Below are 280,834 nucleotides of genomic sequence, written 5' to 3'. Positions count from 1 at the left end.
TTGTAGTTACACCGAAATTAAACGTCAATAACAGACTTGTGGTAAGGAGTAATAATAACTCGTAATAAGTGTATAATATATTGCATAGCAATAAACTAATTTTGAGACTTATAAGCACACATATATATATATCATCATATAAAGTGATTCAACATGTATTATCACACACTTTCTGTAATTAAATAATTAAAGAATTTATCTATAGTCAAATAATAATTATGATTATTAAAAATATATAATATATTTTTTGTAATCTAAATTTTTATGCCACACACCTAAAAATTGTTGTATGGTATTGTGCATAAAAAAAAAATAGTATAATATATAATCTAATATTTTATATGTTCAGATAATTTCTTTTTATATTATACTTAATAATTATTATATTTTGAAACTGTGATTACCCTCGATCCTTATAATATGATTATTAACTATGTTTTTGACCGTTGCGCATTTATCACTAGGTATCCTAGATACATAAAGAATTATAATTCAGAAAATATGCACATTTGAAGTTTGATATATACAAACCATAATTTTTAAAATGATTTCATCTACTTAATAGTTTACAGTAAATAAAACTTAGTTCTCATTTGAAAAAATAAGCTTATATCGTCATCTTCTACAACGGTATAAAAAGCGGTCGAGCTTATTTTCTGTATATTTATAAATTCTAAAAATCAGAATTTTAAAAATTCATTATTAAAGAAAAAAAAATGTGGATGAGCAATACTGGTAGATTCCCCTGTTTAGTTGTAAAAAAAATGAGATTATAAAATCATTTGAATTCCGTAAAATGTATATTGTTTAATAATATGAGTGGATGTTTCGAATAAACAATGCAGATAAGTCACAATACAGCACAACCGCTGGCGACAGACGAGAAACATAATATTTTATATATATATATATATATATATATTATAAATATATTAAACACAACATTTTGCTAAAATATATTCTATAGGTACTATTGTTTTATTATTGCATGCTAGCTGTAATTGTCTAGCCAATTCAACACTTGTATCAACTAAATCATTAAATCTAGGAATATATATTTATTTAATAGTATAAATTAAGCAGAAAATCAAACAAAAATAAATAAATTCATTAGTTTTAACTACAATTAAAAATATTAACCTAAAAAAATATAATTTTTTTTTATTATCATTTGGATCACATATATGTATACAACACTATAAAAAATATATTATATATAATTACATATTATATGTATTATATATTTATTAAACACAAAATTTTGCTAAAATATATTCTATAGGTACTATTGTTTTATTATTGCATGCTAGCTGTAGTTGTCTAGCCAATTCAACACTTGTATCAACTAAATCATTAAATCTAGGAATATCTATTTATTTAATTGTATAAATTAAGCAGAAAATCAAACAAAAATAAATAAATTCATTAGTTTTAACTATAATTAAAAATATTAACCTAAAAAAATATAATTTTTTTTTATTATCATTTGGATCACATATACAACACTATAAAAAATATATTATATATAATTACATATTATATGTATTATATATTTATTAAACACAAAATTTTGCTAAAAATATATTCTATAGGTACTATTGTTTTATTATTGCATGCTAGCTGTAGTTGTCTAGCCAATTCAACACTTGTATCAACTAAATCATTAAATCTAGGAATATATATTTATTTAATAGTATAAATTAAGCAGAAAATCAAACAAAAATAAATAAATTCATTAGTTTTAACTATAATTAAAAATATTAAAGTATGTATAATAAATGATTTTATGTTAGGTATCATAATACTATTTAAATTACCAGGAAAAAACTTAAGTTAATCAGAAAATTAACAAACTAGTTAGTAATACCTAAACTTTGCACACTATAGTTTAAAGTAACCGAGTGATTTTCTTCTCCAAATTTTAAATAGAACAAATCAATTAATTCAAATAATAATTTATTAACTTTTATGTTTTGAGCGAATAAGAAATGTTGTATGTTTTAGTGTGAAATATTTGACATTTTTAAATAATTTTTCAATTGTTGTGCTTAAAATAAATTTGATAAAATTATTCCACAAAGGATTCTATAGGATCGTTTTGTACGTATTATAATATTTTCCCGGACAATTTTTACGAATGTATTCAACAAGGTGACTTACCAGAAAAGTTGAAGACATTTCGAAATGCTTGTATAGGGATAGACAGCAATTGTGTTATTTTTCATTGCTATTGTAACTAACTAAATTGGAAAAGTAAAAGTATATCTTAAACATATTTTATTTCAGTTTTACATTTATATCCAATCGATATAAAAATATGTCGAATGCTATCATTGAACGCGCCAGTAGTAAATAATAATTTACATACTAGGATGTATAAAACATATTATATTATACATACAATATTATTATATATAAATAAAAAGGCAATAAATACGAATAGGTATATTTGTCACTTACTCCTGACTTATATCATATTATAATAATTATTAATTTAAGGAAAAAATGAGTCTAAGCGTGTTTGTTGATTTATCGTGTAAAAACAGTGATAATATAATTATTTAATTGAGTTTATAACTTGTCTTGTTTACAATAATTATGCAATCCATGAAGACTGAATGTCTCATATAATAGCTACATATGGAAAGCACGCACTCACACTTTTGTCTACCAATGCTATCGATTTATTAATATCATTACTATGCTAGGGAATAGTACAAAGACATTTATTTTTAATTTTTTTTACCGATTTGCGTGTACCTATAAATCGACAACGAACAATACAACGGCGTCGACCTTTTAAGTCAGACTGCGTGCAAATGTGTGATCAATACAATTATGAATATTTACGTCTGAAATATCAGGTACTTTGTATTATATAAAATATTAAGCCAATGCCCGTAAGTTCCTTTTACAATAGAATAATATCACGTATTGTGATAAAAGTGTAGAACGTATATATACAGGACAGTAATACGTCATATAGCCTTTATTCAACTAGGTACTCGCTATTTTTATCTTAGCAAGGCTGGCAATTATAGATATAATAACAGTTATGTAGGCGCATGATATCAAGAATTGAAAAGATATTAAAAATATATCATTCAATTTGAAATGCATTTAAAACGTTTTTCTGTTTATTATTCATAATAGGTAGGTATAGATTTAATATGTTTTGTTAAAACATAACAATGAATTTAAACAGTATAAAATAATGATTTTTAGTAAATTAAGTAAAAGATAGTTATATTAGTTAGGTATACTCTAAAATCGAGCATCACGAAGGCTCCAAATTTATGTTTTCTATGAACTTAATATAAGGATTTCACACTCAATTTTACTTTTAGTAATTTTTACTTATCGTCAACATTACTTATGGAAGGTGACTAAACTTTACGCTTCATGATATCTTGACTTCACCAAATACGCGGAGTAACGCGAAGCACGTGTGGTACGTCTACTGCCCAAGGTGGTAAGAAAAGTAATCTCGTACCGCCTGCCTCCCGTGTTAATGGCGTTGGACCAAAGCAAGAGAAAAAAAATATTATTATTATTAGTTGAATAAATCATAATAAATTCTGAGTTTTTTATTTTTTAGTGCAACAACCCGTGTTTAGAGGAGACGTGTAAACAGTTTGTTTAAATGTGAAAATATTGCGTGTGATGTGGTGTTATAGTGTACCTTAAAATGATTGGCTTTTATTTGTATAAAATTATCTACCCACGTGTATGATGCAAAGCACTATCATCGATTATTTAATTACCTAAGAGGATAATAATTTAAACAATATTATGTATAGGGAGCATAGGGAAACAATAATTACTTTTACGAACTCAATTATACGGTATGAATTAGTTGCAATTATATTGTTATGCAGGTATGAATAAGGTACACAATTTTATCAAATATTTTTGTAAATACGTAGTTATGCATGTAAAGTTCGCGCATAATTTGAACACACACACGCACACTCATCTATATAAAACTCGATCTATATGAATAATACAATAAATTCATTCGACCCCATGCAGATATTTTTAAAGGTACATTTTATAAAAAAACATGCAATCAGCGCACAGCACGCATATATAGGACATAGCTCATAACCATAATATAATATACATTCTATTGTACGTCCCTGTTTTGCGAAGGGCAATTTCGAATTATAAATTACAACTTTTTTCTCCAAAACCCCAAACTCTTCATCCGCGTGTACGCTTGAAGTTAAATGTAAATCGTAACCCGAGTTATACTTGTCTACGAAGTACACGTCCGCCATTCGATTAATATAGGGATTTTTTTACACAGCACCGCCACGCGCCGGTTGAAAATGAGTAATAACTATAGGTCTCGGGTTTTAAAGTATAATAAGCAACTAAAAGAAAGCACACGATTATTTTAAAAAAGCAAAAATTAAGCATATTTATTTTTAAAAATAGTAAAAAAAAAATATGACCAAAAATTAACACAAACTGTCAAACTAGTTATAAAAATGAATAAAAATATTTGAAAAATTAATCTAAGTTAAAAAAATAATTAATTACCATGTATTTCTCTAGATTTTCAGTACCATGTAATCGACTGTATTGTCCGAAAAAGTATTTTTATACATCGAAAACGACTCTCTACATCCACTGAATTGATCGGTGCATATATTTTCATAAAAGAGGTTCAAAATCACAACACTAAATATTAAATTTTGAAATGATCAATATCGATGTTATAGGCTTACTGACCGTATAGGTACTGTGACCTATAACTAGATCGACAATCTATACATTTAATATATTATTTAATAAAAAAGCCGATAACGAATACAATAATAATCCAATATAAACATTTAGTCCGTATTCTGGGTTTTTACGTTTCTTATTAATTCATTTTTTTATTGTTATTATAATAGTATAATAAACATATAAAAATTCTAAAGCTGAAATAACTGAAAAAAATATAAATCAAAGCATTTACGTATATACATATATATATTTATTATATATATATATATATAAAGCAAAAATAAATTGGTTTATTTGGAATCAGAATGATGTGAAACGAATTCATGTATAAAAACTAGATTTCTAACTCATGTATAAAAAAAAGAAGCTTATGCTTCTAGTCGGACTAGTTATATCGTTTACTAGTTTCTACGACCGCGTTAACGTTATGAATCGAAATATATCTGTGCTCATACTCTCCAAAAAACCGGTACAGTTATTTTTTATAATTTAACGCATACAAAGTTGAACACGTTATTGTATGGTCGGTTTATCGTGTTCGGTAATCAAACGTATTATTGTTTTGAAATTATTTTTTATTTGAAAAATGTTTTGTTTTACCGTTTTGCCACGGTAGTGGAAATTGACTGAAATTATTAATAATAATGTATTTCGATATTGTAAATATTACCGAACGTTATTTTTACTGCGATATAAATGAGACGTTCACGTAAAATTACGTTTAAATAAAATGTATTCGTTATCGTTAAATACAATATGCTTCGTAAAACCAATAACTCGATTCTACGACTAAATAATATGTTATTGTAATATTATGTTAAGTAGGTACCCTACTAACCTAGTGCTATTTAATCGGACACTCGGAGTAGGATAGTACGTGAAGTCGAAAAACCAAAAAAAGTGCATGATGTATTATTCTTTAAAACAGACGAAGACATTGAAATATTATAATTTAATCAAATCGAGTAACTTTCTTCCGAGTTAAAGGTTTACTTGTTACGACGTCCTAAAGACTACGGAGTGGCAGCAGTGCATATTATTATATTACAATGATATAATGTATATATTATGATGTACTGTAATATTATATTGTATAATCATATTATGTATAGTGTATACGTACCTAAGCCCAATTTATTCGAAATTCAAAGGTGGTAAGGAACTGGTCTGATGGCTTAAAAGTTAATGCCGACCGCCGTTGTATTGATAATAATAATAATATGCTACTCGTAAATCAACGTTTCTGTTATTTTACGACAATTTCCGATTTTCCTCTATGATAATGGTGGAATTATTATTATTATTATAATACCGTTGTCAGTTGAGAATGTCATTATGATAAAATATTGTCAGCGCTCTATAAGTACAGATGTATACGACCTACGCGAATGATGTTATCGATTTTATCGGTAGACACATAATAACTACCGGTCTGCGGTGCATGACGTTTCAGACGCTTCCGTTATTATCAAAAATTTGATATTATATATCCAATGAGTTGTGACCTGTTGGACGCTCCTATTGCCGGAAACGATTGACCTTTGTATTGGTAACCGGATAGGCTAGTTGTAAGGTATATATTATATAATATATAGTAAGTTATTCAGGCGTTTCGGAGTGACGGTATGAAGTATAACCGTTTAGCTGGGCACCAATTATTATTATTGTTTGACAGAGTAATATCGTCGACGTGGTTTCAATAATATTATATTTCTATCTCTAGTTAGAGGTTTTTACAACTCGTGATTGTAACGATGACGAGCGATTCTGATGAAATACTGAACCAGATATTGATTAATAATATGACACAAATTCATGAGAGTTTGTCTAATAATTATTATGTTGATGCAGTGGCGTAGTTATGGGGGGGGATATGGGGATAGATCCCCCCCAGAGCCTTTTTTTTAATGTTTAAATCATTGACTTATTGGAGCCCCCCACTTTATGTTTAACCAATAAATTGTATATCCCCCCCCAGAACAAAATCATAACTACGCCACTGTGTTGATGCGGTACATGCGGTATATGTATGCATTAATGCATTGACCAAAAATTCCATTTACCAAAATTGTAAATTATACGCTGATCGGAAGAACCGTATTTTACTATTTTACCATATAACTGTACACCTTAAATAAATATTGATTTGTATCATTTTCACCGTTCTAATTCAATGATTCTAGAAATGGTATATAATCGAATATTTATTTGCAAAATAAATGTTCGTATGTCTTGCTCATTCTTAAAAAAAAAAAAAATTACTATTGTTGTTTTTAAATAAATACTATGTATCTACTCATTATAAAGATATAAGCGACTACCAACAATATTTTCATGAAAATTGTGGTATGTTTTTTTAAAAATATTTTAAATTTGAATAATCAAAAGCTTATTTTTTTATAAATAGATTTTTTTTTAGATATTCCTTACAATAACATACATACAGTTATTAAATATTATAATATTAATTATTAAAAACAAAAAAACATGTTAGATATTATAATTTCCATGTACATCACATTACCGTACATTTTGTTACTCCTAACCTAACCTTGTTTTACTTTTAAAAACAATAGTAGAAAATGCAATACCAAATATGGGATGTATAGCCTTTGACTAAAATTATTGAGATTGTAAGATTTTGATGTGAAGTGTTGGTTGTTTAAAAAGCTCAGAGACAGATCGATAATGCTGTATTATAGATTAGATTATTGTAGTGTACGTTGAATTGTATTTACTTTGAGGTGTCTGCGGTAAGGATCAAATGATAGGATTTGGATGTGTTGTATAAAAAGATGAATTGTTCAAACCGCAGAGAAAACGAAAATACAAATATATACATACAATTATCATACAGACTGCATAATAAAATAAAAATGTAGTTCATATGACGTTTAATATATTCAAGATCACACACTCGCCGTTTTATACTAACCACGTTTATGCAGACCACATATCTGTGTATATCGAACCACATTATACTGTCCTTTGTCTACACTTAAATAACTGCAAAATATTTCTCAGCGTGTTTTCGGGCAAGCAAATTTCACCAGATTTATGTATGACAAATATATAATTGAGTATTGACCTATATATATATATATATATATATATATTCGTATAAGATCTATTTTAATTAACACATATTAACTATTAACAGCATAATATAATATAATGTATAATAATATTATGTAAACTAATATTATCTACAAGTAAAAATATTGATTTTTTTTTTTTAAATATTCCTTTCACGTGATCATTAGTTTGTAGTTTACATCGAAGTGGTTCGTGTAAAACGCATACAAAATTTAATTTTTGAGTGTAACGAAATAAATAAACATTTTTATTTTTAGAAATAAAATTTTCAAATCATATGTCATTGACTAACATTTAATATTTAATTAATATATATTATTTTTACTTTACTCATTTATGATTTTGGTTACATTATACAATGGTCATCTACTTATTATATATTTTACATAATACGGTAATATGATATTTTTTGGCGTCAATACCATAACAATGGTCTGAAAAAAAAAATTGCGTTTGAAGATTATTTTTACTTAGCTATTGTAATACAATCTTAATGTAATAATACCTATATCAAACAACAAAAATTTTCTGACATTTACTAGCATAAAAGTATAAAACAAGGTTTTATAAAGACTTCTATATTATAAAGTCTATACAGACGTTTCTAAAACGATGGAATAGGTTTCTCAATAATGTTTCCCAATAAAACACTGATGTATAAACTCCTGGTGAGCTGCTTGATTTTTCAGATAAAATACTATCGTCCTCGAGGCAATAAAGACCATTATATTTGATGAGAAACACACAAAATATATAATACTCAGTAAATCACAAAGTATTCTCTAATAGTGTTTGCAATAATTTTATACCAAGAAATATTGCAACAAACTAATATTAGAAACATCAAAACTAAACAAACATATTACGGTACACATACGTGAACACACAGAAAATCAAAGGTTAGGTTAATGAAATTGCTGACAAAAACGTTAGAATGAACTACAACTAATAACTTTGTATAAATAAATAATTTTATCAAACCTACAAAAAATTTTAAAAAAAAAATAAACAGTATAGACATATTAGACAAAAAACAAACGTCACCATTTATCGAGAAAATCAAATCAAATAAAATAGAAATACTAAAATAGATATCAATGGATGATGAAAAATAATAATTTAAAAAAAAAACATATTAAATTGTATTAAATCAACTTACTATGTGCATAAGCTAACTTACGCAAGAGCTTTACTCACGGATTCCTTTTGGTAAATAAAGAATAATCCCTTATTATTAAGTGTGTATGCTATATTGTCGGCTTTTCAGTAAAACACATTTTAATCGAAGTTAAATCTATGGCCTACATCGTTCTTAATTCAGAAGAGAACACCATCTATAGATAATTCAATCAGGCTAGATTGATTGATTTAGTTTTTATTTATTTTCAGATCCAAACGAAAACACCGTTCATTTTTATAAAACGAATCAATCGGTTCAATAAAATAATACATAATAACAATAATAAATGTTAAGTTATTTATTTGAAAGAAAAGTACAACTATTGACCAAAATAAGTATAATAGCCAGAGTAGCAGGTAAGATTAACTATAAAAGAATTCGCAAGTTTTAAAGCACAAAAACAAAACAATGAAATGTCGTCGACCACGAATTAAATATTATAAATCGTTCAAATATATGTATGGCACAGTAGTGCCCTTCCACAGAAATACATTGATGCTAAAATGATTATAAATTATAATTCTTTTACATTATACTTAATATCATAAATAATGATTCATTATAAATTATAATGACATATTAAACGAGGAACGTTTAACCTTATAACCTATAATGTTTCAAGTTGTTGACATCTGCAACCCTTATTCGTTGACTAACTATTGCAGCTATTTCAAGTATGGTTAGATGAACGACGATATGAGAAAACTTTATCTGGCACTCTATTCGGCTTTTGTAAATATGAGATTAAAGACTCAAGTTGTATTTTATGTTTAATTTAATTTAACTATAAGGTATTTAAAAAAAGTAATTAACTACCTACCAATTAATTTTTAACTATTTATTTATTTATCGTCATACTCATATCAGTCATATCCCAACTAACTGCTAAATTAAAATTACATAATTACCCCTTCCTCTAATTAATGGATTTATTTGATTCCTAAAATTCAAGGTATCTAGAATATGCAAATTTACGTTACTGGCGCGCACAGTGGAATCTTTCAGTTTAATATAATATTGCTATTTATAGCTCTCAAAAATGAGTAGCAACGATTGATTGTAAATACACCTTAATCGCTTATCTATTACTGTATTACTATTTTAGACATAATGTCGATTTCTGTTGTAAATGTATACTTAGCTAAACATTATTTTGGTTTAAAAAAATATATAAAATTTTATTTAGTACAACGACGTGATGGTATACAGAAGCTAATATTTCGAATGTCAAATTGTTTAATATTTTTCTATGAATGATCCGTAAAATAATCAACAACAACAAATTTAATTCGTATAACATTATTATAAACATAAAATTGATATTATGATTAAATATACACCCAGGTATTATATTACAAACAAAAACAAGTTTATATTCACAGTTCTGCAGGAGTGAATTATTATTATTATTAAGTACATATTTTATTCGATCCATAGATTCCGAAGTGTTCGTTTTATACTTCGCTCTTATATATTAACTCATAAATATTCGTTTAGATCTATAACGCTTTATCTTGTCGGGACGTTTTGATGTCATTTCCGACCAGGACGAAAAAAACGTATAAATCTAATCAACGAGAAGAAACAGGTTTCATTGAGTTCGCAATTCAAAATGTCTTCTGGACAATAAACTTATCGTTGACGCCACCCATATATTATTAAATTAGTACGTGAAAACTTTATTTTTAGATCGATAGCGAGACAAGTGCATTATATACGTTTCCTATTAAAGAAATGCTCCACGTACACCACAACGAAAACAACGCCATTGTCATCGCGTTGGATTGCTCACTATAAAATTTTATAAGCCCATTTTTCTAAACAAAAAATCGCATAGCGATTTATAAATGTGGCCACTTTTGAACTATTCCGTTTGCCTTACTTTTCACTTTGTTTTGTTTATTAAATCCATCACTGCCACTATCGGCGAAGTAGCATTTATCAGTTTCTGGAAAATTTTCTTTTGGACATTAATTCACGGAAAACTTTGAATGTAATAAAAACAATAGCAATAATAACACACGTTTCGCTTACATATTTTATAGTATTATATTTATACGTACATTTTATGAAGATAAATTATGATAAACAAAATTACATCCAATTGTTTACGAATTTATTTTATCACATCAATCTTATCTAAAACATTATATATAAGAATAATAATTTTTCTTACCTTATGGCTATAATTATGTATAGATATATTACGATAAATTACAAAAAATTAAAATTAACATAATTTATTGGTAAATATCGTAAATATCCATTTTTAATTTATACGAGCAGATTTTTAAGTTAATTACCTACCATAAATGTACGATAAAAAAAGATCCATGAAATTTTGAATTATAATTTTTGAATGAAAAACGACAAGCCTATTTATTATTTTTACATTTAATTTTACAATGACATTTTTAGTACCTTAGAGTTCCCAAAATACTGCTCAACCAAGCTACCTCTCTAAAAATAAGTTCTATTCCTTTGATGGATTTATGTACGTAACGGTTTTTTTTGCAAGGTACTAGTTCAGCTATTGTGTGCTTATGTTTTAGGTGTCCATGTTCAGTACCTATGTGAAAGGCATTACATTCATTTTTTATAAATATTTTAATGGTTTATAGGTAAGTACCTACTCTTGTCATTTGTTATAAAGATCATGTTCAAAATGTACGACTGCTAATAAATTATGTGAAGTTCCCCCAGAACAATTTCCATTACTTCTGGTACTGATACTACAATTTTATCTATTTCGAGTGGCTTAAACCGAGATATGATGACGTCTTAATCATTTTTTCGGCTTGTTTTCACAGACATGTGACTAATTTTTTTTCGTTCGTTACCTAGTTAAAATATTTAAAATATTTTTAATTTTATTTAATAAGAAAAATGATATAAAAATCAAAAAGATGAGCAATGAAATACTTTTAATTTAATAATACAAATTAAAATTCTTATTACTAATATATTAAATGAAATACTATACCAACACCACTGATTTATTTATTTAAAATTTAAATTGAATAACTTGCAGTATTGTATAAAATCACAATGGCAGTTTTTTTTTTTAATTAAATGATTTGAAATTGGCATCATTAATTATCCAGTATTCTCTATTCATAGGTTTGATTACCTAGCTCAATGAATGAACCAACGCTCAAAATCATCTCAAAAAATGGTAGAAAAGTGTGATAGGTGTGTTAAGTTTTAATTTAGTGATATATCATTGTATAGTGTATACGAAAAACGAGCGGAGACAGTTTGTCAGCCTATATCACAAAGTATATTTCATAATAAGTTTTTTTTTTATAAATAACTATTAAAATCATTTATTTTACTTTTAGTATTCCGGCAGATTGATATATTTTTTTCAGAAAATATTCCATTTATTGTATTATTAGTTTTAATTAGTTTAATAAAATGTATTTATTCTATATTAAATCAACTTATGTAACTCAAAATTTAAAAAAATCTTTCTGTGAAAACTGCAAAACAGTAAAAATAGATTTGTAGTATAAAGAAATAACATAGTAAATAAATCAAAAATATCATTGCGTATAGTAAAATTCATAATAATATAATATTCGTAAAAGTTTAAAATCCTCACGAATAATGTTTTTAAATTTTGATAAAATAATTAACAGTTATTTATTGTTGAAATTAATCATTTCATCCAAATTTGAACTTAAAATATTTATAAAAAAAAATAACAAAAGGTGAAAACAATAACAATATTTTTTAGATTTCATGATTTCAGTATATACTACTTAGAGGAATCTTGTATTAAATTTTCAAAACTTAATAAAAAATGAAAAGTTTTTATGAATTTATAACTACAAAATACATGTAGTTTATAATTTTTGTGATTTTGACAAATGTTGTAAGAGATTGAACTTTAAATTCATATAAAAAAATTGTGTATATGTTTATATATATATGTATATTATAATTTTATAAAGATATAAGAAAAACTTTTGTGTGATCTCAACATCTCGTATTACATTTTCAAGAACTTTGACTCTTCTAATATTTTTTGACACTTATGAAAAAAAAAAAAATTTTATGCCTATAAGTAGTTCACGAGTAGTCAAAATATTATAGAAATAATACCTTGTATGGAAAATGATAGTATAAACATTTGGTGAAAAAACTGAGTCATTGACTTTTTATATTTTGACTTGATATTACTAATTTAACCACCGTTTCTTTTTTTATTTTCATTTATTAATTAATAACTACAAATAATAATATAATAGGTTATATAATAATAGTTATAATATATTTAATAACATCAATATATTATCTACTTCTTATAAAAATATAATAAACGTTGTATGCCAATAATTAATAACTCTAATAAATTAGTATACTCATACATACATTTAACAAATCTTATTTTTGAAATAAAATTTAAATAATTCACAATCATTGATTATGTACGAGTATACATTCAATGACTAAAATTTTGCGCAGTAAAACATACTATGTTTAATACGAAATTAAAAATTTTACACTACTGCAGTAACAGTTAAAACACAATGTTACAGTATTTACTATGATATATTAGCTCAGACATTTGTGTGTAATAATAATCTGTTAGTTTGCTACATAATATACGTACAGAAGTAGGGTCGTTTAACACAACTCATAACAAAATTAAAATATCGAAAAATCCCATTTTCCATTAAAGCACATATTATAATACTATTACATTTAAATATTATAATAATATGTTAATTTAAAACGAATCACTTGTCAGGAACCTTGTATTACATTTTTAAATATTTTTACCCATTTGGTACAAAATTTCAAGTTTCTGTGGGTATTCATATTTGAATCATTACAAAATAAAGCAATCAATTTATTTGAAAACTGATTTAGCGTAAAAATACCCATTTCCTCTTATTTTTTTGTTTGTTTATCTCGATTATAAGAATATACTAAAAGTTTTAAATTTTGACCTCTTTAATGTACAAACTAGATCCAATTTCCTATCCAAAACCACTCTCAAAGTTTAAAATCGAATCATTTTATTGACTACTCATCATGTTGACAGATAAATAAAAAACCACATAATAGTTAAATCAATACATTCCCCGTTTCGCTTAGAATCAAAAAAAAATTTTTGAAATAAATATAAAAGTAGAAAAATAAAATATTACTTACAATAAACTGGAATACTTTTATAAATCAAATAGGTAATTATATTTTTAATTTTTTCCCTATGTACAAAACTACAAACAAACATTTTTTATTTAGTTTAGAGCATCATGTAATTATAAAATTGATAACTAGACATTACTTTTGACTTAAATCTTTTTATTTTATTTATCCAAAAACATCAGACATACATTTTCATTGTCTATTTACCTCCAAAACAAGGTAAATCCTTATAAAGTTTGTGACGATTCAAGTTTCCTCAACACAATATTATGTAAACATCATATTCTAAAACTAGTACTACAAATGTCGTTGACTGTTGTGTATTTTCATACACATCTAAAAAAATATTTTTATTTTATCATCCCGTTATTCACAATGTTTAACTCTTCAATTTGAAGCACAAACAATGATTTAACTCAAAATCGTTGGTTCATTGAAGTCCAAAAATCTGATTTTAGTTCAAAAGAATAATATTTTCAATGAAATAAAGTAATACGACGAAGTAAAAAATATCTAATTAAACTTTGTAAATTCTGAATCATGCATAAAAAAAAATAATAATAATAATAATTTTTCTTTAAACTTTTCAAATTAATCTTGAAAAAATAACGATTAAATAAGTGAAAAAAAAAAAATTTCAATCGCAAATATATAATCGTAAAAATACATTATGGTTAGTGATGACACTCACCGTCAATGAATTTTTCTGGTTCCTACGATGTACTGACTATAAACAATGTTTTTCCTTTCGTCTAATCGCAGTCTGTAAAACTACATATTTAAAATACATTTATTTCGATTTCATACAGTCACCTTTTCAATCAATTGATAAAATTAAAGAACTTATTAGTCATTACCCTCGTTTTGCCCTCGCACAGTTATATAAATTATATGGTTTCAGACAGTTGAAACTTAATTTTCATTTAAAATGTATATACTATAACAATACCCAATACCTATACCGTATGTCCACATATGGAATAATGACGTATAATAATATTTTACACTAACGGCCGATAAACACAAATAATAATTACTATATTTTAAAGCTAGACGGTGGTCATTATTATGTATACGTTATATTGTTATTATGCTATACGTGACTCATTGAGTCGATAGAATTTGTACCCTTTACACAAGCACTACTGAAGTCGACAGGGGCCAGTGGACCACTTAATTAAATAATAATCAATACAATCATTATTATTTGATTGTTACACACGGTAATATATGGTTGAATTATTTATAATAAGCATACGTTTTAATGTTTCAAATAACAGAATTGTTAGTATATTATTTGTTTTAGATCTCACCAATTTTCTATCGATAATACAATATAATAATACGCGTAAACACGTTCACGAGAAACGAAAACAATATAATACACCCATATATCCAATACACGCTTACTAAGCAACATTCCCTGACGTTCGTACCGCTTTGGGTCTATTTTTCAAATATTTTTACGCATTTCAATAACAATAAATCGTGGTAACACGGAGTTTTCTATAGGCAATTCGACCACACATCTGTCACGAGTTCACTTTCCGGTGTCCGCCGTAATATTTGTTCAGAAAATACCTATAGTATATTATTTACGCAAAAAACGTGTTACACTTTTATCATTTAGTTTCCAGTGGATTGTTGAAAACTACTGAATTACTAAACACCACTAACACCGGACATAGCAGAATTATCCACGTTGTTTCCTTTGCATCAAATAGATTCACTACACGAACACTCGAAGCGAGAATGCGTTTTACAATCAAATCTAGGTGCACCGTAATTATAACATAGTAAATTATTCATCGCAAATAAGACTAAGGGTTTCGTATGGTTTTGTGTTCATCATTTAAATTCATTTCCGTTTTTAGTGTTCGAGTATAATGCGCATACATAAAAATAAAAGTGCAGGGGATGTCATTGAGTATAATATTATCTTAAGTTTTTTGTACCACAAACATAATATTCACACCGTTCTTCGTACGCGATATTGATTTAAAAGTTTGGTAATAGTTATGATATATGACACATTATAAATGCTTAAAAAAAAGTCAGACCCGATCTTCGTTCAGAATTGTTTTTGTATAACGATGCATCATTAAAATAGAGACGTTTAAAATTTATTTAAATATTTAAAAAATGTTATACAGAAAATAATAACATACTCAATGGTGAACAATTCTAAAGCTTATAATTAGGGATCGGATTTTAAAACATAATAAGCAACTAAAAGAGCACACGATTGTTTTAAAAAATCAATTTTTTAAAAGAGCAAAAAGAAAATGCATGACCAAAAATTAACACGAACTACTTATAAAAGCGAACAAAAAAATTTGAAAAATCAATTTAAATTAATAAAAGAATTAACTACCACTTACCAAGATTTCCAGTAGTGAAACTGACTCTATTGTGCGGTAGAATATTTGTATACGTAGAAAACGAACTTTCTACATCAATTGAAGTGATCGATGCATACTTCATCCAAAAGGTTTCAAATTATAACACTAAATCTTAAATTTTGAGACTGGTTGATATCGATGTTATAGGCATACTGGCCATATAGGTACTGCAGGCTATATGTAGATTGATAATCTATATGTTTATTATATTTAATACACAAGCCGATAACGAAAACAATAATAATCTAATGTTCGCATTCTGGGTTTTTACATTTCTTATTAATAATTTTTTTTTTTATTACAATAGCATAATATAAATTAAAAGTTATAATATCAATATTTTTTGGATACCTATTTTATTTTCTTATCGACTGAAATAATTAGAAAATAAATCATTATTTTCTTTTGAGTATTTAATTTTGAAAACAAATTAACTAAATTTCTATTAAAAAAATTGCGTGTAATTTTGGTTAAATTATGTGATTTAGATTACTCTAAGAAAAATGTATGAAGAATCTAAAATTAAACTTTCAAAAATTAACTATTAAAATTGAAGCTGTTATGAATTTTCAAACAGAATCGTTTAGAAAATAATGAAGATAATAATTTAAAATATTAGTAATATGTATAGCTTAAAATTATTTACGGTTCATTTTTAAAAATTCGATGTTGTTGACAACTTGATTTTGCTTAAAATTTCTATTTTCTGTATTTGCTGTATTTTATTTTTTAATTTTCTCTATTTTGGAATAATGGAATAATTTAGTGGGAATTATTTACTGATATGACTTCCCGTAGTTATAATCCATTCAATTTCTACTAGTTAAACTTGAAATTGTAAACCGTTTGATGGTCTAATAGTAGACGACACATAAAAAATAATATACATCATTCAATAACCAATCGGTCGGCTCGGATTAATTGCATTGAATGTGTGTCTATCAATACAATATATCAAATACCATTATACTAATAAGAGCATCCTCCTGCATTATGATAATCATTCAATTAATTTATATAATAGACATTTGCATAACGATAATATAAATTACTTTGGTTTAAACGGGACCTGTCACTCTTGTGCGATTTACTCGGGGTTTAAATGGAAATAATTGTAATGCCAATGATACGAATTTCGTACAGCAATAAGTCATGAAAAAACTCGACGACTCGTTGTGTACAATACTGTTCACGTATAATGATGTTGTTCATCCTCGGACGATTTCTGCCGTACAGATGAGACACGTAGGTACTTTACATTATTATTAATGTTATTTTAGATAATACGAGTTAAAATGATACTGCTGCACCGTCAAATGTGCTGACTGTATTTGTGTTGTGTACTCGCGCCGAGCGGAGTTTAACTTGTGTGTGCATTCGTTTGTTCTCGTCTTGCAGGCGATCACAACTTTCGGTGCGGTTTGGTCGGATGTACGGGCGAAAATCGGTCACGTAAACCGCACGGTCGCCGCCAACAGCTCGCTATATAATATAATAGGGTCCGGAGAATGATATAATAATTTCTACTGCACGTGCATCGCTCACTTCCGATGTAAACGATCGTCACGCGTTATAGTCGTCGCAGTAACATCGTACACGATAACATGATATTATATAAATACATACGAGACTGGCGAAATAATAATATTCATATCTGTTGTACGGAGACTGCAGCCACTCCGTTTTGTCGGAGTGCACACGTGCATTATGGCCCGGAACAATAATATGACAGTGTAATATCTGATACTGTATACGTCGTGTATTATTATATTATAATATATATATACATTATATTATATTTTAGGTACCTATTGTTTTTTTTTTTTTTTTGAAAATTACCACTTTAATTCTGTTTTAATCGAAATACGATGTTTTTCACGGCGACGTAATGCGTTTACCGCCGTTTTGGGTTACAGATTTATATTGATTGTTTCAGAAAGATTTGCATGTGCGAGGTATTATAGTATACTTTTAGGTCGATGATAAATATTAAGATGAGCGACAATAGAATAATTAATATTTAAGTGGTATTTACACTGACGTCGATAAATGTTTTAAGACACCATAAAACTTTGATAGCGGTTACTCTAAGATAGGGTTTTAAACATCGTTTAACAATTATTATTGGTTTCATGTCGACGTATGAAAAAAATGTTAAAAATCTATTTTTTTTTTTTCAAACACTATTACTGTTTAGACCCTAACATGTATTAATAGATGACCGATTATAACGATTATAAAACAATAATCCCTAAAGTTAAGATAGACAAAATATTAGAAACGTTTATGGTAGTTATATTTTGCCTTACTAAAACTGGCCCAAAAATGTTCATATAATTTTAATGGAAAAATTCTTACCACTCTTTCATGGTCAATCTTTAGTTTAGACATTCAATTTTTTTTTCTTCACTTGAATACCAACTTAAAACGGCCAGTACGGCAGTACTCTATAAATTATGTATAAAAGATAAAAATGACTGAATGTTATAAATAAGTATGAACAACCGTTACAATGATCGATTTGCAATAAGCTATAGCAAAAATGCTGTGTAGAAATGAGAAAACAATCACGGATTTATCGTTTTATCAATAATATTATCGTCACTGAGTCAGAAAATGTATTTCTTCATTCAATCAAGTAATCAACTTTCTCAAGACGTACGGCTAGCTTTGAAAGGTTATATTGGATATTATATTAATGGAAGGGTCGAAAATGTCTTATCTCAATTAACATTTATAACCTACTTCACTCGTCTAACGTCTTGTCTAAACTTCAGTACTCCTAAAATAGCCAAAATAGTTAGTTAGCTAATTTGATTGAACGATCGTTTTTCATAAACACCACTATAATAATGAATATACATTTTAATATTTGATTACAACGGAAACATAGAAAACCTTTTAAAAACTAAAATAATATGTAATTAAATTAATTAAAATTACATAATGTTTTTGGCTATACATACCTAATAATTAATAATTAATAGTTATGTACCACTTTGAATTAAAACAATGAGATTATTTTGAGAATAAAAATGATAATGTTATTTTTTTATGTTGCAATAATTTGTTTGTACAAAAAAAAAATGTAGTTTTGATTAATTTTATTTTTGAATCGAATTCAATCGTTAATACTATATTTTATTAGAAAAGCTTTTTAAGTAAAAATAAATATAAAAAAAATGTTCAAGCGACTAGCGTACAATTAATTTATGTTTAAAGATAAGATTTAATTTACATTTTTTATCCATCTATAAAGTCTTGTAAAAAATAAATCTGGTATATTTACAATAGTTGCAATCATTATGATGATGATGATTTACAATGCGGCATTTGAATTGATTGTAAATGGTACGTACTTAAAAATAAAATGTATATTTAAAATAAATAACATTTGAAATTATAATATTATAGTTGCAAAGATAATACTATCAACATTTGAAACTAGCTTTAATGCATTAAGTGTACAGTTATTATTACTTATTATCGTCCAATCGGGTAGAATCGAAAGATCGAAGATTTAGAGAATATTAAACAATTTAACCCGAACAATAAAGTAGCCTTGCAGTTGTTGCAGAAGCAATATTTTGCTCAATGACTTAATCCCAAAGATTCGTAAGATTTCCTATCAGAGTTATATTGTTCGCGATCACAAAACCATATTCATCCAACTGTTATCAGAATTGAGCTTTTATACAATAACATTCAAAAGGATTATATATAATTTACCTATACAATAACCAAACCTACTACATATTATATATACATATAAAGTAGTTAGGTTAGTTAAGGTCATAGAAACTGTTAAATGGAAGTGAAGGGTTAGTTAACCACGTATTTTTTTTAATACAGGTTATCAAAACTATTATTATTGTGCAATTTATTAACAAATAATAAAAATAATAAACATATTATATTTTTTAACTAGGTAGTAAATCGATCCGAGTTAATTTATAAAATTATCATTTATCATATTGTAAAACTGTAAAATCCTTTTTCTTGTGTCGGTAATTTTAGGAAAATCATTCCTATGGCTTGTTTTTAATATTTCCTGTGAATATAATACTGATGATGTGGAAAATTCAGTATCACAATTTTCACGAGAGATAAAAAATACTAGTTAATATTTAAGAGACCTAATATTGAAACATTTTTAATTTAAAGTACACACAGTGAAATAGTAGGTACCTTTTAGGTTATACAATGCATTCATGGGGTGTGATTTTTCTTCAATTTGAGCTAAGAGGCTAACACATCTAATTATTCGATTTTAGATTATTATATTAAAAAAACATTTGTACATCCTATATTATTATACAATTCAATATTTTTTTTAATGAAATGCAGAAACTACAAAAATATAGAATAGATAATTTAAATAATTTGTCACCCCAGTGGATTTATCCAACCGGTACCACAGGGTAAGGTTAAATAAACCATACAATGAATAATGTATGGACATTTGTGTAAAATAAATATACAGAGTTCCGTGTCGTATATAATAATACTAGAATCTAATTTTGTCCATTTTTATGCATTTTTACAATGCGAGTGTAAAATAAATTAAAAATACATAATGTTAAAAAAAAACTTAAAATAACTCATGCGTTAAAAAACTATAAAACTTACATAAATGCGAAAAAACCCGCGTAGACTATCCAAGGTAAAAATAAGTAATACCAAACATAAAAAAATAAAATAAATAAAATATTTTAAAATATTAGTTCTATAGAATATTAATAGAATAAAAAATAAAATAAATATAGATTTTCTTAGATAAAATCAGTTAAAAACTCAACTTTTTTTTTATAGACTACGTAATGTTCATTTTTAGAAAAAACGAAATATGGTAAATATTTTCTTTATATTTTGTAAAAGGTATAAACATAAATGCTACATACAAGTGTTAATAATATATTTAACACATTTATAGATTTGAAAATGTAAAAAAATAGTTAAGAAAGTAGTAAAGAAGACATTATATTGATACAAATAAAATAATTTTTACACAGTGTCACAGTCACAGGTTTGTACAAATACTATGTGATGATGTTAAGTAATAATATAGAGTTGTTAAAAAGCGTTTTTTTTTTTTACAAAAGTATTTCGTTTTTTTAAAAAACTATACATAATTGAGGATTATCGACTGGAACCTTTCTCACAAACTTACAAACATTTTAAAATCTTTATCTTTACGTCATATAAATCAGATGATATTGAATTTCGCAAACATTTTCTGATTTCTAAAATATTTTTAAATTATTTAAAATAACTATAATTTAAATTTTTTAACATCCATAATTTGTTATTGGACAACCGGTAGGTTCAATAAAAGATGCACAAATTGTATTATTCGTTATAGTCTTAATAGTCTTAAAAAGGGTAATAAGTAAGATAATTGGTTTGTTTATACATTAAAAAAAAAAACGATTTATTCTATTGATCATAATTCATAGAATTTTAATGAAAAAAATTAGAATATTGTGGAATTCGTGGTACTGCATTACCTTTTTTTATATTTTACAAATACAACACAGGAACACAGGTAATCAGAATTGATGAGGTATTAGTTATACCGTAAAAGTAAACTGTGGTGTCCCTCAAGGAACAGTCCTATGTCCCTTGTTATTCTTTATTTACCTATATAAATGGTTTAATTAATTTTAAAAATTGAGAGAAATATTATTTGTCCCGATGATGATGCATTAATTTTATTGAACATCAAATATTATAAAATTGTATAATTATGTGAATCAATGCATTAATTATATAAAATCATGGTTAGATTATATTATTTTTTATGAGCTGAATAAAATCTATACATAAACATTTTAATACAAACAAATACAAAATTTAATTAAGAAATTAACCGTACTTACATAATTTCAAATGTTTAAGTAACTTAGAAGTTTGCTATTGCCATACATTTGAAAAGGATACTAAACTATAATACTTAAGCAAAATTATTGACTATAACCTTAAATGTGGAATGATAATTAACCATATATAATTGTATATTATTTTTCATTAACTTTATTATGAAATTATTTAACTATCGTATAAATAAAAATTCTAAAAAAAAATGTTAATCTTAAAAAAGTCTATTATTATAGACATTTAATTATTTTTCACTAGGTAAATCTGTAATTATCTATGGAATATATATTTTGAGATGTGTTTATAAATCACATATTTAATAAAACTTACAATTTATAAAGATAATTTTAAGGAATTCTAAATTATTATACTCTGTCAAATTAATTTATTATAATTTTATTATTAATAATCTAATATTTAAAATTAAATTACAATACATAAAATTATATATTATATACCTATTTCTTTATATTATTGTATTTTCTGTATTTTCTTATGATGTAAAAGGTAAAAAATACTTGCACAAATGTATTAAAAGTATATTTAACGGTTTAATGGATTTTAAAATTTAAAAAAGTAAAGGAATCAGTAAGTGAAGACATAATATTGACACGACCGTATTATAAATTTTACACGGTGTATGTGATCACTACTATAGGTTTGTGTAAATATTATATGATAATGATATAACGTAATAATAATATAGGGTCGTTAAAAAGCTTTTGTAATTTTTTTTGTTTTTGCCTGCTCGTAGTGTTGTATAACAACCGTGCGAAATATTTATTAATTGGTCTCAATTTAAACGCTATAGCAAGCATCCTTTGAAACGTCCGCCGCGCGTTAGTATACGTAATATACTATTATACGTGTATACCAAACATATATGGTATTTATACGGTGGAAGCCTTCATAAAAGCTTAACTCGGCAGAGAGATGATTATAATTATTATTATTATTATTATTATTATATTACGCGCTCTCGAGGTTTAAACGCTTGAGGTTCATTTCGGTGTCGTATCTATATACTTATCGTGGTACCTATACATGTATAGTTGTACACGATCGTCGTACGACTTATATTATAATAGCACATACGATGCGGCTAACCTTTGTGTCACGAAATAATAAAGAACGACGGTGACACGCGCCAACACATCAAAAAAGTAAAAAGAAAATAATACGTAAACCAGAGAAAAAAAACAACACCGACATGTGCTCTGGATGTTTTCAAGTGGTTTGAAGTTTTAGAATTTTCCGTTTCTCGTGCAAATGAGTCCTTTGAATGGGATAGGAAATATGCCTTCGGATGAAAATTACAAAGAGGAAACAGGTAGGTAGGTATGTTTTTTTATTATTATTATTATTATTATTATTATTATTATTATTAATTATTTAATTCTTCAAAAGCTTGAGTTATATTTTATTCTAATGAAAAAAAAAGTAGGTACGTCAAATGGAGTTATTTGAGAATGAATTTACTTTCAAGCCCTTTTAGTCAGTACTTTTGTCTGCCGGCAAAATAAAAAAAAAAATAATAAACGATTTTAATGCAAAAAAAAATAAACTGCGCACTACCGTTTACTTACATATTAGCAGTATATTATCATAATCGTATTTTAATATTAGTATTAAAATAATATTTCTAATATCGTACCTACCTTTGGAATTAAATATTGCCATAAAAACTTCACTCGATTATAACTACAACAAATTATTAAAGCTATATTTTATTTAAGTACAATTTATCTATAACCGTAACTTTGATTGAAATTACTTACGACAAATAGTATAAGTCATTCTATTAAATTTTATAAAACTATATACCTAGAAGTATTACTATAAGTTAAATTTATTTATTAATATTATAAAAGAATTGTTTGATTTTAGAATTTAGAGAAATTGAAGCTTATACAATTTATCGGAATCATATATTACTACGATGCATATTATATCGAAAGATAATAGTTAATTAACTATGTAATTAAAGAAGCTTTTAAAAACTATATTGTTGTATTTAAATAGAAAGTATTATTTATAAAACTTATAACTTATATTTCGATATTATAATAACATTATATTTAATTCTCAACTAAATATCCGTTGTGAAAAACAGAATTAAGATCAATAGTAAAAATGACTAATTATTATTTATTAATAATTATACCTACTGAATTAATATTACTGTGATAGGTTAAAATAATAATAAATACTGATTATAGATTATTATATAACGTCAGACGCCTTGCTTATTGATTACTGATAATTAATAACGGACATAATAAAATGTTAAATGTCAGTCCTAAAAAATTTAATTTTTTAATCTCGAGTAAATATGGTAATTGTTATCGGTATTTATCAGGAAAGTCGAGCGGAAGAAATTGATATACTTATCAGTAGACTATTTGGCTATACCATAAGTACATTGGATTACTATAAGTTAATTTCGATATTTTTTAGTTTCTTGAGCAGTAATCACATTATTCAACGTAAAACAATTGTTATCATTTATTAAATTATGTAAGTTAATCAATAAAAAAAAAAATAATAACCTGCTATAGCCAATGGTTTATATTTTATCCTAATAATAATAATTAATAGCAGACTCTTATTACATATACCACAGGGGTGGCTAAACTTTTTTTGGTCGCGATCTACAAAAAATATATTTCACCTTTGAGAATCGACTTCCATTTTTTTTTGTTATTGAATAACTATAAATATTAAGAAACATATAATAGGACGGGTGGCCCTAAAAATAAATTCTAACACGATCGACTTTGAAATTGTCCGCGATCGACTGTTTGGCCGCCCCTGATATACCAGATGATATACTACGTATCATTTTGCTACCTAATGTATATAGTACTCGGAATTTTAACGTTTTTAATTTTCCAGTTGGTTTTCATTGCGCTCGACGCGGTTATATTATAATCATAATTTGACGGAGAAACTTATTATCGCTACAATGAAATGTACATACAATTTGTAGTTATCTGAGCAAAGAGAATCGGTCTCGACACAACTTCTCGCTACCTACTTTATAGTTTGTATTGTATTACCTATACAGTGTATACTATATAACGATGTACATTAGAATATTATTGTCGGTCACTGGGAAAGTGTATACACACAACAATAATATTCGCGCACCCAAAATACGTTCCGTTCTACAGAAGTACAGCCTGCAGGTCTACGACATCTCCTTAAGTACGTCTACCGCCGCCTTTGCGATCCGTTTTCGCGCCCTTTTTAGCGGACGTGAGCGGATTTCTAAATCGCACAACGCCGCCGCCGTCCGGAGCCTTTTCGCAACGCCGTCGTTCTAGTAAAATCTCGTTACCGGTGTACCACTCCCGCATCACCAGGCCACAATCGAATTAATGTGTATTTGACGTCGGACCTAATGAAAAGTCCTTATTATATATGGTCACTATAGAATATATATACCGTCGTCGTTGACGACTAATGAATGTCCGCGAGTAGTGCGGATAGTAAACGACGTGTCATGTAAACACGCGCCGCCAAAGTACACTGTAGGGACAATGAATTATTTTTATTTATTTTTTTTTTTTTTTCGTTTTTAACGTCCGAAAAATAAATCGCAAGCGTTTGTTATACGTACGCGGGTAAATGGAGCACGGTTCGTGTGCCAAACTCAGCGATACGGGCAGGGTGATGTATATAATATTATTATACGGTCGTGTGTGATTGCGGTTGGATTAGGTTATGTAACATTGTAACATATATGTGCTTATAATTAGAAACTAATGGTATACGTGGTCGAATTATAACATCAATTTGATACATTATTATTGCACAAAGCTATAGAGTATAAAATGTTGTTAGAAAATTAATTATTTAATTAATATGAGATCATCATAGCGCTCACGTCTTGCAAACCTATTATCTTTAAAATGGGTATTGAGTTAAATGACTTGAAATCTACTATTTGAATTTCGATTTGGATAAACATATAGTATTATACTTTCGAAAAAACCGTCTATTTAACAATTTAAAATAATGAATGGTAACAGTTATATTAAAAAAATTGAGTTGGTCACACGTCACTTCTTAAACGGTAGATAGGCGTAAACGCGATTTAAATATTTGAAAATGAGTTCATCGAGTATACTTACAAATTTCAAAAACTTAGATTTAAATAAATTCATTATTTAATGGAAAATTGCGATGAGAATGCTTGGTAAATAACAATCATATTATTGTTTGCATTGATCAAACAAATATTAACAACTACTACATATAGCTATATTAATGAAAGAAACCAATTATTATAATATGTGCATTAAACTAACAACATAATATGTACTCGTATATTTATTTTAATTATAATTTGTGAAACACCTGTTTTATAAAATTTATACTTTAAAAAAGAACAGTACATAGATACTCGTTATTATTAGTATCAACAAAGTATAATATACATACCATATATATTATATACCTATTGTATATAACTGTAGTTTATAAAAATAAAAATCTTAAATATCAAAAGAAGATTGGTATATTCTTAATCTATAGTAAATAAAAGTGATTTATATTTCGGAGAAAAATATTTTAGGTCAGTATAAAAAAATGCAATTTCATCGAAATGTATTTCCTATTCATATTAAGCTATTATCAGTTAGTACTGTATCCGATAAACAAGTTATTATTTTTTTTATTGTTGCATCTATAAGTATGTAATGATAATATTACGTAACACCCACTAAAAATATACATTTTCCAGACTTAATACTTTTTTTAGAGACATGCTATATGTGTATATTCTCTTTGACGAATAGACATTGTGTGAATTTAATTGTATTTACTCAACAATCACAACGAAAATAATTTGTTGACTCTGCACAAAACATAACAATTATTATTCGATCTATACGTTATTATTATTATGATTACTGCACACAAAACACTTTTAGATTTAACACTGACGTAGGTAGGTACACATGATTTTATGCATAGGAAATTATTTAAAACATGACTATAATTAAAATCAGTCTATACTTATGTATAATATAGTGTTTTAAATCGTTATATCAAAATATATTGTCAGAATTTCATAATTCCATTGTGATTGTTCGTGACGTTGTTATTCATTCCCGGATTACACTCACGTTCGTTTATACACATACTTTATGATTGTATAGGGTAATGTTTCCGAAATCTGAATGTTTTTGAATTGCACTTTTATAATTATAATAAAATATCTAGTTTAATTATAAATCACGTGATTTGCAAAAAGATTCTAAGTAACTATCTATTTAAATCAATCCGGTTAAGACCGCGGGACTGTCTAAGGTCGTGACTACACTAACGTTTTCACTCCTTGTTGATCTTGAAAATTTAGAAAATTAATAATATTTTAATTTAAAATATAACAAAATAATGAAGGATAAAAATACAAATCTTTTTTTTTTTATAATAATAATTCAAAGTTTTAAGAATTTAATTAAAAATAATAATTCTTTTTATTTATTATTATTATTATTATTATTATTATTTTTTTTTTTTTGTTACCACCGCTATTATAATATTATGTAGAAGATAAAATATACAAAACTCTTTTAAATTATAGTACAAAGATGTTTTTTTCTGTTTTAATACAACTTAAAGATAATCCAATGGGTATAAAATTATGTGCTAAAAAACTATCTTTTTTTTTTTAATGTGTGTGTAATAATGAATATCATAATATTTTGGGAGATTAAAATTTTAAATATACATTACCAAATGAAATATAGATATGACGTCTTATAGTAATAGGTACTATATTTTGTTACGCATCTATGCGCACATAATAGATATTTATTTTAATTATATATTACATTATTGTTATTATATATATATATATATAAGATGTAATTATAGGTTAAATATTTTTTTAATGTGCTCCGATAATTTTACTATTATACTAATAGCGTGAGAAATCTTAAGCAGCTTATATTTGAAATTAATTAAGATTACCAACTTCATCTATGTATTCATTTTAAAACATTTTTTAAACTAAATATACTTTTTTTCCATAATGGACAATAGTATTGTTGATTATTACACTTGATTTAAAAAAATTGAACTAATTATTATTAATTTCTAAAACTTACCAAATAAAATCTAATAACCTAATATATATTATATTCTTTTAATTCTGAGTAGCGCGTGTGAGCTTTATTGGTTTTACAATGTTATGTTGTTTTCTTTAGTTTTATATTCAGGTAGGTAGGTAGGTATAATCACTTTTCTCTGTAGGAGTACTCCAAAAGTTTCGTGTAACCTCCCATTATAGATTGGAAATTTGACACAGGTGGTACTTTAAAGAGGTCATTTTTGGAATTTTCCAACCGTCACGCGTCGCCTTAACGGTAACACGCGGGAGACGTCTGCAGGTTTAAAGAAAACTTTTAATAATCCAAGAGACATGAAATTTTCTTCGATTATTTTAGTATTTTATTAAATAACTTTTAAAACAATTTTAACAATATTTGAACTCTAGAATCTTGACGTTTTATGAACATATTGTTATTGTTAGAACTGTGACATAAATATTTAAGCTATGATAATAATTATGTTGATAAAGTAAAATTCTTGCTGCACCTTTAAAAATATCAAAAATCATTTTCAAGTATTTTTTGTTCATTAAACGTATAAATACCTTCAATTTTTTTTGTTTTGTTTGTAATCTTCATATAAAATGAAGATTATAAAATATGTAATAAAATATGTTATAAATATAACAAAATACATAATATTTGTTGGCAATTTGGCTGGCTACTAGTTACACCATGCGGTAAAAATTCTTTCCAAATTGATGTACGAGTTTTTTTTGGGTACATATGAATTGTGACTCAAGTTATTTTAGCTTAAATTTTGTCAAAGTGTACATATATCTTATGAACGGTGGTTATGAATAATTTTACTCGACTTTCATTAATATCATCAAACCTTTTCGTTTCACTTGATTACTTAAAGTCTTAAAATCTGTTGGTTTAATGTTTCTTCGCTATATTTTTCATAGTTATGATTTGTATAAATTTTTAATTAATTATATCATTAAATTTGTATGTAATTGAATATGTTGTGTTTTAAAAGTATTTTTAATACCTCAATGTCAATCAATATAATTTTTCAACCATTTATGGAAATGAAATTTATATCCATCATTTAAAAATAATAATTTTATAAAGGTATATAATATATCAAATATTAATTGTAGGCCGTAACTCAGCAGATAAAAAGCAAAAAAAAATCAGTCTTCTATTCGGATTAGACATTTTTTAATAGATATTTTTGGGACGCAACCAGTATAATAAGCAGTCAAAAATTTTCCAACATTTTTTTATTTAAAGTAGAATTCTGTTTTTAGAGATGTATAATGTTAATTAAGTCCATAAAATTGGTAAATAATATAGGATGTAGCCGATAGAACTCTGAATTGAATCGTGATTGATACTATTCGCAAATATTTGTAGTTGGTTTGAGTTCCATCTGATGAATTCCAACAATTAAAATTAAAAATAAAACGGAGATTATCAAAAATTAATATTTAGAAATGACACAGCTTACATACGCATTAAATGTATTTATCGGTGGAGTAAAATACATATTTTAAAATCTAGTTTAAAATGCTTAAACAAAATGTTTTCAAGAAACAAGTATATTGTAAACCTAGAATTATAAAACGTATGATTTATCATTATACTTTTCTCAAAAACTGTATTCTGTCGAATACTACCATAACTGATTTTCACTGATTACATTTTCTTTATTCTATATGTTTCTATGTGTAGTTACTTTTTGTTGTCTTATCGTAACATTTTTATATTAAAACGAGTATAAGTTCTACTCTGCAATGTTTTTGAAATAACTTTCAAGTGTATACTATATTAACGGTATCATAATACAATCGTTCAAGTGGATATTTACATACCTAAATAATTAGCGATATACCCTTATATTGAGTGCATACATTCCATTTTTATGCATTAATTGTATTTACGTGAAAAGATCTCTAAACTCTAATTAAATTAGAAAAGTTATGTTCACAGTCCAAGAATTACAAAATAACTATAAATACATTTTACAATTTTACGAGTTAATATTATTTTAACAAATTAATTCAATACCAATTACAATATGTACTTCGTAATATACAGCTACGCGTAGTTGTAGTTAAAAATAACAAATAAAATAATTAATTATAAAAATTTTTTTATTATTTTAATGCTTTGAAATTGTTTTAAAATATGTATCTCGTAACATTCTTCAGATTGCTCAGGCATTAAAATGATAGTAAATTATTTTGAGGAACTTTTAAGTGGTTGACTGCAAAATCAAATTGTATAATTCCAGGTATTAAAAATAATGGTTAAAACTTAATTTAATTAAATTTTCATTTCAAATTTTATGTCTGACATTTTAATTATTGAATTAATACGTTGTACGCAATATATTGTACAGAACGAGAAAACACGTAGGACAGATGATAATACTGTAATTCGGAGAATAATATTTTAGTGAGTAATGGATAATGACAATCGATGTATGTTCGCGCAACGATTTGTACGTAAAGTGCGAATCGTGATAAATACTGACCGTGTGGAAACAAAAAATAAACACTGATAATGTTATTTTTCCTAGTATTATTTAAATAAACACGTGATTGATTAGCATGGTAGTTGAACTACAACAGCGATCGTATGTCTTAACCGTTTCGTTTTGATAGTGTCGGAGTACCGGAACAGTGAACCGTGTTAATCTGTGGTTGTTATCTATTTTGAAGAAGTGGCGAGGGGGGGTTTTATTTCTCGGAATGATCTTGGCACATTTGGTAATTTCGAATGTATAACAATCTTATGTTTACGTATAATGTATCAGTGTACAGCACCGTGGGAATATAAAATAAAATAGGTACCTGCTATTTTTAATAAACATTCTTGCACGCTTTCTAAAAAAAAAAATAAATCATTTAATATGGTGCAATGATGATAACCTGATAATGTTGTTTGATGTTTTATAATATTACCACACTGATATTGTACAATGTATTAAAAATGTATTTTAAAGAATACCACTAAGTTAAATCGGCACTACAATGTTTGATATTTTCATTTCAGATTATTTGAAACACGACATTATCGGTTAATATTTTCGTGGGAATGGTAAACAGTGAGAAGTGGTACCGATGAAGATTAAAAAAAATGACACTATCATAAGTTTAAAGATTTTATAATTATATATAAGATATAACGGATATATTATATATAATAAATTAATAACAATACGTATATATTGTATATCATCTTTAAAAGTTTCCTGTAGTAAATAGTAATGATAACTTTTTTTCTTCAAAATATGTGAAACACTCTTTGTTTTTGTAAATTACTAATTAGCTGACTTTTTGAAAATGTTGAAGTACCTTAATCAAAATTTAAATATATGTATTTTATCGAGTTAATTAACTTTAAGTACTTACTAGTACCTAACTATAATAAGGATGACATGTATATTGTATATATAATAATGGGTTTGGATAATGGGATGGCAGGTAATAATTATTTGAATAATTTAGTAATCTATATTTATTTATCAATTGTCTATCTTTTTTATTTAATTTTTTCGAATATAATAAATACTTAATCCAAGATCAAGATAAAGTCAAGATTAAACTATTTTTAAGGACTTAACTTTAATAGGTATATATATATAAAATATATGCATATAACTCAGAAATTACCTACTCATTAGAATTTCGATTTAAATGCATTAATATTTAAAACATAATAATCACCTGCTTTAAAATTTACCGTACATAAAATTGGTTCTCGTTTAAAAATAAGGAGTTTGTATCGCTTCAAGAAAATCCTTTAAAAGTATAGAACATTTAAATAATTGAATACATAGTCCTTAAGTAGGTATACTATTAAAACTGTAAAAATCAAGATTTGAATAATTGCATTATTAAAGAAAAAATGGGGGTAGAGAATGCTATAGGGTGAATCACACTATAAATATTCTCCTCACGTTCCACCATAAAATATATAGGTATATTTATAACTACCGACATTACACTGACCCTCGGGGGTGCACTATGTGAAATGTATTTCCAGTGAAAATATTATATTAAATCTTGCGTACCTCATTTCCACTCACCACTTCTTCTGTGAGTTTGATATGGCGTAGATGGATATTCAAATTCCTCAACTCTATGCGGACCGACGTCAATTATTATTATTTTTTTTTTTTGCAGAAATAATTCCAAAAATTTAACGTGAAAAAAAAAACGTGACGACTTCGACCCGATGACAACAATATATACTATTATTGTGTCGTGGTTAAAAAGTTTTCGATTTTTTTTTTTATTTTGAACAACCGAGAATTCCGTAATAAAAAATAACAACCATCGATGCGTGTGGCGGATCCGGTTTTTATTATGTGTATGGTTTTTCAATTTTAGTAGTTTTCACATAGCAAATAAATTGTTGATAATATCTATCATACGTGTGGGAAGGTAATAGTATACCAAATATCATTATAAAATATTTGACACGATGCTATCACAATGTTAAAATAAACGTAAAATATTATACTTCTCCATAAAATCCACGTCACGCGTTAAATTAGGTTCAAACTTCAAATGTTAAATATTTATGTAAACTAATTTTCGATCGATATTGTAACTAATATTAAGTCAAAAGTTCTTGTCAGTCTATACCTATAAGTTTAAGAATCTCCGTGACCGATGGAGGTTTGCAATTTTTGTCAAAACGTTTTGATTTTATTTATAAAATAAATTATTTTTCTCAAGGTAAATTAAAAATTATAGTAATTTTATTATTATGTAGCTAAGTATAAAAATATATACCCCAACACCATGTAATACCAACATTTGCTGTGAACCTTTTATTGTTATTGTTTTTATTTATAATAACTATAAAATATACCTACCTAGCTGATATTTGCAATAAAAACAATAAGTATAATATTTATTTAATTGACACAATACATAAAGTATACATTTTTTTTTGCTTCATTAAAATAATCAAACTTTTAATGATTATTAAAAAAAGTTTTTAATTACTGTGAAACTTTTAATAACAATATTAGTTAGAATGTAATAATATTAAATAAATGCGTTTAATTAATTATATATGTTATTACAATACAAATATTAATTATTTTATTTCTAACAATTAAAGATAAAAATATTTTTTTGGAAAATGCAATTTACCATATTGTGTTTCGTCCAAAAATTGAAAATAAACTTAAATGCGTTATTTGACGCGTCTATAAATGACGGTACTGAAAATAAAAATTATGTTAACAATTACTTTTCAAATGTGTTTTGATAATAAGATACTGTGGGAAAACTTTTTTCTATTTGTTAGAATTAAAAGTTTTCTTCCGTAGAAATAATTATAAAATATTATAAAGTGCAAAAGCTTAACTCAATACAGAAAATACGCGGAGATTAAAATATTTACTTTATAAGTGTGAGCCTATGTGCATTAGTATAATATATGCATTAGAATTCCCGTTTTTGTTGATTGATATGTTTAGCCGTGGAATTAAGCAAATGATGTATGGTGAACAGTGTGGATTAGCAAACGGTAAACAACGATCACGTAGTAATATGTGATAGGTTGAAATTGTTCCTAGGTAAAAATAAAAAATGAAAAATACACAAGATTAAGGGAAAATAATCTTATGCTGTATGAAATGAATAAATGATAAATGAACTTACTAGCTACCGTTTGGAAAGTGACGGTAATGGTGATACAAAAATTAGATAATAATACAATTACATGTAGCTCGTGGAGGTTATAATATATACACGAAGACATAGGTAGGTAGTTATCTGATCATCTCACCTACGAACATACATAAAAGTATATTAATACAACTGTTTCTACAAATTTTGATTATTTATTTTTTTTTTATCGATAAATAAAATTTAAAAATGCCAATAATTTTTAGCAACCAATACAATTATAACGATTTCTATAGACTTATAAGAATTATATTGACATGTCATATTATATATTAGCAGTGTGCTAATAAAAGCTAATAATTTTGCGGTCATTTTAGTGAAATCAAAGAAATACTCAAAATAATATTTACGCAACTGTACATTCCAGATAGTAGGTATATCATATGTATATAATACGTGGAAAACGAACGTAACTTGAATTAATGACGATGCTAATTATGTGCGCAGAGTGGAATATTTTGTAAATTAAATTATATATTTATGTTAATACCCCATAATAACAGGGGTGGCCGATATGAACGTATTTGCGAGTCACATGGACAAATAAAAGAGCAAAGAGCCAACAAGTTTATAAATACAATATATTTTATATAATTTGATAAATTTTTAAAAATGTTTAATAAAAAAAAACTAAAATTCATAATAATAATAAGTAAAATTTAATCTTATAAATTAAACGCGAGCTACATCTGAATATGACGGAGAGCCGCTAGTTGGCCAGCCTTGTCCCCCGTTCTATACATATATTTATTTATATTAAATTGTCTTGCAGATTACATTGGAGTGATTGTGTAAAGTGAAGATACCTATACATAGGTATGAAAATAAAAATAGTTACCAGATTCTTCTGGATTTAATAATGAAAAAAAAAAAGTTGGATCATTATATTAATTACACTATATAAAATTATGGACATAATCGAATTAGCAAATACGAAAACCGGGGAGCCGTAAGATAAACCGAAGCTCGGTGACATCAAAGATAAGAAAATTCATAAAATATTAAGTTTAAATAGGTATATATCTGACACCGGGCAGGAAATAAAACTTTACAAGTAGTGAGCAAAAATACGATGACAAGTAAATGAATTAGGAGAAAAGTAATTAATAATTTAATGCGTTAATGGCCGAATTCATCTTTTCGAAAATTAAATCTACAGGAAGTCAAGAAATCATATTTTTATTGCATTCGTATATATTATTATGCATTAACATTTTTTTTTTCAAGCGAAAACTTTAAGCAATTAAGATAAATACGTTTTGGGGTGCTCGTGATTTTTTTAATTATAAACAGCTTTTGTAATAAAATACATAAACTTAACTTTATATATTATTATTCCTCGTTTCTTTTCACAGTTTTATTATATTATATTATTATTATAGTGTTATCGTATCTAATAGCTACCGTATCTACTCTCTAATTATATGTATATTAAACTATACAAAGTTAATAATATGTTACACAACTTTTAATCGACTATTCATAGCGGAACGACAGTATATAATTTATATGTATTGTATACTAATCAATCGTGTTTAGTAGTCTTTGATCAAAATATTAAAATAATGGGTGCGGCGTAATGGTGGGGGTTAGTTATTTTCAACAAATCGTCACCGGAAAATCAACGGGCCATTGCACCACACCCCTTTGAAAAATATTTATAATTTCTTTTTTTCCCATACATATAGGTGTAATATTATATAAAAACACAATATACTTAACATATTAAAATATTAAAATAATATTTTATTATAAAACATATTATGTTTTATCGTCAATCGAACATACATAATATAATTATTTGTGAAATATACGTTTTGCTAAAAACCACAAAAAAATTATTTTTTAAATAAAATGAAAAATACGCGGGCAAGAATATTTTTTTATCGACATTCATAGAATTAAAATTAAAATAATTCAAAACTGAAAATGTCTATGCATAAATCAAAAAGAGTCAAAATATTTTTAAAATTATATTATGTATAGAAAGTATAGAAGTATGATGAAAATTTCAAATAATATCTACGGTTATTCGTTTTCGACTAATATTAAAAAATAAAATTGATTTTGCTGAAAATTGAATTTGTGGGAAAATTCCCATTTCCTTATATTTTTCCCAGGTTATTTTAAAAAATATTATGAATTTTTTACTTTTGACCATTTTTTTAAAGTACAAACTAGATATAGTTTTTATAAGAAATCACCCTTTAAGTTTAAAATCGAAGCATATTTTTGATTGCTAATCGTGTAAAACCATTTATTTCGAATAACCCAAAAATAGAGTTTATTATAGTTATATTGTGCGTAATATATGTATATCTATTAGACTATACCTAGTCAACTATATTATTTATGTTAAGATACTCACAAATTATAGAAATATACAAATATACAAATTGTAATATAGCAATGAACAATACCAATATTCAAGAGTCCTTATAATACAAAAATATAATTTAAATAAATAAAGTTGTGTGACTATAAAAATATCTAACTAAATTAATTTTTGTATCTGATGCGTATTTGATATTCAAACTGTAAAATGAGATTATATTTAATTTGAGGAGCATTTACAAGCATATTTTTTATTAAAAAAACATTTTTCTATTTATTTAGTTTTTTTCATAAAATATTTATGGATTCTAAAAAAAATCCAGACGAAATAAATCTTAAAACAAATATATACAATACAAAATAAAATAGATATTATGTTTAATATAAAACTAGTATTTATACATACATGACAAACTAATAGCCTAACTTAAGTAAAAATAAAATCATCCAAATTACCACTGTTATTTGTCATTTTTATAATAATTATGTATTAAAAGCAATATAAAATTATAATCGTCTAAATTTATTACTGATATTATTATTTTTGTTATTACTATTGTTTTAATTTGTATTAAAGAACGATTACATCTATCAATCAATTGTTTGTAAAAAAAAAAATTTAAATCGTTTACTAAAAGATTACTTTTTTATCACGCGACATCGAATCCTGTATTTAATACACGCCTAATATACCGTATAATATGATAATATCATAGGTACCATTCAAACAGAAAAACAACGAACCCTTTTGTAAAGTCGACATTATTATTCTGTCGAGTAAGCGAATCCCAAACGTCCAACTGCATTAAAATACCTACGTCAAATAAATCGATTGATGAGTCCGCATTAAATATATATATATATATATATATAATGTAAATAGAGACCTCCTGGGAAATAGTTGAAAATATTCCTTGGCCTTCAAATATATCAGCCACTGTGGTCTCGCTTTAGATGTCTTATATTTATCAACCTAGATTTTCATTATGGCATTATAAAACGTAAATGAAGTAAGGGCATTGGTTGACAAGGAAAACGCGGAGTAGATGACGTTGCTGTGTCATCATTAATGTACATAATATTTTATCGTGTGGATACTCAAACCAAATTGGCTATAAGTGGTGGAAATTACAATAGGAAGATTACATAAATATCAATTACAATTCATAACCCTAGCCCACAGGGCGATAAAAATGAAACGAACCACTACCACTCATACATCATATTATCAAGTTTCCACTTAATTTTTAATACTAACCTTTCGGTTGATAAAAATCATTAAATTTACGGTTGAGTTATCCATAAATAACTAAAAAAAAGGTGATGTAAAGATTTATTTTTTTTAAAACTCTCGTCGTACAAGAATTCAATAGCTATCTTATACTTAAAAAATAACTGTTCCTCAACCGCTCTAAACATCCTAAATCATGCAAAAACACGCGCTTTAAAATAATTATGTAAAATTGTGTTTTTTTTTTTTTTATCATATATAATTATAAAATAAACAGCTAAGTTCTCGACAACTAAAATTTCAAGGGGTATTAAAATTAATTCAACTTATGTATTTTTCGAATTATAATATATTACTGAACTTTTTTATATATATTTTTTTTATTATCAACAAACTCTAGTTAGATATTATTATAAATTTAATAGCTATGTATCATAAATAATTTATAATCAAAAGATTATATTTTAAAACTCACTAATAAAATATTATTTTTAAATTTAAAATAAGAGTTCAACTTTTAAGTAGATCAAAATAAATTTTCAATTTCTTTTAAATATATGTAAATTATTTTATGATATGTAACTTCAGTTTTATTTAATAAATATCATCCTTACGTTATTGAGCAATTCCTTTGCTTTCTTTTTAGAGAAAACTACTAGACCTTACATTTTTTTCTTCTCCAATGTTTTACTCAAATACAAAGCATTTGAGCGTTTCTCAAAGTATCTTAGATTTAAAATCAAATTTTTTTTAATTTTTTTATTTCAACTTAGTCACTTAACCTTTTAATAATAATATATTGGGTAAAATGATCTACAAAATTAATGTAAAACAAAAAGTTTCTCAAAAACAATTGGTGATTTGATGTTTTATAAAAAAAAATAGCAAGTAGGTATTTGAAAGCATCTATACGTATTTTTTTTTTTAAGTATCTGTATTTGTATTTGAATGTTTTTTTTTTTTTTATTGAATATTTCAACACATATTTTAAATACTTTTAAAATGTTTTTTTTACAAGACTGTTCTTATCCTTCTTTGTCTAAACCAAATCCATAAAATCTGTTAGGCTAAGTTTAACCTAACTAACTTATACACATTTCTGTTAAAATTTAAAAAGTGATCTATAACTTTTTAATCATTAGCTTTAATCATTATCTTTTAAATAAATATTTTTGATTTCCTTTCGTTTAAATCAAATAATAATTTTCAATCGATATTTATATAAAAAAAAAAAAATTCTAAAAAAATTGAAAAAGTTTTATTCCTATAAATCATATACATTATTATATTTTTTATAAATTATAAAAAATATTTTGTAAATTTTTATTTTAAATATAAAATGATAAATAAATAAATCATAAATATTTGGTGAAAATTTCAAATTTATACGGTTATTCGTTTTAAAGTTTTTAGAAAAAAAAAAATTAATTTTGTCTAAAATGTCCGTAAATATTCCCGCTTTTCGTTAATTATTTGTCTGTTTCTTCAAAATTATAAAAATAAGTACCTATACTATACATTTTTAATTTTTAATTCTCTAAAATAAAAACTAGATCTAATTTGATATCATATTAAAAACCAATCCTCTTTTTTAAGTCGAAGCATTTTATCGAAAATTTATCTTGTACTCATCCCCCCCCAAAAAAAAAATACATCAATGTAACATAAATGCATTCATCGGTATCATTGCTTTGTTCAGAATTTATAAGTATAAAAAAAATATTGGAGTAATAATAAGTATATGAACATCACATACCACAATAACATACGAAATGTATTCGATTTAACATTATTTAGCAGTTTTGATAATATTATCCATATTATAGAAACTCGACGAAAATATCACATGACTTTTTCAAGCATATAAAGCTATAAGCACAACATAATTAATATATATTTGTAGGTACGCATGTAAAGAGTATCCGCAAACCCTGTTGACGTATTATGGTGGTCTGAAGAATGATTCTCAGACTTAACTCACTCGAGCATAATATTATAATACTACGTATACAGTACAACCGTACGAGTCGTACGACAAAAGTATACACTATATTATTATTATGTTATACGACTCATAACAATATACGACGCTGTTCGCAAGAACGGATTACTTTAGTATTGTAATCGACAGTTGCAGCTGTCGAGGTAACACGAACAATATTCCCAATCGTTATTATCCGTACAATATCGTTACATTGCAGTAAAGGTTTGTGTTTATATATATATATACATACAGACTGTGGGACTGCTGTTTGATAACTTGTGGGTTCAAGAATTTTTTTTCATGGCTAGGTCGGAAAAAATGAATCGGTGTAACGTTAATTATGGATCGTTTTAAAACCCTATGGTAGTCAGTAGATAATGCATTTAGTAAATTAAATATAATATGTACATTATACAATCTTACTTTTTATACTCAATGGGAAATACTTATATCTACATTGTATTTAAACTGCGAGTTGCCTTTTTATTTAAAAATAAATTACATCTAAGATACGATGTTAATAACATTATGTCATGAAACCAAATCTCTTTAGAATATTGTATGATTTTTTTTTATCGTTTTGTGACTTGGTGCAAAAAAAAGCTAATGTCACATTTGTACGATTTTGAGATTATTTGACCAATACCATACCTATATATGATTCTAATATTACTTGTGTTGAAACGGCGAATGTATATGATGCATTGTAACCAAATTAATACAGACATTGGGAATTTTGGCATTAATGAATAGAAGTATATCAGGATATAATAATTATGTATTATATTACGAAGTTATCTCCATTACGGGCAACGCACAATCTATAGCCATGAAATTGACTACTTTTAAATCAACCATTGAACTTTATAAATATTATGTAAGTTGCTCACTTTATGTGCAATTGAATGCTATCATTAGATTTAAATAATAATAATAAAATGTTTATTTTATATTTCAGTTTTTGGTCATTTTCAGCTATTTAGAATATTTATTATTCATCATCAAGAAGGAGAATGTGTAAAAAAAATTATATACTTTTAATTTCATAATAAATACCTTCAAATGTTTCATGAAATTATAAGATTGGAAAATTATTATTTCCCAATAATTACATTGGCCTTTCCCGCATAAATTCACAGCATCTTTAACCGAATTGCCAATTACTAAAACAAATAACAGTCTATTAAAAACTATATCTAGATTCTATTATAGAGATTAATTGTATCTATATACAACTTAAAAAAGTATATTTTATTTTATACCTTCAAAAATTGAGTTTATGTACATCTGAACAAAATGTAATTTCAACGAACTTAATTCGTACAAATATTAACTCGATTGCGCTATACGTAACTTTGCACATCGACAGTAAAGTAACAATAGTTATACTTTAAGAGTTTTAAAGTTACTTTAATTACTTTAAAAGGTCTTTTATTAACGAAATCGTCCTTTATATATCTATATTATATCTTTAAACTAGTTATGATCGCAATCTTAAACCATCGCCATCGTAATTGATATTAGTACGGCATACTTGTGGTATAAAGCATACATATATATTATATATAAACAGTTCAAATTCCCTTTGATTCGTAGAAATTTTACATAAATCATATTATTATTATTTCGTGTGTTGTAGTTTTTATAAATATGAAGCGAACACTTTTGTTATTGATCTACTCAAAACAGAAAAACATAGTGTATTTGAAAAAATAATTTCCTCGAATATTTTATAATAAGATACTTACAATATTATGTCTTTACTTACCGTATTGATATACATTTTCCTTTCCTACATCCCTTAGGCATATTCAACACGATATTATAACGAGTGATGTACAACAACCTGACGTGTGTATGTATAATAATATTACACGACGGTTCGTTACGGGGCGAACGCGATGTGCGTGCAACCGTTTCGTCGTATGATAAAGGAATCAATAATAATAACCCCAATTTAAGGATCGTTCGAAAGGAATCCATCAGGGTTTAACGAAACGCTTGATGAGTATATACGTATACTATAGGGCAACTTAAGTGCACAAGCATAGGATATTGTTTGTGGACGGAGAGCAAATATACGACGTTTGTTCTGAACACCCGTTATACTCATTGAACGGCGCGCGAGATAGCGCAATATACCTATACACCGTGTAACGTACGTATATAATATTGTCTAGCCGGGGGACAATGATTGATAATGACAAAGCGCAGTGGAATTTTTTCGACGAGGGGTTGTGTGGAGTGTATAATAATAATAATAATAATAATAATATAAACACATCATATTATTATAAAGGAAGTACGCGTGGCATATTATAATAATATATAATACGCGTAGGTATACGCGCGAGTGTAGAGTTATATATATTACGATAAGCCACAGCGACGACGGCGGCGAGATGCACGGCTATACATAATAATAATATATACTTCGTCAAATACAATTACTTAATTGTGTTGCTATATGTTTGTGTTATACATATATATATCCGTCCGGATTTATAGACGTCGGCGGTATGCGACGTATAGACGCGACCACGCGAAATGTAGGTAACACTCGTCCTCCGCCGGTGTAACAATATCATTTCTCCTCGTTTTCGTCTATACCGCAGGTGAAATCGTTCTGCTGCTGCTGTGACGTGATACGTAATGAATTCAAACGCAAATCTGATTAATATATAAACTTCTCACGCGCATACTTATCACGGTACCTTAGTGATAACGGACAGCCAGTACAACCATCCGTATTGCAGTCCAGACGTTCAAACGTCGTCGTTTATTCGTCGTCAACGCGAGCACGATAAAATATAAGAATATATTAATTGTGGTTGGCACCTAGAGAGGTAACGTCGGTTTAATCGGGATAGGTTAGGTATCGATATTTCGGTTTCCTCCGGTAAAAGTCCTCACTACTCGAAAATTATATAAGTATAGGTAATCTGCACGTCTCTACGCTGTTGTATTATTTTGTCTGTAAATTAAAAATAATAATGATACCTAAATTAATGAAACGTTTAAAACTTTGTGAAATAAAAGCATTTACGTCGTATATTGATAAAGCAGTTACGGATTACAATAATATATTCTATTGTGTTGCACGTCATAGGCACTCGACTTAAGTGAATTGGACGAATTTACCGAACAATTATTGTTGCATATTACTGAAAAAAATTAGATCGGTATAATCAAATATGATAAAAGTACATTGTATGTAGGTATACCTTTTTGTTTACTATCCACAAGTGTTTACACAAAAATGTAAACTAAATACAATTCACAAAACACAATTTAAACACTCGACTTTAAAGTACGATCGATTTTATTTTCGAAGACATCCTGCACACAATATTATAATATTACGTATTATGAAAACGAAATTCAAGTTCTGAATGTAAATATCAACCAGAATATTCAATTAGGTGACCAAGTGACGTATAAATGGTGGATATTTTATGCTCTATAAGAAGTTATGTTGTGTATTATGAATTTGAGAAAATGCGAACATGTGGAAGAGATGAGCTTAAATGATACATTAAACTGTTTATAACGACAAAGATATTAAGTGCAAGCAAAGTTCTACGACGACATTTTGTTTAAAAAATATTTTTATATTTATTTTTGAAACGGCACAAGTATAATATAGCAACCAATATATATATAACGTTAAAATTATATATATACAAAAATGCGTTCTTTAATATTTTTTCATAAAACCTATTTAAAATTTAAATAGAATAAAATAAAAACTTTAACTTTAATTTTAGATAAAAAAAAAAAATAAAATAATTTGACAAAAGTGACTTAATAAGACATCCTGAAAAGTTTTCATTATTTACATCACGTGTACAAAAATATAAATGTTTAACTGTAAACAAATACAATTGCTATTTTAGCATTACTTTTATAAGAGTAAATATTGAATTAACTTTTTTTTTCAATCCTTTTTTGTTTTAACGGATAAATGTATATTACATTTGTTTTGAACATAATCCTCTTAGCATTTAAAAAATAAATTCAATATCATAAAATACTTTTTGTAGCTTACAAGTGATTATTTTATTATAATAAATATATTGTTGTATACAGAGACATAATACATATAATACTGGATTCGTTTTTTCAGTAAGGTAATAAAGTGTTCATATAGTTCTTGTTCTTTAAACATAGTACCTTACTCAATGTATAATATCCATTCCGCCATTCAGTATTACTATATATTATGATTAGTATTTTATTGTTTTTATATGTCTTTTATAGATTAAATGTCTTTTATTGTTTAAACCATAAATTTTCAATTTGTGCACTGGTAAATAAGAGTTTTTTTTTTTATTTTTCCGCTCTATTAAAAGATTATACATATTTTTTTTTTAAACAAATGTATAATAAAAAAACTAACAACGTGTTCTTACTTCAAAACCTCAAACACAAGATATAGTTGTAAATCATTATCCTTATTGTTTGTCGGTTTCAGACGATTTTATTACGACTTAAAATATAATATAAATTTTATAATTATTATACTAATATATGTTTTGAAAACAAATCATACTTTTAGCAGTTTTTTTAGCTATTATATACTTGTATAATATAAATATTACAACTTATTTTAATATAAAATACGCGTTTTTATAAAATATAAGCACATATTACATAACATGGAAGTTGCTGTTGCGCTGAATATTCAATTCGTTTTAAATGATATTTTAAAGGCCTTTACATAACGTCAAGTGTACCGCGGTGGTCGAGACAATTATTACATTTTGCAGCATTATAATTTTTTTTTTTTTTAATTTAGCACATTCGAGGCCATTAGAGTAAAATGATTATTTTTAATGTTTTCTACGAACTACGCTATATACATTTCAACAGTAGTGATTAAAATATATACTGCACAATTCACAAACCACTAGATCTCTACCTCTTACTAATTAAATAATAATAAAATTTTATTTTCGTATAACCAAACAATAACGATATTTATTTCCTTCGCCCGGGAAGAATTATTTTACCACCATCCCCGGGCATTGTCGTCGCGCACACGGTAATATTTTATGCAACGTCCAAACGCATTTTTTTTTCCACGACTACAAACACGGTCTCGTAAGTTAATAAAAACTGTTCACGCGTTGAACAATTCGAAACGATTAAGCCGTCTCGGAGGCTCGCACTACGCTCTATTAAATTAGTATAAAATAATATGTATATTATCATATTATATTTTTTCTTTCGTTTTATAGCTGTGCTCACATACGCTTACAAACATTTTCCCAGAGGGTTGTACAGTGATTTTGTACGTTTTTAGTGTGTACTGTATACGTGTATTATACGCGTGTGTGTGTGTGTCTTTTATAATATTATGCTACATTTCCCGTGTTTAAATGATAGATACCTACCTACCGACATGCGTTCCAAAACGAGAAGAATAAAAAAAAAAAAAAAACATATTCACCTGCCGTTTTGTAAAACACGTTTTTCTCGTCAGTTCTCTCCCCCCCCTCCTCACCGCCAGACCGTCCACCCATTCGCTTTCTCGGCGACCTGTTGATTCATCGCCAATACAATGACGACGCGGCACATAACACTGCACTGCACCGATGCAGCAGGTGACCGAATCTGATATGTGTACTTCTTAATTTCTTATGCATACACTGCAGTCCTCCTCCACCCACAACCCCGTTGTGAAAGGCCAATCGCAGACGTCCGTAAATATACCTAACGTTGGGCGATTACCATCAAGATTTTGGTGTATATAAAAACTGCAATTTAAATATCGTGCACTTAATAACCACGTCACGTGTTTTTTTATCTGTACATACCTACCTACGACCTACCACTCACACACATGAATATTTAAAAAAAAAAAAATAAACGACAAACCATAATACGTTTAGTTATACCAAACGAAATAAATTAACATTATTTCACCCCATAAAATCGTTTAAAATTCAAAAATTATTATCGTCTTTGTTTCGTTTATTATTATTATTATTATTATTATTATTATTATATTATTATTATTACTACTATGGGTAACACAACACTATGCATTTTGAAAATTGAAGTTGATAGTTTAACTATCAAAGATTGTAGAATAATATATTATTAATAATAATAATAATAATAGTTGTCCCACGATGATTTGAAATACTAATTAGAGTCAGCGTAGAATAATATTGTAGGTATATACCCAATTAACCAATTAGTAAATTTGCACGGAAATCCTGAATATTATTCTAGCGTAATAATATACCGACTAGATAAGTCTATATTCACTGTATTAGATTTATTGAAAACAAAGATATTTTAATGTATTTAAATTAACAAAACTGAATATATTGTTTTAAGAATTCCTTCAATAATAAGTCAAATTAACAATTTTTATATTGATACAAAATAATAAATACTAAGAAAATTATACTTTTAAATAATTAAATTAATATATATTTTATTTTTGTATATAATATATATAATATAGTAATATACATTATATATTATACAAAATATTATAAAGTTTGTTACTAATTATATTCTCCTATTTCAGCTTTGATACTTGGTATCAAACGTACACCTTTTCATCAAATCATAATAACAATATTATCATTATACCAATAATTGTCATGGGATGAATAATACAAAGATGAAAAACCATTTATTTTGTATTATGGATTTTTGAAATCTAATGAAACAATATAGTCGTAAATCAGTACAGCTAATCGTAAACAGTTTACAATTTATGACTGTCGTGTTATTTGCGCGTTAAGGTGTTGAATAAAATGTTATGCTTATGCAAATTATACGAACTAAGTACCTACGTTTTACTTAGATGATTAAAATAAAAGCCAAAATACTGATCACATTGTTTATACTATTTTGATAAATATTTTAATTTTTAATAAAACTGTCGCAAAAAATCTAATTGAATTCAAAAAATATAACTCTTATTTTTATTAACCAATTTATATATTATTATAATAAATTTATAATATGGCTAAAATGAATAATACTCAATTTTGACATATTATACCTTATTATAACAGTGAATGATTGTCTGTTGTTACATAACTATACATAAGCCAATTAAATATTTAAAATATACAGTTATCCAAATATCCATAACTCAATGAAATTATTAATTTTTTATCAATAAAACACCAATTCAATGAGCCTATATTTACAGTTCTACGCCGATAAATAGGTATCTACTTACCTATTAAAGTTTATTCATGTGCCATAAAAATAATCTAAATTATTCAATTTAAAAACAAAACTTCAATAGCATATATTTTACAAGTACCTACAATCGTTATAATGAAACGTTTTAAGAAGATTAATTCATTAATAACATAATGAATTAATAATACCTATACATTTTTGCAGAAATTATTTTTATTATACCTAACACAGAAGTTATAAGATGTTTCTGGGTACTTGAATTATATTTTGTATTATCAGCAAGAAATGTATTTTATGACTTGTAAAGAAAATTAAAATATCAACAATTACAAACACAAATAATATACCATTAATAAATTATATTTATTGTCAAACGAAGTAATAATATAGTAAACGTTAAAAATATCAAAGTACAAATAATAATTCTTTAAACGATATCGGTGAATAAACGGCCAATTATGCAAAAACGCACAAAACGTATTACAAAGTAATAAAATATAATATACTATCAAAGAGGAGTGTAATAATAAAAAAAATAAAAAAATTGTTTCATACAATTTAATTGAATATAATGACAAGTTGAAGCTAATTGAATATTATTTATATAGCTAGCGTTTAAAATTAAAATAGACGCTGTAGAAACTTTGAAAAAACGTTACGGATTTACATCGATACTACTGTTTGGAATTTTATCCTTAGTTTGAATTATAGTTAACCATCTGATGTAATGCCCAAGTATTTCCTTTTGGATTTAATTTAGAATTAATGAGTTAGTTTAAGACAGAAATACAGACACAAATGTTACATCATCGTCGCTATTTCGAGTTACGGAATGTGGGGCTAGTGTTCAGCTGGTGATTTTTTTTTTTAAATGCATTTTTAGACTTTATTGAAATATGCTTCAAGACGAATGCACATGCGCATATTTCGTTAGTTTATGTAAGCGAAATTGGTTCGATTGTGCGACATCCGCGACTTCTACTATATGTAGAATGTATAGTTTATATTCCTCAAAATACGCTAATAACTGGGAATATAATTATTAATCTAGAGAACGAATATCATACTCCGGGTTATAATACGAGCACACAAATCACGTTAAGTATAAATTTCCGGTTCGAACGCATTTGAATGCGCTTAAAATATATGTTATCTGAATAATGTTATAAATACACGCATATTGCATATATATTATAATATAGCGAATCCACAAGTCTGGACTGGCCAACAAATCATCAGGGAATACAAATAAATGTTGTCAGTTTGATCAAATAAATTAATACGCATATTATAATAAAACAGTTTTATCGGTACAGCAGTAATAATATATAGAGTTGGGAGTTTCGTTTATTAAGAAGTAAAGTTATAATAATAACCCTGCACACATCACGGCGGGCGATTGTGATTTTTTTCATTTTTTTTTTTTATGCAGTTCCAACGGTACACGCATATTTCATTGTATTACATTAAAATCCGGTGAATCGACGCTTCATTGCCGCATACGTACATAAACTGTATAAGCTCGTCTTATATCGTAATGCAAGAACGCATAATATTATTACAATAATACGTCTGTATAATAGCGTATTACATACCACTGTTGGTGTAACCGACTTCGGTATGCGCCACGCAAACGAAAACTTTACCATGGCAATAGGCACGGCGTCAACCATGCCTAATCATTCCGTCGACGGATGGGATGTGACATTGACATGACAATAATATTATAATATAATATAACCCACACAATCATATATATTATTATTATTATTGTTATATTGTATAGACTCGCACTTTTTTACGGGTCGTGAGCATTTTTATCAATGGACATAACGAAGAAAGAAAAACCATACATTGTATGTATATGATATTATATAAAATATATAATGGACGTGTACTTAAATCGAAATAACTCATGTTATTCGAATGAGGGGGTGGACGATTTTTACGGATTCACAAAAATGTGGGAAATTTAATAAATATTTTACAGTGTATTTGTGTTCGATCATTCCCAATACGGAATATACCTAACATGCCGCGCACACAATAATATTATGATTGTTCCTGTATGGCTGTACGAACTATGAATGAAAATAATCGACCAGTATGAAATGAAAAATCATATTTTATACTGTTCAATTTCGTTTTATTTAACATTAAAATACACAAGAAAAACTCGATATCAGATAGTATTATCAATTTGTGGGTATTACAATGACTGTTAGAATTATAATTAATGAAAATTCCAATTACCTCAGTATCATTATTATTTTTTTATAAGGTAATATTTAAAAAATATATTTATAGTATTTTTAATACTTTAAAATTGTTTATAATTTTTCTTTTCTTTTTGTATGTAATAAATCAATTGAGCTAAATTTTTATTAGTTTTTTAATTTTAATAAACCATTTTACTCAATTAACTTTTTATCTGCTTTTTTTTATTAAGGTAGGTATCCGGATTGTCGGCTGATTATAAGCCACATAAAAAATATATTATAATATTATAGGTACGAGTATACAACATTTATATTATATTCTCAACATTTATTTTCATTTTAGGTGATGATACTGATAATGGTTACAATTTTTACACATTCAATATATTACATAGTTATAATTTATTAATTAAATGAAAAAATTCTTTGATTTTAAAAATATATAATTTGTGAGAGTATTTAAAATACGTAGCTATATTTGAGTATACAAGACATACTACATAGTTTATTAATCGTCTACTCAAATGTACCTTTTTACATTGAATCTTATGTAATCAATCGTTTATGCCAATTTGATTTTAATACTTTGTCGACAGTCACCTCACGTATATACGTACATGGTAGTACTATAGATATACACACAGCCAACGTTTACATTCTTAAACAAATATCTACATAAGCCATGTATGGTATTATATCACACAATGTATATCATTATAAGCATGCATATGACAAGACCAGTGGTACAGATATTATATGTAACAACACCAGCCTTTCCTACGTCGACGAGCGACAGTGTATATTTTATTATTATACGAGAGGATTTGCAAGGCATGACCGCACCCATCTTTTATCCTTTAATAATTATTCGTTTATTTAAATTCTGATTTTTTGAATTTTAAGTACGACATTATTTTTTTTAGATATGGATTTGATTATACCATACTTTAAGGAGTGTCATGTCGCAAAATAAACTTCTTTTTTTTTCAGATTAAAACTACCGTATTTAAAATAGATTTATCAGTGGATTACAGTATAATTTTCAAATCATCATAACCCAATATTATTTTATCTGTTAGTACGTAAGCGTAACTAAACCTTTTGTTTGGGGAGAGGGATGTAAATCACGTCATCTAAAATAATTTCTTATTGAATGACATACAATATAATATATTATTTTTTTTCGTTCGTTTTTGCTATACTAATAAAATAGTTTTGAAATTGGGGACGGGACATGTATATATAAAGCTAGATATAAAATATTAATACAATCGTATAATGTACTTTACCTACTATTATCCGTCTTTTTCTTATAGTGGTTGTATGATCTGAAAATAATAATAATATGTTTTTGTAAATATTGAAGTTATATAATGCAGTCATCGAGCTATGCAAAATATTTGACTTTAAATTTATGCGTTGACTCAAGTCCCCAAATCTTCCTCCAAGTCACGCCAATGTCTGCTGTTTTGTAGACAAAATCGATATGATAATAAATATAATATTAGTATTATTTTCATAAATTGCGTCACCCACGAAGAATGAACGTCGTAATATCGGTACAATAGGTACTTTAAATACAACGCAAAACTGCCAAATAATAACTTATTACTAACTTAACACCACGGTAAATTATTATTTATTGATTCTTATTGTCTATTAAAACTACAATGTATTATAACTATGCATGCAACAGTTATGTGTGTAAAATAGATAAATAAGTAGCTACATAATATTTTAACTATCCTAATAAATCTAACAAAAGTGTAGGTCTGTAAATTAAATATGGAACAATGTAGTTATTCAATAGATATTAAAAAAAACTGTAAATAATATATAAGACGTGCTTTTAATATAATTTCTTTAACTATGTATAATGTATATTGTATATAGAGTATTACAATTACATACATGAAAACTATTGACTTAAATACATTAAATATAACACAATAATATTATGTAACCCAATAGTTCTTTGTACTAAACAAATACGTTTTAAAACGTATCTTTGCAAGTTGAATACAACTTGTGTGAAAAAAAACATATATTTCTAATTATACTAATTAAGCATTAGTTAATCCAGTAATTTTGTACGAATTCGGTATAGGTAAATTATGTGTAATGATAACGTCTAATCATTAATTTATTGTACAAATAGTCATTAATAGTTTTGAAAGAAAGAGCTTAAGAAAAATTAATAAGACTCATTGGAATTATTATGACAGGTAGTATAAGGTATCTATATAAAACAAATAATGAGCTAGACATCAATAAAAACTTTAATTACGTCAGTGGTAGTATCAACTTTTTCGTCAGTGAGATAATAAAAAATGATAGTTGCATTACTTACACCTCACTATTATATTTTCATAGAATTTTTTTTTTTGAGGTTAACGATGCTGAAATTGTACATTACGTTTTATTATAAGCATAGTTTTGGATTTTTTTTGGTATTCACTAGCCACTAGTCACTAGGTAATAGCGGTATCCACCTTGTACTACCTCATTTATCTGTGAAACAATTGTCTGGCAACAATTGTCTTATACCGCTATTACATGACTTTGTAAATATAAATCATCAATAAGTACAATAATTAAAATAATTAAAAGTTGATATTTTTTTAATTTGTTTGTTTTATAAATAAAACAATACACGTTAGGTTAGGTTTATACATTTTATAAAATGTACGTATAAATGCCAAGATGAGTCAGCGATTTCGCTCAAACCTATGTCTTTATTTTTTCATAATAGGTATGTATTTTGTACAAATACGATTCCCTTTGTCGATATTCTGTTTTATCCGTGTGTATTTAAAAATTGGAAAAATTGGTAATTTTAAAATTTTTATTTTATTTTTATTAATTGCTTAGACGCCCGATGGATTTCTCCATATTTAATTCTTTATCGCAACTTAAAATTCAGAAACAAAATAACAAACTTTTCTAATGTTATTGTTGCGAGGTAGGATAGTCTATTGATTTATTTTTTCTACTGAATATTTTGTACGCATAACATTTTAGACAAATGGAATATTAAAGTATGACCAACACTTGTAACAAACGAATATGTAATTTAAGCTTCAACGCATATTATTATACAGTTGATTTTGTATGCATAATAAATGACAAAATATTATAAATACGAAAACGCTCAGATATTATACACATTACATTTATATATATATCAGTGGATTCCGCTTAATAGAGACATCGGTTAATAAGGACAATCGCTTAATCGGGATAATTCTTCAATCATGAAAACAAATACTTGTATGGTAAACGTTCACCGCATATTCGGGCCGCGAATCCGGATAATTGGGACATTTTCGTCGAGTATATTAATAGATCGATAATCCGACAATCGCGACCGACTCGCGTAATCAATTATTAGATTAAATTGATGTTACATTCGATTTATTTTATCGTATGTTCAAATGTGATGGGTGTTAAATGTTATTTATAGGTGCATATATAATATTATGTACTTAACATGTGTGTATTTTCATAAACAAATAAGTAGGGTATAATATCATTGTAATAATAAAAATATATAAATCAGTTTTTCAATAGATTTTTGTATTCGATTTTTTAAATTTCGGATTATTGGGACAACCGCTTTATTGGGACAAAATAACACGTAACCAATGTGTCCCAATAAAGCCGAATTGACTAAAGTTGTATACATATATAAATATTATATCCTTTATATATCTTATATACTAATTATGATTTAAAATAATAATAACATTTGTATAATATAATATTGACCCAAGGCAAAAAAAAAAAAAATGATAAAAAGTCTATACTTGAATATTTTTTATTTTTACAGCGTGAAGGGCTGCGACCATTATCCGATTTACTTTTATTTCAGTAGAAAAATATCCCATGGTTCTCATAAAAAAAAAGATACTTTATAAACGTCTACGTAATCGCTGTTAATTGTGGTCTCTGGATTCCGTCCGTTTGCTAATTGAACACAAGAAAAATATTCTTTTAATTCTGTAATTTCCGGTCCATTTTTGCCACGTCTAGAAGATAACTAGTATGATTTTAATCCAACCCCGCCATGTTTCTCTAATTTATCTAAATAGCTAAAATGAAATATATATTTAGAATTTATACAAAAATACCGGGTGATCCATTTAACGTAAGACTTTCATTATTTCAAAAAGTATTAAAGTTTTGGAAAATATGTTTTTTACATAACAAATTATAAGTCGTTAAAAACCAACATTTTTCTTAAAAACTACATTTTTAATTCATCATTTCAGCGAAAAATAATGTTATGAATACTTACTTCATCGTATAAAAATGGAATTTTGGACAAGTAGTTTATGAATTGAAAGTATTTAAAGTTCAGTTGAGCGCAGTGGAGTCGCGGGGACCTCTGACAAAATGTTTGTCCACTTTTTTGTTCATCTAAACTTTAAATCCTTATAACTAATAAGCTACTTATCCGAAGTTTAATTTTTATCTATCGAAATGCTAAAAATAGTATTCTGAAAAAACGTCAAAATTGAAAATATGAAATTAAAAATATATTTTTTTATTCAAAAGAGTAAAAACTTTAAAAATTACAAGTATAACGATAAAAATAGTAAAAATATAAATTTGTCCATAAATTTTGCTTTCTAAAAACTTAAAATTAACCAAAAAAAATATTTTCAAAAACATAAGTGTTTGAAATAACGTGTATTATGTTAAATGAATCACTCTGTATACGAAGGGGTCAACTAACAACCATTAAGTATAACTTACACACATGTATGTATAAGTTTTTTATATTATTATATGCGTAAATTATACTTATACATACTTATACATTTGAAAGCAATGGAGATAAATCATCGCATAATTAAACATTTTAAAAAACGATTCTAAAAGTGGAACTCGAATAGGTCAGTTTAGGTTAATCATCCTTTATCAGAATTTTTTTGACATTTTTTTCGCAAACTGTTGGAACAGAAAGGAAAGCTACTAAAATGACTTTTCCAAAGAACACCTACCGACTACACCAAATTGCCAATCGATAAACGGGATATGTACATAAGACTACTCGAAACAGGGTTTATAAAGCCATTGAAAAAAGAACATAATTGTAAAACAGATTTCACTCCAATGTAAAATATGCATAATAATCTATATAATGACGCACAAATATAAATTTTTTTTATACTCGACAGCATGTTGAATGTTAACATACACTATATAGGTACTCAGTCTTATAGCATTCTTTACACGTAATGTCAATTGATTTGGTACATTTTATTTTTGCAATATTTATTTGTATAGGATGTGTTTTATTATCACATAATATGCACAGACCACATTATCATCGAATAATAATTTTTGTACAGTAATACAGTATACTCTATATTATTATCTATTGAAAAAACACTAGATATAATTGATGTTTAAAAAAACGATGTAAAAATCCCGAACAGTGATAGATACATAATATTATATCGAATTGATGAATGATGGTTTATAATTGTTTTAAATTTATATAAAATAGTTTTAATGATATAGTGATTTAAAATAATATATATAGCCAACTATAAACTATTATAATATTTCCTCTAAAATAAGCTGTTTTTTTTTTTACCTTAATAACAAAATCACGACCAATAAATAATACTAGTGTAAAACGCGTAAAATAGCTTTTTATACTTGTCTTGTGTGTATAGGACAGGGTATATATAGGTTCATTCGATCCATTAATAGAATTTATCATAGGTAAAAATTGTAGTGTCTCACAATATACCTATGTAAGTAAATTCATAAACGATTTTCATTACACAAAGCCCGCTAAAATAAGTTCCGGAACCGAGCACTGATGCTACGTTTTTGTACAGCTTTCCATTGATGGGCTGTTGTAAAATGCCTAAATCTATATCATTGCAATAAAAAATACATTACTGTTATACACATGGGATCCTTGGAAATATATATTTTTTTAACATAAAAGTATGTCTGCATTTATTGACAAAAAATTAACGATAACGGATAGTTTTCAGTAATACAAAATATATTATGTATAATTAATAATAACTTAATCAGATCGACCTTCAAGAGGCTCGATTGGAATCGATATCTATTTATACGCATATGTTTGAGCTCTTTCCTATTACAAAGTTGATATGTACTTTTTACAATAAGACTTAATAATAATATTTTAAATGTTATACGGGCTTGTAGAAAAGTCGATAATTACGTAAATGGTAAAGATAAAAATAAAATGTATACGATTATAAGTACCTATTTCTAATTGATTTTCAAATTGATGAAAATTATTATTCGAATGAACTAAAATTTAAATTATTTCTTTGGATATAACATTTTATAGCATACTTTAAAGTTAAAAATAAGTACCTATAATAATGATGAAATAATAATAATAATAATATGCACTTTAATATAACCTTAAAAATATGAAATATTTGAAAAATACATTAGCTAAAAATGAACGACTGACGAGTATTAAATTCAATTTGTGCGTCTCAAAATACTGAGAAAATAGATAATTTTATGAAGGTACCTTAAAATATTAAGTATTTGATATGATTAAATAAGTGACGAACTAACGAATAAAATACAAGAAATATGGGATAAAATATGTATACCAGATATTAAAAAATCCCAAAAATGACTTGAATGACTCAATAAGTGATGGTTGATTATTAATAATAATATTATTATTATTCGTATTATTAATTAAAAAAATCTAAAAATATATAGGGAAATAAAATAAAAATGTGTTGAAAAACCACAAATTTTATTCTTTTTATTTCATATTCTAGCCTATATTTGTCGCTTTATGCTTGTTTTAATATTATCGCTTATTAAATATCGCAACCCAGAATCAGAGGCTTAATTAAGGAGGGAATGAGACTAATAGATCCGCCAAAGCTTTTCTTTTTACTTATGAAATTGTTATCAATATAATATAATGAATATTAAACATAAAATCGGTCATAGTTTAAACCGACGACAGAATACGATGGCTGAAGTAATGATTGCTCTTTAGCCTTTATTATTGCTTAAAAATATTAATTAATAACATTAATGATTTTAAACCCTTTTGGAATCGATTAAACAATGTAAAATTAACAATGTCGGCAGTACATAGGGATATTGCAATTAAACTCCGATTATGTTATTGATGGTATCTCCAAAAGACCCAGGAAATTAAATTGTGTGTTATAATCACTACTACTAACCACCTAATATAACTTATTATAATTTATTATTACTTAAAACGTTATTTATTTTATTATTTAATATTCATAAACGATTTGTTTTCTAAAAATGATATATTATCCTTCATTCTCCACCCCGGATCAAAGTTCTAATTAAATCAATGATCGGAATGTTTGACGGATTGACTTCTAAAATGGTATACTGATGCAACGATTTTCGTTTAAGGATAAACATAACTATACATATTATATACGACCGTATATCCGTACAACCGTAAGAAAATAAATTACAAAATAATAATATTATGTAACAAACAACCAAAAAGTAAAGCGCTGTGTAGGTTTATAAGTTAGTTTATACGCCATTGCCGCTAATAATAAAATTAAATCCCTTTTCGATAGTCGATTTCATTATACTTTGCGTTTGGTTGTACAATTCTTTTCTTCTCTTTTTTTTGAGTTTGTGGCGATAGTCGTATTTTCTGGAAAAATTTCAAAACTATATCACGTTATAATTAATACACTTATAAATACTTACGTAGGTATTAATATGATAACATCTCATCAGTATTACAATCGGGCTTTTATTAATAAGCTCGTTTGAAACGTCCAATTATTGCAACGGTTCATTATATTTTCCCATAAGTGTATGCCATAATCACGTTTTATCGAAACCTATCCAATGATTTTGTGATCCGCTCCATCGTTGTAAAGTGTAAATCATTAGACTGGTATTGTGTTCGTTTATTAGAATACTTCAAATGATTACTATACGTCGACTTTGAAACTTCCATAGTATTTAACTCTAAATTATTTCGAATCCTGAAGCAGTATAATGTCGTATATATACCTATATGTCCTATATACCAAATAAATTTTCTTTCAATATAATCATAGTTATTTTTTAAAAAAAATGCTACATAATTATTATGAATATCGCAGTAATGAGATGTATTACATGTTAAACCAGTGTTTTTCAATCTAAGAATCGCAAACCAATTATTTGGAATCATCAGCATAATATAATTTAAATTAATATAAATAATTAGAAATCCCAATAATAATTAAATATATTACACTAATAACAATAGATGTTTTATTTTGAAAATGAAATATGTGAAGCCCATTTATTTAATTTCTCAATACTTCCTTACTTCTTTTATGATATAAATAATATAATAATTTCTATTACAATTGTGAATACCGTTATAATTATATGTACCTACAACCTACACAGCAATAATGCGACTTCTTACCAGTTAGTAGGGATGTGGTACAAATACAGTGATAAATTCTACTTCATAAATTTAAAATTAGTAATTAAAACTTTTGTTGGAAATATTCATTTGAAAAATGTCTTAATATTATAGACACATTTACAAATATGCGAGTTTAATGAAGAATCGTTTTCTCTGATCGATTTAATAAGTGCGTAGTTATATACATATATATGAATTATACATACATTACTTATCAAAAATGTACTTGAAAATCTTGACCAATGGTGAAATTCGTACTGATTTCAGAGCTATTGTTGCATCACACCATACTCTACAGGCATACAACGGTCGTCCGTTATGCATAGGATTTGATTTTGTGATACTTTTTCAGATTTTTCATAAGTACTTGAATTTTCATTCGCTAGGATAAAGTATTATATTATATTCAGGAATCATACAACTCCGGAAATATATATGCTATAAACTTGTCGAGGTACAATTCATTTTAATACCTACCATCCTTTTTTTACATAAATTTGACTGTCAAGCATTGCAATGGAAGTAATGGGATCGCCAACAAACTTGTTCAAATGGTACAGAACGTACAACGATTTATCGTAAAAAAAATATATCACCTTTGTATTGGCTGTTATATTATATGTCTGGAAAAAAGTACTATGCAAAAAAAAAAATATCATCATAATAACAGTAGTAAACACTTTTGGATACAATTTATATAATAGTAATATATAATGCTCACCATTACATTTTACATAATTTAATTAAGTATCGCTAGTTGTTCGTTATCGGTTCATTTATTTAATTGTCACACAACTACAGTTATCAATTTATTAACGATTGAATCCGACGTATTTTAAGACACCTAGCTAGTATAGCCACACACATTAAATATATATATTTTTTAATTTACCATTATTATATTTATTTATATGTACCTCTAGCTGTAGACGTTGATACAATACTTGGTGGTTGTTTATTAAATGCTTTCACTGTCTATAATAATTATATATTTAGTTCTGTTTTCGGTTTTGGTCTGGAACGGTAGTTATTACTTTATTTTATTTGCATTATATATCTCTGTTTACGGTTTTTTTTTTTATATTTTTACTCATAAAATACTGGAATAACTTACCAGAGTCATAAAAAATACAAGCTTTTCAAACATCAGAACTTTGTATTAATCGTATATTCGTATTACCATGATAGTTGCACGATCGTATATCAATACTGCTGTCCACTTTAATTGAATCTGTTTACCAATTAATGTGTTTTGACAAAGATGATATATATTAATTTGAATAATGTGTACACTATAATATGTAGGTACATATTGTTGCTAAATACAAGCTGATTCTTCTTTGTTCGATATCCATTACTAAATGTAGTTTATGTAAGTTATAGCTGACACTGTAACCATGTATTGTGATTCAAACGCTGAATTTCCAATGAAGATTATCATTTAAAATGGCGATAGTATAGAGAAAATTGTTCTTAAAAATAATAACAAGAATAATAATGAATACGAATTGCTTTTGTTATTTGAAAATATTAAATGTTATCATGTATACCATGTTGAACCTGACGCATTACTTTATTGAATAAAATAATAATTACCAATACAATATTAATATAAAATATCAATAGACTTCGTTTAAACGGTGTAAAATCATTATGCCTGAATAAAAAATTGCTAATTATTAACATTGAGTCACTGCCCTTGTCAACTGTTATCGATCAACGACCGTTCGGATTACCATCAAAATTATTAATGTGTAGTTGCGTTAAAATCCGATTAACATTATACTTACATTTATAAAAAATTGCAAGTAAATAATAATTAATACAATACATAGGTAAAATATAAGTGATATGTAAGCGGAGTGAACCATTTAACGCAAAATACATATTATTTCAGAAAACTCTAACGTTGTTTTATTTGATAGTGTAATATATTAAAAATTAGAACAATGTAATACACACCTACTTCACATACTTTATATTTTTATCTATAATCATAGCCTCAATTATTTCGTGTGACTAAAACCTCCATAATTCAACAATTAAGGGTATCGCTGACGTCGGAGCCGACGTGTTTTTAGTACAAGAACGTGACTTATAGAAACTCTATAGTCTCGTGCAATAGTCAGATTTTGGTATTTTTTTTGTTCTTTTATTCTAATGATGAAGACATTATGCTGATATTAAAAAAGGCGTAATAATCATCTATATTATATCACGATTGTTTTAGTATTCTGGAAGTATTTTACTGACGTTATTATTTTAAGTTAATTTATAAATCAAAGTTCAGTGCAATTTGAATAGAATAAACCTTTTTTCAAATAAAAAAAAGTTTATCTACAAAATCCGACTACGAACATCATCATTTATAATTCTGTACAGTCATTTTTTATCGTTAAAACAGTCTAATTTTATTTTTTCGTATAGCACATGTTATATAGCCACGTAGATAACTAGTAATTGACTAATTTTTTCAAATAAATTGCCGGCTCAGTCTTAATGGGAAAAAAAAGAGGAATATAATCATTGTGCATTATAATATATGCCTATGTAAATTGTTTATTTCTTTAGTTGCTCATGCGTCACAGTGTACGAAATTAGTGTATGTTACGTTTATATGGCCGGTCAACAAGTTCATATTGTTAGCTTTATTTATGGTATTGTATACCTAATCCAGTAGAATACTAATATGGTAAAAAAATAACATCTGTAATTTATTTTTATTCAAATCTTCATTTAAGATATTTTTCAATCCAATTTTATAGTTTCGTATACATGAATACATTTCTATTTAAAAAAAAAAAAACACTAATATTTATTTACTTTTTTAAATGATTACTATACATTTTGTTAAATTAATACATCAATTATAATTATAAATATTAGAGGCACCACAGTAGTAGTTGAGTGTTGTGTATAGTAGTCAAAACTTGAATAAACACGTTCTATATATTGTATCAGCAGTGACTATAATAATTTACCCTATTCGTCAAAACGTTAATGCTTACAAAGAAAATAATATTTGTTTAGTATTCAATATTCATTTTTTTTTTTAAATCATAGGTAAGTATTAATAATATTTATTCCTTTAATAAAAATATAAAAATAGTATTATAAAATTAAATTAAATACTTTTTTTTTCAAAAAACTCATAAATTTATTTATTTTTTTTATTAAAAAAAGATTATTCTGTATGAATATAATTATAACTTTTATAGAAACAATTAACGATACGACTTTAATAAACGATACTGTATTATAATGTTTATTTATTTATACAAATATTTATTAATTAATTACTCGTAATAATGGATATATACGTTTATTTTTTTTCTTGATTGGAATATTATGATGTTCCTAGAGAATATTATAACATTATAAATATATGATAAATTATTCCCGGGGGTTGTTCACATAAAAAATTGGTTAATTTTATGATTCACTAAAATTTAATGGACCAATCACGGACCACTAAATCGTGTTTAAGGGACCATTACCTCACTATTGATTTATTACAAGTTCAGTGATTGTTCATACCATCCGACATATGTATTATATAATATCATTTGTTTGTCTTACTACAGTACCGTACCGTACCTATCGTTCAAAATCGTGACATCACGCATCTCATCCCTATATTATACTATGTACTATTATCGAAAAAAGTTTGACAAGAAAATTTAACATTATAATAAGAATATCGATAAATTGAAAAATTTACATTATTTGATACAACAATGTATAATAATAAATGACAAATAACCAATTTTAACTTTTGATCCTTTTCTTTTTTATTCTTGAGGGAAAAGTTGATACAACTATAGGTAATCCAAAACTCCACGGTCCGAGCTGGCTAAACAACCCTGGTTTTCTATCTCAGAATCTTCTTCGTATTAGTCTTTTGATAAAAGTGAGCCATGCCATGCGAATTCGAGCAGAAAAATAAGATCTTGTTTCTCGTATTGTTTAGATAAATTGTATAGTGCTGTACCTACCTACACATTCTGCACATCGATCAATTATATTATATTATTATATTCGTATAATACTTCTTACGTTTTAAATTAGAACAAAACGTGAATATGATGTAATGATATATTATAATGCAGGTGGTTTAGGTTAGGTAGGGTTAAGTAATTTAAGTACCTAGTTTTAAGATTCATTAAACAATGATTTAATCGAAATTAACCGAAACTAGTTTGGGATAGATTATGGTGCATGGTAGATCGTCAATTATTGGTTGGAACCTAAATGTTTTAATATTCGCACCTTAGACCGAGAAAGTATACAGTATATTAAATATCTAAAAATAGGGCCACAGTAATACGACACTGTCTATAATACACGAGTGAGTAGTGACTTCACAGCAATTTGCATTTGAACGGAGTTGAACGAATGTCATTGTGCGATAACATAAATATATTCACATTGCCACCTTGGATCGACTAAAACGTCGTTGAAATTGATCTAGTGTGATAAAAAAATATTTTATCTTATATTATATACGATAGTTAAGTTGGCGCTATCAACTTGTTCAAATACAATAATATTATGCAATTGAATCAATCTAAAATTATGAACGTGCCAATTATTAATGTTTATATTCTTTTCTAAAATTAAATTTTATTATCATATTATAACGTCTACTAATTTTATCATTAAACAAAATATTGTATCTAATATTATCTAATGAGGTATTACTAGAAAAAAACGAATCAATATATTCAAATAGGACTAAAATGTATGCCGTCAATCCAATATTTCTGATCAATGATTAACTGTACATATGGTCTTTATTATTTTTAATGTAAACCATAGTTCACATGTGTAAACATTTTATTATTTTTACAGTTTATATTTTATTCTACTGACGTATAGTAATATTATACTTACAATTTACCTTTTATATAGACATATATACGTTATTATTTATGATTTCCAAATGTGATTTGCATGATATTTATGTAGTATATAGTACTTACAACAGCTGTGTGAATATTTCTTACCAATCGAAAAATGACTTGTCCTATAATATTTTATTCAGCCAGTTTTTTTCAATAATTCCAATACATATCCCCTTTTCATAAATATAGCTTGTCGGGACAACAGAATTCGCTGAAACTTGTAAAGTAATACAATATACAACCCTAAGAATTGAAAACAAAAAATAAAACAAGCCAATGTGGCTCTATTTTTTCTATTTTTTATTTTCATGCTTATGTTACTATTCCGATATTACGATATGACTAAACCTAAATAACAACCGATATTGGTGCAAGGTTTAAAAAAAAAAATTAAAATATAATATAAAAACCCAAAGTGAAACGTTCTTAAAAATTAAACGTACAAACGATAATTATTCCTATAAATAGATTTATCTTCGCGTAATGATTTATAGCATTCAATACATTCATTATACGGTAAATATACATGACATTATAATATTGCCGAATAGAATAATTATTGTAAGAACGTAGGTTAGCGGTTTACTATGCAATAGATTATAATTAAATCGATAACTGGTATGGGGTTGCATTAAAAGAAAATATTAGTATAACTATTATAGCGTCAAACGTTTTGTTTATAATGTGGATTTTATCTTACGATGGTAAAAATTGCATCTCAAAGTTGAAATACAATAAGACGTATTATTTAAAATAATGTTTTAAAATATTATACACAGCATCGAACAATGTGACTTTTTTGTATTGAACTGGAAATGAACTCGTACAGTCACATCAGTCCGGATATGTAGAATAAATAAATTATAAACACTGTGCGGCTGTACGGTGAACAATATTGTAATCAATGTGGTAATTTACAAAGAAAGAATATTAACTATTGTTCCGTAATACTGCAGCGTCAATTTATGTGTTTGAGATGTCATTGAGTTTATTTTATTACAATCGCTATACATTAACACGAAAGCTATCATATTTGTTGCGTATTATCAGTAATAGTTAGTGCGTTTCTATGCTAGTATAGGTACCTACAACTATTTTTATGTGAATATAAAATTTAAAGGAAAAGTATTATTTAAATTAGAGTTTTCAAAGATTTCAAAGAATACATCAATGCGTAGGTATATGTATATATTTAAAATAACAACTTAGTGTATAGGGACATGGTAGATAGTTGGAACATCAAAAGCACAAAATTAAGATAAATATTTAATATTTTAAAATATATTAAGCTTATTTAATTTAATTTTGTAATATCCTTTTGGGATTTAGACGTGGGTCGCTCGTAATCATGACCTTTATAATATGTAAAGTGTATTAACAAAGTTAGTAGAAAGTAAATTATAACCGTATATAATATATATTTCCAGTACAAAAAAAATATGCTCTCAGTTATTATATCTACTATAATCTTTAGAACATTTAAAATAATTAACGACTAATCATTTTTTGATGTTATTAATAAATAATTGAGTATTATAGGTGAATATTATTTTATGTTAGTTTTTTTACTATAATTTTATACTATTAAATTGCACAAGCGAAAATAAAACAAACATAATTTAAACTAAACGAGGTAATGTTTACGTGCGTTTATTTCTAAATATAATATTACAGGGTGGGGCACTAAAACGGAAAGTTATCAATGTTTAATAATAAAATTAAAAATTAATGAAAATAAATTAGATGTGTACATATTAGAATGAAGTACATAACGTACAAAATATGACGATTATTAAAAAAATAATATATTTTTTCTCAAAGTGACCACAATCTTTTCTATCTTCCTAGTATACTAGATCATACTGTTTAAGTTTAAAATAAACACTTTAAAAATAGCTGAATATAGCCACATAAATATTATGATGAAACTATTATTGAAAAACTATTATTTATTACAAAGCTATACGTTGTTTACCATTATAACGTCGACATATTTAATAATAATGACATATTGTTTGTTTTTCAACTAATAATGTTTAATTGGCATTCTAATTTTGAACCTCATTACTAAGAAAATCAGTCGTTTCAATGTACCCTGTTATAGTGTTATTGTATTTTGTGTATACAAAATGTATAAATTAATTCACAAATAAACATTCAATGAAGTTTACTTAGATAACAAATCGACCCAATGCAATTCATATAAATATTTTGAACTATTAATAATAATAGGTATGTAAAATATATAAATTGTAAACAGGGTTGAGATAGAGTATATCTGGTTGAAACACCGTGTGTTAAAAAAGGGAAACGGAAAAGCACGTTAGTTTAGCTAATATCATAAATTTACTATTTTATTACATTGATTTCTACATAAATCATTTAAAAATTATTCAAGTTTTATTACCATATGAAAATCAGAAAACGCATACAGCGTAAATGAAAAATGTTCATTACTTAACATCAGGCTGTCATCTGTCAAATATAACGTACAAATTTGCATTATTTCATTATTGATTAGGTATTCTGAAAAAAGTAAAATATTTTGTTGAAAAAAAAACAAATATAATTTTTGTTTTTTTCTGCAAGAAATAGTAAAGTATAATATATTCTATTCCTAAAGATAAAATAAGTTTATGGGAGATAGGTGAGATCTGCAGTACTTAAATAAATAAGTGGACAATCTTTGTTGAGGAAAACCATCCATTAATAACACTTAAGAGTTGATTTTTTATATTTTATTCTTTTAAAAAAATTAATTTAATTATTTTTTCATTAATATTGTATATTACATTTTTTGATTTTTTAAATTATGATTATTATAATCAAATATATTTTTTTAACAGTATCTTATACGTATATCTCCTTAAAATTTCTGGACACCAATTGAGTTTGTAGTACTTTGTCTTTTGTTGATTTGAAAAAAAAAAACTTTTTTATTGTATTCATTATCAGTGCTAAATGTTGGATATTGAGAATAATATAACAAAAGATATTATGATATTTAAGGATTAAGCTAAATATATAATATGGGTAATTTTTTTATAACATATGGTTAATTGAAAAAAAAAACAAGTTAACTATTTTTAATTTAATTTTAGTATGTCAACGAATCAAACGTCTTATTTATAAAATGTTTGATATTTTTATTCTTATCATCCTTAAAAATCCTATTATTCACTAGGGGACTTGAGTTTGCTTATACAATTTTTTGACTATTTGTGCTTAAACCAACTACATTATTTAGTTATTAATAATGGTAATTTTACTATTATATAATGTTTTTAATTATTACTAATTTAATTTAAATGGTTATACACTTTAATTTATACATTTTAGTGCTAAATTTAGATAACAAAAATAACCTAACTCATTTTAATATTTATCGCAGCTACATAATATAATGCCAAATAGTCCTCTAAAAGTTCACAGTATATTTTTTTTTATCATATAAGTAAATAGTTTTGTCTCACTTTTTATGTAGGTATCAAAATTATCTGGTTACCTTTAGTTCTTTAGGTGACTGCGTGTAGGTACTTACTTTTTTTATGAGAGATTTGGAATCTAAGTCCTATTTACATTTTGACTACCTACAGCAGCAGGTGGAATGAATTTACACAAATACCAAACAGATAATTATTTACCTCTATATATATGAAAGTGGTTTTGTTTTTCAATTCTTCAATTCAAAGTTTTTCTGTATTTAGATTTTATTTTTTATTTGTTCTTTTGTAATTATTCTTTTATAAAACTTAAACTTCACCATAGGCATAGAAAGTCTTAAGCAGGCTACAATAATACTATGTTAGTGCTGCTAATCCATTAAATATTATGTTAAATAAATAGAAGAAGGCTAAACATGGATTTGTGGGTCTAATTCCAATTTATAATTTTCATCTGAATTTGTTTTTTTATTAATCCCTAAAATAAATCTAAAACCCTTTTTTAGGTTTTAATTTTTAAACGAAACAATTAGATATAGGTACAATTATTATAAATATAATATCATATAATTATATGTTCTGCATTTTGTTTTACGATAAACATTTTTTTTTTTTACTTAGAAAAGTAATTTGAGAGTTGCATAAAATTCTATATATATATATAGATTTAAAATTAAAAATTCAGTACCTACTTTCATATTTAAGATAATGATTTTTTTTTAATTTTAAAAATCAAACTTAAAAAACTCCGTAAAATAAGGTCAAATTTACTGTACAGCACCACTTTCCTTTTTAACAAATAAAAAAATTATTATTAACCAAACTCCACTTGGTACCGTTTTATAAATGCAATAATAATTTATCATTGTTTTCAAATTAAATGTTGTAATATTACAATACTGCCTTGCGCTAAGGTTACCGAAGCGAGACTAGTGTCCGTTCTTCTCTCATTTCTGTGCCTGTGTACGTACCTATTTTATTTTATTCACGTACTCTGTTCACCGCCCCGATGCCCGTACAAAGTGTTTTTTTATTATTTTAAAAGCGACGAATATTTGCATTCAAATTTGAAACAGTAACACACTTAACATATACCCATCTGAGTGTCGAGTTACGACCCATATGTAAATATATGAATAAACATATTATTATGTTCAAAACCAACACTTCTATTTTTATTTTATTTTTAGTACAACTATTATTATTATTATAATTATTAAAAACAAATATAACATATTTATATATAAGTAGACAAATATCAGTAAATGACTCAGTTACAAAAGGTTTACTTCAAAAAATAAATATAGATAGTATATACAATACATACAATATACATTCACCCCATATTATGAGACCATAAATCCTTTTTTCATTTTTTCTTGTAAAATGTAATTGTCGTAAAATAGTTAAGACATATGTAATGTAAAATACATATTATTAGGTACTTTAAGTTCTTCATCAATATAATATGCTTATTTTTTAAATATTAGTTAGTGTCTATAATACTTAGTTAATAAAAATGAATTTATTATCTTCAATAATGTTCAATTATTAAACTTTAATATTTTATTGTAATGTATAGTAATTTATTAATTATTTAGATTAAATGTTTGATAAATCAAAATGTGTAAATATTTTTAATTTATATTATTTTAGTAACCAAATAATTAAAATAAAAAGTATTTATAAGAACATTTCAGTTTTTTTTTATCATATAAAGACGTTTTTAACTATTCATATTTTTTAAATAATTTATGATTAAACTATACCTACTTTACCTTCTTTCATTTATTTCAAAGTTACCCAGTGCAATACTTGCCTAAGTCACATTATAACTCTTATATTTAGTACCTAAAATTATTTTAAAAATGAGACAACTAGTTCCTATACATTATTAAGATGACTGTATTTTTATTTGTTAATATTATATTCTCTTCTAATAACGTTCAGTTATCTTATTAATTGCTGTTTTGTAATTTATATTATTATATTTTTTATGATCTGTTGTATTTAAATATAGCTTATATTTAAAAAAAAAACCATACATCAATACCTATTGTGAGTATTAAAATAAAATACAATTAAATATACTTTGAAGAATTCGGAGAAATGTTAAGTAATATAATTATAATTCACAATACATTCTTGGTTTTTCAAATGAAAAAAATATAATAAAAACGAATCAAATCGATGACAAGTTGTATTTAATTAAATATTTTCAAAACTTTTATAAACATAAAAAATAAATATATTTTAACATGAATGTAAAAAAGAAACAATTTATTGTAATAAAATAAAAATTTAAAACAATATAGACTAAATAAAAATGACAAAACGTCTAAAATATTAAATAGATAATAAAAAGTGTTTTTGTGGCTATAGATGAATTGGTTACCTAGAATAATTTTCGTTATAGTAGTAGGAAGTACAATATATATACATTATTATGAGGTGTTATAATCTTATTCATAATAATTTTATAGAAACTAAAATAATAATTAATAAGTAATTATTAATTGTAAAATAAACCAAAATGTTTACAAGTACTTAATATGATTATGCTATTTTGTGATAAAATTATAAAGCTGATCCGATTCATAAATCATAATAACCGTCGGTAGGTACTAATTGTATTTTAACTTTCGAAGGATGGTAACCATAACATCTAATACGTCTTCAATATAGGTAGGTATACGTTTTTTAAGTTGTTGATTATAAAGTACAAACTTATGACTTACGAATTGCGGACAATGATTAAAAAAGAGTCAATGGAAAAGTAAGTTTTGTATTCGAAGAGACAAATATATAAAACAGTGAAAACTAGGAGAGTGCACACATTGGAGAACTTTAAATTACGCCGATGCATAATTTGATTAATTTCTCGAGTACGGATAATATTATTAAAACGAGAATAAAAGTATTATATAATAATTATTGAACGTCCAATTTGAAGGCGAGATGTGACATTTTTCTGTTCGATATAGATGAGTATTTATTTTACGCATTATCCAATATATATAATATTACACCTTTAAAACACCACAATCATTCCTCTAACTATTTTTATAGGTACTATAATATTTATTGATAAACGTAAAAAGTTATATTGTGAAAACTTTGTGACGTTACCATAACAAGAACGCTGCATGAAATTCAATTTCTTTTTTGTTCTCCCGTGTGATTTAGAAAAAGCGCTTTTAAATATAGTGCCTTTTGCACGATTCGCGAATCACGGAGTAGTTATTATAATAGTGTTTACAATAACGAATGTACTGTTATAATATTCAGTGGTGTATCTGAAGCTCGACCATAATGTGGAAGAGCAGGGGGGACTAATTTTTTTAAATACAACTCTCATTTCACTCCACGTACACAATAATAATTAATTTCTTAATTTTTTTTACGGTAATATTCATTTTTTATTTTATTCGGTGCAAATTTGACAAATGTATTATTATTTCTATAATTAATAATGAAAAAAAAACCAAGGCCCACTTCAGTGGTGAGAGGGGGGGGCACATAGGCACACTACGCCACTGATAATATTATACTTTTTTAACGGATAATTTTCGACCAAAAGACGACTTAACAAACCATGTAACCCGCAACAGTGATTTAACATTCATGAATACATGTCTAGCCAGTGGCGCAGTGTAAGATTATACCCAACAAGAGTTTGTACATACAATATAAATTACCATTTTCCACTATGCAGTATGCCCAAATGTGATTGGGAATGAATTCACTGCAATCTTGCTATACATTGTTTAGTCACTAATATAATAATAATTAAATGAGTCAACTTATTACTGGTGGTAGGAATTTTATAGTTTTATATATTTTATTATAGTGTACTTACAATGTACAATGTACACACTTACTATATAAAATACATTCAGCTAAAAAGAGTAAGATATTTTTTTTTAACAATTCATAAAATGTGGGAAAAATGCCCTAAGACTTTTTTTAAAAAAATAACCATAAATGATATTTTGCATCTCTTTTAATTAAAAAAGCCAAAGTATTTTTATGATTTAAAGGAAAATAAATCTAATCTTTACTCAATCTATCTAAAAACTCAAATATAATATAAACACATATTATATACAATATAATTAGTGGTGAATTTAATTAATTAATTATATAACTAATTAAGAACACTCAATTGATTAAAATTGCAGTTTTTTTTATAGTTGAAATTTAATGATGTAGGTACTGAAACTACTGCAGTATAAAAATTAAAAGCATATTAAATAGGCAGGTTTAATACTTTAATTTACAACTATTTAGAAAAGGTACATATCAAGACTAATAAAACCTATCTTTAATCGCAATACATAAAATAATGTATCAAGTGATGTACTAAGAGAAATCCTTGAAGTTAAATAAAATATTAACTAAAGCGCATTATTGGTAACGAATCAATTCGTATTATTTTTTACGCATTAAAAAAAAGTGTACTTCTACCTAAACAAAGGTAACCTTAAAACATTTAATTCAGATTATAAAATTGGATACAAATGTGCATTTATCTATTATCTACATTTTTTTTTAATAACCATATTTTAATATTAGCGTCCAGCACTGTATATATGCAAACAAATTATAAATTCAAATAAAGTAATAAAATTCTGTGTAACAAACAGCATCTACAGAAATTATGAAATAATTATCACAATAATAAAATTATAAATTGTTGGATATTTTAAATGTTTTAAAACAAGCAATATTAACCTTTATTGACAAAAGTTAGCCGTTAGGTTTGGTTAGTTCAAACAGCTAAGAACTGTCTGTAGTTCCAATACTTTTATAATTTCTCTTAAAAATTATAAAACGTAGGTGTACAATTTTTTATAAATACCTAAATTAAAGATAATATTTACTTTCATACCACCTTATATGTTTGATTATATTTTTTAATTCTGATATTTAATGTAATAGAATCAATAAAAAATCTTTGATTGATCAATAATATATTGAGTCAATATATGTTTTAACTTTAAAATGATAAATAGTAATATAAATTAATAAATAGAATAATCTATATTTTACTTGATTTACCTAAATAAATAACAAAACTATTCGTGGCTTTGAACATAAAAACAGTGAAGTAATATTAATTTAAATTTAAATGTTATACTAACGAACTATAATATAATAACTATGACTAATAAACTCGTTTTTCAGATTTATATCTTGTATAGTTTCACACTTTGGTTTTAACTGCGCAATAGTTCATTTATGAATTATTTTAGTGCATATATAGTTTTCATTTTTATGATAATACATAGGTACTTATGAACAAATTAATTGAAATAAGTGAAACGAAAATAATTTCAAACATAAAAAAATATTACGAGAAAATAAAAAACGATTTAAGGAATACAAGCACACCTCAGAACGGTAATTTAATAATAATTGAGCACAATTTTCAAAATAAATCGGTAAATACAACACATAGATACAGTGTATAGGTATCAAGTAGGCACAATAAGATAAAATAATAACATGCGTTTTAGAAACGAAATACTAGCTATCTAGCTGTTTGCATTCTGGCAGTAGGTTGTATTAAATAAAAATATACAGTTGAAATTCCAATATTTATTCACAACTGAATGAACATGGTACAATAATATATTGCATTGCTTGCATTAAACAAATAACTAGTGCTAACTCGCATTTCAATGGACATACATTTTATTAAAAAAAATATTGTATACCAATATAATATAATGTTAATATTACCACTGTATAATATCAATTACCTATTTACTTACCTTTCCTACGTCTCTGTCTACCTTTACAATTAACAAATGCATTTTAAGGGTCCATCAAGCATGCTAACTATCTACCGTCGAATTAATAGGATAGATACACAATTGTCCTAGATACATAAATGCACGTAGAATTACAAATTACATACTTACCAGACATCAGTCGCACAATGATTAATTTATTAATCTAAGAACAGAAGAGTAAAAGGTATACTAGTGTATAATTAAGTAATTGTGAATTAACTCCTCCTTCGATCTTTTTGATACTATCTGATGTTGACATAAACAAATAAAATACTCATTTTTTTTGCAGAAAAACACTTCATTTTTATCGAGATTTCTAATAATTTATATAAATTTGAATTTAGAAATTAGATTTCAAACTTAAAATTGTCTCACTTTTGTAATGTAACTTTTTAATAGCTACACTATTGAATATACATAATTTTACACAATCAATCTAATTTTGTTGTATTTATTAGAATAATTAAATCAGAAAAAAACAGATTATGAGGGTACTTAAATTATAAACATCATAATAATGAAACTATGTATATAATACACTAGCATTAAATTTTCAGAATTGTTCGTTAAAAAAAACACCTTTACACCAATTAGTTTATAATATAATGCGTACAGTATTTTAAATATATTGTCTGTTTTAATTTAATTATTTGATACACAAATATAACTATTAATAATATTGTACGTCATCAAAATTAAATGTTTCTATACAAATGTATCTGCTCTCTTCTATATTAGTGTAAGTAACGTATAATTTTACTATGTTTATTCGATAACACGAAACACACGACTCTATTCTAAATACCTACTCAATGAGATCGCACGACAGTTAATTTATTGGTGTCAAATTTCTACTAGTTTTCTACAGGTATATATATATATATAAATTACATATGTTATAAAATTAGCTTTGTTGAGAAATCCTTTTTGAAATATTTGTATTTTGTTTGTCTTATGGATTTTGTGAATTAGGATTTTACTAAGTCTTGTATTTCCATTCACTCTCTGTTTGTATTTTCAAGCTCATCGATCGTCGTATTTAATTTTTTCACTTCCTGTCGTAAATATTTATCGCAATAAATATTTTTTCTCTAGTAAATAATAATATTTCTTACTTTTTTTTTTTTGCGACGTACTTACGGAGTTCCACTATTCCTATAATATTTATGTCGTGATTCTAACATTATATCTTCGATCTATGGAAGAGGTGTATCTTTTTCAAATCCTGCAATTGCGCAATTTATTAGAATGGAACACGAAGAAGAGTTTAATCTTTCAAATGTAAAATTAACTCTCCAACATTTTTAAACAATACGTATTTATTTAGAACATTTTTCCGTTTAATTACCTTGGATTACAACTGTCAGCCATCCCTTCTCAAACGGTATACCCTAATTGCACTACTGCTTATAGTATTATATAACAACTCCATTGGACGAAAACGGTCGAATATTAAACGTATATACCTATTTAACATTTTAAATTTGTACTTTTTAAAAATATATAGTCACAATTGATCATATAAATAACTTCATTTTATTATTTTATTGATCGTTCTTGATCCTTGACTAGTATTGATTGATCGTTTTTAAATTACTAGGCATAATATATATTAATTGAACCAAACAGCTATCAATGATTATAGTTATTTATTCGAAACTATATTTATTTAAATTTAATGCAGTCACAATACCTTATTTATACTAATATTATAAATAATATAATTTACGTTGATTAATTAGGAAGTATTTACTCCATTAATTATAAATATAGGTACATATATATTTATACAATTTATGAACGTTTATAATAATATATGTTCAAGCAAATTCTACCTCCCCGAAAATATTTTCAAAAACATTTTATTTGTCATGGTTATGTAAGATAAATTTAAACATGTTTTACTTATATTCTTAACATTTACCTTTTTTTTTTTTGTTTTTGAACATGAACATAGTATAAATATGTAAGTAAATTTAAATTTATAATTGAAAAAGTATAATATGACGCATGTAGTGTGTTCGTGTACTCATACGTTATGCTACTATATTAATAATAAACATTTTTTTTTCATAAACAATTATTATAATGTATTTATATGAATTTAAAAAAACGAAGAATTTTCAAAGGTTTATAATGTCAAATTGTATAAGTATTTATAAAATAAACATTTTAGAATTAAAATATTTTAAACTTTGAAATAATTTGTTCTGATAGTTGTGTAAAATTACAGTATTTTAGATGATAATAATACTATTTATTTATTTATTCTATTATTATTTTATTTATAGTTGCTTTAGGTTTTTCTTTATAAAAATATCGATTTTAGATTTTTAATTTGGTTTAATAATACAAATTTTATCTAGACATTATTATTGATTACTTTTTTTCAAAGAATATTCTAAACAGTTTTATGTTAGATTCTTTCATTTTGATATAATTAAATTGAAACTAAAAATAAAAATAAAAACAATTTTCATTGTTATAGTTTGTGCCTTTTGTTATATATATATATATGTATAATAAAGAATAATGCAAAAATGAATATTGCATATATTCTACAATTTATATTATATTACAAAATGTTTTTTTTACGATTTGATTTTTATATTATTATTCCACTAAATGTATGTACAATAGAATAGATCTGTATGTCTAAGATGGGGACAAATTAACAGTTCCAGACAACAGCTTAAAATTAGCATCCTAAGGAAATTAGGTAAATTCGTGTGTAAATAATAATTATTTTATACACAAAGTTATTTTTTTTTTATCCCCCTCACTTCAATAAAAACAGGCCTATCTGCTCTAATGAGTATAAGTATCTTAAAAATATAATTTGTTACAACCAACATACCTTATGAATACATGGATAATGATCAACAAGTACTCGAAAATTAATTGAAATTAGCGAAGGAAATAATTTAAATTGGAATAAATATATTACACTATTAATTATTTACAAAATCACTACTCTTGTCCTTTAAACGATGAAAATAATCAATTAAGTCGAAAAATAATTCATAAGATTTAATAATATATTACTTCCTGGCTGACAACTATATCATATGTCTTAATGTATTGTTATGATACAACTATTTTACAACAGTTATTATTTATAATTTATTTTGACAGTTGTGTCTATTACCTGTGTACACAATATAATATATTTTCAAGTCAGTATTGAAACTTTTGTAAATATATAGAAAAGAATCTAAACAAGAGGCCTTCACAATCGTCCAGAAGGACACAAATATTATAATATATATTTATTATTGTATAAATGCTTATTACTATTTTATATTCATATGCATCTTACTAACCCCGTATTTTATCTTGTACACAAATGCAACAATAGCTAACTATACTGACAATAAAGTAAGTTTTAAACTCACAATGACCCAACAAATGCTCCACAAAACTTTCAAATTCACCTAAATATCAAATTGGCTTACAAAATGGCAAGTTAAACCTACCGAGAGTTAACACTATATGTATTTATTCTCACTCATGGAATATCTCTTAAACTTACCCACTAGTAACAATAATTTAATTTCTATCAATCACTAAAGTCAATTTCAAGTACCTACCAATTTAGGCATACATATATTACCTATATGCAATATGTATTGTATACATGTATAGATATAAAATACTTCTTTTACTTAAGTTCTAAAATATTAACAATAAAACAACTTTTCTTCTCAAGTGACATTTTTAATAAATCATGTATGTATGATAATTAACAAACAGTGTCATTTATTTTATTTCATTAAAACGATGTTACTTATTTAATTAGCTAAATTATTTATTAATTTTTAAACTATTGTATGTCCTTCAGTGTAACTTGTAACTTTTCAGTTTTAAAACTAAACTTGATGACTGACAGTTATAAAGCTTATCAGACACTGTAAAAAGAGGTTTTTTTTGTTCTGATCCAATTACAAATTATTATTGTAAATTGTTTATTTTGATGGATAATTATTATTTTACAAGTTATGACGTCAATTATTACAATTTTAATATTATACAGTTTATTATAGATATAATTATACTATTATTATTTACTACTATTTCTACTACTAAATAATAAATAAATTAAATAATTACTCATTTTTATTTATACAATTATGATAATAAATTTAAAAACACACACACATTACATAAAACATGTTTTAATTTTTAATTACTAGTTAGATATGAACAAATAATACACATAAATCCAAATGATTTTAGTCATTACTCATAACAACCTTAAAACTACCTGGTTACCAATTGGTTTGATTAAATTAAAGAGTAAAGACTAAACAGTGTTTAATCTTAAAAGTTTAAACTTTAAAGTATAAATGCATAATATTTAATTACTTAAATAAATATTTAAAATCTTATAAATTATTACAATAAATAGTTCAGTTATAAATACATTCTCAATCATAACATTAAGTATAATTTTATATAAAAAAAAATCCTTTTGATAAGCTTTTAAAATATTGAATTCCAGAAAAAATAGATAAACAATAAAATTCAAATAAAGTCAATACAATTATGAAATTATTGATTGCAAGTGCATATATTATTACCTATATATTACCTATCATATTACATGAATGAATTGAACATTCAAATTTGAGATAAGTCATAATGCTGTCTCTTGCCAATAAAGTATAATTTGAATATATTACACAATGTAGAATGTACATACTTTTAAATGTAATATAATGTTATTATTTTATGGTGTGTATAGCGTGTATTTAATGAAATACTTAAATAAAACATACCTACCTATTTATATATTTTTTATAATAAATTGTATACTTATATAAGTAGAGTTATATAAAATATTATTTGCCATTTTTCATATGTAATTTATCAATTAAATCATTAAATTCAAATAAAACATTCATTACAGTAAACAAGATTGACACTAGACATCTTCTATAGTTACTACTGAATACTTCTGTGATTTTCAACATCAATAAACTTTCATGATTTGTATTTTTATAAATTTATATAATTTCAAATAATAAAAATATTTAAATAACTATTTTTTATGTTTAAATTTTTATAATATATACACTATATTATATGGTATAATTATTTTTTTGTAAGATCTAAGAGCCAAAGGATGTGTTATTTGATCGAAACAGTATTATTAAATTTAATCCAGACTCAAGAACCTTTTGATTAATTAATTAATTTCGGTAAGGCCTGACGATTTTAATTATTTTTACATTGTGTATAATATATAGGTACTTTATATACCTGATACCTATATTTTTTATTTTTATAAGTTTAATAGTGAAGCATATAATATATTATAGGTTTATAGAATTAAATATTTTGATCAATAGCTAATTAATAGTGGTGTACAGGTGGAACACTGTCAAACAGGCAATATTTTCCTTTACGTACATTTTCATATTTTTATTATATACACTTTTAAATTTGAGTGGGTACATTCAAGATGAAAAAAAATAAAACCAGAAATTGTCAATAATTTTTCAAAACCATAAATATTGTTGTTAACGAAATAAACAACAACAGTAAAATCCAAAGTTCATGATGCGTTATTAAGTTGAACTATCACCTGTATAGTATACAAAAGGGTAGGATTTTCCATCATCATCACGCAATGTGCGTGCACAGTATAAATATATAGATCATGCACTGATTTCGAAAATTATATAGTATTATAATAAATTAATATAATAACTGTAAGAATTTAAATACACTTATGGTAGCTACATACATTTTAGAGTGTGTGCTTATAAAAGGTTAAAAAACTATTTAGAATGGAAAAATCTATTCATTAAATAAAATATTATAAAATTAAATAAAAAATAAAATAATACTTCACAAAAAAGTATAAAAAAAAATATAGATGTTATGTTCCGATTACTATTGAACATGCATAGAAAGTAATTATTAAAAATAATTGGTACTGTCGTTACCGTGGTGCCGGTTACGACATCATATCAGAGTCAAAGTCTCTAATTTGTGATTAAATAGTCGATCTACTAGAACTAACAGATATTGCAGTTGTGATACATATACAGCAACAGAAGCTACCAGTCGTGACCAAAATTTATGTTGATCACTGATTATAGACACATCATTGGTTTTTAAAGATAACATTCTGTTGACCATTACATACGATTTTGTTTGTCTGGGTAGCATCTTCTAAATAATATTATGTCCGAAGAGTCAGAAATTGGTGTAATATTCAGCCTCAGCTGTTTGACACACTAAACAAATCGAATGGTATTATAATAACCGGATGTAGTCGTAGTCGGAGACAGATTTTTAAAATACTATTAATTATACAATGTGTGTGTTGATGAGTTAAAGAACGTTCAAAAATGTTTTTATTATTTACCAGTTTTTTTTATATAAAACAAAGTATGCTTATTAATAAAAAAACTATGAGGTCGTCAAAAACTTTTCGAAATCGTAAATCGGTGACAAAATAAACAATATCATATATGTCCACCATATTGTATTATACAATATACATATTAACAAATTAATGTATTACGTCATTTTGAAACGCCAACAAATGTAGGGCCACCCACGCCCAGATGTAAATAAAACGATAGGAAAGGGGACTTGGATATGGAGACTGAAGCCTTTCCTTCTTAGATACTGTTTCAAAGATTTTTTCTTGTTTACAATAATTATGATAGGTAGTTATTTAACAAAACGGTGTTAATTACTTCATAGTTTCTTGTAAGAGATATAAACAACACTTTTTTTATGTTTGATGTTTATGGATTATCAGTACCTATTTAAAACTACCGCTAACGATTGTAACATTTTTTAAGATATTAAATTAAAACCGGTACAGTCTAGACTTTGGTAACCCTATTTACGAGTGTTTAATTTATACTTATTTGCTGCAGAGCTGGATTTAGCTTTGTGGAGGTGCCTAGACCCATATTCTGCATTAGGTATTCATTTTAAATTTTTTTTCCCTTAAAGTAACTACTAACAACTATAATACATAACGTTACGGTTTTTATATTTACTATTATTTTTTTCTTGTAAGGTTCAACATTGTGTTTTTTTTTTTTTAACCACGAATAAGAAAAATGTATTTAGTTTATTTTAATATAAACAGTTCAACAGTTTCATATAATGTTTATTAAACTTATAAGTAGTATAATTGTTTTATTAAAAAGAAATATTATACAGTATACTTACCTGGTAAGGTTTTTTATGAATAATTCCAAACTTGACAGAATTATAATAATTTACGGGGATTATATTTGGTAAAATCTATTTTTTTAGCATATTATTATCAAAGTATAAGATAATTATTCTTAGTAGTTACACGGAAAAAAAATTAATTTAACAATTAAATAATGATGATACAAAATAATTACATTAGGTAGTACACATTATTTTATTTTATTTTTAATTTATTTAGTTTTCTAATGACACAAAATGAATAAATCATATATTTATAAATAGTTAATTTATTATAAAAAAAAGTATAATTATTAATTTAAATATACCTATTTTAAGACAGCTTTTTGGAAAGCAGTGTACCTATTATATAATTTTTATATTGCCAATTAAACTATATGCTGACTAAACTAAAACAAAACAAAATTATTATTAATACGATTACGATTTTTGAACTTCATAAGTTTGACTCTTAAGTTAATATTACATTATTATTTATTACATAATGGTCATAATGAAAGATGATTATGCACAAATTAAGAAAACGCGTAGGCCAATAATAATAATAATGATATCTAAGAAAAAAAATTGTCCAAATTATATTCTTTAACTTCGTAACCGAAACAAATGTTTATTTTTTTTTTTTAATCATACAATGGATTCTTTATATTTTTTTGGTGATTAAGATCAAATATAATAATAATTATTGGTAACTGTGGAATATATAGTATATTATAATGTATACGACTACATCTTTTGAAAGACGATGTACATGCCACATGGCAAGTATATATATTATATACACGATAATAATACTATTGTAACGCAATGAAATACAAAATACCGAAATGATTGATGTTGCCGCTTAGATAATATTAATGTAGGATACACAATATTCATTATCTGGGAGGTGATTGCATGAATGAAAATGCGAAATAGTTTTTCGTGGACCGATCGAAAAATTGTCTCGTGGGTGTCGTCAGTCATCCACCACTACGAGGGTTATTATCCAGTCACTACCACCTAAAGGCCCCTATTAACTGACCAGATGAAACAAGTCGAATCCGGATCCGACGTGCATAGACGTGGCCCACATCCCACAGGTCACAAATACCGATTATTATTTTTTTTTCAACAGAAGTAATATGTTTATAAAGTAAATGACTATGTAGTTAATTATATCATGGAGTAGATTGTAGATAGGTACGTCATATTAAAATTCTTAAACTATATTTTTTTAAACGGAATCGTGGGGGCGTGGGCTGAGGGAGGAACTGCGTTGTAGGCTAAACTGCTATATCATTACTTCCCCAACTTAAACTATATATTATATTACGTTTTAGATTAATGTAGCTACAGAAATTATCTTTAAAAAATAATAATCTCTTAGGATTTAAAATGGGGTGAACTTGTTTTAGATATGATAATCCTTATCATAACTACTATAAATTATTACTACCACTAGCTGCAATAACAAAAATATATATTATACTTATAATTATTCAAAAATATATTTATTAGACATGCATTCTAACTTTTTGTTATAATTCCAGGCTTGTTGTATATGGAACTATGAAGCATTCTGTATTGATGTAAAGTATCTGCAGGCGTATAATAATTATGGACTGCCTTCAATTGAAATAAAATTTAGTTCTAGATAGGTACCTACTATAGTCTGTAGGTATTCATAGGTCGATTTTTTTTTCATTTAAAATATAGAAACTTCTGTTTGTAGTTTTTTCAAAAACAGTTAATATAAAAGTAATATTCAATGTACTTATATTAAAAAGTATTAGATTTAAATTATACATACAATAAATAATAGATAAAAATAATGAAGTAAATATTTCAATTATATAAATAATTTTTTTTTTCATTTTTTCATCTAAGTACTGGCTATAATTTGTATTATTTATTTAATTATTTAAATAAATAAAAAATATAACAAAAACATATACATACCTGCATTATATATAATATCATGATACATTTTTATAATATTCTGGTGAACCGATCAATTTTAAAAATATTTTCACTGTTAACCTTCACTATTAAAAACCATTATTAAATTTGCTGCTGTATTCGTATACATAGGCATGCGCATAATAGTCACGCACTCGCGCAATATAATATTAAAATCCGGACTTTTCTCTATTATCAAATATTATCTACTGATTAGTATTCCCAGCTATATTCTAAGATATTTTTTTTGGTTTTTACATAATTATTACAACTCATAAAAATATTAATCGGTCTTGTGGTACCTAACATAAAAAAAAATCGTTAGTTGAGCGGTGGATTCCTGATGTAGGTACTTACCACCCTCGCTTTACCGACGGTCTGAGACGGCCCATTACGATATGGGTAGGTATAAAAGACTCGGATAAAGTTCATACGCACTGTTTACCTTCTCAGTCTTTGCACATGTGCACTACGTTGTTCATATTGGCAGTCACAATGGTATAACTGCAACGATGGTAGTTGTGACTTGTGGATTTAATGTTATTTTAACACCCTGTATAATTAGACATGCCAAAGGACAAAGGATAAATTCCTCTAATTGTGGTTTCTCGTGCGGTGTTATGCACACTACATGTTTAATCTCGGACGTGGTTGAATTAATATTATTTATACCTACAGAAAATACAAAAAGTCTATTTAATTGGTAAAAGGTTAAAACTATTTTGTTGAAAATGTCTTTTATTATTATAATTATTATTAATAATATCAAGAATTCCACTCATATATAAGGTCATAAGAGTAACGAATAAAATAAGGGGAGAAAACGTGTATCGGCACGATACTCTTAGTAGCTAATTGTCGACAAACCGACGCCATTTATTGCATGTTTCTATTAAGTTCGAATACTTTAATTTAATTGGTAATATTAAACTGACCAGACTTTTCATAAAACTGTAATTATTATTATTGTATACATTTCATATTTTCATGTGTTAACAATATAATAGCTTTTTGGCGTTAAAATTTAAATAACAATTTCAAAGAAAAACCAAAATGTTATAACCTACACCTCATTTGGATCATTAGTAACGAGATGATACACGTATTGTTGACCTATTTTTTTTTTTTAATTTTGTTGTTGATTAATAGTATTTTAACATAACACATAGGCAATGTACAATTAATAAAACATAATATATACAATTTAAATACATAACTATTATGATTTCAATTATAATAAATAAACAATAGGAAATTATTAATTTAAATTTAGTGGTTGTGAATGTTTCTAGTCTAAGACTTAGTATGCATGTAGAATGTAGATAAGTATAAAGTATGTAATTAGTTTTCCTAGTTATCCCTTAGCAGCCTAAAGGTTTGTTTTTTAATTTGATTGATGATAAATAATCTAATTTTTTAATTTATATATATCATATTTTTTTAATATAAATTCGTCGTTTTTATTTTATAAATATATAATTAAGTAATAGGTATAATATTATATTTCTTATAATATTAAGCATCACATCATTACTCATTACTTTATAATAATAGTTTTAAGTTCTAATAGTAATGCTGTTATTATAAGATTATATTATCATCATACTAAATCATTTAAGTTGCTAACTAATCTAAGGGTTTTATTTGGTCGTCGACCTTTTTATAGGTAGCAGGCAACCTAGTATTATTATTATTATTTTTTTAAAGCTAGTGGTTTACAGTTGAAATAATAATATGAATCAAATAATTAAAAATGTATGCGTGTGCTCATAGGCCTTGAATAAAGACAAAGTGGGCCGAGGGCTGAATATTCTAAGTTCTTACTTTAGACTTTGCAAAGTCATATGGTGTTGTAAATTTAACTGATCTATGATTTTCCAATAATCTAAGGCTATAAGTGACCAGAAGACAGCGGAAAACTAGAAGTTATAATACCAGAGCTATTCGAATAATTTTTTGATAAAAATTACAATAATCTACAATTTTGTTAATTGATTTGATAAACCAATTTAGGTTTTTAGTTTAAAATTCTTTAATTAGGCAATTTGTATTATTTTTATTAGATTTCATTAAAAAATAAGCAGACTAACAATTACAATGTAACATTCTTTATGGCAACGTAGACACATTTTAAATACTCGTTGTAGATATTATACACTTAAATTACTGAACAATTAGCTACAATATACCATAGTTCATACATTTAAATTATATAATACTGAGTTAATAAAACTTACTTGACGTGACAGCCAACTAAAGTATAATCATTTTTTTTTTTTAAACGTATCTAATATCATGTATTTTTAAAGGGTTTCTGAAGTTTTTCATTGGTCATCAATCAATATTATGAAGTAAAAGTTATGAAACTTATAACAAAGAAAATAGCTTATAAAATATGTAGTTAGAAGCTACTAAGTGCTTACTATTTTAAAGTTTTATTAGGTGAGATATTATAAAAAAATACCCAAATGTATACCTAATTATATTTGTTATTTTATAGGAAGATAAAATTTGCACTTGTGAAAATATTGTAGTTTTATGAATTATTAGGTAAATGAAAACACAAATAAGTATCTAGTCAATTCAAGTAGTTATTAAATATTGTAAAATGTAAATAATTTAAAATCAAAACTTTCAACTAGGTAATAACAATAGCACTATAATTATACGTCAAATTGATATACAATTTAATTTCGTAGACTGGAAATTAATATTGTACAAACACCGTAGTTGGCCATTTCTCGTTTTAAGCTTACAACATACATTTGTATAATTGTATTTACATATTTTAAACTTGTTACACAATAATATATTATGTAAATATGTAATTTAAAATTACTTAAATTATACTATCTAAATGAGGTGCAATATAATATAAAATATACCTACCAGACACATGATGTTTTATTTTTATAATTATAAAATTGTAGTATTGGTGTGGGTACCTAAAATAAAATAAATATTTCTTGATTCTTCTTAAATTTCATACACATATTTTGGACCTTTAGTAAGATTTGGTGTGATTTTCCAGTTTTCCAACTATGGCATTATTGTGAATGATTGGAGACTTAGGTATATGACAAATAAACTAAAATATTGTAAAATTGATAAATATGTAGCATTTTTAACAATGAATTAATAAGGATAATCATAATGATAAAGAATAACAATTATAACAATTGCAACAACTTTTTTCTAAAATATCCAAACAAAAGTCAATGCATTTTATGCATGCATTATGCATATTATTTAGCATGCGCAAGTTCCTAATATTAAATGTATTTTCAAATTCAAGAAATATCAATAACTTAAATATCTACGTTTATTAATCAAGATTGTAGGTATAGATTCATAATTATGATTTAATTTTAAATTAAACAATTTTTAATATTTTCTATGAGAAATTTCTCAAATTTAATATCACTCTTCATACCATATGTTACAATCATTACTATAATATATAGTATAAACAGTTGTCATACCGTACCGGTTTTAAATATAGCGTCCTAGTATTCTGATAATGCGTTTTGGGACGGCCAAATGCCAATAATTGTCCTGGAAATAAACTTTGATAATTTATGTTAACATCTTGGCTTTTATAAGACATTTATAAAACATTTTTAGAAGAAAAACAATATTATTTTTATGATTAATAAATAATCAAGTTGATTAGTTGATAGACAGACGAAATCTATTTTTTAATTATTTTTCCGGCTAAATAATGAATGAGTTCATTGTTTTTCCTTTAAATTATACTATGACAATTTTTGTTATCACTTATTGCTAAACGATAATTTTATCGTTTATTCATTCCGATTTGTATAAACTGTAACATCCAGTTAGTTTTACTTTATAAACTTATCACGTATGTCGTAAAATACTGACAATTATGTGTGGTATTTAAGTCAATGAAAAATAAGATGCTAAACCTACTGGTAGTTGACCAAAAAGAAGTATTGAGTGATAAAATTTTTCTCATAAACATTTTACAAAAAATGTTTGTTCCATAGCTTAAGTAAAATAAAATTTGGCAACTCTACACAACAGTAGGTATAGTGAATAGTAGGTATATAGTATTGCTATATGATACCTCCAAATCTCAATCACCATTTACTAGAATTTTTATTCACTACCTACATATAAATTTTACACTTAGGTTATTAAATCATATATTTAACATAAATCATAATACATCTATTTTTATTAGTAGGTAATTACTAATTATGAAGTCCAATTAATAGGTAAGTTACATTAATTATATATCTAAAACAATGTACCTATATGGCTTTATGTTACATTGTTGTATATTACCTTTTTAATCATCTTATATTTTATATTATACCATGTAAATTAATTTTCCTTCATTGACATTATGAGCAATAATAACTTATAATTATATACTAATAAAGTCAATACATTAATTTTGTGTAAGTGAATCAAGTTGGTTTGAAAATTGACATTATAAATATATATTATATACTTCATTGCACTATTATAGTATTTACAGAATATTACTACCTATTTGAGAGTAAGTATTTATCTATTAAAGGTAGGGAGGTATTATAAGTTATTATATAAGTTAGTTACAAGCTCAGCTTAAGTTATTAATTATTATATACAGTGTAGAATTGATATTGCAGCGATTTGGTAAACCGAAATTAAATATCGGTATAATGTAGAATATTTTAGACTCATATTGACTCGTACCCACCAATATTGTTTTATTAATAAAAATAATGATTTAATTTACATTATAAATACGAATAGTTTTAATTATGATTTTAATATTGTTGTAAAGACGTGGTGACGAAAATAAAAATTACAAATAAAGTGTAATTTCGATATTTTTTTCGCACAACAATCGTACAACGTTTCGAAACATATACATATTGATGGGTATAATATGATATGAAATATTATACAGGTATTAACAAGTTACCAACTACCTAGTATTAACCGTTTAAAAACCAGTTGGTAGACACATTTGATCGTACCTATTCATGATTTCTGGCGAAACATTTGCCGCGAAAAATCATAAACCCGCGTTACGAGATCGAAGAAAGTATTGACCATTATTATTATTATCGTTTCGAAAAATCGTTACTATACACTACAACGACGATAAAATTGTGACGGTCGTGATTTTTGGAACCGGTGTGCCGGCCCCCACCGACAGCTGTTTCGGATCTATGAAAAAACGTCATCGGGCGTCAGCTATGCAGCAGCAGCAGCAGAAAGAACGGCAGCAGCAATTACGGCGGCGGCTCTGCTCGCACGGCCGTGGTCGCGTTCTCGACGACGTAGGCGACGGACAGACCGACCGGCTGGCAACGGCGCCCGCCGCCACCGCCACCGCCGCCGCCGCCAAAGAGTCGAACGCGTACGTACGCACGCGAGACAACGGCGGCGGCGCAGCGGATACACAGACGGCGTTTAGTCAGTCGTTCGCGTTCCGTTGCCGCGTACGGACGTCGTCGCCGCCGCTGTAATCGTTTCGTCTCTCAGCGTGACGTGTGCCGTCGTAGTCCTAACGTGCGTGCGTGCGTGCGTGTGTTGTGTTGTGTTCGGTACGCGCCGGCGGTGGTGCGTGTGTGTGTGCTCGCGCGTTCGCCCGTCGCATTGTTTACACCGGTTGTGTTTTTTTTTTTTCTAATTTAATTTTTACCGTGTGCGATAAATTTTTTCCCGTTTCTTCGACGATAGGTAATAATATCGTCGTCGTCGTCGTCGTCGTTGTTATTTTGTAATCGGTCGCGTGTGCGCCGTGTGTAAATTATATTGTTCGAGTCGTTTTTATCCGTTCGTGAAAACCGTTTCCCAAGGAGATCGCCGGCCGGCAAACCACTATTATAAAGGTAAGACAAGACGAGTATATTCATTCGGTCGGTAGCCTGACCGAGTATGTGCCGAGTTTATTACGCACACGTGTTATGACGTTACCGGCTAGTTAGATTATAATACTATTATATTACCATTGAAGGGAAGCGAATTGCGTACCTATTCGCGAAATGCCTAATTTTTACCTCGTGGTTCGCGATAAACACGTGCGTGTATGCGCGTAATGCGTTTACCGTATACGAGATACGATGGACGTAGCGTCGCGACGATGACTCGACTTTGTGTTACCTTCTCCGCGGGCTCGCCCATTTTGTTGCGCGTCCGTCGTTCGAGTGCCTGAAAAATAATACGTCCATTGCCTTTACCTGAGTAGGTTATAAGGTGTAGGCCGACCGGCTAAATTTTTCTAGACATATCGCTCTCTCCAGCCGTTTATCACGATGTCTGTCCTACCACTTACCGCTTGCAGTTACAATGTTATCATATTATTTTAACGTCCGTTCTGTTGTCTGTTGGTCGTCGTTCGCCGTCGAAACCGGTTCTTAAAATTTTTGTTGTTGTGCGACTGCCATAGGTGTAATATAAAACTAGTTTGCAATAATATTAACTGTAGGACAGATAACAATAAGTTATTGAGTCTTAATCTATGAGTTTGGCAAGCGCGTCTTCAAAACTTGTTGTCAACATCTACCTACCAACCTACGAGAAGACAGCGATTATTGTTTTCTTTCATTTGACGTTGGTATTCTAGTTGTTTTTAAGGCGCTATTGTAAAACTGTTGTTGCTGCTCTGAGTATTCGTTGTTAATTTTTAAAACCCTTTCATCCACATGGATTAGGTTGGAATAGGTTCACCCCGTTAAGAATTCGTGTGAAAACGTATTTTTTTTCAATTGCCGAAAAAGTGAATCAACGGTTACGGATCGAGTGTAACGAGTCAGAATGTATCCTTGACATTGATTGAGAACTCCTGTGGTTACCTTTTTTTTTGCCCAACTAGTAGGTATTATAGTTTACCGACAAAACATCATTTCTTTCGAAGTGTGTAAGTAACCTACGAAATAAAAAAAAGGAAGTTTTCCACGCAGTTATTTCTACCACAAATACAACTCCTTCGAAAATCAACCTTTTTTCTTGTTGTGTAAATGCATTTAAAACTTGAAAAATAATTTGCTATGTATTTTTACCCAATATATAAAGCATCAATCTACGAATGTATGAAATTTTAATTAGGATTTTTTCTCGAATTAAGATGTTAGACAAATGGATAAGTTATTCAATAGCAATAATTATTAAGTGATATTTGAGATAACCATCGTTATTTTTTTCTTGAAGATTATTAATCTGATTTCATGTATATTACTTGTTACAACGTGTTTTGCTCGATGTTTTGGCTTGTAGCCGAAAAATGATGGATAATTTACTATACAAAATCGTTAGTAGGTAGGTAACTTAATACAAAATATTTTTAAATGTTACTGTCGAGGTGTATAAGTGTATAAAATACTTACACAGAGATTGGATCTGATTGTCTACTTGTCTTAAGCACAGAATGTTTCGGTCATGTTAAATGGGTTACCAAACTTCCTGTGGTATTCATGTTGTGGAAGGAGGGATGAATGTAGTGGTGGTAGTGACGATTATTTGTGCGAACCCGTTTTCAATTTTGCCTATTTGTACATTTTAAACAAACAAAAACTTTACATTACCGACATTTAATTACGAAACCTATATCTATTTGTAGAAAACAAAAAGAACGTCGGCTTAAGAAAAGTAACAGAAAAACTATTAGCTTGTATATTCCACAAAGAGTATGTTGATTTAATTGAAAAGGTTTTCATAATTATCTGAATAATAATATAATTATAGATACTACAGTACTACACTGCATACCTGCTATAACCTAAATATATTTTATTTTAATACAATAAATACGTATCAATTTCAAAAATTTTTGGTAATGATATAACATTGAATCATTTATAGTTATTATTTTAGTTACAAAAAAACTTCCAAAAAATCAATAATTAGATTGATTACTGCCAAGAGAGAGATCTACTAGCATGTTAATATAATATGTCAATGCATTGACTATAAATACTAAAATACTAATTTATAATCGAGTTTATAATCAATGGTATATTAAATATAATATACATCGAATGTAATATATTTTAATTTATACCTACTTATTACTTAACTACTAACTGATAATAATAATATTCTGAATCAAGTTCTATTTAAATGAGATTGATTGTAAACCTACAAGTGTTTAAGTATAGGTACATACGATAATCAAATCGTATCATTTTTGCAATTATTTATCGACTATATCGACTATTGACTATACCGATACTATTACCCTCGCTATTACCTTACGTAGTTAGTAAAAATCATATTAATTAGTATTACATAAATTGTTAAATGATGAGTCATTAAAAAAAGTGAATGGACGTAGTACTTACAAAAAACTTATCTCTAAGTACCTACGTATGTAACAAAGTTAATTATTTCCGAATAAAATCTTCGTTATCTTTATTTTAAGTTTAGATTCCTATATTTATTTTCTGTTATTTTGGAGTTGGTACTGTAGATACCTTGTATATGGATAAAAGTAATTATATTGCATATCAAACTAAACGAATGTTTTATATTACCGTCATCGTGTGTCGTTTGGATTTATATCTTTCGAGATTTCTTCCCAATTTATTTTTAAAGCAGACCGAATCATTGCGAAGAAAACATTGCCAAGACTAACATAGAAACTATTTTTTCTTTCTTTCTTAAATCAGATCTTAGAATTGGTGTAAAAAAATGTGCCCTTGATCGGATGAGTGGAGAGATGAAAAAATAAAAGAACCTTAAACAAAACGTTTTTATTGCTGGTGCACTGTTGTCTGTTAATAACAGTTTAGAATGATCCTTGAGCGTAGTCAGTCACGTTCCTCTCCGTCGACTCCCACAATACCCCTGGGCTATCCCAAACAAAATACAGGCTAGTCGTATATTTACCTGTATAAAATGAATCTGCAAAAAAATGTATAGCTAGGGGAGTAAATAATAACCGAATAGGTTCATAGAACAACGGAAACGTGTGTAATTAATTGTAACGCACTTATATTGTACCTATCTAAAAGGAGAGCAAGGAAAATGAGGCAGAATTTAAACCCGGTTAATCTGATCTTACGTTTCGTGTCATGGCTTAGAGAAATCAAAGTGAAACTAGTATTGTTTGCTGCAGGTAATGGAAAAGCAACCCTTAAAATTCTTATATTAGATATAGGTACACACTATATATTACATTCTGTCAGAATATTATAAAGTCGTGTAGCTTAATGAATTCGCCAGTCTTATAAAAAATATAATATTTTAAGTACCTACCTCAGTTTTATCTGATCTATAATATAATTCAATACAGAATATAGAGCATTTTTGATATAGGTTCTTATTTATGTTAGACTTATCATATAATTGTTTTGTGTTATGAACTTATATCAGTTATATCATCTTATAGTTCGGCCAATCTTTTATTTATTGTGTTTTAATTATACAAGGTATTTATATGTTGGTATGCCTACGAAAAACAAGTGTTCTTTATTTTTACCATACGAAATCAGGTCTGCTTTATATGGGACCGAATGATTTGGTTGAAAAGAATGTATTACCTACCGCCTCCATTGGGTCAAATTTCAAGTATATAATAAATAATAAAACACAAAAAATGCCCCACCGAGCATTTCACGATTTCCTTTTAATATCCCGTTTTATATTACTTAGACGTACCTATATATCACGTACCTATACGTATTATATCATATACCACGTGTGTGCTAAACACCAAAATTCTTTATACTTTTCAATTTTTTTCTTCACAAATATTTTAGGTTATTTATTCACTTAGTATGTAAGATGTGCGCATTATTATCCTTAAAATTATCCTGATTGTTAGCAAGTAGGTAGAAATTCTATTTTAAATTCAAATCTTGATCCAAATATTTCTAAGCAAAAACTTGTAACAATCACATCTCGTATAAGATTATTTTTCATTCACATTTATTTATAATATCAAATTTATAGAAATATTTTACAGTTTTCCGATGGTTTCTGTTATGTGGATAATGTTTGATAGATTAATAGGTATACTGTTGGTAAGTTCATATCATAAAATGTATCATGTACGGTGTAGATGCGGTATACCTGTGTTTTTGATTTTAATTTTACTCGTTAAAATACGTAATCGCTTGACATAGTTGAATGGTATTCATTTTTATGATTTAATTTCTATTGAAAATTTGATAGGTAATTTTGGTAAAATGTCGAGTTAAAAATATTGAAGTTAATAACTGATAGTGTTCAGACAATAATAGTCATACAATTTTGGATGCCTAATTGATTGTTAAATAAAACCCGTTTTTTCATTTTTCATCTTGGGTACTAGTTGCCGACCAGCGACCGCAATTTACATATACAATATACATATAATAATATTCGTATCTAACCGCTGTCCAATTAAAATGATGGCGGCAGTATTCGAGCTGTTTGTCGTTTTAGAGTATTATAGGTATATATAGGTATAATAATAATATTGTATATGCGTGTAAAGCGCGCGCGCATACTCTTTCGGTCTGGTTCTCTTCCATTGGCACTGTTCCACCGCCGTGTTTCTCCGCCGTCGTTGTTCGTCTATAACCTGCACGTCCTATCTCGAAGTTTGTAAATGCGTTAGTTTCGTCTTGAGTTTCGATTAATGAAATACAAGACGGACACAGACCATCCATCCACTAGTCGGCGATATAATAGCTGGTGTATTCGTATTTTATGTATAGGTGTGGTATAATAATAATAATAAAAATCATTACATGAAGGGTTCAATGCATCCGGATGATAATAATATTATAATAATACCTAACAACCTAACGTATACTTATTATTATACTTTTACACGTTTATATTGTTGTATTGGCTATTGAGATACGGTTAATTTTACAATACGATAATTGAAACGGACGGTGTGAATAGGAACGGAGAGACCAAGAGAAATATTGTTTTGCTTATTTTTTTTTTTATCTTGGACGGCATTTTGGTGACTAATATTTTAGTTTGTGTACAAACTTATATGATTCCGAGAAACATATCTCCGGAAATAGTGTAAACTATAAACATTCATCGAACGCTTCGTTTAGTTTCCTCTTTCTTTTTTGACGAGATGGTGCATGCCGCATGGGTCTTACTTGAGTGTGATCTTTATTCTTGAATAGAAACAAGTAGCAATTTGGGCGACCAAATAAATTTATTTTTGAGGCTAAAACAAAACTACGACTACATGAATTATTATTCATAATTTATTAATATTTAATATCTAATTAACATGTTGACATTAAAATAAAAAAATTAAACCTAATGGTCTATACAAATATTTTCCATAAAATGTTTATGATTTTAAGCACACAATTTAAACGCAAGCCATAAAATTTAAAAGACATGATTGAATATTAAATATTTGAGTTATATATATACATATATATATATGAGATATAATTGATTATTTCATTTTTTGTGTTGAATATGTGTATAAGTAGTTGTTTTTTTATGTAATACTGTAAAATTTGTGTAAAACAGAACTAAATGTTCATTGACTAGTACTCAGTATATAGCGTATTTTAATATTTTAGTCTCATTAGTCTCAAAATAGATAGTAAAAGAGCTTGAGTCTAACTCCGAGTCTAAGTTTGAGCTAAAGCCTATTATAATATAATTTTAAAGCGGACATGAGTAAGTTGTTCTATTTGTTGCATCATTGCTAAGTATCTTCTGCAGTTACAGAAATATTTCTCGAAATACTCGTCTAAATATAAAGTCCTTACTCTTTACAATTTTGTGTGGTAAACTTAATCAACATGAATCACGATAAATATAGGTATAGATATCTACCTATACTACGTGTATATACAGTGTATGATTAAAATGTCTAGTCGTAGTTTGCTGGATTAAATAAAGATGTTATGAGATGTATGTGATGAAGCTCACAAAAGCTTTTAAGAATTTAAATATCTACATGTATATTATACATACAATATATATAATACATAATATAGGTATATTTGAAAAAGTAGAATAAAACGTGAATCTTATAATTATATTTTTCTATAATTATTTGGATTGAAAAATGTTCTTCATTACATTTGAATAGCTCTGTGAGTGTTTTTCTATAAACAAAATTAAAATAAAATTTTCCTCCCTAAAATATTTCTAAGCTATAATTTAAATTTCGGATTTTCTATACTTAAGTAAAATTAAGGTTATTTTCGGGTTTTCTGAAAAATGAACCAAAATGTTATGCTCTTGCAGTTTTGCCTAATACTCATGCTATGAATTAACAAATTTCCAGACAACAAAGCAAAAAAATCAATTTTATTTATTCGATAATGCATCATTAGCCATCAGTTTCTTAGTACCTATATAGGCGTTTGTTTTATGGGAACAAATGTCAATCATATTAGCACAATAAAATAATACCAAGTTTAAAAAATCTAAATGATTAATAAATGTCTTTAATCATTATTTCAAATTACATTTCTGAATTTTTTAAACTTTAAATGAGATGTTTCTATAATACATAAGTACCTACTTGATTGTTTTAATTTTAATAGATTTAGGTATACTGTTCTATACATTTAATTTACACTGGGTATATCGAGTGTTAAATTTAAAATTGTTTTAAATTAACTTGGATAATTTATTTGTTAAAATATTTAACATGTAATGCACTATGTAATTATATGAAATCACTAGATATAGCTAACCAAGCAGCTAACTCATTCATTTTGTGTTGTCTTAATTAGGTAAATTAGTCGTGATGTTATCAGTTGAAATAGGTTATCATTAGTTTTTTATATTGAATTGGAAATATATAAACATATTTTGCATTGGTTTTCATGCTAATGACTAATGAGTTATGACAGTCGACAGACGACACCAAATGATAAAATAAGTTATGCATTTTTTTATAAATATAGTATATTTAAACATGCTATAAATAGTTTTACACAAATTGAATATTTCTAAAATTGCGAATTAGTAATTTATAATAGTTTTATTCGGAAGTATTTTTATTAGTACAAAATGTACAGTAGGTACTTATATCTAATTTATTTTTATTATTGAAATCATAAACCATTTTACTGATAATAAGTACATTTTAACAATAATGATAATCAATAATTATAATAATAATAATTTATAGGTATAGCCTAATACATCAGGAAGAAATAGGTACAGTGTAAATTATTTTACTTCTAAAGATACATTTTTATTTCTTAAATCGCATTAACTTAATATCAAGCGTAATATTATATTAATTATATTGAATTTGAGAATAATCATTACAGACTTACTGTTTTGAATATAATTTTATTTGTTATGTAGTATTTACTGATTATAATGTATGCAGATAAATAGTGTAATCAATACACGTTTGGAATTACCGTGTGTGTCAAATTAAATACTTATCTATTTTATTAAAATAAGCTTGAGCTCGCTTAATATAATAGCACAATATTAATAAAAGTAAATATATACTTACCTATAAGTTTTTCATTGAGATTAATAATTTTTATTATAATAATAAATAAAATATTAAGCTCAAAATACTAGGTATCTAGTAAAATACGGTACAGCAGTTTTTATGGCTTAAAGCGTAAACACCTGCACATTGTTAGTAAGATTGTTGTGAAAGTTTTCATTCGTTTCAAACAAGGCATTTGTGTATAAAAGACAATAATATTAAAATATTTTTTTTGCATTTTTTTTTATCTTGTTCTATAGTAGGTATATTATTAACAGTTACACAGCAATCCCCCCTTTCGTATTATCAATACGAGTATTATTTCCGCTTGACAACATTTTACATTGACGGGCCCTAAGCACTTTGGCCATGAGTGCTTTAAACAAAGTCAGAATTGAAGTGGAAAGAATAAGTATGTTATTGTATAGAATAATAAAACAGTTAACTAATTTAAGAATTTTTATTTTCATAATATTATTATTAATCTCGTTACTAATTTACGTAATATGTTATATCCAGAGTTACATTTTAACCAGATTTGGGATTCTGTATTAAAAAAGGTAATAATAGACATTTATTTATTTTCATGTATAATATTACATATATACAAATAATAATTATATATTTTTCTATTTTAAATTTCTATACTTAAAAATTGGCTATAAATTCAGTATAGAAGTTGATCGTTGATCTGCTATAACATTTAAAAAATTTAAAATGTTCTATGACAAAATTAAGTTATAATGGGTTAAATACGTAGGTACGTGTAAACAAAGTATGTATGTTGAATTGACTATCTATTGTATTTTTTATTTTGGATGCAGTAGGTATGCTAAAAAATAAAGATATTCCTCTGGGTGGTTATATTATTGTGTGAGCAACAAATTGAAACGTTGCATTCTCAAACATAGCCTCCAGGTAAACATACGCATATGTTTCTTAAAATATTGTTTGGATTCTATATACTTACAAACTTATTAGAACAAAATAATTTATCATTTGTGCAACTTTTATACGTTAATTTTATAATATTAAACTATAAAACTGAATACTTACAGAATAATTATTATAAAAAAGGTTATAAATGTGAATTAGGTAATTAATATTTAAACATATCATTTTTTTTATTATTAGTATTTAAATGATTATAGAGATTATTTCGAATCGAAATAATCACCTTGTATATCTAACCAGCTTTATACTAAGAATCGTATGTTTATAATTATTTTTAATAAACGAAAATACAGCATTCAGACAAGATCCAATTGTTCAATATTTTAAGTATAGTAACAATAGTTATAAATACTAATGAAATGCATACTGTAGTTGTTAGGTATGGCATATGAGTAGTAACTAATAAGTAACATGTAAATAATATTTAAATAATTATAAGGTATTCTATTTATTGTCATTCAAAAATATATGTTGAATTTTGTTGAAAATAATTATCTGTTTGATAAAGTAAGATTTTTTTCCTGTTTAACCGATAGCAAAGGGAAGCTCTGTATGAAAAATACTACTCCTCTGCTGCCATAGTTTATTAGTGTATCTATACAATAATTATAAGTACTCAAGTTATTTTATATTATTATTAATAAGAAGAAGAATTATTATTTGTTAGTTTTTTTTTTAACATTAACTGAGTTTAATTACATGATATACAAAGTAAGTTATCGTTTTAACTCATATATTAATAGTAATTAGTCAAATAAGTTTTTGTCCCATTTTTTAAGATGATGCAAAAGTATTTATGTATTGTAGAAATTTAAATTTTAAACTCCACGTTTTAATTTTATGATATGTAAATATTGATATGCTTTGTTTAAACCTACATTTACACATAGACCATATAATATGATGATATAATGATAAATTTAAGGATACACAAACTAGATGCTTATGAAATTTTTAAAGTAACATAATTTTGTATAGCATATAATAGTCTAAATCTGTATATTTTGTTTATCATTACTACATTTTGATATTTCGACGAATGAAACAACAATAATGTAAAACCGGTCGACCCATCCGCGTGAGTAAATCTGCCTGAGGTTTGTCTGTGTTCTTATATTATGCACCACGAGGAGGCGTGAGCGTAGGCTGTCGGCCTTCATTCTCGCAGCACATTGCTACCGCAGCTGTTCCCGTGAAGTGCCGTTGGCAAATAAAAGGTCAAAATATATAATGCTGGGAAGAGGGTAGAAGTGTCGGTTAAGTTTGATCAATGTAATTGGAATCTATAGTATTTGTGGGACCAGAATATATTTTTCAAAAGTAAAGGATATATGTATTATATAAAATACAAATTTGAACTTGAAATCATTTTATTTTGAATTACTTATGAAGGTGAAAAGTTAATACAAGTTTGTATTTATTTTTTAATTGAACACTTAAAAATTTAATTGACAAAAATATTCGAGGAAATATTTATTGTGTATTTAAAATAAAGATAATAATTTCTAAAAAATAAAATTAATCGTAATATCGTAAAATTAAAAATGTCTTATATTTTTGATATTGTAAGATGACTATAATTTTCTCTGAAATAAATATGAATTATATTATCTTCATCGAAAACTAACTTATTTGTTATTAACATATAAGTTGTATAATATATGCTTATCATTTTGCCTACGCAGAATTTTATTTTGGTTCAGGTTTTATTGTTTTTACCTAAAAATCAATCACAGACCCAATTATTAAATCTTTCAGAGATTCACCCCTATAACCCAATAATTTAATAAATTAATCAATAGCAACAATATGAAAAATCAAAAAATTTTCCAATTTTTTATTTTTGTTTTGCTATACATTTATTATTTTGTACTTAATTTGGATTAATCAATACCTATAGTAAAATAATAGATAAAGGTCTTATTACATTTTAATACCAATTTAACAAATTATTATAGTTTTTCAAAATTTAAACAAAAACAATTTCATTATATTTTTATAACGATTGAAGACGTTAGATATTATCAGTCTTAACTTAGTATACGATTAGATACTTTATTATTCATACACGGTTAAAATAACAATTGTTGACGTTAAACAACGTGTTATTATCAGTCTGAAAAAACTGAAATTGAAATATTCGATTTTATTTTTATCTTATAATATACTTTATCCGAAATATTTAAATTAAAATATCTCATCAAGTTCACAAATTTTCGGTGGTTTTGTTTTGATTATAATTTAATAGTGACCGAATATTTTGTTATATTTATATGTAAATTATATTGTATTTATTTAAAATTTACATAATGTAATAGGTATACAGTAAAAACGTATGTTGAAGTGTAATATTATTTATTTTAACCTAACCTAACCTAACTCGTACTGTGTAACTATATGGTTATTTTTGCTTTTTGGTGTTATTGTTGTTTGATCTTATTCTTAATTCAAACTAATATAATATTAAATTTATTTGCTTGCATTTCTTGTATAACTTATTGTAAAATGTATAATGTACTTAATGTACTTAAAATAAGTTATCTAATCTGTACGACGTCCGTAGATACAGATCTTAATTATTTTTGTTTATGCGTTTTGTGTTAGGAATATTATAGTATTAATATAATTTCAATTTTTATATTATTCAAATTTTAGTATTTTTTTTTTACGTATTTACCTACCATACCTTCTGTAATTTAATTTTACATTTAATTTAGAACAATTTTTTTTCATATTTTATTATTAACTGTCTAGTACTCAAGTATTTAAAATAATTTTAATCACGGTAGCGATAATTATCTTAGCATGTGTTCATAACCAATTATTTAAGATTGAAAAATAGGTACCTCCGCGTGTGGAATGCTGCTCGGCTTTTCTTGTGTTTAGTTTTTTAAAAACATGCCGTCATAATTGTAATACGGTAGATACTGACATTCAGAAACTTCTTAGTGCTTTTAAATAGACAACTCAGTCACTTACCTTAATACTAACCATGGTACTAATATCCATTAACAAAACAAATAGTTTTCAAGTATCAAAAAATGTCGACGTCTAATAGGCTCAAGGTTGAATGAGCAAACCCTGAGACTAACTGAATTTATTAAAAAAACAACAATAAAATTAAAATAGCAGATTATCTGTTTCAAAAATATAATATTTAGGTAAAAAAATATAAATAAAAATCAGTTATTGATAACTGAATATTAATCGTGTTAATAACTTTATGTTTTGCCATTAAACACTATTCAACAAGTACTCTCAGATTCGTTTTTCTGTAGATACCATGTATATTGTATATATTTATATAATTGTATTAAAAATGATTACAATAATAAAAATCCACATCTGATCCTAATTTAGTAAAATAGTTATTGTTTTGTAAACATTAGTTATATTTTAATACTTATTGTTTAATAAGCTTTTTGTACTTGTTACATAATAATCATTTTATATTCTATTATGTATTTAAATTTTAAACAAGCCACCTTGCGTGTCGGTAAAGTGAATTTTAGACTATTCTGAAGTTGCGATAGATAATAACTCGACGAGTTCTAATGATTTAATGCTACTTAAAGACCTTATATGAATTTAAGAATATCTATAAGTTCTTAATCATGGATTTTTGTTTGTTTGTTTTTTTTTATTTCTCATCTGAATAGTTATAACAAAACAAGTGCTGACAAAAATAATTAAAGTTGTTCTGTTGTAGATTATACATGTATTATATATTACTCAAGTTCTTATAATTTTTATTATTAATATTAAATATATATAAATTTATGAAATTATTTCATGTACCTAGGTATTTATATTATTTGTATTGACATTTGCTAAGAATAATCAGAAGATTTTACAGATGACCTCGTTACAATTTCCTATAGTAGGTAAAATACGGTTAAAATATTATCTTCATTTATATTTATCATAAAGGCGATTTCCGGGATATTATAACTCTTCAACTTTTCAACTATGTAACGACTTATCTATATTTCATATGTGAGAGACTGATCTAATAAACCTTTGTCCTCTTATAATATCAAAATAAATATACATCACTGTCGTTAGGTTGAAAGCAAAAGTAAAGGAGATGTACCACATCAGTTCTCACCTATTTTGAACAATGTTTTTATTTGATAAGATTTAATGTAATCTATTCAACGTTCAACGTTTTCCCTTTTTTCATAAAATACGATAGATTTAAGTATTTGCCTTTATTTATTATATACCGTACCTACTACTATAATATTGTAATAGGTTATTTAATAGATATTTTTTTCAATACAATTTATGTTATTTAAATGTTTTAGCTAATAACTTTAATTATTAAAATTATGTTTTAAAGTTATGATATCTAGACTTTTATTTATTAAAAAAAAATACAAGGTTAAAAATTCAAGTGATTTTAGTTAAGAGTTTGATACGATATGACTTGATTAATTGACAATGTTTTTAATTTTGTTTATTTGCTATAATAGTCTACGACCCATGTGGTTGCTATAATGAAACTAAATTGAACTTAATAAAACGGTTCACTATATTCAGAGAGCCATATTATCTCACATTACTGATGTCAAATGACTATTTTTTTCCAACTCCATGCTTGGAAAATAATTGTACCGTAATTTAACTAAAAATTAAATGTCTTAGATATAATACGAGTATTAGAAGATTAAGTTAAATTTTGGACTTAGAATTTGTTTTATTCTAATAGTTAAATGCGATGTTTAGTACTTTTTTTCCTATTAATTAAAATAGTATTTTAATGTGTTTTGTGAATACCTATAATTACTTATAATTTAATAATGGAAAATTACATACAGATTTAGATTAGTTAATACAAATTATTATATAATTAGAATCGAGTATAATGTATAAACTAAGAGTATTTAAATTTTTATCTATATATGAATTCTACAAATATAATTTTCTATAATTTAATATTTGATGATGGTGGTAAATTTTAGAACACTATAAATCAGGAGTTCTTAACTTTTCTACACTATGGACTCTTTACTACATAAAGTATAGCGACAAACTCATACCATAAAAATAAACCATTTTTAATTTTGATTACTATAGTAATATTTTAATGTTAATTTAAAAAAAAATTAAATCTATTCCGTGAACCCTCGAATAACCAATTACGCGGACCCCCCCTATGGGTTTCGATTACCAATAGTTATAGCTTATAATTTAATATGAAACAAAACATATTTTCTATTGATTTATTGATTTAATTTACTTCAAAAACTGATTTATGTAATAAAGATAGCTTCTACAATCGATGTATATTATATTGTATCAGATATATTTTCTATAAAACAAATTTTAAACTTGTTGATTTGGTTAAAAAATAAAAACTATAATTTAGTTTCACTTGAACTGTTTAAAAATCAATAGCATATATATATTTTTTTAATATTAATATTTAAAATAAAAATATACATTTTTAAATTTCTTTTGAAGATATTAACAATTTATAGCTATTATTCATTTTCTGTGATATGTAAAACCATATTATGTGTGATAGTGTGAAGTATTCCTTTGAATGAATATAACTATATTTAATTAGAACGTATTAAATATGTATGTTTGCTAAATAAGTACAAAGTTATAATATTCTATTTTAGCATTAATTATTATTTATTGAGATAATAATGTTGGTAGTTGACTTTATGTATTAATCAACTCAGATTGTCAGGATATCAGGTGATTTAATTTAAAATAAACTTATCATGCCAAGTTGTTATTGTTATTATATTCGAATCTGATCATTCACTGTTTATGGTAAAAACTATAAAATTTTAATTAATGTTCCTAGTATGATGGGTTTTTACAATATATTCCATCACTGTTTGTTAAAATATAATTTAATTAAGAAGAATACGAGAAGTAAAATAATTAAAGTATTTTTTAATGAATAAAAGACATGTTTATAAAATAAGATTTACTTTATTTTAGGTAGGTACGTAAATTTATAACAATGTTTTTTTTTTTTTTTTTTTTTTTTTTAATATAAGTAACATCGATTTACTTATAATATTGTTACCTACTTCAATTTTAATTAAAATAAAAAAGATACATTTCACTAAAATATGCTTTATCATCTAATATCTATAATATAGATAATATAATATAAATTAAAGATCTATATTTATTTTGTTAACATTATTTATACATTTAAATCTTTATCAATTAATCTATCATGTAATCAATAATAATATTCTTGATTGATTAATATATTATAATATATTGTAATGTTACTACTTGCTATTATTTGTAATTGGCCGGTATACATAGTATATCCGTTTAAAAATAATTAAATATTCCTTTTTCTCATGTTATTTATGGAATTTTACTACTCTGCCATAACTTTTCTCAGGATTTTCTTTTCTTGTTGGACGATTAGTATAAAACTAATTTTTGTTTCCATTTTTAGAGCTAATATTATTTTTACGGTTTTCTTAATTCCCATTACTCGTAAAAAATGATGACTAGTTAAAAAAAATATAATTTCTTACGTATGGTAATAGTAATATCAAAACATATAGGACAATAGGTAAATCAAATTAAAATTTATTTTGTCTTACTCATTTGGGAACATGCATAGAGCTGTAGGTATTTTTTCATAAATATTTTTAATAATCTTGAAAATTTTAAAATTATTTTTTGATATAGATTTTGCAATTTTTTTTTCAAATTATAGACAGTATATTATGCAGTATACAGTATATTAGTTAATTATATATTTATACACAAAAACTTAGGTACTTACCTAGAAAAATTACTTATATGATAAAAATATCAACTGCTTATATATTTTTAGAATACAGAAAATAAAAACATGAGTGTAATGTTAAATAAATACCTAGCTGTAGATTGATAATTGATAGGTATTTGCTATTTATTTACATTTAATGTACTTAATGTATTAATATTTGATAAATAAATAATAATATAGAAATAGTTAATACCAAATGTTTATTTTAATTATCAATACTAATACGAACGTATTTTCAATTATTTGTTAAGTATGTTTATATACAATATGATGCATTGATGCATATATTATTACAAAATACATAATAATATTATCCATTGTCGAAACATTTTTTTGTGAAATATTTTATTGATTTCTTAAAGGAAATTTTTGTACACTAAGTGTTACCGATGGTAACATTTTGTTCATTGAAAGTGGTTTTATTTTTTTTTTTTAAATTAAATTAGTTCAAAACATAGTATTACGTGAAATCGCCAAGAACTAAATAGGAATTTCGGCGCCTTGTACGTGACTAAAATTACAAAACTTAAAGTAAAAATAATAAAAAAAAAAGGTAAAAAGTAAATAAATGTTGACAAAATCGGTTTGTGTTTTTCATGCTTATTATAATTTGGGTTTAGATGTGGACGGCACATTACTGTTGTGCAGTTGAATTCTCCTTTGGTATAATAATATTATAGTAATTATGCGGGCGCCTACACTTATCCGTGGGAAGTCATTGAAGAATATTAATTATTCTTTAAAAGCATGTGGGGGAAAAAACGAATCGTAGTTTTTATGTTATAATGTCTCAGGTGAAAATCAAAAATTCGTATTATTTATAATAATATACTAATAGTTGAATGTCTATGATAGTGGTCGGAAACCTTTTGGACGCTGTGGCCGCATTCAAAAAAAAAAAAAATTTAATCTTAAAATAAAAAATGTTAAATTATTATGTAAAAATGTTACAATTTTACAATTACAAATTAGAAAATAGAGAAATAAATTACAACATTTTGAATACTTAATAAATACACTTAATGTACCTTTACTACAATGTGTAAGTATTGTTCACTATTTTTTTCAATTTCCACATCAAAACTGTGCACGCTCTAAGCACATGTTGATGATGGTCATCTGTTAAGCGTGTCTGTTGTGGATTTTAATTTTGTTCATATGGAGAAAAGACTTGTTTCCACATATATGTAGACCCAAATATACAATAATATTTTGCAGCTTAATTTTTCATTTTTGAAAATTATAAAATAACTTCAGCATTACAAAGTAAAAGCGATTGTTTGAAAGCATTTTTACCTCGGTTTTTATGAATATCTTGGGACTGCAAATCTATTATTTCCATTTGAATGTCTATTCCTACAGTCATCAAGTATCAATATTAAATGGATTGACTAGTAATAGAAAGTATTATTTATTATTAACTTTGTATTGAAGTGATGAAATAGATTCAAATTATATAGCTGATGAAAATGAAAATGTTGATAATTTAAAACGATTTTTACAAGCAGGAAAATGTGTTAATTCATTTTTTCGAAATTACATCATACAAGTTTCTACTTTATCCCTCAAAAGACTTAATATGAGACCATATATCAGGAATATGTTAATTTTTACCTTGTAGTTTTGTATCAAGTTTATTCGTATACTTCAATTTATTGACAAAAAACGTCAATTCAAAAATGCTAACTTCATTTTTAAGTGTGGAAGAGTTCTTTATTTTATTCTAAAAAATCATAAATTTCTTGCGTATCATAAAATCAAGAATCAAGATGCAATAGATAAAATACAATTCAATAATTAAATTATAATTTATAGATATAAAATATGTAGATTTAAGGAAATTGCTAAAAAAAAATAAAGTATTCAATTAAATTGATATTTTGAAGTGGGTAGTATAGAATAATTGCGTGGGCCTCTGGTGGCCGACCACTGCAGGTCTATAATATTATTTAACTCATTTTAAGCTAATACTTTAATATTGCATATGTATTTTTTTCAGGGCATTAACGTATAAGATAATTTAAAAATATCCTTTGGTAAGTTTTGTTATTTCATGTATTATCGCTTATTTTTATATTTCTTTTCTTTCATAATAATTAGTTGGTTAATGAACTAAGATTCTGGTATAAATAGTATTTACTACTTGCTTAGGTGCTACTGATCTTGAGTTAAAACTTTGAAGCTTTATCAATTAACTTAAATTCTAGGTAATACGTTGTTTTATAATCGAGGATAATTACATATTTTGCTTTTGTAATCTAAATTAATCATACTTTCAATTTTGATTAACTCAGTTTGGCATGAGGTTTGGAATAATTAATATAATATTGTGTTACTCTAATGAACTTTTTTCTTTTAATGAAAGTGCTTTAAATACTGAACTAGTAGATAAAATATACTGACTAGTTTAAACTAATCATATTAATTAGGTATTTAATTTTAATTTTATTGGTTTTTAAAATTAAATTGTTTTATAAATTATAAATTTTATTTATGTAGGTATCTTAAGTATGTATTTTTATTATTTAAATTCAAATAGTATTAAATAAATATTATTTTATCGATAAGCAGTTAAAAGTTAAATGGACTTTTATTCAACTTCCCTGATTATAAAGATAAATCCTGCCACTTATTTACTAAATATCTGTAAATTATTGAAAATATATCACTTCTATTGATTACATTGAGAATATATCACCTATAAATATTATAGATCACTATGCTCACTAATAGCTTTGTAGAAACTTCGGGTGTGAGTTGAATTTTGTTAAGAAGCTTATAAAGTTTAAAGTTGCTTAACTTTCTATAGTAAACAAATATATAGGTACTATATATAAGTAATACTGTATGATATGTTTAATATCAATGTATACTTTAATTAAAGTATTTATGATTTAAGCATTAGATACATGACAAACATGAGATTAAAAATACGAAATTATATGTACGCAATGTCATTAAAAAAATTCTAAAGTAAAATGTTAGAAAGATGTTGTATTGGTATTATATGTTTAGTACTGGTAAAAATATGAATTTGTTGATATTCCACTTATACTTACCTATTTGGTTTAATATTTGTATTTTGTTACATGTTATGTACCTATAAAGTTATAATTGAAGTATTTCGTACAATAACTGCGTTATTGTTCTTGATTAAAAATGCCAAGTTAGTTTTCAATATTTTTAATTATTAAATTATAATTTATTCATTATTGTATTAATAAAATATAATATATTTATCCTTGATTATATTATTAAGACAGAATTTTTATAAAAGCTATACTTACGTTAGCTAAATTGATAATATTTCTAGTAAATAAGTAAAATATAGTCTATGATATTTGTTATTTGTGATCCATTATTATAGATACTTATATCTAAATATACATAATAATATATATTTATCTATATTTATTAAAAAATAGAGTTGAGCAAAAGTCTTTCCAAGTCAATTTACCCGTACAAGCTCCGCTTATGCTTAAAGTCAGTACTGACGCGCGGTGTCAATAGGTTTCTGTAAATAACTTAAAATTTGTCTTAATGTTTTGTATTTTATTGCATTAAAAAAAAAAAACAAAAAAACAAAATAACAACAACATTTTTGTTTAAATATCATGTTATCACGGTTTGAACTTCAAATGCTCATTAAAAAAATGTAGTTTGTATTATATTAAATTTTCAAGCTTTAGGTATTACAATTAAAAATTTTATGAATTTTTAACTACAAAATAATTTATGTGATTTTTATATTATTGTAAAACTACTACCTACAAGAATCTACTCAGAATCTAAGACGGTATTATATATTTTTACAAGTTCTGTAAATAATGTTAGGCGTAAAGCTCATCGTAAAAATATTTCAACAGATCGATTAATGTTGAATTTTTTATGTAGTAATCTGTAGTTTTTAATTTCAAATCAACAGATACAATGTTTAGGTATTAAGATATTCATAAACTAGTTTTAATGTAATACTTGAATATAGTATTGATGCAACCAGCAGGTTGATATAGTAGTATTATTATGTATTATTGCGGTGTATCTTATTGTATCATTCTCTTAAAATTAAATAGTAATTAAATATTTAAACAAACTGTACTTATTCTACAAGTACATAACATAGATTCTTATTGATCTCTTCAGCTTGCAAAGATAATAATTTATTGTATTTATTTACGTGGAACTATTCATGAAAATACAACACATATTTGTATATTGTATATATATTAAATAATCATATGGATGGAATTATTGTTTAATTTTATATGACTTGAACTTCAATTAGAAATTCTATGTAATAATATAACATTAATTATTGTCACTGTATAGAATGGAAGAAAAAATTCAAAAATTGTCAAAATATTTAAAAAAATGTTATCGTGTTTATAATGATTATATAAATATTTGATTGTTTATTTTTAAATTATAACAAAATAACCAAATATATTTTATCAAAAACTGGTGTCTTGTAAATATTCTCGTTTTTAGTTTTTTTTTGATTATTTTGAAAACTACAGTGGAATTATTACGTTTAACCACCCACCAATGTACCCGGTTTTCAATGTTCTGAAAGGTGATGACAGACACAAAATAAATCGCTTATTATTGTAGAATAAATACGTTCATCGCTTCGCTCAGAACCTAAAAATATTAATTAGAAAAAAGTTCATTATATTTATAATTTGAAAATTTTATTACAGGATTCCATTTATTTATTTTTTTATTAAATGTATTCATAATTCTATTAAGTTGGCATAATATTTAAATCTGTTTAAATTTAATTTACTTATATTGATGTAGGCTTTTCAATATTTAAGTCTTATTTACTTTTCTTGTATTCTCACTGATGTTCGAACGCGCCATTAGTGTAATGGACTTAAAAATATTATTTTTTTTTATCCTACTTTATTTTTTTTGTATTATGAAAATTGTAAAAAATATTTCATAACATTTGATTTGACTAAATTTAGAGATAGTGTGTGTTAATTGTATATATTAGCATATGGCACTTAATTGTATTATACTATTGAATATGATTCACTAAGTATAGTTGTTATTTAAACTATTATAGAATTAGTAAATTATAATTTTAAACTTACAAATATAAAAACGTGATAATTTCTTTAGAAAAATTAGTTGACTGTGAAATTCAATCATTTAACTGCTATAAGTGTATAGCTGCAGTCACTTTAGTTTGACTAAATGCTAAAAATGTATTGGATGTTTTTAGAAATGGATAGATATTATAAATTTAATTCTAGATTATTATTTTAAGTAATATTTTTAAAATGTATTTAAAATATCCTTTGGTATATAAATATTTTTTTAATTGGTATACTCTTTATTATTATTTATACAGTACTTATGTATTATAAATACTTTTTAAAATATACCTAATAGGTAGTCCATAGTATAAAATGTTCAGGTTTATTTTTGTATGGAGAATGCATTTTTTATGTCTGCAGAATTATTAATTAAAGTTTTATTATTTAGCATAAAATTATTAGACAACAAATGATCAATTTACGATATATTTTAATTATTTTTAAATAAATGTAAAAGTTAATTTTCATATGATTTAATATAACTTAATATTCAAATTAATAATTTTACTTTTAGATTTTAATTTCTAGTTAATGGTTAAAACTACACAATTTTATGAGTGTTTAGTGCATTGTTTAAATATGTGGTCTAAAACAGTTAATCCCCTGCCCCGTACCCCCCCCCCCTCCCATCAAAGAAAAAATAAAAGGCTCAATTGAAAAATAAATTGTAATTTTGACTTTATACAACTTCCCATTTTTCATTATATTTGAGAGATGTTACTTAATTATTTTGAAAAAGATTAGAAAAAAAAGTATTTTTAACATCTCTTTTTTCACCAAAGTATAAACTAGATCCAATTTTCACTATAAACTTGGCATAATAAAATTGTTAAAATTACATAAGTGGTTTTTTTCGATATTTACAGATATTTTAAGTGTTAGTCCTTCAGGAATTATACTCTATTTTCACCTATGATTACACGTTTATGATTGTGGATTTTTATAAAAACTGAATACTTAAGATTATATTATACAAATACCGCTATAGACTATTTCAAAATATTTTGGAAATTCGTTAAATAATTTAGTTCTTCCATTTTTACTTTATAATATTAAACACTTAAGCAATACTTTGCTCTAAATTTGATGTACTACACCTATATGAATTTATTGTTAATTTAAAGAAATTAATCACAGATTTTTTCTTCCAAATTTTCTTTGTTTCTGAAACAGGAATATTATATAATTTATTTTATACAAAATAATTTCAATATGTTTAATTAATACACACACACACATATTAGAGAAACTTTTCTTTTAAGCCGTCTGTTTCTATACTCGCATCATTGTTATCTAAAATACTAGTGTTAATCATTTTTTTTTACTATTATAATTTAACCTAGAATATAACCTCAATAGCTATGATGATATAAATTATTTTCTTACCATAAAAAAACAAATTCAAAACATTCAAATATTTTTACTGAAATATGTATTTAAATAGGTAATGTGAAAATTAAAATTAAAAAAAAACTGATATTGTAATTGATTTAAAAATTAAAAAAAAAGTATTAAATATGTAAATAGATACTATAATGTTATGTATAAAAACTAAGTCGAGTAACACTAACATTAAATTGAGTATTAAGTAAAAAGAAAAAAATAATTACAATTAATTTTAACTAGTAAATTTATTGATAACCTTTATAATATAGTAGGTACACATTAGCAATAAGTAAAATCACGATATACATGAATGAATACCTATACTTTTTTTTTATAAATTATGTGATTTCTAAGTATTTTATCAACACGGCTAGTCTTAACGGCCTTTAATGCATTTAGCTTGTGGATTATAAATATGGATGTAAATTGAACCGATAACAACGAATTCTCCTATTCAATAACATTTTATTGTTAGTTTTAAATATTTTAAAATCATTTAATACTTTATAATTAGTAGTCATGTGTTTTTATTTGTTTTTAACTAAAATATTTTTAATCTTTTATGGTAAAATGCAGATTTTTATTTTATGAGGAACTTTCTTGGGATAGATTAAATAAATAATTTTAAATCGTTGATGTATTATTTATTGCTGCATAATTATTTTTTTGTAACTTCTATGTAGCACAGTTTATTAAAATTATTGCCTATGTTTGAAAGTAATTGTTAATATTTGTTCTTTCCAATGAACATCGACGCATAATGTTGGTTTTATCTATAATTACCTATTTTTAATAAACAAAATTAATTTTTTTCAAACATCATCGCATCATGCATCATGAATACTGAGTTTAGTCTATTCAGAGTTTATTTTATATTTGATCACAACATTACGCGTTTTCAAAATTTGTTCTCACAGTTGGTAAATAGCCAATCGAAAAATCTATTGTGCTCGGACCCCACGAACGCATTAAGGATAACTTACGTAAACCATGAAATACATTATTTACCAGATGTGCGGTGAAACCAGGAAAATATAATTTAAAAGAAAAATGTACATCGTAGGTAGCTGGTGTTGTATGTACAGTGGTGTGCTATGGTGTTTACTCGAACTACTTTGTATTGCCGCGAGGCCTACGGGTAGAAGAAAACATCACAGTGCCCATTCTGTATACATACACATAAATACTGCCTCTCGTTTTTGCTCTAACATCCAAGTGGAAGGAGAATTAAATACATCAATGCACCTGTCTTTTTGATGATACGTATTCATAAAGGACAATAGTAAGATGTTTTTTTTTACGGCCGAAGGCCTGAATGTTTGTACCACTCACCAGTCACATTTATGTATCTTATAATATTATGTCTATATTTTTTTATCATATGTTTCAAAAATACTAAGTTAAAAAAATAAATCTTCCACGTTTAATATACAATATTAATAATTTTATTTATCTTTTACTTTTTGAAGAATTTACATTTTAGATATCTACTATTATATGATAGACAATCTTATTTTTATTTTTTACTGATTTTGTTAATGGTTTTCGTTTGTGAGTGGATTTTGATTTTGAACGGAGCAATGTATTATTGTTGTTGTTATTTTTTTCTTCACCTATTAGATAAGAAAAAATGCTTTAATCTTTAACTCTTGGATTGATTCTTGGTAGAAAATTGGTTTTAGTTGGTCAAAAATAAAACACCTCCCGTACTCATCAAAATTATCGGAAGAAACGAAAAGTAATTATAGAAAACGGAAATACTGGGTGGAATATTTATGAAACCCTAGTTTTCAAAATATAGTGACTTAAATTATTAACAAATTATAAATATTTATATTATGATATTATAGGTAGAGAGTAGGTAGACATAATATATTTTGTCTCTTTACACCATTATAGCCATTTGAAATTGTCAACTTTTTATATATTTTTTTTTCGATGTATCCACGTTGTAATATTGCGTACCTACGAGCATATCTATGATACAATTTTGTTTGGGAATTTATTATATCATTATAATAACAGTTGTTCTAACAAAAATTAAAAACAATCAAACATAGTCATAGTTTTTTTTTTATAGAACTGTTTGAAGCTCAAATTTTGAAAAAAGAAATTTTCTAATCATTTATGATTTGTTAAACTATTTTAATCATGTCATTATTTTAAGCCAATGAAATTATTTGTACGAAAGCGTTTCCGTGAAGTATGTTCCTACAACAATGTCACTCACTTTGCAACAATGGAACGACGTGTGTCGGTCACGTTGCAGCGGTTTCTGCTGAAAGCTTATTTTATTGTACCAGTCGACTTTCGCACCCTATACATATTTGCATGCACACATGCTATACTCATACGATATTCATTACACTGACATTCATATTTTATTATTAGTATATAATATATATGTGTTATATCCCAAGCACAATGAACGCTCTTGTTCACCTCTCAGCCCCCCCCCCTCCGACTAGAAAAAGGGCGTTCGTCACTCTCCGACGGGTATTATAATATTACATCTCTTTCTGCAGCGCGTGAGTATATAATGCATGTACACATAAAATATATTATGACTGTTCGTGCGTATTTTGTATATACGCGTGTGAAAGTCATTTATAGCAGTTAAATTTCCGACCAGATTTTACAATTTATGTTTTGTTTAAACGCGGGAAACAGTTATGCAGATTTGCATGACATTATCTGTCAAAGACAACTTTATTTTTCAACAGATACAGACAAATATTCTAATTACATGTCTTGCATAACATATTATTTGTGTTACCTACATCTGTAATTATTTGTCCATTAATTTTTTGCTTTAAAATTATCGGACAGCTACCTATAGCTTTATAGATACTGATACTGGATGTAGTTTTGAATCAACTTAACTTGTTTAATTTGACGAAATTACGCAAGATAGGTGATAGTGGTGATACATACGATATACCTATTTCTGGGGTATTTTAATGATTTTAATAATAATAATAAATTTGCATTGAAATAACCACGTTTAAAGGAGCTTAGATTACCATAACCTAACCCTAGTATAATGTTTATGTGGCTTTTTAAACTACAGCTTGCAATTGTTCATAAAAGAACATTTACATTACCTACATTTATTTATCATTCAAAGTAACGTGTAAATTAAAATATGTTTTATTAATATGTTTTTTAGTTTCTTCTAATAAAGATAAGTATTTGGTTTTTATAATTAGAAAATATCAATATTATTAAAGTTCTACATAATAAAAATTATAATAAATAATCTAAAACTTAAAAACGACGAGTCTCATAATGTTTTTATCCCAGTTTTTATAGTTATTGAAGTACCTAAAGTATATAATTTATTTTTATATCTATTCGTTAGAATAATAAATTTATTCAACTTTTTAATTTATATTGTTATATTCTTCACTTCATTACCTAAATATATAGCTCCAATTTAAAAAACTATTTTTATGTAATAACAAGTTACTTACCAGTGTTAACAATAAATTGATTTTGTTTAACATGAAGTAAATATATTAAAAATACCTGATTGGATTTAACCTGATTTTTTATTTTATAAAAAAAGTATTTATTTTTTGTGTTTATAAGAAAATACTAGATTTACTAAAATGTAAACTTTTTAATACTTATTTATACTTAAAAATCAACTTGTATTTTGCTATACATTATAGCATGGTAAACGAATTTATATTTATATGAATATATTGAATATATGGTATATTTAATTTGACGGTTACCTATTTATAATAGTATTTATGTAATGCATTAGTGTGTATATACTATATATACCCATCGTCCATCGATTCTAGTAAATTTTACCAATTTTTCCGCTATTCTCAACTGTGGTAGTGGGTGAACATGGTACTATTTTTCAACATTACCGACAGCTTTTAATCAAACTGGAACCCTTTCAAAAGACCTTTCCGACGTGTGAATAATAGCAGGCAATTAGTTCTCTCTTTCTCCGTCCATTTTTTTCTATACTCGTGTGCAACCGATATAGACAAATGCGGAATAATAAACGTCGGGTCGTCTGTCCGGCGATTTTTCTACTAGTACACAACCTGCTTCGTTGCGCGTATCCGGTGTGAGTTCGGTGACATCGCGTCACCGGCATAGAAAAATCGTATCAATTGGAAATCCAATCGGGTCTTATGCCAGGAAAAATAATGTTTGATTATACATGCGGTTGCGGTGGAGAATATACCTCAAATCAACCGTATACTTTAAAACACTCAAAAACTATCAATTTATATGTCTATATACAGATACAAAATAAAGTGCAAAATGATATGTACCGTTGGTTTTATCATATATATTGTACAGCCTATTTCTCATTTTATAAAAAAAAAGTTATAGAAAAAAATACGTTTTATCACTTTAGTTATTACTATAATATCTTCCTTGATACAATAATTAAATATATTTTTCAAAGAAATATTTCGTTTTATGTATATATAAGTACTTATTTTTATTTTTACTATAAATAGTATATATCTAGAGGTATTTATTGTTATTTAAATATATAATTGGTTAGTTTTATCTTAATTATGCTTTAAACTGATTTTAGAAAATATTTTACTTGGACTAAAATCATAAACGGAAAATTATAAATTTTATTTAATTTCAAAATATTTTTTTTAATGCTGCTGTTTTATTTTAGTGTTAACATTTTTTCTTTTTTATTTAGGTAATAACTAATACAGTGATAACCAATAAATATTGTATTTATGTTAAATATTTGTTTTGAAAATAATTTTACAATATTTCATATTCTTTTGAGAAATTATTCTTGTACTTAGAATATTGCCAATTCCTGAATATGAAAACATTCCATATAAATCTTACATAGTTAGAAATAGTTCATGAGAGTATACAAAAAATGAAAAAAAAAATTATTTGTCTTTTTCATTATTTATTTTATTTTATTTTTACATTGAGTAGGTACCTATTTTAAAATTTTAAGTTATAATAAGTTATATTTTCATAAAATATTTTTAAATAATAATGCAACGATTATCCATGATGAAATATAAAAAAATAAATAAATTAAAAACAATCAAATAAATTGTTCTACCTAGATACTATATTCCCATTTATTTAGATCTTTAGCTCATCTTCTAGATTGTATTTGCTTTGTCACAACCATAGTAATTTCCTCATTATATATTTACTATACGAGTTTGATAACATAAAAAATAATCTATTTGCGAATGCATTTTAATATCTGTAATGGGTAGGTACTTAAAAATACATTTATTTAAAATAAAATATTTCGATTTCCCTAGAATAACATTTAAACATAACGCTGTCAAATGTTAATAATTATTTTTTAATTTGTCAAGTTTTTTAGTACTTTGCAGAAGATTAAAAAACTAATAACTGCATTAAACTGTATTATTATTACGTACCTACCTATGTAGTATGTATATTATCTAAACATTATTAACACTGTTAGTGTTAGTTATACCTATAAATGTATACTTTTTGAAAATATGCTTACATTACCAATTTTTTTACCACATCCTTAAATATAGGTAAATTATTTCTGGGTCATAAATTTAAATGGGTTTATGTACTAAAATTAAGCGCTGTTTTAGCTTCCGGCCTTAAGGCGTTGAGTTCCTCACTTCCCCTTTATTTTCGCTATTCTCCCGGATTCTTCTTATCAGATTTTAACTTTTACCGTCAATAGGCGTTCCCCCTCTTAAAGCCTGTACAGGAAATTCACGCCTTTCCTTCGATCCTGATTTGGTAACAACCCCGTGTTATTAATTACTGGACAATATTATAAGCACATTGTTTGTCTCTAAATAACCAATTATTCGTTTGCGTGGCTATATCTTTTAGACTTTTCGTTAGAATTTTGTTCAGAAATTTGCATGACGATATCGATTCATACATGCCATTAAATGTGTTGATTTAAAATAGTTCAAATGTTACACTAGTTAGTGTATATCTATATTTGATTGTTTATAAAATAAAAATAATGAACTGAACTCTTTTTTTCGAGTTTTTCTTAGGTAAATTTTTTTATTTACTATAATATGCTTTTTATATTAATTTATATCACAAAAAAATGATTACCTTTAAGTTTCTTTTTATCATTTAATTCATACTGTTCACTTAAGCTTTAAACATATAAATGAAAAACCATAGATTAGATCATTATTGATACAACATATAATGATTAGAATTTACTTAGTCTTTTCCTGTGTTCAGCTCAGTCTATTTGCTCAAGTTCCTTGAGTGTTCCAATTAAATTAGTTAGGTAATAAAAATATATATGTTTTCAATTTTTGCGGAAATGGTATGGTCCAACTTAACGAATCGTTTTTCACTTGAAGCAAAACTTCTACATGGTAAACATGCCTGTGAACAAATACTTGTTTTTAGTCGAACATAGTTCTTGTTAATTTTATCTTCTCTATACGGATGTTTATCTTTTGTTTTATTTAGCCTCCGATGTATTAGATTATATATAAGTACTTGATGTACAGTTGAAATAAAATATAATATGTATTTATTTATAGCTACTTACAATACTCGTTGGATTAAATACGCATATAGTTTTAAACATAATATGTTAAATGATTAACGTATTAACAAATTAAAAAATATATATATTATATTTTTAAATATTTAAAAACATTTTTTTTTTTAGTATAGGTATTATAATAATGTGTGTGTGATGTATTTATTCGGTATGGGAAAATTACTTTAAAAAAGAATATTGTGATACTAGATACTATAAAGTATATGTAAATACATGATGTATGTTTAGAGTATCGCAGTACTAGACACTCGATACTTAAATTTTTACTAACCAAATATTAGATATTCGATACTTAACTATATTAAAGAATGGTACAAAAGTTAAATTATTTTGTAGATGATACTTTATTAATTTATTTATTTTTGTATATAACTCTATGAATAATGACAGATAGGTATTAAAATTAAAATAACACCTAAAGCTAATAACCATTTGTACTTGTCAATGTATTAAAATGATCACGAAATAAAATATATATCCAATTAATTAAAGAATAAATAAATAAGTTTTAATAATTATTGAAGTTAATGTACATTTATTCTATTATATTTGTTTATTATAGTGTAGGATGAATAAATAATTTATTTTTATAAATAAAATTCTTTCAGACGCTATCTCAGATGATTTTTTTATTGTTGGATTATGTAAAAATCCTGTAAATATAAACATGCATTCTACAGGTGTTGATGATAAACAATATACAAACTTGTATCGAAATTCGAAACGTATGCATTTTGTTAACGATTGGATAATTAATTGTAATAATTTATTTTTGTCATCAAAATTGGAACTTAATTAATAAACAATAATAAAAAAATTGTAATCATGTATTATATATTTTATAAGTAAAAGTTACATTTATATTATTATCGTGTAGCTTACAACATATTTGAATTTACTAACAATCAAAGTAAAATACTATTATAGTATATTAATGAAAATAATTATTATTTAAGAACATTTAATACAAAAATTAAATGCAATTTCAGTCCAAAGTTTATCTAATTATTGAATTAACTAGGGAGTATCGCCTGTTAACTTCATTTTTATAAATATAAAATTTATAGATTGAAAAAGTATCTTCAATATTTACCTTTTATACTGTATATATATCAAATATTGAATTATTTTTATCTTAATTTTATAAATTAATGTTTATCATTTTTTTAAGTTTCCTTTTTAATTATACATTATACGGTTAAGATAATAAGTTGGGTAAAGTAATTTGTAAACTGTACCCATTGATCTACTAAATATTAAACATCGTTGTATTTAGAACTGTATTTAAACTTTTCTTTTTCGAAGTCTTAATTTGTAGATGTGTTATATTTATATTATTTTATCAAAACTTACTTATGTATGAAAACTTTGAAATGAAGACTATTATTGTTGTGTTCATGAATTGTGTACATTATGCGATGTTCAATGCTTAGATAATTATTTAGAAAATGTATGTTCTTAACAAAATTAGTAAACTATTTATACCTCTCTCTTTCTCGTATCTTATTGATATATTATAATGTCTTGTATATTATTGCGCTTTTAGATTCTGAATTGAGAAAATGATAAAACTATTACTGATTTTATGACTGATATTTTCTTGTGCATATCTTTTGTCACTGGTTATAACAATGACCAATAAGGCAATAAGTTACCATAATAATATGATATAATATAACAGAATACTTGTTGGTTCTTATTTTATTGTTTGAAATTTCACAGAATCTGTGTACTAAATGTATTGCTTTAATTTCGTGATGATACGTTGAATATATTATACTTGATATGTGACTGTTATCAAACATAAAATAATATTGCAAACCGAAGTTACTTATTCATTTTTAATTTTTAATTTAATCTTTGGTGTTCAATGAAATATTTAAGTAATAAATTATGTTTATAATGATTATATAATTAATATGCATCAGTTTCTACAGTTTCTGACATAATTTTAATATAAATGTCCCAAATGATTACTGAAATTTACCTACTTTCATAATATCAGGTAACCAAAATAATTATATATGAAGCTTAACTTTTCATCAACATTACAAAATTAAACACATTTTGTTAGTAACCGGGACTAGATTTTTTCATTAAATCAATTTTGGTAGTTAATTTCATCCAGTATTCGGTATGCTTAAAAAATCAGTTCATTTTTCCAATGAGATAAACTTAATTTTAAATTCATCGTCCTTCAAATATTTTCCTGGTTATATTTTAATAAAACAATGGTAATTTTCGTAAACGTTAAAATCGTCTTTTATTTTTTTTTTGTTTTAAAACTAATTTTTAATGTTTTTTTTTTTGTATCGATTGAATATATTTTGTTGTCAATTGTTAAAATATGCATATTTCTCTATAATTTATTATAATATTTAAAAATTCTATAGGTATTGCTATTATAGTCAGTTTTTGTACCTACAGTACCTATTATTATTTAATAAATAGAACATGCTTGTACAGTGCATTTATGTGTATGCTATCATAAATGTTACTAACAAAGTAAACTTAACTATTACGTTATGAAATGGTTTCTGGAATTAAAGTAGTTAGACAACATTTACTTACTTACCTATATAATATATAAGTACTATATTTTGAAATTTATAAAACATACATTCGTAATAACCCTATTAGTGAAACATTTTTAAGATGTCCCCTACGATTATTTTATGGATGTATAATAAAAATTAAAAAAATATTATTAAATTATTGATAAATTAATGTTTAAAAAAATATTTAAAATGTTTAATAAATAATAATATAATTACATGTACAATTGTATAGTTATAACAACTTATTGTACTTAATGTATAAATACAATTAACTCTTATTAACTTAAGTTCAAATGTATACTATAGGTATGTTATAAATATCTATAAATAGTCATTTAAGACGAGTGATTAGTGAGCAGTGAATTTACGTTTTTTGAAAAAAAAAAAAATGATGTAGTGTTATAGCAAGTGTTATAGTGTGTTGTATAAATTATTCCGAGTGATACTTGATTTATTTATTTAAAAAAAAAATTAAAATTTCATTTAAACTGAATGTAGATATTCTTGAATTTTGTTAAATATTTTTGTCTCCAAACTATAAGAGCATTTTTGAAACCGACCTGTGTAAGTTTTAATTCATTTTAAAATTCTTATGTCTAGGGTGATGTATGCATTTTTCAAATTGTCTAGTGTGTCAAAAAGCGTTATTCGAAAAAAAGCTAAAAAGATAGACGTATACTCAGTACCTATTCATATGGAAATTCCGGAAAATGGGTCACGGTAATAATTAATGTCAAATCAATTCCCTGTATCTTAGATAGGTTTTCTAGTTATTCACAAATTTAATGAGAGAAGACGTTATAGGGAGAATGGGTGAAATATTATTAAAATTATAATTTAAATAATTTTCGTATTACTGTATTTATATTATCTAAATCGTTGGGTAATATTACTTGGACTTACGATTATTTTTTTTTACAAAAACACTTGTTGCTAAGACGTTTTACATATTTTTGATTTACCTAATATAATATGAACGTCTCATTTTTATTTTATGAACTAAAAATATTTCAATACAATACAATTAATATTGCAATTTATTTATAAAACTATGCATGTTATATAATTAAATAATGTTTATTGAATAATTTAATTTTATAGAAAATAAATGTTATATATTCCAATTCACATTTCATCGTTTGCATTAATAAACTAGTGTCAAAAGTATTCATACAATTAGAGAGTACTTTTTGGTATTATTACATCATTTAAAATTATATCTTTAGGCAAAATGCAATATGCAGTATGTAATGTTTTTCTAAAATAATATATAATTATATAAATATCGTGTTTAATATTTCAATATAATTTATAATAATTTATTGGTTATTTAATATTAACTTTATTTTTAAATCACCTTGAAAGTATAAAAATTGTAAATTGTATTCAATTTTTTTAATAATAATTATACGTTTTAAAGCATTACAAATATTATATTATATTAAATTGTGTTACAGGATCATGTAAAGAAGCTAGATTCCAGCTGGCCAGTTATAAAGGTATGTTTTGTAATATATTTTTTTTATTATTATTATTATTCTCGTAAAATTGCCAGTGTTGATTTTCTAAATGATGATGATATAATTGCTCTACGGTCAACGAATTTTAATTTTGTTTTTTTCTATTATAATCATATAATATTTTGGTTATTTGCTTTTTTTTTTTTTACTTTGGAACGGACTAATATTTTAATATTTTATACTTCTCGAAACCGAACCAGTCTTATAAAATATTAAATAAAAATACATTTTAACTGCTATTTTTCAAATTATTAATTTTCTGCAGTAAAATTGTATATATACATATATGCCTTAAAAAAAGCTGTATATTTAAATAGGTACCTATAATTTTCATATAAATAAATATACTATTTGCATTATGCATAGTTAATAGGTATTTACTATTTATTATATAGTATATGCGTTTAGTGTTTCTCTATAGCAAATATATATTTAATAGTATATAGTTAGTGTTTAGTATTTCTTATTTATTTTTCCAAATATTTTCATTTATCAATTAGCTAGTTTCATTATTATTTGTGAATATATTCGTATATTATTTTCAACTTGATAACTCGTTAGGTAGCAAAAAGTTTAAATGTCTACTATTCTTTGGATAGCATAGCAGCAATATAAAATTAATGCTTTCTCGACCCATTTTAAATAGCATGTAGCACTAAAAAAGTTATACTATGAAAAATTGACACACCGTCAAATAAAAACCTATACTGTACGTATAATTCAATTTTATCTCGATTTTCCGTGTATGCGCAATATAACACAATCGTTTTGTTTTGAGTGTTTTTTCTTCTCTGTAGTCACGAAGAGAATTTTTACTTCATATTTTGTTCCTAAATATGTTTACTCGTAAACAACTCAAGTTCATTCAAAACATCATGCAATGTATATATATTTTTATAGCGTCATTGAATTTCTAAAAATAATTTACACACTTTATTGTGAGTATTTTTATGTATAAATATTGGATTTGTTTGGTTTTGGTCTAAATATTAATATACGTGTACCTCACTGTAGCTATACTTCTTACAAAACTGAAGCTCTAGATTATTTAAACTAATTTTGGATGTATCTTGTACGTTGTCGCGATGACATTCTTGATATATTTTGCTATTCTAAAAGTAAGATTTATTAGATAATAATACATCACATTTTATATAATGTTTACTCTGGAACCTAACTAAACCGATTGGTTGTAGTCATTAAATGCCGTTGTCGTGTGATGTCCTTGCAAATACACTTCAATGGGTTAACGTATTTACGCTCTGCTCGAAACGTTTGCACAATGATATAATATATATATATATATATATATCATTGCTAACGGCAATAGAGGCTTAGAAATAATAGTATCTTTGGATGTGTGTGTCAGTGTGAATAATCCTATTACTTAATATGCGTTATAAGTGTGTTGTTATAGATGATAATAATATGATGCAGTGAGAATGCGGCAAAAACCCTACCCCCTAGTGCACAGCATGCTCGCACTCGCTTAGTGAACCTAACCCATACATGAGGTTTTTTGACGTCTAGCCAAATAGGACGTAAGGGACGTTTGGATGTTTTTTTCTTCGCCTATGACCGCTCTCTCTCTCTCTGTCTTTTTCAATCCTCTTCCTCTAGGTTTGAATTTCATATGTCGACGCTAAATTATTCGCTTTAAATTGTGTTCATGTGTGAAAGGGTTGACCCAGAATCGACCTTGTTATGCTCCCGTTTTGGCAGTATTTCGAGTACATTTATTTTTCTACTTTTAATATATATATATATATTTATATATGCTCGTATACGCAAACTATAAACGATCATGCAATATGTCTAACCGTTTTCAAGCAGTTTATGTATGAACATTACATTTCTGAGGTAAATTCTGTTAGTTTTGTGGTTCCACTGGGAGACCACTTATACCATATATACATATATACGTTTTATGTAGTAATTATATGTATATATCTTGTTATTCTTATTATATTTTAATAATGTTTATATTGTAATATGTTTTGAAATTTTTCTTCTAGCAAGTGTATGTTATAGTTGTTATACCATTTGCATAAGAATTATATGGTTTTATTGATGCATTATAGTTGCTCAGATTTTTACCATTTTTTTTTTTCTAGAATTAAGTTTATACTGACAAGTACAAAAATTACGTTTTAGGAGTTCATCGCCCCCCCCCCAAAAAAAAAAAAAAATAAATAAATCATGTAGATTTTATATTTTAAAAACATATATTTTTATAGGTATCTACCTATCACTTAAAAATTAATATTTAACAATACTGAAGTTTTAAATAGTCCCATATAATTGAAATTGTGTAATCTATTTATTAGATTAAACTATATGTATAGGTATGAAAATGTATAACCTAAACACCTCCACCCACCAAAAAATATTAATTTTTGTAGTTTAAATATATTTTTTAGGATTAATAATAGATTAAAATTTCTTTCAATGTTAAATTTATATCTTTAGTTTTAAATTATTTCTGTTTAATACATACCTTCACTATATTATTCACTATTTTCAAAGTTATAGGGTTAATAAATAAATATAAATATTGTATCTATTTTATTCGCCGTATTCGCTTCTTTTTATCACATTGATTCGCTCTCAAATTTATTTTATTGTTTGGTTAATTTAGAAATAGTCATTAATTCATTATAACTTAAAATTAAAGAATCTTTGATTTATCCTGTAAAACACCATTTGATTATACACAAGTATAATGTATATACGTATTTTGTGAATCTACTATTGTATGCATGCAAATACTTATAGTTTTATTTTATTTTAGTTTTCTACTTTTAATTTAATATAGTCTTATTTTTATGTGATATTTTTAAACATTATGATATTATGTTGTTCAAATAGAATATATGATCCTTAACTTTAATAATTGATGTATTCATTCTCATAGTGAATCAAAAACATCCAAGATATGTAAATAAAGAATAAATTATATACGTTTGTATAAAATGACATATCGCAATGAATATATGTATGATATAGATTTAGGTATTATATTTTCGAAAATATACGTGCCAAATATTTTAATTTATTATTCCAAATATTATTTATTTCTTTTAGTAAGTTAAATAAATTATACAATTGTTCATCTATTAGAAGGATCTCTTCGAAAAATCTAAAGACAATCAATTATTCGTTTATTAAATAGGTATAATTTTTAATTATTTAGTGAAATAGATAAGGTATTTATTTTAGTTTAATACTTTATCATAATATATATACAATAAGTACATTTTATGGTGAGATATATTTTAGTGAGCCTATAAATAAAAATTTTAAATGGTCTCAATATTAACCAAGAAATGTCTCTTTTAGTGAGTAAAAAACTATTAATTCGCTCGCAGTATTTTTATTTACGCAACCATATAACTTTGGTGTTGAAATATAGAAATTAAAACTTGAGCAGATTAGTTTTTGACCCCCCCCCCCTTTTCCTGAAATGGACCAACTCAGTAATTGGCTTCCTGCCGAGAACAGGATTTGTTCTTTTCCCCTAACTCTTCGACCGCCACCATATTCCCGTTATAATTCTTCAAATCGGATATTATTTTTTGAATTTACCTTTTTTCCGTTGCTTTCTTTTATATATTTATATTGCTTATATATAGGTATATATATGAAAAAATGTTATTTTTGCTTTTCATGAAATAATATGTAAAATACATTTTATTTTTAAATTACTCTTTAGATTATATCTTATTTATTAAAAGTTAATATAGGTAGTCATATATTATACTGAAATAAGTATTAACTTTTGTAAAGTTAAAATTATATTTTATTTTTAGATAATTACAATTTGAAATACTTTCAGTTAATAACATTATTGAATTTTGTTCATTATTATCGTACATAATATTATGATGTTAAATAGAGTTCATATTTTTTGAAAATCTATTTGATTTTGCTATCTAATGTGATCATTTAAAATGGTTACGATAAACAATATGCATCATAATTTCTCTTATGACAATCCTTTTAATTGGAATGTCTGACTTTGACTATTTTATAACAATATAGGACGGGATTTAATATAATTATTATGTTTATTATGGTTACTTGTGTATTACTTAATTGTGCGTGTTGATTCAAAAATATCATGTGGAATTTAATTAAAAAGTCTTCAATACAAAAAACGATTAACATTATGACTTTAAGACTGTGTATAAATAAACATAGTGAATGTGTTGCCTCGTTCTGAAGTATTTAATATTATGTGTAATACCGATAATTAGAATAAAATTCTACCCCAACTTCTTACTCTATGTTAAATTAACCGTTATTGCAACGGAATTTGTAGATAACAAGACGCTGAATTTTGCTCGTTTGCGAAATCTACTATGTTATTTTGAAATGAGTATTTAGGTGACTGTATACAGGCCTGTTTAAATACAGCTTCTCCTACGATAGGAGATGCGATAAAACTCTGGGGCGTGGGTTTAATTACGACAGTAATTAACTAATACTATACGATGATAATCTCATGGGTTGATTAATAATAAATCATCGGAAAGCCTCGTAGAATTAAATAAAAAAATTCTTCAAACATTAGATTCATATCTTACATGCATACGTTCAGTGATGAGTTCTTTTCTCTGTACTTTTGTGTTATGTTTGAATTACGCATAATTAAATGGATAAAAATATGATGTGGGCATCGCTGATGTATAAAAAAAAGAGTTCACCTTTCTGTATCTTTAGTTTAATTGATTGTAAGTAAATTTAGTTTTAAAATGTTAGGTAAACCTTTAGGTTATTTAGGTATGATAAATTATTTATATTAATTTAATTTATTAATAATACGTGGTAAATCAAGAAATCACAATAATATAAAAATTAACACAAATTTAAAAAATTAAATTGTCATTACAAGCTTTTTCTTGTAGTTTAAAGTAGTCAATGGATTTAAGTAAGATTGTCAATTTTTCTGTATATTTGAATAAAACATTTTGATTTATTCATCACAGTTAACACGTCCGTCACAGTCCATCATTGTTTTTAATTTGAATAACTGATATATGTATCAATTTTGGATACCGTCCAAATATCCCAATTTGCCTTTTGTTAGTATTACCCTACGGTATTGTTGAAGCAGGGGGAATTGTTGTATTCAAATATACATTTTAACGTTTTATTTATGATCAGGCCAGTTATGCGATCTCATTTTGTAAAACAACTCGTCGTTTTTGTTGTGTAAATTAAAAAAATTAATATGTGTTCATTACTTTTTAACTTATTCTTTCAATCAACATCAAAATTAGTATTAGTTTAAGTACGGGTAATACCTTAATAACAATACCTTATTAACAATCACTGCTGTCTCTAAAATATTTTTTTATCTGTTTCATATTATCTAAAAGAAAATAATCGATATTCACAAAAATATTTCTATAGATATTGTATTTGATTTATATATTATATACTTCCCATATTGTATAATTTTATGGAAGTCTATTAAATAACTATTTTATACGGGTTTGTTTGTTGTTATAGTAAACTTTTATTTATTTTTCTTTAAAAATGTATTAATATGTTTCATTTACGGGCAATTATTTTTTGTTTATATACAAGTTAAATTTTTCTAATTTGTATTTAAAAAGCATACCTTACTGTAAATATTATTTGTGTTAAAATTTGGTCCATATTTAAGTATTTAGCGTTTGAATTATAAAATTTAATTTACAATGACATTTAGCTGTGATTTTTAATTTATAAATGTATTTTTCATGAAATATAGTTAAATCAATAATTCAAATGTTCATGTTTTTTTGATATGGTTTCTTATAGTGTTCTGCTTTAGAATTGTTCGCTAGACTTTTTAGTGATACTCAGAGGGGAATAAACTAATAATTTAATAACCTAATAAATAAATTAGACTTAAAAGAAAATACAAATTGAACACTAGAACAGTATATATAAAGGTCCACCTCGGTGATTGATGCCGTTCGGAGCACGTGGGGTCTACTAATTTCATATGCTTAGATCATAATATGCACGCACGCACGCACAGCTCCTAGGAAGTTTGTAACTTTGGTCTTCATTGCAAAATCCTTTGGGATTTCGGTCATAGGTACACCAACTGTGAATTTGGAAAATAAATACATATATAGCTTATAATCTTTTAAACATGTTTACTGTCAAAGGGAAATAATTGAAATTATAGTATTAATATAATAATAATATCTAAAAAATAATATTTGTACATATAATATATAAATACTTTTAAGTTATTTTTTATTTGTGAAGTACGATGTATTATACAGTTAGATATTGATTTATATTTTTGTCTGGTATTATATTTTAATTAAGCGTACTGAGTAGGTATAGCATTCAATAGGCGTACTTAATTGTATTTTGAATTAAAAAAAACGAAATTTCCTGACAATTTTAATGTATAATAACTATTACTAAAATGAAAACCAACATTTAACCAATAGTGATAATTGTAATGTATTGATAGTTATATGTAGGTATTATATAATCTTTTGTCCTAAATATTTCAAATCTATAAAATATCTTTATCAAAGTATTTAAGCGAGGGTGTGCTGTTATGTCTAATTTTAAACCTTATACTGCTAGAAAATAAAACCAGATGTTAGTCTTCCCAAAGTGTGCAGTATGAGGTATAATTGCGTTTCCTATATTGAAATTATATACTGCATAAGATAAAATATACTGTAAAATGTTCTTATATTTTCATATAATTAATGTTATTTTCATTAAATTTCTAGTATACCTATGTAAATACTGTGAAGTAACCTGGTGTCCTTTGACAATAATTGATTTAAATATTTTATTATTTTATTCACATTGTATATACCTAATTAATAATTAAATAATAAGAATAATTGTAGAGCTTTCGAATTCAGTTTCTTGTTTGAATTCTAAATTATAACTTTAATTAATTATTATTAGATTTAATTTCAATGATGTATTATCAATTAATATACATGAAATGATGTACATTTATTTTTTATTATTATATTAGGTACCTATGTTATTTAATATAATTTTTACAACAGACGAACTCATACTTACTAATTTAAAATAAGTGCAATGATATGCATTGTCAGATTTTCTTAGTATATTTTTCTTTTGTCCGATATAAGTTGGTAAAAGTAATCATTTATTCATACTCCTATATCTTTATCATTTTACGGTGAACGATTTCGCGTAGGGGACACATTCATAATAAAAGTTAAATTCAAACATATTATATTTATTCTCATTTCTACAAATATATATATATACAAATGCGCTTTTGATATAGTGTACAAAGTATATAGTCCATAAAAGTTGGCCACCCCTGTGATATACCATCAATTTATTCACTGGATCGGTTTCCACATTTTTAGCCCAAAAATCTTCTATTCTGTATTTTTTTTTTTCTAAAAATCTATGCATACTTCTTAATTTAGCCCATAATACAGCTGGTAGACATTTTCTAAATTATAAATTCTATCAAATGAGTTATATTTAAATAGATAATAATTTACTTAAACAGTTCTTCATCATAATGAAAAAAAAAAACTGCTTTTATATAAAAGTATAAATAATTTCAATGTATTGACTTAATTCAATAAAAAAATTAGTTATTTAAATGAAATTTTAAATATTGTAGATAAGGTTTACAACAATTAATTAAATTTAACTAAAATATTATCTATTACCGTTTTTTAGACATAGCTTAAAATTTTATTTATTTTACAGCTTTGTGTATTTATCATTTTTAGGTTTTAATATGTAAGTACTTAACTCGTGTATTTTTGTTTTCTTTTAAATTAACATTTTTTATTGTTATTTAAATCTGCATTTTATTATATATACCTATATATAAATATCTATGTATATTATATATTCTAATTACTTTTAAAATTCATATAGAAAATGGAACATTGTATTATGTGATTTATTTTGTTGAGTTTTCTATATTTACAAACATAAATAAATATTTTGTTTAACTATTAACATAAAGATGTACTAATAATTGACAAAAAAAAAAAAATTAGAAAATTCTTCAAAACAACAATGTGTACAATTCTCGAACACGTGGCTCTTTCATGTCGTTAAATCTTACGACTGACTACTTGTCCCTTATGCAGAGGGTGGTGATAAGTTATTAGCAATTAAAAGAGACTATGCGATTGGTCCGAACAACGACAGTAGCTCGGGCTCAGCCCCAAAAATCGGTTGAATAAATGTTTGATTTTAGTGTGTCTATAATAAGAGGAATTTGGGCAAACATGACCCGCTGCCATGTGGTGCGCGCGTTGCTGACATTTATTGTTTATTGTTGTGCGCATGCGAAAAAGGGGGTGAAAACACACTGGGTGAGAACAAACTGAGTTATATACGCACTTTACAATAATTTATATAATTTAATCTGTAACTATATAAATATGAATTTCAGTAATAATCATTTTTGACAACTCTAAATGTGGTTCTGTAGTGACTCAATTCATCGAAAACTTCAACCAATTAGTGATAATTCGGTTTCTAAATGATAGTGATGATGATGTTACACACGTATAAGTTCACCGCTGTTTATTCTGTGGATTGTTTTATTTAATCTCGGCTTGCTCTCGATTTATATTTTTTAGTGACTTAAAATATATTCGTTTATTTATTCGTCAATGAGCTTGTGAGAATATAATATTTTCAAGACTATTATATTGTACCACAGTTGAAAATATCGATATCTAGTCTACAACTTAATAACAAATATATTTAGGCAATAGTATGATTTATTATGAATATTATGTGATACAGTTGTAAACTGCAGTATATAAATATGAAATACCAGTATTATTAATAACACAACCTGTGTGAAACATTATTTTTGCATAATATATTATAGTTAAATACAATATAGTTTTAAATAGTATTTTGATAAATCAAATTGGTTAATGTTTATTGTTTACTTCGTATGTAGTTAAATTCAATTATCGGTTATTATATAATATTATACATATCTATGGACATTAAATTATAAAGAGTTTGAAACTTGCCAACAAGTTTAAAGAAAATATTATCACAACTCATTAAAAATATATTTTTTAACGAGTTTTATTAAGTTGTTATATTTAAAATTTTAATCGATTTATAATTTATGTATTCTTCAAAATAGGTTTACTGTTTTTACATTTATCTTTTTATTTAACTATCTCCACTTTACTATTATTCCTTGAATTATTGTTTGTTTAAAACTTGGTTATTGTAGAAACCCATTGCATGATGATGATTCCTATTCGTAAAATATCCCGATTCTATGATCTATTATTAAATATTATTCCTATATCCTAAAATACTTATAATAAATTCATATATGTAATAAACTAATAACTGAAACTATTTCTAGTTATTATGCGTACGTGCAACGGACATAATTATAAACTTGGGTGGGCGCACCGCCTGTCATTTGCATTTTCAAATTAGTCGCAATTTTTTTTTTGCGCTTCAATAAAACAAAAACACGACCTACTACATCCAACCATCCATAAATTTACCAAGTCTCAAACAGAAATATCAGCACACGTTTCTACGGTCTCTAAAATGCGTTTATATACATATTTATATATTTTGAAAAAAAAACCCAACGTTTCATCGATTTCTGTAGCATTCAATTGCTAACTTCATTAAGTCATTTTACCACAGTTTATTTTTAATAAATTATATCATTTGTTTACTGTTATTAGCATTTTAATAATCACTCGGGATGTAAAACTTCATTTCAGTGACCATCACAAAATATATTAACTCTGTGCGCAGCGCATATACAACAATTTTGTCCGCTGCACCCAACATTTTTTTTCAACGGAAATCCGAAATTGTATTTATACTTAACTATGCAAAAAATTATATTATTTCTAATTATATTAATTTACTTATCATACCTAACTAAGTACTAATGCCAATGATTGTACCAATTTTATATAATTCCTAATAAACGTAGAAATTAAATAAATATATCAATTTTTGTAATATTAATATACTATATTATGTATCGTAAACTATAATACGCTACCTCCAACATTATTTTGTATAACATTACAAATAATATTTGGAGTGCAGTTCAATTAATTTGTTTGTCTATATCTATATTTTGAACTGCTTTCTATAAAATAAATAATACATTTTGACATAATTTCTTGATTTAAACATATTAAATAAAAAATATTTTTCATTCTTAGACCTTATAGGTACTCAAGTATAAATATAATTTAAAATGATTAGTTTTTAAATTCAATTAAAAATGTGTAGGTATTTTGTAAGCATTTAAATTGTCACTGATAGTAGAGTTTTAACGTAATTATCTTTTCCACAATCCTACACGATCGTCTACTAAATCTTGATAAAAAAAAACTTTTTCTATCATGTGAAGTAGATATTTTTAACAAACCTATAGAGTAGGTGTAAATATCAAGATGTAATATTATCATATGTCTGAATAATCCCACACATTTATAATAGTGGATTAATATATTATACATAGGTATATTAAATATTTTTAATGGATTCGAATTGTAGTGTAAAAGTATGAACTATAAATCAAGAATAAGAAGGTCAACCAAAGAAAAATTTATAGAATTTTATTTCCAAAATAATCAACTAAGTCAATCTAATAATGCGTGGTTATTAACACCTAACAATCTTTTACATAATTTATATATTGTATACTCAACATAAAATTAGATCATTTTTTTATATTTTTAATTGACAATTATAATTATTATTTATACTACTTATAAAGTTTTTTAAAAATGATATGATATTTATATTTTTAATTTCTTTTATAATATTAAAAATCATTAATATTCGTTTTCAGGTTTATTTTTATTGTTTATTTTTGTTTAATTTAATAATATTTACCATCAGCTAATAATGATAAGGTCGTTTTTGTATGTATTCATGTAAATTATGTAGAATTTAGATGAAGATAGAAAGACTTTCCAGTGACAAAAATATTTATTAAATTATTTAAAAGTTATATACATAACATATAATTGTGGTAAACAATGCATGTTATTCAACTATTACAATTTAATAAATCATAATTATTTATACTTGGGTACTCATAAATATTATTAATTAGTAGAAGCATAATAATAGTTTTACAAAAGAAAATCGTACCTTATGTTTAAACGTTCCAATCGCATATAAATAATATGGTTTTAAAGACGACAAAAACTAATGTACGGTATTTACCTTGAGTTGGATTATTTAAACAAATCTATGTGTATATATATATAACTTTCTTGAGACTAATAATAATTTGTAGACAGTAATCCTTTTGCCACTGACAATGAATGTTTGAATAGACTTAAACTTAATTTAAACTAATCTCCTTTAAACCCTTATTTTTACTATTATTTATTAGTACTTGAGTTTTGCAAAAGAAAAAACTTACATTGGCGAGTTATTAATTATAGCTCAAACCAAATCTTAATACTTCGATAGCCATCTCATAAGACCTATTTGACCCTTGTTTATAATTTTAACTAACTATTTTTCTTTTAAATAGTTTTCTTAAACAAATGCAATGAACTACACTATGCATTAATATTTGATAAACTATGTTCCACAATATATACTATCTATTTTATGTTAAATGCATAAAATAACTACATAATATACAATAATAAAGAAATATTATTTTTTATTCAATGAATAGGTAATAGTAAATTAATGATTGTAGAATAACTTATAATTTATTATAATAGAAGTCTTTAACACTCGTAGTTTATATATTATTCTAGATAATAATCGTAGATATTAAGCTAATAATATTATCGAACTATTTTTTCAGAATTTGTAATTATGTCTATTATATAAAATATAAATGAATTAGGTATTAATTATAAAACCAGTTTTTCTACTTATTGGCTTGTAGAGCGAGTCGTTTAAATCTATCCGTGTTAAGTGACAATGACGTCAGATTGACTACTGGGAAGTGTAAATAAATATATAACGGTATGGATTCAAACAAAAGTTCAATAATCTCACTGAAAAAAAAATACTAATATAATCTATTACTTTATATCAACAACTTTACTTCTCAAGCTAAGGTATAATAATAAAAAACAAAAAAGTTGAATTTTAAACGCATTATATTCATACCTAGTAGGTATTACATGTTTGTTATTTTATTATGCAGTTAAATATATATTATTTTGAAATATTCATTTATTTTATGATTCTTATTTTTTTTTTTGTTAATTACTTTATCAATTCTTAAACAAAATACTTAGCTATTATTTAATTTTAAAAAGGTACAACTTTTAATGTGCACTTTTCAACATAAAATATATACGATGAACTTTATACATTTTATCTATAGTAAATTTTAATCAGTCAACTTAAATAGAGCTTATCATGCAACATTTTTGTAGACTTAAATAATATAATGTAGTATCATAATTCAAGTAGATGGAATATAAACATAATTGTCTAATTTTAATTCCCGCGGCACTTGGTGAATTTTTAACATGTTTTAGTTACTGAAAATAATTTAGTTTTCGTAAATCATTTTTTTTTTTTTAATATATTATACGGTATACCTGTAACAACTTTTGAACAATTATATTTTATCATATTATAACTTAACCAAGATATTTGTTACAGAGTTACGAGAACAAACATCTAAATTAAAAATATTTATACATATATATATATATATTATATACCTATTTACAAAATAAGTTTTTTTATTAAGAACTTGCCAAAAAATATAATGTCATTTATTTTTTAGACATACTCAAATCCTACCTACAATTTTTGTTTTGTCTAACATGATTCTATTTTGGTGGATTTGCTATCTGTAAATACCAAATAGTGAACTGCTTTAAATTGTGTGTGATCGGCTGGTTTACCTACTCTCTGGTTTTTCCTGTCGATGTCTGTCATATTATTTGCTAACGTGTTTTCTCTGGAAATTGCACGGCTTACATTTTATTTTATTATTATTATATAATTGTTATATTCAAAATGCTATACATCTACTGTTTATATCTTATGTTTCTACTTTGCTTATTTTCCATAAATCTACTTGTTTACAATATCAATTACCGACTAGTGGGGAGTATATTGAAATATATCGGTCATTTTCAAAGATTATTAATTCCAAGAAAACTTTCCGGACGTTTCTGATTTGTGAAATAGGATATATTGTTATTATTTTTTTCTTTATATTTATTAAGTTTTAATTGTTTCAATATATTTTTGTTTTTTAAATGATTTTTAACAAAAACATGTTACTTGTTTTATTTTTTTAATTTTTAATTTTCACTATTTTTTGTCTTGTCATTTACATTGGAATGATGCTCTTCAACATAAAAATAATAATAGAGAACAATGAGAAAAATAAATTTATAAGATGTATAATATAGTGAATGAGTATATTATATAATAATTTAGATTCAGATGATGATCCTGATGTCGATAGTATAAAGATAAAAGAAAATCCAATGTAAACGTAATTTCAGTCTGAGGATTTTTGTTTTTTTTTTTCGTTTTCATAGTGAAGATTTCCTCAATTGAATCTAGTCGTCAGTTAATTTTAAATATTTAAATAAAACATTTGAGTGTTGTTTTGGAGCTGTTAGTTACGTATGAACCATGGTAACTTAAAAGTTATTTTGAATAATATATTTTGTATTATCTGAAGTTTTCTTCATTTTTGTTTGAAATACGGTAACTCGTACAGATCATAATTTTATTATTAATGGTAATATTATTAACATATATACTGGAAGTGAGCATTTGAAGTTAAGTGTTCAGCTATGATTATTAGGTGATGTAATATTTTTATCTAAATGCAAGTTTGGTTTAGTTGATTATTTTTAACATGTTAAATATGTATTTTCCAAATTAGATTTTCGTCTAGCAAAACTCCAAAATATTTAATTGCTTATAGTCCTTATGAGTTATGTTATTCCATATTATGGGTATTATTCATTTTTACTTGGAATGGGATTATAAATCGTCTAAGTGTGAAGATTTTTGTTTCGCTTTTATTGAGGCTTATTAATTTGAGTTTCCATTTTGTAAACCATTCTGATGTTTAATCTAGTGAGTTTTGTAAGTCTATAACTGAGCTTTCAACATTTTTATTTTATGTTATAATAGTAGTACCGTCGTACCGTCTATTCATCTGCGGACATCATTACTAATTTACATTTTTTATGGTTTTTGGAATCATAAGTAGTGTAATTTAAAGAATGATTCTTGTGGAACTCCAGCTTTTATTGGGTGTATTTAGGATGTATCAGTGTCTATTCTTACTTAAAAGGAGTGATTTTGAATGACGAGTATATATTATTATAGAAAAATGTTTGTAGGTACAGTTTTACTTGTTTGTGCAGAAGGTTTATATTCTTACATAATTCTTACATAATAAATTTATTGTATATTAATCTAATTAAAATATGAGGGAAGTATTAATTTTATGATATATTAAAATCGAAAACTTTTATATTTATCTTTCGGTTGATTTTTAATAATTCACCTTTAAATTAATAAGAATATCTGTTTAGAAAAATATTCTATTTAAAAAGTTATACACTACACTTTACGACTACCTTTTATTTTGCAAATCGAATGAAATGATTGCGAGCTAATATATCATTGTGTATTAATAACATTCTATTTACGTACACTAATTAATATTGATACAGTATATTATGACAATATATTGTGTCAACAATGCTTTATATACCTATAACTTTCAAAATTTTCAGAAAAATGATCTAATTTACAATTTATAGAGAAAGGTGACTCATTAAAATAAATAATAAATAAATAAGTTGGTAATAAGTCGGCTTAAAAATCCAAAAATCAGAATTTTAATAAATTGATAATTCAATTTAAAACGTGGGGGAGTAACTAGCATATAATTCAGAAATGCATGTACCAATCATTTGTGAGTACTGTACCTACTGTACTGTACAATCTACTCAATTCCTAACTAGGTGATTTTAAGTGTTTTTTTCTTTACCAATCGTTGTCTTCATCATTGCATTTTACAAAATTATGTGCAAATACAACAGCTATAGCTTCAAATATAACTAATAATAATACATATACAATATTTAAATGTACTTTCATGTAAGTTCGTTAGATATCTTATATTACTTGGAATGATTTACTATTAAACAGCTAATGGAAAAAATTAATTTGTATGTAATACCAACATCGTTATGTTTAAAAATAAAAATAATAAAATAGAATAAAACAATTAAGGCACGCCATAGATCATAAACTTTATTGCATTTTAGTATTTTACTCGCTTAGAAGATTTTTACTTTTAATTAAATTATTTTTTACTTAATATCTATTAATTGCACTTCAAAAGATATCAAGGTAAAATTTATAATTATAATCTTCTTTTAAATGTTAATTTATATTATTATATTATAATATTTAAAAACCCGATAAGTATTTGTGAAATTTTAATTATTTCAATATTATAAATTGTTTGTTAAATTTAACTATTTAAAAGTTAAAATTGAAATTTATTATTCAGAATTATGATTTTTTGAATAATGAAGAATTTAAAAGGGTTTTATAATATTAATTTTCACATAGGTTTATTTTTTACCAATTATGACTATAAAGTTACTGACAAAGTATCTATTGGTTTATATTTTACATTATATACTTATTACTTACTATAGAATAAACAAGAAAAAAAATAGTTCATAGCTAAAACGTAAGTATTGGTAAATAATACCTAGATAATAAGATATGAAAATAGAGATAAAATGTATTCGTTTAAAAATCAATTAATAATTAATAGTTTACAGGGTATAAAAATTATAAATCAAAAAATATTATTTTTTGAACTTAAAATTTGCTTAACTTACTATAGTTTTAAGTATAAGTAAGCATATTATAAGTATATCATACTTGGAACGTATTACCGAAATTATTTTACTATATTTCCATATTGAATTATTTTATCTTATTACTTATTATCATATTATGTATACTTAATTATTGGACAGTTTTTTCTTTGTCTAAACAAAAATTATGATTAATTGGTATTAAACATTTATTAAACTTATATAAAGTATTGGCCTCTACTTAATGTTTTAATTATCGTATTATCTATTTTGTATAACATTCAATTACTTGTAGGTATCACTATTTATAAACGAAACACATTAATAATTAAAATAATACTGTTATAAAATAATTTTTTTTAACTATTCATTTTCTGCATATTGATATTACCATATATGCAATGTGTCATCAACCAGCAATTCTTAGTTAAGCTATTTAAATTCCCCAAAAAAACATTATTATTCTGTATGCACTATTGTTATTCTATCTAAATTGTTAGTAATATTTGAATCATACATTTTTTTAAATGTATATTCAAAAATGCAAAAAAAGATCTGTGTCTATCTAGTAAAATGTGATGAAATTTTTTTTATTCTATATTGTTCTATGTAGGTAAATAGTTTGTTTTTAAATAATTAATAAAATACATTTTTTAAAGATGGTATATTTTTCAAAAAAATAATTTAAATGATGGGTGCCAATTATTTTTATAATATGCATATACATTTATTACTATGAAAATTAATTATATTTTTGAATTTCAAAATATTTATTATAAATTATAATATATTGTTTTGTAAACCGATATCTATTTGCTGTCAATATTTTCATTCTAATACTATACATTTAACTTCTATACTAGCATATAATATAATATTTATTTGTATTACTCATTTTTAATCTCGGCGCCGCCGACGGTCGTAAAGTTTTATGCATATATACTATATGCTGTAACTGGTAAATAGATTCCCATGTACCTAAACTACGTATAAACCGCTAAATATGCATTATTAATACGTAAAAAGTATGTGGTTGCAATATTGGTAAATGAATTCCATCACAAAGAAGTAGGTACGTCATTTACCGAGACTGGTTAACTCTTATTTTTTCTATCCCCGGTCCTTTCAAACTACTTTTAAACTATAAAAAATTCACCATAGGTGCAATCAAAAGGAACGAATTTTGTATGTGGACCAGATGCATAACTTTTTTGCTTTTAATTTTAAATTTACATAGGCTTTAGGTGGTTTTTACTTTTTTTCTCTCTCAGCACAAACTCATCCTTGCCAACTCACTCTTTGTAGGTCGTAATCGTAAAAGTCGACCAGCGTAGGTAGGTATAGTGTTTTTACAATGCAAAATTTATATTGAAACCTCGGGTAGTTCGTTCAATCCGGTTATAAACTCATGTTATTTCCCTTCCGTGTCGTAAAAACTACACATCTTTCAATTCTGAATGACCTTATTTTCTTTATGATTATTATTATTATTATTATTATTTTTACTAAATAAATATATTAAGGTTTTCTTAAAAATCTATTGACAAAAAAATGTATTAAATTTTTCTCAAATTTAATATTTTACATCATTCATTACTAGATTCATAATTTATGATTATAAGTAATATAGTGACTACCAATATAAGTATAATATTGTAAAAAGATATTTAATTTACATATTTAAAAATATTTCTGAAAAACTAACTAATAACTTTTCATTTTATAATGATAGTAATTGTTTTATTAAAATTTACTTATCGCACAATTTTTTTTTTTTAAATAAATAAAAATAATTTTATCATCATTAAAATCCTAATTTATAATCGAACAGCAAAGTGATAAAATATGTAATTGTAATAATGAACCAGTATAAATATAATTATAGTTAAGTTAAAAATTTTCATAACGAAATTTTTACTGTATATCATTTAAACGTCCAAATTGAGAAACGTGTTAAGCAAAAATAATTTTAATCATCCATCCATCGAATGAAAAATGTCTAGTTTATAAAATATAAAATTAAGTTTTCCGTTTCGTGAGCTGGAAAACACAGTCTTTTTATTCATTACAAAAAACTAAAAATAAATTTCACAATAAACGTACACAGCAAATGATAATGATGAAATTTGTAAAATGGTTACATCAAAGTATAATATAATGGGAATGCATTTTGTAATTTTTCTGGCGTATTACCGCATGTGCTTCAGTACCTCATCTATGTTTCTAAATATATCACTCATGATAACTTTTCAAAACTATAATTTACATCATGTTAAAATTTATAATAAATTATAAAATTAACTTTGAAAAAATTATAGAAATTAACACTAGTTGTATTATAATGGTGTTGAATTTTTTGCTCCTTTTATTCTGTTATGTATCTTATGCTGTGTGCCTACTTAAGTACAACACATTTGCAGAACACTATATCCCGAGGGTCGCTCGGTCATTGTGACAGGTCGACACTAATCCGCTGCGGATTCGCAGAGGATCCGGGAAAACAATTTATCTCGAGTTTAAAAGAGGGAACGATCCCAGAGCACTGGTGGAATAGTTGAAAATGAATATATATATATATTTATAAAAAGGTGAGGTGAAAAAAAATGCTTTCACTGAAGACTTTTCAAATGTTGTGAATAATTAATGTTATATATATATATACACTCACACACATTTCTATTTAGTTTTTACGTGTTTCTACACCACTCTGATCAGCATTGAGAATAATGGCCCTGATCTAAACAATAATCGGTTATGGCCGAAAGGTTTTATAGACATCTGGTTTTCTTATCCCGAAGGTAGTTTAGGATAAATCTTTTTTCTCACAAGTATTTATTTTTATACTTTCTATATTATTAATTCATTGATATTCTTTTCTCGATTCCAAATGTTTATTTTGAATAAACTAAATGATTAAATGAAAATTCAAAATATGGTTGGTATAAATCATAATCTACATATTCTTAAATTATACGTACAGTATAGATTTTGTGTTAATAAATGCTCATATTTTTACTTGTTTTTAAAAAAGTAATAAAAGTTATTCATAAAACTAAAGCTTATATAAAACGAATATATATTTACAAAAATATAAGGACATTGGCATTTATCGACAGTCTGTTTTCCCTCGTGGCAATGTTTTAGTAATCACTATAACATTTTTCAGTTTTTTTTTTTAGATTTCAGCAATAAAATCGTTTTTATTGTCTCTTCCTAGTTTTTTTGTGAAAAAGAAATGACCTTTGAGCCAAATGTTGGTCTTAACCTAGGGATTTTTAAAAATTGTAAATGTCTCACCGTTTATATAACTATAGACTATAGTTTTCTAGCTGGATTCAGTCCCATTTTTCATGTAGGTAATATATGTTTTGATCACTCAACATACTTTCTATAATAGTCATATTATTAATTACAAGTAGTCTTTTATGTTTAAAATATTTTGAAAGACGTTTTGAAACAGACAATTTTAATCTCCCAATTTCAAAAGTAGTTTCTAGTGAAAAAAAGCCCTAGTGTGTACTCATGTTGTACTCATACTATAGCTGGTAAATGGTAAGTCGGAATATTAGTGTTTTTCAAAATAATTGGAGAAAACTAACAAAACAATTCAAGTGGCAAGAAAAATAGCGAGTTCTCCGACTTTTTGTTATGTATTCACTTGTTATACCAAATTTATTTAAGAAATATTCCTTAATAAAAAAAATAATAATAATAATAATAATATTTTTATTATAGAAAGTGGATATTATACTTTGTATTTTAATTTCAACTACTTAATAAAAATAAAACATTCAGAGTTAATTTTTTTTTTTTTTTTTTAATATTAAGTAAATATGTAGAATATTAATATTTATTAATTACATATAGTATAAGAGAGCATTATTTTTAATTAGTTTATAACAAATAATTAAATCAATATTTGTTATCTAAGCTATAGTTTTTTAGATGATTAAAACTTTATTCATCTAGTTTAGTTATATACATATATAAAAAAAAAATTAAAAATAATAAATAGAAATTAAATAATTGATATATATATATTTAAATTATTAACTGTGAAAGTAAAATATTTAACATGCTTTTTTTATCATTACGTTGATATTGAATTTTAAAATTGTATCAATCATAAGACTTACTTAAATCTGTTTCTGAAAGTAACTGTTTTTTGTCAATTATATAATTTTAATCGTTTGTCTATATATGTATATAAATAAAATATTTTGCACTAATTATTGAATTTTAATCTAATACATAATTCATTCTAAAATATAAAATCGTAAATATAATAAATATTATGGAATATCAAATAATGTTACATATTTATATAAAAACAGATATTTTTCTATGTGTAAGTTGTAGATTTTTATTTAAGCTTAAACCTCTTTTTTGTTTTACTCTTGGGAGTATTTTACTAGCTAACAAAATCTTGAGATGTTTATAATATTGTATTTACTATATGTATTATTCTATTATAAAACATTTTCACTGTCGTGTTTTTTTGTACAATTTCATTCTCTCTAAACGCTGACTTATTTATTAAATCAAAGTTTATTGTTATGTCCCTATAGTTTAAATTATATAATTATAGTTATTTCCATTTCATGTTTATCATTTTTATTTATTAAGAAAATTTACTGTATGTATGCTGTTCTGACTTATCAGAAAAAACAATATTTAAGAATGTACAACTATATTTTAAAACATGTTTTTATACAGAAACTGAATCTGTTATTTTATATGCAAGATATATCACAAATGTTTGACATATTTAAATATATTTTTGATGTATGTCTATGTATTATATAGATAGATACTGTATATAGTATAAAATATTATGCAAAATTATAAATAAATTTTTTATTTATTTTTAAAAAATATAAAATACTAAAATAGTATTGTGTTTTTAACATTTCGAGCTTTATACTAATTAACATAACACAATAATTCAAATTAATGTAGTACACATATAATTTTTCACATTAAAAATATTAGTACTTTAGAACAATTAGTTTCCATGTACAATTTAAAAAGAAAGATACTTCATTACAAAACACGAAATAATGTAGAGTAACACATTTTTTTTACAAATTAAACAAAACTTGTAAACATTATATGTTTTCTTCTTATATAATATTATAATGTACAACTTGGATGTAGTAAAATTATGTCGAATATTATATTTTATAACTTAGTTTGTGTCTACAAACAAAAATGTTCCTGGGTCATTGGTACCGTTAGTAGTATTTTTATTAAAAATGTAAACTATTTATCATATTTTCCAAGTTTTGTTTTCATACTAAACACTATTAATATATGCTATAATATTTAATTTACTTAAATATTTAAGACTAGTGACCAAAAGAACTTTCGAATATCTGATTTGTTTATCAATTCTTCGAAAAAAAAGTTACAAATTTTAATAACAATAATAATAAAGAGAAATATCTTCTCTTTGTTATCCATACATAGTGTAATCTCGAAAGTCATAAGATTTATTACACTATATTGCACTACACCTTTTTCCGTGTAATTTAATACTCTTAAACAATGAACTATTTAATCGATGCTATAACCATTACAAAATAGGAAAAAAATCTCTACTCTTGTTGAATTGTATATAATACAATACACATGTATATATAAATCTATTGTCACTTCCTTTTTGTGGTGTATGTTACAAAAGTTTAGCCTATAACCAGCCCGTAGTATCTGCATTATCTAGCCCCGTTCAAAAACTTTTTCATTCACAGTAATATCCAGCGTAGGTGTAATGGTTTTTTCCTTAAAAGAAAAACGTTCCATATACTAAGAATAAAATTCTGATGAGTAAAACCTAACTTAAACTACAACACTACGTGAAATATCACAATAACAATTTATAATGAATGAAATTCTCGGAGATTTGTTTTTTTTCTTCAGATATTCTATATACTGATTCGAATATTTGAATACTGTATTATAATATGATACGTAATATTTACTTCATTCAATATGTCTATATTATATATATATCGTAGGCATAGGTATAATCAAAGAATTTAATTTTTTATGCAATTTCATTATCCGCCTAGACATTTGGTTAAATGCCAAGTAATTTATAAAACGACTAGGCATTTAACTAAATGCCTATTTTAGGTCAAGCAAATAATTGAAATGAAACATTTTATATTAATTAATAGTTTAACTATATTTTCTATTAATTATTTATTGATATATTATATAAAAAGTATTATTAATGACAATTTTCATAAAATAAAATTAGTATAAACTTAATACTTGTATAAGGATGTAGGTATATGGGGGAAATAAAGATCGCTGTACTTAAGACATTCGAATGATGGGTAGCTTAAAAGAAAATATTTTAAGCAACTACTGTGATAAAGCTAGACATTAATCTACAAATTCAGAGAGTAGGTAGGTATTTGATGGATACATATAATAACTAGGTAAGGATATGGTTGAATATAAACGTTTTAAAAGTAGTTTACACTTTAGAAAATAGATAGTGAGCTAAATGACCCATTTAAAAACATTCCACTCATTTTTTATGTTCATTTTTTTTTCAAAAATGTATATAGTTGTACATACTTTACTTATCATATTTCTTAGTGAGAAAAGAAGTTTGTTAATATCAATGATAATAAGTTTGAAGTCATTCACGCTTGAAAAATAACTCGAAATTAAGCTAGTTTTAAATGTCTAAATTTTAAAAAACATGTCAATTGCTTATTTTTTAATTTTAAACTTTTCAATTTCGCCGATGGTAAGCACATATTGTTGTATAATTTATATTATCAATGAATGTGATTCGTAAAAGTAAAGTTCAAATAACTTCACACGTGTACAAAAAAATAAATAACCATTAAAATATTTACTATTCTGACACCTATAGCGATCTTTGCCTTCTGAACGCGTTCGAGGACTTAAGAATAATAAAATGCATTACCACGGGGGCTCACAGACTTCCATTAACCCTCTGACTGAATATCAGTTCTCTGTAATCGAATGGTGCTAACACACAATGAGGTCTACATTTTCTGTTTCTTTTTTCCACCATCCCCACATTCAACCACTCCTACCCATCACCTCATACCCAATATACATTGCGTGAATGGGTCCATTTATGCCTTTTGCATGTGCGCGCCCTACATAGTAGTTGAATGTATATATATATATATATTTATTCATACCCCAAATATAATACGTAGGTACCTATATCGATAAAAATAATTCGATCTGCCAGGAACCTGAAAATTCATTACGATGATGTCGAAACGTATTTAAATATGCGTCAGTCAATGTTCTATAGATCATAAATTCCATATAAAATATTTAATCTTTACATAACTACATAAAAGGTTGTATGTAATCACATAACAATATCTATTAAGACTATGCTTACATGTTTTACCCATTGCTAAAACAAATTTATTATTATTATTATTATTAATAATTTATAATTGATTATTCGATCCCCTATTGAATGACAATATCATTCACTTGACCGGTATATATAAAGTGATTGAGTTTCGTACGATATTATACATTTTATATATTTATTTTGCTAACACTTCATACATTTCTCGTTTAATTCGTTGCAATATTTTTTAAGGCTATCAAATTATCCAAACTATTTAATTTTATTTTCTGCGGGGAAATTAAAATTTTTATAAATCACATTTTTCTTAGATCTTATTCATATAGCTAATGTTTTGAAATTTGACTTGTGTATACTTAATAGATAAGTTTATAATCTTAAGGGGCGCATTACGTAGCACTTTTGCATTACAGTTTTTTTGATTTTGAAATTTGAGTAAATTCATCTATTATCTTACTGCATATTGATAATTAACTTATTCCAAATTTCTTATCCGCTTTAATGGATACGCTTATTTAAAATAGAATACTAAGTAGGTATACATAAATTTTTATTTTTTAATTCACTTATAATTACCATTAAATTAATTTATTAAATAAAAAAAAAACCAAAAGCACGGATGATATATTATCATCTTTAAGTTTAATAATAAATGAATGTAAGTACTCTAGTACAAATATATTGGAAAATGCACGAGGATCATAATTTAGTATGTTATGCCTTACACACTCAAACATATATATACATATATATATATATATAATCCATATAATATTCGTTTGAAAGGTACTTTGATGTTACAAAAAACAAAATGTAGATTTATATAAAAGTGAGCATAAAATGAAACTTACAGATGTCAGATTCCTTAGTTTTTAGGCTCTCGCCTCATATCCAGTTATTTTGGTGCCATATTTTACTAATATAAAATCAGATATAGGTATGAAATAACAAATAATAACAAATCATTGCATTTCTAAAAATATAATAAGAATATTACCTAACCCGTGTAAAACCTATGAATGTTCAAGATTTTATATAAAAAAAAAAATAAAATCAAATTGGTATTAATATATCGGTTTATTCGCTGTTTTTTAGATAAAGATTTTTTAAACTACTAAGAGAATCAAAAATGGTCCTTTTAAAGTACAGCCTGTATTAGATTTACAATTTTTATGCCACATGAAACATTCTAAACCATTTTACTGCCCTAAAAAGCGGTTTATGGAGAAAAATAAAAAATAAAACTATAAATTGTAAATTGTAAAACCGAAAACTTTACACTGATTCTAAAAAAAAATCAATACCTAATATAAAGTTTTTTTTTATATCACAAAATTTAAATATGAAAAATGTATATTAGAAATCAGTAATCACATATTGATGTTAATACAAGAAACACGATACCAAAATTTATAATGGATGACCTAATCTGGTTTTAATTAAAATGGGACAGGTAATGGTAATGAGAACAAAAGAATTTTCATTACCTATAAACATAATATACATTATACCTAAAGAACAGAACACTATACAATCACACAGACAACTATAGCTGTATCCTTACTATTAAACGCCTAATTAAAACTAAATAAAACGTTTTACGTTATATATTTATCGAAAATGATTAATTTTACAAAAAAAAAAAAACAAAGGTTGTTTTCCCTAATCCTATAATAAAGGTCATTCAGCTTAAAGTTGTTCCATAAATAGGTATTTAATAAGTCTGCACTTTTTACATTCAAATTGTAAAAAATAACTATATCAATAATTGAACCATAAAATAAATAATTCATACATTTTACTGTTATTATAGTTTTCAGAAAAACAGTTATGAATTTGTATTTTTCAAATGTTAAACCTTATAGGAATTACAATAGAATAATAATTTAAATTTTTAGCGTACATAGTTGTAACTTTATTTTAATTTGAGTTAATGAATTAAATATTGATAAAACTATTTAGATTTGTATATATCATATTTAGTTTTTTCGAGAGCCCTTACAGTTAAAACTTACAAGGCAATGAAAGTTACTGATTCTTATTTATTTTCACTATAATCATTCCTAAACTACTTAATTTTCCATTATAATTATGTATTTTGTTATCAATTTGTAATGTAGAGGGAGTATCCGATCGCTGTACGTCGATTTTCTCATTAAACCTTATTTATCGGAACCACTATAACTGCATCACATCACTGAGCGGTTGACGTTAGCGAATTTTGTATATGAACTTTGCAAACCTAATATAAATTATTTTATCAGGATATTCATAAGATTAAGTTATTATTAATATCTACTTTTTAATCGTAGAATTACAGTAAAATTAAGTAAATTTCTATTAGTTTAACAAACTTATAAAAACTGCACAATATAAAAGGGATATTATACTACTCGTATAACATAATTAATTTATAAATTAAAGTTTAAAATATTATTTTAAATGTTTGTCTGTGTAAATAATATCGAATTCTCCATCAATAACTTTTATGACCTCATTGATGATGAATATAAGAGTTTTTCTCATTTATTATTTAAAATATCATACGAATATTATACCTACCTTTGTAGCGGAGGAGTAATTTTTATTTTACAGAAGAATTGCATTTAATATAATATTTTATGTCCTTCCTTAGAATTATTAGAGTAATGTCTGTGAAAATAAATCTTATGATTAATATTAAACAAAATTCTTTTTGTATGCATCACAAAATACATTATTGTATTATTACGTAATATAACTTATAAGTACCAGCATGTTAGTTTGATATTATATTAATAATACTGATAATTAATGGTATAAAAGCAATATGTAAATTCAGTTTCTAACTTATTATTATTATTTTTATTTTGGATACATCATAATAAAAGTACTAACCTGAATCCTAAATAAGTAAATTTCAACAATAGATTAATGATACTTAAAATAAGTAATAATTATTTAAAATTTATTTTTATTATTTAAAATATAACTGTCGGTTAACTGCATTTACCAACTTAAGAAATCTAAAGTAGAACTTTTTAATTTGTCCATTGTAAGCTATAACTCATAGAATTATTCAAGTTTCTCCGTTAATTCCATGTATTTTTTCCACTTAATTATGAAGTTTTATGTTTTTAAAACTTTTTGAATTTCATAAGTATTGAAGTATATAATGGTAATAAAATAAGTTAACAAACATAATTTGCCAAAAATATATTTTTATATTTTCAATTTAAAATGCGTGCTTAATCAATACTGTTTCTTTACTGAACAAGTAAATAATTATTGTTACCAATGTACTTAAACTTTTTTGTTTAACTATAAAAAAAGTATTATTGCTGACTATGACGTCAACAAATAAATATTTATTTAATACACGCTTATATTATGATTTGATTGACGTTTTAAAATTAATTATTCGTTTATTTAAACATATAATATTCATTATATAAATTTTTGATGGTTTAATAAATTGTCTATTTAATTTAAAAAAAAAAATTAATTACAGTCTTACTAAATGTTCAAAATATTTTTCCATATTTTACTTTTAGTGATCTAAATTTTGTATATTTTTATACTATATAATAATGATATAGGCAGCTATATACCAACTTGAATTTGGTTTAGTATATATTTATATATTATTATTAAGCTTTAGTGTCCTTTAATTTTAGTCACAAATAAATGGACTGTCAAATATGGTATATTGACCTAGATCCTAAATATCCGATAGCCCACACATTATAAAGTCAATCATGAAACACAGAAATATGCTAATATATTATCAAGAATACAATTTATTAGAACTTATGTTTTTTTTATAAAAAGTATTGCCGCAGCACTAACGATGTCTGTGTGACATGGCCAAATGTCACAGAGTTGATAATTCCAACTCCTTGTTTTACTTTATATCAATACATATTAATATTTAATTTTCCATGTATTTATTTAGTATTGTGTGTCACTCTTCGCCTCGTCCCTTAGTTCCTTACTGTTTCTCTTTCACATTTAATAAAAACATTTATATGTACCTAAAATATTATACCTACCTACCTATTATGTTTAGTTAAAGTATTTGAAACAATTAATCAATCAATAATCAGGAGTTTATCATTTTTATCTATAACATTTATACTGACTCGTAGTTTTGATGTTAACAACTAACAATAAATCGGTCAAAAAAATTTACGAACACAACTTCTGCAGGTAAACATTATAATATATTATATACGCACTGGAAACCGATAATAAATGCGTTTAATCAAAATTCCCAATCTTGTAAATCGAATCGTTTAAAAACATAATATATTTGTGTTGAAAAACGAATGTCGGAAATGTTGCTCTCAATTATTCGGCCCTACATACCGGTGTGCGATTTTAATCCATTTTCCTGGACGTCTAAAAACAAATGTATTCATAAATATATATATATATAATCTGGGCTACGTTTGCATTCATTGACGGTATAGAAAACAAAACAACGATATAACTAAACTTAATAATATAATATACTTAATAAACAATTTTTAATTTATCTATTAGTTTTTAATGTGTATGTTAGTATTGATTATCTTTTATTTTATTCTTTAATAAACATCTATAATATTAAGGAGACAACAGTAGGTGATTAAAATTTCTTTATACATTATAATAATTAATTGTGAAATTAGTGTATAATAAACCCTAAAACAATTATATTTATCGTTTAAATTGTACATTTATCTTAAACCAAAATCATAATAAAATTAAATCTATTTCAACTTTTTTTAAATTTTATTTTAACATAAATTAAACAAAGTTTCGTATTTACCTTAAATATAATTATCATCATAGTTTGAAAACTATAACTCAACAAAACATATTTGAATGTAAATATTACTTAAAATCTGGCTACAATACAAGTTTTCAATATGGTTCCAAAAGTACTTTAATATATAACTTTTTAATTTTTTAATTTATATAAATATGAGGTATTTTCCTCCATTTACCAACCTCTCAAAATTGTATAATTAAAAATGAATTTTCCATTTGGTATTATGTTTTTATATAGTCTAACTGTTAGTAATTAATATATAATAATTAATATACGAATAGAAAATGTATTCTGTTAAAATTAATTAATCCTTAAAATAATACCATCAATTACGAGTATTAATCCGTGTTATACAGATTGTTAAATACAAATATAAAAATATTTATAAATAAATACTTTTACGAAAGAGGGTAAAAAAATTGTTTCAGTCATAAACATTATTTCTTTATCATTCAACCCGTATCTCTTAGATACATCTTAGAACATAGAAGACCCAAAATATGTAATAAAATATTTAATGACTATTCGTATCGTGTTTAATATTTATACTATCTCTTATTTTCATTTATTAAGCAACTATCGTTTTTTATACTATTTAATTGACACGTCAGAATGATTCAATGATGAACTATTTGTGCATCGGTCTATTTAGTTTTTATACGATTCGCCTGCGATTTTCGATTTCCAAGTTTCAAACTTAACAAATTAAATGTAATACTGACACAATTATTAACAATGGAACTATATAGTGGAGTATATGAGTATATAACAAAACCAATAAATAAAGCTCAAAGCTGATTAACGTTGGGTAAGCTACACCGTGAGCTAAAGTGTGTGTGAATCATTCTACAATTGATCCAAAAGTGATGTTCTTGTAGTTATCAAGTTTTGGACGTGACTTATATATTATTATATTATATTTTAAAGTAATTGCGAACAACACCTCCGTAAAATCTTCATCAGTAGTATACCATTTGATTTAAATTATTTATTTTTTTTAAATAGTTTGCTGATTATCTTAATTTTTCATTATAGGTATAAATTATATTCTAATAATTTTGAGAATCGTTAATTTATTAATATCTACACTGAAATTATCAATAGATTTAAAACACTGAAAAATATATACCTATAAAAACGCATTTTAAATACTACACGTATGTACACAAAATACATAATTAAAATAAATTTTTATTTATAGTTGGCAAGTGAAAGTTAAAAAAAACTACTAATTATTTTTTAAAACAAACTTAACATTATATTATATTAATACGGGTTATTATAGGTAACGTAATTTAATCTTTATTATGTAAATTTAAAAATATTTAATGAAATATTATTAAGTACTTTAAATTTTGATATTATTAAAATTTTCAAGTAATTTCATGTACCTAGAGGTCCATCTTATAACTTTAACTTTGATTATTAAATTACATTTTACAGAGATTTGGTTGGATATATTCTACACTCTAAGCGTGCGTTCAATCTCCTTGATCGAATTATTTAGAGCAGGTAGTTCCTATTCGATTAATATAACATCGTGGTTCAGTAACAGTCACTGCGGTTCTCTATCTTGAAATCTATCAATTGCAATTCGAGTACCTGATGTATATATAATGTTATATAAGTCAACATTAGATAAGTTCATAAATATAATTGAAGTTTTTGGAAATGAACAATAATTGGAAATTTATAATTGAATTTTTATAATTGAGTTGAATCATTTTTGACTTATCATCAATATAGTATTGTTTTTAGAACTATTATTATTTGTATTAAAAATAATAATTACGGTGGAATTTATTTAACTTGACTGTAATTTATAACTAAACAATTCAATGTGTAATGACACTTTGATTAGTATATTTTAGACTTAAGTGTTTTGCCACTCAAAAAAACAAATACCGATAATGACTTGATGAAGTACATAAAAACTACGCTATTCTCCAGTGTGTAGCGTTAGGGACAAGATAGATCGGCTGGTAGGGAGGTAGAGAAATATGAAAAGCGCAAGTTTCTCTCTTTCGACTGGTACCCGGTGTAACTAGGGGCCCATTCCCAGTACAATGATATATTATTATGACCGGATAGTACGGTTGTGATGAGGTCGAAAGAAGGAAACAAGTCACATAAATTATAATAATGTAATATAAAAACGTGCGAGAAGAGACATAGAAACGTATTTTTTTTTTCATCCATTAACAGTTTTAAGCAAAAACTGTTACAAAGTGGAAAAGTTCAACACAAAACACTTTTTAAGATTATTATATGATTAATTTTACAAAAATAAAGTTTAAATAAGTGGTAATCAAATTGTCACTATAGTATTTTGTATATTGAATTTTTAATTCACAATTTTTTGATTTTAATTTTAAATGTAAATTGTTCATGGGACATGAGAATATTAAGTAGACTTTTTATTTTAATATTTTTATATCTAAATGTATTTCTTATTATTTTTCTAATAGCATATAGCTGCATAGGGTTCTATATTTGATTTATATGGTTAAATATTTGTTGTGGAAATAACAACCGAAAAATTCCAGTATTATACATATATAACGATACTGTCTATAACCTCGATATTAAAGGAAGTCAAAATAATGCATTTATTGCCTATATACTTTGTTCAATAAATAATTAATATTTCTTTAGATTGGATTTATTAGTTGGTACATAAAGGGGTATAATTTATTGCATTGGATAAATCCTCACGTACAATGACTCTTGCATATAAGCGTGATGAATGTTCCTTCGGTTTTCTTAATATACCGTGTTTTATATAAGTAACTAAAAATATATTATACGAAAACGTCAAAAATCCTCTTGACTTTGGGTTTCGTTTCAATATGGTAAACATATCTTTTGTATAAGTCCTGATGACTAAGATCCTGAATGAAACTAGTGATGATATTTAAAATTCCAATCTGGTCTTGAAAACACAATGCACCATTCTAAACGCGCAGAAGAAACGTTTATTGTTCAAGTATCCAGGCAGAACAATCGGTAGATAATTGTAAACAGTGTTACTGTTGCGGACTCAATACGCTTGCACCCTCATTTTATAGAAATACAATTTTGTAGTTTCTTTGCGCTAAAAAATAAAACTTTCTTGGGCTCTAAATTAACTTTTGTGGTTATTAATATCTGTAAACGTATTCATTGCAGGTTGAATATAGAAATGTTAAATTAATAAAATTATTCTTTCCGAAAAATTGTCCTTCAGAAAAGTTTTGATTTGTTATTATTTTTTCTTATACTCGTATTATTCTATTTGTAAATTTATATAAATGATAGTTTTTAAAATTAATTTTTGAACTCATATATGTGTGTCTTTATATTTTCCCCAATGAAATACTCTATAGTAACAATGTGCATTCTTTTCTATCTTGACGTTTTCCGTAGTTTTTATTGTTCTTTGGCTTTGTCCCAGTATAATAGGGTCAACACAATTCGTTATTGCCTCTCCGGAAATTGTAACCCTTCCCGTAGACATCACAAACTTTTCATTTATTTATAGTTTATTAATATTTTAACGTTAAAGTTTATAAAACAAAATTAAACATATATAGCTTAAAATATAATGTATTTATTTCTTGTGATATAAATGTTTTGTTTAATATTTTAATATTTGTGTTTTATTATATTATTATTCTCATAGACATTTTTTTTTCAGGAAAATTAACAGAATGAACAAACACTTCAAGCTGACAAGATGACAAGAACGTCTCGCGAGTAACTATCATGGAAACAGGCTTCAAAGCTCTGTTTATTAAGCCTCTGATATTAGTTTTATTATTTCTGGTATCAAGCTGTTTGTCCACTTTAAAAAATGGAAGTCTGGCCGAATTACGTTTTACCAGAGATCATTACAATGCAACGATTCCAGAAAATGCGCTTATCAAAACGTATGTTCGAACGGAAGAAAAAATGGGCATTTATTGTTCAGATGAAGATGTTATTATACGTTATAAAATAGCATCCCAACAGAAGATCAAATTCTTCAAGGCCGAAGAAAAAAAGATCGGAAATTTTTGGTTCCTTTTAGTTCGAACAAAGACTGATTATGATGTTCTAAACAGAGAACGCCAAGATGAATATGTCTTAGAAGTCAAAGCTACAGTTACAACTTTAACCGACAAGTCAAAAGATAAAAAGAAAAATAGTATTTCGTTAGAGCTTCATACTTCTTTAGTTGTATCAGTTCTTGATACCAATGACCTAAGTCCCTTATTCTATCCAGTTGTATATGAAGAAACTATACCAGAAGATACTCCACTCCATTCTAGTGTTCTGAAAGTTTCAGCTGAAGATGCTGACATTGGAATGAATGGCGAGATATATTATAGTTTTAAGGAAAAAACTAATCAGTTTGCTATGCATCCAAGAACTGGTGTCATAACAATTACTAGATCGTTAAAATTTGAAAACAGAAGGTCGTACGATTTTATCGTTGAAGCTCGGGATCGTGGTATTCGAGGACGTTCTAAACCAAGTACTGCAAAAGTAAAATTCAATATCCAACAAGTCAATATATATAATCCTGATATTGATATTCAAAATTTACCTCACGTAGTTGAGGAATCTAACTGCGACATATACGCTATTATCAAAGTCACAGATAGAGATTCAGGTGTAAATGGTATTATACGAAGCTTAGAAATTGTTGACGGTGATCCTGATGGCCATTTCAGAATTAAAGAAACCGGAAATAGTGGTGAATATAATATTGTTGTCCTCAATATGTTGGATAGAGAAACGGCTCCAAAGGGATATAACCTATCTCTTAGAGCAGTTGATTCTGGAACGCCTGAACGAGATACTTATAAATCGATTCATATAGAACTTGCTGACGTTAATGATAATGCTCCAGTATTTGAACGTGAATTATATGAAGTAAATATCGCTGAAACCGCACCAGTTAATTCTCCAGTTATTAAACTAAAAGTAAGTGATAAAGACGAAGGTAAAAATGCGCAAGTGTCATTAGAAATCGTCGGTGGTAATGAAGGTGGTGAATTTCGAATAAATAAACGAACAGGTATGCTATACACAGCTGTAGTTTTAGATGCTGAACATCGATCATCTTATACTCTTACAGTCAGCGCAATAGATCAAGGAAACGCTGGAAGTAGAAAACAATCCGCTGCCAAAGTCAAAATATTTGTTGTTGATGCTAACGACAATGATCCTCTGTTTGAAAAATATTTCATGGAAGTATCTATCAACGAAAATGAACCTGCTGGCTCATCTGTAGTAAAAATAAGTGCACGTGATAAAGATTCAGGTGAAAATGGTTATATATCTTACAGTATTGCCAATTTAAAACCAGTGCCTTTTGATATTGATCATTTTACTGGCCTCATCAAAACAACTCATCTTTTAGACTTTGAAACTATGCGAAGGGAATATGTGCTTCATATCAGAGCATCAGATTGGGGTTATCCATACAGGAGACAAACTGAAATGAAGTTGGTGATTAAACTGAAAGATGTAAATGACAACAGACCTCAGTTTGAAAAGATTGACTGTAAAATACAAGTTCCTAGATTTACTGTAATAGGTAAAGAAATTATGACCATGTCTGCTGTAGATTTTGATGATGGTAATTTTATAAGCTATCGGGTTGAATCAGGAAATGAAGACAATTGTTTTTCAATCGATTCTTCTTCGGGCGTACTTTCAGTAACTTGTGACCTTTCTGACATAGGTATGGAAGAGCGCATTGTTAAAATAACTGCCACTGATGGTTCTCATTATTCAGACTTAACAAGTTTACATATAACATTAGTGAATGCAAAAAAAACGCAGGCTGCTGATGATTCAATCAATATCGAGTGCCGAGAAACTGGAGTACTTCGGCGATTAAATGAAGCCATTGAAACTGCAAAAAAAAACAATATCGGCGAAGATGATGATTTTGCCATGATGCCTAGCCGGTATGGAGAAAATGTACATAAACCTGAATTGGTGAATTTCCCTAATGCTGTACAAGTTAATGAATCTGTGCCATTAGGATACACAATACTAGCTATTCGTGCCAGAGATAGAGATTTAGGATACAACGGAAAATTAGTTTACGGTGTCTCTGATGGTGACGACGATTCTTTGTTCAGAATCGACCCAGAAACCGGTGATTTAAATGTAGTTGGATATCTAGATCGAGAAGCAAGAGATGAATATGTATTAAATATTACGGTATCTGATCTCGGTAAACATCAACATACTACGTGGAAATTATTAAAAGTAATAATCTTAGACGTCAACGACAATGCACCCAAAGTTGATAAAAGAATTTCTAGTTTTCGGGTTAGTGAAAACGCTCGAAATGGCACAGTTATATTTAAAATAAATGCTCAAGACCCTGATCAAGGAGAAAACGGTAGAATAGTTTATGTATTAACCACAGATACATCTCAATTTTCGGTTGACAAAACTTCAGGCAATCTATATGTATCCGGTCGATTGGATCGAGAACGTCAAGAATTATACGAACTAAAAGTAACCGTCTCAGATTGTGCTCCTGAACCATGGACTTTACACACAGAAGCTTTGATACGTATTATTGTTGATGACGTGAATGACAACGCTCCAGAATTTCTCGTACAAAATTACACCGTCAAGGCTTTGGAAGATTTGCCAATTGGTAGCGTCGTTGCAATCGTAACTGCAGTTGATCCTGATCTCGGTACAGGTGGAATAGTATCGTATTCATTGGAATCAGATTCTTCATCAGAAGTAGATGACAAAATGTTTGAAATCGATTCCATTTCTGGCACTGTCCGAACAACGAGTGAATTAGATTTTGAACAGAGACAGATACACACACTAATCGTGAAAGCAGTAGATGGGGGTATGCCTTTTTTATCTTCAGAAACTTGGTTAACAATAGAAATTGTGGATGTAAATGAAAACATATTCGCTCCTGAGTTTGGCAGTTTTTATGCAACTGCATTTGTTGACGAAAATGAACCACCTGGGACTCTAGTGACCACAGTGAGTGCAACGGATGCTGATCCTCCTGGAGACGTGTCAAGAGTTGGTTATTCAATTGTAGACGGTGATGGTCTAGGTTACTTCTCAATCGACAGTGAAGGTATTTATGCATTTTTTTATTAGTTACTTAGTATATAAAACGGTTTCTAATAACTACGATACTAGTAACCAATAACTACTGTGTTATCATACAAATCATAAAATCCCATAGATTTAAAAATATTATTTTCTAAGTGTATTCTGAACTGTAGGGCTTAGTGTACTATTTAACATAGGGCTAATATCAGTACACTATTTAGAGAGAGGGAAAAATAATATTTGTAAAATTTATAAATTGTAATATTTTTTATACTTATAACTTCCATAAAAATAGAAAATATTTTACAAAAATTTAAACATACTAACACACATTTTTAACTTACAGTTTGAATTTTGGTAGGTCAATTAAATTTGTTACTACAATTAATGAACCAAGATTAGTTCTGCTGGATAAAAATTTACCATTTTACACATGGGTGAAAAAATAATAATTATTGAAATTTAGTGTTATTTTTATTTAATAAATGCTTTAATAAAAGAAATTATTTTTGATATCGGCTAAATGAGTGCAATACTTGAATTACTATTTTAATTAAATCATTATGTCCAGGTTCAAAAATTTGTGAAACTAAATGCGATTTAAAATTCAAAACAAATATTTACAAATATTTATCTACGCCTTTTGTTGGGCTTTTAACCTCGTGTGTTTATTAATGGAAAGTAATCATTAGAACAATTCAATTTTCTACTAACTTATGCAATTGTATAATTGAAATTAATTTTCACTGATTTCTGGTTTTAATGGATTTACTGCGAATAGAATAATATCGTGCGATAAACATTTACCGATAAACCATGTATATAATGCTTATAACTAGTATGACTTATTCAAACAGTTTATATCAAATCTTCAAATCAGATGTTTATAACTTCACCGTGTATTATTTTATCAAAAATAAGTGTATAATATGATTTTATTATATGCATAAGCTGTTTCAATCTAATACAATTTATCTAATTATTGTATTATGATCCAAACTACTTATTTGCGTTCCCTTTAAGTCCTCATTAATTTTTCAAAATCGCAACTACTACATGCGCATATACCATGTATAAAGGTAATTAATGTCAGTGATAATGATATACCATAACGAACGTGTTACAAGTTATATAACGGTAAGACATAAAATGTTTTTAATTTCTAAACTATTTATGAGCAAATTAAACTATGTGGTATATATTTTAGTAATGAACCAAAACTTAGTTTAACCAGTTTATGCATACTAAGCTTATTATAAGAGTATATACTTCCAATGCCTATAAATAAACTGCCACTAAAAACCACGATCACGTCGTCGATGATATTATGATGTGCGCGTCTTTAAAAGTAAATAATGGTCTGGTCTAGTCTAAAGGCTAAACTCGTAAGAAATTAAACCAGCTGTGTATAAAAGTTTTTGTTGACTACCGTGCTTCTTATTTAACCGAAGCAATAGCTTTTTTCATTAGCTGGGATTAATACCCGACAAGACCTCTTGGGACGCATATTTCATTTGCTAAAGATATCGCTAAGAGTTTTCATTTTTCATTGCGTAGTGTTTCTACACAAAATTGATATTAGTCAACTAAAATAAAAGGATAAAGTTCTTTTGTGACATTTTTTTTAACGTTGTAAATTTAGATTCTTAGTTGTGAGTAATTGGTGCACAATAATTTACCTGACTTGACATGTTTAAAACTTTTCAAAAAAATTTGATTTTGTTTATAATTAAACTAAAAATAAAATACGAAAGTAAATCATGCTAAGGTAACATAGTAGTTTATTTTTTCGTTACTTAATACAAACGAAAATACATTTAGGGAAAATGGATTTTTAATTTTTGATAAAGTGTATTAAAAAATAGTTAACATATTTATTTATGTTTTTATATAAATCAATATACACTATTCATTATTGTTTACTTAAATAATATATAAAGTACAGTAACAAATAATTTAAATAATTATTTGTAATATTAATAATATTATTATAAAATGTTCGAATATTTACTTAAAAATTAATGTGTTTGTGTTAAATTGCAAATAAGTTTATAGTTATTATATTTCTACGAGTTAAATACCTTTAAAAAGTCTATTTTCATTACTTTTGGAAAAAAAAGTGTTTAATTATTTCAATTATTTATGAATATTATTTTCATGTGTATCTAATTTACTACACTCTCCTATTAATTACATAGGTACTTAAAACACATTAAATTAAAAAAAAAAAAAATTAACAACTACTTGACCACAATTATCTAATAGTTTTTTTTTTCAACCTCGGTTAATAATTATGTCTAAACGAGAAAAGGATCACAACAAAATACCATACCTCTGCTCTTAATTCGCCATACATAGCACAGTTGGCGCCATTCCGCAAAAGAAAATGAAGAAAAAACAGTTATCTATTCTCTCTTACTTTTTTTTCCCATTTCCTTTTGTGTCATACAAATGATTCAAGCTGCGTATTTTACCTCCCGAGAAGTAATGGCTTGGCATTTTGCCAAGTTTCATGTTCTCTCTACACTTGATTGCTTATCAACGTAATACCTCTTAACTTTGCCACCCTGCATTCGAACGATATTTTCATGCCCATACCTCCCATGACACCTATGTAAGTCCATCGTATTTTTGGAGATTTAAACGTAATCGTGCGGAATAGGGTTTTTGCTCTACCGACGACATCGCCAAAAATGAGAATTGATTGCAATTACTTATATGATCTTTTATTATTTAAGACTGTAGACTGTTTGAAGACTATTATGATTCGAGTAAATATCGTTAAGCGTTAATTACCATACCTATTAGCTATTATATCGATTAAATAATAATTACTTTTTTACGCATTTATACAACTCTCTTAAATTATTGATTACTTTTATAATGTCTCGAAAGTTAATATTTTACTTCAAAGACCTCGACCGTAATTTAATCGATCCGTCAAAGAGTTATTAAGAATATTTTGTAAAGACGAGTGAGAAAAAAATCGCAGAGTTTTGATTAAAATCAGAATTTTAGTAACGGAAACGGTGGCTATTCTTAATAGATCCTTAGGGTCACTGTCAGTTGCAGGGAATGCTGATTAAAATATTGAAATATCCGTGTAGACTTCAAATAAAATATTCAACCCATTTTTTATGAAATTATGCTGTAGTTGCACACTTTATTTATTATAAATTATAATACTTATTTGCCTATTCATAATAATTATTGTTTCATTTTAAATATTTTCATTAGAACGTATCAATGTAGATATATTCAAAGATGAAATGTGTATTTAAATAAATTATGTTGATATCTTGGATAACTAAAATGTAAATATTTCTTCTTACTAGTCTCGTTATTATAACACATTAATAAATATTACGATTTAAAGTACTCAACTTAAATTATTTTAATTATAAGTATATTTCAGTAAAACTATTATATTTGTTAAAAAACATGAAAAATATTTTGCATGTTATTGTATAAACAACAAGTTACTCGAAAAACTAATTCTCATTCCAAGCACACTGTTATTCACTTAACTTAATTTAACCAAAATCATTTATCTGTATTCTTCACGCCTCTGTGCATAATTTATTCGAATACTGATTTAATTTATTAAAATAATACAAATTTGCCGTTAAAAAAAGCTATTAATAATTGTGTTTGAAATAAAATAAAATTATTTAAGTTAATTTTTCACACGTGTTTTAATTTTAAAATTACCAACTAATTGGATTGTTATTGTATTGTATACCTAAAGAGATCAGTAGCTCTATAGTTTTATACGGTATTTAACTTTTAAGTTTTACATAAATTATTTATTAATGCTGAATATTATTACATTGTGTTTCATATACATAATACATTTATACATAGGATGTCTTTTATTAAATTGATTTCTTGACTAATTTAACTTTTATTAATTTCATGAAATTTATTGTAATAATGTATTTGTATTTACCCACAATGGTATCGAATTTTAAAATATCAACTTATGCTTCTCATTCAAAATATTTCTCGTAAACGTCCTTGTACCATTTGTTGCTCTCTCCAAAAAGCTTAATGTGAAAAATAATCGTCGAGGTCTTTGTTTTTTTTTTTTTTTTTAAACACTTTTTCACAAAAAAAGAGATCCCATTAGCGATATTCTTTCCATTGAATTGTTTGCCGGTCGACAGGTGAGAGCACCTTTTCCAATGATTAATGGGCCCCATTTTACCGAGTGTCATTTAAATTTTGGCCAAAAGCGCCCTTCAAAATAAAATATACAAAAAACCATACAATATCCTGTTTTGTGTTCTACTTCGCATCCTTTTTTGAAAATTCCCTTTTTACTACTTTAATGTCGATCAACTTATCATTTGTCTATTTTTCAGTAGGTAGCTCAAAAGTCCTGTTCAATGACTTGTCGCCCTATCACAATTATGCAATTTATACAAATTGCCCATACTTGTCATACTTATACTACCATCCTCTTATCGTTCATATTATACTATTGTACCTTCTAGGTATACAGTTTTTTTTTTTTATTATCTAATTATCAGCATAAAATTTAAATTAATATAAATTATTTACATATCAGACTATAGCTTATTAATCAGTGAATGTCGATATAGTTTTTTAAATATTTGTAAAAAACACTAAATGAGCTACTTTAATGGCACTTTGTTATTATGATAGAAATATACATATTTTATTTTAATTTAAACCAAAGCCAATTTTAATTTATAATTAGCTGTATTCTTATCATATAATTATGATTTTATAATAAATTATAAAAAGCTTATATTGTATGAAATTTATTTGTATGTGTTTTTAGTATGTTCTGAAATATTGATCTGAGCAATGTGAAAATAAGTTTCTATGTGCTATCAATTTACACATATAGATGTGTGGACGATGTGTAAATTTATGGAGAACAATTAGGAAAAAAAAACGATAGATTGAAAGTGTACGAGAATAATAAAGTAGTCTATAGACTGACAAGTCATATAAAAGAAAAGTAGGTACTGAAAAATGACCCGCTAAAAGATTAAAGGTGTGCTTTATACTTTACTCGAACTTTTCTTGGCTCTCTTTCATATAGCCCCGTTGCGATTGGTAAAAAATTTCATCAATCGGACCTACATTATTAGCAGTGAAAATAACCCCTCAGGTAATTTCCTATATTTGTCATTCCGTCGTTAGACTATTATTTGCGATCTAAGTTTCCAAAGTTCTAACCTATAATACTACAAATAAACTAAATATTCTTAAAATTTAATAAAAAATATTATCTTAGTATAACAAAACTCGGATTTAAAATTTAGTAATACATTTCGACTAGTCAACAAAACTAAAATAACATTATTTAACTATAATAAGTATTTTCCTATACTTTTATTCTTTATTGGTGTTTTCAAAAGAATCACATAAGTTAATTTACACTTTAGTTAATTGCATATAATAACATATAAAACATATAGCATATAAAACGAATATACTGTCGTGTAATATAATTACTGTCCGAGTAATCTTAAACGTTCTGTATCATCAAAACTGTAATATTTACTTAAAATAAATACACTCACATTTATTTATTTATTTTAATGTATATAAACATAATCTAATCTTGTTATATTTACCTATAGTTTAAACGTACTGTATTAATATAATCGAAATGACTACGTTCATTATTTCATCTGATTTCTGCGTTTTCTTAAATTCATAGATATTTTTTTATTAAGTGTTCCATAATTCCACTGTGCTGTGATAAATATTCGAAATATTTTTTATTACTTACCTGAAGTAATAAACAGAAGTTCTCCGCTCAACCAATTATATATAATATATTGTCTCTCACCAACACGTAAAATCTTAGGATTTTCCGATTCCAAAACGACTTTCGAACAGGAATAGCAACATTAACGGCAACGTATAATTTGGTCAAATATATAATAACATAATTCATAAACAATTATAAGTAACACCTAATATAATTATATACTAGTTACTTTATACTTTATATATATATACCAAAATGAGTTCTCAGTTAGCAACAGCTTATTAAATTGTAGATGTATAATTAGAATTTAAAAAAATTTAAATTTATCATACGTACCTATTTTCTTACTGAATATAAATATGTCTTTATTATTAAGGTAATACATATTATAAAAACCGATCATTGAAATATCGCTGCCAAAACGTTCGTTTTGAATTATTTGAAATGAAAAATTTTGGTTTTCTTTGACAGCCACATTTGACAGTGTGATTTATTCGACGCTGTTATAACAATTATATTCAAACAACGTTGTCGGTATACTGCCAAAAAAAAAAAAAAATCAAATAATTTATGAAAACGATAAGTATATAAATATATTGTGTACACCTCGCCGTATATACGTAACTAACTTTATTACACGTTCTATTGATGTAAAAAACTTGTTTTGTTCATCAAAATGATTTGATTCTATAGTAAAAACTAAAATATCTGTTCGAAACACGCGCGTAATATACCTGCGGCGATTTCATATAACCGCCAACCGGTGTCATAGGGGGGTAAACCTGCCGTGCGTTATATGATATCTAACCGATTTATTTTTCCTAAAACATCCGATCCAGAGAGCGTTTTTTTTTTTTATTATTATTATTATTATTTTTACCTACATCCGCTACAAACTACCAATACTGATATATTTTCCATATCGAGACGATCGCCCCTGTTCGCAATCAACAATTGAAAAAATTTTCGTATAAAAGCTATGTATAATACAACACAAATGTACTTCGGTGTGTACTCAGTTGATAGATGGACAAGATAGTCCGACCAATGCGTGAAAACGACCATCATTCATCTCGTGTTTTGTTGCTGTGCCCTCTGACCCCCTCCCTCCAAATGAGGCCATGTGGCAAAAATTTATCCGACCTCACCCTGACGGATGTAGTATTATTATTATCAATGCGAGCGCTTAAAATTACCCTCGCGCGTTCCGGAGCGACGTTTTTATCTCCAATCCGCGTATAAATCACTATCCGAACAACATTTGTTTTCGCGATGGATATTTAATATCGTTCATTCGTGTAGGCAGGTACCTATATATATAGGCGGAGATGTATAATATTTTATGTACCACAAATTCCTCAGTCCGCTACCCCATCGAGTGATGTTACGACCATACGTAGAACACGCACCTCCATTCGAGTGGCAGTTATGGATAGATACTGATGCCGCTAGCTGGTATTCTATAAATACTGTGTAATATTAATAATTATAATCTGTACTGAATATTTCACAAATTGACATATGGCTTGATGTTTCCGTAATATTTCTCGTTGAAAATACATAAATACAGGGCGTTTTATCGAATGTGACTGGGTTTTTTTTTAATCACCAAGGGTAATAGACCCTAGTTCTTGCAGTGTTTTGAAAATAATTGATATCAATTGATTTATAAACTTTTTATAATTGATAAAAATTGTCTGAATATAGGTTATAAAACTTAACTACACTGTAAAATATTACATCTATTTTATGTTTGACGCATAACGCCCTCATATTTTCTAAACCTATAATAGCATTGACTAGTTAGTTTATTTATGTAAAAATTAAATACCTATTTAAAAATATTTTCTGACTATTTTTGAAAAATTTAAATTAACGTATATTAAAAAGATTATACTACGTGAATCGTGCTGTATAATATTGTAGTTTCCTCGATCGGATGGCGCCGACCCGCCGTCGCCTCTGTTAAATAAATGAATTTTCAACACTTGCGTTGTCATTTATTCGCCGCTACAAGCGTTGATTGACATTATCATTATTGTATTATTCGCGTCCATTTCGCGAGAACCCTCTCGGTGGTATCTCGGTAAATGATAGTTTCTTTGACGGTTTGTGAAATCCTTTTATATAATATATTATATACATATTTTATTATTATTTTATGTAACGTGCTCAAAAAAACAAGATTTTGATCTCCTGTTATACTTATTATTATGAGATATGACATTTACAATTAAAAGACAAAAGTTACAAAAATATGCACAAATAACCAATACACGATTCTACTCTTACATCATCATTATAAAAAAAACCCTCATCCACCCATTTCACGTTTTTTTTTTATCATACCCAATGATTTATCATTGAATTCAAATTCAACAAACCCATTACAGTGACCTACTCAATAACAAGGTACACTCGAAACATACTGTACAGCTACCATTTTTCCAGTTTTTTTTATTCCACGTTTTGTAATTTATTATACAAGGCGTGTATCATTTATTATACCTATTATAGTATTAAATACGTTTAAACAATTATGATTAGGTAACTGAATTAAATAATAGATGGTAAAATTGTAAGTGCCGTAATTTCTAAAAAAAAAAAAATATTATTTATTATAGTTCTTATTAGTTTAAATAATTTAAAACATGCTTACTCAAATTCAAATGATGTTTTGAATAATTCCAAATTGCCTTTATTTATCTATGGAATAAATAATATTATACCTACATATCACAATTACCCGTATAATGCTATCTATTTGTTTTGGTCGTTTTCAATTTTTCTTGATAAAAATTAATTTTGTGAATTAATTTAAATAAAACTTGATTAATATTTCAAATTTTCATTGCTGACTTATAGTACCGAAAGAAATTTCATTTCATAGCTAGCGATTCATATATTATTCGATATTTTCTTTTCTTATTAAGTTACTCACATTGACGAAAAAGGTAAAAGCAATACAATGTTTTTTGAATGTTATAAATGTGTTTTTTTCTTTCTTTTTTGAGAGGGGAATTCCGTGTTTTAATATAATATAGATTGGTATATAATGGTGCACAGGATGACGGATTTTTATTTCTTTCCTTATATGAAAAAACCGCTTGTCGCATTAAAATCGCATTTGTTTATTCTGAAATATAAGAAGACGGAATATTATGAAAAGAAGGATAAAGTGCAATGCCAAAAATTGATATTCTTGAGATGATTGCCACGATGGCAATTTTACACATGGAGTAATTCGGAAAAAAATCTTGTTCTTCTTTTAAACTCCATTAAATCTCTATGACCATTGCCCTGGTTAAAAAAAAAATCAGTTTCGAAATAAAACAATATATTTTGTCGTTATTTGGATGTACATATATTACATATAATAAATTCGACGGTATTATATAGAGTATAGACTATAGAGGTACAAAAATCTGCGTAAAACATCTTCTTTAATTTTACTTTATTTATCAGTGTCTTGTTTTAAAATTCATACACAATAAAATTCTAAATATATATATATTATATGTGTGTATTACTCTTGCATAAACTCACGAATACAAATAATCTATTTTAATATCTTTAAAGTATATAGGTACATTCAGTGCGATTTTATGAAATAAATAAACTTGAGTAATGTAATTATGTTTATACACCATCATACTTTGTCTTAAAAAAAGTACATATACTTACAAATAGTAGGAAATAATAATAATAATACACAATACTAAAAATATGTTTTCATGCGAACTGTTTTTACGTCTGGAAACTGACTTTTTAATGTATCATACGTCAAGTCATGTTTTTAATATTCCGGAAGATTTATCGTTTGTTTCTTATTTGTAAATTCTGACGTGTGTTCTTCTATAAAAAGGAAAAATACAAAAACCCATTCGTAAAAAATAAAAACTTTGAACACGAAGAGGCTATTTTTTGTATAAAACGTAAAAATATGTATAAACGGATTCCGGTCATAAAAGAGCGCCATCCGAAATCGACAACGGCTGTAAAAGAAAAAATGCTATTTGATGTAATTATTTTACTCGAGTTAATTGTTATGTATTAAGCGGGAAATTTGAGATTAGCGTGTATTTAACCGTGATGTGCACAGCAATCTCTCTCGGGTGTTGTGAGTAGTGACCGACGACGGTCGAAAAGGGTCTTTCGATTCGCCAACTTAATCTCTCGGAACGTTTTCGACGTCTCTCGTCGATAGTATATAGGAGGGACGGAAAACGATTTGAAAGGCCACTAATTCTTTTTTACCCCCCTTTTTTTAAGCCTCCGAACATTTTCATTCTCCAAACTCGAATGCAACGAAGCGCGCAGCGAAGAGGAAACAAAAAATAAAAACCCGGTAACTGTACACTGTACAGTGTATTTTTCTATTTTAAACTCGGTCCTTCCGCTGCATTGCTGCACTGTTCAAAATCTCATTGAATGAAAAAATAAAGGAAAATATTAAGCGCCTCAATTTTTATCTCTTTATGTTTATATACATATACCATATATATATAGTGAGAAATCGGTCAACCGAATATTTCAATTAACGAGATTGTGAGTCATAATAATAGAATCAAAGGTTCGCCTATGCCTTGCGTACGTTAGTTTTCTTAATAAAATGCTTCTGTTTTAGCAGCGTCGAGTGAAGTGTACTTAAAGGATATTTAACCGCTATCCAGTCGTCAAAAAATATAATCAAAAACAATTACATTTTTATTCTATAATCTGTATCGTACTTTAGCGATTCGTTTACCTATATTATTTAGGCGATAGATCAGTGACTTTTATCAGTAAGGGTTATACATTGTTTTCAATGCTAATGTGGTAACGTATATAATAAATTATTAATATACGTTATAATATAAATTTGTTGTAAATATATCTATATAAGATAATTTAATCATATTATACTCACTCTCATTTTATACTTAAATTATTTATTAACTGGAATTCTCATGTTCCATCTATTGTCTATTTAAATCATGGTTCTGATTTGAAAACATTTGTATCTCTACGTAGCTCTATACATATTTTAAATTATAAAAGTCTGTATAAGTAATTCTTATATACATGTACTATACATGTAATAAAAATTCTATAATCATATTTTGAATGTATGATTTACGAAAAATAAATTTGAACAAACGAGCTTATGAAACTGCAATGTATAAATATTTATACGAAATTATCATTAGCCCGAAAAGCATATATAATTGTTTTCCTATTATACACTCAGGCTGAGTCCTCTCTGCGCCAACGTGTACGACGAGCAGACCGGTACACATACATGTGACGCGGTCAGAACGACCTTACATAATATAATACGCGTATATAATAACGGTTCTCGTTATTCAACCCCATTTCGTCGTTTTCGCTTTTTTTTTTATTCACTCGAACAGTTCTTGCATCCCCACAATCTACACCGCCCACATCAACCCCAATACTCCACAATCATCGTTTCAAATGATTCATCGCTAGTCCACCACTCGTCATTTTCATCATCGCCTTGACCACTATACGTATATAAGGGCCGTATGATTTCTTATCTGTTAAACCATATATATATATATATATATATATAGGTACATGCGGTGCACCAAATTCGTCAAAACGATGATGACTCTACTCTTGAGTTAGTGAACATTTCTTTTTCTCTTTTGTGAGCGAAGGTTGCAATATAATAATAATAACATAATATTTTGTTTTGCATAAAGTACATTTTCATGAGATAATTTTCGAGTCTTTCTAGACATGTGTAATTTGATTTCTGTAAAAGACGACAGCGTGATGGTGTTGAATACTCACTTTAAACTACTAGTACCTATATTCTACATACATTTTATTCATGGTATGTACACTATACTATATACTTTAAGTGGATGTGTGGTATTTGGGACGGATGTATTTCGTATGCTTTACAAAGGATTTTTGTGACAGAAAATAAATAATGTTTTATATATTCACTAGTGAAAACGCCCATCCATCCCATTTATTCAAGAAATGTAGTAATCAATTTAATGTGAATTATTTTTCCTCTTGAAAAAAATAACAAGTGTACATACGCGTATACTACTATATGTATATCTTATCAATGAAAATATATAAAAGCCGTTACCCTTTTGTTAAATTCAATAACAATAATGAGACAATCGTACCTATATATTCAGAACAATGTATTATATGCTGCGTACGGTCTATGTTAGTTCTTTTTCGATAAAAAAAAAAAAAAAAAAAAACATGAATCAATAAAGTTATGGAAGTCGAACAACAAAAGTTTATCGTTCGCAGTTACAGTATACATTGTTCGATAGAATATTTAGTTAGAAGTATTTGAAAATCACATCTTGAAGCAATAGGTACCTTATAAAAATATTCATTTGAAAAATTTGCAGTATTCTATTTATAATTTATAAACATCCTGAAAACTAAAAAAACAAAGTAATTTTATAGAATACCAAACGTAATATTGATATAATTAACACCCGATTGTATGACAATATTGTCTCGTCGACAATATCATGACTTCATGATAAATTGTATTTAGTTAATGATAATAATACAGAATACACGCGTAAAACTTGTCAAATATATCCTGATTTTATTTGCCATTTATTTTTGTGGAAAAAATGTTTGCTTTTAAATAAGTCAAGTTTTGGAAAACTTTGTAATTCTTCGTGTTTTTATACCTATTAATTTACATATTATCTACTTCGAAGTATAATTCATTATTAACTCTACAAAAAAAGTGTCTTCTCGTTCTATAGGTTAAATTTAAATGTAGAGAAGAAATTTCACTGCCAATTCTTTAACAATATAATCTGAATGTCTACTTTAACTATTCATTACACATTATTGATAAAAATTAAAAATCGACAATAGTTGAAGACTGAAGTTGGTGTTATTGATAACTAAATGCAATTTGTTATCAATTCAAATAATAACAGTATTATACATTTTAAATTTGATTTTTATTACTTCTGTGAAATTTAATAAAACGGATCTTTATGCGATAAGGGAATATAATAATAGAGAAACAACTAGATTCGATAACGAATGATTTGAATGTTGACCATATATTACATTTCGTATATTTCTGAAACAATTTTAGTCTGGGTATTTATTGAACACACCTCGTATTGTATTATTATTGTGTTATGAATATGTTTATATTACCTATATATACACGCGTGTCTTCACATAAACTTTTCCGGACGTTTTTCCCGTGACCACATTTAATGGAGTTTTCTGCGTTTTTAAATTAATATTGTGTAAACGAGCATATTTAGTGCTATTACCCACTACGCAAATATGGCATGTTTCATATTATGATATAACATTATAACACTGTAGATGCGTTGCAATATAATGAAAAAATAAAAGTCTGATATAAGTACATATTTAATAGGCAGTCACACAAAAAAAAAAAAAAAAAAAATAGCATAAAAATCACATATTTAATAGAGCAAAATTTTTAGTATACGTTTAAAAATATATTGCCCGTTGACTAATGAAAACTAATTAATATGAAAAAAAATCAATACAATACGTATAATATATATATATTATATTATTGATATCCTTCAAAGCGTATTGCGTAAACAACGCTAAATGGCTTAATCCAATATAAAAATCTGAAATCTGAAATGTTATTTTTTATCTGTTTTATTAACTATGTAGGTATAATATATTGTTTATGTATAAAAAAAAGAAGAAGACGAGAGAAGTTATGTGTCCTACTCAATCAAAAATTGCCCAGAGTATTTTACTTTTTTACCACATGCATTATGCAATATATACGTTGTATTCAAAGTGTTCTGACAAAATGAATACCGTTTAATTAATTTTGGAATAATAAAATATACAACGATAAAAATAAAAACAAACAATAACTTTTTGTTCTCTCTTGAAGACGTTCTTCAAACTTAACCTATCGTATCCAAGTAACTTTAATATTTTAATATTTTTTTATGACAGTTTCGTTTATATTTCACGCTTATACGGTAAAACTTTTTGAAATTTGAAACAAGGAGAGTTGTTTTTTATATTATTATAGGAAACCATTAAATTATTTAATAACGTTTTTAAAGAGAAGTAAAAGAGTGAAAAAATAAATAAAATGTTTAAAAAAAATTCGATTCAACCCTTTAAACATAATACTTAAAAACCTGCAGATTTAAATTAAACGATGTAGCCTTTTATGTACAAATAAATACGATTCTATTATATATTTTCATATTGTTTAGTTTTGCAAACTAAAATTAATTGATCGATAGCACCCGTTGTTTCTCAACCAAACTACTTTTAGCGTCGATAATTGACACGATTGATGGTCAAATGGTTACACTGCGTTTTATACAATTAATTAATGATTTATATTTTGCTTACTGTTTTCTCATAATCGAAATATTATATTTGACCAAAATAAATTAAAAGAATTTTTTTTTTTGTTTTAAAAATGTATATAAATACTAATATAAATTAAAAGCTATAATTAATAATTGTTTCAAGAATTTCAGAAAATATATTTATTCATGTTTAGACAATGCAAATGTTATTAATATTTTTAACTAGGTACAAAATAAAAATATTTTCCATTTAAAATTATACGTAGTTATGTGCTTGTTCGTAATTATTATTTTTAAAAGGCTTATTTTAAAACAAACCAATAGAAACCGCTAAATTCATTTTAAAGTGTGCTGGTTTTTTTTTATATATAATATTATTTTCATTTTTATTGCTTATAAATTTATTATTTTTGTTTTAAAATTATAGTAACACAAAAATAAATTATAATAATGATTTATAATTCAGTTGGTATTAGTTATAAATCCACGAGGAATAGTAATATATATTGCAGTGTATGTGTGTGTGTAATGTGTATATGTAAATGTAGACACCAAAATTCTTTCACATCGTCAGTATATACTATATATATAATATACAAACTGCAGAAGATCATTTATTCTAACCACATGTGTTTAGTTGTGTTTGTTGTTAGATGTTTTTACAAATACATAATAAACATTACGTCAAAATGTTAGTTATTTCATTGTAATAAAAGAAAAATATAATTCAAAACAACCGTTTTGAAGAATTTATTCTAAGGAATGTATTGAATAATTTTCAAGGTAACACTCTCTTTATAATATAACCAAAGATAACCTTTCCAACGGGTCTTGAAGCCATTCATTTTTCAACAACTTTATTAGTTTATATATATATATATATACCCTTGACAGACATAATACCCTTTGAACCTTCAATACCAATGATATATATCCGCTCGTTGCTGCTTACGATGTTGGGTGAAGTGTATACAGATACCAACAAAATCAAAGAGGTATGGGTAGGACGAGTAGAAGAGGTGAGAGTATATCTACTGGGTAAACGGCGGTACCTATAAACGAAAGGATTCCTTTCGATTACATGAACGTTTGGGTGTAATAAGGGAACAATAAAGTTCCGGTCAGAAAACACACAATATGGACAATATAAATTTTCACTCATCACAACGGCGGTATAGTTCTCTGATGTGATATTCTGATGAAACAAATCATAATATGGTAAGCCATCGGAGCGCAGACGTTACACAAGGTGTGTACAATGTACATACTCGTAGTCATTATAAAGAGTTTCTTTTCATCTTAAGCACCCTTAGTTATTTTTCTATAAACATATTGATATATATTATATTGTATTACTGCAGATAACGACTGTCGGACCTTATTTAAGGGATAACAATTAATACAGTTTCTAAATACGTGGGCCAACGGAATTAACAATAAGCGGTATAGAGACAAATATATAATAACATCGTTTTAACTATTGAAAATTACTTAACATCAAAAACGATCATACCTTGTCGAATTGTTAGATTTTAATCAATTTTATTTTTATATAACCGAGATAAACTTTATCAGTTCGCATTAGACTCTGATTTTGAATTAAATTTAATAACTTCAGAAAAATGTATTTCAAAATACTCAAATATTTGTGATGTATAGACATTTATAACACAACTCGAGAAAATCGGAATCCAATCCGACCCGTATAAAGTCTTCAGCTTTCAAATAAAAAATAAAAATGTTCGAAATCTGCAGACGTCTCAAAAAGATTTTTTCCCGTGTGTTTTTACTTTTCGGATCCAATACCCTACATTTAAAACCACTTGTTCTCTCGGGCATGTTCCATTTCTAAAAAAATATTGCCCATATATACCTACTACCACAGTAGTAGATTTAAAAAAACATACCCCTTGTCATTTAAGCAAATGTCATTGTTAAAACATGGTACAATTGAATTTAAAACTGCCGTTTAAAAATATACTCTAAACACCGGTAAGTCTTTAGGTGTATTTTTTCCCCGTAGAATATATATTGTATTCATTCTGTGCCAAATGCCCAGGCCCCACGTGCGCAATTTCTCAAGCTATATCAAGGCGAAAACGCTCACCATTTAAAGCACTATCTTGCACACGAATACACACCTAGTATAAAGTAATCGCTGACGATTTAACTATGACGGCTGTATGGAATATGAAATGTCATCACACACGTCAAAATTTATTATTTATGTTACCATATTCTAAGTTCTAACCCTTCTAACCTATCGTATATAGAGATCATACTATTCTAACTCTGACCTCAAACCACACGTGAAATCTACTCGACAACAACATAAGTTTGCAATTTCTCGTTGTAGTATCTTAAACAATATAGATACCTCTTGTTGTATATTGTGTTAAAAGCTGTAAGGATATACATTTTCTAGACCAATCGTTTTCAACATTGAATGTTTGTGTTACGATAAGCCCCCACTTGCGGTTGACTACTACGTTTGTTTTCTTAACGACAATTTGGAATAACGCTTCCTTAAAATATCACCGCTGCAGAAGTCGACATGGTTACACTTAACTCTTCACCCACGTCGCAATAGTGATACTATTCAATGTATAGTACGGCGATTCGTCGGAGAGACGGTGTGATTTCCGAGGACCGAAAACACTTCGGTCGATTTTCCCGCGGGGTCCGTTGATTACAATATTATACACAGTGATCAGAAATTTGTGGTACAAAAATGATGGCGGGTATTATAAATACAATATCTGTAACACGAAATTCCGATTTTCACGTACACGTATGTATATGTGTGTCAAATTATATTCACCAATATATGAACCACCACACCCCCCCCCCAACCGAAACGGTATTTCACGGTACGCCGCGCTAGAACGATCACAAACGCGTAATGTATATTATACTATACGTCATATATAATAATATAATATACCATTATTATTATTATTATTATTATTATTATATTAACACAATTAATCACAGGGAGTTTCCGTTTTTGCATTTTCTCGACGTCGTTATTATATTATTATATTGGTCAAAAGGGAAACAACAACCCTCGGGTCTGTCGGCGGCGATGACGGTGGCCACTGTGCCGGGTAGCTCTCTATATACGCCGGCGCGCGGATTAACGGAAATCGGTCTTGCCCTCGGCGGTGGCTCAAACCCTCGGTAATTGTCAATTTCGCCAGAGTACATTGTGCTTGTATTATTATTATTAATATTATTGCACAGTACGCGTGGTATATAATATTATATTGAAATTGCCGTGCAAGTCGTCAATCATAATAGTAATAATGTAATATGTCGATATCCGTATTATTATATTGACTGTGGCGTTGCGTTCATTTGTTGGCAATGCAGAAAGGGCCGTGATCCGCCAAGTCAATACGTATTATAACTCTTCTCCGCTGCAATTGTCGTGTGAGATTAAACTTCGATTCAAAGGGTGGTAATGATGATGATGATGATGATAGCCCCAGCGTACATTAAACGTGTACTAGAACTTAATATACTAGTTAGACGATTGACGCATTAATGTACCGGATTTGCTAAACGACGATCACAGCAGTGATATCAATAAATATGTATACACGATTACTGCAAGCAAGTGTGTGTGCGTTCATATTTGTACTACCGATAAACGGCTAGACTTACGTAAATATCACAACTGTAACTTTTAGGGTATATAGTGATATTTATCGTTAATTTCATAATATTTTAGATTTATTTCGAGAAAAAACGTCTATTTATTAAGACAGAAAATATTTTCTTAATTAAAATAATGTATAATATTGTGTATCGATGAAAGTGTGGTGCTCTATATTCTGACGCTTCAATAATGCCTCTATTAGTATATTAATTAGGCGAATAACAATCACTTATTTCGTGTTTATTTTCTTGCGAAAACCTTTGATCCAAACTGTTATTATAGTTTGGCAAATTTAAAATAAATATGTGAACCTCCGTGGTCCAATCCCCAAACTAGCTATTGTTTACCCCGGCAGATTGTTTCTCGAAAAGTGAAATGATTAAATGTTACTAAAATAAATACGTTTTCTCATTTCCCATCCCATTTTGATGTAGTTATGAAATAATTTTACATTATTCACATGGTACTATAATGCCCAACGGTCTTAAATATTCTATAGCTGGTTTAAAAATTCATATCGCTACTTGACAAACTCAATTTAACAATCGACCATTTCCATGTCTCGCTTGTATAAATTCACTGTGAAATTTATACGTATACTACAACTATATATTATACCATAATATTTTGTGTATATTACAATATCAAATTGTTCAATTAAAGTACATGAGGAAAACTTTACCCATACAATAAATAGCTACTTAGACGAAACGCTTTTAAGATGGACAGTTTTTGTTGTTGTTGTTGTTTTTTTTTTTAACCGGGACAACTCCTGGCATTATTTGGACGAAGCAGCTCAGTCTGGAACTATTCATTCGATCGGACTCTTCCGTTCTGTGGCACTAAATTACGCTAAAGCACTGCGATCGTCGTTGCTATTTGGCAAAGGGCGTTGGCAGCCGTGCATCTTAATGATCCAATTGTGTTTTTAATCTTGCGTGTGCCTCAACCACACTCGCCCTTCGCATACGGCCTGACATTCAAACCACTGCCTATTCCAACATCCGTGGAAGGGTATGTAATATAAGTTGTCTATTATTATTTGCTCACATACGGTTTAATTTGACATTTATAGATGCCATATTATGTGCATACATTATTATTGACACAATTTTGTATGAAAATAATTATAGTATTGCAGTAAAAACTTTGGTATTTATACATAGTATAATATTGTATATATAGTAAACATAAATATGTTTAGTGAGGCCCATTATCTTCTTGAAGATTAAATAAAAATAAAAATATATAAAATAAAGAGGACACGGCAGTAAAAAAAAAAGTATACCGTACAGCATAAAAGCATGTTATACGCTTTTCGAGAATGCGGCTTTACACAAAAGGTTTACAATTATTATAAACAATTCTTATTAAAGTGGTTAAGAAAAATTTCATCTAGACCAGTAAAAAATCCGGTAATAATCATTGTATTAATTATACTTTAAAAATAAAAAATAAATCATTGTGCGAAATATTAGAACAATGGTAATTTGGAATTAAAAATTGAATTTCTTAAGTATCTAAAATAATTTGTATAGTTAACGTTAACCTAACTTTTCTTTTTAGTCAAAAGTATTTATTTTTTTTATTTTTGCACCCTTTCATTATGAATTATTTTAATATACAGGAAATAAGGGATATGAATGATTTCAGATTTTATTACCCGTCAATAAATACTTAGTTGTTGTATACTGTGTATACATTTATTGTATTTGTATTTTGCATAATATAATATAGATAAGGTAATACTATTCAAAATCGACAAATATAATCGATAATAAGCTTTGATGTGGTATTGTGGTGTAAACCATATAATTTCAATTTGACAATCCTTGCAGGTGTATTGTGTTTTACTGAAACAAATACTTGAAATCACGTTAGAAGATTGTACCTACTCATGTCAATACGTTTTTCGGTGATTCATTTGAAGTCGGATTAATCGTATAAAAAGTCATATTCGTACAAGTATCACAGTTTATTATAGTGTTGGCTAAAACTTCAAAACTCAGCTACAAAACCACTGTATATAATGTATGTGTTATGTCGAAGATTGTCTAAGCATAGTTGTAACATTTCTTTTGTCGTAGTTCAACTTACAACACTTAAAAATTATTCGCGGTCTTACTACGTGAGTTGTAAAACAAGTATACCTGCATACTTGTCTATAGTCACACGACAATAATTATTGGTTTCATCTACGAGAAATACATCACCGATTATATAATATATATAATTATAATGTCTTCAAGTTTGTGTCTCAGTTCTCGCTTATTGTACATATACTATACCTAGTATACCTGTACAATATACAGCGTATTCGTATAGATATTACAATTCGTTTATATAAAATACGATTTAAACCGTCGTTATTAGATACGACATTATATCCGTTTAATATAGTTACTTTTTGCGTACCTATACATACGATGGAACAAAATCTGTGTTAACTCCGACATCCACGAAACTGAGAGGGCTGATGATAATAAATTACAGTGTTTTAAACGAAACAAGGATTCGTTAATTAAATTCGTCTATATCATACATATTATAGGTGAACAGAGATAATATGTGTTTATAGTGTGTTCGCTAATGAGCATAATAATTAAAATGCACACAATTGTCTAACTGTATTGCTGTTGGCAAACATTTTCGTCCGTTCCTCTGTAGTATAATATATATTATATTAATCGTAATTACTATTTAATGAGTCAATTTGTCGGCAGTGTTTTTGTATTCATAATAAAATTACACCGATATTGTGCCCCGTCTCGTTTTTATCTCAAAAAGCGTAGTCGATGAAAAATAAATAAACGGTAGAACGAGTATCGTTGTTTTAATATAAATGTAAACGGTCGTCGGCTATAAATGTTTCTCTTATTATTTTTTTTCGCCAATTACTTTTTCGCTAAGGTTTTACGATTTATTCCCCTTGAAATTCGCAAAAAAAAACGTTTTAAAATGTAAGGTACGTAGGCACTTACGTGTATAAAAATTTTGTGATAAAAAAATAAAGCGATGCCAAATTTTCATACACCCGCACGCGCGTATAGTTCGACTACTTCGCTCCTTGTGTCAATGTCATATGGACTGGTATAACGTGACGCGAATGCGATGCGTGTGCGTACAAAGAGGAGAAAAATTTTTGCGTAAAAATAATTTTGAACGTGACAGGCTACAAAAATCCATAGACGTTACGGTTAAGAAAAGGAAAAAAACATTTTACGACGAAGACGGTTCTACTTTCTATACGCTCCAAGTGTAGGAGCTTTTTGAATCCCGCGTCTGATTGATACGCCACGGTGCGTAACGACATAATATAATATTCTCAACCGAACCGTAAAATTACCGTCAAGTTGTCGAAAACTGTCGCGAATATTATTATTATTATTATTATTCCTGTATAGAGACCGAGACTACCGTGTTTCGCAAAGTGCAGGAAGTTTTGAAGGTAACTTATGACTGCAATTTTTAATATTACTTTAACATTTGCATCTGTTGCACCGCGTATTATTAGAAGAGTATTTTAATGACAACGATGAGAAATTATGGACAAGCGATTTTTCTTCAATACTAAATCTTTGAACATGGAAAAAAGTTGTTTAGTACATCAATTATTCTATTATTATTCCTAGTCTAGCAAAGAAAACGGACTTTTTGTCGTATCATAGACCATAGTTAATATGTGTATCTTTTGAACCTTTTCTTATTAAATAATTTTAAAGCGAATCTAAACAATTTTATGCACAATCGCTCCTATTACATTTACTGACTGAGAATTCAACACAAATTGTACTTTGTTGAAGAGGTTTTTTTTCGAATTGTTGTAATGGTTTTTGCGGGATCCAACAAAAGATGACAAAAATAAAAGTATAAAGAAATAAATGTATCAAAGCATAGGCATATGCCTATATATATATACCTATACGTATATAACAATAACTTGACCATCTCCGGTTAAACAAAGTTCACAGACTAAATAAAAAAGAAAGCAAAAAACGGCATCACGCCCGCACCTCTTCCAGCATGTTTATTTTCTAAAAATCCGTCGCTCCCCTACCCGCAACTATCACCCATGGATGACCTCCTCGCCCCAATGTCCCGCCTGAACCACGGGTTTTACGACTTTCCACGAACCTAGGCAGACGCGTCCCGGAGGACGCGCAGACACGCGCGTGTGACAATAATAACGAGATATTTTTTTTTTTCCGTTTCCGCGAACAAAAGCACCGACCCCGTGTACGAAAAAATCGCACGTATTCCGAGTCGTCGACACGGCACTGTATAAAATGTACTCGGTTTTCTTTACCCGATCAAATCCAATATAATATTATACGCACGCACGTGTATATGCCATGTAGTGCGTATAGTATATAATTGCGTAAAATCCCGGTTCTTCTTTTGTCGGCGCTGACGTCAAGTATAATAATATAATATTATAATAACTGAGCCCGAGATATATATGCAAATTTGTATTTTTATATAATTATGCTTTAGAACCGTCTGATTAAAAATCTGTACGTGTCATATAATATGTAATGTTAAAATTAATTTTTGCATATTTTTGCATAATAATATAAACATTTGCATAAGTCATAAATGTTTAAGAATACGGTTAAAAATATTGAGAAGTTTATCTTTTACTTCGTGATAACTGCTGTAGTTTTCGATTTGAAAATTTAAAAAACCATTATACAACTTAATTTTGATTTTTTAATTATTTTTTTTTTTTTTATGATGAGATAAATAAATAAATCTTGAGCTTATAAACTAGCATTTCACCTGGTATTTATTATACAGAATATTTTTTGAAAAAAAAAACATTATTCTTATTTGCCCTTTTTCTTATTTATTGGAGTCTGAATATTATTAATAATATATACTTTTCCCCAATAGTGTTGCATACGTACGAGATCAAGTACATATATATATATATATATATATATATATATATATCATTGATGGTCCTATATAGATCGTATTATACGTAGGAGATATACGTCAGATATTGTTATTAATTATTATTATACAGCAGGAGCGTCGTCCGGTCAAGTCCCCGTTTTCCCGGCTATGCGCCTCTATACCAACGTTCGCGGCGCACGCGATTCGTCGAGTTTTTGCCCCTTTTCCTGTCTATATATAGACGACAATAAAATACTTTCAGGTATACTATACATTTTATATTATTTATAACACAGACATATATTATGTATGTGTGTGCTTATGTATAATAGTAGTGTGCGGGTCCAGGAAAGCTTAACCGGAACACGATATCCGGACGGACCATCACAACAATAATAATAATTCCTCACCGTAGTGGGTGTAATATTATACATACAGGGTGATCCACGAAGCATGCAAATCTTCATTTTACCTTCAATAATGAATTTATTCATATTCTGATTTTTGTAATTTTTAAAGAAATATATCTCAAGAATAACTGTATTTAATAAATACTTGAACTTAATAAACCATTTAAGATGAAAAGTATTAAGTTTTCTAAAAGTTTTTAAGAAAAAAGTATATGCTTGATAATATTCAGTAAAAATAATAAGAAAGGTTCTCATTTTGAAAAAAAAATAAATTTGTCATCACCACAGAATACTCCTTTATGATATTATAAAAAATCTAAATTTGAATATACTAATATAAACTTATAACTAAATAAAAATATAAATTTAGGTGGTCATGTTATTGATAAATTACCCTGTATAGTATACGCTTACACCACCGTCGCGACTGCCCTGTTACCGTCAATTCTGTTCTTTATAAACTCCAAATTATTTATACACTATACAATGTTTTAAATATTACATAACATTTCCGTCGAGCCGACACGACCCAAATATTATATAATATTTCCGTCGTACCGACGTGACCCTCTGGCGTTATATGCACGTGTATTAGAGAAACTTCATTTTTTAATCGACCCCTCCGAATTATTAGATTTCGGTGTTACGGCCCACATCCTCGCAACACCTCGGGGTAGGTACATCGAAAAATAGAGGTACTTTTTTAACAACAACAATAGCTGGATATCGAAAATTATATACCTACCTGCACGCATATAACATAGGTAGTTACGAGTGAAAGGTTAAAGTTTAACTTTAATCGCCGTGACCCCGTGTAGTATATGAATTTTCTATAATTATGCCGTTCCGGTCTATATTAAAGTTTGTTCGTAATCTACATATATTAGAAACTGAAAAGAACTTTTGACGCTATAAAATAAATTTCGTGTTAATATTTCTTGGCTTTTGGCTGCATAAAACGTAATAATGTAATATACATAATACAATATTATTTTAACTTATTCCGTGGCTTGCGATAAACTCCAATTGAATGCATATATGTATTATATACATACATTTACATACGTAGATTATTCGTAAATTATAAAAGTGGTCGTGATATAATTATATTTTCAATGTTTTATAAAACACCAATATTGTTTATGGATAGGTACGTAATTGCTCAACGTATGCATATTGTTAAAAACTTGAAACAAATACCGACTTTTATAATATTATTATACGCCTACACGCGTGAGTTGATGATTATAATACGATAATATGAAAGACTATTATGGGACTTTGTGGCATTCTCTTTTAATTCAATATTTTAAACAATTTCGAGTGTGATGGCCCGGTAAAATTTTGCATTATTTTTTAAGCATATTTTTTTCACCAATGTTGAGTCAAACTTGTCTACGAAAAATAATATTCAGAAGTGTCGTATATGCATATGATATAGTTTACAAAGGGGTTTTTATGACCAGATCTCATATGCCCTATTTTTCAATAAGTACCTATAGAATGTTAGATGATAAGTGAAATAATTTATTTAATTATATATTTTACATATTAGTTATGATATTTACAATTATACGTCAATATACGAATTTTTTATAACACTTTCAACTACCTACTAAAATTATATCATCTGTATATACTCAAATGCCGAGTTTCCCAAGTAATAACCGATTAATTTAATTCTTCCACTGTATGCAATTGTCCGCATTTGTGGCCCATCAAATCATGATTCAGAAACCGCTAGCTTATTATTGATTCATTCAATGGTCAATCATTGTTTATGTAACAATATATATGTTACATTTATGTAACCCGGCAATAATATGGCGAGTACATAACGGTACACAACTATAAAATAAGATATAGCTTTTCAATATTTAGACAATGATAAATGTAATCGCTGGTCTCCGCCGTCAATCGTTAAGACGAGTCTACACGATGATAGTAAAACTCGTTATAATGCTCCAATCGTCACACCAGATGATATAATATTTTAATGAGACTGTCGCCGTGATGGAAATAGGTATGATAGTTTCTGTCACCGTTTTACAGTGTGATAGAGCTATCACAGCATCAGTCGAGCATAATAGTCGATAACCTTTGAGGTGCTTGATTCTCGACTAAAATTATTTTTTCATACTCGTATGATTTTGATTTTTATAGAGGTATTATGAATATCTTAAAACACATATTTATTGTTTACACATGAGTTAGGTTTTATTCAATTGATTTTCCTAACGTACAAGACTTGTGTTTACGTCACTATAGCCGATTTCTGCAGGTGGTCGTTACGATCACATTGATAATATTTTGTAAATACTCTGTTCAATCGACTAGCACTTAAATTATACTTAAAACTACCTTCAATGAAGATCCTTGAAATATCTACCTATAAATAAGTGCGTAAGTTATTGGATTTGAAAAGATCTACTCTTGAAAAAGTTTTAAAGCATGAATATATTAATTGTTTGAATGACGAGAATTGTTACATTTTTTTTTCGAAACGCGTGATTATTGTTATATATGTATTTATTGCGACGTGGTTGTAATATAACCATATATTTATGTGCGTATATCGATTGGTTAACTTCTTTGGCTTTGCTCCTAATCCCCATATCCGCGCATTTAATACGATATTCTGTCAAATTGCCGGGCGCGATTCAATCGCTTCTATATTCAACGCATTCTCCGTGGCCTTCTGGTGTCAACCTCCGCGACGTTTTCACTAATAATAATGTATTAAGTATATTAATACGATGATATGATCGATGAGCGATTAAAATATAATTTTAATTCATTTTTGCCGAAAGAAAATATTTTCGTTCACCCTCGCCTGCACTTATTATAACCGTATACTGCGCGTATTCATATCGACCTACCTATATATTAGATAATAATCGAATAACAATAATATAATATAATATGAATAATATGATAAGAACCGTGACGACGGTGTACATTATATATTATTATAATAATCGGTGAGCGTAAAACGTTGGCCTAAATCGACTTGTGGTTGTATTTTAATAGTTTTCGTATGTTCGAGGGCTCATATATAATATAAAGCTGTGGAGCGTTAACGTACCGTTTGTTCGCGACAAAGGCGCACCGTATGTTCGAGCGTGGGACGCGTGCGGTATAACGATATTGAGTTTGCAAAAGAAATTTACTGTTCAACGTGGATAAAAAATCTTTTTGGTTTTTTTTTATTTTTTGTTATTTCAACACCCATCCACCCCTATGCGTGTATTCCACTATCGCTTATAAAACATGTAAATTTATGTTTTCGACGTGCATTTGCATACGCGCAAAGGGTCCGCGCGTAGCGAAAAACAAAACAACCGACAAACACTTTCGACGCGTATCCGAGTTACGCTTATTGGATTTCGGCCGCCGTCGCGGGTGGTGCGCGGACGGGGTCGTTGTCGACGTCAACGGCGGTGGCAGCGATTCTATGGCTTTCTTATGCGAGGGAAAAAAATAATAAATGTATTGTGTTTCATAAATCTACTAAAAGTCCACCGCGCGAGAGGCCGTCGAAAATCTCCGCCCGACAAACGTCGGGTTTCGCTTGAGACCAGCTAGAGACTATAGTATTATTTATACTATATATATATAAATTTGTGCCACTCATTATTGTTATTGTTTCATTAAAAGAAGAATTGTTTTGAGTGTTTTTTTTTCCTTCGTCACTTTCCGCTCGCTGCTCCAATAATACGTAATACAGTATTATTGTTTTCACGCGAAATTCGTGTACAATATGACTATCACTTTAACTATGTGTGTCTGAGGGAATCAAGTTTTATGTAGAACTCGATTAGCGGGTAGTTAACTGATCAAGACAACCGTTGATATTGTATATAGAAAAGATCAGAAAATCCCTAAGAACGACTGTCGTAAATACATAATTAACTTATAAGTAAAAAACAAGATAAGTTTTAATTTTCTTTTAATTCCTATCTAGCTTAATCTTTAATTATATAAAATAAAATTTTAAAATCAAAATATTATTTTATTGAAAACAAAAAAGATTTTGTTATAAGCCAATGCTCATTATATTGCATTATTGTTGTAATTTTCTAAAAAAATCGTAGTAAAATCGCTAAAATCCTGTTCACAAATCATCATACAACAGCCATTATACGAGTTAGCTCCCTCACTCGGATTCTGAATAATTATAATAACATGTTCGTTACGCCCATTGAGTAGTTACCTACTCCAGATTTTTACGCGACCACCCTACAGAAGTTTGTACTATCAATTATTGTATTAAGTATTTTCCATTGTTCAAGTTAATTTTTTTTAATTTAAACCCACGTCACGGCCCATCTCAAAAGCACGTGCCATCCTGCAATGGTATGTACTATGAACCTCGTATCCCGGCCCCCGTAAACATTTTGTTATGAATCTCGACAATAATAATTAGCCAAAGCAAGCGTGGGAGACGGGTGATGAGAGTCAGCCGCTTCGGTGCATCAGACGCTCAAAATATAAATGTGCAATCGCGCTTAATCAAAGTATGGAAACCGCCAACGCAAATACCATCACCGGAAAAGATAAAATATTTGATTAATTCGCGAGAGTTCTCGTGTAATAACAGCCAGCTTTGTCGTCGCCCCCTTCTTCGACGACGATGTTGTCTTCGAAATCGTCCGTTATTCTGATATCTTCTTCGCGTCTGCCAAAACTACTGCGACTGCGCTATAATTGCAATCGTCCACATATTATAGCGTTATTTAAAACGGTTTAAACTATCCTTTATTAAAACGAACATGCTTGCAGCTATATTACTCGCCGAAGAACACTATGTTAACTGTCCCGCGTTTGCCCGATGAATTAGTGATAAACACGCGTTTTATATAAATACTCACATAAAAGTTTTCAACCACCGATTTTTAAGGCTGTGGTGGATGTAAGGGGCGAGCGTATCAGTCGGTCGTGTTATGTTTTATACCGTGGTTTATACACCGTATATGCATAGTATACTCATTAATAATATTAATATTACCCAGGTATTAATATTTAAATTCGGACAATCAGCATAATATTTTATATTATATGTGACCCGAAATGTCACATAACGTTCACCGGTCGTATATATCGACGATATCGTTAAAACATCATGTATGATGATGTATCCGATGACGGTTAATATATAAACCAACATACCGAGAATCGAATGTACAGTATTGTAGGTACCTCATACTAAATAATTATTATTGTTTTTTTTTTTCATTTTTTAATGTTCTATTCTATTACCACCGCGCGTAGTGTTTCGTGTAAACCATGTATAGTACAACCTGACTGTGTGTTGTCATAATATACTTAGTAGTTGAAAATGTTAAACTACTTCACCTTGTGGTTAATAATGGCTATACAATGAAGTCCTCAAATACTATTTTTACCCAAGTAATATTATTTAATTTGTTAATTAACTAGAAAATACGGAACATTGTTATAATAAAAAGAGTACATTACATGTATTCATATACTTTTTTTTATCAAAACTGATGTTTCGTAATACACTTGTTATTAAACAATATGAGTCAATTAAAAATAGTGACTGTTGAAACAAATATAAATTTCTTAACAAAAAATATATGAAAATACAATACACTAACCTTACCATAAATTTTAATTACCGTTAATGTCTATGATAAAAAATATTTTATAAAACTACTACCCACTATATTTTAGAAAACAAAAACAAAATCATAATTTGTTTTTTTGAATATGACTCGGAAAATAAATAAATGTGTTACATAGTTTTATTGTGATTGTTTGTTCTGACAACTTTCACGTTCTATTTGGATATAAATTAATTTCCCTTTGATTAATTAATTTATGTTAATGAAAAGTAATCAACCAATAATCATTTATTGCTAAAATAGGCTTATATATAAATATATAATGGTTTTAAAACAATTTTATTAGTTATTTTAGTTTTATTTATTGCGGATGTACCTATAATCGTTTGTAAAAACACAGACGTTTCATTGGTTTGTTTTTATTTTTTATCCCTCGGTAGTTCGTTTTTCATCTCGACAAAAAAAAACGAAAAAGAAAGTAGGATTTACGCATTACATGGGTTGTATACAAGACCTATGGGACTTGTCTACGATCATAAACGGGTACATTATAATCCGAATTTAAGCCTGTTGCTCAATTTGGATTTACGATGGCTAAGGGTAGCTTAGCTAAAGATTTATGCGACTGTGTTGTTGCAATACCATTAATAATATATATATTGAGTTTGGTGGAGAGGGGAGAGAGATTAAAGAATATTTCATTTTTTCTATGATCCCAACTATTATATTTAAACTTTTAAAGTATACCGTCATCATAACATTAGAAAACCCACAATTTAAGTTTAATATTAATACATTTAAATTGGTTCAAAAAATTAAACATATGATATTACTAGGTTATACCTTGTTACAGAAAATAAATATTAAAAAATCTATTAAGTGATCTTCACAAAACATAAGATATAATAAAACTATAAGAATTTATTTTATCTAGGTGAGAACATTTAAACCGTTTTCGGTACATGCCAAAGCTTAAAAAAAATGTCTATGGCATTGTTTCGTTAAATAATTGTACCGTTAATTTAAAAATTTTGTAAGCGTTCAATTTCAACAATAAAAAGTAATCAGAGTACAATTCTTTACATTATGCATTTTTATAATTTATTATTATTTTCACTTCTTAACTTTACTGATGACCGAGCATTACTAAAAATACGTTATGCAACATAATATTATTGCACTCGTTATAAACTTACAAATAGTACTTATTCACAAACACACAACGCTTGCACACTACACATTCACATAATATTTTGTTTGTACTTGGCATATACGCTTAAATTGTAGGTATACTTACAACCAATGCAATTCTATACATTCATATAATCATACTTATATTTAATATTCAGCAAGTGTACTGGATTATTAAAAATTGTACCGTGATTTTTTGTACTCTTTATAAATACACGAATACTTTGGTATAAGTGTACATTTATAATGTAGGCGTTTTATGCAATTTGAATAATATTTTTATAGCTATGATTAACAATGAACTCACTATAATTTATTAACAAAAAAAATAAGTGTATAAGAAAACGTGCCAGTCCGTTGTCAACGACGGCGCGTTATATAGGCAAATTCAATACAACTATGTCAATAGGACGTCAATCAATGACAGTAATATAATATTGGTGTACGTGTAATGTGTATAGATAATAATAAAAAAAAAATGATTTTTGTCGTAGGATAAAGTAAATATAATTTCACAAAGAAAATATAAAATCTGAAACACTTCTTTGGTTTTCAAACGTCAAGGTATAGGAGTCAATTTAAATATGTGTCATGGCTGCAGTTGCAATACACAGTTTAAAATTCTGAGCGGGTTGAATGAATCTTTGTATCGAGAATAAAATATATCTTCTTTTTATTGAAACTGTTAAGTACAAATACATTACAATTCAGATAATATTATGTGTAAATATCAGGTACACATAGAAATGTAGAAAAGGACTTGGGAACGCTAAGAAACTTTGAAATTAATAAGTGAAAGTAAAGTAGATGATTCAATTTTACCAGAAAATAAGCTATTTAAAAATTTAGAACTTAAAAGACGTTTACGTTGTAGTAATGAATCGATCATAAACCTCTCGACCACAGGAACATAATTGTTGAGTGAATTGAGAATATTTATTATTAATCAAGCGAATTGTAAAAATGTACGTTGAACATCATATTGTAACTAAATACAATCTCCCACTGTGTAAGGATCCCATACGATGGAATTATAATTCAAAGATTTGACGTACTTATGCACAATATAGTACATAAATAGCTTAAAATTTCTTTCCAATCCTTCAACCGACCCGCTTTTAGGTTATTATTCTGTATTTATAAATTATTATAATGATCGTATTATACATATAATTTATTTTTATTATTGTGAATTGACCGTAGGTATATATACTCAAGTTTTGATTTCATTAAATCATGTTTATATGCAATAATAATGTAGGCACTATCCTTAGTTTTTTTTACATGCAAAATTTGAATCATTGAAAAAAAAATTATACTATATTAATTCAACATTGTATATTGTTTCATAAAATGCTGAATAAAAAGTTCATTGGTCTGACAACAGCATGTTTGTTTTTAGTTATGTGTATATTTTTCGTGTCGAAATAATGTGCCAAAGTTTCAAATAGATTGGTGATTGGACACGAATGGTACTTTAAAGAGGTAATTTTGGAAACTTCTAAGTAGCTTTCAAGAAAAAAAACTGTAGTTTTATCACCTGGCTGTTTTCAAAGACATCTCTTTAAGTTATTTCATTTTAATTAAGAAAAATAATAATTTTAAAGAATGATCATTTAACCAAACACTTACTTTTACACTAAACTTTTAAAAATAATTTCATTGAATTAAAACAAAATAATTTTCCACTGAAAATACAGAGTATCAAAACTATTTTATGTTTTATATATATATATTTTAAATCAATGTCAAATATACATATAAATTTATAGTTATTTATTTCAGCAATACAGTTATACCAGAGTTCTTATTGAAATTTGCAGATAACATACATTTATATTATATGTAAATAATAAATATATACGGTTTAATATAAAATAAAAACAAATGATAAATGTGTTTCAATGATTCCCAGCTCATATTACCATATTATTTTGTCTTTTTTTAACGTACCTGTGCATAAAGATAGAAAAATATTTCACATTTAAAGATATGGGAAATGAGTGCTTCCATTTTGAATCAGGCAGATAAATAAAAGTCCGCTGAATAAAATCGAATTGAATATGGCTCCCGTTCTTAATATATATATATTATATATAGCTGTATAAAATTCCATTTTGCTGATATGATATTATAAGATAACCGTAGACTTTTCACTCTACCGTAAGCATAATATTAAATTATTTTATTATAGTACTAATATAACATAACCTTAGTTTTAATTTTGGGTGCATTATTCTTGTATCCCAAAATTATTATTAATTTTATGCGTATATTCTCATGATTTTCCCGCGATACGAGATTTTTGACGGTCTCCTTATTTATTGCACTGCGATGGCGTAATTACTAATAGTGTAACAAAAACGCGGTCGTTTCCGTTTAAAGCATTTCGTGTGATTCTACCATTAACTAACTATGCATATATTGTTAATTTACAACTATTAACTTCATTTTTAATCCTTTTATAGGTAGGCATATCAAATTGTATACCTACTCAAAAATTAAAAATAGTTTATACGCCGGCGATTGTTGGATCAATAATATTTTATTAAAGTTGATTTTTTTTCTTTTTTATATTCATTGCATAACACTCAATTTATTTAAAATTGCGTCGGGTTTAGTTTTAAGTTTCGATTACGAGGGCTCAACAAAATGCATTAAACTTATACATATTTTATTTTATTTTTTGTACTTACTAAAAACGCACCAGTCACGCACGCTAGTATAATTATGACAACTGAATAATTTCTCAAAGTTGTCCTTTGTATTAGATTTCATTGAATTTTCCGTGATAAATCAAATATTGATCTAAGATCTAAGTGCTTAAAATAAATTACCGTGCGGAACCAATCAAATCGGTTAAGACTGCTTTTAAATAAGATAAATAATTATTTTCAAAAACTAACCAACTATATATACTTGGTAAATATATTCATACAGAAATTTGCATTATATATAAATAGTTCTAAAAAAAAAATTACTTGTACCAGGCAAATTCACAAGAAAACAACAAACAATACATGTTAATTTTGAGAACTTAATTTAAAACGAGTATGAAACCCTTCACAGTATTCACTGATTTAATTGTTCGCTAAAACTATTCCAAGAGAAAATTGCACTGTGACAAGTCATTGAAATAGTACAATTATTGTAAATTACTTCCGAGTGACACAATTAATCGTTAAAAGTTAATTTACAAATTTTGTATCATAACATGCAACGTATTCAGTATTGAATCGCGTTGTGAAATAACTGACGTGTGTACATTTTGAAATTAGGTTAAAATTTCGTTGATATCGACAAATATTAACGAATATAATAATTTTTTATTGATATAAGTACATTTTACAATTTCCGTGCAATTGAATAACTTGTCTATAAAAACAGAATGTTTGCTAAAAATCTACATACACTAACATCGTCCATTGTGTAGGTACATACATCGTAGTATTCAAGACTACGTTTTTCAAACTCTTAAACTCTCGAGTGACGTAATAACATCGATTTTCTATTGTCTAATATTTAAATAGGCTTCTAACGACAATTCATGCCGTTCAATATTCAGTCCACCTATATAATAAACAATAATCATCGACCGACGCGAATTTTATTTCTGGCGATCTAAATATTATATTATTGAACACTCGCATGTAGAGTCCCGTTCGATTACTGGATCCGTGTACAGAGTTGCGTCGGTCGCACAAGTGGAATTGATTAACTGCAATATATCATGTTTAATATCTGTTCGCCAGTGTGATGGACAAAAAAAAACCTAACCGAGTCTACACTGAAACTGAAAGTGTGTACTGATAGTCGTTCGTGAGTTATTATGTTGATTAGCGACGAACAACGACGGCGACGTCCGGCGGCCGTATAGTGACGCTAAAATCAGTACGCGTTTGGACCTCACAGCAATCGATTATTTTGTTATAATATGCATATATAGTGGCCTTGACGGTTGTGGTAGCATACGATATATATAGTATAGTTGTGGTTCTATACTCGCGAGTATTGCGGCGTGAAGGATTTTCTTCAATTACGAGAATAAATTTTCCCGGCCGACCTCTGAAATTTTACGTCACATAAACCTTTACGCCACCACTCGTCCGTCGATCTCGTCGAGTTATAGAAATAACAATATATAATAATGATAATTGCATAATAATCGTTTTAATATATATTATTACAGCAGTGAGTTTACGTGCGAATTGGTTCACGAGTTGAATTTCTAGTCAGCGGTACCATTAAGACGTTAAGACCAATTATCTATAGTCGAATTCGGAAAACCGTGTAGTTGTGTCACGTACAGTCCAAAGGACGATCGATTTTCACAAGTCTTATTAAAATGTCAGTAATCACCATGAACTTAAAATAAAATAATACTACCTGATATGCATTTAACAGTTTTAAGAAAAAGATCTACGTTTTTTGTAATTTCACATGAATCATAAAGTCCGTGGGAATATAAAACCTATCCGGGTTAATATTCCTTACTCATTTATGGTCTATAACAGAATTAAGAACAAAGTATAGGTATATACGAATAACACAAACGGTTATAGTTTAATTAAATAATGTACCTACCAAAGAGAAATTCTAACCCGAAATCATTTGTAATAATTACTAGACTCGTATTATAATATCTGTTACAGTGTCATCGTTATAGTTGTTAGGCTAGACAAAAATATGAACATCATTTAAAATTCCCTCGAAACCGCAAACGATAACACTGCCTCGTTGGCAGATTAATGTGTATATAGACGAAAACGGCGTCATATACGCGATTTCGTAGTAATGCTCGTATAATATGTATAATGCGGTGTGTACTATTTCAGAACGTCGAAGCGGATGATGTTTGCACGTTTGTTCGGAAATAATAACAATAATTCGACCGAAAAGTAAAATGTATTGTGTTCGGACATTTTTCGGGAGAATTTTCAGAAAGTACCACTGTAGAATATCATATATAATGCAACGTCTTTCATTGAAACACGGTTCTCGCCGGTCCATTTCTTAGTCATTCATCACAGACGAAATTATTCGATAACGCGTACTATGTATCCTTTCCGGACGACTAAGTATATCATTAATTTGATATTCTTTATCATAAACACAATCCATAACTCAATCCAAAATTTACATATAATGTACAGACTATACAACTCATTCGTTTGCTAATCAATCAAAATCATGTGTTAAATACGATATATATATATATATATTGTAGTATATACAAAAGAAAAAATAAATTTAATCAGTATCTTCCCGGAATTACATTTTTGTAAAATATCATATCGTAACGAGACAACTCTAAGTCGGATAGCAAAATAGTTGGTTTTTGATCAAGTTTCGAACCTTATACCGGTTTTCTGTCAGCGTTCATTATGACACAAATATTTTCTTTTCGTCCAGACAAGCTGTCTAATAATAATATATCCCCCTTTATGCGTTTCAAAATAAAAGCCTTATTATATATAGTAATTCAATTATACAACACCAAATGCGTATAGCAAAATAAAAAGAAAAATACAAACGTGTATTTATATTTGCTCGTGTTAAGAGCTATTGCTGTGAAAAACAAAATATATACGCCGCATACATTATAATATTATTGACACGTGAAAATATAATATTCATTTTCAAATACACGCGGGAATCGTAGTGGCATTATGTGCTGCAACACTACGATATTTGATTATGAATACGTGAACGGTATATTATACATTTTTCAACTAATCTGTATACTTTTTTACACCCTACGTCGTTTGAACAAACATTAATAATATGATCAGTAATCACATTTATTATATAAATACTTGCAAACATCATGACATTGTTTATTATTATGCGATTTCATGCATTATGTCTTCACTATATTATTGTTTATTTAATTTATTAATTATATTTGTATTATTGTTTTCACAGGCAATATCAGGACAATGGTAGTACTGGACGTGGAGACCAAATCGTCGTATTGGTTGACCGTGATGGCTTTTGACCACGCCACTGTTCCCCTGCACTCTCGACTCGAGGTACGGTGATATTATAACACTAATTTGCATCAATTATTTATGCGGCCGACGGCATGACTGGACGGCGAATGTGTAAATCGAGTGGTGGCTAAAGGGAAGTTGGGGTCTGTGATGTGTGCGTATATATATATATATATTCCGTCGTATGCGTGTGTATATAATACTCGTATGTATATGGTGAACGTTTGAAACATTTATGAACTAGCTTTTGCGAATAACGTACCGTTTGACATTAATTTTTTACGATATTGCGTGACAACCGGAAAACACTACGTTATACAGTACGATTTTCAAAAAACCCCGACGACTCTTGTGCGTTAAGCTTTTCCCGCGGTCGTCTGGTCGTCTTATTTACTCAAACATATAGCTTCAGATTTTCGTAGACAGCTATAGGGTATTGAATGTTCGAACAATATGCCTCACTATAAATAGTCTTTCATTCCCTTTAATATGATTCCGATTTTGTATTTAAACGACTCGATCTCACACGTATGTATTTAATGTACATATAATACGAAAATATGATTTATTTTTTATACATTTTTTTACTTTAGGTTTTTCAGATGATATTTACTTACCTATATATAATATGTGTATATATTATTATCCTATGCATTGCAATATGTGTTCCATGCTCAACGCAAACGAATTACAAATTCTTTATAACTTTTTTAACGTTCAATCGGTTAGTGTGATATTAAAATGTCGACGGAAAAAGCGTACTAAATTCTTCTTTTATATAAAATGTTGGTTCAATCGATTTGGTTCCTTTAAACAGACTCAATACGGGTAGGTTTTTGTTTATAATAAACTCGGAAGTATAAAGAAATACAAAAAGCTGATCCTTATAAAATAAATACGTGAACTTTTATATATATTTTTTTTTCTAATTGTATAAAATCAATATTACTAATTTTGGGCATGAAAACGATGAATTTGTTTGTTTATTTTTTCTTAAAGAAAAGAAAGAGGAAAATAATTTGTTTAAAACGAATAGGTAGTGAAGTATAAAAAGAAAATGTTGTGTTGGTAATCGAAAATTCAGTACACTTACAAAGTATTAATAAAAGGTGCACACGAATTGCCTCCCATATTCATCATACCCATTTATATTTAAAATCAATATATCAATAAATTTGATGGTACTACACTCGTATATTCATTTTCGTAATACGTTAAAAAAATATTATTTTTATTTTTACCCAGCTTTCATCTAAGTTAAAATTTATAATATAATATAACTTTAACCTAAATTTTTATTCATACTATTTAATTAAGATGAATTTAGGTAAATACTAATGCGCTATATATGGAATATTTTTTGTTTAATAATCAGTATTTAAAGTGAACTAATATTCTTTAACTCAGATTTATTATTGTAATTGGAAAAATGCTATCCATTTGTCACATTCTGGAACTATAAAACTAATTCAATCTTCAACTTCAATATCTTTTCTGGTAACAATGTGAATCAAATTGATTCTTTGAAAGGCAATAGTATAAATATTTCTTAATAGTTGTATTTAACTTAATAATTGGGAAAATCTGAAAAATAATTATATTACTAAACTATTTTTCGACAAATTTGATTGTATTATTGTATAATTATTAAACCAAGCTTGAAAATATAATGCAATATCCGCATACATTCTTTAAATTACTATTTAAAAATATTAAAAATAAATACTAGGCACCATCTTTTGCTTTTGCAGTTAAAATATTGACAACATTTGTAAATTATTTTATAGTTAAAAATGTCATTCTTATTTCTTAATATAGACTTTAAAATTATTAATACAAGGTTTATCACGAGTAGTTACCTAGTTCTTGTTAAAATACGAAAATTTAAATAGTATATAATTACAATTTTTTATTTACATTTTATTAAATGTTTAAATGTTGATCAAATTAAATATTTAAACTTAAAATAACGACGTTATTCATTATTATATTGTTTTAATTCAAAATATTTATTGAGGGGACTTCAATTATTAGTATCCACATTGACATTTTCAAAATATTTAATTTTAAGCTATTGTCTATTTATACCACAAACCATCTATATTCACATCGTTTTATGATAAATCGATAAATTTTAATAACAATAATTTATTTATAATATTAATTATACTATGAATAGTAATTAATAAATATGAAGTTTTAAGCAAAAATGTATTCGACCAATATCGTATTACTAATAAAAATATGTATTATTATAATAGCAATTTAAAATATTATATATAAATTTATTACAAGAACTTCTGTCTCCGCTCAGAACTATTGTTCGTATACATTCACCTAATTTTGTTATTTTCCAGAAAGACCTATGCCCTGCAAAATCACACTAATTACACATTAATTTATGGTGTTTCAAAAATAAAAAAAATTTTGATGAGAGGGCTGGTGAAATGTTTGCTAATTATTTATCATTAAATTCAAATTTAAACACATCTATTACAGTGACTCAATGACGAGGTACACTCGACACCAACTGTAAATCAGAGTAGTTCCCACTTAATACTTTTGACAATTAGATCCAATCTGTTACCAGAAACCACTCTCAAAATGGAAAATTGAAACTTATTATTTACTGGTTTTAAAAGTGCATTACACAAAAAATACTTATAAAACCCATACATTCATAATCACTGGACAGAAATAATAAATTATGGATATAAGTATAAGTACTTTCAAAAAAAAAACCATATTGATTTTAATCTTTATTCTAATTATAATAATAATGAATTCTTTTTCTGCAAGTGCAATTAAGTGATTTAAATAAACTTTCAAATGTGTGCTTCTTAAAATATAACTTGAACGGGAATTCAACTTTGTGTATATATAATAGGTACCTATATAAATCGATTTCCTTTGACTTTCGGAAAATCTAGTCATTTAGAATATCTTAACAATGCTCGTTTGAATTTCAAAAATCAAAATATATTGTAATGTACAAAGCAAATGCGTAGAATTATTATTTTTTTTTCACTTCACTTAACACATTTCGGCCCTTCATAATCAAAATCAATTCTTCCGAACATCCCTAGCTGTTTTATATTACATTGCATAGCCGCAGCCCGTTCTAGAACTATTCATTTCCTCCTCATCTTTGACACTTCTCTTTTTTGAGCTTTACCACTCCATAATATTCAAATCATAATTTTTTTTCATCTTCTAACGATTTTACGATTTTACCTTTTGTACAGATCATCTAGATGTGAGTAATCATAATTTCTTTACCGCTTGCTATAAAATAATGTATACGTATCAATTTACAATACTATTTTATAGATTACTCGTGTACATTTAATGACGATAAGTATTATTCTATCTAAAATATAAATGTCAAATCAACTTACAATCATTTCATTTGCTATAATATAATTATAAACCTACCATTCACCATTAAATATATGGATTTATTTGTACCTTTTTTAAGATTCTTTTTCCTTATCGGAAGTTGTCTACTTTACAGACGCAAAGCTAGTTTCGTGTACCTAACTTATATTATATCCAGTTTAATTCTCAACTATACTTGAATTCGTAAACTCATTCAAGAATAAAATGTACAACTTTTTCTCAAACAAATACATTATTATCTATTCGTATTGCTTAATATTTACAACATATAACACTTAAAAAAATAATTTTACACGTTAATAATAAGCCAATATACACACCATGTAAAGGTTATCGTTTGAGTATAACATTGACGGTGACGATATTGCGGTGATATTCCACTGGTCTAAATTAATATTTGGTTAATAAAGTCAATGTTTTGTAGATTTTTGGTATTATTTAATTATAAAGTATTACAAGTACTCAACTTAAAACTAATAGAAGGAGATAAAAGTTTTATAACTAAGTTGTCTTTCTTAGCACTAACAAATATTTTAAGAAAATATATTCAAACTTTTAAACTTTTGAAATGATGAGCGCGCATAAAATTAAATGTATACGTGTTTGCGTACAATATGATAACCTATAGGCACGAATTGTTTATAATAAGGTTCTTCTTTGGTAGTTTAGTGGTTAATTATTAAAATATATTAAATTTGTATGTCTAATAGTCATTATATACATTAAAGTATTAAAGTAATATCGAGTCTTTGCATGCGTAATGCGTATGTATTATAAAATATATCGGTAAACATAATTATGTACTAAAACTTAAGTAATAAAACAAATTATATAAATTCATAAATAATATCAATAAATTTATTTTTAGTAGACTCAGTTAAAAAAATTGAGTACGTCATTAAAACCATACCTATTAATTTAAACGGTGATTTTTTTTTTGCAATTGATAAAGTTATTTTAGTTGTATGAAACTATATTGCAACATATTACATGATATAAAAAGCCTCATTTCTAAAAAAGAAAAAATTACGTGTACTACTAATATAATCTCATCTTGACTAGGTATTAAAACTTTTGTTGTTGTTAACAACTTTAATCGTTAATTTATTTTGTATTTAGTTATCAAAATTGGTTTTTTATTTCTTTTTTCTTTTTTTCTTTTTGTCGTTAAAAGTATCGCTACTGTTATGAACTATAAAAAAGTCTTATAAATAACATTCCCTCTTTACCCTCCAATAGAGGGGTGAAAAGAACTTACACAATATTGTTTGGGTACACAAAATCTGTCTACGTATGCACCATAGTATGTATATATCCGTCATTTACAAAGAAATTTAACATGCAAACGTAACACATAATATTTCCGTCCATTCAAAAGTTGTTTGAATGTGAATTAAGATTGTGTCGTCGCCGGAAATTAGTAATTCTATGGTTGTTACTGTTATAACTATTATTAGTGGTATTATCGGTACCTGCTCATATCATCCATCACAATTACACGTACGGTGCACAAAGATTAATTAAACAATTTTTTGATTTATTATTTATAGGTTTATGTGGAAGTGAAGAACATTAACGACAACGTTCCTTTGACCAAGGCCCCGGTATATTATCCGAAGTGAAGGAAGACGCTCCAACTAACACTACTATCATACAGTTGGAGGCCGAGGATGCTGATATTTCTGATACAAGAATCACTTACAAAATCACCACTGGAAATCCACAATCACTTTTCACGATTTCTGCAAACACTGGTTAGTTTTAATTATAATATTGATGTTTATGTTACATTTATATGACAGCTACGGAGAGTAATTGTTAATTATAAATATTATGTAGTTCGAATAAAACTGTGAAATAACATTAATCGCACACTCAAATAGTCAAATCTAAGGGTCTGTAATTCACTAATAAAAAATAAATTTCACTCATGAGAAGGGGGAAAGGGATAATTCATCATTAAATACAAACCTACAATATGCATAATATATACCTCTGTTCGATCATCTCCAGTGATCGATCAGTTTGCGAAATAATCATTCATACATTCATTTTTAGCCGACTTTGCACAATACTCGACTCTTGGCCCCATATAATTTTACGCTCTCGCTGTCTCTTTCTCACACTATCTCCCTCTTTCGCATTATCTATCTTTCTCTTCAATTTCAGATTTAAAACATGACGTTTCCTTTAAGGTTTCCCTTTAACTATCGGTAAATATAAATAATTCAAAACCCACCTTTGCGGCGTCCAACGATTGTCGGCATCAGCCAGCGCGTTTAACGGGCACAATTTAAAATCCATCCGTGCATTCGTTGTTCATAATATATATTATACACATATGTATACATAGAAAAAGAAAAATAGATAAGTAAACTTCACGTTGTATAATATAGTCCATGCTACAAGCCCAGGTGTCCACCGTAACCAATTAAGTTACATTGTGGCCTATATATACTAGTGAATGCGCCATATACATAATATTATCCATATCCATATTATATAGGCTATATTATTTATATACGGTTAATATGATATTTCGTTAAATTAAATTTGCTAACTTTTTGATTATCATTTCGGATATGATTTTAACGTTTAACCTCGTCACCGTATAGGTATATAATATTGCCATCTTAAGACGTCAAACGCCCTTTCGTACATATCATATATGATATTATAAATATTTACACAATATAGGTATACATATCAACAGACAATTCGTATGGCGTTTATTCGCTCGTGCGATTTACTAATAAGGAGAACTGCGTGTATTAAGCAATGGGGTTGTGGTATATTTCCCGAAAAAGTTTTTGATTAAACTATATATGAGTATAATAATATATGCACATATACGTGGTGGTGCAGACGTACGACTTTTACAGCGAGTAAAACACATATATACCTATACTATAGTAAAATAGTTATCCGCTCAAGTTCGTTTACTACCCTGCTCACCATCACTTACTATCACAGACACAATAAGCGGTCACGTCCCACGCCCCTTTTTTTATGTTATATATGTATTATGTATACCTGTCACTTCTACAATAATGCATATACATTTTAATATAATGCATAACATACAAGGTGATTTTTTCCAAACAGGACACTTTATCAGTAAATTTTCGCGTTTATAAAAATAATGTCCCATTTAGTTATTAAATCACACAAAAAACTAAGTTTTAGCAAAGGAATTCTGATTTCGTTATTCTGTTGTAAAATATTTTTCAAAAATGTTTATTTTTAAGTTAAAAATATTCAATCAATAGTTTATAATTTATAAGTATGTATTAAGCAAAGTAATACAACAGGTATTACCAGCATGTATCTCATGCTTACACTTTTTTATCTACATTTTAAATGCTAATAATAAATAACATGTATAGACTATCGGGTCTTTTTAGATTTTGAGCGATGCAATAAATATATCGATTTTACAATGACGTGTGATTTTTTTGCACCCTTTGGGGCAGTAAAAATACTTTGATTCTATATAGCAAATTGGATCTAGTTTACACTTTAGAGAGGTCAAAGTTAAAAATTCCTACCAAGTACATTTTTTATAGTCAGGAAAAACTAAAATAAATTAAGGAAAAATTAAAATCATTATGCAAATTCAATGTTCGACAAAATTGATTTTGTTTTTTTTTTTTGGTTCAACTCAAAAACAAACCTTAAGTACTTGAAATTTTCACCAAATGTTTTTAATGTTTAAATTACTTTTTACTATTTACGATAAAATGTTCAAAATATTTAGACTTTTTGAGCTACTTATAAACATGAGAAATTATCAAATTTTAGTTGTATTTTCTAGAAATATCAGTTTAAAATTATTTGCTAGATAAAAATGATTGAAAATCTATGATCACTCATCTGATCATCCATTCTGATTCATGAATTTTAATTAAATTCATATTTTTTTAATAATAAGTATACCTACCTGAAATTTAAAAATGTAGTATTAATACTTTTTTTTCAACCTATGTATATAAAAAAAAATTTAACGTTAAGCCAAATCAATTTTTTATAAGCATTTGAAGTTTATTTGAGTTATTTTTACGTTATTGGATATTCATCTATAAAATAATTATTTTTCCTCAAACAATTTTTAATATTTTGTTGTATTTCAATAATAATAACATTATATAATAAAAAAACTATTTACTGAGTCAACATTTGTGAAAATGTAATCATAAAGTTGTATAAAAATATTAAAAATACATAGACACATTTAAAAATTATATATATTTTTATGTGCATTGAATATTAAAATTTTGATGAAACAAGCAAAATCACAATAAATTACTAACTATTTCGTAGTTAGAAATTCAAAAATACTTTTCACTTTAAATCTAAGTTTTGAAAATGTAATTTAAGATTCTTAAATTTTTAAGTGTTCATTCTGAAACCATAAAATCTGATAAATATATAAAGACTACAATTATTTTTTTATAGACATTTTAAGATCAAATTTAGACGAAATTACTTATTTTAAGATAAATAATGATGTTAATTATTTTGTTATAATCTGAAAACATTATTTGTGGAAACTTAAACATTTACATACAATATATTATTATTATTATTATTATAAATTTTACTATTCCCAATAAAATTTTTTATTTTTTTTGAGATATTATTATCTATTTATACTATGAATCTATTTTTACTATTTTCGGTATTTACAAAAATATTATATTAAATTATATGTTATATAAGTTGATATAATATATTATAATAATTGAATATCAATATAATGAATGCAGTATTTTTGGAAAAAATGTTATCAACCTATACACTTATACTAATAGTAAAATAAATCAAAAACATATCACGAAATATACTTAGTAGTATTGGCTGCAGACCGTCTCCGCTCAAAATTGTTTTTCATATACAATGTATATTATTATTAAAATTTAACACGCCTATAATAATAATCTTTCAAAACCTAATTTATAGCAGAGTGGTATCCACTTGCCTACCTTTTTAATATTTGTATATTGAAAAAATTATTAGCACAAATATTATTATAAGGAATTTAAAAAAAATTTACTATTTCAGACGTAAAAATAAACTTAAAATAAAATTGTTTAATGCAATTTGTTACAATTTCAAATTAAAAAAAAAAAATCCAAAAAATATAATAACTGATAAAACGATTGCTTTTTAAAAATAAATTGCATAATAATATTTAAAACTGCATCATAAAAAGTGTCGATATATCGACATTTGTACACAGTTTTCACCCCTTGATTCGGAAACGGTTGACAGGATTATCGTCACAAATCTCGTTCGCATATTATACATAATATGGTCCACGTTAAAAATAAAAATTAAACAATATTTAATCTCCGATGTGTGTTATCTATAAAAAGTAACGTACTATGGTGTATTTTTTATCTGTTTTCCATTCGATAGTAGTATTTTTTTTTAAACTAATTTATTATTTTTTACATATATAGTTACATAGGGATAGGTATAGATACATCTCTTGCGTATTGTAATTCGAAATATTGTATTTACGTATATTTGTTTATAATTTTTTATGTTCATGAGCAAAATAAATTATCGTTATTCGCAATTCGGTCCCTTTTTATGATTATCTGTCATATTTTGTTTTACAGCCGTTATTGTTATAATCTAGATTAGTTCGTATATATCTACAAAAAATATATATATAATATAATAAATTTCATTCATATATTAGTTTGTGTCGGATGTATGGATTATAATAACATAACGTCTAATAATACATTTGTTAATCTAGTTAAAAATCTGACTTGAAAACATAATAGTCTCTATAAATGATCACCTGTCAAATTGTATTCCTTTTTCCTACCATTTATCGTTATTGCATGGGGATAAAAAGATCCCATTTTATTTTTGTTCGCTTCCGATTTAACAGTTTTCTGTAACACTTAGCAAAAAAAAATACATTAAAAAAATATGTTATTATGAAAAAAAAAATACACATCAAAACTAACTACCAAGTGCTGAAACATTTGGTGAAGTGAGTTCACCATTATGCTTGTGTGCGTGCGTGCGTTTTTGTCGACATATACATAATTATGTACTGTATGTTTTTAAGTATATCGATTTAGCGCATTTTCTCTTAAGTTTGGTCAATTATTTTTAACACTTTGCACAAAATGAATGTTCCTTGATGATTATTTGAACAAGTTTTAATTATTAAACAAAATACCATTATCCAGCTAAAGTATGCTTAAATTTGGTCACCGTGAATCCTATAAGTTCCACGAATTAAACTTCCGATACAAGAGTTTGATAGACTAGCCTATATATAATATTTATGTCTATGTATACTCATACAGATATTATATATGTTTGTATATTGATTTTGAAACAATTTGAATTCATTGTTGCACATAATCCAAAACATGATCGTCTAAACTCGATTATTTTAAACTTAAGCACAACCATTACGGCAATTACCATAATTCAAATTATCCTCTGGACATTGGCAAAATAATGGTATGCAAACGCACCATCGATTATATATGTACAATTAGGTATATTTTATGTATATATATATATATGCATATAAACACACAGTCTTTAGGGTATCGTAGGGCTTTAATACTTGTATATTAACTTGAGAAGACACTGATATATTTTACGACCGTTCGGCCGATAAGTTAGCTCTAGCGATCTCGATACACATTAATTAACGGTGTTAATAATTTATTGGCGTTTCTAGTAGAAATAAAGCTTTTATAATATCCAGAAAGCAACCGCTTTGCCACAATTAATCTATTATTCATTCATAAAACGATGACTGCACAGTAATACCCATATTATCCAGGAAAAAAAATCGATAATTCGTATAGATTATAATATTATTAGAGTTTTAATATTATTATGACTTTAATCACTAATTTAACTTGTATAATTATAGGGTAAATAGACGAAAGAAATTCACAAAAAAAATGGTTGATTATCGTTGTTATTTATGTAATCATTCTTTAAACTTTAATTGACGCGCAACATCTATGCAGATTTAAACTTATAAAAAGCACAATTTGAAAAATATAAACACTAATGTTACCATATTACACGTATAACATATAACACATAACACGCAATATCCTTCATAATAAGTATTATATTATTACACATGACGAGTACTTAAACAATAATTGGTCGACAGTAAATAATTACTATATCTAATTACTAACTCTAATTTTTGCCTCACTGGTGAAATAATAAACGGGATACATCACGTGCGGATAAGGAAAAGGATATAATTATAGCGTGTACGATTTTGGAAAGCACAAAAGGACATCATAACATCACGCAGTTTTAGCCTTTAGGTAGGAGTAGAGCTGATGCCTATTGTATTCGAACCGACGTACGACGGGAACATGTATATATATTTACCCGTCATTCACATTCATTAAAGCCCTGACGACGATACGATAGGAAAATGGATGGGGTTGCGTAGAAGATTCAAAATACAATTGTTATCATTTTTTTTTTTTAATACGAACTAGCGATAACAAATATCTACTTTTTCTTTGCAGGTCTCATAACCACTACTGGACGAAAACTAGACAGAGAGACTGAAGCAGAACACATACTAGAGGTAATAATATACGTTTGTAATAATTATCATGTATAATATATTACTATAGTTTAATAAACATAAAACAGACTAAAACACAATTTCTTAGTAGTGTTTAGTATTTACATATACGAGTAGAATACCAAATAGGTACTGCCGCAAGTGTAATTTTATTATTACTAGGTATATGTGTCTGAGTTTATACTGTTAATGGATGTATTTGTTTTGGATAATAATATTTTCATTCTTATAACAACTAAACAAGCTCTTTCTCTACTTCCAAATACCCGTAAAATTATGGCAATCTTGTGCTACGAAATTCAACGTTAAAAACACGCAGCAGGTTCTTTCCAAAACCACGTTATTATTCTTTTTATGTAATATCATCGTCTCCTCACCCTATGCAGATGTTTACACTTTTTCCCAAAGATATTTTAATTCACAGTTTTAATTATTTTTAAGAAAAGTTGTTCTTTTAATTCGCAAAAAAAAAATCCATTGTTATAAATTTCAAATTCTCTAAACCAGCGATTTAACTCGTATAGAACTGTTTGTTTTATAATCGTATTACTTAATAGTTTATACTTACCCATTCCTTTGGAGGAAGGAGGCGTTGTCAGCGATCCTATGCGTACACAAAACAAATCGTTTTGTCTTCAAATCCGTCGTCGACATATTTTAATTTCATAGAATCATTATAATAATATCAATATTTATTGACTGTTTTCGCCACGACAGGTAACGGTCATCGACGACGGCATACCAGTTCTCTCGTCCACCACCAGCGTAGTGATCACGATCGAGGATGTTAACGACAACGCTCCTGAAATGTTAAAAAAGGCTTACCGATTCAAGATCCCCGAAACACAGCCCGTGCAAGAACCGTTGGTCCAGGAGAACAGCACAGCTACGGCCACTGCGGAAACGGCTGAAATTGACGAACTGCTCGACAAAAAGCCATGGACGTGTTTCGGACCCAGTGACATCGCAGGACCAGCGTTGTTCAGGGTCAGTATAATAAATATCTGTTTATACTTACAATTTCAAGGCTTTCGACGTGTTATAGTGTTCCTACTGCTGTATATTCAATAGTTCGACACTTAGGCCCTATAAATTATCGAATAAAATGAATTGTTAATCAATCTAGCCTTATATTTATATTTTTCGTTTGAAAATGTTATAAAAAAAATTTAATTAAGTACCAGTATAATAAAATAAAAAGTAGATTATTTAATTTTTTCACGATGTATCTGACTAAATAAGTTTTTTGTATAGACAAATTATCACCCTGTTTATTCTACGTGGTTTTATTGATTGTTTTTTTTTTTTTTTTTTAAGATGGATAAGCGAACTTTTAGAAGTCATTTTAGAAACTATCTAGTGATTGCCAAAAAAAGTTTTTAATCTCCCCCTCCCCATGTTTTCATTTATCACTTTATCTATGTATAAATACTTTTTAAACAATATGACCCTATTATACTTAAGTTAAGTCATCCGTGCATCACTATAATATAAAAAATACACATTAATCTGCAGTGATAGTCCATGCAATAGTTTCCATGGTTTTTATACGTATTTGTATATGTGTTTTATAGATTGTGGCCAGTGACAAGGATTCTGGAGATAATGCTCGGTTAACGTACACTATGAAAGCCGCACAAGGATATGACGATATATTTTCCGTGGACCCCGACACCGGTGTAATATATTCAGACCACTCGTTTCGAGGGAACCAAGACTTTTCATTCTACGTGAGTATAACTCATTTCTACTACCTATAATAATTGATATTTTAATAATTAAAGAATCATTCTGGTGTATATGTATATAAAGAATGGGAAAGATAATAAAAATAATAATAATAATCTATACTTACTGCGTTTGTCTCGTTTGAATCCGCACATTAAAACCGTGTAGAACTAAGACATTTTGTAATGGCTGTTATTTATTGTTCAACCACAAACCACCACAGTATAATACATATATAGAATTATAATATAATTGATCCATTTTAATTTAACATAAAATATGATGGGAATTTTCTTTTTTTACAAGTTTATAATTTTTGATGGCATTAAAATCTATTACTGCAGTTCGAAGTAATAATCATATCTGCCTCTTTAAACACCCGTAATGTAATTTCATAAATTGTTGTTATAATTAATTTTACGACGCCACGAGATATCATTATTGCATTTAACAACATTGATTAAAATCAATACCATTCTGTAAACTATTTATTATATATATTACGAGACAGTCAAACAATTACATTTTTTTATCATCAAAATAGATAAATTAAATACGTCATACACTGATAGAAATTATTTTGTTCTTTGTTATATTTTATTCTTTTATCCATTCATATTTTACACACAATTTGTTCCGTCTAATAGCATTTCTTGTTGTACCACGAAAATAGAAAAATAATAGGGTTTTAAATATTTTCAACGAGCTATTATTATTTAACGAGTATATAATATTTATAAGAAGCTTACGTTTCATTTCAGATTTGATACACTTAAATTTTAATACTTTACTATTATGATATAATAAGTAGAGCTCTAATTTGATTACTAAATATAATATATGTATAGGATGATTCACTTCCTACTTATCACCTACCCCCATTTTTCTTTAATAATGATTTTCTTATTAATTTATTCAAATCTTGGTTTTTTAAATTTTTATGTATTTTAAGATTCATATTTCCAATTATTTAAATTTTGTTATACTATATTAGGTAATAGTGTTCTTTTATGTTACCTATAACTATTTTGTTGAATATGCATCGTATAATTAAATCTAAAATCGAACAAATAGTTATACTGAGTTATTAATATGTATATTCATGTGTTAAATCACACGATTCATGTTATTTTACTTTCATTGCCACTTATTATACCTACTTACTATACAGAATATATTGTATAGATTGTAAATTTCAATAAATAAACGAAAAAAAAAGTAGGTATTATATTCATCTATACAAATTATAGAATGTTTATAGATTAATATTATTCTTCCAACTCTTATTATAAATTTATTTCATTGTTATATAGTATTAAATTAATACACTATAGGTATATTATCATACCTTTAAAAAAACTCATTCAAATCTTAATTTAGATCTATCAACATTTTCAAATAATCGTCTGATAACCAATTTACTGTAAAGAAGTTGAATATAATTAAAATAAAAAAAAAGTTAGTAACGCTAGAACACTACATAAAAGATAAATACCTAAATATGAAAAAAATATATATTTTACTTAGAAATATATCCTATTTAAAACTGACATACTTCTTTTTTTCAAATGACAATCACAAAGTCACATGACACTTACTAAATGTCATTAAAAATCTAAATAATTTAAATAATGCAGTCCTTAAAGCTTAAATGTACCTATATTTTAAAGTTTCAGAATCTTGAATTTTATTAAATCCATTATCATAGGAAAAAATACTTATAGTGAATCACCGTCCGTTTTATACCAGTATATTAACTTTTATAAAATTTTACACCAACTATTGTTTAAAATTTATTTATTGATCTTTATTTTCGAAATTATTTTATTTTATTTTTCTTTCGTATTAAGTGACAAACCATCTAATTATTCCATTTTGCATTTACCGCCAGCAAAATATGACTTATAATATATACTTATATACGTATATATGTTCACTCAAACCGCATTTTCCGTTCTAATGCTAATTTACTTACCAATGCATACCAAAGAGCGTATACCTTTAATACTATTCTGATTATAATACCATTTGGTTTATTACACTATTATTTGTTCCACGCATATATATATTCGTTGTCGCGGTCGGTTTCGCTGGTATGAAAACATCAAAATCCAATTTATTTTCATGCGGAATCTCGATGTATAAGCCAAACACATTTTTCCTTGGTAGAAAAAAGAACTTTTTTTTTGTTTGACACATATACGCGTTTGAACCATCATTATTTACTCCGGATCGAACATCTAAACTCATCTATATCTTGGATTCATTCCACTTTATATTACTGTATACGGTTTAAATCACAAAAATCGTTTAACTTCCGCACAGTCCTTGAAGATTTTTTTTTTTTTAATCTTTATCGGACATTTTGATTTTTTTTTTTTTTTTTGTCTTAAATATATTTCGAATTATGAACCACAAAATAATAAATTATAGGCTACACTGACTATTGGATATATTTAGGATATAATATACTGAATCATATACTCAATATTTCTTAACATTTGCTAAATAAAATAAAATACTATTTATTAACAATTATTTTATTAATAATAAATTAAACTAATGACTTCTCGCGCTTATTTTTGTATAGCCTATATATGTGTGTTGTGTATTTGTGTATACTTGCCAGATTAATATTGCTGCGTTAAGCTTAAAATCAAATCTGAGTTAATATAAATAAAAGCTCGGAAAATTTAGTCCTTAAAGTTACGAACAGATACTTGTTTGCTTATAAGTTATAACTTTTTCAATTTTGAACGAATCGTGACAAAGTTTCATGTGAATATTCTAAACAATATCAAATATGTATATCATATTGGAATAACCTAAATGGTATATTTTGTCTTATATACAAATATTACTGTTAAAAAGTAATAATATGCATGTTATTTATAATATTATATTGTTATAACAGATTCGTTAAATTGTAATTTCTATAAAAGTAAGTACTTAAAAAACTGTCCCACTTTTTATGATGAAAATAAATGTTTCTCAACTAGAAAAAATTATCTTCTCTTTGATAAAAACAATCGGTTTTTATTTATTTTTTTACATTTTTTATAATTGGATGGTCTCGTTTATTATAATAAGTCAACCACGTGGATAACATGCGTACACATATAAAATACGTATGCATAATATATACACAAAATACACCCTTTTGCTTCAACCACAGAAATCGACTCGTATATTGTTAATGAACGCTATCTCCGCATAACCCGTATAAATATATAAATATATAGGATACATATTATTTATTTTCTATAACATCTCATTAGTACTAACGAGGTGGTCGTCATATTTCACTGAAAAAAAAAATTGATAACCGAAATGACCTCAAATATGAATCGCTTAACAAATATAATTCTACCTGTATCAGATTGACAATTTTTCGTGATTTAGGTAAGAGCCACCGACAACGGATCACCAAACATGAGTGCCATAGCGAAAGTAATCGTCGAAGTACTGAAAATACCTGAAAACTCTAAACACGTGCCTGAAATCCAAAATCCAAATCAAAAAGTTGACATTACAGAAAGCGATACCGTTGGTTACATAGTGGCACTTATCAATGCTGTGGACAAAGACCAAGATTACCTTTGGTACCGGATTGAAAGTAAGTTCACCATCATCAATTAATAAATAATACTTGAATGCCCTGAGTTCCTTGCCGTCATCATCCTCTATTAAGTAGAACTAACTCAAATGTTTGTAGATAATTGCCTAACAATTTTAATTTACTATCAATGAGTTTAAAATTAATATAACAATATATCAGCTGTTTTAAGTGTAATACAAAACTACAAAAAAAAAACCACGAAATTTAATTTAATTTATTTTAATTTAATTTGATTAAAGGACTTAAACCACCTCACTTACTGTGCTATAATTTCTGAAACAACTTAATCATCCATACTTCTTTTATGTAGCTTTCTATTACAAAAAAAAAACCCAAGAAAATGTTTTGGAAATACCAACTTCAAAACACCCGGTAACACAATTACGCGTTCGAGTATAAAGCACTATCTATATTTATGATATTGAAAAGTAAATACAAACGAAACCATTTTTTATATGTTCATTGTCTTTTGCGTCCATTTCCAATACCAAAATTCTATTTATTTTTTCGTCTCGAATCTAAACACAACAATAAAATGCTTATTAATTTTTGTATTTTAAATTCTTTGTGAAATATCTTTTTTTTTATTTTTTTAAGCACTTTAATACAATTTTTCATTTAATTCGTAAATTGCAGATACAAAAACTACAAAATATGTTTTTCTGTAGGTACTTTTACGAAATTATTTTTATACATATACATATTATCATTCACTGTATTAAAGACTTATTTTATTATTTCCAAAAAGATTATTTTAAATTTTTACTTCGCAGTTAAAAGTTTTGCAATGTTTTCTAAAATACTATACAGGTTTAGCCTTCTACTTGTAAATTTATAAAATTCTATTGCAATATGGCTTTATGGAATACTTTTTTATTTCACTAAAATAAAAAACCCAGTACGTCGCGGACCAAATAAAGTTTTTATATTAATCATAAACACATTGAATGTACCCACTCTTATTTAAAACATTATCCCACGAATACGAATAAAACGATATTATATATTATAGTCACAACGCACTATCCGTTGTATTGTTGTTTCGCAGTCAATTTGTAGACAACGACGTAATTATAGTATATAAGCTTACACGTGGATATACAAAAGACAGTTCATATAGTATATTGTCTGGTTTACCCATAAGCACAGAAAAAACTTTACATTGTGCAACATCATACATCATATTATCATACTATACTATATATAAATATACAATAATGTATATTATCGTTTCAAAGGTGGTGACCCAAATTCGGATTTCATGATCGAGGACGACGGAAACGTGTTGCTAGCCCGACAGCTCGACTGGGAGAAGCAGAAAGAGTATAACCTGACCATTTCTGTGACGGATGGCGTGTACACGACGGCCACACAGCTGTTTGTCAGCGTCAAAGACATCAACGAATACAGACCGAAGTTCTCGCAAGATCTGTATGAGGTAAACGTGACTGAAAATGCAGAAATCGGTTCGCCTGTCGTACAGCTGATGGCCACCGACGACGACCAGGACCTAAAACTATTATACGGCATACACAGTGCCCAACACGTCAACTCGGTCAAATCGTTTGCCGTCGACTATCAGTCGGGAGTCGTGTCAGTACAACAACCATTGGACAGGTATAATAATACTATAAACGCGTATTTTATTATTAAGTACTATCTTTAGTCGGTATGAAACTGATTTGAATGAAATTCGATTAAAGTGTTTAATTAGATAATTATTAACTTATAACATTTCTATTTTCTGAACGCAATGGAATTACTCAAATGTACTTCACAGATGAAGTGTAAATGTATAATATATTTTTTTACAACTCCCTGATAGTTTTTCCATTGTGAAACTACTGAGAAAATTTTAAATTGTCCCCTCTATTAAGTAACGTTCAAATAACATTTAAAGATATCATTCTATATCACAATATTCCATGTTATTAAGGATAAAGTTTCGTCTTATGCTTTTATCGTGCAGTTAACATTGTATTATTTACCGTATTAATTTTTTTTTATTATTTCAATAATTTGATGGCATAAAGTTCACCCCGTTTAAACTATGAATTAATATATTACTGAACTTGTCCTTTACAGAGAAAGCATAGCTAGACACGAGTTGACAGTGGTGGTCAAAGATCAGAGCACACCGTCCAAAAAGAATTTTGCCCGCGTCTTGATCACGGTGATCGATAGCAACGATCATGCACCCGAATTCAGTTCCAACATAGTACAAGGTCGGGTATTTGAAACCACCGCAGTGGGCACTAGCGTTCTGCAGTTGTTAGCCACGGACAAAGATCACGGCGAAAACGCTGCCGTATCATATCAAATTATATCTGGTAAGTTCCTCATAATCGTCATAAATATTTAGTATCCCATAACGAAGTTGAATAATTTATTTATTTTTTTGTTCGTAAATACTATACAAGTTTTTATTATTGAAGTATCAGGTAGATTCCCGCAGCTGTAGTTTATTATTAATATTGGAATATCGTTTTCGTTATTCTCATTATTACCATTGTATATGTATTTACATTATATGCCTCTGTATATCTTGGGCTCACGCTCGTTATTGTTATTAAATAAACAACGAAATATATATGTATTCGTATTTAAACGGATGTATCGTTCCGTTTCGGTTGTAAATATTTATAAAACGGAAATACTCGTATTTTAGACAGACGTGTGCCGCGTATGTACATAAAAATGAATGAAAAAATTCGATTACAAATAGTTCGACTTTTTCCTGTCGCCCGAAACGCAATTCGCGATTCCAATCCGATATATTACGTACCGACGAAAAAATAAAAATAAATATTTCCTTGTGCGCTTCGTGCTGAATTTGTTTACCTTATCTGTAAACTAATACCTTAAACACTACGCAGGAAACATCGGTAACGTGTTCAGCATCGACAGCAAACTGGGCACACTACACGTCATGAAAGAACTGGACATGTCCGTAACGTCGGAATACACGTTGATAGTGAAAGCCGTGGACTCGGGATCACCGCCGCTGTACTCTACCATACCCGTGTACATAATGGTCGTCATGGCTGACAACGCTCCTCCTAAGTAAGTATTCCACCATGGTTGCGTACCTACCTATATAGCAGTATATTATACGTATTCGCATAATATATATATGTAAACGTATTAACGGTGTTTTTCTCTATTTTTCAAAAATCGTTTCGCCCCTCCTTTTGAAAAATAAAGGTTCAACAACCCCGAGGAATCAGCCGAGATCTATGAGAACGAACCGTCCGGGACCGTGGTCAAACGTCTACAAGCTAGGAGCACGTCATCTCTGCTGTTCGAACTAGTCGAGGGTGACACGTACAGCTTGTTTGCGGTGAATCCCAGCACCGGAGTATTGGTCACCAGACGGCCGTTAGACTATGAATCATGTCACGTGTACAACCTGAGCGTCACTGCTACGAATATGGTAAGCAGTTGTTTAACGACGGTTTTAATTATGATTTTAAATTGCCGGTCGGCGTTTCGTAGTCTCATATACTAAAACCCTTCAATACAAAATTTTGTTGAAATTGCAGTTTCTATGTAAATAATTCAGTTGCATGCATTTTTATCACATATTTTTATGTATTTTTTTTAACATAATATTCAGTCTACCTATTACAGTAAATATCTCTATAAAATAAAGTCGCCTATATTTGTGCGGAATAATTTAATTTCCGAAACTATTTAATGATCAAATGCCAATTCCAAAACAATATCGATAAAATAAAAATACCTATACCATGTGCTTATTATGTTTTTACCGTTACATTTTTTTTAAAAACTAACTCATCACATTGGCAGTGTAATTTAGTATATTATTTTCAATAGGATTATGTAAGTTTTTGTACAATTAATTTTATAAATTAATCGCTCTCTAATTATTTCGATTGATTTAAAATCTTACGTCTGATCGTTTTTATCCGCATTTACTGGTACAGACATTAATATAATATGTTACGTTCAAAAGTGCATGATACATAAAGATCGATGATATGATTCATTGAATTCACGGTCACAGTTATCTCTCTCAGTGTGTTAATATTATATAAATCACTCGATGCACCTCAATATTGGGTTATAGAATCGAATTCAATTCCCCCCTCACTGTTTTGTCTTTTACAGGCCGGTTCAAAAGCTGTCTGCCGCGTATCGGTGCACGTGCTCGACAGAAACGACAATTCACCCGTACTGGTGAACACAAGCTACAAGGGTGTCATCAGCGAAGCCGCGCCGATCGGTTCGCTGGTCCTTCTTAATGACACATTGCCGATGTTAATCAAAGCTTCGGACGCCGATTCTGGCTCGAACGGTTTACTCCAATACGAAATAGTGGAGTTTGTCCAGAGTCGAATGTTTCACGTTGTTTCCAACACGGGTAGGTGTATCAATACGGTAACTGCGGGTGTATGTCGGTAATGTATTATTTTGAGTAAGAGATAATTATGAAGACAACTCTAATTATACATTTAACATATTTAATCTAAACTGTCGAAATTTAGAAGCGTTTTATATTTTAAACCATAAGTATATTGAATGTGAAACGCTTCGCTGTTGGATACTCTTAAATCGATATAATATAAAATATAGATTTTAAAAACTATAATTATAATATCTATTAATTTAATTTTTTTTTTAATTAATTAATTCTAAAATACGCCTGTGCGACGCACAGACGACAACATCAATAATACATTACAGTATACACTATACTCGTCCATATACATATATAATATATAGTAAAGAATATTGTCGATTGTTGACCGGCTTTATTTTTTCGTCCTTCATAGGTGCCATCAGGACGACAACACTGTTGGACTACGAGACATCGCCGAATATAACATTCCACGTCAGAGTCATCGATCAAGGCAACCCGAGACGGACATCAGACGTACTAGCCAAAGTATTCATCTCGATTTTGGACGTTAATGACTGTCCGCCGGTGTTTACGAGCTATGAGTACAATGCATCCGTGCTAGTTCCCACCTATGTCAATGTGGCCGTCGTACAATTAAACGCTACCGATGGAGATTCTCCAGGGCAGACAAAATTGACGTATTCGATTATCGGAGGAAACGAAGCAAACGTCTACACAATCGATGCCGATAGAGGACTCATAACAGTTAAAGAACCTAATTTGGGCATCAAATCGAGCCCTCATAATTTGGCGGTTTCCGTGTCCGATGGCAAATACTCCAGTCAATCGTAAGATTTTAGAAATATATACGTTATACACTTATACCATCAACTAGTTTTAATCTGGTATGTTGTCCCGTAGTTTTCCAGTTAAGAGAGATATTATTCCCAGTATTATTAATTTGTTAAAACACATCAAAAGTACGGTAAAACTGTATCAGCTGATATTTAACCTAAGTTAAATTGATAAGCAATGCTCTAATACAAATTACAGTGCCGACTATTTTAATTCTGTCAGCCAAAATACATAATATACGAAAACCACATATTTCACCAATCATCCATAGGAAAGCTGGTAGATGACGTGTTAGACACCCGCCTCTATCTTACCGTGTTTTCTTGGTTTTTCTATTTTTTTTTCTACCGATCCATTTATTCTATACAATAGAACGAACGCCGTGAATCAAATTTTTATATAGACAGTGAACATATTCTTAAGTTCATAATTATTATTATGTGAATTCGTAGGAAAATGTATTATTTTTATCTTATTACAAGATTATATCTTCCTTGACGCAAATTTTTAATTAGGTACCAATGAACACAACTTATTTTGCATTTTTAGGTTTAGGTTTTTCCTTTTTTCATTACTTTTTCATTATTTTCGTAATATAATTTTCATCAATTAAAACTTTAACCACATTTTATGAATTATTTTTTAATTTGTCTTACATTTTTCTAAACTAATTAAAGTAAATAAAAATACAATTTATTCTTTTCAATAAATCTTAATAAATTTTACACTTTTGATATTTTGATTTTTTAGTAAAATGTTTAAAATGTATAATACATTTTTTAAGAGTTTTTAGTGCTTTCGATTCACATTCCTAATTATAATAAATATTTTTAAATATTAATAGCGTATCTAATGTAGCCACATATGATCTGTGCTTATTTTATTTTCTTTCTATAGTAAATCAACATTCAGTAATAAAAAATGCATAATATAGGCATAAGCGCAACTAAGATGATTTGAGGGGAGGATAACCACTCGCATTAAAATGAGCCTCTATTATGAGGATTTTTATATTTTATTTATGTTACTATTACCTAGTAATATGGTATTTATTTTACCTAAGTAGGAATAAATAATAAGTCATGTGCATTATCATGATTTATATTATAATATTCGTATTAAATTTGATAAATGTATGTTAAAAATAATTTAATAGAAATACATTTCTTGAATGTATTCACCCCCACCCAAACAAAAAAATCTTAGTTGTGCTGTTATCTCTGGTATACGTAGGTAGGTGGGGCAAGTAGGTATATTGCGGTTCTCGTCACTTCCGCTCCAACAAAACGCCTCATCCATTTCCTAAGGATTATATTATATGGTGTCTCGCCAAGGTAAGAAACTGCATACCAGTCCCTTATGCATAAAATTAATCACTAGCTCCTCATATTTGAATACGACAAGTGTAAAGAATTAATTTTAGTTGAAATGTGCATATGGTTTTGGAAAATCTAAATAAAATCGTAATAAAATATTCACGTGATCGCTAAAACATTGAACAATGTAAAAAAATCCAGTTGGCTAGTTTCCAGATGTAAAAAATTAAAGCATTTTGTTTTTGCCTATACCTATTATATCATTTATCACTAGTCGTATCGACGGCAATGATTAAAAAAGTTACTTTCTGAAAATACGGATATGTCACATTTTATCTTTATCAAAATTGCCACACACACAGTCACCGACATTTATAGGTAACGTTCAATTATATGACAAATATAATAAAGTATTTATCATAATAATAATTTGTCACCGACTGGCAGTGAGCTTTACAATATGTGTAAATACATACGAATGGAATTATTATTCAATAGAAGATCCAATTACGTATCTTGTTATTATAATATCATGAACATTTTCTTAGAATCCCGACGTACCACGATACTCATTTAAAAAGTCGATCACACAATATACGATTAAATGTTTTCGGTCGCTCCCAGATTTCTATCGCTCGTAGAGTCGTAGCACACCGATTGAAACGACTATTCTATACTAAAAACTTTATGATAGGTATTAATTAATCAATACATTAAAAAAATGTTAATGATTATAATATAAATTACTACCTATATGGCTATTGGCTATATACATATAGTAACGTAAAAACAAAAATGGTGTTTTATGAAGAAAAAATAAATCAAAATATGGTATAATTATTTATTGTATACATACATCATAATATTGAATATAATTTTTAGTATTTAAATTATGTCAACGCGCAATATTGGATCTGAAACTCATTTAAGGGATACTTTTGTACATATACGATGTATAAAACCATTTTTGATCATTTATGTTGGTAAAATATCTAAAATACGTCAAAAACAACTTTTAGTAACAAAAAAAGTAAATCAAATCATTAAGATAATAAGATGACAATTTGACATAACTATAACAGTATACCGATTTAATTCAAATAAAATAAGTCTAAGAGGCTCACGTCGCCCCTTTCCCCATTTAATACATCACTGTTTCATCGTTATACCTAATGGGTTTTTTTTTTCAGAAATGTAAATGTCCGTTGGTATCGAAGCGAAGACTCTAGTCTCAAGTTTCAAAAACCTATATATTACGCAACAATTGTGGAAAACGATACTAAAGTCAGATTCCTCTGTGCAGTCACCGTCATTGGAGCACATCTCAACGAACATTTACTATTCTCCATTTCCAACCCAAGTAGTCATTTTCAAATTGGTTCAACTACGGGAATACTCAGCACAACAGGAATTGCTTTCGACCGTGAAGTCAAAGAAATCTATCAAATTATTGTACAGGTATAATTCAGCATTGTTAAACAATTAGCAAAGTCGCCTAATTAATATATTTTATCTACAAATATTAAGGTCCAAAGCATGGATACTGACAGTGAATCGCTAAGAGTTGCTCATGTTCCAATTAACGTAACTGTTTTGGACATTAACGACAATGCACCAATGTTTGTTAACTTACCGTATTACGCAATTGTATCTATTGACGCAAAAAAAGACGATCTCGTTACAAAGGTAATTAAATAATGAAAGAATTTTTTTTTTAAATATATATTTAATTATTCTATAAACTAGGTGCACGCTGTGGATTTGGATCAAGGTGAAAATGCTGCTGTGCGATATGAACTAACCAAAGGCCCTGGAGAACTGTTTAGAGTGTCTAGAAGCACTGGAGAGATATTTTTGAGACATAATCTCGAAAGTCAAAACAATGGCCGTATAAGTGAATTCAAATTGACTGTTGCTGCATTCGATGGAGGTAATTATCAACAATAATCATTAATTAGTTTTCACTCTTATTAAAAAGCTCTATTGTTTGAAAAATATCTAGGCCAACAGTCTTATTCCACTGAAGTAGAAGTCAATGTTAAAGTCATGGATCGATCAATGCCTGTGTTTGATAAACAATTCTACTCTGTCTCTGTACCAGAAAATATTGATCTGTACGCGCCTATACCGTTAACTATTAGAGCTGACTCTCCATTAGCCAGGAAATTGATTTACAGTATTGTAGCTGGTAACACGTTTGAAGAATTTGCTATAGATTTCAACACTGGTTAGTATTCCATTAAATTATTTTTTCTTTAACAACTGTTTAATCATGATTAATCACTCTTCGTTATTACCTTAAGCTTAATGGTGAAGGATAATAAATTCTTTGATTTATAATTACTATTTAGTATTTAGTGATATTTACACTTCTATATAACACACCACACTTACTATTGTTTTTATTTCTTTTCTTGGTGGTCTCAACAGCTGATGATTACGGTGGTACTAGTGAGTACACATTATAGTTATTCTATTGTGTATGTTTTGTGCTTTTTTTTTTTGGAGTCTTTCTAGACTCCCAGTATTAAACTTGAACATCAGTAATTAAAGCACTATAATAAAACTTTACTTCTGTGCATGTTTAGCCTAACCTTTGAATACAGCTTTTTATAATCAGATAAAATTTCAATTTCAATTACTATGTTCAAGTTTTATTGAGTGACCATAATTTTTTTTTTATTTTAAACATTTGTCTTTTTAATTTATTGTATTCTTCAATTTTGTGTGTAACATAACTCTGGTATGCTTTTTAAGTAAAAAATCTTAAGACAAGTTTGCTAACTACTTAAGACATATATGTGTTTTGTGTAGCATGAATTATATTTAACTACTTATATATCAATACAATCAACTTAAATTATTTTTAAATAGGTTTATTGTATGCTGTGGACAATTTGGACTATGAACAAGTTCAACATTATACATTAACTGTTAGAGCTACAGACAGTGTATCTGGAGTATCAGCCGAAGTGTTAGTTAGTATCATGGTAACAGATGTAAATGATTGTGCCCCTGAATTCCTTCAAGACTCTTATAACATCTCTATATCAGAATCAGCCTCGTTTGGTTCGTTTATTCTGAGAGTCACGGCCACTGACAATGACACTGGTAAACAAATTTATAGAATTTAAAGTATAAATGTGAATTAAAAATAAAATGTTTAAACTTATTTTAGATGTAAATCGTGTAATTAAATATTCCATCAAAAAAGATGAAGAAAACTCTACTGATTACTTTCACATAGACGAAAAAGAAGGTTCAATTTATCTGAAACAATCGTTAGACCATGAGACACGACCATTTCACCATGTTGTGTTAGAAGCAACTGATTCAGGTCTACCACCACTGAGCACTACTACTCACCTTTGGATAACTGGTTAAATATTAATATTATTTTCTTTTCGATTTAACAACAATATATTATTTATAATATAATTTGATTATAGTACTGGATGTTAATGACAATGCACCAAAATTTGAACAATCTTCGTACTCGTGTTGGTTATCGGAAGATGCTGAAAGAGGGCAGTTTGTGACTATGGTGACTGCTACCGATCCAGACATTGTTGACCACTCACGCTTGGTGTATGACATAACTGGAGGAAATACACAACAAATGTTTGATATAAACTCAAAATCCGGTAAGAGTGAATAAAATCATGCAAGTTTTAATATTTGTATATTTTGTAATAATTTTTATTCAATCGCTTTAGGTATTATAATTGTTTCAAACTTGAACAAGTTAACTACTGTGAAAGAACATGTCCTCAATGTATCAGTCAGTGATGGAGTGTATACAAGTTTCTCAAGAGTTAGAATTGAAATGGTGTCAACCAACAGACATAGTCCTGTGTTTGAAAAACTTCAGTACGATGGTCGAATTTTAGAAAATCAATTGTCAGGAACTTTTATCATTCGTGTTCAGGCAATAGACAATGATACAGGTCCATATGGTGAGGTGAGCTACTCAATACCTTCAAAGAAGATGTCAAAAATATTCAATATTAATAATATTACTGGTATGTATAATATATAATCAAAAATAATATTTATATTATAATTCATAATAATTACATGTCTTTTTGGTAATAAAGGTGAAATTATATCGAGGATGCCATTAGACCGAGAAGAGACATCATTATATGAAATAAGTGTTTTGGCTTGTGATCAAGGAGCTAGATGTGGATTTACTTTGGTTCGGGTTCGAGTGAGCGATGAAAATGATAACTCACCACGGTTCCTTTTACCAGAATACAAAACATGCATACATAGTTCACTGCCAGTCAATACAGGATTTCTCACGGTTAGACTTACTATAATAGATTTTGTGTAATTAAAAATCATAAACTAACTTTTAAATTGTAAATATTTTTAATAAATAATAGGTAAAAGCAGTTGACGATGACCAAGAACCATCGGGTCAAATTACTTACTCAATCAATGATATTGAACCCAGTGACATTACTAAACTAATGACTGTGAACAAGTACACAGGAGCTCTCGTTTTACTAAAAACAGTTGAATCCTTAAGTATGAATTTTGTATACCCATTTTTTAACGATAATATTTCTAAAATTAAATTAATTAATTATTTTTTAAATGTTTTCTTAGAAAATAATGTTTATCAATTTTTTATACGAGCAACGGACAGTGGAACACCGCCAAGACAATCTGATGTTCCTATTGAGCTATTTGTGTTATCACCTGAAGATCTTCCTCCCGTATTCCTTCAAGAAGACCAGAAATTTAATTTAACAGAAAATTCTCCTATTGGTATGATCTAATATAATTTATATCCCAAAACTGAATATTATTAACACATATTTTAAATTCAATAGGTACTATTGTAACGACCGTAAAATTGGTGTCTGAAGTTGAAACCAAATATAAGATAACCGCATCCGATGAGACCGCCAAACTTTTTACAATAAATGATAAAGGCCAAATAACTGTTACTGGCTTATTAGATAGAGAAAAACAAGCATTCCACATACTTGGCGTATTTGCATATACAGAATCATCTCCTCCATTAACTGCATTGACTGAAGTCTATGTCAAAGTATTAGATGAAAATGACAATGCTCCAGAGTTTGACAATGACTTTTATAATGCCAAAATATCAGAATCCATTGCTGAAGGCACTGTAGTGGTGAAAAGTAATGCGATATTTATAATTAAATTTGTTTATTTTTCTTTTATAACCATTAATTATGTTTATATTATTATAGCTCGAGCAATTGACTTAGATGAAGGCAAAAATGGTGAAATCAAATATTTAATAAATTCCAAATCTAATGTCCCATTTGTGATCGATCAATACTCAGGATCAATTAGTGTTTCTGTATCAAATTTAGATCGAGAAGTAAAACCTTCTTATACATTTGATGTAATGGCCTTTGACAGTGGAACACCATCATTCAACTCCACTGTTAAAGTACATATATCTTTAGTTGACTATAACGACAACCCATCACGTTTCTCTCAAGATTCATACACAGCATCAGGTAATATATTTATTTCATCTTTGAAGTTTAAGACTCATAATATAATGCATTTTTAGTCGAAGAAGATTCATTGCCTGGAACGGTTGTGGTACAATTAACGTTAATTGACGATGATAATGAATTACCATCCACATTAATGTATCACATCCGTGATGGAGATATGCATTCTAAATTTGCCATTCGGTCAACTGGTGAAGTATATGTAGCCAACACATTAGATCGAGAAACATTAGACAATTATCAACTTTCAATATTAGTTACCGATGGAACTTATGTTTCGACTACACAGCTCCATATAACTGTCACAGACGTTAATGGTAATAATACACATAATAAAAATAACAAAACTATTTTAAATTAAAAATTGTTTTATTTTATTATTAGATGAAAAACCTTACTGTCTTCGACACCGCTACAGGAGAATGCTTTCAGAAGGAGTGCCAATTGGCAATTTTATATTAAAAATAGAAGCTCATGATGCCGATTTAAATCCAAAATTACGGTATTATTTAACTGGTTATGGAGCAGAGCACTTCAGTTTAGATATAGACACTGGTAATTTACATATTAAGATAAACTATATATTATTTATTAAAACATACATTTTAAATTGAGTATTTGTGAATATTTTATAACCAAACATAAATACTTAATTTAATATAAATAAAATATAATATATTTCATATTAAAACATCAATTAATATTGTTCTTACTTACAGGGTTATTAAAAACAGCAGTAGCTCTAGATCGTGAACAACAGTCACGATACAACTTAGAAGCTCATGTTCAAGACAGAGAGAAAAGTGAATGGGAATGTGTGTCTAAAGTGGAAATTATAATGTTGGATGTTAATGATAATGCTCCATTATTTATTTCTAATAATAATAATACTGCCTCTCTGTCTGAAGACGCACAAATTGGTACCATAGTGATTAAAATGCATGCGACTGATGCTGACATAGGTAAACTAAATTTGGATGTACATATCTTTTGAACTATTTATGTAACTAAAACTTTTATGATTATTCTAGGTTTAAATAGAAAACTCAAATTTTCATTACAAGATTCAGCAGACAATCATTTTATTATTTCGTCCGATAGTGGTATTGTAACACTGGCTAAAAAATTGGACCGCGAGACTTGTGAAACTTACAATATTTCTGTCAAAGCCATTGACCACGGTTCCCCTCCACTTTCAAGCGTTACTCAATTAACTGTAATTGTATTGGACGTCAATGACAACCCACCAATATTTGTCCAAAGGTAAATTCAATCAAACAATAATTGTTTACAATTTAATGTAATCATATAAACTATCATTCTAGAACATACTATGCTACTGTTTCTGAAATTGCACCTATCGACACCGAAGTAACTAGAGTGTTAGCTACATCACTTGATTCTGGTAAAAACGCTGAAGTAATGTATTCGATTGCTGGTGGTAATGAACACAACAAATTCTCAATAAATTCAGAAACGGGTGTTATAAGTGTATTTGAAATGCTCGATTATGAAAGAGTGCGTGACTACTTGCTGACTATACAAGCAACAGATCTGGGTGAACCACCATTAAGTAACCAGGCAATGGTGAACATTACAATTTTAGATGCCAATGACAATGCACCAATATTTGGTCAATTAGCCTATACCACTCAAATCAGTGAAGACGTACATATTGGTGAAGTTGTTATTAAAGTTTCGGCTACTGATTTGGATAGTGAACTTAATGGAAAAATACGTTATGCCTTGGTTAAAGGAGACCACCATCAGCAGTTCTCTATCGATCCTTATACAGGCAATATAACAGTTGCCAAGCCGTTAGATCGTGAACAGGTACTAACATATTTTTACAAAAATTCTAATTTTTTAAAAAATATTTTTTATTACATGAAATATTTGAATATTGGTTTTTTCATGTAATTAATTTCTGCGCAGATATCAACATATAATCTTCAAATTCGAGCAACTGACTCTGGTGTTCCTGAACTCATGAGTTTTGCTTTAGTCCAAGTACAAGTGAATGACGTCAATGATAATCCCCCATTGTTTTCACAACATAACTATTCAGCATTTGTCCATGTGAGTATTATATACATAATTAGCATCCCCTCACCAATCAAAAAAAAAAAAAAAGAAGATTCCATAATTTTTTTTCTATTTATTTGCTTGGAAAATATTCGAATTAATAATTATACAGTTTATTATTACATTATGTTTGCAAAACAAAAAAAGTCAAAACAAAATCTATAATAATAATTATGTTCAATTATTTAAATAATTTATATTATAAAAGGAATTTACTAATTTGAGAATCATATATATGTAATATGTGTATCAACTATCAAATACAATTAATGGTGTAAAGATTCCAAATAAAATTATTATAGTAGTACGAGGAAGAAAAATTGACATTATTACATTGAAGTTTAAATGAAAAATGCAATTCTTCTACATAAAATCACTTTTATTTATTATTTATTGAGATTATACCATCCTTTCCATAATTCTTACCCTAATCTGTCTATGATATATATACCTCCTATTATTAATTGTATATAATATCATGTAATATCAACTTTTTAGGAGGACAAAAAACCTGGTTGGATTGTTTGCCAACTTTCTGTGACAGATGCAGACTTGGAACCAAATGGTGGACCATTCATTTATGACATTCTCAACAGTTCTGATGGCAATGCATTCAGTATTGATCCTGATGGTACAGTTAAGACAGCTGCACAACTAGATCATCGTTTCCAACAAAACTATAAGCTAGTAATACGTGTATTTGACAATGGCAAACCATATCTGCATTCAGATACGTGGCTTCATATTAAGGTAAATATGAATAATCATTAATAAACAGTGTATAGTATGTTTAATATTCTTATAAATTAATTATTAAAATTGCTTATATAATTAAATTCCAAGACTTAGTAATGTAAATCACAATTATTTAAAAAAATATTTAGTTTAATATTTAACTTTTATGATTGTATGCTTTTTAATTACATGTATGCAATTGATATCCAAAATTGATTTAAACAAATTTATTTTTGAAAGTAAAACTAAAATATTGTTCACCATAATTTTCCTTAGGTGATTGAAGAATCGCAGTTCCCTCCTATTATAACACCTCTAGAGGTCTGGGTAGGATCTTGGCAAGACCGTTGGGAAGGAGGCTCATTAGGACACGTGCATGCCACTGATCAAGATGAATATGATACATTAGTATATTATTTGATGAATAACAAAGAACTATTCAAAATTGAAGAGAGATCAGGAGAATTAAGAGCACCACAAGGATTAGATGCTGGCCTATATTCCATTAATGTATCTGTCAGTGATGGTAAATTTTGGTCATATTCCACAATTAACGTGGTTGTAGACTCGCTGACTGATGACATGCTAAATGAAGCCATTAGTATAAGGTATACATAAATCAATAAAAATATTAGTTTTTCAGACAAATCTCAATGTTTATAAATTGTTTTAGGTTGAAGTCTGTAACACCGCAACATTTTATATCCAGCCAAAAGAAATTGTTGATGCGCACATTGAAATTGAATCTTGGTAAGGATGTAAATTTGATCAGCATCCAAGATGCTCCACAAGGCAACTTAGATATCTTGCTCTACATCAGAGGTGTAAGTTGAATAATTATCTGTTTAATTTTGGAATAACATCACCTATTGGCTATCGTCTAATTTATTTAATTCTATTTTCTAGGGAACTGATTTAAATACCATGCACAATGCTCTTCAAAAGGCTGGTTTGGTCATATCAAATAATGTACTACCTTGTAATTGTACACCTGGCCAGGGTGTGTGTAGTCAACGTATTACTTGGCTAGCAGATCAGGTGCAGACAATAGTTACAGATATGATGACATTTGTGGCGCCTGCACATACCCATCAACCACACTGCGCTTGTCGATTGGGTTTTGTTGGTAAACGATGCGAAAATAAAATGACTTCAGAGTGTCAGTGCTCCATGGATGAGATTTGTGTACCGGATAATGAAATCGATGGGACGTACAAGTGTGACAAGCCACGAGGCGTTGGCGACCGATGCTTGGCTGGAAATGAAATTGCCTGTTGGCCCCCAATATTATCTAATTTGCACATAACTTGGATTCAACTAACTGCTGCCTCAGCTGCTTTGGTTTTTATCATTATGGTCATATGTGCATTGATCATATGCAGGTCAGTAATTCATTTGTTATTAACTGTTCAGCCGTATTAAGATAATACTTATTTCTATTTTGTATAATAATATATTGATTGCCCCACTAGAAAGTGTCGCGTGAAACGTCGAAATGCCCGTCGTAACAAGAATATACATGTATTAAACACGGAATTCAAAAGAACTGCAAAAATCAGTAACTTAGAAGTAGCTCAGGTATGTGTATGCAAATCATTGTTATTTTTATTTATTATACTAATTTTCAATTTTTTTTTTTTTTAGCGGCCAGTATCTTATACGGCTATAGCAAGCAACCCAGACGCAGCTTACATGGCTACTGTAGCTGCAAATCAACTTAACAATTTAGACACTCTAAGGAGCTATGGTTCAGCTGGTGATGACTTAGAAAATGTTCCACTGGATTATTTACGCAACTTAAACCGTGGTGGTAGCAATAACAAAATAATGAACGGTAAAGGTTAGAATATAAAAATATATTACAAATAATTAATGAAGTGAAAGTGTAGAAATGTATTAAAAAAAAAAAAAAAAAATCAAATTATTTGATTGAAATCTTTATTAATATATCAATCTACCTAGTATATAACAAGATTTTCTGTTTTTTTCTTTTAATTTAATGAAAAAAATACTTTAAAAAATCAGGAAATTTTGTCATCTTTAAATTTAATGATATTTTAAATCTAATAAAATTAAACTTGAACTGCTGAATGCAAATTCGCTATAATATGTCATACACTTTTGAGATCAAAGACAAAGGTAACAAATTTATATTTACAAAAATATTGTTATAGACCTTAAAGTTATTCCTGATGTGACCAGAGTGCCCAGAATGTCAATGCACAGTCCTGAAGAGGACACAAAAATTCTAGGTGGTTACCATTGGGACTGTTCAGACTGGGTGCGTCGCAGTCAAAATCCATTGCCTAATATCAGTGAAGTTCCTGGTAGTGAAGTGCCCGATTCTTCTAGTTTCCACAGTGAGAGCAATGACGAAATGCATCACCATATAATAGGTAAGTGTATGACGTTTTCATATTGTCTTAAACTCTTTATTTATTTATTTATTTATTTATTTATGATCACCCAATAGATCCAGCCAGAGATTTAGAAACACTCGACGAAGAGTTATACTTATCATACCGTAGCGAAGATGATGATGTAGTTACATATGGTTTTCCACAACGATATCCAAGTCAGAGTGAGCTTTCCACTAATGTATGTGAGATTGATGATCCAGACATGCCCATGTCTACTGCTGTATGAGGGTACATAATCATTATAGAACATTCCATTAGACGATTATCGTCCATAAAGTTAATTACTAACTTAGGTATTGACAATTTTTGTTGTTTTTATGTTCATTTTGTATAGAATTAATATTATTTATTATTATTTTGACCCATTTAGTATGGGAAGACTGAATGCTTTTCTTAATGTTTAACTATTTACATATGTAAAAAAAAAATGTACTTCTGTGATAGTTTGACAACTTTTTTTCTAAATATTTTTTACTTAGTTATAATTTTGCCCGTAGAACTGAAGAGCTAAAAATAACAACCATTGTCCAGTGCATAAAAATATTTTATAAATCATTATTTTTAATATATTTCATTTCCCTTTGGAAAAATGATCTCTTACCATATCCGCCGCCTGTGTTTATCATTATCTAACAGCCATTGGATACAGACTGTATGTACTCCTATTATAATCCACCTAGTCCTAATGAATAATTAATAATTACTTAACCAGTGCTAATATATCTGGTGCTACTAATAGGTCGGTCGTACTTTTATTTTATACTTTGTGTAAAAGGTTTATTAAAATGTTGTACATTTATTGTATTTTTCCCCATTTATAAATGACTGAACGAAGCATCAGGCAATAAATGTAATTATTTTTGTTCTTGTAACTGATTTTTTTTTTTTTTTTTTTTTTATTAATATTCAATAATATATTGTGTTCATTAAAATGGAAAAAAATAATAATATTAAATTATGTCGAAAGTTTTATATTTAAGTTCCACGACACTGTGCCATTCCAATAAGAAAAAAATCCTATTTAGTTTTTAGTTGTTGTGTCCTGTTAATAATTGTAAAACAACCACATTTTTTTTTTATTATTACTATTATTATTATTATTTTTTTTTTTTTGTAACAATAAATTGTAAATAATTTAACAATTAATATTATTTTTCACGACCTCTCCACCAAAAGTGCCTAACTATTTTTTTTTTCTCATTTATAATTTTATGTAATATAATATAATACATTATTTTTCTAAATATTAAAAAAATATCGAATTACTAAACCGTATGAATAACATATTTAATATTATATATTTATATTAATATATAATATTAATGTATACTAATACAATACACACACACACACACACACACACACGTCATACTATACATCTACTTAAAATTGTTTTTATAATGTGACACAATCTAAACAAAAAATATAAAAGAAATAAGAATGCACATTTTAGAAAAAAATCAAAATATTTGAAAACAGCTTTATGATTTAAGTGCAAAATGTGTTTTTTTTTTCAGTCTAAATATTATCAAATGCATATTACATGTAATACTAATGACTTATGTGTGTGTGTGTTTGTATGTATATATATATATTTATAGTTGATCTATTGTTACGTTAGGATTTGAGTTATACATTTATATTATAAGTTTCGTAAATATTATATTTTTTTATGGACAAATGTATAGATTATTTTTGTAATAAACAAAGTATGACTTGATTAATAAATAACGAAAATAATTGTTTAATTCTCTGGTCATTTAAATGCCTTGCATTTTTTTTCTCCTTTCCTGATATTTTACAATTTAAATTGATATGACACTACCCTCACACTTGTTGTTTTCATCTTACTGACATATATTCAACATAGTAAATTTTGTGTTCAACAAGAACGCATCAATTGTTTGCTGTTAATTAGAGAGAATTGACCTATTAACAAAGTAAATACCACATTCAAATTCATAACTATAAATATTTATTATAAATAATACTAAATTCGTGTTGATGGGTAATAACCACGGACGTATGTACGACCGTGATCTATATCCAGTTTAAGCATAGCTTAAATGAGAAGATGTAAAATAGATATGTTATCTTTAAAAACTATTATGTATATTATTATTTCAATCAATAAAAAAAAATCGGCAAATTAACTAATAATTTAATTAAAACCAACATTTAAAAAAATTAAGTGTTTTAACTTATTATTGCTTGAATTTAGAAAATAACACGAAAAATTGTTTTCTACTAAAACAAAGTTGTTTTGTTTTTACTCAAGATATTATATTGAAAGTTAAAACCCTAAAGTATTTAAAACAACCTTCAGGTTGATATTTATAGTTTATACTGACTTCCACAAAGCATTTGAATCAGTATACTTTAAAATCCTTACAGCTAAGTAAATTAGAAAAAATTGGTATTATTAGATACGGGCTTAAATCCTATTTGACAGACCATTTTCAACAAGTTATTAGTCATTCATCTTCCAAGTTGCCGATACCAATGTAGATTCTCATTTTGGTTGTTTTTAGTATTCCTAAAGGATATTGGTTTTTGTTCAAAAACCTGCAAATTTCATCATTTAGCTGGTGACCTTAAACTCTATCACATAATTGTTAAATAAGGGATTGTTATATTTTTCAATATGATTTAAATAATCTAATAAGTCTTGGTGTTTCTAAATGTTTTACAACGTCATTAGGCAAGAAAATAAAATAAACTTTATTTTTTAAATTGATAATTTTCCTATACCAAAAGTTGAGACTGTCCATGGTTGGTCTCGGTATTACTTTTCAATCAAATCTTATATTTTCATTTTGGTATTTTACATTGATCAAATTAGTTTATAAGCTTTAAAAACATAGGAGTTTTTAATTAGATCAACAACAATACATTTTCCAAAATAACAACTATATCTTACTATATGATAACAATTTTTATTTCTATAGGAACTCAGACTTAACCCATGAACCTGACAAAGGAAGTTTTTAGTAATTTATATTTATTTTAATGGTCATCAATACCCATCTTAAGTATCTTAAAACAGTTTGATTCTCTATTATATGTTATTATGAAAAAACTATTAAAATATTTATCACAAGTTTGTCCATAAAACTGTATAAAAATTGATTTAAACATTCATTAATAAATATATTAACCTGCAACTTCTACCTTATTAAAATTCATTAATAGTAGAAAATAGAGACAATTTTTAACTTTGTATTAAATAGAAAATAAAGGACAATTAAATTAATCTAACTGATAATAATAAAGTATATATATGAATACATATTATAGTATATTATTTTATTACCATTATTATTCATTCATTATGTTAATGTACAATAAATTAATAACTATAAATATTTGTTGTCCTACTTAGTATTCTGTTCAATATGTAGTACATAATATGGAATACATTTGTTTTTTATTAATACATAATGATAAATAATAAGCAAAAATATAAAAAATAAAGTTAATATGGTTTTAAATAATAGAGTCATTTTAAACTTCCAAGGTTATCAAATGTTTAGATAAATCAAATCAAATTAAAAATAAATAAATAAAAAATTACAAATATATTAACTGAATAAAACGTTTAAAAACAATTAAAACTTAAAATTATATATTATTTAAGGGCGTATATTAATATTTACACAATTTTTACCCAATACAGGTAGTCTAGTTGCCCAATCTGGATATGGTGGTTGCAATATACCCGACAACATCATGTCCTTTACGCCATCAATTACACTATCTCCCTTCAAAACCACATTAGTTCTGCACATCTTACCGGCTGGACTGTTATTGCTGAACACTGACAAATCACTCTCCACGTTTATTGTAAACTGGTTAAGCACCCGACATTTTTCCCCAAATAGTTGTTGAACATACTCTTGGACATCTTCCTCTTTGTGATTGTTAGCTAATATTGGCACTTTTGTATTTTTTTCATTATTTCTATTCTTATCTTCTAACAAATTTACCATTGACTGTAGATGTTTGCCAGACAGTGAGTATGGCTTATATTTACTGGCTCCGACTGATTTTATGACAATTTTCAACAGTCGATTTTCAATGTTTTGAGGTTTATAAAACACATGAAACACTTTTCCTGGAGCTATAGTGAAAAAATATAAATTGTTTAGTTTTATAGCAGTTTGTTTTCTTTTTGTTTCATTGATATCTATTAACACCCAAAACAATTTATTACATTTCATAACATATGTAATTGATTTAATATTTAATTTGTTTAACATAGCTTCAATATTATTTCTAATTATTTCTTTGTCTAACAACTGTTTATTAGCTTTATCAATGGTCACTGTCCACCACTGACTATTTTGATGGAATATAGTGTCCACTAACATCACTCGATGATAAGTTTCTTCGATAGATTCACTATCTTTTAAATGCTGATGTATTACTGACACAACATTTGCAACACTTAAACGCATACGGCATTCAGATACTAAGTTGATAATATCTTTCCAATCCAGGTTCAGATGTAAGATTTTACATAGTTGTTGAAGCTCATTCATGTTAAACCTTTTCATCTTCAAAAGAATTTTGTCCAACATCAATTTTTCAAGAGATGCCATTTTTTAATGGTATAAATAAACTAAAACACACAAAATAAGAAACAAAACTTTAGAATATTTACTCAAAACTACATAAAAAAAATAATATATTACTACTATCCGTAATAGTTTGGAACAACTAAATATTACATTCAAGTCTAACAACTAAATTATGAGATTAAAAAAATGTTCTTGGCATTTTCTTATAATTTTATTTACATTTTCATCACCAATGCCCCATCATATGTTTCTAGTTTTACTCTCCACTCTGACGTAAAATTTAAAGCTATTCACGAAGAACCTAAAACGCACTATAAAGATTTTTCAACTAACATCCTTCCCACCCAAACCCTCTAATATCTGGTCTAAAAATATCCTGAACTAATACAATCTCTTACTTCTTAAGATTTGTACTGCACTTAAAAACTATTTTTAATGTTAGAAAAGTAGAATTATTTTGAAATTTATAAATCAGATAATATGAAAAATCTAAATCTGATAAATTGTGATTCTTATGTTCAAGACAAAACAAGTTTCTTAAACGACTGAATCAATATTATTGATTAAACATCTTTACTTTGACAACTGACTTGGAACTTCATAAAATACAAACTCTATGATTATTTAATTATTTTTTTATTAGCATTATCAAAATAAGTAAAATGATGTATTTATGTACATAATTAATATCTTATTAATTAATAGGTAAAAACCACTGTTTTAGATATCACAATAGAATTGTATCATGGCTTTTAAAATACATACCTACTGAAATCTGCCAAAAATATAAAGAACGAATATTAATAAATAAAACGTATATAAATGAAAGACATAAAAGTACAACAAAAAAGGTAAATTTTAAAACTAGCATTAATATGATTAATTATAATGTCGAATCATAAATTGTTATATTATATTATACTTAGGTATAAATAAAAATAAATAAATTAAATTTACACAAATAAAAACATATATATTGAGTTATTTAATGAAATAGAGACAATATTTTATTTGCAAACATATATACATACAACAAAAAAAAATGTCAGAAGTATAAATAATTAAATAGAATACCTAAATTATTTTATTAAGTAATTTATTAGATTTAAAATGTACACAACAAAAAAATTTGGTAACGTAACATTTCTTTCATTAAATCAAATATCTAATAATTACAAAAAAAACAAGTTAAATAATTATGATACTTTATACCTAATTCCCTTTGTTTTTCATGAATTCTTCAGAAACATGACCTAACGTAGGGTGGTAACTCAACTCTTCAGGAGTAAATACTTTAACTGGTGTTGGTTTTCCTGTTTTCTTTGATTTTAACATAAATATAGTTTCCATCAATACATACAATTTCTGTGCAACAGATGCTAATCCAGGCACATACTTAGCTGTAGTCAATTTCAGTCTTTTAGTAGTAATATTGTGAATTGGGCCAAATGCTAATGCTACTACAGTACAAGCTAAACATATGACATTGTAAGGCATACTGAAATCAGGTGTTGGTAGTGTAATTATGAAATTTTCTGTTTTCAAACAAATTAAATAATCGTCTCCAGTTGAATTTAGATTGTCTATTATCAATGATTTATCAAAAGTTAAAGAAGTAGCATTTCTTGGAATTGTCGCTTTCACAATAGCTGAGCCAATGTAGAAGCCGTGATTAGCATCTGGTGGATATTCTTGCCACTTCAAGAATACATAGTCAAACTGAACAGATATTTCTGTGACTGAACGAGGTGCAAGCTCTAAAACTATTTCTAAATAGTAAATTCGTACTCTTCCTTTTCCAGGTTTATAAATTAAAGCTTTAGGGATGATACGAATACCATTGCTGGTAACTTTTAATGTATGATAATAAATTGGTAAGAACCATGGAATATTCTCAATGACAGTGGCAATTATTGGTGATTTATGATCATTGTATATACGAGTAACTAGCCCTCCATATTCTTGTCCAAATCCAGTGATAAATCTGTCTGTGTACAGCAATGGCCGTAATTCAGACACAACTATTTTAGGTCTAGGCACTATAGCAGATAAATGAAATATGCCATTTAGATTATAAACAGCAATATTGTTTTTCAAAACATAGTCTGGTTCTTGAGAAATCAAATAAGGAACACTACTATTTGATGATGTATCTAAATAGATTTTACTGTAATCTGCCAAGGGACATGTCTTGAATAGTCCAGTACCAAACATCTTGCGAAGAGACCAATCATAGTTGTTGTTGAAACTTATAAATATTGAATCATATACTAGAGAAACAGTTTGGCGTAGTTCATATTTACATTTCCCTGCATTACACAACGGCCTGAAATGTATTCCCAAGGAATGATAGTTGGCATTGTGTACTCGGCCAGAGTTTAACAAGCTCGATAAGCCACGAGTAGAATCGCAGGGTAACAGTTTTTTCCACGGCGTTAAATTTTCAGTACAAACATTTTCGCGGGGTAAATTTGAATATCTATAAACCCTGTCAGCAGATGACTCATAGCTATTAGCACTGTTGATAAAATTCAACGACGTACACAGCAAACCAGACAACGCGTTTGTTAGGCCATACCAGTGTTTGTCTATGTCCTGTGTGTCATTGTGGAAACGAGCAGATATCTCGGCGCCTGATGGGGCGTCGACGGCCGGATAACCCCAGGACTTGTGTTTCCATAGGCCGGACGTAAGGTCGACGTTAAGTTCTGCTACGTGAAATCTATCGATTATATCTCCCAGCGAGTGTGGGAACAAAGTGGAATGCTTAAAAGAGTCGTCTTCGCGAATGACTGTGAACTGAAAAAACGAATACACGTAGCCGGTGGCCAAAGGCTTGATGAACAATTCTTCACTATAAGTCTCTGAATACGAAGAACCAATAAATATGAACAAAAGCCATAGGCTTTTGGTGCTCATTTTATACACCAACACCATGTAATACTGTATTATAAAGATATACGATACAAAAAATATTTACGTAGATACCACGAAACCAAAAAATAATAATAATAATAACCGGCCGACGAAAGGCGTTTAACTCAGTTTTGAGTTAGTGTTTGGATAGATTGTGTTAGTAAACAATGATAATGATAATACAACATTGTGATAGATAAACGAAAAATTGAATATTACCGTTTGTGCGTGAAATCTAACGACACCGTTGGGGCTCGAACCAATTATGGTGAAATAACTGTCCACGGATTGAAAAACTAAACGAACTTAAACTAATAGTGCACTCATACACTCGGTAAATTAAGTAAAGACTTGCAAGTAGTAACTATAGACGGTTACACTGGTTACAGTCGTTACACGTTTTTAAACGCCGCATCGGGTACTTTAGCCATAAAGCGTTGGGGTTGGATCAAAACATTCAAAACTCGACCAATAGGTATACCAACATTAATTTTCTGGAAATTTAAAATTTGCGTTACCAACATAACAACTTATGTTGTATGTCCAAACTAAAATAAATAGCCATTTTACTAAATAAGTTATTATTTAATAAACTAAATTTGTTTATTTAACTAAATTATTTTACTAGATAATTAAATAATTATTTAGTCATGCTAATAGTTTTCCATTTAACTACACTAGTGCACACTACACGGAAACACTGATGCCACACCACAAGGGTGACATGAAAATTACACACAGATATTTATATTTAAAATATTAATCAACTATGTAGTCAAATATTAATTATCGAGTTATTAAAATGCAATATTTATTATTACTTTAAATAACAGTGTATAATATTATTATTTAATAAATATTTGCTATTTTATATATTAATAGTTTTTATCTTTTCTATAAACTACCCTGAAACAATTTTTAATTCTATAAAAATAATATGATCATTTAAAGCAATGTTTAACATTTTTTAAATGTACTTGAGTAATTGTAATTTATACCTTAAATTAATTTTCCTCTATAGTTATTTTATTCATGCAAAATAAATACCACACAAACATTTTTGTCGGACGGTGATTTTATGACGTCACGCGAAAAACGCGGCTTATGTATTTTAAACATGGAAGCAATAAAATTATTGCCTGACAACAATTTTTAAACCACCAAAATTATCCTTTTTTAAAACACTTTATTTTCACACAATAAAAAAAAAATATTTTGTTCTAGTTGTATAGTCCTTTTACTCATTTGTTTAACCAATTATTGTTCCCTCATACAATATTATGCCGATATATACTGTCTAGTATCTATAACCGTGATATACACACTTCCATCTAGATAAAACTATAATAGATAACAAAATTATAAAATGTGAATTAGATAATATGAATTTAGTTAAATCATTAGATCATAAATCATAATATAATAATATAATGTGATCAATGATCATTATGATCTAAAATTTAATTACTAACTCTTATACATTGTGTTGAGATTTTACAGTAAATATGACCAGAATTGTGTTTTTTTTTTGTTTGTAAACAAAGGAAGCTTATTATTTAATTTTATGTGAGACGAACACTACTCATTGTTTTATATGAAAACACTTAAACAGTAAGCAGACTAATTTTATTTAATACCTAAATTATAAATTTATAAATAATAGAATTTTAACATATATAATAGAAAATGTGTCATATTGTCATCTAAAGATAGTTTCTTTCATCACTTCTATTGCTTTTTATTCACTTATCACATACCTATTTTGCTTATGGTATTAATTTAATATAGATTGAATATATTTTGTGTGTATTACTTATAAAAGTAAAAAATGCTTAGTAGACAAAAAGGTATATAAATTAGATGTATGTATTTTACTTCAAACATTTAACAATTAGTATATCAGAAGAAAAATATAAATTGAAAATAACCAATTTTTAATTCTAAACTACTATGAACCTAATGTTAAACGTAGAAAAGGTAAATAATTTCTTCATAATATTAATATACATAACAAATTGGCTATTTTAATAGCAATTAATAAGTTTTTTTCTATTTAATTGATAAACATAGACACAAGTCTACATCACTGATTTGTGTGTATAATTTCTTAGTAATATTAAAAAAAAAATAATATTTTATTTATATAGTTGTAATTAGTTTATTAATGATTTGTGTTAACCAACAAACATAGCTGGTATAACGTATACACATTTTACAGTTGATTAATTTGTTTCAGAAATGAAAAAATATTTAGCAGTAACAAGACATAAACTAGATAATGAATCAGTAGAAACAAACACTTCAGAGAGTCAAAATGAAGTTGAAAAAAAAATTGAAAAACTATTTGAATTATTTTGTTCCAAAGCAAAATGTGATCCAGAAGTCCCAATTTTTTACAAACAAAATCATATAAATTATATAAAAAATCATATGTTTACACTACCAGAAAACTATGAATGTTTGGACTCCAGCCGACCATGGCTATGCTACTGGCTATGTCAATCACTCGCACTCTTAAACTGTAAATTATCAGTTTCAGAGAAATCTAATGTTGTTTCATTCTTATCAAAGTATGCAATTACAATTTATTTTAACAGGAGCTTTAATAATATATGTTAACTTAAATTTTTAGGTGTCAACATGAAACTGGCGGGTTTTGTGGTGGACCAAATCAAATGCCACACTTGGCTCCTACATATGCTGCTGTCTGTGCTTTATGTTTAATTGGTACGGAAGAAGCATATGCAGTGATAAATAGAGAGAATTTATATAAATTTTTGATATCTCTTCGTTTGCCCAATGGTTCATTTAGAATGCACAAATATGGTGAATGTGATGTTCGTGCTGTGTATTGTTCAGCAACCGTAGCACGCTTGACCAACATATATACAGATAGTTTGTTTGAATCAAGTGCGCAATGGGTGATCAGATGTCAGACATATGAAGGAGGCTTTGGTGGAGTCCCTGGAGTGGAAGCTCATGGAGGATATACATTTTGTGGATTTTCAGCTTTATTATTACTTAAATCTATTCATATGTGTGACACAAAATCACTTCTTCGATGGGTAGCTAATAAACAGATGTCATTTGAAGGTGGTTTCCAAGGGCGAACAAATAAGCTTGTGGATGGTTGCTATTCTTTTTGGCAAGCTGCTATTTTTCCAATAATATCAGAACTTTTAGAATCTGAAACTCAACGTCCAATGTGGTCAATGTATGATTATCAAGCTCTCCAAGAATATGTACTTATATGTTGTCAAAATAGATATAGTGGGGGCCTTATTGATAAGCCTGGAAAACCACCTGATGTATACCATACTTGCTACGTTCTTAGTGGCCTATCTATAGCTCAACATGCAGTTGACGACAGTAGTTGTGTTATAGGTAAACCTGAAAACATTTTGAACAAAAATAATCCTATTTATAACATTGAAGAATCTTGTTTGCAGAAAGCTCTACAATATTTTAGTATGACAGAACCAATAAATTATTTTTAAGTATGATTACAATACATACTGTACATACACAACTGATTCAATTAAATCTTGAGAAACCTGTTTTATGAAGTTCAAATTAAGACTAGTTGTAACATATTTATGTTTATTAATTACAAACTCCGAGCAAATACATTCATTAATTATTTAATTAAATTTTTGTTGACTTAAATAACAATATTGTAATTATTAATATTTCATTGTGAATCAAATTGTTAATATTATTAATGGTTCCACAGTACCTAACTAATGATTTTTGTTTATTTTTCTTATTATTATTATTATTATTTTTTTTTTTTTTTTGTAAACATTTCAATTAATAAAAAAATATAATAAATTTTATTTTCAAAATTGAGGTTATATTTTAAATTAATAATACTAAATGTAAATATGTGCATGTTTGAAATAAAAGTAGCTGATCAAAATAAATATTATCTATTTAAATGCATTTGTTGTAAAAAAAAAAATATTTTGTGTTTATAAATAGTTGTCTTTTTAGTTAAAAAGTACCAGCAATATTGTTGTTACTTCAGTATATATAATTTATTAAATTTGAATTTAAAAATAATTATAATTATATCAAAATCGCTGTAACTAAGTAACTTACAAACGGATAGTCACATAGAAATATTAGTGGTATAGTTTTTTTCATCGTAGTATTGATTATAAACAACGACTATAGAAATAAGTATTTCCAATCGTCTAGTTCTATCCCAATAAATAATTAGGTTTTAAAAAATGTATACAAGTGTCAAGTAGAATGTATATGTTATGCCGATGAATGTTAAACCTAAGTTTTGATAAAAGCATGACAATCTTTTAACCGTAAAATGTCATAAAATTAAAAATGCATGGAAACGGTCAGCATTAAGTTTTGCCTGTAATTTTTACTTGATTACATTATACGTATGTATACGTTTATAAATGAATCTCCCAACTGTTGAGTAGGTAATTTAAACTTTTTATTTATGAACAATTTAAAAAAAAAAAATCATATGAATACTAATTTAATATTTACTACTTCAAATAGTAGATACAAACGGTACAATATCGGAGGTAGGTATTTATAATTTATAAGATTTCAAACAATTCAGGAAAAGAAATATTTTGTTATTTTTATAACTTAATACTAATGAAATTTTTAATTTTAGTCGTAACAAATGTCAAATAATATAGAGTAAAGATTATAGAAATAGAATATCATCTATAGTATGTGATCATAATTATTTATTACACACGCCAAATTGATAAATATATTTTTTAAATATTTAAATATTAAAGTAAAAAGTGATTTTGATAAGAGAAATCATTAAGTATTTAAACTTTAAAATATTTTAATATTTAATAGTAATATTATTATTTATTATATTAGGTAAGTTTTCAAAATTTTAAATTATATAAAAGAACGTGGTATTGTCTATAAATAAAGCTGTCACAATTTTAAAAAAAATACCTATTTAAAATTATATGCACATAAAATATTAATTAATATCCTTGGACCATGACAATCCGTCGTTATTTTATTTGCTTATAATAATTTTTGTTTACCTACTTATAACTTTATATTATTAATTTTGCATTTGTATTTATTTTTAGAATTTTGTCAATAATAGATTTAAACACGAAAGAATACCTAGTTGTAAACCACTGCTATGGTGTTAAAACTATAAACTCGTAAATAAACTTTTTCATATAATCTTACATAATATAATACATAATCTCATATAATCAAGTAAAATGTAATATTTTAAAGTAAGAAGGTATATTAAATAATAATAACTTAACCTAATAATACAAATTAAGTTTAAAGTAATACAATAATTTATTTATTTAGGAATCTATTTATTTTTGTATGCCCTTTTGCTTACATAATTAATATTTATTATATTTTAAAGGTCATGCTTAAATTGTAATCAATTAATATTATTATAAAAGAAACTCCATCTATGAGAAAAATTAATTTTCGTTCAGCTAGTCGAATCATTTTCCTTAGGTCCCTACGTCTTTTTTACATAGATAATGATAAAAGAGATTTTCAATTTATTATCGATGTCATAAAACCATAAACATATATATGTTTATACATAAAACTAAAAATTGGCTTTGACAGTTTATACTTTAAGTCTTTATAGATCTTTTGTGATTTTGTATATCAACTATGAACCATCAACACTCAATAGTTCTAATTTCTAAAAACAAATAGAATTATTATAATATGATAGACATCTGTGTTATTAAAAAAAGAAACACTTATCAGCCTTATCAGTTATCACTAATCATGTATCAAAAAGTGATGTATCAAACAGAATGATAGATAGACTTCAGGGAGCAGGAATATTTATTATTTAATAACCGAATAAATCAGTAAATCACTATAATTTAATAGTATTATAATATTTTATTTATATATATTACAATATATCCTTTAATTTTATTACCTTCAATATATTGTAATATTTTGTATACGTCTATTATAAAATTATAAATTTTTAATAATGTACTAAACTACTAAAGTATAAAATTTAATTTTGAGCTGATTGCTTATTCCAGTCGTCTGATGTGATTCCAAAAAATAAAATATTAATAATTTCTTCAATAACATAAATTTTAGTTCATACGGATAGCTCATTGAGTGTGTCATCAAAAGGATAAAACAATGTACTTTCCATGTACTTTGTTATTTTTAACCTTTTGCGGACTAGCACTTGGTAAGACAAGATTATTGTATGGTATCATATTATTATATTTAATAAATGTTTAAAATTATATTATAGCTGAATTTGAAGAAAATGTACATATTGACGATAGTAAATTTGGACCATTGGAACAACCAGATTCTCCAAAAAATGTTACAACTGTACCACAAGTAACTGATTTTACCGATATCCTGACTATAAGTAATGCCATAAAAAGCTTTCAGGTAAGATTTTCATTTTCAAGATTTAGACTAAAAATTATCATGTAATTTTACTAATAAATTATTTAGAAAAAAATGGAAGAAGAACATAATTACTTACCAACTATGCAAGCATATTTAACTACAAGTACTGCTAGTAATGGTGGAAAAGAATTTAAATTAAGTACATTTTTATCGTCAGTTATTTATGCTGAAATTGTTACTGACAATACAAATACCAGTCAACCATCCATTAATGAACCATTAGCCAATGTTACAACTGCTAATAATTCGAGGATTGTAAATTGTACTACGCTGGTACCTTTAAATCAAACAGACATTTCTGTTGAGGTAATATTTTGTAAATTTAATACTATTATTAAAATTTATACAAATATCATAAAATATTGTTGGTAGGTATCTTTTTAAAATCCATTTAGCCGAAATTATAATTATTATTTTTTTATGGTGAAAGGATGAAAACTTAATTTATTACTTGTCTTCTTATTACTGTTCTTGGATAAAAAATACTAAGTATAGCTACAAATACTTATTAATAAAATACATATAAAAGATACTTACATACTTTACAAATAAATATCTAATTGAATTATTAAACCAAATTGAAAATATTCAAAATTAAAATTAAAATCCAAATTTTTTAAGAAAATTATCATTGAATATTTTTACAGAAAAAGAAAAGATAAATCACTGTTAATTTTTTTTTCTAAAACATTATGATCATATATATTTTTGTAATTTTTATGAGATTGTTGTCATTCCTAATTAGTATTATTAAAATTGCTACTGTAAAAGTATTATTAATTTAATATTGTAATTAAAATTTACCTATTAAAGTATTGATTACAAATTAATTATTATTTTAAGTCAATAATAGTAGTTTAAATGGCAGAATAAATTGTTTAGTTTTTCTTTAGGTTGTTAATTCATCACGACTTGGATATGTCTTAAAATCTGATCCTGAAGTAACTAATCGCCGTGAATCTGGTGTTTGTTCATTAGTGTTATTTTATGCTAGATCATGTCAATTCAGTACTTTAGCGGCACCTCACTTCAATGTACTTCCAAGAATATTTCCTCAGATTAAAATGGTAGCTTTTAATGCTATATCTGAGCAAAGGTACATAATTTATAAAAATATTAATATTTAGTATTAAAGTTATCAAATCCAAAATTTAAATTTTTACACATTTTTTTTTCAATTTTAGATATAACACAATGTATGGTATAACTGGAGTGCCATCATTAGTTTTATTTCATAATGGAAAACCTATTGCCAAATACAATGGTTCTGATTATTCTCTTTATGAATTTACGAAGTTTGTTATTAGACATACAGGTATGCATGGACATTTTTATTTATTATTAAATATTAAGTTTTATTATTAAAATAAAAAATAAAATATTTTATAAAAATGTATGTTGTATGATATATATTTAATAACTATAATATAATTATTAATTAGTAACAAATTCTATGATTAAATTTATTGTTTTAAAATATTTAAAACATTTGTTTTTTTAATTATTTCGATAATTATAGTTAGTTAAATTAAAAATCAAAAAACATTTTAGTAAATAATCTAGAAAAAAAGCTTAATATGAATACATATATAAAAAAAATTGGATATTGTTAGACGTTAATAAAATAAACTAATCATTCACTTATTGGCTTATAACTTTAAAATAACATAACTCCAACAGCCTTACAAACATTTAGTTACTATGATTCTCAATTATTATTATTACTGTTATTTAAACCAAAAGCTTATCATCTAAAATTTGGTTCAAATAGGTAACAAATATCAAGGACATAAACACATAATGTAGGAAGGTCAAAAGTTAGAGCAATGTTGATGATATAGGTAATTTAAAAATGTAATAAAAACATTTTAATCAAATTATAATCATGAAGTAGGAAAAATCAATTTTCAGTTAATTATGTACTATCAGAGGCGTTCTCAGGATATTTCAATAGAGGGGGATGAAAAAATGGTTACAAAATAAGCCATAAAGGTTTTGCCTCACAACTCCCACATTATAATAATGAATATTAAAATAATAAAATTGTGTAATATCAAATATCACTTCAAGTCATTTTTATTGTACTTTTTATTTAAATTATAAAACAATTTTATGAATCAGTTTAAGTTATTTACTTTAATTATTCATTTTATGTTTAATTCAAATTATAATATTGATTTTTCTCAATTTTTTAGTCAAAATGTCAAGAACTCTTTCTAGATCAATAGGCATTTATTTATGAATGGCCAACAATGTTAGTCATTTAAGATGGTCTTAGAAAATATAATCATAATATAAGAAAAATAGTGGAATACGGCTGTAATAACCTTATGATTTACTTCAGTCATAGTGTTTCTTAGATAAGTTTTAAATCTTTACAAACATGAGAATATTCTTTCTAGAGTTGACATAGAGACCGGCAAGGTGCATAGTATTTTTAAAAGTTTAACCTAGCTGGGAATGGGTATAGTTACTATAGTTGACGGTGTGATCGTTTACAAAAATACAGTAAAAATCAATTGTAAAGCGAATTGCCTGTTATATGTTATCAGTGATAAACAATAATATTGTTTATAGTTGGTTGAATCAAATAGTTTTGGCGGTATCTTATTTTCGAATAACAATAGTTCTGTTTGAGGTTTGAGTATGTTATTTTGAGATTAAAAGATATTTTCTTTTATAATTTTTAGTTTTAATAAGAGTATTAATATAAACATATTCAATTACTTAGTAATCTTTAACTTTTAATTAAACATGTTTTATTCTCCCATAACATATAATTTAACTAAGTTAGGTATTAAATTTAACTTAACCTAAACTATTAAAATATATATGTATATCCATGAGTCAAAAATTGTACCTAGTTGAATAGTTTATTTTTGTTAAATGTATTATCTATTGTCTATTATTAAAAATACATGTCTAAATATTAAATAATTTATCTTAACGTTAAAAATAATAATACAATTATTTACATAAACCATATTGCAACTATTAAATAATCAGAATTTTTAAATTTTTTCATATAAATATATATTATAAAACGTATTATTTTAGTTACAATTTGTATTATGCATATAATATTTATGTATTGTTTATATGATTTGTATATGTTTTTATATATATATATAGATCTCACTCCAAATGAAAAGGTGGAAATTTCTGTAACAGATTTTGTAAAACCTGTTCCTGGATATGGAAACCGTGATTATGATTATTCTCTTTGGTTAGCATGGTTTGTTATTATATTCTGGATGCTAGTTTATGTTAGAACTATGCAGTTTTGGAGAAAATTTGTTGAAGACATAAAAAATATATGGCGTGAAGCTGAAGCACAGCATGAACATGCAGATTAAATTTATGTAAATATCTTCTATACAGTGTTATTGTTTTATTATTATTTTTAATTACTTTTGCTATTTTATGTTTATTAGTAATAATAATGTATATGTAAATAATTTTAAGTTATTTGAAATTAAATGATACTTTTTATGATATCAATTTTCAAGTGTTATTTATCTAGTTTGGGAACCATTTGATTAGTGTATTTATAGTATCTTCAAAAATAGATAATAGTGTTATAATGCTGGGTAGGGGATATATTTGTTACACATTTCTTATAAAACAGTATTAACTATTAAGTATTAACATCAAATATGGCGAAGTGTGTTCAAATAAATTCTAAAGATTTAGAAATTAATAGTCATTGTGCAGTTTGTGGTGTTAGTGCTAATAGTAAATGTGCAGCATGCACATTGGTTGTGTACTGTTCAAAGAAACATCAAAAAGATCATTGGAAACAACATAAAAATGAATGTGTATCTTATGAGGTAATTAAAAATTATTGTAATTTAAATACAAAATCTATTTATTATTTATTTTTTAGTTACAAATAGATTCTATATTAGGTCGCCATCTGATTGCTAAACGTACTATTAATCCTACCGACATTATAATTCAAGAAGAACCATTAGTTATAGGTCCTAAATTTCCAACTTCAGAACCAATATGCATTAAATGTTTACAAAATTTAAAAAGATCAAAGTCTACAGTTGAATCTTTGTGTGAAAAGTGTTTGTGGCCTATTTGTGGCACAGGATGTATTTCGTCAATAAATCCAAACATTCATGAAGATGAATGTAATGTACTAGAAAAAGGAGCTGAGACAATTGCAAAAAATAATGATTATATGTATGACGCTTTAACTCCTCTAAAATGCCTTTTGTTACAATTCAGGGATAAAAATAAATGGAATCGTCTAATGGAATTAGAGAGTCATATGGAATATAGAGGCCCTGAGTCAGAAATTTATGAGTAAGTGTTGTAGTAATTAATAGGTTTTAATAAATTATGATTTGTATAGTAACATATTTCAATAATACTAATATTATTTTAGAGAGATTAATTCAGTGTATAATTATTTAAGAAATAATTATTTAAATGGAGGAGAATTTGAAGTTTCATCAGACCTAATTCATAAAATATGTGGTATTTTGGATGTAAATTCGTTAGATGTTCAAGTAGCTGGATTGGAGTTAACTGGTATATATCCCACTGTTAGCAAACTAGAACACAATTGTTTACCAAATACTGGCATATCATTTGATAAATATGGACGTATTTATGTTTATGCTGCTCGTAAAATTGTCAAGTAAGAACATTTAAATTACTAAAATAGTGAAATATTTATAAATATCAATTAATTAATATTAGAGGTGAACATATAAATACTATGTACACTAATGCTTTATGGGGAACCCGAGAAAGAAGAGCTCACCTTTTGTCAACAAAATATTTTAAATGTAAATGTAAAAGATGTTCCGATGCTACAGAACTGGGTACTAATCTTAGTACTATTGTATGTAATGTAAGTTCTATATTTAAGGTCTACTTACTTTTAATATGCTTGAATTAGTGTATAAAACTTAAATATAGTATAAATATATTTTAATATTTGAAAGATTTAATACAATATTTAATAAGTTTGGATATTTTATAGGTAAAAGATTTTTGCAAAGGAAATCTTACTCCAATACATCCTTTAGATGATTCCAGTAAATGGGAGTGTGATAGATGTCCAACAACTGTTTCTTCAGATAAAATTGATGCAATCTTAACAGAGTTAAATTATGTTGTTGATAAAGCTCTTCAAGTACATATTACTGAATTAATTGTTTATAAGAACAATAATTATGTTTTCATTTATTTTAGAATCCAAGTATAAACTCACTAGAAAATGCTCTTTCAAAATTGGAAAAACGTGTTCATTCAAATCACTACTTATGTTTTAATGTAAAACATACATTGATACAGATGTATGGTCATTCAATGGGTTACAAACATTCAATGCTAACTGACGATTTATTGAAAAGAAAATCTGGTATGGATACTAGAAAAAAATTATTATTTCAGCATTTAAGATATTAATGTTATCAATGTAATTTTGTAGAACTATGCAGAGATATGTTTTTTGTACTAAACATCATTGATCCACTATACACAAGATTGAACATTTATACTTCAGTGGTATTATATGAACTTCATTTGGTCTTGTTAGAATCAGCTGTAAGAATGACAGATAATAAAGCTGAAAGTAAAGGAATGCGTGATGAAGCTAAAGTATTATTATCTAAAGCATTAGATATACTTAAAAATGAACCAGAAGGATCTCCAGGTTTTAAGTTACTACAAGCTTACAAACCTAGTAGCACTACTTTTTAATTGTATGAGATTAAAAATGAATTATACAATTATCTGATATTTATAGAAAACTACAAATAGATTTCAGTAACAAATTCATCTAATAATAATTGTAGTTGAGTATTATTATCCACACATAGTATACATGGATAATAATTTATTGTTAGATATTGTAATTCATCTTTAACTAATTGTGTTAACTACATAACTAAAAATAAAAATAGTTCAACAGTAATAAATGTATTTGTTTAATTATTTCAGGGATAATCTGATAATTAAACATAACATTATAGGTATGATATATTAAATATTATACTATACCTATCAAACTACTGAACTAAACTACAAACTAATAATTATAAGAATTTTAAACAAATTATGCGTACCAATTACATAACTTAGTATAGTTATTGGTTCACGCATGCTTGAATGTCTGATTAAAGGTATGTTAAAGAATTTTCAATAAAGATGTTGAGAATGTTTAAACTATATTTTATAGATAATTAATTCTATCAATATTTGAAAAATTAATGAAACTATGAAATATGAATACCTATGGAAAAATTTAATGTTATAAATACTCTTTTATAGTAAGTTGTATCATAGCAATGATGTCTGTATTACGTTTACATTTTATTTGTCCTCTATACACTTAAAAAGTGCTAGACCGTTTTCAATAAAATTTATGTCAATAGATTGCTTACATTGGGGAAGAGTTTGCAGTTTTGTATTACAATGCCTATAGGTCGCTATGGGATAGTTCACAAGTGAATTTTGTTTCATTTTACAGAAATTGAATATTTTTTGTTTATAATGTTTAGGGTTGTTAATAGTTAAAAGTAATAGAATAGTTATGATTGGATATATTTTTCTGTATAGGTAAGTACTAAATATTTTGTATAATTTAGGTTAAGAGTTATTCAGTATGTAAAAATGTGAAATTGAGTAACACATAGCTTTTAGGTAGGTATTTAAATACCTATAATTATTAACTACCTATGTAAGAGGTTAAGGGTACATAGTTATAAGTTTATACCGTAAAAAACTGTTGGATTGGTTTTAGCAAAAAAAAAAAAAATTGAATATATTTCAATTGATGCAAAATAGAAATGATGCATATTATCCTACTGCAATCATCTAATAAAGACAATAGTCTGGTTATATTTATATGATGTACATGTCATTCAAATTATAAACCCAGTTTTTGACTAATTGGTACCAAATTTTACACATGTCATAACATTTGGATCTAAAACATGTGGTGTAAGACGTAAGTAGGTATTAAGGTCCTTACACACTAGGCGAATAGTTCGCACGCGGACGCGATTTTAAATCGCCGCGAACGTTTGCTTAAAAATTAAACAGTTTATATTAAATTAGACCATTCACACTAAGTAAAGCGAGCGGATAAAATCCGCTGTCGTCCGCGAATGTTCGCACATGCTTAATTTTAAGCTAACATTCGCCCAAAACGGCTACCTATAATTAAATACGTTATTTTGAGTGGGTCTATTCACACTGAACGAATGTTCACGCACGTTTCCGCGAATAAAAGATGGTTTGGCGCGAATTTTAACCGCGTAAAATTGTATAGTGTGTAAGCTTTGTTCTAGCGAATAAAAATCGAGGAGATTCCAAAAAAGCGCGAACTATTCGCCTTGTGTGTAAGGACCTTTAAAACTATTTTAAATTATCATAAACAGTTTATAACGTATTGTACGAAACACTTGAACTTTACACATTTTTATTTTTTAAAGTATCGAAATCAACAACTTCATAATTTGATAATTCATCTGGCTTTTTATTTTTAACGTGTTCTTTGCACAATAGTTAATATTCAATACGATTTCAATTTATATGAGTTTTTTTCTCATTATAGCTTTTTCATGTATTTGTCAAAATTTTCAGGCATATATTATATATTTCTTTAATTTTATTTAAATAGGTTCGCCCATTCAGAAAGTATTTCAAATACTTTTAAGAAAAAGAATTTAAGAACAAATAAATATATTTGGTGTGTAGGTATATGTAGGTATTTAAATACTTTTTTTCGTTTTATCTACATTTTACTAAATACTAGCTACCAACTTGGTTGGCCAAAATTAATTTTATATTTACTAATTAAAAACTGCGATGTTACATTCAACAGATATTATTAAACATTTTTATTCCGTTTATGAGTGAAAAAATATTTGACCACTGACGAATAATTCGTTTAAATTTTGAAAAGTATTTGATTTTCAAAAACAAATAGTAAATACCTCCTAAACGGTATTTAAATACATTTACTCAAATACCTACTTTACAAGACTGAATTTGTATATTATATAATAATATTAATTATACGTAATACTTCGTGTATTTTATCATGTATTAAATATTAATGTTTTCTTAGTAACCCCAACACTGAAGAGGGTTAGGTTAGGTTAGTGAGCGATTATTATAGTAACTATACCGAAGTACCAAATACCTATGTCCGATTTAGACAGGTCACCGTTCGCCACTTAGTAACCACTAACCACATTACAAGTACTATATAAAGTACTTCATCGTCTTCATCTCTGTCAAGTATCAACACATCCAACTCTATACTCTATTAGTCTGATTTAATCTACATTCAACTTCTTTTATCCGTGAAAGCCAGGCACGTAACTAAGATTAGATAATTAGGGTAGCCTAATTATGGCCAACATTTTTCTTGAGTGGCAAAAATTTCTAACCCTCCCCCCAAGCACGAATAGAATTATGTTTATATTGTTAATAATATAATTATAGATTCTAAATGTAACAATTAGTACAATGTTTAGGATTCTAAATTTGAATAAACAAACAAATTAGATCATAATATTCATCTGTAATCTGTATATTATACAAACCTTATCTATAATATATATGAGTTATAAATATATTCATCAAATTTATGTTAAAATAAATAAAATTTAAAAAATAATCTATACTAAAATAATTTTACGATTATTATGATTAACAGCAAATTTATCTACTACTTCCAAGTCCAAAGATTTTACTATCATTGTAATGAAAAATATGCATAGCATTATTTGTTATACAGTTGATTATAGTAGGAATTTCGGCGATCGGTTTTATATTTTATAAAATATAGATTATAAATAGATATCTACTATAATATTATGCATAATAATTATCGTGGACCCACACTAATCAATGATGCCGTGGTGGGAAATACCGAATTATTATTGAAATAGGAAAACGAGTTCATGTGAGTATGCGACTTTATAATAATTAATTTAGATGTATTGTATCCTATGTTAATACGACGAGTATATTCTGTGAACGATTTCTATTTCGAGTTTTGATAATCTCTTATCGTGCTATTCAAAAATCGAATTGTTTCCGTTGCTATATATTAAAGGCTGTTATGTTCATATTTGTAATCATCGTGAGAACATAGCGTAATTATGTAATGATAAGTAAAAACAAATATAATAAAAATTGTATAATATGTTATAATTTTTTTCACTCTATTATTTAAGCCTTTGGTATTTCAGCAATATAATGAGGTGGCCATCAGGATGGCCTGTTAATATTTTGGGTGGACGGGCCACCCCTTAGCTACGTGCCTGGTGAAAGCTCGTCCCGGGGGGACTAACCTAACCTATGGGGGGGGGGAGAGGTTCTGTGATGTCTAATGCCCATTAAATCATGACTGCACGTAGATGACATATAATGCACTACAATATCAACTTTTGTAAGAGTATACAAATTTGGATAACCTAACTACATATACACAAATACACGATATTTTTAAATATTTTAATTGTGATTATTTTTAATTTTTAATTTTTATATAAATACATGCATATATAGGTGTATGAAATATGAATTATATGAATGCTAAAAAAAATGTACTCTAATCAATTTTCAAAATTATTGAGTTTTTAATAGTTTGTGGGGGGCTAATTATAACTTTTATTTATAACCTGCAGCCCCCTGCGATCTGTGCCTATGCTAATAAAGTAAGTTAAAAACATTTCTTATAGGTACCTACTTCTCTCAACTGCCTATACTAATATTTTAATTTTTTTTAGGAACAAAACAAACGATATAAACGTACTACGTACAAGTACAATTATTATTAAGTTATGAATTTTTATTACGTAAATTAAATAATAAAACGGAAGAAGTATTAAAAAAACTAATGAGATGGAAAGTTCGAAAGTTGAAATACACGATGTATAAATGCATTAAATACTATATTATGACTTCCATTTCAACTAAATGGGCCGCGATTACTGAAAATTTCAGTAAATCAGCAAATCTTACTATTATAGGTACTAATAATTACAATAAAGAGGAATATAATAACGGCACAAAACACCAATATGATGATAATTCAAAAAACTAATTCGTATGACGTATTAACAATGTTATTACGATTCAAATTATTATACCTAGTATACCTAAGTACAGTAGCGGCTCGTGAGTTAATATTCTGGGGAGACTTAAAATTATTTAACATAAACTACGTATAACAACGAACAAGAAAAACCCTGTTATTGAAAATCTAATAATATTATAGTATTACATATTTAGTTAATATTTTTAAGTTTAATTTGATTTTTTTGTTCGTAAGTTAAAGTATTAAAACCACTAGTTAATAATATGTCTATTATATTGTCTTTTTGCATTTTTAAAATAATTAGAAATATAACAAATATCAAATAGAAGATAGTATAAAACCCTGTAGTAAACGTGTTATAGTTATTAAATCATAAAAATGCATTAAATTATGACAGCGACTATAAGAACGGCGCGCGGTACGGCAATTATTGTCGTGAACCCAGTCTCAATAGAGTCTATAATACGCAGCTTATTCTCCCTGCCCCCTCCGGCCCTCCATCAAACCGGCCGTATCATTTTACATGTTATGATTGAGACTGTCGGGCGGCAGTTTCACTGTAACGGCGACCGTCACCGTCATCGATAAAACTAAAATAGCATTTCTATTAAAATAACTATTTAAAGGTTTTAGACTTGGTTGCTTTCAATTTATAATAATAAACAAAGAAAACGATATAAATTATATAATATTATATTTTCAATTCGAATAAAAATATTTTTATGCATTATTATTTTAATTAATTATTATTTACAAGTAACTGGGTTTTTTTAAGGGGGAGACTCAGTCTCAAAGTCTCCCCTGACGAGCCGCCCCTGCCTAAGTATACCTATATTATAATGTAAGTATTAGTAACTATTGTTGTACCTAACTCGTTAAATCCCTAAATGCATATTAAACATTTAATTCTGGCTGTAATGCTGTATATACCTATACATTTAAATTAATTCATTTAAATGTTTTTATCTTTACTTTTTAAAATTTTTTTCATTGTACCTATTGAAGTTACAATTTTTTTTTTTCATAATTTTGATTATTATAATGACTAACGGTTATTATGACCTATTTTCCTTGGTCCCTTGAACGTCATTACTCATTATAAACGATTTCTACTGTAGTTACAATGGAAATGGAAGTCATAATAGTGTTTATGTAATTAACATTTAACATCGTGTACCTACATAGATTTTGGCATTTTCCATTTCCATTTCATTTATTTTTGTAATATTTCTGCCGTTTTATTATTTAATTTACGTACCTAATAAAAATTCATAACTTAATAATAATTGTACTTGTACGTAGTACGTTTATATCGTTTGTTTTGTTCCTAAAAAAAAATAAAATATTAGTAAGTTTCTACTTGGGAGAAGCATAAGAAATGTTTTTAACTTACTTATTATTGGTTGTTGTTTGGAAATTGTTTTATGTATAACTATTTTGCAAACTTTTTGTAACAATATCTATAAAATATATATTATAACATAAATAATATGTTATTGTGCATGTTTGTATGTATAATTTTCGTTGTATAATAATTTTAATCGTTTTTTTTTCTTCAAATTAATTGGTAATTTTAAATTTATATAATTAATTTAAATTCAATTAAATTTATGTATAGTTGATAACTATTGGTTTATTGACAAATAATAAATAACTGTTTAGTGTTTATTTTTGTTGTATTTGTTTTTATTGTTATACAACTCAAGTACCTAATGAAAAAAAAAAAATTCGTCTATAATCTATATCCATATTTATGATAAAGAGAAGCCAAAAGAAAATGTGTAGGTAGGTACTGTGTAGTGCAAATATGTTGTTATACCTAATTGTAATTAGTAATTATAATAAAGACATTTTTTTTTTGAAGATAGAGAGATGGGTACATTAAATTAAATTATTTACCTTGAACAATTATTTTGGGGTGGTTTATCCACTATAAATAATATTTAAATCGTAACCATATTATATAAGTTTATTTTTTACCCGGCACCCGCCGCAAATAGTTTGCCCATCTCGGTTTCATTTATTCTATGATAACGGTAGGTACTAGGTAATACATATATTTAGTATTTTTCTTTTAAACTATTAAATAATTAAAATATTCATATAAACAATCTGAATTCATGGTTTTTATCAAGGTATTTTTTATACAGCAATTAGTTTACGCCGTTTACGGACTAAGATAGCCTAACAATTAAAAAATAATAAAATGCAAAATATATAGATTACAAGTATATCTTAATGTGATAAAGTCATCATCCTAAATTATCACGGTCCAAGACTTGAAGAACTTAAAAGTTGGAATAATTAATTTGGTTTTTTAAATGCAGCTCTTATGAAAAAAAAAAAAATCATGGAAAGATTGTAAACATCCATGGAACATGAAATTAATCGATACTACTATCGACTCTTAAGCCATTGCGCGTGCGCCTTGTTGTAATTTGTAATTTTTTTTTTTTATTCTCATACTGTCCATCGCCTGTGCCCTGTGTGCCGTTTGTGTATCTGTTTGCGTGCGTTAGTGTGTAAATACTGTGAATGTGTACGTGCGTATGAGTGTGTTTTGTTTACAATATACATTTTTTTTTTTATTATTATTAAATGCTTACGAGATCACCCACTCCGTTGAGTTCATACCTGTACGGTACACTTATCTTTTTGAAGTTTCGAAATTAATATTCGTTGTATGGTTAAAATTCTCCAGGCCTTGTAAAATGCGACTGATGCCCATTCCATATATGATGTCGTTGGTCCCCGTGCGTTGAAATAAAAAAGCGGTTGGAGTTAGTCAGATGTATCCAGTAGTTGATTACGCCTACGACTCTTAATATGCAGGTATAACGATAATTATTGCATAACAAAATATTATAATATATAAACTATATTCTCAAATACCTTTAAATTACAATAATATTTCAATGCTATTAAAGTATGTCCCTTATAAATTAACTGTCAGGCGGTCAAGTGCCTGGTTTTGTACTGTTCCAGAACATTTTCATTATCAAACAAATTTAATTTGAAAATTAATCGAAATTGGTCATCTATAGTGATGGGTGCTATTGGGTTTTTACACAAATTATCATAACAATTTTACATCTTCTCAATGGGACCGATAGAGACGGTATTTTTCAATTTTTTTTTTTTTTTTTGTAATGCTTGAATTTTATATTATCTATACTTAAAGATTGCACTTATGTACAAAGTATACCTAGTTAAATAATGTCAATAATTTATATATATATATATATATATGTATATATGCTTATTATGTATTTGTAATTAGTTAAGTTTACCTGGTGACTAAATATGTTATGTATTTATTGGAATTATATTTTAATAGTCTGATGATTCATACTATATTAACACCAGGACGTAATTTTTATCAGAATAATACATTAGAATATTTTAAAGATAAACCTATTTTAAGTACATTATATTATATTTACGTACATTTATGTTTATAATTTTACTACTTAGTAACGTAGACTTATTAAAATTCTTATTCCAGTTTTCAATTAACTTCAGTAAATAAAAATGTCATCATAACTAACTAATTATGTATGTATATATATGTATATATATTATTATATGCACATATGAAATGTATTGCAGGTTTTCTATAAATTCTGGTCTTAAACTAAATCAATATAAAACATTTTTAATGTTAGATCAGGTTAGAAATTTATCTGTTCCTAATGTTTCTATTATCTTTATCATTTCTACAATATACTTGCTTACCTAAATAGGTATATTTTTAACTTTATTTATGTGTAGTTTTAATATTAATTTTTGTATTAGAGCGCTACAAAAGGTCCAAGATCTTACATGAAGTCTTATGGCCGTGCAAAGTATTCCAATAATCCAAACAGTGTTGTTCAAACAGCCATAAATTTTGATAAGTTACTGTGTGAAAACACTAATAGGCCCACGGCGGCCAAATCTTCAGGTACTGTTGGCAAATGGGGTGTTACTTCCTTTACTTCAATTAGAAGTACTAACTTTGTCACAGGTAATACAAATACAGGTAATACTAAAAATTTATTATGCTTATACCTAAATATCAATAATAAGCATTTAAAATAAAATAATATCTATTTATTTTTAGGAAAAACTGAAGAAACATCAGGATCTCGATTTAGTGTAGGAAAGAAAAGGCAACACCAAGAAGCTAGTCCTGCACCTAAAATTGCTATTCCAGAACCTACTGTGAATGCAACAAGACCTAAGAAGTTTTTTAAAAGCCGTAATGCTGATTCTAATAGATCTGACAGAAAATATGGTGGATCAGAAGTGACTAAGAAAACTAGAACAGTTATTCAGAAAACCCCAGAATCTTCTCCTGAAAAAGAAGACCGAATTCCAGAATCAAAAGAATTGTCATTTACATCATTGACACCCACAAAAGACCCAAGTAAACCTCCTATTGTTCTTCGAATATTTAAGGGTAAATCACAATTAGTGAATGAGCCTAATACTATTCAAAAACCTTTACAAGCTATTGAAGTACCAGAAAGTAATGACCAAATTACTCCTACCATAACTACAAGAAGTCTTCGGAGGCGAAACCCACAAACTACATACACTGAGCCAGAAACTGAAGAATCTCCTCCAATTATTGATATTCCTAAGAAAAGACGTCAAGATAGGGCTAAATTTACAGTTCCCACTTTAAAGATTAATATATCTAAGCATACTGTTATTAACCAGAATGATGATGAATTGAAGTATGAAATAAATGAAAAGAAAACAACTAATATGGATCTTGATAAATCTAAAATAGAACAATTAGAAAATGACCGCAATAAGTTGTTGGCTGTATTAGAAGGCAGTGACGATTCTGTGTCTAGCCCTAAAATGGATATTGCAGTAGATAATGAGGAAGAGAAACCCGATGCTACTGATGATTTACTGAAACAGCTTGAGGTACACTTCAACCCTGATACAGAACTTCCTAATAAGAAAATAGAGAAAAAAAAAGAAGACGTTAAGATCCAATCAGAAATTCCTTCTTCGAAACATCGAGGAGTTTTTATAGAAACTGAACCAATCAAGGTAGACGATGATGACATTACTGATAAAATGGTAGTAGACCCACCAGAAACATTTATACCAGCAAAGAAAAGTATTTTTAAATCTAGAAATGAAAGAAATAAGAAAGGTATGTTTCTTTATAAACATTCATGGGTTGATAAAGAAAAAAAAATTGATGAAGAAAAAAAAGAAGAATCAATTCCAAGCACAAGTCCTACTAATAGTTTTGAACAAAAGCCTTTAGTGAGAATTACAAAATCAACTGATGTATTTGATGATGATTTTGATTCAGTTACAAGTGTTAAATGTGACAAGGCAGAAAAAGGAGTAAGTTTTATTATTAATGATGATATTTTTAAAATAACATATTTATTATTCCAACAACTTAACATTACAAAAAATACTTTTTTTTTACATTTTTGTGTGACAACATTAACTTTTAATTTCATATTCTTTCTTATTTAATATTTTTTAAAACATTTCAAAATACAAATATCAAATTGTTATAACTTATAAGTTACATTTACACATGCAATTTTAATATGCTAAAATTGCTCTCAGAATTATTTAACAAATTAAAAATGTCTCATAATTCATAAAAGTATAAATTTTAATTTTAATTTCAAATTATGTGAATTAACTATATTGAATACATTGAAGTCATTAAAAATATTTTTGTGTATTTATCTAAAAACTTTATGCTATTTGAAATGTTTTAGTTGCTAAAAATAATTAGTAAATATTATTTATCAATATTCACAGCAAAAAAATGTATGCTTTGGTATAATTATAATATTAAAATAAATAAAAAAAGTTATTCTAAAAATTTTAAAAAGTAGTTAAAATTATGAGTTTAATGATTAAATTACCGCAAGTGTTTTATTATTTTATTTTGTTTATTGATTTGTATGTGTTCTAAGCATATTTTAAATTATAAATTGTAATAAATACATAAATATTGATGTATCTTTAACTACAATTTTATGCTATCAAAATTTGAGTATTTACTAAATTCTATAGATATATTTAAAATAATAAATTTAGTTAGTGCATAAAATACACAGTTAAAATTAAATTATAGCTATAAAATTGTTTGCAATCCCTCTATAAGCATATCTTATAATAGAGAACTTGGATTCTGTAATAATTTTAAAGAATTTAAAACTATACATTATAATTTATATCGTAGGTATATTATATTTTGATTAATTATAAATTTAATTGTTTAGAGTATGATTTATATAGATACAGTCTTAGCGCATTTAGGTAAATTTTTGAAATTATTTATGTTCATTTGAAGTATTCTACTTAATTAAATTGAAATAGATCTTTTTATGTTGATATGTTTGTGGGAAAGATTAATAATATTATTTATTCATTTATAAAAAGATAGTAATATAGGTTCTTATAACATAATATGTCTAATAGTAATAAAGTAATTGGGGTTAAACATATTTGTTATTCAAACCTAGGAAATATAAAAATAAATTATACTCATCAATATATTTTTCAATGATTGAACATGAGAATCATTTGCTTAACCCCAAAAAATAATACCTTAACTACTAGGTGGTTATACTGTTATACTAAGGTTAAACATATTATACTATACATATTAATATTGTATTCACATATGTGTGAAATATTGTAAAAAAAAAAATATATTTCTAACAATGTTCATTAAATTATTTACATAATATCATTTAAACATAAAATCTTAGGTGAGGACTAAATACTTAATATAATTTAAATTGTATAAAATAACATAGTTACTACAATTGACAAATAAATTACTAATGCAGGTATACATTTAAATACAAACTGATTAATTCTGTTGGTTAATAAACCAAGCTTAAATATCTTAAATGACATTATTAGTACATATTAGTGTTATGAATTTACAGTTATTGTATGTTGAATATTGTGTATAAATGTAGTATATTTAATTAAATTAATTTTATTGTACTATTTAAAATATAAAATGTATTTATGTTTATTTCAAAGTTTTAAATTATACTATGTTTTTCTAGTTTTATACTGTGGTGAGAAATGTTAAAAAAGCTCATCAGATTCAAGAGTCTGGAGAATTTCAAGAGTTTAATGATGATGTTGAGTATATTTTAGATGCTTTACAACCGAATAACCCTATTGGAACTAGGTATACTAATACTTATATTAGTTATTAATTTTTCACATTTAATGATGTTATTTATAATTCTAGATGTCTATCTGCAATAACATTGGCCACTAAATGTATGACTCCAGCTTTTAGAATGCATGTTAAAGCACATGGAACAGTTGCTAAAATATTTCGCGCATTACAAGATGCTACAAAAGATCAAGTATTAATATTATTTATTTAGTTTAATAATATTTTAAGTAACTATATGGATTGTTATTTTTTAGAGTTTGGGAATGTGTACAGCTACAGTTATGTTTGTGTTAAGTCAAGATCGTCTGAATATGGATTTAGACCGTGATTGTCTTGAACTTATGTTAAACTTATTGGAAAATGATACAAGTCATGATCAAGCCCTTGATGATTGTGGTCTAACTGATCATCAATTACAAAAAACACGTGAACGAGTTATACAGTTATGTTCAGAAATTAAATCTCAAGGAGCTGCTAAATATTTAAATACAGATAATATCACTGTAGGACAGTTGGCTATGGAGACGCTATTAAGTCTTACTAGTGCTCGAGCTGGTGAGTGGTTTAAAGAAGAAATGCGACAACTCGGAGGTCTTGATCACATAATACGTACAGTTGTACAATGTTGTAATCATGTTGACTCAATGACTAATGTGTGGTCCCCGACATTAATTGATCGTATTAAAAAAGTGGATCGTTGTTTGAGGATACTTGAAAATGTAAGGCATAAGTTAATTGTATCATTATATTATATAAGCAAGTTTTATTCTATAAACTGGTTATTATCTATTATATTTTATTATTTAGGTAACAATTCAAAATGAAGAAAATAATGTGTATTTATTAGATTTTGAAAATGGAATTTTGATTAACACATTAATTAGAATGTTTAAAGTGTGTGATTATGAGATACCGTTATATCCAAGTTATGATGAAAATGACAAAGACTCAATAGGTGCAGTATTAAGAGAGTGTCTTACAGCCAATTTAAAAGTGCTTATAAATTTGTCACACGACTCTAATCAAATAAGTAAGTGTTTATACAAATAATGTAAAATATATATCTTTGTAAGTTTCAAATACATTTTTATATATTAATACCATACAAACTTCTAATTAGCTCATGGCTCAAAAATTGGACAAAAAGATGGAGTTATTGATACAGCTTTACATATTTTTCTCAAAGTTCCAGAATATGTTCCTCACGATGAAAAGTTTGACATAATGTTTTTGGTAACTATGACACATAGTATATAATAATCTTATTGTAATTTAATAACTAAATTATTTTATAATTTTTTTTAATGATTTTTTTCTCTAGACCTTAACATTTCTGATTAATTTAGTTGAGATCAATGTGGAAAATAGGAAACTTATAGCAGAAGCTAAAGCTCCTGAAACTAGTGATGTTGTTCACGACTGTATGTTAAATTATTAAAAATTAAATATTGTAATCATTTTAACATGTTAAAATTGTATTAATAGCAATGAAATCATTTGCAATCGAAGCACTAGTGAAAATGTTCTTCCAACAAGAACAATTGGCAAAGACTGAGGAAAAAAAGACTGATGAAATATTGGATGGTGAGAACAAACAAACAGAAAAACCAGCTAAAGACGCTCCATTAAAAGCACATACACAATATATTGAGGAAACAATTGCATTACGTAAGTATAGTTTAAATTACTTTTACAAGTTAGTAATATATAATTTAATATATTTAATGAATTATTTGGCAAAAAATAACAAAAAACTGTTATATATTAAATATTTGTTTTGAAATTTAAATAATGTCTAATAAAAGATTGTATAGATCTTAAATTTTATTCCATTAAATAAAAGGAAAAATAACTTTTTTAATTAAGTTAATACTTGTTGAAATAATGATTGTTAGTACTAAAGGGGTGGTGGTTTTTCAAATTATGATACAGGTATTTGGTTACTACCGATATCTACGGTAGTTACTGAAAATACCATACCTCAGTGTATTATATAGTATATTACTATGATTATATAAAAAGTAAAAATAATAATAAATAATAAATTTGGGTACCTATATGGTATTTTTATATGGTAACAATGGTAATTACCGTTTTACCGTTTTAAAAATCCGGTATACTGAAAATACCACCAGCCCTAAGGTGCCTAAATGAATTTCATTGTATTTTTTAAATGATTCTTGTGTAGTTTCAATGTGTATATCTTAAAAATTTCAGTGGATTTCTAGAATACTTATATAATCAAAATATCAGTCTTAAATATACCTACTTAAAATTGCTATCATGTTCCTATAATTTTTCACAGAATATTATTGATAGTGTTATTTATGTTTAAATATTAGTTATTAGATTCATTTGTGGCATTGATATTTTGAATAATTTATTTTATGTTTGTATATTATATTTTTAGTAAATTTATGCATAGTAAAAAAGTTTAATTATATTTTTTAATTTCAAAGTATATTCTATCAAAACTTTACAAGTACAATAATACTTGTTAAAATTGAGTGACTTGTACTAGTGAAACTAATAATTTATACAGTGCACATTAATACTTTTATATTATAAGGTTCTGTTAGGTTAGATTATTAATTAACAACTATAAATAATTAATATCATGATACAGAGAATTATAATTTTTAAATAATTTTTTCTTCTTTATAGTCGTTGAAAAGGCAGGTCAAAATATGCAACACACAATGATAGCATCATATATTGCGATTTTACTTGGTTATATTACAATGGATGACAAGGTAATTAATTAAACTTTTAAGAATTACAATAAAATAACTATGAATTTATTTATAGGAATATCTAGAATTTGTTGGTAAGCAGTTACCAGATGGTCGATTTACTGCAATGTTGGCAGTTTTGGATAAATATTTAAATTTCATGAAACTTACTGCTGCTGTAAGTTTAAATCCACCAAATTCATATTTAAATATACTTAAAATTCAATACATCTTATTGATATATTATATTATTATAATTTAGCCTGGCACCAGAGGAATAAAATCTGTTGAAATGATTATAAAACATTTGACAAAATGTGAAAAACTACAAGCTGAAGCTTCTGGTCTACCTGGCACTTCGGCATAACCATGTTTGTTGGTTATGCTCTATAGGACCAAGAATAGCATAATTTGATGTTTCAATATTTTTACTTATGATACTTATCTTTTTATTTGCATATAAATGTATTGATTTTGTAATTTATTTGACTGTAAAGTATTATGTCTTTGTTAAAACAATAACGGAGTAATACTATCTTTTCCTATTCTTTACGACTTCTTTTATGTCGTGACATTTTTATGTTTTTAATTTTAAATTGTCTCAATGAAAACAAATTTAATCCGTCTGTTAAACCTAAGTACATTTTTTAAGTTGTGTTCTTAATTAATTTTTATGTTCGGTTCAAGAGTTTAGCATAATATCATAGAATGTAATAATGCCTTTTTAAACTTATTATTAAATTCATATTATTAAACAATACATATTGTATTTTCATGATCCTATTGTTTATTTTATTGTAATTATTATTTAATAATTCTATGTTTAATATTATAAAAATTGATAATTACTAAATAAATAGTCTTTTCTAATTTGTTACAAATCAATATATTAAGACTATTGATAGTTTTAAAATTTGTGTTTTTAACATTTTGTTTTTGTCATTGATTAAAGATTAAGTATCCCAAGTGTTTACATTTGGAATAATCAACACTTTATAAATATTATGATATATTTTTTTTTATTAGAAATAAGGCTTCAACACTATAGGTTATTAACTTAACGCAATTTAGATAATATAAATTATAAATTTGAAGAAAACAAATAACAAATTATAATGTGACTTAGACTAAGGAAAAATATTTATGCAATGTTTATGAAAGGTTTGTTTATGAAATTAATTTTGGTTAGAAATGTAATAATTTTATTGGTATTATTTTAGCTTCTTCCATATTCGGTCGTATAGTGAGGTTGTTTCTTATGTTCCGGTACTTTGTGCAAACTTGGATGATGTGATGAACTTGAACTGAAAGGCCTATGTGACATTGATCACAAATGGGTGGAAGATGTGGAAGAAGGTGTCTTGTTAGCCATTTCATTGCCAGTTATACCTTCATGTGATGGTACCCACATAAATTCAATGTTTTTTTTTTTGGTTGATTTTAATATTTTTTGTATATTTCGCGTAATTTCGTTTGAAGGTTAGGGATTTTAAAGAGCTAGTAGAGCCCTGAGTGAGTCACTTAAAATTAGAATGTGGTTTGAGGTGATTGTCTTGATTAATATGATTGTTTCATAGATGACTTGGGTATTAGCTGAGAATATACAGGTTTCAGGGCGGTGTTTGTGTAGGAGTGTAGGAGTGTAAAGGCCAACACTTGGTGTGGATTTAGATGCATCAGTACACTCCACATATCGTCTAGCGAGTGTTAACTGTTAAGCGATAGTTAAAATCCAATATTGCCTATTGTTTTTTTTTTTTGATTTAAGGTATAAATGCACTAAACAGTAAAGAAAAAATGTATATTTTATAAACATTTCAAGAAGATAAACATAAAATAATTTTTCATGTAGGTATATATTTGAGGTGATAAAATAATGATCAAATACAATTGAAAAAAAAACTTGTCATGTATTTATTATTATTATCATTATAAATATTTTAATAAATCATACAATGTACCACAATATATTCAAGAAGAAAGTTTCATAATTTCTTCACGTTTTTGATTAATTCAGATAGTCAGAGGTGTTCTTAATAATTTTTTTGAGAGTATACTAAATCATCAAATACCAAAATATACCTAAATATTTAATACAATAAAAATATTTTTCTTATGGGTTATAAGAGTAAAGCCGGTAAAAAGCGTGTCAATAATATGGAAAAAATTTTATACAGATTTTTTTACATATCATCTTTATATTATACCTTGTCAATCTTTACAAATATTAAAAAGTAAAGAGTATGACTCTTTCAGTCATAAATAATATTGACGTAAATATGGTAAAACTACTTGATTAAATTAATTTTGTTTTTTCCTTTGTATACCTATTTAAGTATATGCAATATACTTAAAATCTTGAAATTTTGTAAAAATATTTTGATAGGTAGTTAAAATCACAAATCGATTGAGACTTGAGAGCACACTCATACTACCCATATTATTGAAAAAAAATCTTGAGAGTATACGGCGTCTATGTAGTTACCCTATGGGAACATCCCTGCAGATAGTTAAAATTTTAAAATGTTTTGTCATTATAATTAATTAAAAATATAAGCCAAGCAATGACTATTTTTAATATAAAAACACGATGAAACAATAACTCTGGTGTACACTGTACACATTATTTCGTACTAAAAACATAAAAGGAAAGAACGAGTTATTCATTTTCGATTAATTAAATGTTTTAAATAATTTCACAAACTCAAATAAAAACCAAACTTCCACGAACTACTAACTAAAATTGAGTGATTTATTACTCACACAATTTTTTTAATCCAACACTTTTCATTGATATTACAAAGTGAGAAATTCACAAACAGATTCTTTGAAAAAAAGCGAAATTAATAAAATATACATTATCTGTAGGCTAAGCTAGAACGATGGCCTGTATACTGCACTCTGACTTACTGACAGTTGAAGCTCGCTGGTGAACAAAACGCTTTGCAGACCATCTCACAGGTTTACTGGCTTCCTCCGAGGAAACACTGATTAACAGAGCCAAATGTGCTACCCATAGCGAACACAACAAACATCATAAAAACAATAAAAAACTATGATCTGAATCACGTGAGATTTCATGTTTGCCGGTATAAGTCCAATTATTAACAAGTCTGATGCAGACCACGGTAAAACGGCTGTACTGCAGGTTGTAAGATATTTACTATTAGTTGCACACAGAGCCGTGACGTGGGGAGGGCCTAGGGGGCATGTGCCCCGGGCGCATGGTCTAAACTGTTTAAAGGGGGCGCCAAAAAATTTTTTTTTGAATATAAGGGGGCTAATATTTTTAATTTTGCCCCGGGCGCTAAATCTTAACGGCACAGCTCTGGTTGCACAACTAAAATATAAAATAAATGGACCTCCTCATAATTTATAGCATTATCATGAAGAATTTATTATGTAAACAGTTCGTCCCACTACTACTATAATTATTATCAAATGATTAACCTAACGTAGTTGTTATTTTTGAATATCTATTGTTTGAAACATTTTTTTTAAGACCGCGGTTTAAAGTTCATAATAAGTTATTTACTATAACACAGTACGATGTTACTTTTTATATAATATAAATATAAATTCATTTATTTATGACTTTTGAACTAGGTATTGTACAACAATTACATCCTTTTGCCTAATAAGTAAAGTAACACGCGTTTGTTGGGATGTAGTATGTAAGTCGTAAGTAGACTTTGTATAACAATTATTTTAACAACCACATCGCCGTAGGTAAACTGTAAATCAGTACATGGGGGTTCATTTGGTTCCGGGACATTTGCAGTCAAGTAGAATAATATTACAACTATTCTGTCTTCAAATTTCATTATTTTTATTTTTCTATTTAATACGTCATGTTAAATTTTATTGTTTAAAATATATTTAATTTTTATGAACCAACGTTCTGTGTAATTGCTGTTGTAACTTAAAATATATCCATGTCTAATATACTATTTATATAATAGTAGTTTGTTAATACGATTTAAGTTACAGGTTACAACAACAATTATTACACACAACATTGAATAAAAATGTATATAAAAATTAAATATATATATATATATTTTTTGATAGTAAAATTAAACATACATTAAATAAACAATTAATAAATAATGAAATTTGAATATCGAGTATAGTTGTAATATTAGTCAGTATTCTACCAGAGACTAGGTATATATAGAAACTATAGAAGTGTGACCGTGACGCACCTAGTGGCCGTTTTCGTGAAAACCAGGGGCTCTTAAAGTTTTACTACTTTTTTATTAATGTAGTACCTATGTATAATATATACATATTTTACGCGAGGAAGCGGTCGTAAAAGCCCTGTAGGAAATTTGTCATTTGCAGGTGCGTGACGGTCACACTTCTAAAAGTTTAGCTAACTGTTCTATATAGTCTCGGGTAGAATACTGACTAATATTACAACTATTGTATCTTAAAATTTCATTATTTGAATTTTTTTTATTTAATATGTGTTTAATTTTATTATCAAAAATAAAATAAATTTGATTTTTATGCACTAACGTATATAATGATTGCTGTAAACCGGAAACGCGTCTACGTAAGCGGCGGATGTGCCTACTGGCCGTTACAAATTCTACGTCTTACATAATAGATCCCGACAAAAATGGTTTACTATTTACTGGGCAAAAGGTTTGACTAAAGATCTAACGGTATGGGTTCATTTACCCATATTATTTACATGCAAGTATGTGACTTGCTGGGGGTCTTGATCATCTTGATTATTACATTTTAGGCTTTACTTGATAACGAATAAAGACTGTTCGTATCAAAAACGTGAAAAACGTGATGTTAATTATACGAAATACATAATTTTGTGTTCATTATTATAATAATTCACACGTTTGTATTAATATTCGTTTGAAAAAACAACGATTTCTATACATTAATAATTACAATAACAACTTATGTATGATAATTATTAACACACGCACATACACACGTGTAAGCTTACTACAACTTTAATATTTATAATATCATTGTGTCGTCCACGTTACGTGTCTGCCATCATGCTCAGTGTTTGTATTATGTGAATAGACCTTAATGAAAATTGTGGTTTACTTAGATTAATGAATTGTTTTGAAGTTAACCTCAAGTCACCGTTTTAGGGTGATTCACTTCAAATGAATGTGTTAGTAAATATTTACAATCAGTCAATATTGATGTATGTACTGCAGTGTATGCCGTATGGCATGAGCAGATCTAAGGGGGGGGGGACTGTAGGCAAGTGCCACCCCCGTTGGAAAAAAATAATATTAAAAAAAATGTTGGTGGGGGAGCTATATCAAATATTATATAATGTTCCCTATAAAGTGCCCCGACCGTAAATACATTCTGGATCCGCCCTTGGTGTATGATAAATATGGAGCATTGATAAAATATTTTATAAATGTTAGTTTATTTTTGTCATAATTTCATGAGTATCCAATATTAGTATGGTAATAATAAAATCCTGAGATCATCACTCTACTATAAGGTTATTAATACTAAAAGGTTATAATATACTAAGCTATTATCAATTATATGACAAGTAACACTTGTTTATAATTCAAAAGAAATTACCATTAGAAATTAAACACCACAATTTATTAAAAATTCTTAAAAAAATTATAATATGGCTTCTACAAATTACCTTTTTAACAATCCATGGTCGCAAATCAATTTTATAAAAATAAAGTATATTTTATTAAAACAGCAGTTATTATATTTAATTAAAGATTTACTGTGATATTAAAATTTGTGATGTTGAAATTAGTTAAAAAAAAAAAAAAAAATGCCAGAAGAAGGAATAAGTAGAAAAAATTAAAAATTGTAAGATACGAGTAATAGATGACAAATTGCATTTGAAAAGAACAGATAATAACTACTAATAATATCAAGTGCAGGGCCAACTTCACACTGCTCGTAGAATGTACTGTTATTTTTGTATTTAGACACAAAAAGGGATTAAAAATATTTACTAATTTATTTATATAAATTAATAAATATTATTTTATAGGATTTTATTCGAAAAATTTTAAAGAGATGATATTTTTTGGAATGAAATATACGTACCTGTGGTCGACATTAGGGCAGCGAGCCATTAGTGCCCTGTGGTACAAGAACGCTATAAGAAATTATCGAAATTTACGAATTACACTGCTCAAATATAAAATATGCTATATGAAATGCCTAAATATTACCCCTAAAAAAGTGTCATGCTCAATTAGTAATTTTAGGTTTTGAACGGCGTGATGAATGTAATAAGTATTGATTCTACATGATGTGTATTACTATTTACTATAGTCCTGAAATCACAAAAATGTGAAGTAAAAAAGGGAATTTTTGACGCAAAACCAGTTTTTGAAAAATCGATTTTTGTTTATGGTATGGTCAGGTATGCCGGGCAGCATTGAATCGGAAAATTTCACGTTTAAATAAAACACGTTATTTATTATTATTTTTTTAACCTGATAACAAGCAATGCGGTCATAATATATTATATTATAATAAATATGTTTACGTCAAACACTTATAAAATAAAATAAATAAAAGTAAGTAAATATTTCTAATCTTAGATTATAATATAAACAATGTCATTACACTAAATATTTTATATTTTTATCGCCTTAGCTGAGCTGTTTTAAACGTCGTGACGTCCAATTATAGCTACGTGCTGGAACAAACTACGTACGTGGCGGTGCACACGCGGTCCGTTCGCCGCTGTAAGATGTCTTTGGTCGCCGACCGGATGGTGACATCCGTGCCCGCGTTCAGCTGAACGACCATGAAGTTCTCGAAATCCACACTGGCGCCGTCCGCCTTTTTGATGCCCACCGCATGTCTGAATCCCAGTCCTCTGCACAGCGAATGGTAATCGACGTCCGTGTAGTCTTCGGTTATGCACTGCTCGTGCCAGTGTCCGTACGACCTTACCGCCAGCACGCCTTCGTTTCTGCACAAAGGCGAAACATAATATTTAGCCATATTTATAGGTATCACTGCAGTAGCTGCGTCTTAGAGGACATGATATCATTGTGAACAATACATAGGTATGTGCAGGGGCGTGGTTAAGGGGTGGCGCGCGGAGCCGTGCTCGGGGGAGGAGGCATTTTAAACTTTTTACATTTTTATTACTGAGAATATTAACATCTCTTATACTCTCCACGCACTGGCGCACGGTTAGGTTATTAATATGAATTTTTTGTTCAGTGGCCGTAGCATAGGCGAAAAGCGACCGCCTTTGAGCTTTTTTTTAAGTGTGATAGATGCAGGTTGGGCAGTGCAAGCCAACGAATAATAATTACCTAATAGTATTTACTGCGTTAGATAGGTTATATATAACGAGTAGACGTACGGTTAAAAATATGACAGTAAAAGTGAACGCTTTCGTTATGTTTTGCTCGTATAAGGGGTTGGGTGGAATACGAATTAGGCTATAGAGCCTTTGTAAAAGTTCGTCACACCTATAGTAGCTATATCATTAAAATGACCGACTCTTTCGGAACTTGTGAACAAACAGTTTTGTGCAGATGAAGATTTTAACACTGTGACAGTAGTTTTATATTATATAGACATTTATTCAATAGTTGTTTTATACCTAATTTTAACAGCTGTTAAAACTATTATAAAATAATATAATAAGTATTTCAGCAACAGTGAAGAAAATCTATCGTCAACTGATAGGCTAATATTTAGTAATATATATATATGAAAATTTATGAAGTAGGTATTGTACTTGTAATAATTTATATTATTAACTGATTTTAGATTAAACGCTTTGAGCCTTTGAATACGATATATAGAGAATAATATTTACTAATTTACTATAGAAATATAAAGAATTTGATTATCTACTATATAAAGTCTGTTTCTATGTAATACTCGTATATTAAGCGGGGTCCAGAGAAGGTATCATTTTCCATGCGGCTTTTCTTCGATGTGGACCGTTCGCCTACTCGTCTGCGCCCGGTTTTACATTTCACAAATTCTTATTTAATTACTATTAATTTATAGCTTGTTAAATTATTAATGTTTTATACGGGATTTCAAAGACTCCAATCATTATGAGCTGTTATTTTATATTAATTTCGTTTTTATAAACGAGGGTAAAATGTAAATTATAATCATTTTAATAAATCGCGATATAATAATAATCAATATGACGCAACGATTAATGGGTATGTCATACTTTTTTCCAGCTGGAGTGATTAATCCAATGCATTCCGCTTCGTCGTCCGATTCGGGACAATCTTCTTCGCCGTCGCACACGAGTTCCGACGATATACATTTGTTCGATCTACGGACGGATAAAATGCGTACAAAACATTATTTTTCGTTAAATTATTTATGTATACAATAATACATACATAAAAGTGTATTACATATATTACACTGATACGCTTGTTTTATGTTTGTATATTTTATATTACTTACGATTGACAGTGATAAACGTTCGTTCTATTACAGTAACCGGGACAGTTCGCGAACTCTTCGTCCGTCTTGTCTAAGCAATCCCAACGTCCGTCACATAATCTTTCCGGGGCCGTGAGCTTTAGATAGTCCACGCACGTGTTTTTCTGACATGTCTTTGGTTCATCGGTTCCGTCGCCGCAGTTGTCGATCCCATCGCAAAATGCAGTTTTCTCCACACATTTGCCATTGTTGCAACGAAAACTGCCCACGTTGCATACTATTTTATGGAATAAATGTATTTTACATATTATCGTGCAATGTTGTAGTATGGTGGTAAGTATATATACATTTAATCGGTGTTTAAGTGCCATTATTAGCTTTTACATTATTAAACATCTATAATTATCAGCATATTTATTAATATATTTTTCGCTAACCTAGCCAGCTCTTTTATGATAAATCGTTGAATAAACTCTAGAATCCAATAATTATACACTTTTTTGACTTGAAGTCGGAATCAAAATCGTTCGATTTGACGTCACGGCAATATGAAGAGTATTCATAAAAACAATTTTTAATATACTTTGTATTTTTATTTTTTAACTGTTATATCATTCCTTTTTGTTTTTATAAGAAATCTACGAGTAGTTTTTAAAAATTTACAGCCGTCTAATACTATAATGTAAAGTTATAACGTTTTGTTAATTAATATTTAAAAAAAAAAGTAAGCCTTTCAAAATATTTGTTATTTTATATTTTCACAATAAGTTTCTTATTTTTATGATATTGCTCCAAAAGTAGTTGTACCTGCAGATTTGCGTAACGTGGTTTTTACTAAAAACCACCAATAAGACGTCTAATATCTGTATTTGTATTATTATATAAAAAAAAATTAGTCATATTATAATGACACTTTTTTTTTAGTAAAAATTAAAATTATAAAGCGATAAGTTACTTTACTAACAAATTACTAATAAATTACTAAATTATAATAAAATAAGATGAAATCAAGTAAGAAGAATTTTAGTTTGTGCATTTTCCTATCAGCAGCTTCACTGTACAGATTCGTTCACTAAATATTGAACTATTATAATTTATTTAAAGTATAATAAATTACTGCATAGAGTGTCGTTGGTCTTGCATTTCTCTGAACGTTCTTTACACATTTTGATTGTCTCGTCTTGTTCGTCCCGACAATCCGGTATTCCGTCACACACTCTTTCCCACGGAACGCACTCGCCAAGCTCACAGCGTTTTCCTCCACAAAATGGGGCGGGTGTCGTTTTTATGCTCTCATCTACAGAACACAAAAAATTTATATACGTAAAAATTATAACAAACATAATATATCATAATATAATTGTCATGTGATAGAAATGGTTAAGGTTAAGTAAATGGTTAAGTTCGGTTTGAGTCAATTAGGTCACAAATGAAAGATACCAATATAATATAATATGATGTAAAGTGTGTATTTCGATGATTTGGTGTATTGTTTAAGATAAATATATAATTTCATTGTAAAATTGTTTAAACCTTCCAGATACATTCCCTACCTATATATAAGTATGCATACTTAGTTATATATTCCCATATAATATGCATAGTATTGTTTCAATTATTTGTTAACTGAAAAATTTTGTCCGTATTTTATCTATTAAGGATGATATTGGGCAGCTATATGCATAATAGATTTATATGGTGTATATAATAAAGTTTACCAGTAATGACTGCGATTTCGTTCATTAGATTATCAGCCATTGGTAGCCGGACTCGCGCGTTTCGATCGCATAGGTTCATTTCGAGCTGAACTGACGGTGCGGCCAAAAACAAACCGAAATTTGACTGACAGATGACCGCGACCACGTGAGACATATTATTTTCATTCTAAAACCAGGTAGATCACTTATAATTTAGTTTAAACGGAATAATATATACATTATACATATGTACATTGCACATATATCTTGCTGCAGTATAGATACAGCGTACCTTTATGTAATATATTATAATATTATGTATAGTAGCTTAATAAATAAATTTACTTTTTTTGTGTACATACAAATCGACAATTCCTAAAGTAGATAATAATTTAAATTTATAATCGAAATATTTAAATTTGAAAATTTTTAATTTGCACTTTCTATATAATTTTTGCTATACTCAAAATCTAATTTTAGCTTTTTTTGTTCTATTACATTCGTCGATTTATAAATGTATACATTTTTTTTTCATTTTCTAACAATAAAGTGAGAAAAACTAATTATTAGATATCAATATACGTATTTTTTAAATTTATTGTGAGCAGCTCAATATTCCTCTGCCTTTAACAGTTAAACATATTATTTATTCATATCATGCTCTGATACTCGTAATTTATAGTCATATCTCAATATTATGATCAATAGTTGTGTACACTTACTGAACACGATCGGGGTATTTGTGACACAGTAAAGCATAAAGTGTTAGGGTCGTCGCATAGTTCTGTATCCGGTCGAAGGAACGCAACTTCGGTTTTATTGTTGCGCCTATCGTTCGTGTAGCCGATCGCATAGCAAGTGTCGTTCGGCCGAGACGACGGTTGAAAAGGTAGCACTTCCAATGGCGTTACACCTCTGCTCAAAGTCGCCGGACTAGCCAAATGAAGCAAATCGTAATCTGTGCCCGGAACTTTTCTAATCCCATCGATCCGGACGATCTGTTCGTAAGGCGACTTGATCCAGGTGATCGAATGCGCACTACCGCCCAACACTGCCGTCACGTACGCTTTGTTTAATCTTGAAAAATAATTTTAAAAAATAAACAACAAAAATAAGAGATTACAATTCCGAAATCATTTCTGTCAGACGTTTTTTGTGCGCTCACTTTAAACCGGTTCTTTTGACAAGCACCCACGAGTCCTTCAGCAACACTCCGGACTGAACGAGCGTACCGTCCACTAAGACGTCGGCGTGCCAATGGTACCGTTTCTCTTCCACCGTCTTCCTGCCGCTACACACAACGTAGAGCCCTTGACACAAGTCGGTGAACTTCACCTTGTTTTTTTTCAAGGGTAGAGCACAGTTCCACGACGTTTTCTTGTCGTAGTATTCTGATTGTCTGAGGATGATAACAATAACAATTATTTATGTGCTTTAGAATTAAATCGAGCTTAACGCAACAATAAAAAAATCATAGTATCAAGTATAGCTGGTAAACCACCAAAATTATTTTTTGGGCCTACATTAGAACTATGATTATTTTATTAATGGATTCGCATTTAAATAGTTAATGTAACTTTATAGTGGTTTTATATAGGTTTCGACTTAAAACAAGATATTCTATTTTAGTTACGGTTTCATAATTTTGTATACCAGAAATAACTATTTTAATGAATTTAAAATTGAAATACTATACTATTCATCATTTTAGATTTTAAGCAGAGCGATGGATGTATTTATTTTACGACGATGTGTGTTTTCTTGTATATGTGTTTAAGATAGATAGGACTCTTTTTGAGTTATTTATAAAAAATGAATTTTCAATTTTGTTAGTTTCTTATTAACACATGTCGATAAAAAAAAAAAATGGTAAATGGGTAAAATTACTTAAAAATTTAATACAAGATTTTAATAAATTGTTCATTTCCTAAATTGAAAAATATAGAAAATTTGTACTATTATATTTAAAGTAATTACAATTTTGATAAAATCTAAAAATTATAAATTATTTTATAGTTGGAAATCCATAAAAAATATTCTGTTTATACCTAAGATTTGGTAATTTAATACTAAGTTACTGAAGTGCAGTCGCTGGATGGTCTCTCCCATCAAGCAAACACATTACAAAAAATATTTTTTTATTTCTTCGGCCTATTGTATTAACTATGTACAGATTGTTGAATATTCTAATAAATAATAAAAATAATAATACAGGGTTCTTTAAATTTTTTACTACCTATATTGAAAATAAAATTTCTACCGGAAAATCAAATTAATTTTTTATGACCGTTGGAAGTTCAAACTTTTTATGACATTTTGTATTCACTTGTAAAATAAGTATTACTCCTCAAATAATTTTTGTTTTTTCTTATAATTCTAAAACAAATATATTCATAGACACTTGAAATTTTGTCGTATTATCATTTTTATTATTTGATATTACTTTCAATTTTTTTCAAAATCAGTGGTGTTTATAGTTATGAGAAATTTTTGATTTTTTTTTAGGTAAATGTTTCTTTAAATATTTTTTAAAAATAAATTATCTATGTGCAAATTCTTAAAAACTAAATACAAAATCCTACAAGTTGTTCTTGTATCTGTAAAATTATAAAAATATATGTGAATTTTTTTTATACTAATTTGAAGTTTAGTTCACAATATTTATTTTAAAATTGTTTCATATTTAATTTCGGGGGGGTTTGAACACCCAAAACACTCCTCTTATCTACGACGGTGGTATACATATACATATGTACATATATTATATATTAAGTACATAAACAAAAAATATTAACGAAGAATAATTGATTTAAGGTTTCGATTTCATCAAACTATTGATTATTTTTGGTTTGGTTCCAATGTCCGAGCCTAACCCTTTTTATTATATTAAATAAACGGTGAACATAAGAATATGTAGTACGTACGAGTAGCCTAGGCTCGAACACGTTTCGTGTGCGATCTTAACAACCGCATCATCATCACGCATGCACCTCACTCTCCAGATACCGTTGCGGTTCACAGCCACCATGCCAGATTGTCGCAACGTCGGTCGTCCGGTTGCGTCCGATGTCACAGCCGTAGTGCCGTTCGTGATCGCCACTGAAAATAAAAACGGACAGACAACATTAGTACTGTAAGTGATAATATTGGGCGTTTATCATTTTCTCAATTTTATTATAGAGTTACCGCAGTATTTCTCGTCACTGCCGTCGACGCAGTTTACGTGCCCGTCACACCACGCGCTTTTTTTGATGCATTTTTTAGGCCAGCCGCAAGTAGTCTCGTCGGATTTGCATTTGGGCGTAATGCAGTCGGCTTCGTCCGCGCCATCGTTGCAATCTACAATTCCGTCGCAGATGGCCGTCGAATTGTACATGTTCGCCAGTCTCGTTTTACAGTCGCAGAACTCTTCGTCAGTCCCGTCTTCGCAGTCCACAGTGCCGTCGCAGCGGTGGTTAGACAACACATCTTGAGTTATTCTGAAAAGTTACGTCGTTGGACCAATTTTAATATTATTCACGCAATAATTCAAGTATTATTTAATGGCTTATTGGTGCTATTAGATAAAATTGATTGTGGTTTTCGATTTAATTTTAAACATTGGTCTATGCAGATCGCGGTTATCATGTATTTAGAATTTAGATTGTAATAGTATGTTTTACATAATATTATGATTTATCTAGCCAACTTGTAAAATACTAAAAAAATTTTTAATTCTCACATATAAATGTATAGGCACCTATCAAGAGTATATCTTAATAATATATTTTGTTTTGTTTTAAATATTGTGTTTGATGAATAAATTAATAATAAATATTTTTTAGTGTTTCCGGCTCCATGTATTGTGTCGTGACTCGCGATACAGTTTTTGGTTCCAGAACCAATTATTTTCGATTTTTCATATTTTACCTTTTACAGCTGAACGTTTCTCCCGTAAACTGGTTGTCAAAAAGTTGTTTTAAGGAGTCGAAAACTGTGTCATTTAGTCTCGTTATATTACTGTTAATATATTTTTCTTCGATAACCATATTGGTGGTTATATTTTCGATTTTAATGACTTCTTTGTTCTGGAAAGTGGAGTTGACATCATATTTTGGTAATGGTGTTGAGTTTTTAAGAACAAATGCTACTGTTGTCGGCATCCGTTTGGGATTGGTGACCGTGAAATTCGTATTAACATCCCGCAATGACTGTCCAGCACTTTTTAATTTACTGTACTTTAAATTGCTGTGATCAGTGTTTCTCGACCGATATAAATCCACATGATACTGAGAACCAGTGTAATCACAATTTTGTTCGTCTTCCGCGTTCATGCAATCTACATATTTATCACATTGACGTTTGGTCGGAATACATTGTTTTCCGGTGTTGCATCGAATCCCTGGACAATATTGTAGTGGACGGTCTAGTGGCAAATTGTTCTCTTCTGAAACAAAACAATTAATTAAACTGGGAAAAGTAAATGTTGATATTGAACAATTATAAAATATAAAAATTATACAAACATAGGTAAAACATCATTTATTTTAATATTGATTTATTTTTAACTTACCAGTAGCTTTAATAATCCAATCCATATACAACGCCACTCTAGTGTATACTCCGGGTTCCATAGGTCTGGCGCATCCTTCACCGTGACTAACTATGCCAGCCACATACCATTTATTCAGATTGTTGGGCTCTCTGCAAAGCAGCGGACCTCCACTATCTCCTTGGCAAGTGTCGTGTCCCCCACTCAAATATCCAGCACAAATTTCTTTACCATCTATATCAGATTTATGCGTACACTCGGCTAAAATCGGTACTTCTACTTCTCGCATGTTGTCCGCTAAAAACAAAAATCGAAATATTACAATCAACAGTTGTACATTATTCCTTCGGTGTTTTTGATTTTGTTTGACTTACGGTCTGGTCCATGTTCGACCGTAGCTCCCCAACCAACAGCTGTACACATTGTTCCCGGGAATGGAATCCAGTTCAATTTATTATCAGGCAAACACACTGGGCGAATCCAACGGTTAAATTCTAGTCCACGATCCAATCTTAACACTGCCAAATCGTTTTCCATAGTTGATCTACTATACTGAGTGTGAATTATTACGTGAGTTACTATTCTCGATTGTTCCATTGGTGAAAACGAAAATCTTCGCAAAATTCCAGCTTGTATTTCATAAAAGTGTTTCTTATACCTATATGCATATTACAAAGCATAAAACATTAATTCGAACAATCAAAACAATAATATAATGATAAATTGATAACTATCGCCTAGGTATTACGTTTGGTCCTTACTGATTAACGCAGTGCGCTGCGGTCAATACCCATTGATCATTTAATATAACACCTCCACAATGAAATATACCGTCCTGGTAAAGTGCAATGAGCCACGGCCACGCGCCAGGATTGCTGGCGACGCCTCCAACTACTCTAGGGTCTTTCGATCTCGCAAAGCGCGAGGTGATGTTATCCGATGATTCTAAATATGAGCTTCTTCTCAATCTATCAGGATCAATGTTTTTATTAAATTTAAGATCAGAACGTATGCCACAAATATCTTGTTCACATTCCACAAAGATCCCTTGTTGCTTGCATTCGTTTGATAATATAATTTGATTATTTCCAACGATATTGATATAAGGACCATCATAAGTAGTAAAATCATTTATATATTGTATTTTGTTTGGTCTAATTACAAAATCAAATATTTTCATTAAAATTATAAATTCTATTACAGTAGATCAGTGTTTATATAGCTTACTTGGACATTTCGCCAGACTCAACCGTACACGCTTTTTCCGCCCATGTATCAATGTTATCGTTACCACACATCGGGTACCAATTACCTCTCCAATTATGGTGCAGATAACCGGACGAGTAGGACATGAAAAATATCTATAATATGTACAAATACAAAGCTTATAATACGTGTATAAAAGTACTAATATACGCATAATGTGTACAATTTTTTTTAATAAAGTTAAATTTTACAGAAGTAATTTTTTAAGTAAATAATATACATATTATATGTCTATATAATCATAGGTATTTTAAATATTTTTAATTTTTATTTATTTATTATTAATATAAGACATTTTTTCAACTAATTAGATATTATATTAGGTACTACGAATTTTTTCATAGGTAACTATCTTATTTATTTATTGGTTAAAAGTGAATCAGTTTTTTTTTAAATCCATATTTATAATAATTATCATAAAATATTAAAGTAAATATTTTGTCTGAAAATGTTATTTTAAGTATCTATATTCTATTTTGATGTAGTTATATCTAGCTACAATATTACTTATAATTATTTAATACTTAGATTGTAGAAGTAGAAAAATAGCTAAAACAATATGGACATTTATCACTATCTATATATTTCTCTAATCTATAAATTTAAAATTATCAATTTGTATATACTTGATTTATAAATTGTTGGATCAATATTAGATAATAGATAATAATAATAATAATAATAATAATTAAAAATAATTGTAATGATATATATAATACATATAATACATAAGTACTTTTGTTAATACATATATTTTAAAATATAAACTTGTTAATAGAAATCATTAAAATTTTAGTTTTTTAGTTTTAAAACAACAGTTAATGACGATGGGGGAAATATGAATATGAAAAAAAAAATAGAAGTGATGTAGTTAAACGTTATAAATAAAACAAAATTACAGTTAAAATTATTTTGTAAAATATTGTGTAGTCTATTAAAAAAAAAAAATGTCATTGAAACTTACTTGATTAGGATTTTCGAGGTGTCTAGATAGCAAAGTGCATTCGTCTTCATCTCGACCGTTAGGGCAATTTTTTATGTAATCACAACGATTTTGTCTTTCAAAACAACTGGAACGCTGTGAAATGATATCCCAATCGCCACAACTAAACGTTTCGTTATTACAACCTAAACATAACAAACATGTGCGTATTAAGTGTGTATAATATTTATTTATTTTTTGAACATATGATTTGCTGGTAACAATATTAATTGTTAGGAATCAGTGTCTTGTACCATACCGAAACAACCTAATTCGTCTTCTCCGCTCGGACAGTCGTAATATCCGTCACATAATTTGTCTTTGTCTATTCGTTGTTTGCAATTACACTGGCTTTCATCACTCGCGTCATTGCAATGAATTCGGCCGTCGCACCAGTTTTCGGTGTCCACACACCCGGAATTGTCTACACATGGGAACGTATTCAATGGACAATCGAGATTACCTATGGACCAAAAACAAATTTGATTAACTTGAATGTAATAAGATATTATAATATTTTGTTACATAATATTATAATAGGTCAGGTGGAATTATATCATTCATATTTTATTACCCGTTAGAATATCATCATTGTTTCTTGCGCTTTTGGTCCTTGTCATGAATGTATTTTTCGTGCTGTTATCGTAGTTTTTTATTGTTTGGTTAGAAGTATATTCATTATTTTTGCTTGCGTTCACAGAATACATACAATGTAACCTGTTCGATTGTCCTGCAAAATCGGTAACCGAACAAACTACATCCGTTCGACAAATTAACAAGACTGGGTAATTGTTTTGAATCACTGTGGCAACAGGCGGTTTTCTTTTATATGCGTTTAGCGATTGTGCCGAATACTGTATTGTATTTTTATTCGTATCTTGCTCATTTTGTTGGTAACTTACTATGTTTGGTGAACATGGTACTGGATAAAAGCATATTGGATACGATTTCGGTAGTAATTGTTGTTGTATCACTTCAGGCTGCTGCGGTGTACTTTTGTCATCGTCTTTGTTGTTAAACTCCGAGTGGTTTAAGTTTTCTATGCCAGTGTTACCTATAATTGTCGATTGATTAGTATTTTGTCCGTTTTCCCGTTTGTTTTCATCATTTTCATGGTTTTCTAAGGAATTTCTTTCTTGTACAATTGTTTTTTCGTCATTTTTATTAGAAATTGACATCTCTGTAATCGATTCTGTGATGTTTTTGTTTTCAATTATTAAATCAACTGTTTTTTCGGTAACATTAGTGTTACTATAATTGTTATAGTTATTATCGTTAGGCTTTGATGTTACTGTAATCGTTTCGAAAATATTTTCAATTTTTGTTGTCGATTCTGAAGTTTTTTCTATGATATATGTTTTGCTATAACTATTATCAAGTATTAATATTTCTGTAGTTGATTCAGAAATATTTTCGTTTTCAAATGTTGATTCCGAAGTTTTTTCTGTAACATATGTTTTGCTGTAAGTGTTGTCAAGCTCTGATATTTCTATAGTCGATCCTGAAGTATTTTCATTTTCAGATGTCGGTCTCCAAGTTGTTTCTTTAACATTTATTTTCCTATAATTGTTATCAAGTTCTAATATTTCTGCAGTCGATCCTAAAATATTTTCATTTTCAGGTGTAGATTGCGAAGTTTTTTCTGTAGTATAAGCGATATTATAATTGTTATCAGGTTCCGATGTACTTGAAGTGAACTTTGAAATATTTCTATTTCCAAATGTCGATTCCGGAGTTTTTATTGTAATAAAAGTATTGCTATGATTATTTTCAAGTTCTAATATTTCTGAGGTTGACTCAGGAATATCTTCACTTTCAGTTGTAAATTTTAAAATAACGTCTTTATTTGTTTCTTTCTCTTGTGCAGTAGATATTTTGTTATTGTTTAACTCTGTAGTTTGAATAGTTTCGTTTGAATCATCTGTAATATCTGTTGAACTGGTTGGCATATCAGAAGTAATGAGTGTTTGTAAGTTTATATAATCGTTGGTAATAGTTTCGGTATGATATAATATTTGTGGTTCGACAGTTATTTGAGCATCATCTTTAAGTTTTACAGAATTAGTTACGGCATTGGACATTTCCGGTGACAGGTCTCCTTTTGTATCGATAGTTCCGCCGGTGTCTCCCTGAGTAGTAGTATCTCCGAGTGCCGATAATAACACAGTTGTGAATTCATTTTCTTCGTCCGAAGTTGTAGTAATGATTTCGTGATCGGAAATACTTCTAAACTGATTGGTTATACTTTGAGGTTTGTTATTAGAGATTGTGTTTTTTTTTAATAATTTTGTTTTTTCACTCGTACTAGGTGTAATATGTTCGTTTAAATTTCCTGACGCAAATGTTATTATATCAAACGGTATTTCTGTTAAACGTGTAACTTCTGTTGTGGTGTCGACAATCGTGATAGTGTCTAGTGGACATTTACAACGGCATATTCCATTGTTATCAATCATTGATAATGCTTTAGATATTCGATTTAAGTCCTCGTAGATTTTATTGAATTTCCCTTTCATTTGTACACAATCAACAATTGTTGTTGTTTCATACAGACCTCTTCTATCTCTATTAAACCGAGTATCTAATCGAGTCAAACTATTGTAAAGCCTTTCTATTTCATTCTTAAGTTTTATTATTCTATTATTTAATTCACATGTGACAGATATTTCTTGTTCGTGGACGTCATCTGAAACCGTCTGATAATGTCTAATTTTTCGTATACCTACATTAGGTATTTTGTCAGAACTCACGTTGAGTGGTGATGGTGGTGTGTCATTTAAATTACTATCTGTCTTTAAAATCCTACCTGAAATATTGAAATTCTCGTTGATAATATGTTAGTGTATTATGTATAATATATGCCGAATTGCATGAAACATTGGTTAATATAATGTAATGGACCAATTACTGGCCATTAAATCATACTTAAGGAACTATTAGATTACAATTGATTCGTTAAATGTTTAGTGATTGTTTATGCAACTCGTAAATAGTATAATGAAGTCAAGTATTATAGGACGTACCTTGATTAAAAATATCGTTTACCACGAAAAATGTTAATATACCAATTAAAGTAATTGATATTAATATTGATAAAATAAAGCATTTTCTTTTCCAAAATGGCATATCTTTTTTGTACAGCAAATTTAATTTGGTAGAATTGATGTTCGACATTCCTATACCTATGCGAACGAACGAACGAACAATAATAAATCACACCTAGAATATTTGCATTTAATATATATCTGACCTGTAATATTGTTGAATGGCTGGACTTGATGTAAGTTTTCTTCAATTACAACGCATAATAATTAACACTACAGTACTCCATAAATTATCAGATGTATCAAATAAAAACAATTTAACATAATATATATTGTCAATAATTTTATAAAAAAATTAATTTAAAAATTAAAATATATTTGTTATGGAACTCCGCACATTTCACGACGATAGTTGTTTGGCGAATACGTATAAAAGACAACTGAGGGCAGTTATGTGCTGAACCGACACTTGTTAGTAACATATTAAAAAAAAAAAATCAAAATTAAAAAAAAGAACAATACATATAAGTATCATGTTAATAGAAATATTGCTTCATTCATTGACGCCTGAATTTGTATTAATATGCTTTGCATTGCACAAATTGTAAGTGATTACTGTAGCCGAGTGTTTTGAAAAATGGATAATAACAATATGCATATATATACTATATAGTACATTGCTAAAGAAATTCCTAAAAAAAAAAAAATAATGTTTGGTTTGTTTAATATATAAGTATATTCCAATACTCGCTATCGCCAATAATATAATATTTATATTTAATTATTACGGTATATTAATTTAATTTAAAAATTTTGAAAATGATTTATAAACGAACACAATATCATTCAACATAATACATTATATGGTTGTACGTACATTATTATATATACCTAATGTAAGAAATGTCACCATACTTTTGAGCTTTGGTTAGTAGACAATGGTAGTGACCAGTGGGTACCATTATGTCATTATAGTTTCTTAACATCATAACTTTAATATTATTTATTTTATATTTTAATACATTTACCTTTTTTTCCCCGTTTATTATAATAATATATTTTTTTGTACTTGCGTACTAAGTATACAATGTATTATATTAATACTTTAATATAATTAATCCACTTACCAAATTAAGTATAATTAATTGATAATATTTTGAATAATTACATAAACTATTCTTAGCCTTGGAAAGAAATATTTTAACTCTATTTAAGCTATTTATAGATATTTAAAATTTTATTTCGATTTATGCTGATATGTTCTCTAAATCAAAAATTTGAAAATTTAATCTAAGATTCCTTATAAATTTTCTTTTGAAATTAAAAAATACAATTTTTACATGTTTTATGAGCGTGCAGTAAGTCTCTAATATACATCGTTATACGTATTTATTAGTTTCTATTGTAGCAGACAATATATTATTTAATAATTTGTTATTAAAGGTACTTTATTGCTTATAACATGTATACGAAAGGTAATGTGTGGCAAATTGTAATAATCAAAATGTAGACTTTTGTTATTAAGGTTTTTACTTTTTCAAAGATATATAAACAATACATATGTATGAACAATTTATGTGATGTTATATTTATCTTCAGCCAAATATTATTAATAAAATAAATTAAATAAACGATTTATTAATTGACTGTAGGTATACACATAAAATACAATATGAATATTTACATAAGTATATCTGCACTAATTCAATTGATTAAAATAGTTTCATTACATTTTCTAAAGTTGAAAGTTTAGTTAAAAAATATATTTTTTAATTTATACATTTGAAAAAACTTACCTACCTATATTAATTAATTTATTGTATATAGTAATTATCATGTTTCTAATATTTTATAGACGCGAGACAAAACATTGGAAGAATTTTAATGAATAATCAATTTATAAAATTACATTTAAGGTCCGGAAATGAAAAAAAAAAGATCAAATTTTTAATATTTCAGCGACTAATCATTTTTATTTAGCTTTATTCCATCACATAATAATTACAGATGTGTAATGTGTGTGTATTATTAAACTATAGTAGTATATAATAATACACGAAGTAATATATGTATATATTTTAGCAAAAATAGTTATGCTAAAATCGTTAAATAGAGTTTTAAACCTACTCTTTAAATTATTTGAGAAATCTCCTAGTTGATTAAATGAGTTAGTATAATGGTGGGTGACATGTTTATCTCAATCCAAGAATAATTTAGGAATAAGTTATTATTTTGATGATACAGGTACCTATACGTTTACCTAGAAAGTAAAAAAAATACCATGGTAGTAATAATTGCATTATTTTTTTTAAATATTTAAATTGTATTAATTTACATTTTCATCAATTCAATGAACTATTAATTATAATTATGGAATATGAAAACATTTATTTTTATGTGGTAACAAATTTTATTATATTTGTAATTTTTTTCAATTTATAGGAATGTACATTAAACGTTTTTTGATATTATATACACATCTGACACGAATATAAAAATATAATTTTTAACAATAATAAATTTTCTTTTCTTTAAAGTTAATTTAAGTTATAGACGTGGTCTATGGGCGATGGGTATTATTTTAAGAAATTTATCTTTATTATTTAGTAAATTTAAAACTACAAATTTTGCATTTAAATTTAGACCATATTTATAAATTTTCTGCTCAGGGATAACAAAATAAAACTATTCAATTATACTAAATAAATAAATAAATAAATATTATATAAAAATGTTATACCTATTAGTTTTAAAGATAATTGATAAAAAAACATATATCATGTGATGTAAAGAATATAAAAACAGATAAACACATTGATCTATATTTTTAGAGTTGTTATTGCATAATAATTAATATTTTCTAGCTTTAAACTTAAAATTTTTTGTTATTTACTATTTTATTCAGTAGATATATTTAAATAAACGAATTCTTTCAAAGAAATAAAATTATTTATTAGATTTAATTAAATATATATTACGGTTTATACTATATATAATATAGACTATATTATACTCTATAATCTATATAGATACTTCGTCCTTCATACGGATGATTTATCGTTTTAAGTTTTTTTTTTGTCCCAACTATTCTTTAAAATTTTAATATCTTTCCCTACTAAAATAAAATAATAATAATAACAGTTATTTATTTGGCCATTAAAATATTTGTACCATTATGGCTTTATTATATTTTTCTAGTTATTTGCTTATTTGAAAAC

General features: G+C 26.9%; 7 protein-coding genes and 1 long non-coding RNA gene across 12 annotated transcripts; 5 read left to right on the top strand and 3 right to left on the bottom strand.

Moving 5' to 3' along the window:
- Positions 1-86,362: 86,362 nt before the first annotated feature.
- LOC114130386 (fat-like cadherin-related tumor suppressor homolog) lies at positions 86,363-225,511 on the top strand. Its single transcript, XM_027995355.2, is given in 45 exon segments — positions 86,363-86,783; positions 104,065-104,101; positions 119,131-119,172; positions 150,903-154,322; positions 190,066-190,172; positions 195,083-195,140; positions 195,143-195,286; positions 201,074-201,135; positions 201,853-202,122; positions 202,710-202,865; positions 206,266-206,479; positions 207,721-208,099; positions 208,568-208,812; positions 209,359-209,545; positions 209,687-209,915; positions 210,614-210,866; positions 211,279-211,693; positions 214,207-214,474; positions 214,544-214,702; positions 214,763-214,946; positions 215,019-215,243; positions 215,447-215,467; positions 215,891-216,127; positions 216,195-216,395; positions 216,466-216,660; positions 216,733-217,038; positions 217,114-217,322; positions 217,405-217,549; positions 217,631-217,792; positions 217,858-218,175; positions 218,248-218,523; positions 218,580-218,840; positions 218,908-219,078; positions 219,243-219,485; positions 219,555-219,786; positions 219,849-220,356; positions 220,459-220,602; positions 221,107-221,358; positions 221,620-221,951; positions 222,017-222,167; positions 222,250-222,725; positions 222,816-222,921; positions 222,988-223,183; positions 223,518-223,739; positions 223,817-225,511. Coding segments are annotated over 42 exon segments (12,444 nt in total). The 5' UTR covers positions 86,363-86,783; positions 104,065-104,101; positions 119,131-119,172; positions 150,903-150,970; the 3' UTR covers positions 223,990-225,511.
- Positions 198,922-201,797, bottom strand: LOC126551396 (uncharacterized). Its single transcript, XR_007605298.1, has 3 exons — positions 201,704-201,797; positions 199,345-199,449; positions 198,922-199,192 (listed from the first exon to the last, which is right to left on the bottom strand). It is a non-coding gene; the product is annotated as an uncharacterized LOC126551396 (long non-coding RNA).
- Positions 225,512-228,240: 2,729 nt separating the features above from the next.
- On the bottom strand, positions 228,241-231,455 carry LOC114130391 (GPI transamidase component PIG-T). Its single transcript, XM_027995369.2, has 2 exons — positions 229,556-231,455; positions 228,241-228,384 (listed from the first exon to the last, which is right to left on the bottom strand). Exon 1 carries the CDS (start codon positions 231,278-231,280, stop codon positions 229,556-229,558), a length of 1,725 nt encoding a protein of 574 aa, XP_027851170.2. The 5' UTR covers positions 231,281-231,455; the 3' UTR covers positions 228,241-228,384.
- Positions 231,456-232,638: 1,183 nt separating this feature from the next.
- On the top strand, positions 232,639-235,201 carry LOC114130403 (protein farnesyltransferase subunit beta). The gene is made up of 3 exons (XM_027995380.2): positions 232,639-232,870; positions 233,496-233,829; positions 233,892-235,201. The coding sequence occupies exons 2-3, from the start codon at positions 233,498-233,500 to the stop codon at positions 234,754-234,756; spliced, it is 1,197 nt and encodes a 398-aa protein (XP_027851181.1). The 5' UTR covers positions 232,639-232,870; positions 233,496-233,497; the 3' UTR covers positions 234,757-235,201.
- A 1,866-nt stretch (positions 235,202-237,067) lies between these two features.
- LOC114130397 (thioredoxin domain-containing protein 15) lies at positions 237,068-241,195 on the top strand. Its single transcript, XM_027995375.2, has 6 exons — positions 237,068-237,461; positions 237,528-237,673; positions 237,740-238,000; positions 238,588-238,790; positions 238,879-239,009; positions 240,827-241,195. Exons 1-6 carry the CDS (start codon positions 237,410-237,412, stop codon positions 241,048-241,050), a joined length of 1,017 nt encoding a protein of 338 aa, XP_027851176.1. The 5' UTR covers positions 237,068-237,409; the 3' UTR covers positions 241,051-241,195.
- Positions 241,196-241,261: 66 nt separating this feature from the next.
- Positions 241,262-243,885, top strand: LOC114130396 (SET domain-containing protein SmydA-8-like). Its single transcript, XM_027995374.2, has 7 exons — positions 241,262-241,524; positions 241,581-242,008; positions 242,091-242,345; positions 242,408-242,561; positions 242,694-242,846; positions 242,906-243,074; positions 243,144-243,885. Exons 1-7 carry the CDS (start codon positions 241,351-241,353, stop codon positions 243,413-243,415), a joined length of 1,605 nt encoding a protein of 534 aa, XP_027851175.2. The 5' UTR covers positions 241,262-241,350; the 3' UTR covers positions 243,416-243,885.
- Positions 243,886-250,244: 6,359 nt separating this feature from the next.
- On the top strand, positions 250,245-258,464 carry LOC114130387 (protein wings apart-like). Of its 5 annotated transcripts, XM_027995362.2 has the most exons (15): positions 250,245-250,408; positions 250,474-250,604; positions 250,726-250,890; positions 251,568-251,793; positions 251,875-253,127; positions 254,831-254,958; positions 255,022-255,142; positions 255,207-255,671; positions 255,760-255,982; positions 256,073-256,185; positions 256,274-256,373; positions 256,438-256,620; positions 257,617-257,705; positions 257,761-257,862; positions 257,947-258,464. In XM_027995362.2, the coding sequence occupies exons 3-15, from the start codon at positions 250,873-250,875 to the stop codon at positions 258,049-258,051; spliced, it is 3,126 nt and encodes a 1,041-aa protein (XP_027851163.2). In that variant the 5' UTR covers positions 250,245-250,408; positions 250,474-250,604; positions 250,726-250,872; the 3' UTR covers positions 258,052-258,464. The 5 variants fall into 5 exon arrangements, with proteins under 5 accessions (XP_027851163.2, XP_027851166.2, XP_027851167.2 ...); XM_027995365.2 differs by lacking the exon at positions 250,726-250,890; XM_027995366.2 differs by having other exon boundaries at positions 250,247-250,604; positions 251,568-251,778.
- Positions 258,465-264,113: 5,649 nt separating this feature from the next.
- LOC114130395 (serine protease nudel) lies at positions 264,114-278,051 on the bottom strand. The gene is made up of 19 exons (XM_027995373.2): positions 277,823-278,051; positions 277,596-277,754; positions 275,147-277,378; positions 274,832-275,035; positions 274,555-274,718; positions 273,552-273,685; positions 273,086-273,478; positions 272,699-272,982; positions 272,346-272,621; positions 271,703-272,219; positions 270,980-271,272; positions 270,718-270,892; positions 268,959-269,192; positions 268,516-268,870; positions 267,815-267,980; positions 267,214-267,393; positions 266,118-266,373; positions 265,873-265,980; positions 264,114-264,636 (listed from the first exon to the last, which is right to left on the bottom strand). Exons 2-19 carry the CDS (start codon positions 277,744-277,746, stop codon positions 264,351-264,353), a joined length of 6,408 nt encoding a protein of 2,135 aa, XP_027851174.2. The 5' UTR covers positions 277,747-277,754; positions 277,823-278,051; the 3' UTR covers positions 264,114-264,350.
- Between the last annotated feature and the right edge of the window lie 2,783 nt (positions 278,052-280,834).

Source organism: Aphis gossypii, chromosome 3 (assembly GCF_020184175.1).
Source record: "Aphis gossypii isolate Hap1 chromosome 3, ASM2018417v2, whole genome shotgun sequence".
Taxonomy (NCBI): domain Eukaryota; kingdom Metazoa; phylum Arthropoda; class Insecta; order Hemiptera; family Aphididae; genus Aphis; species Aphis gossypii.
This window is presented reverse-complemented; position numbering and strand designations above follow the sequence as displayed.

Excerpts from the sequence above, each read along its gene's own strand:
- LOC114130391 (XM_027995369.2), bottom strand. The coding sequence starts at position 231,280 with ATGGTGTTGGTGTATAAAATGAGCACCAAAAGCCTATGGCTTTTGTTC.
- LOC114130403 (XM_027995380.2), top strand. The coding sequence starts at position 233,498 with ATGAAAAAATATTTAGCAGTAACAAGACATAAACTAGATAATGAATCA. Across the intron at positions 233,830-233,891 it reads GTTGTTTCATTCTTATCAAA|GTGTCAACATGAAACTGGCG; the intron begins GTATGCAATTAC and ends TTAAATTTTTAG.
- LOC114130397 (XM_027995375.2), top strand. The coding sequence starts at position 237,410 with ATGTACTTTCCATGTACTTTGTTATTTTTAACCTTTTGCGGACTAGCA. Across the intron at positions 237,462-237,527 it reads CTTTTGCGGACTAGCACTTG|CTGAATTTGAAGAAAATGTA; the intron begins GTAAGACAAGAT and ends ATTATATTATAG. Across the intron at positions 239,010-240,826 it reads GTTTGTTATTAGACATACAG|ATCTCACTCCAAATGAAAAG; the intron begins GTATGCATGGAC and ends ATATATATATAG.
- LOC114130396 (XM_027995374.2), top strand. The coding sequence starts at position 241,351 with ATGGCGAAGTGTGTTCAAATAAATTCTAAAGATTTAGAAATTAATAGT. Across the intron at positions 241,525-241,580 it reads ATGAATGTGTATCTTATGAG|TTACAAATAGATTCTATATT; the intron begins GTAATTAAAAAT and ends TTTATTTTTTAG. Across the intron at positions 242,009-242,090 it reads CCTGAGTCAGAAATTTATGA|AGAGATTAATTCAGTGTATA; the intron begins GTAAGTGTTGTA and ends ATATTATTTTAG.
- LOC114130387 (XM_027995362.2), top strand. Across the intron at positions 253,128-254,830 it reads GTGACAAGGCAGAAAAAGGA|TTTTATACTGTGGTGAGAAA; the intron begins GTAAGTTTTATT and ends ATGTTTTTCTAG. Across the intron at positions 255,983-256,072 it reads ACACGACTCTAATCAAATAA|CTCATGGCTCAAAAATTGGA; the intron begins GTAAGTGTTTAT and ends ACTTCTAATTAG.
- LOC114130395 (XM_027995373.2), bottom strand. The coding sequence starts at position 277,746 with ATGTCGAACATCAATTCTACCAAATTAAATTTGCTGTACAAAAAAGAT. Across the intron at positions 277,379-277,595 it reads AAACGATATTTTTAATCAAG|GTAGGATTTTAAAGACAGAT; the intron begins GTACGTCCTATA and ends TCAATATTTCAG. Across the intron at positions 273,479-273,551 it reads GAGTCTGGCGAAATGTCCAA|ACCAAACAAAATACAATATA; the intron begins GTAAGCTATATA and ends TTTTGTAATTAG.